Source organism: Typha latifolia, chromosome 11, assembly GCF_019914945.1.
Source record: "Typha latifolia isolate L0001 chromosome 11, TyphaL0001v2, whole genome shotgun sequence".
Taxonomy (NCBI): domain Eukaryota; kingdom Viridiplantae; phylum Streptophyta; class Magnoliopsida; order Poales; family Typhaceae; genus Typha; species Typha latifolia.
In genome coordinates, this window is record NC_133096.1 from 6,261,104 (window position 1) to 6,509,151 (window position 248,048).

The following is a 248,048-nucleotide window of genomic DNA, read 5'->3' on the forward strand; positions in this document are numbered from 1 at the left end:
CCAACTCTAAATAATTATTATGGAAAGAACTGTTTAGTGGTTGATGGCTCGATAATGAGATTGGCTTAGAGGAGTAGCTCGGCTGTGTGATGGTTTGGAACAATATTTCAGCGATGTTTAGTTTGTAGTAATAGTTCAGTGATGCACCCGGCTTAAAGTCTAAACTAGGCGGCTTAGTATATTGGCAAAAACTTGATGGGGCTTTAGTGCCTTTGTATTCAAGAAATATTGGCTCTTTGTATGGCCCATATTTATCTTGCCTGTGGACTTTTAATGATAAAAAAAAGGATTTAATACATTTTAAATCCTTGTACTTATACCAAAAATCACTTTACCCTTTTGTATTTCAGAAAGTCTCAAATCAGTCCCTATACTTATAACTAAAATGAAACCGCTAGTTTTTTCTGTTAAACTTAAATAAATGACGTCAAAATAACTAAAATATCCCTATTGTGCTTGTTAAAGAAGACATACATATTTTAATATAAAATTATCAGAATAGCCATAGTACTCGGTTAAATTTAATAAAAAAATTAATTATCTCACTTTAGTCATAAATACACAAAGTCTAGTTGAATACTATTTTTTTTTGTATAGGGATAAAATAATTTTAGGCATAAGTGCGTGCAGAAGTAGAATGTATTAAACTAAATAAATGAAGTTTGGAATTCTCTTTTCTTTTCTCTTAATTAAGTTTTCCGGTTACATCTCATACATGCCTTCATGAGAAGATAATCGGCTGTAGATTCGTAGGCTTTTAAATACCATCTCGATCACCAAAGTTTTCTTTCCGTAAGCCGAGAGGAAGCACCGAGATCCATGGAAACACGGCAAGAGAAGGTTTCTTTCATCTCGCCTTCCAAAACACTTCGATCTGTATAAAGTTGCTATTTTTTTTGTTGTTGTTGTTGTTCTCTGCTCGTGTTGTTTTCCGCTGTTTCAATAAGATTGTTATCTATCGTCTGTGGCAATCATCTTGGTTTTGTGAATTCTGATGAAGTTTTGGAGGACCTTTCTTTTGGGGAGGGAGTGCAGAGTTGATGCTTTAAGGTCTCTGAAACAATCCGTGTTTGCGTCGATGAAGGGTTTAGTTATTTGGGCAATAAAGAAGAGTTGTTTCATTTGGGGTTTTGAAAATGTTTTGGTCTTTGGGTGGTTTAGATCTCTTATAGATATTCCTGGCTGGAGAATTTAGATGCTATTGCTTTGGAGCCAGAACCTACACCACTGACAACTTGATTCATATTTCTTGTGGAAATTTTGGGTTTTGGATGAAAGAAATTCTGCACACTAAGTTGGGATCTTGTTTCCCGACTGTCAAATCTGCTATTATCTTCAAATAAATTTTACTGCCAGATATATGGTGGACAGTGAGTTGATACCTCCTACGACATCTTGAGAGAACAGTTTGACCTTATTCCATGAGTCATATGAAGGACAAGATGATGTTAACTATCAGAAGAGTTGTTGCAATTAGTAGCATAGTAGTTGTAAGGATATGTTACTTTCTGGAGCTTTTTGGTCAAGCCATTCAGCTAAGACTCTTAGGACTGATTTGGAAGATAAACAATATGGGTGGTTTGGAAGAAAGAATTGAAAAGCTAATGTATGAAGAAAACTTAACATGGGCAAGTATTCATTACTTTTTACATATTGGTTGGCTTTTATCGAACTGAGCTGCCTAAAGATTTCTGCACTTCTGTCTACTTCTGAACCTATCTAGTAATTAGTTAACATTCATGTCTTTCAGAGTTGAAATATATATGTACTTGTAGGGTTCTGCAGAATATAGAATGGGATTGATATCTTATTGTCTATGTAAACATTCATGGCTTTCTGGTTTATTTTATATCTAATAACTCCAGCATATTTTTCCGAGAAACTTCCAGGACAAGCTTTCAGCTATAGCAGAAGAACTTGGTCATGAAATATGTGTATTTACAAACTCAGCAAACTCTCCAGCACCCAACGAAATGCCTGTTCCTGCTGAAGGTATATATCCCTTACTAGTTTTTTCTGAATACCTGATCTATGTGAGGTCTTTGCATCATATATCAGATAAGCCAAATTGGCTTTAGAAATGATTATGTGACTATTTGACATTGTTTATTTAGATCTTGGTGAATAATACTCTTTTGGTTGAACATGCAGAAGAATCAGATGATTTCTATGAGTTTACTCCTGAAGATTATTATCGGATAATTTCTGACAAAATTGGAGGTAATTACCTTAATTTCAGCAATGAAAAGTTCTTTTGACTTGTTTGATTAAAAAATAGATTGTTCTTTAACTGTTTACTTATTCTCAGGATTTTAGTATGTTGGATTTCCTCTATTGGCATGCAAAACTTATCTTCTTATTATGTGGGTTCAAAGTGTGATCCTAGAAATGTTTGAGAAAATTTTGTTCTGCCTACAGACCTCTTCATTTTCAAAATTAATTATACGATTTCAATTCTTTGATTACTTTTGCTATCTGACTGATACAATGAAATTATACACAGCAAAAGCCCAAATTCTGAAGACTCATAAAATGAGGGAAGCAGAAGCTGCTGCTCGCAGAGCAAGAATAACCAAGGTACAAGTGCAGTCTTACAGGATTCCTACTCTTGTTCTTATATTGCTGAATTAAACCCTTAATCTTGAAATTAGAGATACTAGTTTGATTTCATAGGTTCCTGCTGAAATTGATGGTGAAAGTATAACTTGCTTTCCTTTTAACTAATGTGGTAACTGGTAATCAGGTTGTGATGAACTTTGTTATTGCGTGGACAAACATTTGCCTCCGGTTTTGATATATAAATTTCTTACTTAAAGCTTATTCGACATGATATACTTTAGTTTTCTCTTTTGGGATGACAAGATAGGCAGTGGTTTACTTAATGAAGCATGGTTTTCTTGCTGCGATGTACTTGATGAAACATGATTTTCTACTCACAAGTTACCAGCTTAATTAAGTTGATTTAGAAAATTATAATGGCTATTCTTTTGTGTCAGTTTCATTTGCTTGTCTGGTGGGTTCTAGATTTTTTTATTTGTAACATGTGTCTTTATGCTTTGTGTTTTTGTTTGTGCAGGCTGTGATAAGGGTACTTTTCCCTGATAACTACATCCTTGAGGCTAACTTTAAGCCATCAGATTACATTCAAAGTTTGGTGGATCTTCTAATGAAAGTAACTGCTCGACCAGACCTACCATTCTATTTATGTAAGTAAGAGTGTGATGCATTGTTATTAACTAGACCAAGTTTTGCATTCTAGTAATGATTATTTTCTCTTTGTGTCTTTTATCTCGGATGTCGTCACCAAATCCTTTTTTTTTTTTCTGAAAATCTTATGGGTGATTAAGGTTTGAATATCTCTTGAACTTTACCACTATTACGATCTATGGGTATGTAATTTTTCTTTCATTAGTAAGAAGTGGGATATCTAATAAATCAATAAAAAAACCTTTCCTGCATAAGTCAAATTCTCAAAACATAGATAAGCATCTTATACTGTCTTTTTCAAGAAACTAATGTGCAGTTCCTATTGTTACACAGAAGTTCTTCATTGTCAATTTATTGGTTATTACATCTGAATATTGAATGATGCCTTATTTTTTTTATTGTTATAATCTACAACGAACATGACCACAATAACTATATTATGTGGTCATGGCCTTTCAATGCTTGTAAGCTGATAATCATTTCTATTCTTTTCCAAGCTTCTAGTGACATTTATGTTTTTCTTTACCATCTTGTTTGCTTTGGCCCTTTGTATGGTCCAGGACATCAAAATGTACGATATTTGGTTTTCCATATTGCTATGATAGAATAATTGCTCCTGAGGATTTATGACATAGGTGTCTTAACTTACTAACGAGAAGCACCTTTTCAGCCTTAGCCTTAGCCTTGTAGCTCTTGTTCCATTAGCTGCTACTCAACTTATCTCTTAGTTCTTTTTTGAAAGCCAAAACTAACATGGGAGGAAGTAGTAGGAAATGATATGATAGCACTATATTTGATGCTTATCTACAACTATATATTCCCATCCTTGTCAACTTTTATTCTCCCAGCACTTCTTACTGTAGTTTATTGGGAAGTTAAATGCAACAAACTACTATAAGTAAGGTAGTACAATGTTTTTGGAAAAGCAAATTGGTCCTATGAAGAAAGAAAATGTTCAGAAGTGGCTACTCTACAAATTACAATTCAATTGTATAATAGTGGTACCCTTTGGAGTGTAATTCCATCTTTTTTAATGAGATTACACAACAATTTTTTTTAATATGATAGTTTGTGCTTTGTACTCATAAAACACCAAAACCTCCAAATATACGTGTAAACCGTGTGGGTAAATTCCCCCCACGCGGTGCATCACATAATCTGTCAGTATAAAAATTTCACAAGGCACACAACAGCACAAATTCACCATAAATAAACTCAACCATAAGAGTCCAGATACAAGTTCCACAGGTCACAACAAGGTGCATTAGTGGGTATTAGTGGGTTGGGGGTCCAACCACAGCCCACCAAGGTGCATTAGTGGGTTGCAGTCTGTAGTCCACCAAGGTGCATTAGTGGGTTGCAGTCTGCAGCCCACCCAACATTTGGGTTAGTGGGCTGCGGCCTGCAGCCCACCCGAGCCTAAGTTGGTGGGCTGTGGCCTGCAGCCCACCAACACCCATCCCCCCCCCCATCTCCTTCGAAGGAGGGAGACAGAGGGGACGAGACGCGGAGGCTCGGTGTTGCCGGCAGCCCGCCCTCAGGTCGGCGGCTCGCGACCTACGCCGGGGAGGGAAGGGAAGGAAAGCAAAGGGAAGGAAAAGAGGAGGGCGCGGCTTGGCTCGACGGCGTAACCCACGCCGCGGAGGAGCCACCGCCCGCCCTCCCCGCCTACGGGGGAGTGGGAGAAGCTCGCCCCGCGGCTGGGGGGTGTCCGACGGGGCAGCGAGGCGAGCTCCATGGCCGGCGGCCATGGAGGTCCCTCCTCCTAACCTAGTGGCCCGAAGCCCATCCAGAGAGTTCCTTCCTCGGAGCTCTCGGACCGACGGCCGGACGTGGGGTCGTCGGCCGCCGAGGATGATGGTGAGATGGAGGGAAATTAACTACTGAATTTTTAACGGGGTTGAGGCTTACCGCGCGTTCGGCTTCGTCGGCTCCGGTGTCGGCAACCCACGAGAGAGGGAGAGAGGTAATGAAGTGGAGAAGAAATTGGGGGGGGAGAGGGGATTGGGATGGGCTGCGGTGAGGGGAAGAAGGAGATAAGGGAGGTCGGGAGGGTGGCGTGCACGGCAAGGGAAGGGGAAGAAGGAGAAGAGAGGACCGGGGGGGTGGCAGGCACCTGCGTTAGGGGAAATTTTTTTTAAAATTTTTTTTAAAATTTTAAATTGGGGTGTTACAACTCAACCCACAAATTTCATGGTGAATCTGTTGATTTCAGTTCATATAATTAGCTCATGTCAGATCTGACATAAATTTTTTACCCTACATATTTCACTCGATGTTTTCAAAAACTATGAATATTCTAATATCCATTAATGGATAATAATTGTTCCATTATTCAAGCTAACTTTGCAAATTGCGTCTTACTGACTACTCATGATGATGAATGGGTCACAATCATACATATGTAAATAATAAAATGAAGTGTGATAATCTTGCAAGTGCAAGCATGATGTAGTATTATTGATAATCTTTTGCATCATGTACTTGTACATATCATAACGTGAATGAGTGGATATTAATGCCTGAGTTTGTCTGATCAGTAATTTTACTCTAAATTTTAGCAAGCTATTGATTGTTAACATTCCAATACCCTACTGAAAGGAGTTTTGCGGAAATATTATATGAGTTATCTACTTAAGTCATACTTTGTAAGTCAAATAAGCATCTGTTCCTATCTTTGCATGCAAAGGAAATTTCTAATACCATTTGATTGTGATCCAGATACCACTCCTCCAAAGGTTCTTATAAAGGATACGACACAAGATTTCTATTCAGCTGGCTTTGCTCCTGGAGCTATTGTGTATTTCTCTTATGATCTGCCAAAAGGTACACAATTTTATTGAATGACATATTAAAAGAGCAGCATATAGTAATTTTCTACTTTCGTCCTAATTTTGTAGGACTTCAGAATTATTGTCTCATGTAAATATTCTGGCAATAGACATGCACAGAACTTAAAGATAAACTCTGATAAATGTTTTATAACCTGTATAAAATAAGGAAAATTAAGGATTAATTACAATATAAATAAATATTTTCTTGTTTGTGTATGAAAGAAACTAAGAAATTGTTACTGCATAGTATATCATATAATATCCTTTCCATGATCTTTGTGGCTATGTAAAGCTGTCCTGATGGTTAGATGGTTGTCTTTTACTCCAACCTTTCACTCTTGATTGGTACTTTGGGGTCAATCTTCAGTGTGCTGTTAACATTATTCACATTTTCTTGTAGTCTGAAACTTCCTTGATTTTCCTTTGAGATGAACCAACTTAGTGACTAGCATTGGTAATCAAGTGACAATTAAGTTCCGTTTTTTAAAAAGTAAATTACCATATGCAACACCTCTCTGTTAACTGATAAGTACTGGTTCACTTAAAAACCACGTAACATAAAATAATAAAACCATCAATAAGTAAAACAACTAAAGTATCTTTGGTATTATATTTAACTCTTGTTAAATACTCGATCTCAGGAGCCGTATCACTTTCTTGTCTGTCATTGAGTAGTTTATGGAATTTCAATGCTAAAACCATGTCTTGATAATGAGGTCAAATTTTAGTGAAAATTTTTTTCAACTCAAAGTCTCTCTCTCTCTCTCTCTCTCTCTCTCTCTCTCTCTCTCTCTCACACACACACACACACACACACACACACAGGATACCCCAATATGGATTGGGAAGCAGAAAGGATGGGATGTCGATAAATGGAAGGATGCTAGAAAGAAAAAGATGCAAATGAATGAATGGGTGATAGAAAGAATAAACATGTTAATGATGTAGAATACCAATATGCACGACAATGAAAGCAAAGGAGGTGAGAGTGTAGGAGAAGAGGACAGAAAGGAATGGACAGGACAGTAAACAGAAAGAAGAGAGGAACCTGCACTAAAATCTGGCATTTGCTGTTGCCTCCGTCTGCTGCAACCACTGCTCAAAAGCTAGGATTTTGGGAAGAAGGGCCAGGGAAAAGACGAGCCTTTCATATTTTATGCTTAGAAGATCGATCCAATATACATCAGATTGTTGAAGATGATCTGATTTTAAAGTTCATGGATCGTTTAATCTTTAAGACGTTAACACAATCATTTCCATTTGTCATAAATCAAAATCCTACTGATGGTGACAACCCCTTCATCTGTCTTTTCCATCATCTTCAACTAGGATCTTTTCTCTCTCTTCTTCACTACTCATGCTACCATTAGCTCTCCTGCCTTTATCCAATATAAATGGCATTTTGTTTGTCCTCTGACATTATGTAAGCATACTGCATCATCATAACTAATATCCACAACGAGAAATTTAATGTTACCTGCCTAGGTTAACCTTCTTTATAGCTGATTTTGTGTAATTGCATTTCTTAATATCACTCCGAATTAGATACATATATCAGAATTCCTCTCAATGTAGTTAATCAAATTATTCATCATTTTTTCTCTGATGCAGATTCTGAGTTAAACAACGAAGTTGCAAAAACAGGGCCTTATCTTCGTGCAGATATCCAATCTTTGAATGGACTGAGGCCTACTTCCAAAACGTTGGGTCCTGTTAATTTTGAGCCAGAAACTACTGTAGTAGAGACAACTGTTGTTCCAGATCCTAAGCCTGCAGTGAAGAAGCCAACTAAGCCAAAGTGGCTGAAATTGTGAACATATTAGAGGTAAGCTGTTGCTTTAGCAGTTTAGCCTCTTAGTTCTCTTTTATGGTTGCATAGGTAAAAAGCTTATGTGCCCAATTTATTTGGAAGTTGATCAGTTAAGGACATTAAGGAATTTCTTCTTAGCTTGCAAGGCTGGTATAGAGATATTCCTTTCTCAATCATCAAGCAGCTAGACAGCTTGTTGATTTTGAGCCTTTCTCTTGTTTGGCTTTAGTATATGATTTACAACTCTATCAATTTGGTGGCAGGGCCATCTTTTACGTCGTGTAATTAGGTTTCTCTGGTACATCAATCAAATCCTAAGATGGCCATTTATAGGAAAGTTAAAAATACATTTTACTCTCCTGTGGATAGTTATTTCCAAATGTATATAATGGTTTTTGGTATCTTCTGCTCTGATGCATTTGTGTGTGGAAAGATAATGTGGTTTTCTTTGCCTTTTCTTCTATGCAGCTGATAAAGGATTCAACCAACACAGGACCCAAGCTTCTAGGAATGAATAATATCAAGTGCTCTCCACTCTCATCATGATAGATGTCGCAAGATTGTAAACAGGACGAAAACAAGCTTTTTCAGATTTTGTGTTTCACAATAATGTTCATCGACGTAGTTCCGTATGCAGTACAGAGTTATAGAATATGTAATTTGATCATGTATCTTTTACTGACTTGGAAAAAGGACACGGTGGATATTCTGCTCTTGGTATTCTTGGTGTTTCACCGTGATATGCACTGATAACTGCAACCAGAGCTGAAGCATCATGGAATCTTGATCCTGTAAAGCTTTAGAACAAATTGTGCTCTTTTTGCTCTGTGTATTGTTCCACCATGTTTGACTGCCTGACTTTGTGGTTAATCTCTGACTTAACCTAAAGCTATTTGTTGCTAACGGTAGTGATAGAGAATAGTTTTCATATCATGTTGTTAAACTTTTGAGGTCTAAACAATGATGTAGGATTAGAGTTATTGTGACTGAAAAATTGTGCTTGATAGAGAGGTATTCTTTTATTTACTAAATACGTCATTATGAATATAACTAACCATTATGAAATATAACAATCTGTAAAACCATTGAGGAAATTTGGATCAAGAATTTAGTACCCTATTAGGACAAAGAAATACAAGTGTCAATTAACAGAAAAATTATAAACAAACATTAGAAAATTGAGACACCAAGTAACAGTAATAACGTTCAAGCAACTAATTAGTTGTTTGAATTCAGGTGTAATGAGATGACTTAGTTTGATGGTCAACAGGAGAATGCAACTAAAGACACACACTTGAGTCCTCTTGCATACAATAACTTGCTTAGTTGCATTGACTAAGTATGATTATTAAATGAGAAAAATACAAGCTATTCCTAAAGTGCCTCTAACTAATAAGTATGAGAACAACTAAAATGCTCTTGGTAGTAATATACACTAATTAGATAAGAGAAATAGCATAACAAATATTCAATAATTTTATGAATCGAACCATTGGCCAATTTTTTTATTTTATTTTGGAGACCATTCTGATGGATCTTGGCTTTGAAGTCTTTTTTCTTTGTCCTTTGAGTTTGGTAGTGTGGATGGGCCACCAAAGGAGAGTGATATGATTATTAATTTTTGGAGGATTACACCCAGAAGCAATCACTTGACAAGATGCCATACTTATATTATTGTCTACTAATATTCCTGGAGTAATTTGCCAATATTTTAGAAATTTGAATCTGGGCCTCCTGAAAGTTGACTGCTGAGAAGATCAGATTATAAAAAAAAAATGATGAATATATACTATAGATGAGGTTAAAGAATATGGATTTTTTTCTTACATAATTAACATTCAAAATATTTCAAATATTATAATTGTTGTTGCATTCCTCAAAATACCATAATTGCGGCCGAAATCATTAAGCTCTTTTAAACAATATCAGTTTTCCAGTTAAATATAAATAATCACCATTAAAATAAAATTTGATATTAAGAAAAAACTTACTTTTACCCTTTATATGGTTTAAGAAAAATAAAACTTTTTTACAAATAATTTACAGTCTAAACTCTAAGAAAGAAGGATATGTTAGTTATCCACAAATATTTATTAATTTTAATAAACATTTGTTAAGAATATTCTATAAACATTCTATCGAAAACGCATTATAATAACAATTTTAATAGTTTATAATATTATAAAGAATGTCGCGGCAATTATAATCTTTTAATTATTTTCATGGCAATTATGTCACACAAAAAAAAAACCCCATAAAGAATAATATATTAGTTCAAGTTAGGCTTGACTATGAATATTTAGCACAAAAAAGTATAAACACTTGATTTAGATATAACTTTAATTATAGGTGCAGATCCACTACTTATTTCTTAAATACAACTCTGAAAGGAATATAATTACATCTAACATACAATATAAAGAATGAAAACAAGAAATTGAATGAATAAAAACTATTGAAATATATAATAAAAAACTATGGAGATATTTATGTGAGAAAACTACCAGAGGAAATTGATGGTCAGACATTACAAAATTATTTTCTTGTTCTTTTTGCAGTCTCTGACCTCTCTCTCTCTCTCTCTCTTTGTTCTTCAATAGATATTATTAGCAGTCACCCTTGACGAAGTGCTTTCATTATTTAAATACTATTAGACTAGATAATAAAATATATTTTTTTATGAAAAAAATTATATTTTACCGCGTGTAGTTAGGCATAAATTTACTTCATCCCTTTATAGTTATATCTAAATTAAAAATATTACTTTTTTAATTACATTTAACTAAATTACAAGTTGAAATTGAAGATTCTAGCTAAAGTTGCAGAGAATTAAATACATTTTTTAATATATTTAAAATAATATCGATTGAATTTTAAATAAAAAGTATGATAAATATATTGGACACATGTAAATTTTTGTCTTATTTTGTCAGCTAAAATTATATTAATATTATTTTAAATGTGTTCAAAAATTTATTTAATCCTCTACAATTTTATCTCTAATATAATAAAAAAATAATTATAATTTGGATATAATAACAGAAGGGTAAGGACTAAAGTGAATTCAAGTCTAACCCCTTATATTTATTAACTAGACCATAAAATATGTCTCTAATAAACTCAAAGATATTTTTGAGACATTAACAATAAAATACACATAGTCAAATAATAAATATCCATATGATATAGGGAAAGGGATACTTTTAATAAATTTCCCCTAAAAAGCTGAAATGAACCTTAATTTATCAAATTCACATCATCAAATCTTTTTTTTTGTTTTGTTTTGTTTCAAGAATAATTGGTGAAAGAGATGAATGGCTGCATTTTAATATTCCGTTCAAGGGTCAAATCTGAATGGAATTTGCAACGTAAGTGATGATGACTCAAATTATGTGAATTATATCAAAACATTACACGTTGATTACCACCTTCACTTTTATTTATTTGTTTTCTATTCCATTCCTCCTCAAATTTATATTCTATTTAAATTATAGAAATGATGCTATTCTGCTTCACGCAATTGTGATGTGCCTTCCATGACCTTGCATGAAAGCAAGAATGGTCAGAGTTGTTTGAATTTGTTGCAGTTTATATAGTGTTTTAATTGTCTATATATACTTTTGAATCACATTTTATATTTTGCGAACTTATCAAAAGCTTAAGCTGAGAGAGAACGAGAAAGATGATTTTATTTTATCTATTTCTTGATGGAGGTTTTTATGGTTTGAAAAGCTAATAAGCTTGATAAAATTCTGAGTCTAAGGCATCTAACGAGTGCGATTTTGATGTGGGCCGATCCATATGGGTTAGTTTGACCGTGTTGTAGATATGTGCCGTCATATGGGGTCATGCATATTTGACTGTTCTAATTGTGTCTGAAAAAAAATATAGAGAGTCGTGCGACTTGAGCGAGCATTATTAAAGCCGTCAAATATATGCAATCGATGTATTAGCTTAGATACACAAGCAAACCGACCAACACTAAATCTTATCGACTACTCTAAAAAGTTTAATAGTATATTTAAAAACCTCTCATGTAGTCACGTATTAACTCAATATGAGAGATGTTAAGATTGGTTATTGACATGCATTCATGAGAAAATAAGAAAATCCAAGTATATATGAACTTTAATCTTGCAATAAAGGTAGGAAAATTGAGCTTTTTCTTGTGCTCATTTCCTATATTATTATTATTTTTTCTTCGGTGGGGTCGGAAGGATTAATGGTCTAATAATTTTAATCTTTTTTTTATGAGAAATAAGAATTTAATGATATTCCACTAAATAATTAGATAAACAAGTTAGAGACTAATAAATTTTTTGGATAATCTTTTTATTTTAGTTCAGATGTACTTGGGTCAAAAGCTCTTCAAACTTGAATACATATAGTGATAAAATTATTCAAGTTTTGATGTATTCAATTGCTATAATATGTCAAATTTAAACAACATATCAACTCTCTACTCTAATTCTCTCTCCCTCTCTCTCTCTCTCTATATATTTTGCCTGGTAAAAAATCTATTATTTTGCTCTATTCTACAACCATATTTTTATCTTTTGTTTTTTTAATATCTACTATGTGACCATATCTTGAGTATTTGACCAAATTGAGCCTCATGACATACTTATTTATCCAAATGGGTGTATTTTATGAATGGCTACCTTGTAAACCCTAAACCCTTTGATTTATCTAATAAAAAAAGTGAGTGGAGGGTGGATAGCTAGAAATTCTAATGGTGATGTTTTTATTGTTTGCAGGTGGTGGTCCTTATAATACTGAAGATGCTATTACAGCTGAAGCCAAGGCCCTTAGCGAAGGGCTCATAAAAGCTAGAAAATAAAACATGGAGAAGGAGGTTATTGTGGAGGCAGATTCTCAAATTCTCTTAAGCAAATATTTGAAGATAGCTCCAACCATTGGAGCATAAGGAATATAATTGAAGACTATAGAGCTTTAATGAAAACCTATACTAGTATACAACTAAATGATACCTATAGGGAGACTAACTGAGCTGCTAACCGGCTGGCCAAAATTTTGTATTAGCAATAGATCCTTCTTTCTATGGGATGGCTTAGGATATCCTTACTTCAATCCATTTTGTTGAAGAGCTGTCTTAGAATTTCCTATTTTCAAGACATTAGATCGTAAGTAGGATGATTATGACAGAGAACTCATCGAAGCTTATCTTGGAGAGACAGAAAATGAGAGCTTTCGAAGCTTTCAAATTTTCGAGAGGGAGATTCTCAGGCTAGAAGCTGCCAGGACTTCCTCTTAAAGACTCTGCTTTGCTAAAAGGATCAATGGTTCATTTTAAACTAACCCTCTAAATAGATTGTCGTCTTATATCAAGACATAATACTTTTACTACTACTACTACTACTACGATAAAAATATAAGAATTTTCACATTAGCGTAGATTCAACGCTAATATTACCAGCGTGTTTATATGCTAAGTAAAAGCCACCTAGTTTAGCATTTTCCGCCTTACTCAAGAGATGGTAGTTAAAATTTTTCAAAAATAGGTATTAAATTTGGGGGCAATTTGCAACCAAAAGTCCTTCCGTTTCCGTTTTTTAATTGGCAGAAATAGGCCCCCTATTATTGAATTGCAAAATTCAAATATTTTTTTTAATGATTTAGATTAATTTATCTATTTTCTAACTCAATCCAACTGTTTAATCTTAATATACATTGTTAAAAATTAGAACGTACATTTTGCATAAGCGATGCATATAAATTACATAGTTGATGTGCGACTATATCTTTTAAGACACGACAGCATTTTTTTAATTTGTTAGGATTAAATTAATAAAAAATTCCAAAATTATAATTTTATAATAGAGGAGCCTATTTCTACTAATTAGAAAATTAAAAAATATCTTTTTCTGCAAATGCAAATAGCTATAACTTTGGGGAAAAACTACTTTGGTAAATAAGTTTGAGTTCTCGCTAATTTGGTCAAAAACTCAATCTACAACCATATCTTACCCTAAGATTTTAGGCACTAAACCAATCATTGTCAAAAAAAAATAAAAAAAGTCCTCCTTGGGTCCTACCCAGCACTCCCATTTCACATGCTGTTTTGTTTTTTAAATACCACCCACGTACGCGCGGCAGGGTAAATTTATTAATAAACTTGGACCGTTAGATGCCTCTTTAAGTAGGTGGGAGTGCAAATAATAGAATTTTGAAGGGGGGTGAATATCAAATCCCGTTCTTATTCCATCTCCCCTTCTCTCTTTCCTATTAAAGCGTCGTACTCCAGCGGTTGGTATATTGAGAGGTAGGTGGAAGGTTGGGCCGAGAAGGAAAACCTTGGCGAGCATAAAATCCAAGCGGATCCCAATTCGCCCTTTTCGTGGGTTTCCAACGATCTCAGGAATTTGGGAGGTATTGCTTCTTCTTCTTCTCTGTGCCCTTTTCGTTGATTCTTAAGAGAAAAAGAAAAACATCATCTTTGAAGTGATTTAGGTTGATGTGGATTTTTTTTTTTCCTTTTTGATCTGTGGTGGAATTGTTGAAGCTTGAGTAAGATCGGAAATTTTGGTCTTTAGTGGCTTGAGGAATCTTGAATTTTTGAATTTAGATTCAGATATGAGATCTGCATAGTTCAAAATCTATTATTTCGTTGCTCTATAATTGGATTAAACTAAGGTGAATTGGAATTTTAGCTGAAGCAGTGTGAGAAAGCTAATTTGGTAAGCATGAGATTTTATCCTTGAGAAGGCAAGTGGTGTTATTCTATTTCTTTGTCATTATCATCCTAAGAAAGTCAAGATCTTGCTATCATGGGCATTGGAATTTGCTCAGAAATGGTAGTGGTATGCTGTCTCTCCCTCCTGTAGTTTCAGTGGATTTGCAGATCTGATTGACAACTATATGCTGCAATAAAATATTGGGTTTTAGTAATAAAGTGCTGATTACCGCACATCTTTCTGAGCCACTTCTTGATGTGTATACCTTTTGGGCTAACATGGTAGCCGAGCTACTGTGTAACAGATCTTGCGTAGCCACTACTGTAGGTCTTTCTTCAGATCTCCTAATCTCGTTCTTGCTACTTGACTTTATTCTGATTCGTCTAGTGAGTATCCATTTTCGGCATTTTGCATGTAAAAGTGGCTTTAAACCATATTCCTGCATTGTCTCGAACAATTTAATCTTACAGATTTAAGACCACTGAATGGCAGATCACTATTATATTAATATTCAAAACAAAAAAAAAAGATCAATATTATATTATGTATTTTGCAAAATTCTTTATGCAAATAGCTCCATAATTTCGAGTTATTCAATCATCAAAAGAGATGATGCTGTACAAGGATTAAAATCTTTTGATGGAAGCACAATTTGACATGTCTTGGATGTTATTTCCATATCTAAAAATGTAACATGCTTCATAATTGTTGCATAATGTTTGAGAAAGTTATACTTTGGTCCAGATCCCTAAGATTATGGTGATACAGGGAGTTGCCTTACAATAATATATGAAAACAAAATTTTATTGCTTTAATATTTATTCTACTACAGGGAAAAAAACCATCAAATTTTGTTTGTCTTTTTGTGAAATATGTTGAAGTACTTACTTTTGGAAATATGTTTTTCATTTTCTAGGTTAATAAATCTTCAGAATCACTCTTCCTTCCCAACCTGTGCAGATTACAACTATAAAATTAGAACAGGCCTGTGCTATCGACCATGTCAGGAGAGTCAGTTGACTCATCTCCATCATCTAGAAGGAACAGTTTTAGGAGCGAATCTTTTTCAGAGAAAGACCTAGAACTTGCACCAGAGTGTGGGTGCCTCTCCATTATTGTCCTGGGTGCTTCAGGAGACCTAGCCAAGAAGAAGACATTTCCAGCACTCTTCAACCTTTTCCGGCAGGTAGGTTTACATTGTACAATTGTCTGTTGATATGTTTTCCATAATATCTGAAGTACCGCTTGTTGAATTTTTGAGTTGCTTGCTAAACCACATAACTGACATTTCTTAGGGTTAAGCACTTGCATCAGTTTCACATTTTGAGTTGATTTTGTCTGAGAAGATGACCTGTTGAAAACTCAAAATTTGTTTGATCTTTTGCTATTTCAATCACTTGGTATCATCATCACTAGACCATTTTAAAGCATGCTTATGAGATCTAAGCAAGCGGAACATTGCAATAATTTACTACACTCAAGGATATTCAGCTATTACATAAGAAGAATCTTTCTTTTGCATTATAAGAATATTTGATCATCCGTTACCAAGACGGAAGTATATGGAATTAGTATGTGCAAAAGGAGAAAGTGAAAATATGCAAAATATATGTGTTATCATAAAATTGTAAATCCTTAAGGAGCTGTTTATCTCTATTGTACTTGAAACAAAGTATGCTTTTGAGAATGAGATACAATAAATCGATCTGCGTGCATCTGAAAAAAGTATAAGATGTAAAATATATTTTTAAAGATGAACAGGAACATGTGAATAAGTGAATTCCCAGATAACTTGTGGGATTGACATAAATGTAATGCTCGACAAAGTTGATCGAAGGCGCATAAGTAATTAAAGCATCTCAGATACTTCAACTTGTTCAAAGTAAGTTGATTTTATAATGAAAAACACTTTTTGAAATGATCCAGAACTAACAAACTGATTAAAGCTAAAGCATAAGACATCAAAGAGGCCCATTTTCAAGCATTATATGCAAGTAGTAATGTGAGAGAAAGTGCATTTTCTCTTGGACCGTTTATTGGCTACTTATTTTTTCGTCACGGCATATGAAAATTGATTGTGATATTGACAGGGATTTCTGCAATCCAATGAAGTTCACATATTTGGATATGCCAGGACAAAGCTTTCAGATGATGGACTAAGAGAACGCATCCGTGGGTAAGATTTCATCTCAATTGTTCATTATAGGACTGAACATGAGTCAGCATTTCTCAACCTACCAACATATTAAATTGTTTACTACTGTTTCGTCTATTATTTATGTTTTTCTTTTGCATTATGGAGTTTTTATCTGTCTCAGTATTTCATCTCTAACTTTCTTATATTAGTCCTAGTTTCATTATTCTTTAAGTGCATGTAGAATTTAGGAAAAAGGATGAAGCATGCTTGTAAAGAATCAGAGTTCAAGACTCTAAATTTTCTACTTTATGTAAACTAATATAACAGGATTGTTAAATTTCTATTTTGTGTAAACAATAAGTGTATAAACTTAGTTAATAAAGCTCAAAAATACTGTTCCTATTAACATAGAACAAATTGGAGGGAATGCAACTTTTCGTGGGAAAAGTACAAAAGATAAATAGATAATTTGGACAAGACTGTTGAAGTTGAAAGAACTCAGATTACCGAAGAGAAGCATTGGCTATAATGCTTCCTTTAGTTTAGTATTATTATATTGCTGAATGAAAAGTTAGTATGGTATAATGGAATTTGCTTCCTAATCATAGACTAGAATCTGGGAGAACCAACAAAATAGTATCTTTACTGAAGAAACAAACGAGATCTACAAGGGTCAGAAAGGGTATATGGAAGCATGTCAACCCATTTATAAATTTTATATGATGTATGAAGGACGCTTTCCTTTTTTAATTTGATTTATAAGTTTGTTTTAGTCAATTTACATTTCATCTGGGTTGACCTAAGGTGTTGGGGTTATCAAGAGTTGTGACTAGATTGAGTTGTTGGATACCTTATCAAAAGACTATAAAATTGGGTTAAATTTGATCTTCAATATTCAGACACCTAGAAGCCTTATAAACACTAGGCAATAAATTCTTAGTTCAATTGGGAGTCGAGACTCGATCAGAACCATCATACAACTCTAAGCCTCTAACTGAACTAGAAATGGTCTATTGAAGACTTTCTACTTCCGAAATTAGGCAGAAAACCAGATTGGAAATGCCCAAAATGATGAAATCTAAAATCCTATCCTATGTCTAAATAAAATTGATCTGCAGATATAAATATAAGGAAGCCCCAAGAAAGAAATGATTGTGATCTGTTTCTCGTGCAGAAATAAGAGTGTATCATGGAACTTCTCTCCACTCTTCTTTATCTTTATCTTAGGGGCTTGTTTCTTCGTTTTTTCCTTTACTTTTAGTCTTTTCTTCACTAGTACTACTTGGTAAGTTTGCCATCTTTCTCTGCCTTCAAGTCTAAGTGATGTGGTCTTCCTTTTCCTATGTTTTTCCGGATTGCCTACTTATCAACCCATTTATAAAAACAGTAACTACTGTCCTGCTTCAATTTTTTGAGGTTTATTGTGCTACACTAGAGCCATTAAAATCCTGAAACTCAAGTCAATCCCACCCTACGATGTTCTCTTTATTTATTTTGAACCTTTTCTCTGATCTAAAAGACTTATCTAGGTGTTTATTTCAAATTAAATTTGTCTCCAGATTATTTTTGGATTTGTATAGTTCAGGAATATCCATAAGGAGATTCATATGCCTCCTTTTCATTTCCTCTTGTGCTTCAATATTATTTTGGCAACCGAACCTTTTACAATGAACTAACCTAAATATGCCAGAGATAGTATTCCATTTTCAGAGAAAAATGTGCTCTGCTAACTAGGAAACTGTGTAGCATTATCATGGAAGGAGTTGACTGTCACATAGGCCAACTAGGAAACAATGTATCTTTCTGGTGCTGTTTGAGTTTTATGTATTAACAAAGCTTGTAGATACCATTTTTTATTGTTATTGACTTATTTTTTGATGTTGTTTTCTGAAAATTGGCGCAGATACCTCGTTCAAGCTAAAGGAGCTTCAGCTGATCATTTGGAGGATCTATCAAAGTTCTTACAACTCGTAAGCCATTAAATCTCCTTCAGCCTCTGCATATTTGTGATTCAACTTAATCATGTGGAATGCTGTTTTACAGATAAAATATGTTAGTGGTTCTTATGACAGTGGGGATGGATTTCTTTTGCTGAATAAAGAGATCTCAGAGCATGAATCATCAAAAAATAGTGAACCAGGAAGTTCTCGCAGATTGTTTTATCTGGCACTGCCTCCATCAGTTTACCCTTCTGTTTGCAAAATGATAAGAACATACTGTATGAATCAGTGTAAGATTCTATTTATTTTCAGCTGTGTATACTGGTATAGAACTTTGGATGATAACTACTACTACAACAATTACTTTAAACATGAGCAACATTACTAGGATAGTATTTTCATACTAACTTATAATTCGATGCATTTATCTAAACTTGATATGAGTTTAACCTAGAGAATTTAATTCTTATATGTGGATTTCTAATATAAAATACACAGGATTTGATAATCATGTTGGGCAACAATTGCTTTTCATATTTCCCTCTTGATTATAATTCTCTTAGCGCTCTTCCCTCTTCTCCTTAGATCTCAATGCTAATATATATACTCCTGCAGTTATTCATGTTCTATATCTTGCCATTTATCTGTTCATAATCTTACTAATCTTTTGAAAATACAATCAGGAACGAAAAATCAAGCTACCTATACTGCCTTAACTTGCATTTTTTTGTCATTAGCATAGAACAATAGGACAGTTTAAAGATGCATATGTGAATTTTTTGGACTTTGTTCCTATTTCTAGACCTAGACAAACTATGGGTGTAAACCTTTTCTTATGTCCATTTTGTATTAGATTCTTCCATTGTTTTATGATGATCCCAATGGTCTTTCCTACTTACCGACTACAAAGTCCAAAAAATTACTTCTATTGACACGAGCGCCATCCAACCCTTATGTAATTTTCGAAATGTTGTCTCTTTGCATAAAGTCTTAACCAATGATGGCCATGTCGATGGTGGCATGATACTTGGTACAGGGTGTGCCAGTGGTACACCCTTGTGCCAAGCCATGCCTATTTATGCGTACTGGCATGGGTGACTGTCGACCCATGTAAGTTTGGCACTAGTCACATGAGGTTCGAAACCGGTTTTATTGATCTAAAACAGATCCATTAGAGTAGTGAATCTAAAATATTTTATTCAGCATTTTTTTATCATGTGACAAACATGATATATCATGTGGAGCATATTTTTTTTACTTTTGCCTATTTCAAATGGAGTATTCAATCATATCATGTGTTGAATAATATTTCTATTTGATTATATTATATCTTTAATAAAATATGTTATTTACAAAAATAATCTAAAGATAAAAGACTATAATATTTTTAAATTAAAAATAAAAAATTAACGTGCTAAAGACTCAAAGATAATCTAAAGGCATGCACGGGCCTGCCAAACGGCACAACCTTCATTGGTCTTAATGCTTAAATAAAATGTCCTATAGATATTCTCAAGTTATTTTGATAGTCTTACCTTATATTAGTTTTTTTTTAGTAATACATGAAAGTGTTGATCTTATGTTCGGTTAAAAAAAAGATAATCTCATTCTAGAAAAGTTTGTGTGTATGAAGATCTCTCTTGTTTGTTAAGTATTCTCATGATCTTCTCTTACAGGAATACATGCTTATGATAGTTTAACTAAGTTCATATAAATTTTTTTCTATTTTCTTTGCTTCAAACATTGCATTTCACTTATTTCCTTTTTTTCTTTTTCCTTTTACAACTGTACTATCTCAGCTGCACATGATAAGAACTGGATACTTCTTTTCTAAGAATTTGTAAAATTTAGAATCTGTTGAAGCGTCCTGCAAAAAGAAGCCCCCGTGCATTCTTCTGAAATGACTAATCAGTTAGTAGCCTGGTTAGCCTTCAATGTGCTTAACCAATTTACTTTCAAAACTTTTTAGCATGTAAATAGAACTTGCTATATTCCAGGGGTTTTACTTCTTAGATTTCAATAGATGCACCAATAGTTTCAAATTGGTCTCCACGAGAATTCTTGGTATGTCCAAAAGCTTTTCCTTCCTAAAGCCATCCACTACAGCACAACATCCTCTAGTATAATACCTAAAAAGGAAGCCTATACCTTCCCTACTCCCTCCTTTGTCCTAGTGCCATAGGAACCTCTTGTATTTAGTTTGCACCACCCAAGTATCCTTTATCCAGACCTCCTTAGTCAGATTTTGTTCTCTGCAATAATATTGTCCTTTGAAGTGCTGAACTGGTTGTTAATATCAAATTATCAATATTGTCCTTTCAGCTGATCTTACTGGATGGACTAGGGTTGTTGTTGAGAAGCCTTTCGGGAAAGACTTGAACTCTGCAGAGGAACTGAGTGCCCATCTTGGAGAGCTTTTTAGTGAACCACAACTTTACCGTATTGACCACTACTTGGGAAAGGAATTGGTCCAGAACTTGGTAATAAATGTAAATTAAGAATTAAGATATTGTTCTGTCTTTTGCGCTGTATTCGTCATTTCATCCAGATTTAATTGGATTGGCAGCTGGTGCTTCGTTTTGCCAACCGGTTCTTCTTGCCTCTATGGAATCGGGATAACATTGATAACATACAGGTAAAGGCCTTCCATAGTTGCTAAAAAATGGGAACTTGTTCAAGGTCATAAAATTGTAATTAAATGTTCATAATGGCAAAGGCAAAAACATTTCATGTTCTCTTGGAATTTCAATAATGAACACATGAAATTTATGTTTTATGGCAAAGCCATCTGGCACGCTTATCTTATTTTACTTTTTGAGATATTTCTAAATTAGTTAAGCTTTTCATTAGGAGCTTATGATTATTTTTTAATTGGTTGGAAAACATATTTGTGCTGAAAAATTGCATGCACCTTTCTTTGAATGATGCACTGAAATTTAAGGCTTAATTTATATGTAGAATATCATAGTATAAATGTAAGTACAGATTTGCATAACAAGTAAAGGTTTGATCATTTGAGTATGTGGCATCTTCATTGAATGCTTCTTGTTCAATCTTTTTTCTTCTTCCACATGCATATAGTAATTATTTTTCTTTGTCAAAATATAGGAAACTAGTATCTAAAACATGCCACCTGATCATCTATTTTCTGTACTTCTATGGAATTTCTCTTGAAGCCTTTAGGCTGTGTTTAGTTTGAGGCTAAGCCTCGAACTTGTTTAGCTATCCCATTTCTTACTTGATTTAGGTACATCGAATTAGACTAAAAAAATATGTTGTTTGCTTGTGAACTAAAGTGTAATTATTACTTTCGATGTGATATGAAAAAATAAAAAAAAACAGTTTTGGAGATAAATAAATGATATATACAATTAATGGACCAAAATACCCTTTGACTTTGATAATTTTGAATTATTTATGTGCTTATAAGTGGGCTTACAAACATTTGTGTAAGCCTGCAAATGGGCTTAGCATACATATAAGCTCGCAAACGAGCCAAGTATGCATGTAAGCCCGCAAATAGGCTTACAAACATGTTTATACCTAAACATATTACTTTTTGTTAATTTTTAATAATTTATAAAAAAATGTAAGGTTAACATTTTTTTTTACTAATAATAAAGTGTTGTTTTTTATTATTTTTCTTTTGTTTTTGGTTATAAGCTCATGTAACTATATTATTTTTTTTCAATGTTACTGTTTTTAATCCGACCCGTTTTCACCCCTAATCACATCTCTATTTCAAATTTTCTAACATCTATCTCTAATTTCCCTCTAAAATAAATATATTTTTTCTCTGAAAAAATTTAAAACTTACTAAGTTTACAGCAAATTATAGAGTGGTTTCCGGCTAGTGAGCTTTTAAACCCATGATAACTCACTTTATTTCTTTTAATAAAGTTTACAATGTGAGGACCTTCATAAAAAATTATTTTAAAATTTAAAGAATTCCTACTTGATTCAGATATGGATAGAATTTTTGAAATAACACCCAAATACGGATACGGATATTAGTAGGATATAATTTTCAGATTCGGATACGGATATTGAATATCCATTTACTTACATATTTTTTGAATGATTTATAGTTTTTAATTTGCTTATTTAAATAGTGAATATTGATATTGTTATTGATGATACGTTATATATTATTTGTAGAGATTAATTTTTCTAATTTTATATGTATTTGACATACAAAAAATTTACTTTTTTTTTAAACTTTAAATATTTTTGTGTTAATTATCTCTAAATAAAAGATCATAATTCGTTTAAACATCAACTGCTATGATTGTTATTTGTTTCCAACAATAAAAGGCTATCCTTATTCTGCAGATTGTCTTTAGAGAGGATTTTGGAACTGAAGGACGTGGAGGATATTTTGACGAATATGGGTATGTTCAATGAATGTATTTTTCTGTCGTAATCCTCATTCAAGCTAGTCTAAGGTAAACCTTAAAACTTTTCAGTAATTGATGGCTGGTATAACAACAGAGATTTTGGAAGCCATGGTTCAGAATATATTTTTATTAGTTTAATTTACGATCTGAAATGACACTATTTTCACAATATGATTCTCTAAATTGCAGTTATGAATTTTATATCAGGAAAAGATGTTATCATGTTAGTCAAAAAAAATTTTAATTTTTGAAAGTCCTTCCTGCACATAACTCTATTCCATTGTGCGTATTGAATATCTTTGTAGTAGTAAGTAGGAACTACTGTTTGTTACTTGATGAAAGTTATCTAATATAGGAGGTTAGGAAGTCTCTTGTTTCCTTTTAGATATTCATGTACTAAAAGTTTGACTTATAACTGCAATTTTGTTTTCACAGAATCATTCGTGATATTATTCAGAATCACTTGCTGCAGGTAAAGCTACTAACTTCATAGTTTTTACCTTTTTGTTTTGCTAGAATCTAATTTGTCTAGAACTTAATATTTTTTGTTGTTTTCAGTAATACCTGCAAATTAAACACTTTTATTGTTCATTCCTTTTGTTGTTGATACCTGCAGGTTCTTTGTTTGGTTGCAATGGAAAAGCCTGTCTCCCTTAAGCCTGAGCACATCCGAGATGAGAAAGTCAAGGTGCTGAAAATTATATGCCATTATACTCGACATATTGAACTATGTCCTTTATCCTAGCATCTGATGGTTCTCTTCTTATAACTGATCCTATGTATCATGAAGTTTCTTGTCCTTGCTTTAGCTTATGGTGGACTTGTGATTACCATATTGACTTTTCATGTCAAATATTAGGTTCTTCAATCAGTGCTACCCATTAAGCATGAAGAAGTAGTCCTTGGACAATATGAGGGCTACAAGGATGATCCAACAGTATCTGATAGCTCCAACACCCCAACTTTTGCAACCGTTGTTCTACGTATACACAATGAAAGATGGGAAGGTAAACATATTCAATTTGACTTGTCCAGCCAGTTGTCCTTAAGATCTGCATAGTATTTCTAAGTTATAAATAACTATAAATGGATAACTACATAAAAAACATAAAGCACCTGAAGTTTGACGCGCTTTCATTTTTCGTTATGTTTCCCTCCTTTTGAGGCTTGGACTAGACAAACTGCTTTGATTCCTTGATATTACATTTTTTATCGTCTTCATAAACTGAACAAATGATGCATGTTACAGGTGTTCCTTTTATACTCAAAGCTGGAAAAGCTCTGAATTCCAGGAAAGCAGAAATTCGTGTGCAATTCAAGGATGTCCCTGGTGATATTTTTAAATGTACGTATGCTTACCACATCCAACAATAAAAATGACGTCGGATTATCTTGGTAGGAGTTTCTGTTGATGTTTTCAGTTCCAAGAGTAAATATAAATGATAAACATGCTGAGAAATTTGTGGTGAAATAACACAACCTTTTACTATTACTAAAAAGAGTAAAAGTAGAATCCAACTCCAAGTGTATCTGGTAGTGCAGAAGGTACTATCCAACATACTGGAAACGCCCATCTCTGGAATTCCAACTCCAACTGTATCGGGTAGTGCTTGTTCTGTAGCTTTAGTGCACAAATTTAATAGTCAGTTATATTCTTCAATACACTGCTAATTCTGACTCCGATTACTTGGATATCATTCTGCATGCTTTGCTGTCTAATTGAGATTGCTTCTGATTTCTGATGCACATTGGTGAAGTCATTAGACATATAGATCTTCATGTTTTATATTCTTTTCATCATTCCGAGTGTATTAGTGATTCATTAGTGTAATGAGCTAATAGACACTATTTTAGAAAGCATGGGGCAGCATCTTTCCACAAACTTGGTGATCTTTGATATTGTAGTTGTTAACTGTATTTTTTTGTCTAATTAGATATCATAATTGATAATTCTAACTAGATTGGTTTTTATTCCAACCATGGAAATTTTAAGGTTGTCAATCTTTAAGGTAAATAAGACGAATTTATAAAATTCATATGTTGTTACATGCCTGTTCTTTGACTTTTTAATTTTCAGTCATTTATTAATCATTTGCTAATATGTCTGTATATGTTAGCTCAAATCTGATAATCTGACTGTTATCATTTTCCTTTTTCTTGACAAAGGTAAGAAGCAAGGGAGGAATGAATTTGTGATACGGTTACAACCATCAGAAGCCATGTATATGAAGTTAACAGTAAGTGCTAAACTACTTTAAGGGCTGATTTCTTTCTCCAAGGTCTCTTCTCCTTTTCATATTCAATCATGCTAATAAGAGCAAGACAACTGGAAACGTGAAAAGGGGTTGGGGGATGCCAAGATGAATAGAGTTTAACAAATTTAAAACTTAAATTAACATTATTACTCTTAATTTTCATGCACATTATGCACCACCATTAAACCAATTTCTAACTACCGTTAGCCAGAATATTACAGGTAGAATATGATACTTGAATCTGTAAGTGTTCTGCATTTAGTATCAGTATCAACTATATCCAACTAACAATCAGGTCTTGCAATTGATGGTTTCTTGACTTTAGTCCCACTTAGTTGTAGCCAACTATCTTAATGAAAAGAGTAGTTCCACAGATCCTTTGTAATTTCTTTTTAAATGAAATTGATGAGAAGGATATTCTATGTGGCAGGGTAACATGGTACATGGGAATATGGTGGGTATTAGTAGTGATAAAAAAATATAATACATATGGACTTGGATCTAGGTCATGCCCGAATCGTTAAAGTATAAAGGCGCCTGTTTCAGGCGAAACGGGTCCAAAACCTGTCCATTTTGCTCCGTTTTGGCTGATCTGGACGCAAAAACTTCAATCCATGATATGAACTGGTGAGACTAGGTTTTTTCTCTCCCCATGTAATATTGAAGAAAAGTGTTAAATCATTTTTCTTCTGGAATGATTTCATTGCAGATGGCACAAATCTATACATCTACAACTAGTTCTTATATTGGCAAAATGTCTTGAAGGTTTGAGCTAAAATTTTGGCTAAAAGAAGAGAAAACCAGATTTTTTTTTCCTATTTATTTACCCAGAAAATTGAAGTCTGAAGAAGGCATAACAAAGAAGACTATTGAATATTTAGCTTACGTAAGGATGCCCTACACATGCAATATGATATTTGAAAGTTATGAAGAGCTAATCATCCTATCATGCCCAAATATTTTTATTTCTTTAACTGTTTCAATGTCTTATGCAGGTCAAGAAACCTGGACTGGATATGTCAACCATACAGAGTGAACTAGATTTATCATATGGGCTACGGTATCAAGATGTAACAATTCCAGAGGCATATGAACGGTTGATTTTAGACACGTATGTGTTTACCTCTCTCTCTCTCCTCTCGCTCTCTCTCCTCGTGCTTGTGTCACCTGATTCTCTTATTCTCATTTAGTTTAACGCATGCCATGTTATAAATTTGTAAAGCTTCTAATTTTGTCACTTAACTCATACAATCTGCCGTAAAGTTGAAAGTTCGGAGACAGCCTATCTACCTATTCTGAACTAAGCAATATGATATACAAACCATATCAAGATGGATCAGTGATTATACTCCTAGATAAGAGATTGATTGCCTTGCCACGCTGCTATGTTGTTAATCTAGTGTGACGGTATCACAATTGTAATATGTTTTTCTCATGCAATGGTAAAATATGTCTCAGTTATTCTTGATCAAGAGTCTTTTAAACTACATACTTTTAAGCTTCCTTTTTCTTACTTGTTCCTATAGTTTGATAGCTGTTCTATTTACATTCTATATAGTTTAAAATCCCTGTATCACCTCAATATCTCCAGCTGAATAGTAGTATAGATCTGTAAGACAAAGCATTTGATTTTGTTTAAGTTGAAGAGTATGTATCAGAATGGTTCACCTTTTCTGGGATTCAGCTTGCAACTACTAATTAATTTGTCTGCTTATCCTTTAGGAATTTTCCTTTCTTAGCAACTAATTGTCTGTACCTGTTTCCATAGGATTCGAGGAGACCAACAGCATTTTGTTCGCCGAGATGAACTGAAGGTTAGTGCTGTTCAAATCTGGAATTTATTTTTCTTCTCATATGGCATTGTTTTAACTTAGTATTGCCATTCTGGTTTTCAGGCAGCTTGGGAGATCTTCACTCCTCTACTACATGATATTGACGATGGCAAGGTGAAGTCACTTCCTTATAAACCAGGCAGCCGAGGTCCAGCAGAGGGAGATGAACTGCTTGCTAGAGCAGGCTACGTCCAGACACATGGCTACATTTGGATACCACCTACTCTATAAAAGCATAAGGTTTTTACTACTCATGTAAGTAGCTAGATGAGAGTTCTTTGTGATATATTCTCGAGTTTTCGGATAACTAGTGGGTGAAAGTCGAATCAGTATTTCTGCGAATTAACTCAAGCCTCGGGACATGAATAAGTGCCTTTAGTTGTATGACATCTACTATTTTTGCATGATGAATAAGATCCCTCTTCAAAGAGTGTGGTGCTCTGTATGTTTATGGGATGGATGTCATGGTATTCATTTATTCATCAAACAAAATTCACATTGATCATCATCAAAATCCACAAAGTTCCTAAACAAAGACAAAGCCCAGATCCATTGGACAAGGATAAATTAGCTTAAGGTCAAGATTGAGCAGATTTGATTTGATCATATGAAGCTCCATGATGTGATTTATTAGTATTAATTGTAGTCAGCAGTTAACTTTCATTTCCTGTCAAGACTATCAGGGTTTTTACATTTTGTTCCTTTACCACATCTCTTTCTGAGATGTTTGCAATATCTAAAATTTTGAAATCAGTGGGATATGGGGCAAAAGTTGTCAGCTCATACATTTTCATTTCAAAAATACATATATTCAACTGATTATCATAAACTACAAAGAGCATATTTGGTCTTTTTATATTTAAACTAATTATTGTTGGGCAATTACAAGTAGGTCAGAACTATGGTTCAAGGAGATGCTTTTAATTTTAGCTCAACCATACTGAGATCAAATGTATATTTTGCATTTTAGGTATATTAGGGCTGGAAAAATCAGGATCTCCACAGTACATCAATAATGTAGGGTGCAAATTTCCCTTCAGAGAGATGCACAGAACTTTGCTGCTTTGCTGTCTCACTGCTAACAAAATCATAGTTCTGAAAGCTGAAAGTACAAATATGTTAAATATGATCATATAACAAACTCATCTTCACTTAAGATGGTATAAAATAGATGATACACTATGAGTAGCAGATATACCTGGCAATACAGTAACAAAATTAGCAAGTATTTGAGTGACGGCGCCGCTGCTGTTTGGCATAATGAAGCAGAATATTATACCTTGAGAAGAAAACAAGAATAGTATTACCTGGTGATCAAATGTGTGTTCTGGCATTAGTTTCTCAATAATTGACATGCATTGATGTAGGAATTATGGAGCACTATGAATGACAAAGGACAGCCAAGAGGCTTATCAGGAAGAATGTTGGTGGTTTTAGAATCTCTGAAGGTTTGTTCTTCTCAATCACATGGTCTGTTCATTCTGTAGCACTGCTGAAAGCTCAAAAAGAACTGTGCAGAGAGACCTATACAGGATTAGAATGTGAGGAAAATTTTGACTCTGAAACCTCGCATTATTGATTATTGCTGTTCGAACCCATCTAAATATGCTGAAAAGAAAATTTATGGTTGAAATTTCTATCCAAGAACTTCTAATAAGAAAAAGAATCTAGGAGATAGGATAGGTTTGGTTATCGTTTAATCTAAATCAGATCTATATGAAGTAGGTTCTGACCAAGATTTTTATTTTATTTTATATTTTTAAATTAATATACATTCAATTATTAAAAAAATCAAGTGGGCGAAGTGATTTTTCTGTTTAAACTGATGACAATTTTTAAGATAAAAAGGGGCAAGGATGCCATTAACTTTGAATGAAAAATCTAATCGTTGTAACTTAGTCAAAAATTTACTGAGGCAAGATCAAGACCGGCATAAGGCAAGACTACAAACAAATTCAGATGATCTCTCATTTCTTTTGCTCTGTTTAGATAATTAGATCTCGTGGCAGTACATTTTGCAATCTAACAGATGTAATGTAGTAAAAAATTTCATATATAAGCAGGAACTTGGTCAAGACTCTTTCAGAGTTTTCCCTTCACCCCCACCATTGTGGCTTTGTTCACTGAATGCCCAACATCCCATTTCCCATGATGTTAGAAGACTTACATATATTCACATCAGTCCACAGTTCTTCATGTTTCCATCAATTGCTACAGAAGAGCATTTGACCCAGGACTATGGGTGCATTGAAAATGGAAAATAATTTGATGTTGCTCACCAGATGAGGAATTTGATCCTAAAAGAAAGCCCTCCCCTTATTTCTTGATCATGTGCCATATTGATAGCGTCACTTGGTGTGACGGTAAGTCTTGTTCCTCGTAATCATAGATTCAAGTCTTATAATCAGTCTCCTCAAAAATGCGAATAAGGCTGCATATATTTCCCTTCCTATACTCGGTAGGCGGGGGAGCCTTTTCCGGCTTGATGCCCTATTACCCATATGGTACACCAACTATATATTGACTAAGGAAGAGAACAAAGTAGATGAAGAATCTATCTAGACCAGTATTATTGTCCAACAATAACTAACTAATGCCTTAATGCACTTGGTGAAGTAAGAATAGTATATTTCATTGGGTCTCATATAGTGGAAGAAATGAATTCAGGCCCACAAGAACACATGCTCACATGGCAAAGAACATGAAGGTGGTCCTTCTTGATGTCAAGAGGTTGCACTTGCTCCCAAAGCACCCTGATAATGGAAACAATAGTACCCAGAATAAATTACTCAGGACAGCATGATCAACATAGAAATGTTGAGGATTAGGACAAGTCAATATGTCAACAGAGCATTAGTAGATCTTGCTTAACTTGCTCTTCTGCAAATTAACAAGAACCATAAAAAAAAAAAGAATAATGATCAACAAAATCACATTTCACCCTTAACTCAAGATCTTCCCTAAAGCCTAAGTTAATAAAGATTGGTGGATTTATCTCTTAGATCTTAATAAACTGAGATATATTTCATTTTTAGTTTAGCATTCAGATTTTTAACCACCATAACAGGAGGTAAGCTAAGCTGCATCATCATGATCCATGTAAAAGAGGTTTATAATGAAGTGAAAAATTTAAAGGCATCTTGTTACTTGCTCACTTATAAATAGGACAGAGCACTTGTTCTTTCCTACCCAAAACTAGCTAGTGCTTGTGAAGTATCCTTCTGAAGACTTGTAATCTAAGAACAAGATGGTTTACAAGGCAGAGGAATCCAGATTTAGAAGACAGGAGGATTCCATGAAGAAGGGAAAGGACCCAAAGCATGAGTTGGTGATGCTGCAGTGCAACAAAGGGAAGGCCTCCAAGTTCAAGAGGAGCTGCTATGGTGAAGAGGAAGATGGTGCTTCCTCTGCAATGCTTCTCATAGCCTGTATTGTTTTAGCTCCCCCTTCATCCATTTAGGGGTCAAAGCTCCTTCTCTTGCTCATTGTAACTATCAGTTCTGTTCTCAATCTTGTATATCTATCTCTTCTCCCTTTACTTGAATGGAAGGTTTTTTTAAATTGATAATAAAAACAGAGCATTTTAGATACTCTAAATGTAGCTCTTCCTACTGCTAAGGGGGTGAAGATTAAGAACTCGTCAGATTAACTCCGACTCGACTTGCTATGTCTAAATCATATTGAATACGGGTGCAAATGTGTTACCCCTTTCGGATTCGGATCCGAATATAAGTTTATGCCTAGTTTAGTTTGTGTATAAAGTTTTGTAAAAATAACTTTAGGCATATTTTCTAAATAAAAATTATGTACATCTATAATTTTTCTTACATTTTATCCTCTCATTGTAAAACATAATAATTATCTCGAATAAATCTACATAAAAACTTATATTTAATTACTAACTATAAATAAATATATTAATTATATTAAAAAATCTTGCTTAGAAAATGTATATAACTTTATTGCATCATCTACGTTTAATAAGGTTTTACGTATAACTTATCCCTACCTTATATAATATGTATAAGTGAGTCTTAATTAATAATTAAATATCTCTAAAACCAAACTTCACCTTAAATAAAAAAAAATTAAAAAAAAAAAACCTGATTCGGATTCAGATAAGGTTTTATATAAGTCAGTCGGAGCACCTCCGACCTTCCTGCCTCTTCTCCTTCACCTTCCGTCCTTCCCCAACCCACTCCCACTCCCACTCCCACTCCCACTACCCACTACCCACTACCCACTATTCACTGCCCTATCTTCACCTCAAGCCCTCAATCGTTACTTACTCATAATCGAAACCGAAAGCCCTATCTACTTATCAAGCCGCCTTTGAAATCCCAAAATCTCCACCCTACCTTTGCCATCTTCAACTCCTCCTCTGCAGCCATCACCTCTCCGCCGTCATTGCCTCTCCGCCGCGTCACCAAGCTCCGCCTCCTCCCTCCTCGAGCTCGCCGTCACTGAGCTTCTTCGCCATCACCAACCTTGTAAGTAGATATTTCTATCAATACATAAAATTAATTATTCAGTTTGTCTACAATTAATATGTAATAGATGACATATCAGTTAAGGCTCTTCTTCTTGTCGGCGATTAGAGAACTCGTTAGTTTCTATCTTGCTTTTTTAAGGTTCAGTTTGTGTAGAGATTCAGATGCTAATTTTAGGGCATGGCTGTCTTCTCTCTGTTTTTAAGGAAACATCCTCGTTCCAAGATTATAGATATTGCTTAATATGCATTCTTTCTGGATAGTTGGGTGTTTTTATTCCTCTGTAAAATTGGGATATTGATTTTTTTTTTTCTTTGAACTTGTGTTAATTTAATTTGTTGAAGTTAATGTGAACTTGTGTCTAGACTTTGTATTTGGACTTGTGTTAGTTTAATTTAATTCTGCGGGCTTCTTGACGCCTCAGTATAGGTCACCTCTCCATAGTCCATCCCATCGAGCAGAGATGAGATGTGCGCAGCGGTAGTCTCACCTTCTCTCTACTGCTATCTTCGACACTCTCAATTCAACGCTGACCACCTGTTTGACTATATTCCCCTTCGAAAAAGGCCTCCTTTTGCCTCCAGTAAAAGAATGCACGGCTCAAGCAGCGCCTCATGGCCTCGTTCAGGTACTAAAAGTCATGGCTTTTCTCTTATTTCTGATATGGATTTGCTTTATTTCCTTCCAAATTGTAGACTTTCAGCTTTTCTTGAGCTGTTTTTGGTGCACGAATGAGTTTAAAATGTCTTCCTTTTCTTTTACCTCATAGTGGCTCTCATTTATGTTCCATTTTGATCGCAATTTATCTCATTATCTAGGATTCAACCCAATGCATCTGCTGTGATTGGTCAGTTATATCTAGGAAATTCCTTCCAGGAATACTGCAAATTGTAACACAACATCCTCCTTTTTCTTTTTGTCATTTCTGCTTACTGAGCATCGTCATCCAAGTATTGGAGGTTACTTTTGAGGTTTAGATTTTGGTCTTGTGAACTATGATATTCGTCCTTGAAATTCAAACTCAGTGTGAACTTTCTAGTTCACAACTTGTTGTATTATAACTGTGACCTTGGATAAGTTTTGAAAGAGTATTGTTGTCAGTCATCTGCAAGATATCTAGATAGCTTCAGACAGAAAATGTAAAAGTTTAATTTACATTAGATTTGATCTTGCATATATAAATCTACCACAAGTTTTAGCAAATTGTTTTGTACAAGGGAATAAAGGCATGGACCCTGACAATTCCTGTAATTCTTAATTAAAAAGAATATGATAAACAAGACTGACATGGTTGATGATGTCTATAGAAGAAGACAACCTTCTATTGTTATTTATCCAGACACTGAATTTGTCACAACTTTCCTAGCATTTTAGTGCATAATAAGAGAAGGAAGATGGAGAGCTCTCTGTCTTCTCTTAATATAAGGTGAATACTTGTGTTGTATAACATATATACTCATCGAATAGCTGAAGACCCTGACAAATTTGCAGCTGGATCAGACAAAGTTTCAAGGAAAAAAAAAAGAATCTAAAATGCTTTTAGGTTCCACAAATTATTGAAGCATTATAGCAAGGCCCAAAATGCACTCTCTGCATCTAGGAATGTAAAGCCAGCAAACCGACATTCGATTAGACCTGATTTTTGAGATTTACCTGACCAAGTTATTGTGAGCTACTATAAACAATGGACAACATAACTTACCTTCATCTTACACATCACACCCCATACTTTTTCCATTGACTTCCTAATGCGGATTTAGTTGTTGAAGCTTTGGGATGTATGATTTGGTTTAAAGTGAAACTTAAGTGGCAATATATAACTTTATATAGTTGGTTGGATTATGTAGCCAGGGCTTCTAGCCCCCAATGATAATCAAGACTGATGAGGGAAAGTTTGATCTCCTTTAACTGTATTTGCAATGCGGTTCAAAAATGAAGACAAGACAATAAGAACAAGACATCTGGCAACCAGAAGGAAAGAGTTGAATAAAGGAACTCCTAGGTATTTGTTGATCTCAGATATAAAAGTTACATTCCCTATCTTGCTAGAAAATAGATCCTTTTTCCAATCAAACATTACCATACCAAATCCTCTTTCAATATGTTCATACAAAAATCTGATTCACACTTCTTTCTCATCAACTTCTTTGCCATAATGCCATTTGATCCAATAGTGAGGAACTAATATGATAAAGCAGTGAAAAGCTATACAAGCTTATATTGATTATTGAGAAAATTGATTTTCTCCTTACTAGTTGCGTAGATAGAGTTGAATAGTGAACACTATGGGTAATGCAGGGACTATGATTGAATCAATAAATTTAGTGTTTCATAAACATTGTTAAGAAGGAAAATAATACATTAATTTGGAATAACAGACTTCCTCAAGCCAACGAATGGAAGGATAAAGTAATTACTGCTTGCGCGTTGTGAATTACTGAAAGTGATCAAACTTAAGCTCCATTTTGGAGACTAAGCTCCATTTTGGAGACAAACTAAACAACTGGAACTTGAAAAGAAAAGAAGAATGTGGTGTAGTATTAAGAAGGATTTTGTATTTGGCACAATTTTTGGTTATATCATGAAGTCGTGGAACTTAAATGTGGAGAATAATTCTATGTGATCTCTGGGTATGCCAGGAATTCCTTTTAGCTGCTATATCATGAAGTTATGGAACTTACATGTGGAAAAATAATTATAGATGGTCTCATGGTATGCTATTTTCTTTTAAAAAAAACACAACGTGAGTACCTTATATTTGAAAGACTGGTAATATACTGCAGCATCTTACCTTGATCTCTAGTTTTATACTGTAAAGAATAGAAAATGAGGATTTGAGGAAATTCTTTTAGCTGAAATTAGGGAAGATTGGAATGATTTACAATTTCCTATCTATAGTTCTACTTTTTAGAGGTTGTTGTCTAAGCCAATGGATTTTCAAGAACTAGTTGATGTTCTAGCTACTAGGTAGCATGGATACTCCAAAAACAATTGTATCAAATACGGATATGGGTCAGATAAACTCCAAATACATATCTGATACTTTTTTGGAGTATTCGGATTAAAAATAATTTATTTTAAATATTAGATAAATGTAGGATTTGGCTGGATATGCTTAAGATATGGCAGGATACATTTCGAATACCTTTTTAAGTTTATTGGTTACATCGAGTCGATACTGGGTTAGTTAAATGGTTAAACCTATTAAGCTATTAGTAGTGAGTGAGGGAAGAAAGAATTGGGCACGACCATTCTAATTTCCAAACTTATCGTGCTCCCTCCTCTTGATGATGCCTACTTCCTCCCTCGATGCTAGTCTTCCTCTCTCATTGATGCCTGCTTCTTTCCTCGATGACGCCTACTTCCTCCCTCGATGTTGACAGGCTTCTCAATCCCTCCACTTCTCCTTCCTCCTCCTCTCCTCCCACTTAGAAGGCATCCTTTATCTATATCCATGCTTCATTGTTTGCCTATTATTTTTTCACAATCAACAAGTTCTCTATCAATTGAGTATTACTGGGAAAATTTTCCAGCAAAAGTATGATCCTAATCAAATAAGGAACTCGAATTTTCAATTTTTATAAATATGTGAGTTCATTTGTAATAGTTTTGTATGTATGTATTTGAAACACGAAGAGTTGTAACGTATCAATAAAGAAATGGAAAAATACCAAGGCCTTATTTACTTTAGGAATAACTGAATAAGAGCAATACTAGGATTGGTATTCTTATTTGTTATTCTCAAAATAAGGCATTTATTTTAGGAATAACTTTTTTTTATGCTCACTTGTATTATGTATTAAGGGTATGATAATTATATTTGATGTGATATAAAGTGAAGGAAAAGATGAGAAAAACGATATTTGTCTTTTATGAAATTACAATAAATACCGTTTGATTTGATATAAAGTAAATTGATGAGATAGATATCAACGTAAATTGATAATTGGGTTAGTGTGGGATATAAAATATAATTTTGACTAATAGTGTTTATATTTTAGAATAAGGCTATTATGATATTTAGCTGTTATTTTAAAATAAGAGATTGTATTCTAAAATTTAAAAAAAAATAGTTATTCCTGAAATGAATGAGGGTAAAGGAATGAGAAATTTCTTTTATTTAGGACTAATCTATCTGGTCCCTTTTGATTATTGAAATACAAAGTTTAAAGTTTTAAACTAAAAGACTTCTTTGTATAACAAGCTAGTGATGTTTCATTGGTAATTTCACATAGTTTGCTTCTTCCTAGATATCACAGATGTCTGGAAGTTTGGGTTCTAATGCTTTTCGTTAGCTGTACTCTTTATCCAAGATGTTACTTGCAAAAGGCAAATACCTTTTTTGTCTGGCAACAAATAAAAGAGTCCACTATTGTTTCTTCTCACATCTTCTTTCTGTATTTCGTTTGGTACAGGAAAGAAAGCTAAGCAACTATTTTTAGTGTTTATTCTTATTTGGAAGGTTGAAGGAAGGCGAATGATTATTGTTCTGAAATGCTTTTCTTTGCACTTTTAAGATGCTTTTCCCAACTCTAATTGATGAACTTCTTTGCAAATAACTTTCAAGCTTGTTATAACTTATTACTGTTTTGTCCAGCCTTCTTTTTATACTGCATACAAACCCATTTTATCTTGTCTCTTGTATCTGATCATTGAATCAGTCCATAATTTGGTTAGGACCCTCCAACCAAATCAGAAAGCCTGTGGCAACAGATCAACCTTCTTCGCAATGACTCGTGCATGTTTCAACCATTCTAGACTTTTGTCAGCAAGACAAAAGTTTGAAGGCTACATCCCTCGAAGCTGCACTACATCGTCATCACAGGTGTCATCCCGTTCATCACCATTGGTTCTAAGTACATCAGCTCTAGTTGTGTCAGCCCACCTCACCTCGTCTGATGTGCCCCAAAGATCCGAGGAATGGTTTGCTCTCCGGAAGGACAAGCTGACAACAAGCACGTTCAGCACTGCATTGGGCTTCTGGAGGGGCAATCGAAGGTCTGAGCTGTGGCATCAGAAAGTATTTGCATCAGAGGTTATCACATTTGAGGCAGCTGCCAAGGCTGCCATGGATTGGGGTGTCCTTCATGAATCTGCAGCCATAGATCAGTACAAGAGCATCACAGGCCGCGAGGTAAGCTTCTTAGGCTTTGCGATTCACACAGAGGCCAGCTTTGGGTGGCTTGGAGCATCACCTGATGGAGTTCTAGGATGCTATCCTGATGGTGGGATTCTAGAGGTTAAGTGTCCCTATAACAAGGGAAAGCCTGAGCTCGCACTGCCATGGCAAGCCATGCCATATTATTACATGCCACAATTGCAGGGTCAGATGGAGATCATGAACCGTGACTGGGTTGATCTCTACTGCTGGACTCCAAATGGAAGCAGTCTTTTTCGGGTGCATCGAGACCGAGCTTATTGGGAACTCATCCATGGAATCCTTCATGATTTTTGGTGGGGAAATGTGGTACCAGCTAGGGAGGCATTCATGTCAGAGAAAGAAGTTGATGCTAGAGCCTACGAACCGAAGCCGAAGCACCGACTTACTGATTTAGTGGTTTTTAGAAGCAGGAAGTTGGCTACTGAAGCTAAGCTATTGTGCAAGGACATCGGGGGGCATGTGGAGTTCTTCAAATGAGGTATTTGTCATATGAAGGACAAGTGCTCTACATGGATCTGAAAGCAAACACTATCGAAAATTCAGAAAGATCTGGTTTATGCATCTGTATGGCCTCCCAATTCAATTACTGCTGCATGATTGATAGCATTTCGGCAGGAGAAGCCTTCAATGATCTCATTGATAAGCTTGCTACCCATTTATTTGTTGTTTAACTATGAAGCCAATGTCCTCCAGTTTGCCCAAAACATGAGGGCAAAGCCTCAAATGTGTATGTGAATGATCAAAATATAAGTAGATGATTAACAGTTTATTCTGATATTTAAATGTAGAAACACAAAAACATTCAAAATATGATATTCTTTTTTAAAGTTTCTGGTATTCTATTCAGAGTTGTTGGCCATTGGAGGTATGCTTACTAAATACTGTAACAAAATAGATGAGTTTCAAAACCTTTATACCTGAACAGGTGACATCTATACCATTTTAATGCCATGTAGGATGCTATGGAATGCATCACTCTTTTAGATAAATTAAATTGCTCCTCAATCCGAATAAGCCTGGTGTCTTCCATGTGGACTTAATGTCACCCCATTTATGGTATATAGTTTTGAAACTCATCTATTATTTTACATGTTCCAGGGAGCACGCCTGAACTGGTCGAAAATTTGGATATTTCTGATATACTTTTCCAATCAGAAGCCTGATTTCTTGGGACAAAAGAGTTCCTATTAAGTCAAAATCTTGACTTTGTCATATATATATAGAAGAGTACTCTTAATCCGAAGTAGTTGCTTGGTTATACAAATTAGAATTCAGCATATTGACCAGAGTTGCATATACTCCTGATTTATATTTTCTTTTTGCCTAGTGCCATATTTCCTAGAGCTTACTTGCCTCCCGGGAGAGCTCTTGCCCCCTCGACAAGCAAGCTCAGAATATAGTCCATGATCAATCTCATCCAAAGGGTTAGAAGTAAAACAATTTAAGAAGATTGATCAGTAAATATAGATAGATGATGTGTTGCTAAGTTCATATATGATACCTCTAAATATGGGCGGCAATGGGGACGAGTGGGGTTCGTGTTAGCTCGGGTTCGTTGTGTCGGTTCATTTATCTATTAAATGAGATAAATATATTAGATTTAAAAGGGTTAAATAGGTTACTTGAGTTTATATAGATTATAAATAAATTATTCAAGTGATAAACAAAATATTCAAATGTAGTTCGTAATCAGTCATATACTAATTGAATTTAAATTGGTCAAATAGACGAAGGTATTAAATATGAAACACAGCAGATTTTATAATCAAGTTAAATGGGTCAACTTATTTATAACCCTGAACTCAAAAAAACTTATTTATAACCTGAACCTAATTATACTAAAGCCCAAACCGTTCCATGATTCAGTAACAAGGTCAAAACCGCACTGTTTCCTCCATACCCATGAGTCATGACAAGGACTAAGAAGTAATCTAGTAAGTGTTCAAGAGCCTTCCTTCTTTTTCAATGTAGAATCCCATAGGCAAAATAAACTTGCTTGGTAAGGCAATGCAACACAAAATTGGATGCCTTTCCGAGTGCATAAAATTAATATCGACGCAACTCTGCGAGATTTGAAGAGGAAGAAATCAACACGTTTTTCTCTTTCAAAAAGAAGAGGCGCACGAAAGTGTCAAGCTTTGTCGTCACGCAATGTAATCTATTAGTCGGATGACAAGAACTTCAAGTAATCAAGATGTCATTTATTCCCACGCTTTACAAGTCAGAGTATATATCAAAGAGTTATATGCTCAATAAATGCATATCTTAAATAGTACAATTTTCTTCTAAGAGATCCAATTTGAGCCGGCATAAGAAGTAATAACAAAAAAAGAACAATAAGATTGAGATAAGCTGCTATTTATTTACTATGCTAGTATAAAAAGATTTACACTGAAATAAGCTTATGCTCAGTATCCACTTTCTCAAACCAACAAAAAAAAAAAATATTAAACAAAGCCTACATCAGAGCATTGAACTGAGAGAAACAAAAAAGTGAAAATTGTTTTCCAACTCCATAATGTTAAAAGATAATATCAAAAGGCTGTTTCATACAACATCCATGTTTTACAAACCTTCACAAAGAGGGTGTGGAATACTACTGAGTCTACTAAAATAAATTTTGAACATACATAATATTCCCTATTTCTCCAATACGTGTTACAGGAAACCCATTGCAATATAGCTCCTCGGTACCAACTTCTGAGGCAGAATCACAATTCTTAGAAGAGCATATTTGCATCAAACTACAATCTGGAACTGAGTATATATCCTTTTTCCCATGTCACCCAGAGGGCAAAGCATGGAAACACAGAACGCCATGCCAATGTAGAGCATGAGAAATAACGAGTATCACTAACAAGTCTCTAAATTCTACAAACCAAAGCATCTCCATCACATTAATGGAACATCTTAATAGTAGGAGGCACCTTCCTAACTGTAGGAGGAAAAAGAGATGGTACAGGGGATTATTCTCCAATAAGATCCAAAAGTGATGAGTGCACACAATTAGTACTAACCTCAATTGCTTCAGAGAGAAGAAACTGAAGCAAAGCCGCCATTCAAATTCCAGCCTCACACACATATTGTCAGATCAAATCAAATCTAGCTCAAAGCTAATTGCATGTGGCAATAATAAAAAGTCCTACATCTGACCAACTCTTTAGTAGTCTTTTTCATCATCCTTTTAATCTTCTCCGGAACACTCTTTGGCGTACAACGTGCTCACCTCCAAACTTCCATTAGGGCGAGTTCGTGCACTGCGAAGTCAAGTGCTTGGTCATTCTTGAACCACACTGCATCAATATTACTGTCTGATCATCTTTTTCTTTTTCTTTTTCTTTTTCTTCTTTTTATCTTTATCCAGAGTCTGACAAGGCAAAAATTAAGGATCATATTTGCCTAGCAGTGTCCAGGAGACACCACAAAGTCTTGCATTCAAGTAGCCAACTCTGAAAGCATAGCAACACCAAGAGAAGTGACAACAGATTTCCCTACAGAGTATTAAGCAGACATGTAATCGACATAACTTCTGCAGTCAAATAAAAGATAACAGAACTGCTGAAAAGAGAAAGCCGATTTATTTCTTTTTAGAACTTTCTTGACTAATTGGTGGCTGGTTCCAACAGTCAGAACAAAGGAATTCAAAAAAGAATGTCTCGACATACTCAGAGTCTTTGATGCACTTCCCACATTGTATACACCTTGCAATGCAAACATCACAAGCCATACACACTTCTGGACCTTTTGCTCTGCAGCTTTCCAAAGGGCAGTCGTACACAAGCTTATATTTATTGCATAAAGGGCACATCTCAATGTCAAGGGCACAATCATCATCACAATCTGAAGAAGACTGACCAACATGATAGAACCGCTGTTTCCGAGCGCTTGACTTCTGAAATTGGTCTATGCCCAACAATGACTTAAGCTCTTCAAATTGTTCCTCTGATACTCTGAAAAGCCTACCGATTCTGAGATGCTTTATACCAGCCGTACCTGGAGATTTAAAAGCCTTCATATTGTTTATAAGTCCCACTAGACTTAACCTCACACATCCCAGAACATTCAACTGCATTACAAAAAGGTTATAATTTATTAGCACACTATAAGTGACTAAAGGAAAAAAATATTAGAAATATGAAAAAAAAAATTGATGGTTAGCAGGTGAAACAGGCATAATATCTTCTTATAGAACCACAGTAACACATGTTCAGAATAGGCACATATTAGATAGAAGGTACTTAGGAAGGACTACTTAAAGAATCTTGCTTTCTTTTAAACTCACTAGCATTCACTAGTAAACTTCGACATCGATATGATTGATTCTTTACAACAGCATATTAAATTTCCAAATGGTACATATCAATGACCTTAATTCAAGGAGAATGGAGAGTTGACACTACTTAAAGGGATAGAGTATGACAAGCATCCAGCCATCCACTAAAAGAAGTATGTTCAAGTGAAGAAAAATCCTATCCATCAGCTCCAAATGATCAATAGGTTTATGCCGGATGTTAAAGGTAAAGCTTCAAAAAATATGATCTTCTAATTGGCTCTTTAGATTTCCATTAAGCCAAAGTTAAAATGCATATAGTTGAGGACTGATTATTCAACAAAACACTATAAAATGCAGGTAACTATAATTTGATACACTCCATAAATGAGAGATACCGAAATCTAAATAAGATTTCAGCAGCCTGAGTGACTACCTGCCACCAGAAAAAAAACATTGTAATATGCAGAAATACAGCATTACAAAAAGCAAGTACGAAGGACAAGATTTAATGAGATCTTAATTTTTGAAATCAAGAGGCTGAAAGATAGCATGATGTTTTCTGGCATCTACAAACTAACTTAGATATCACTGAAACAACAAAGAGGAACTCTTTCGTAATGAAAGGGTGGATTTTAAACACCTAATAGAGCATTTGTGACATAAATATTGAAGTTCTAGAAATTGCCAGACATTCGCTCAAACACCTAGTGGAAGTTATTACTATGTAAACAGTTATATTGATACACCCTAAGACACCCTACGCTAACACATTTAGGCAATATATAATAGTATTCTATATTAATCACAAACAAACAACAGTAGACAGAGTGACAAGAGCAATTGGTGCACCCAGTGCCTGACTGAACATGATTCAATTAACATATCTGCACTGGCATTTTTTTCTAAACAAACTGTGCTACAAAAAAAAAAAAAAGAAATCATCCAATCAACTTTCCGAGTTCATTAGAATGCACCAACAAGAATTCTCCATAAATCTAGTTCTCATATCTGTAGAACAGAACCTATAGACAGGTAGCCACAGATGGAAGTAAAAATTTCCTTAATAGTTGAGCCCTGACCAACATGATTCAATATCTAGTTTACTACTAAAGGTAACTTCTAATGACAGCTAGCCACTTCTCAAAGCACCTGGTTACCAAGTCAAGAATCAGTAACATTAAACAAAGAGAGGAGCTTTCGCAAAAAGATGCTCTTTTTTCCTAAAAGCAGCAATTCAGTAGAATGTAAAGGTAGTAAATGCATTGAATTCTGAATATTTAAAGAGTATTCTATGCTTACAAACATTTTATAAACATCCTACAAATAAGATGATGTGGCATCATCTTGTCCACCGATAGTTTTTATCCATCCCCATAGTCATTACTATCAATGGATAAGATGATGCCACATCAAAAGTGTTTGTAGAGTGTTTATAGGCATAGCATTATTCATATTTAAATAAATAGATTTACATGGTATTGAAGGAGGAATCCATACTATTTTATGATCTCTACAAATGAACCAAGAGAAATCATTAAATGAGATATCTCAAGTTAGGACACAAAATGCATAACAGGTTTCTTCCAGATGGATACTAAGTGATTATATGTTTATATGTCTATTATCAATAGAAAGTAATTTTAAAACCTAAAAAAATTAAATACAAATTACCTGGCACTTAACAGAACCTACACAGTTTTTTGACAACATTTACAACAAGGTGTTGAAAAAGCAAGTTCATCCAAAAAGAGTCTCAAGTATTAATTGAAAATGCAATTATTCACATGTAATTTGATTCTTTGACCACCCAAAGTAGGCCTAAGTACTACCAGTAGCATATAGAACATATACAAGTAGCATCAAGAGGGATAGAATATATGAAAGAGGCCTCAAGTGTACAAATCACTCCCATCATTGAGTCTCATCCGAAAAAAGAGGGATAAGATATCATGTCGTCATTTGTAGTTAACTAAACCGTTAGACTGCATATAGTTGATTTTAGATGTTAAACAGTTACTATTTATGCTGTCGGTCTAATTTTATGTATTTCACTTCAAATTACGTGAGTATATTAATGATATTGTCAAGATTGTCCTGATAATACCGTTCCTTTCAGTCAGCATGCTATACTACCTTATTAATAATTTTAGGCTTAGACTTTCCTAAAAATGAAACATGAAGCATGAAGAATGTTTCACCTCCTTTTAGTTAGACTAATGGAGTGTACTTGATAAATGTTGAAGATACAATCACTACAACTTCTAGGTTTCTCATCTTTGTACAAAATTATGGAACTTGGAGCAAGGAGGTAGGTTGTTACACCTCCATTTTTATTTTTCTTCCTTAAACAACTGACACCTTCATTCTAAACTTCTCAGAATTTACAATGCTGAGAACTTTGTCTCTAATTATTTTCAAAATGATTACATTTGAGCTTGCCAAACTCATTTCATTTTCTTCCAATCCTCATTCCATTCATTTCCTTCCATCGTCACTCCTCATGAAGCATCTCATTAACATACTTGCTTCTATTTTTCTTGATTTAGCAGAATGGAAGTGGCGTCCAAAGTCGAGCATTTGACAGAAGAAAAATGTATTATATCAAATAAATCACTATTTTCCATAAACTTTTCATTAATATTTCTTCTTTTTTTCAGTTATTGTCTTACTTTAGCTTTGTATATCTAGTTATGTAATTTTCATCACATAAGCATATCAGAATTTCCATATCACTGCAACCAGGGTAAAAAAAATGTGCATAAGCAGATTCAGTCCCTTGACTCCCAACAATCTAACATAGAACACTCCTGCATATGCCCTAACAGCAGTTGGGTTGCATAACAACTATACGAGAAAGCCACCTTTTGTCATGCATTAGTACATCTAAGTGAGTTAAGCATTGGAATGCGTATGACTAAACAGTTACATATTTAAACATCAAACTCTACATCTTCATAATTTTTATCTTGATTGTTTTAACTTCACAGTTAGTTCTTTTTCCATTTTCTTCTTTCCTACCCAAGTCTACTTGGTAGTTCAACATGTGTTCTTTACTATGTTATCATGTCCAACAAACTTAATTTGGTTTTCAGATATTCTTGTTTTCCTCTTCTTTTTATACTCTTATCTCTATTTTTTATATTCAATACTTTTTCAAATTTACAAAATTTTGACTACATCTAATACCGAATGCATCTGTGCCTGTATGTACTCACTTATGGCATAGAAGGCACCTTCGCTGCCTATATATCCAGGCACCATTTAGCACATTGTTTACCACCACATGTACTTTATGATGTCTTCCCTACTGTTTCTTAGATCCTAGTCATCAACACTTAACAAGAATTGAGCCCAAAGAGAGATAAAAATGCATACTACTTTTTAATTAGAAGCATGCAAGGTGAGTTATTTGCACATTGCTATTATCCATGTATTTATGAATACTGTCTCAAATGATGGGATAAAAGAAAAGATTTTGTTTTAACTGCGACACCAGGGATTACCACCTAAGCACTTAAGAAAGTTTTGATCTGGCTTTCCTTACCTTGGAATCATCAATCCGCAATTTAGTCTTCACTACTGCATATAGCAGTAAAAAATTAATGAATAAACAGAAAAATGTCAGCCAATTTAGCTGAAAAAAAAGTTTGGCATATGATGCAAATTAAGGTACTCTGAAGGAGACTACAATGGTTGTTAAGGAACTTCACATCTTTGCAGGAAGACACAAAGTGTGACGCGGTGGTAGTTCTAGCTGCTAGGACTACATCAGCTGGTCTATTCAGCAGTGTAGATGGACAGTCACATATTAGTAGCTTATACAGAAAATTGTTAAAGGGACATATGAAAAGCACCATAATAGACATTCCATTTTATCCATCCACAGCCAATTGAATCCATCAACTACAGAAACCATAAAGGGGAAAGAAGTACCCCTCCAAAGTTAATCATGAGGGACACACATATACGAAATTCTTGGTCGAAAAAGCAAATATAACATATGGCTAACAATATCAATGATCAAGATAAAGGGAGCATTTATACAAATCTATAAAATTCACAAGAGCAGAGATGCAAAATAACAGAGATAAGAGCCAAAATACTATGCATATGAACCTTGCAATCAGGTATTCAATCCTTGAACAAACAGAAATAGTAATAGTCGTAAAAAGATACCGATACTAACCTTGCTTAGCCTTGGGTTGTGCTCAAGCACAACCCTCAGACCGTCATCTGTGATATTCGAACAACCAACCAGGCTCAAGCACTGCAAGCTACCTTGCGCTTTCTGTGTTAGCCGAAAAAGAGCATCATCTGTTATTTTCTCACTTAATTGAGGCTCTATATGGATGCACCTCCACAGGAGGGGATCATTTTGAACAGCTGCGCACAAATATTTGCAGACCCTTTCAACAGAAAGGAGATCCTGAACACCTAAAGAGCCAAGCGCGAAGAGCAGACCCTCATGAGGAATACCCTCATCTTGAGAAGAGTTAGCTGATTCAGCACCACTGGAGCTGGGAAGCTCCTTAACATCAGCAATAGATTGAAAAATCTCATCTTGGACTTCAAAATCAGATAATCCTGAGGAAGATTCCTCTTCCTGACCACCAACAGGACCTCCATAATTACCGCGGGCTTCTGAGGAGACCATCAAAGCCCTATTCCAGTAATAACTCAACTCTGCTAAGAGGTTATTACCACCCACTTCATAATTGCCAGATACAGCTCCCAAATCCCCAATCCAACTGGCAATAGCTGCTGTGAAAGTGGTTTCCAGGTTCATCCCAAAGGGATCAGATGGCAGCAGATCAACCATATCATGGTGGGAAGCTCTGAGGTCTCCCATCCAACTGGCGATCGCCGCCGTGAAAGTGGTCTCCAAATTCATCCCAAATGGATCAGAAGGCAAAAGATCGACCGGATCACGGTAATCATCTGCCTCTCTCCACCCTCTGTTCCCTCTACAGGCAAAAGGATTCTCAGAAGAGTAGGAACCACCTAGACCTTCCCTCCTACTGCGGGAGGAGCAATCATCGTCCATACCGATCGAAGAAGGAAAGACCGAACAGGATGAGAAATTCAGGGCCATCTTCCAAAAAATTTCAAAATAGAACCTAATGTTTGGATTTCCTTTTTTGATTTTTTTTTTTGATTTTTTTTTTCTCTTTTACAAGTCTTCCGAGATCAAAAACAAAAGAAATCTAACAAGAAATAAACCGTCCTCCAAAAAAACAAAGAACTTTAATCCTTCAATCAATCTTCCTTCTCTTTTTCCCAAGATCGAAACCCTAGATCTCCCCAAGAAAACCCTCAATTTTCGATAGCAAACAAAAACCTAGCACCAAAAATCTCACGGAGCCTCTTGTTCACGGATTCCCCTGAATCCGAAGAGATTTAATAATACAACAACAAATCAACCAACCGACAAAAGAAAGAGATACTACAAACCCAACAATCCAAGCAAACTCCTCCTCAATCTTCCTCCAGAAACAAATCACCGCATCAATCCGATCAATACCCACCTCCCAAATCCACCTACGCCACCAGAAAGACCACAAATTTCAGCAGGAAAACCTGCCGATCGACGTATTCCAGCACCCGAACCGACCCGATACAGCCTCCAGGGATTAGGAATCGGAGAAGAAAGCAGACCGAGGACGAAACCCTAATCGCGCAAGTGAGAAGAGAAAGGCGAAGCCCGCAAAGATCTCCCCTTTTTTTTCCCTCTTCTTCCGGGAGAGGAGAGGAGAGGGGGCCAAAGAGAGCACGAGAGGAGGAGGAGGAGGGGCAAGGGTTGGATTTTACTAAAATTAGGGGGTGGAATTCTGAGGGGTTCCGACCGGGAGAAGCGGTTCGCAACGTACACGTGGCGGTCCGTCGCCACGCGCTGCTCGACTCGCGCGACGCGGATGGATTCCAGTGGGCCCCGCCGTATCGGATCGCTGGAGGCGTCGTGATGCAATCCCCACCGTCGGATCGTTATCTTGACGTGATTAGCTTCTCGTCTGGATTATTCGTTACCTAATCTTATCTGATTCGCTTTGGCCTTGCCACATACACATAAAGAAATTATTTCACTTATGCTATTTTTTTTCTCTTCTTTTTCTTTCTTTAATTTTTTTTTATTTTTAATGTACACCTAATAAACTTATAATTTGCCCTCCTTTATTTTTTACTTATATAATTTTAGTTAATTATAATCATTAATTACTTGTTAACTGAGACGTAAAAAGAAATATAATCTAATTTGAAATTGGTAAAAGTAAATTCATCATTTTAAGTGGAAATATCGTTTAGATGCATCCTTTTTAAATAAATAAATATATATATATATATGATTAAAATATCCTATTATTTATTCAGAGGGATATACAAGTAAATAAATGATTTTAGAGGGGTAAAAATGTAAAAATGAAGTTTGGATGACAGCCATAAATGAATGTCAAATCCATAGATTAGCAAGTTACCAAATCCAACAACTACTAAATACATGGACTTTTTGACCCAAAAAAAAACTATGTAAAGGGAGAATTTTACATCAATGTGGTTGGCAATTAATATAAATTTCTTATTTCATGCATTAATATGGTGTAACTTTGATAAACGGCAGGGTTGTGATTTTTGGTTGTAGATTTAAATAATAAATAAAAGAGAAATTTATATATAGCATATTGATTTATAACGTAATTGTGATTTAAATCTTATATTTTTATTATTTATAAATCGAGCCATATGATTTAACGAATATGTACAGAAAATATACTGATTTAGATTTAAACTAATGCCATGAGAATATTCTATTAAGTAGAGATACATTATTTCTAAAATAACTCAAAAGCCCTTATTTTTAAAATAATTAAAATATCCTTAGTATGTCTTAATTGAGGGTATTTTTATAATTTTCTTAGTATACTTAACTTAACTCAGAGATTTGGATAAGTTTAACTAACTGATCTAACAATATGGTGTTTCTTATATATATTCCTTAAATCATATATCTTGATGTGTAAATAATAAAAATATGGAGTGTAAATTATAATTTTATTAAAAGATAGGGTGTTATATGTAAATCTCCTAAATAAAAATTAGGTGGCGGGGAGAGTGAAGAAGTTCGGGTAAGGTTAGAGAGAGAGAGAGAGGAATAAAGAGGAAGAAGCTTGGAATGGAATGGAAAAGATATAAGAAAGATAGTACTAGAGAATGGAAGAAGATGGAAGACAATAGCATGGATTCTTTACTTGGTCATGCTAATTTGGTGAAGGGTGAAGGATTAGCACTAGTTCTTCTTTAGTGAGGCAAGGAATATAGAAGCTACATAGGAGAATAGGAAAAGGATAAGAGAGAGAGAGAGAGAGAGAGAGGAGTGGTCAATGGGGAAAGGAAGATGTCCTCGTTGGATGCTCTAAGCTTTTGAAGGTATTAGAAGATGTCATTAAAATTAGAAAGAGTTTAAGATAGGCGGCTATCTTCAATTAGATTTCGTACATGAGATTTATTTGCCTGATCAATGTATACATTATAAATTATTGGATCTTTAGTGATTCTCAGCTATTGGTTATAGCGATAAATGGGCAGAATCAAGTAGCTCCAATTTGGACCATTGATTATGTTATCCTAAGTAGATTAGGATAGGCTTATTCCTTATAATCCAATTTGAAGGGTCATCTCTTAATCATGACTTTTTATTCTATCAAGACCTTATAATCCAATTTGAAGGGACATATCTTAATCATGAGTTTCTATTCTATCAGGACAAGAATTTAATGCCTACCTAATATAACTCTAATATATATATATATATATGAAGGGGTTGGATGTAGAAATATATTAGATAAATAGATATTTCTCTCTCCTAATTTTGGAGATGGCTATTGAGATAATTAGTATGGCCGATGAGAAATGTGGGAGTTATATCCTATTTAATTATGATTTGTTAAAAGTAATTCATATTTTAAGCATGATTACCTAACTTACTTTGCTATATTAAATTTTTGGGTCACTTGAATATCATAGTTGGAAGAGTTATATTATTATTTTACATGTAATCGATAAGTTCACAAAACATATTTATATATCTTCCTCTGATATTGGTTATGTATTAATAGTGAATACAAAATATTGAACAACTGTGATTGCACCGTAAATTGAGAGATGTGGTATAAACAAAGTGATTATTATAAATGCATATTAGGATCATGTCATTATCTTCTGTAAATATGCATTTTGCATGGTATATAAGTTATCCTAAAGTTTTATAAGACATGATGGCTTTAACCACAGTGGTGTTGTCTATGAGGGATTTAAGTATATTGTGTTTTCACCAGAGCTATGACATATGCTTTTACAAAACTTGGAGCAAGGATGTTAAATGATATGTTGAGCATTTGTGTTTTGAAGAATTAAATAATATTGTATACTAAGCATTTTGTGCTAAAAGATGTATCAGAACATATCAAATGTCGGCTAACTTAGTATGTGTATCACATGACATAATGTTTTCTGTATTTGAGAGAGAGTGAGCATGATGTGGTGCCCCTTTGTATATTTATAATGCTCATAGTAGGAGAAGATAATAGAAATCGTTGGTTATATAGTTTTATTCTTTCCACATGAGACTTTTTCTGTTTAGTAGTATATATCAATGTCTATTACTTTTTAAAATAATATACACATACTGTGATATATTTTTGGCATATTTTTAAAGGCGTCGATTGCTATCTACAACAGCATAATCTCTTAGAGGCATTGTAATATGATATGATTAATCTCATAGGTAATCTTCATACATTGTTGACTCATTATTATGTTATGGGCTAAGACTTCCTATACTCATAATACATTATGTCGTCAAATAAGCGTATTTTGAAAAACAGCTAATTTGAAGCTTTGACATAAGTTGGATAAGGATTATCCATTGAATATACTTTAAGTGTGTGCACACTTGTCGTCGTTTGTTTCTCAAAATTCTATCAATATCAACTTTATTAAGTCCATTTTGCAAATCAATTCAATTTTCAAAAGTATTATAAATACATAATATTATTTTATAAAAAAAAATATTTATATATTAGTTTTCTATGGTGAGTTATTCTTAGTGTGCGTGCATACACTAGATCTTACAAATATTAGGGTTGAATGTAATACCAGCATCAAGCTTGGTTGTTTGAGTATATTTTAATGGTTATGAGATAAGTCGTGTAAAATAAGATGTATCATGATTGGTCGAATAGTGATTTGGCATGCTTATTTAGTGGGATGTATATCTAAAGGTCCACTCTATTATAGACTATTGACTTTGTTTTAAGAGACTGATACATTTTAAAAGGCAAGTAAGAGATGCTGTTCTAAGTAAATAAGTATAGATCTAGTTCGTAACTAATTAAGACACCCATAAATGGTTATCACTTATAAATTCTTATTCTATTATGAGATATATATACTAGATCTTTTCTCTTTTAATTCTTTCTCTCTTCCCAAAGTCATGTTTAGCAGTTTATGCCATCATTTAAGTTTACAGTTTGAATACTGAATCAGTATGTCAATCTCACCCAATATGTTAGTTCAACATTGACCTCATTGTCAATCCTATACACATCTAATTGATTTTTATCTCGTGATTAAGTCTTCCAAAGATCTTACTTCCACTACACAGACATTATCGAGATCTTCCAACATATCTAATAGTCCATGACAATCTATGGTAGACATCTAAATTCTCTTCCATAAGATTTACTTCACAAGTTGATGTAATAACTTCATAGTATGCAATCTAGCAAATTTTGATCTTCAAAAATAGATTTGTAAGTATTAGACAGATCTAACCATAAAACTCTCTTGTAACCAAAATTTTAATTGTTAATACAATGGCTACAAACTTGAAAAAAAATATAAAAGATAAAAAAGAACTTGACCTATCATGTCCTTTTCTTTTCTTTTAAAAAAAAATTAACCATAGGCAAGTTTATAAAAATAATCAACCTACTGGCACTAATTAAATAAGGCATGAGTTGAGTTAATAAGGCTTGATTTATATTTATTATTATCTATATAATGCTCGATTCTTTGTATATCTATATATGTATTTTTTTTTAATTTTACAAAATGTAGACCACTCAATATTCAATTTAAGCTTGATTCAAGGTGGATTCACACTTAATTAAAATATAGTTGATTTTAGTTATCAATTAGCTTGAACTATGCTTGACTTAGGCTCGAGCTCAAAATAAAGTCAAATTAAAAATAAAAAGTCAAATTAAAAATACTCAATCTAACTTTAAAGGTTTGGTAGCTCAAAATTAATATTAAAATAAAATTTAATGGTAGTTGATGTTTTAAGAAAACATAGTGGACTAAGTTGCTAACCATAATACATTTTTTTTTCCAATTTACAATGTACTAAATGTTACATAGAATTTATAGGCAGTGTGGAAAACAATTGTATTTGAACAAGTGGCATTTCTAGCTACTTATTTGAAAAAAGTTTTCTTATATTTCATACAAAAAAAATGAAAATTCTAGGGCATGGAAAGCCGGATAGGAGTTAGCTATATGTTGTCACAAGAGGATAAGAATAACTTATTCATATTAGGAACAGAGATAAAGTAGGAATAGCAAATCAGATAGAATAGAAATAGCAAATTGGAATTGTTATTACCAAAATGAGAGATTTATTTTAAGAATAATTATTTATATTATGTAATGGATGTGTGATAATTAAGTTTGATGCGATAAAAAGTGAATGTAAAGAAGAAGAAAATTACTAAAATATCCTTTAATTTGATGTAATTTTGATAAATAATGTTTATCATTTTGGGTATTGTTGTAATTTTAACATGCCTTTATGTCTGTGATCTTGTCATCATAGTAATTACAAATAAATATAAATGCAATATTAACCTAAGTATTGTTCTTGCGTCAATGTCAAATATTTTATAAAAATTAAAAAGATTTTAATTAATGGTGGCCTCATTCTTAAGGGTCTAGATGATAATAATTTGAGATGCACTTAAAAGTGATCATCAGGCTTGACTCGTCTAAGCTCGGCCTAAACTTGTCTGATTTCAATTGGGCTAAGCCCGGCCCGACCTAAGCCCGAGATGTCAATAGGCGGTATGAGCTAAGTCTTTGTCTGCTCAGCCCAACCCAAAAGCCCAACCCGCTACACTCACTTGCTTGCTAATTTATATTTTTGCATGAGTTAGGACTTTGACTAAATAAGCTTTTCAATACATATAAAATAATATCAATTGGAGTTCATGGGAAAAAAAGATGAGCAAATTAGTGAACACAAGTTAATTATATTATTTAGTAACGAATTACATAAGTAATTTACGACTTACTTTATTTCAAAATGTATTATATTATTGTTTTAAGTTGTCATATTCTAATAAATTTTATGACTATGAAATAGTTGAATTTGAATATATTTATAAAATATGAAGTTGTATATAGACTAAATAATCTTTTAAATACATATAAAATAATAACGATCAGAGTTTAAATGAAAAATTACAAGTAAAACAGTCAACATAAGTTAACTATATTATTTAATAATAGATTACTTTGACTTTAAAATAAAAGGCTGGTTAGTAGGCTTATGAGCTAATATATATTTTGTAAGATAATAATGACAAAATTATTTAAATAAAATGCTAGTAATTGAAAGAAAAATAAGAATATAGGAGTATGTCACTGAGAAGAAGTACATTTTTCTTTTACATTTAGACCTTCATTCTTCTATTTTTTTTTCTTCTCCTATTCTATATAATCTTTATAGAGAATATCTTATAAATTAGTTGTCATAATTTAAAAAAAAATAAGACAAAAATAAATCGATCAGAAAATAATGAAATATATATATATTTTACAATATGAAATCTATCTTAAATTTATTGGAAAAAAAAAACTCTAGCATTTAAAATAAGAGAAGACAAAAGAGGCATTTATTGTTGCAGGTAATGGTGACACGATCCATTTAAATAATTATAAGGATATAGAAATGGATAGAATTATAATTGATAAGAAAAAGATAAATCCAAAATTATTATTATTATTATTATTATTATTATTATTATTATTTTCACTTTATATCATTCACCATGAAAATATCCGTAGAAAAACTCCAGAGTAGTAATGAAAGCAGCGAGTAACGCAGCACAGTAAGCGTTTTGAGGGGGTTTCCTCTTCTCTTCTTCCCTTCCTCCCTCCCTCCCTCCTCTGCCTCTCGCCAGCGTAAAATATTGATAAGACCAACCCTAGAACACTTCAAAATCACTCTCTTTGTCCATCGACGAACTCGAGTTTTGCAATTAACACCTTGGCCGTCCCTCCCCACCTCTTCCTCTCGTCGTTCGTTTCCCTTCCTCTTCTTCTGCTACTTGGCCCTTGCTTTCCTACTCGATCCTGAATTCCGAGGCATGGGTTTTTGTTCCTCTTGTCTTCTTTGCGACACCCGCTTCTTCTTCTAGCATCGAATACCCTGTAAGGGTTCCCTTTCGTCTTCGTAGAGCAATTCGAGACATGGGTTTTGCTCCCCTCGGTCTCCCCTCCAATACCCATCAATCTTTTCTTCTAAGATGTCGCTTCTCACTCTAGACCAGTTCTTGTCCCAGTCCCTCCTCCCCTGCTTCCGACGGAGAGAGGACGACGGCGACGAAGAAGACGAGGTGGCCGCGAAGAAGACCATGTACTTGTCCGAGAAGCCCCGCTCTGTGGATTTTTACAAAGAAGAAGGTAGAGATATGATGATTCAGGTGGTCGGGAATGGCGGCTTGCCGCCCCAACAGCAGCCGCAGCCGCCGCAGATGATTTTGGCGGAGAGCAGCGGCGGTGAGGATCTTGAAATCAAGGCCCCGAAGAAGAGGGCGGAGACGTGGGTGCAGGACGAGACGATGAGCTTGATCGGGTTTAGGAGGGAGATGGATGCGTTATTTAACACTTCGAAGTCGAATAAGCACTTGTGGGAGCAGATCTCTGCAAAGATGCGGGAGAAGGGGTTCGATCGGTCGCCGACCATGTGCACGGATAAGTGGCGGAATTTGTTGAAGGAGTTTAAGAAGGCGAAGCACCAGTCGAAGGGGAGTGGGTCAGCGAAAATGTCATACTATAAAGAGCTGGATGAGCTGCTGAAGAAGAGGAGCAAAAGTGCTCCTCATAAGAGCCCCTCTGGTTCCAAGGTTGACTCCTATCTGCAGTTTTCTGATAAAGGTAGTATCCCTTCATTCTTTTTGTGGAATTCTGTTAGATTTATGATTTGATTTCTGATGTAAATGATGCATTTGTAGCATGATCTAGATTTTACTACCCAGATAATAAAGGTTAGAGAAACAATGGGCCTAATTGCTCTCCGGTAGACAGATACTTTAACATGATTTGTGTGAAGAGTGAACACAACAGATTGGATGAAACACTATCAACCCAAATCAGTAAATCCATCTTGTGAACTCTCGATCATATGACAATCAATATATTTGTGATTAAGTTTTCGATATTATAGGTATGCTGATACCAACTAGTATTATATGTAACCATCAGTCAGCTGTAAGCCCCTAACAACATGACAAATATGTTGTTCTTTGATGTTTGGTAGATTTCATTAATTTATTTCAATAGATATCAACGCTTTCGACACCCATGCTCTCACTAGGCATTCTCTTAATCTGCCTCACCTTGGTACGTCCAGATGCTTCCCTAGTGTTTTGCATTGTGTGAGAGCCTATACGAGTGCTTGAAGTGCGTTTGGCAGCTTAACCTCTATTGCCTATTAAGCCCTGGATAGAAACAAGAATGGACAGCCATACTTGATTCTTGAATTGATTTTTTCTGCTCTTAACTTTGATCATGGCTTGTATGCTTACTATAGAGAGGTTGCATATATTTCTGGGATGTTAACATGCATGATTAATTTGCTGTTTTGGACTCCCTAAAGCTCTTCTATAACTTTATAATATTCATGCATAATAGACAATGTCCATTGATGCTTTCCTTTCTCCCATTTCATATTTCTTTATTTGAATGGATATTATAGAGAGGAAAAGTTGACTGCTTTATGAAAACTTGAGCAGAAATGACCTCATGGAAAGATAGATAAGGAAAGTTTTGATAACCGAGATATATCACTATTCAAATTCTTATACATTATCCAATGTGCGAGGATTGTACTACAACTTAAGTAACATATGATTTTAAAAAATTGCTCTTAAAAGCCCGTAATTTATTGTAATAATAGTAGTCCCTTGATTCATTGAATTAGAATTGAATCATTTTACAAGCTTATTGTATAAGTTCCTTCCATTATTAATTGTTATTAAAATAGTAAGGTCTGGATAGAATTACTAATTTGGTTAAGTGATTACCTAACCTTTGTATACTTTTTGGGTACTTGTTGGAACTTTAAATATTAACTTGGTTTAGTTCATATATCGTAATCCCCAAACATTCTAAAAATAAATTTTCAATGTGTATTATCAGCTCCATGTACAAATTTACAGCACCTCTCAATGATTGGAAATCATAAACACATTCACTGATGTCTTAAATGATGGCAAATAGATTTGTAGTATTTAGGTCCTAAGTAAATTCTATAATGCTTTCAAATTTTAAAGTCATTAGAATATGAGGAGCTGTTTTTATGAACTTTTTAGGTGGCACTTCACATAACTGTTTGTACCATTTCAACTTTTCTTTTTACAGAAGTCATGTGGGTTAAAGTCAAATAAAACCATATTTAGTATGCAAGTCCAAAAGTTGTGTGATGTACATATTTATCTGATTATAATATAAGCATTATTCATTCAGTTGGTTATCTTCCCTTGTTTTCTCTCCTTTTATCTTCTCTTTCTTTTACATATTTGCTTTGAGGTTTGCTTCTGAAATAAGTCAGCAGTTATTCTTCCTTTTCTTCATCATGTTTGATCCATCTTATTGTTATGATCTCTCTCTCCTTTGCTGGAATTTCATGTCTACATAAGTTCATAAGCTTCCTGGTGAATAAAGTTTAGGTATCACTTCTCTTCTATTAAGAAAGACATAAGTATTGAATATGTCCTGTACAGCAAGCTATGCAACTCTTGTCACGAGTTTTTGCATTCCCTACTTGCTTTAAGCTTCTGATCTTCTTTTACTTACAAATTTTATTGCTTTTGAATTATCTGTTGCAAATAAACTCTGGTATTCATATTACTGTCTATATTGTTCTTCTTCCTGATGTTGGAAGATCAGCTACAGGTGATTTATTTTATTGATTGGACTTAATTTTGATTGAAACTATGAGTGCATCTATTAGTTCTAGAATTTATCTTGGTAATATTCTATTGATTTTTCTTTTTCTTTGTGGTCTAGGTTTTGAAGATGCTAATATTCCATTTGGATCTGTTGAAGGTATTGGACTGTTATCCTATGTTTATCACTGTTGATTTTTCTTTTCATCATTTTTTACAGTATATTACTTATTTTTGTTTTATATGGTTCTTATAAACTTCACATGGTTTAGTATTCACTGTCACGACCCAAAATATGAATCACGACCGGCCATGCATCTCAATATGCTTGAGATGCACGAAGCCTTATTAATACTCTCTACGTGTACGATGGCAAAATAAATAAATAAATAAGAATGTGCTATATTAAATTTTATAACTAATTGTAATAAAAATATAAAACAATGTTAATATTTTTGAGTCTCTAAACTAAATAAATAAAAATGTCTAATCTAAAGCATAAAATCAAAAGAGCGGAAAGGTAAATAGGTGAATCCTAAGTGGAGGTGGAGTCCGGGTACATCTCGCTCAGTCGCCCCGCTGACTATTATCTGAAATAAATAAACAAATACAAAAAAAACAAAAGAACCCGTGAGCCAACAACTATAGCTCAGTGAGTGGAATCCACTCACTAAACTAATAAATTTTAATTCATATTAATGCTGAATAAATTAAACTAAAAGCAACAATATCCATCACAATATGCAATAGGCATGCTCTTTAAATAATAACCATGATAACAATAGAGAGAGATGTTACTACTTGTAACCTTGCACGTTTTCAACATATTAACATCTTTTAATATTTATACTGTCATATGTCTCAATGGGTCTAAACCCTGTGGATCCACATCAACTAGAAGTCACCTCGAGATGACACTCGGGATTTTTCTTCATAGCTGATCCGGTTAGGGTCATCAGAGGGTATCACCCTGTGATCAACACACTCTGTCTTTTCCTCTAACCGTTGAGAGAAGTTAGAGTCACCTAGGAAATTTTCTCATTTTTTTCTAGGACTGTACCCTAACCCCGCCAGAGTCACCTAAGAAAGTTACCGTAGTGATCTAATTTAGGACTTTCCCATGGACTTCCAGATAGACTTGAGTCACCACGGAAAATCGCAAATGATTTATACCGGGACTGTTCTCTAAGTCATATCAATACTAGTCTCATTTTTCTTTTCACAAATTTCAATATTAGCACGAAGTATGGTGATGCATTGAATATAATAATTAAATGCACACAGAAAATAAACAATTAAATTTTCGCACGTACGGATGAAATAAATAGACTTGCACACAGAAATTGCAACAATTTAATTTTTACACATGAGGGTGAAATAAATAATTTGCACACAGAAAATTTACATGGTCTGACAAAAATACGAAATATAATAAAATAAACACGTGAGTGAACCCACTCACCTGAGTCTAGGCAAGACAACCGAAACCTCAAATCTCTAGCTCACGTACTAGAATTCACCACCTTAAATAATAAATAATATTCAAATTTTTAATTTGAATAATAACAATATTTTTAAAATTTAAAAACCAAAAAATAACTAAAATAGGTTTAAAATTACCCATTGGATTGGGCTGGGCTGCTGGCCCGGCCCAATCCAAAAGAAATCAACTAAATCGGATTGGGCCGAGGCCCGGCCGGGGTGGTGGTGGGCTCGGGCAACCCGCAGCCCACCAACTTAAGTGGTTCAGTTCGGGTTTGTGGATTCGAAATCCAAACCCGAACCGAACCCGACTTAAAAAAAGGAAAAGGTGGTTGGCTCGGGTTTTACCTGAGCCCAGCCAACCCTTTTCTTCCCCCCTCGCGACCGACGCGAGAAGATGACTGAGGGAGAGGGTGACCGCCGACGACCTCTCGCCGGCGACCCCTTCACGACCACCTTCAACCTCTCCTCTCCCTCTCACCCTTCCTCTGTTGTCCTCACGAGGTGGAGGAGGACTCATCATCGACGGCCGACGCGGAATCCAACGCCGATCAGAGCCACAAGGGCCCTGTAGAAGACATCTCCGACACCAAGCTCGGAGCACGAAGCCTCCGGTGATGATGCGGTTGCGACTCGAAGCCGTCGGCCGGCCAGATTTGCCGACGAGGCCGAATTCCGCAAATTAGGTATTTCAGATTTACCTATTTAATTTTAAATTAAACTAGAGGGATGAGAGAGGGCTCACCGGGGAGGTAGTGTGGTGGTTCCAATTTCCTCCGGCGACGCTCCGGCTGGCCGATTCCACGGCGACGACTCCGACGGTGAGGAAGAAGCGAAAAAAGGGAGGAAGGAGAGAGAGAAGAGGGCTGGGGGTTGAAGAGAGAGAGGATTAGGGCTAATTTATAGATTAGAAGAGGATTAAATTTAATCCGATTCGGATTAGATGAAAACCCCCTTATCAGCCTCGACGCGTGCTGGAGAGGGAGAGGGGAGGGGCTGCACATGCAGAGCACGTGCACCCTCCTCTCTCAACCCCTAATTTTTTTTTATTTATATATTCTGGTTTTGACATTCACAGTTTGTATCTGCATGTTATCTTGATATTATGTGGTCAGCTTGATTACAGCTTTCCAATAGACATGTTTTTGGGGATTTTCTTTCTTGTTTATCACCTTTGCAATTCCTCAATTTTTTTTTTCTTTTATATGTTGCCAAAAGATTGAATCTGGCAAACCCTACATAGTGCTACAATATTTTATTTTCTGAAGATTTTAAAGGTATAGGAGATGAACAACACAAATTTGAGGAGAGGCTTTGTATAAGTAAAGGAAAAAAAAAAACATGAAGTATTGGAAAATGGGAAAACCATTAGGTAATGGATCTTTCATATTGCTGAAAGCATGGAAACTCATTCTAGCCATGTCAAAGTAGAATAACTAAATGAGTGATAAAATTAAATCGACGTTTCAACTTTCTAGAGCTTTCATTTCAGAGGATTGATCCTGTTGTTAATCGGGTTTTGTTCTTTGAAGGCAGGATAAATTAATCTATATTATAACTGGATAAATTAACCTGTTTTCTAAAAACAATTGAGAATTTGCATTGACTCTCATTAAGCAGGTAAAGTCATGTGACATGTTCAATATTCTTACAGTTAGCGGGTAAGCTAGAGTCAGGTGGAGGAAGAAAACATGAAGAAAATAGCACTATTATGTGGAGAAATAAAGAGGTTTTGATGGGTCCTCGGGGAAAGAAGGTAAAGTCATGTGACATGTTGAATATTATTACAGTTATTGGGTATGCACAGAGGTCAGTTGGAGGAAGAAAATATGAAGAAGGCAGTAGTGTAATTTAGAGAACTAAAGAGATTGACAGGTTCTTGGGGAAAGAGGGAGAAAAGAGAGTGAGGGAAAGTAGCCAAGGACTTGGATCCTTACTAGACACTTCCTAATGATAAAAATATAGAGACATCATATGAAGATTCCAATGAGATGATCTGACTTCTAAGCATCTAATTAGTCTAAGATTTTGTGAATCTTATTCTAAGGAGAAAAGTATGCTTTGAGTGTTTGATTCCTTATTAGTTGTCACTGGTAATTGTAATGCTTGTTTGATGAATCATTAGTGTGCTTTCATTCTCTTTTACATCAAGAAGATTTTGGCACTTAACAATGATATGTTTCTCTTTGCTAACCATTCTTAACATGAGCCATATGACTTTCTAGTTTCTACTGCTATCACAACATGTCTAGACTTTGAATCATTTCAGAAAAGTCCTATCTGGTTTTGGTCAAGTAACTTTGATTTCATTATAAGTGCTGTGTCTTAATATTTAGCAAAGGAAGCATTTGCTGTTGCATACTTTTCTTAAGCTCAGTCAAAACAAATCAGTTTCCGCCGAGAATGGTCCAAACCCAAGGCCGAGACTCTGGTTCAGCCTTGAACAGTTTTAGCATTGTTTGGGCGGCCCAAAACAATGCATATCTGTTTTGACCGAAAGTTGTAACCGATTAAAAACGTCGCTTCAGAGCAGAGAAAGTTTTGGTGTGATGATATTGGTTGAGTTATGTGTTAGGTATATTATGTACATTTACAGTAGAAATTAGTTATTACTCTTCGGATTATATTTCTTTTTGGAGGAAGCATGGAGATTCAGAATTGGTCGAATTTGTTATGAAGGACAATTAAATGGCTATCAGGAGTAGCAAAAAATTGCCATGTTGGTGATTTTGATAGTTTCACAATCTTTAGACATATTAATAATTTAATATATTGTATTCCTAAGGAAAATAATAAATTCTACATGTGGAAATTACAGAACCGAGTTAAGTCAAGTAGAAGCAAATATATATGGTCAAGATGAAAATGGCATAAAATAAGCTACTGGGTCCAATAAGAAGTTAAATTTGTGTAAAATGATAAAATAGTTCAGTAGATGTATGTAGGATCACTTTAAGCTTACTAGAAGGGGATATAAGTGGGCAAGCTGAAAAGTATCCTTAGCAAAGATAAAAGAGGAATAAAGAATAGCCAATAAATTAAACTGTTAAAGTAGTATATAGACTATTCATCTGTGAATGAGAATGGAAGCACCTGCAGTGCAAGTCAATAACTATTAAAGACAATTATTTTGTACTTTAAACATTTAAAGTTTAAAAGGTTGGGTTGTTAAATTTGGGTTGTTAAACAATACCTCATCTATGAGAAGCATGAGCAGATCCAATGCACATAAGACATCAGTTAATTGTGGCCTAAGTAATATTTGGTAAACATTCTCTGTCTCACTTCATAAAGATTCTAGTATCTCAACTTGTTGGAGATAACCAAAGTTTGAAAAATTGTGATCGGAATCGGCCTTCCGAAAAAACGATACGTATCGGTTGGATTGGCTATGTCGGTCGCTTGGATCGAATCAAATTATTTTAATATGACAAAAAATAAGGAAATAATAATTATTCACATATGAGCCTTAAAAATTAAACAAAAATACTAACTTACTCAAAAGTCAAAATTCGATGAATACCGAGTTGACTCTTATAAATCCCTGTGATCATCATCATAATCATTATAAGTTTGAAAATAATGATGTTTAGAGTCTAATGCTCCAAAGATTGATTGTATCATATCATCCATATCAAATGAATCTTGTTGAATCTGAGGAGGATAATAATTAATATGTGGATCTTGTGTCTGAGAATACTGATGAGGATATTGAGGAGGATAATAATAAGCATATGGATCATATGATTGTTTTAAACAATGAATACTTGATAGACCATAGTTTGTTGAAGTTCGCTGGAGTTAGATTTGCATCGCCGGAGCTCGTTGGAGCTAGATCTCTCGGTTAGAAAGTGAGAGTAAGTATAAAAGGAGAAATGAGTAAAAGAAAGAGAGTGAGAAAAAAGAGTAATAAGAGAATGGTAAGGAGCTTGGGGACATCAATAATTAATGTCTCAGGGTTGGATCCGGGTCAGATCCACAATGGATATGGCCCAATTTGATCAAAACTGGTCGATCCTGGCCGATTTTAGTCATTTGACTGGGATCGGCCATCGATCGGGATCGGGTTCGGCCGATCCGACAAACCTTGTAGATAACACAAAGTATAAGGAATTTTTATTCATTGGATGTTCAAAGATATTATTTAGGTTATTGATTATCTTGATGACTTCCGCAGGATTTTTCAAATATTTATTGTGATCAATCTCATTGGGCATGTCTTTCTTAATTTCTAAGGAAGTATATTGTTCATCATATATTTGGCATGTTTGGTTGCAAAAAGGGCAAGTAAAGAAAGAAGTGGGAGTTATTAAAGAAATCACTTTATAAGAAATAGCTATTACTGAGAATGTATGGTGACCTGAGTACTTATGGAATGTGACCAACAAGTGGAGTTGGGAAGTATCACTTTTTTTAGGAGAGAAAATGGAATGAACCAAAATTAGGGCAGTGGGTAAACTTGCATCCTAATTTTTTCACTTTCCAAAACCAAAATATAGGAACCGGGGAAGTTTTGGAAGATAGCCACTTCCCCTACTTCCCATCAACCAAACACGCCCATCATGCTGTGGGAAATCACCATTTCTTTTCTTCCCAGGAAGTCAGCTCCTCTGATCTGGATAGACCATATTAGTTTTGATTGGGTGTAATCTGCTGGCAATGACAACTGGGTGTTGACAGCTGGCACTGAGCAACAAGGTATGATACTCAATAAAGTGGCATGGTTCTTGTAAAGGTCACTCTAAAGTCTATTTGCATGTGAAGATTTCATGTCAGAAATCTCGGCATATGATAGGGACCCAAAATCAGCATATGGAGGCACAGGTTGATACTGTTGATTCAAGGAACCGTCAATATATTCATTGCATCTGTGCCAATATATAGCGGTAGCTAAGAATGCCAGCATTAACACGATTGTCCTTGCTATAATCTAAACTTAGCCAGCTATATTATTCTTTAGACATGCTCACTCTCTGTCTCAATTTCTTCTATAGCTTCCTACATTTTATATGTCTGAGGTGCCTGATATTGTACTCTGCCCAAATGGACATTGAAATGTTTGATGGAAGGTAACTATGTACACATTTTTGAAGTTTGCAAACTTACTAATTTTGTGATTCTTCAGCAAGTGGCAGATCGACGCTCAGTGTGGAAAGGCATTTAGAGCATGAAAGGCATCCTCTTGCCATCACAGCGGCTGATGCAGTGGCAACTAATGGTGTTAACCCGTGGAATTGGAGAGATACGTCCACAAATGGTAGTGTATTGTCCTCTTGCACACTAAAGCTGAGAAATAATATCAGTTTCCCTATTATATTATCCTGTAAGCAATAAGGATATTCGATAGTGTTGCATGGGAAGGGCTACTGGAAGCGAATATCTGTTTTTGCTAGCTGCTAAATGTCAGCTGACATTTAACTCTTTTCGAAAGAAATCTATTGAAATCAAGAATATTAAAATTTGACTTGTAATATTTAACCTTAAGTAGGTTTCTTTTTTGTGACTAAAAATGTTTCAAATTTAGATATACTGCATTCCATGCAAAAGCATTATATTCCACTTCTTGGTTTTGATGAATTATTTTACCCTTATTGATAGGTGGGGAAAATCAGGGCTCCTATGGTGGAAGGGTTATATTAGTCAAGTGGAGAGAATACACTAAAAAGATAGGTATAGATGGCAGCGCAGACGCAATTAAAGAGGCAATCAAATCAGCATTTGGATTAAGAACAAGAAGGGCATTTTGGCTAGAAGATGAAGATGAAGTCGTTCGCAGCTTCGACAGGGACATGCCTCTGGGAACATATACTCTTCATCTTGATGAGGGTAATTGCAAAATGCTTAAACCCTTGCGGCATAAGTAGGCTATATTTCGAATTGTATTTGGATTCTCCTTATTGGCAATGTTGATAGAAGTCAGTTTTTGAAGTTTGAGTCATACTATCCATTAGGAATGTTTCTTTTTCAGTTTTTCTAGCATGTTTGTCAACAAAATGTTTGTTTGAAAGTGCATGCCTATATATGGCAAGTATCTGCTTCTTGTTGTACTCTAATTTTGTCTATAATCATGTGCATGATGCATGCTGAGGTGGTTAAGAGAGCTTCATGCCACAAGACAAGTCATGTAGTGTGAACCATGATTAAATATATGTTTATAGATGATCTCAACAGGAGTTGATGATTTAATATGAAGATAATTTATATTTTATAGCGAGCCCCTCCAGAATAGCACAACCATGAACAACATATCTAACTGTTACGGGAGGGTGAGAGTTTGTGCATTCATGAAAAGTGTGAGTGACTGGAACAATGTTTTAACTTCATAACTTTGTTTCCATTTCTATTTGTCTGTTGTGATAGTTTATATTCTAAACTCTGCATTTACATATTGAGCATCTTCATGCATTATTGTTTAGCATGCCATATTAGACCTTAAGATCTCTCTTGTCGAGGAAATAAGTTCAAACTTATTGACTTCTTTCACCAAAAGGACACATAATTCCTAGATTAGAGGAGTTGAATGGCTCTAATCCATCTCTGGCAGACTCTGGTTGAAGTAATTGGTGATGCTTATTAAAATGGTAATATTTACAATTGTAGGTCAACTTTCTCCATAACTGGTTTACGAAGAGAAAAGGAGGAGCTGCCTCCGCAAGGGAATAGAGCCACAATAAGCCAATTGTCCAATACAAGAATGCTGAATGTTTGCTCGAAGTATCCAAACTAACCTGCATAGTCTAATTAAGCTGTCTTATTCACCATTTGAACTAGCTAAATGAACTTTCATTGTGGAAATTATTTTTTTTGTAATTATTATTACTATTTATTATATATATATATATATATATATATTTGTTGCTTTTCTTCAATTTTCAGAGAAGTTTAGGAGTGGTTTCAAAAGATAGCTAGAGTTGGTTTTTTTAGTAGTTGTAAAACATGTCAAACAGGAGAGAGCATCGTTTGGCTTCCTTGATGGTTGTAGTGCAAAATAGGAAAAGGAGTTAGGCAATGATTGTGCGAAAATTTGAGAATTTTAAGTCTTGGAATATGTACTGAATCTTTCAATAATCAGTGACATTATTACATAAAAAGGAAAGAAAGGAAAACTTCTTAGAAAAAGAAGCTATCAATGTTTTCCGAGGAAGCACGGATACTTCAAATAGCATACCTTGTTCGACACGTTTCAGACACCAGCACTCATCTGACACTTGTTGGACATTGTTGGAGACTTCAATGAAGTGTCCTAGTTTTCAAAAATATTGGCCATGAGATTTAGCTTATGCTGCAGAAATTTATAGTGGAAATCATCCTTTGCAGGATTTTCCTACATGCCACAGAAATGTAATGCCAAAATAATAATTTACTGATTTATTACATTGGAGAGGAATTTATTAGTGTAGATTAGTCCAAAAGATGACAGATTTGTCTATTCCATCCACTGTAGCAGTAATTTGCAGTTGTACAACCTGTAATTTAATATGCAAAGAGAAAGATGATAATTGTTATTTATTCTTATAATATTGATTTCTATTGTTGTGTATTAGCATTATCATTTGTGACTTATTATGTTACTTTTGTGGTTTGTGCACATTTTGGTCATCTCTCATGAATAGAATACACGTACTTGTGCATTTACATAGACATATCAATAATACATACATACATATATATATATATTATAATTTTCTTTATCTATTTTTCTGTGCCCTAAACATGTTGTGTCGTAAACATGTTTTGTCCTATTCTTTTTATGATTTGATATATTGGTGTGTCGTATCAGTGTCTCATTTGTATTCGTGCTTCTGAGATGTTCTTTTATAGGCAAATATATTTTGAAGAAAGAAGCCATCCCTGGTTGTTGCACTTATCACAAACATTGATACTTGTCAAACAAGTACAATAAAGAATGATGCTTTTATAGATGCATGCTATTCTTTTTATGGTTAAGGCTAAATTAGTCATTTTTATGGTATATGTAGTTATAGTTGGGATTATAAGCTACAAGGTTCCTCTTCCTGCTATAAACTCCCAAATTACCCTGCATCTGTGTCCAAGCCTAAAAGCATAAGAACCATCCCTCCTTGCGCTCTATCATATAGCTCTTTAGATCTCTGTTATATTTCCTAGTAGTACATTGAAATCTATTTACACTTGCTAGACCTGACCTTTGCATTGATATGATGTGTTAATTCTTTTCGGTCTTTTGGGGCAGGGAATTACAAATAAAATTTTGATCATGTTGTGGACATTGATGAACAGCATAATGGAAAGCTATGGAGTGGCTGCATCTTTTTCTTTCTTTTTCTCTGTCAAGGGGGATATTAGAAACTAAGCGTTCTGATGATATTAAGTATCATGAAGAACGAGAATGCATCTTGGGTAGAAGTCAGGAGATTGTTGTGTAAGGGGATGCAGTACAGAGAATATAGGTGACAGAAGAGAGACAAGCATATGCTTACATAAACTACTTCAGAGCTTAGCAGACTGAATTTATTTCTTATTTTGGCAAAGGCACATCATGAACAATTGAAATTTATGATTTTTTATTGAAAGAAATTCTTAAAAACCATACTTCTTGCAACCACTGGTTCAAATTTAAAATGCATGCAGGCAACCTTTTTGCATAATGTGCTGAAAGGAATTATGACCTAGGTTGAAGATTTCATGGTGGTATACAATTTAAGAATTTATCTCATATAGGATTCTAGATATCTTAAATTCACCATTGACTTTAGCATCTTTAGATTCTCAAACTAAAAATAAGGTAAGTTTAAGTCAAATTTCCGTATTTCCTTTTGAAGTATTTGATAGTTTGACTTCTTAGCTGATACTCTATCATAGCCCAATATTCTATGCATGTAAAGGACCTGAATCAGAAGCTGTAATATTTATACCTTGTCTAGAGTATTGACAAGTGTAGAGGGCTGAGTTTTATTTGCATGAGCCTAGTCTGCAGCCCTTCCAAGAAATAGATGGCTTTACCTACAACTGGCCTATAGCTTTTGCTCAATCCTCCTTGTTTCATTTTGCTATTGCCAGGTTTTGTCACTTGTCTCACAGTAAGGCTTACCTCTATGCACCTTGGTGTCATTACTTATTAATATTTGTTAAGGAAATTTCCTTTCTATTCAATAGGGATGGAATTGTGTAAATCTGATCCTCCCTGGAACCTGCATTGGCAGCAAATTGTAAGGGGTGCATCGTTATCTTTACTGTTCTTTTCAGGTTGACAATGGGATATAAAATCTGCATAATCTCTCTGGGGGCCTGCAGTATGGTAGAGTGCTATGGCGTGCTAAATCATTGCCAGTTCCTATGACTGGAATCATACCTTTTTGGGGGAATGCACAGTTTATATTGCCTATGATCACATACATGTTATGGCCAGACTTGTCAGTGAGTAAAACCACCTAAAATAGTATTGCCATATATTACAACATGTGCATGTACCTTCTGAGTACTCTCAACTCTCATGTTCAATTTGATCTGATGAATTGCCTGTAATTATGAGTACAGATAAAGTATTAAATTTTTTTAGTTATGTTGCTCTTTGCTTGTTTCCTGCCTAATTATATTTATCATAACAACATGCAGCTAACACGGTACGTGGAAATTTTTGGCTCATTTATTTTTTACACATTTTTGGCTCATTTAGTTTTTACATGTAAAGAACTTTGATTGATTAAATCATTGAATATAAGCATAGTTTCTACCCCTAGATGAAATGCTTGCAGCTGGTTCTTGCAGTGCTTTTTCGTCAAGAAAGTGGATGTGGTCTCCTCCTGACTCATTAATATTTTTCCTAAACTTTTCTCATCCCAATATCCTGTTTTGCCGTTAAATTTAATCTTTTATATGATGACTCTTGTGGATTTGTAAGTGGACTAATATAGGTATAAACATCTTTTAAAATTTTCAGGTTTAACAATTAAAGTCTGCATATATGATGACACAGACCACATACCAGTTCGTACTGAAGAGAAGACACTCTACACTGAAGATGATTTTCATGATTTCCTCTCTCACCGTGGTTGGAGTGGCCTGAGAGAACTTAGTGGCTTCAGAAGTGTTGATACCTTGGATGAACTTCGCCCTGGTGGCATGTATCAGGGCATACGATTACTGGGTGATTAAGTCATCTTAAAACATATAGCTGATTGAAATGTCTATCCTAATATCCTCGGAAAGAAATATGTATGCTTGCTGTTTTAAACACTACCACATTGCAGTTTCCGGCTAAGAGTTGCTGAGACTACATATGCAAGTTTCGATCCCAGTGAAGTGATTCCATTAACCTAATCTTGTGTAGTACACCTGGAACAAGTTAAACTCCTGTTGTAGCTATGTTGTTAAATTAAGCTGTTGTCACCCCCAGATGTGGTGGCATAGGGCTCTCAAACGTGTAGATAGCCGATATGGAAGTTGTATCACGATACCTTCGAAAACATATATTATGTCTGGGACTTTCTGATGGTCTAATATGATATACATCAGTTACTTATCAGAAAATAAGTACGTTTCCTTTCTGAATGGTTCTCGATCCCCAGATATGTATTGCGACATAGTGGAGTTTTGATATTTTTCTACAGCACCTCTGATGCATCTGTAGTTATGTTTGCACTTATTTGCTATCTGGAAATGTTGGACTGGATCTTCATTAATTACTCCATCTGGGGGACTTCCAACATTTCCTCTCGAAGAGTCATTGACATCAGATGCTTGTTGAAATGCTAATTGATCATATTCAACTTCCATTCTGGCACGGGATAGAGGGAGAAACGTGAGAAAGAGAAGAAATAATGAAGGTACTTTCGGTTAAAAAAGACTGACATTGGAGTCTTTTTGGGGATTAAAGTCAAAATGTACCGTGTTTTGATCAATTTTACACCTACAATTAACTGTATATATCGGTACTTTCGGTTAAAGAAAACTGATATTGGGATGTTTTTGAGGATTAAAGCTAAAATGTAAGGGGCTGAATGATAAACATTCATAAGTTAGGATGTCAAGCAATAATTTTTAAAAAAAAATAAAAATAAAGCAAACTGTAAAGTGTTTTGATCAATTTCCCTATAATTTGAAGTAATTTCTTCGCTTAGAAATTTAGGTTGTCAGAACATGGAGGTTCTCTCAACCTTGTTTGTTATAAGAAACACCTTTCAAATTTAAAAATCTTCAAAGAACATAAAGTTTTGGTCTAGCAAACAAATCGTTCTCACATTTTATGCACTAAATGCAATTCAGAAGTGGACACTTAAATGCCTAAATGTGAATGAACGATTCACAGAAGAGCGCCATCATCTTCCCCCTCCAAGAACATAATCTACTAAAATCACGACGTCATAGAAGAATCACTACTGCTCATCCCATTCATCATTCTTGTATGAAACCAGTGTATCCACTTTATGTATCTGCATCAACCAATGTAGAGAAAAAGAAAAATTAGCAAGGAATTCATGGGACTAAATATGATAGATAAGTGAGATGCTTGAAGTTACCTTGGTGTCAAAAGAGTGAAGCTTGACCATTTGGGGATTCTTAATCAGTTTAGCATCGCTCTCAATCCAAGTAAATGGAACAGCAACATCTTTATCAGTGTAGGCTAACACATCAAACACACCTAAAATGGAAGAAGTGCATACAATTTATAGAATTCCTCCTCTAAATTAATGCGTCAAGTGCATATAAGATAGAAAAAATAATTACATGGCTCATCAAGGCAAGGCAGGTAGGTGATGCAAGAAGCAATCTGACGCATGATTGCTTGAATCTCCCTCATGATTTCTTTGTCACTCTTCTCCCTTATGACCCTGAAATAGATAGAATGGTGCACGTAAGATCAAATGGTTTACCTGCATTTATTAGTGAGTCCTTTTCTTGCATAAGGAGGAGATAACTTACCCCTTCTCAACAACTTCAGATTCGGTTTCTATGTTAAAATTCCATCTCTCCAAAACCTCTGAGGTAGCCTTGCTCATTATCACAAGAACAACCCTTTGCAACTTCCCAGATTCCAACCATTCTTTTTTCAAAAAACAAACACACATCAACATCACCAGATACTAAAACTTAGATTGGAAACAGGAAAGAGGAGAACATAACAAAACTCTACCTGATAACTGGGAAGTGAGGCTAGAAATGAATGATTTGACGCCCTCATCCTGGGTCAGCAGCATCGTGAGCCCGTACTTCTTCACCTTGGCAAAGCTTTCTTCTGGATAAACTCCGCGATTGTAGAGAACACTGCAATTCCCAGAATAAACAATCTAGAAAACAAAAAAAAAACCCAGGAATCCAAATGTACAAAAGGGGGGAAAATCCCGAAAATTTTCCATTAGGGAACCTAATCGGCTTACCTATTGGCTGCGTAACCTGCAACAGAGACATTTCAACAAACATGAGTCGGGCTAGATGCAAAGAAGTGAGAAATGGAGAGGAAATGGGAAGAAGGATGTACCAAAGAACTCGCTGACGATGGCGGCGGAGCCCTTAAGAGTGATGATGTCCTTCGAGATGGTTCTTGAAGCCATCGAAATCCTTCTTCTTTTTCCTGTTCTGGAGATGGAAGACGGCTACGGAATAGGGGAGAGAGGGTGGAATTAAGAAGGAAGAGAGAGAGAGAGAGAGAGAGAGAGAGAGAGAGAGAGAGAGAGAGAGTGAGAGAGTTAACGGCTAGTTTTTTCTTTCCCTGCCGGTGATGTTCTTGAGAGTTTTGATTTGAGGCCACTACAACGGTCACTATTACCCTTCTTTTAAATTAGGCCTCATCCAACGGTCGAGAGAGTGGTGGGACCCACCTTATGTTTGGTACTCCTCGTGAGCTGCGCCGTTGGATGGAAGTGGAACATCTCATAGTGGATGATAAAAAGATTGGTACCAGGGATATTATTTATTTTGTTTTCCATTTTATATTGTTATGATTTGGTTTCCGGACAAAATTTTTGTTGAAATTTCAAACTAAAAAAATAAAAATAAAAAATAAATCAAATTTTAGTCCCAGGATGAAAAAAAAACCAACAGAGATCTTTCATCTTAGAATTAAGAAAATTTATTAAAAAAATCACCCAACTTTTTGTCCTTTATTATTATTACCTCACATTTTTTGTCCATTATATCATATAGATATCCATTATTTGGTCTTTATATTTTATATTTAATATTTAATATCTTAATTTTTTTTTTATATTTCTTAGTGGATAGATATTAATATAGATGAGTATAGATACATAATGATCTTAATACCATTAAATACATTTTTAAGAAATAAAATAAGAGCAATAGAGAACTAGATTTTTGTAAGTCAAATGGGAGGTATTTTAGTTTTCCATTTTGAATGAAGGCCTAACCTATTATGCTAAATATGCCACTGGCTAACGAGCAATAATGAACTAAAATATTTCAATGCGGTCCAAACCTGGTCTGGTCTATCTTGACTAACTCATGGGTAGGCCGGCGAATATATGTCTAACCAAATCCCAAACTAGCTCGCTTAGTCCAAACTAGCTAATTAGATAACTTTATCTTCTGACCTAGTAAAACGTCGAATTCGAATAAAACTAGTTGGTTATCCAAGCCTATACCATTCCCTCAACAAAACCCTACTAAGTTCAATATACCTCTTTAGGTAACTCTCTCATATATGAGATTTTTGCATAAGTTAGGATTTAGTTTTGTTCCTGTGGCCTATATTTGCTTTATCTCTTCTATTTAAATTAGATTATGAGAAAGAAAAAGATAATGAGCCTTTTCTTTATCCATTCCTTCAATTTTGCATAATTGATCCTACTCATTCTTTGATTTGTTGTTGTACACTCAAATTGTTTCTGTTTTCGATAAGCTTCTCAATTTAGGAATTAAATTCACTAACAAAAGAGTTGTACTAGGATCTATGAATTGATTCATATGATCCATTGATAATTTGTATCTATACTTATCGGTCTCCTTCTTTTACTAAAAAGCCAGTGATCTAGTTTTTGATGAAACTTACCAAAATACTCCACCCTAAGATTAAAAATAATAGCAGAATGCTACAAACAAGTTCAACACCAAAATAGAGAGTAGTAAACTTCCAGCTTAAACCAAGCACACCTCAACAATTCCAATCTAGACAACTAAAATACTCCCTATCATTTGCATTTATGTGAAGATATGTTGTATTCAAGTCTCATTCTTTCGGCCATCACCTTTGTCCACTTGCTCCAAAAAAAATATCTTTGTTATTTGTAAATATTATTCAGGGTCATCTCCTCTTCCAGCTTAATAAGTTTCCAGCAATTATCTTCTTCTTGCCTCTTTGTCTTCTTATTATTTCTATTCTAGCCTCTCAATTTTTGTCTCAACCTCCTAATTTCACTATCTTAGCAAATTGTCTCAAGAGTAACGGAGCCTTCATGATGCATATCATGTATCAAATCCGACATCCTATCCATTTGTTTCATCTTCTACATTTTTCACTAGCTTAATTATTGTGGAGAAAATTGTTTAGTGATTGATGATGGCTTAGCTCAATGGCTTGGCTTAGTTGATAGCTTGGCGGTACAGTTAGCTGAGAGGAGTAGCTCGGCAGCGCGATAGCTTGGAGCAATGTCTCTTAGCGGCGTTTAGTTTGGAGCAATAGTTCGGTGACACATATAGCTTGAAATCTAAACTAAGCAGCTTATTATATTAGTTAAAGCTTAATTGAGTCTTAATGTCTTTGTATTTAGGGAGAAAGAGTTTCCACTAACTTCTTCTGGGCCTCTCGCCGCCTCAGATCCGCATTCTGCCCTTCCAATCGCTACCCAGACTCCCAAGGAGGCCCATCTCTCGGGCCCATCAGGCTCTCTTGAACCCTAGCTTTCTTCCTTCTACTTGGGATTAATAATACAAAATGGCATATGTTCTCGATCTCCCTTTTGGTGTCTAGCATCTCTCGCGGCCTCGGTGAGGAAGATATCTTGGCTGAGGAATTAGCAGCTAATTTTGTGGATGACTTGCAATTTTCGTGTGTTTGGCATTGTAATCAACCGTAGTGTTTCTTGTTTTATTTCGCTTCCCTTTCTTACATGGAGATTTAGGCCTGATTGTGTCGTGATCTCACCTTGTTTTCATTCCCTGGAGGGAGTACAAAGCCGAGCCAATTCAACATCCTCCTATCATCAGCAGAAGCAAAAATACCAAGTAACTGATTTTTCTCTTAAGCCGGAAGAGGAAGTATATGCACGAGAAATCAGGAGAGTAATTCTGAAAGGTCCTAATGGGACAGTTGAGGATGTGATTCAGTCTCTTAAATCCGACCAATTCTGTCCGAGAATCCAAATTACACCCCAACTTGTTGATAGTTTACTTCAGAAATTTGGAGATGATTGGAAATCTGCTTCGGGTTTCTTTGAGTGGGTCCGTTTGCAATTTGATTACAAGCACACTCCATATGCATGTAATAAGTTGGTGGATTTACTTGGGAAGATGAAACAAATGGATAGGATGTGGGATTTGGTACATGATATGCATCATGAAGGCTCTGTTACTCTTGAGACAATTGCCAAGATCATGAGAAGACTTGCAGGGGCAAGGAGATGGAAAGATGCCATAGCATTATTTGATAAGTTAGAATCTATGGGCTTTGAAAGAGACACAGAAAGTATGAATCTTTTGCTTGATACTCTGTGCAAAGAGAAGAAAGTTGAGGTTGCTCATGAAGCATATCAAGTGATCAAGGATCACATTCCCCCCGATGCTTACACTTTCAACATTTTTGTACATGGCTGGTGCAGTGCTCGCAGGATTGACGAAGCCATGTGGACAATCCAGGAGATGAGAGGCAGGGGATTTAAACCTTCAGTAATAACATATTCTACTGTTCTCCAAGCTTACTGTAACCAAGGCAATTTCCGGAAGGTTTATGAGCTTCTTGATTTAATGGCTTCTGAAGGTTGTCCTCCAAATGTTGTCACATACACCACAATTATGAACTCTCTTGCTAAGTCAGGAAAACTTGATGAAGCGTTGGGTATAACTCAGAGAATGAAGTCATCTGGTTGTAATTTAGATACGCTCTTCTACAATTCTTTGATCAACATTCTAGGGAGAGCAGGTCAACTACATGAGGCTTCTCAGATCTTTGAGGTAGAGATGCAGATGAATGGGGTAGCTCGTAATATTTCTACTTTCAATACAATGATATCCATTTTTAGCTACCACGGTCAAGAACAAAGTGCTCTTGATGTCCTGAAGGAAATGGAAAGATCTTCTTGTAAGCCTGACCTTCAGACATATCGGCCACTCCTCAGGTTATTTTTCAGTAAGAGAGAGCTAGACGATCATCTTCACAGTTTGTTGAATGATATTATCTATAAACATAATCTAAGTTTAGATCTTGACACATATACGCTTCTGATTCATGGGCTTTGCAAAGTAGGTGAGGTTGACTGGGCATGTGCCCTCTTTGATGAGATGATAGGTCGAGAAATATTTCCTAGGCCACAAACATGTGAACTCCTTATGGATGAAGCTGAAAGGAAAAATATGGAGGCTACTGTAGAAAGGATCCAAACTACAATGAATCGAGTTCATAATTTCCATTGACATATATGAGGAGATTCAGTGTTCATGTGGTACATATATGTCCTATTCCTTTTCGGAGTTTTCCTGTTTCTGTGTATTAGTAATTATATTTCTGCATTTTTTTTTGTAAATTGGATCCAGCTCAATTATTCATTTACAGAGCCACTAACATTTATAAAGAGAATGATTAAATTTGTTGAGAAAAGATGCAGGCACCTGCAGACTTTTGTTTTGTTCTTAGTAATGTGGGGCCAGTAGGGTGGTTGTGTATCTAGGTGATCTAATTCTAGTGCACTTCGAAACCCAAATGCTCTCAGAAGTATCCAATAGGAGGCTATCTTATGTTAGCATGGCTTGATGTTTCCTGGTTCCCATTGTATACATATCTACTATCTTCCTCTTCTTTTAGCATTATACTTTTTGACTATCAGTCAGATAAAGATTGAACATTTGCACTCTGTCAACATATTTAAATGGATAAATTCTTAATATTATGTTTCCTTTTCTCCTTTTTAAACCTTATACTGATGAAGGAAAAATCATAGACGTGCTCATAGTTCTGATGCTTGAATTGGACAGTACTGATTGAGAACACAATTATTAAATTGTATCCTAACTTTTGCATATTTTCCATTGGCTATTGCCTTTTGGAATACAAACTTGAGACTTAGTTCTTTCTACAGTCTTGTAATTTACATATTTGTCCTCATATATATTCTAATTTCAAGTTTTTTAAAAACTAATTATCACTATGTGATTATCCCTTAACAGTAATATTTGATTATATCTTACTTAGGCTACAGTGAAATGAACGTGCTCAGATTCTATACATTTTCTTTGTTTCTTTTCTGTCTTCTTCTTCTTTCGCCTAACTATGATCAAGCTCAAAGTTCTTTGTTATCGGGATATTGAACTCTGATCAGAGCTGAAGATGGCAGCATCTCCTTTCCTCCTCCTGTATTCCTTCTTCCCCTTTCTTCTGTTGTAGCAATCCTAAGCTCACTTTTAAGCTACAGTTATGTAGCGCTCAGTTTGTTCAAGCGTTTGAGATCAAAAAGTGAAGTGGGCTGGCATTATATTAAGTCAATGAACCAAGACTTAGATTGTTGGCTTGGCCCGATTGGTTACTAGATGCGACTGCCGCCAGATGAATCCACTATGAAAGTTGCCATGGACACTATTTAAAACATTGTTCCCATATGGTTGAATGATGGATTTATTGAGTTCTGATGATTGAAGTGTCAATATAACTAGGAGGATGGCTCTCTTATCAAAATAGAATCAATGTCCCTAACAATTCTTTCTTCATCTTTTATGTCAAACATGATTTAAACAGCCAATTATTATGATGGAATCTTGCTTTAATGGATATTTTTGGATGAATTTGTAGCTTCTGTTTTATCCTAACTAATATATACAAATGTACATATTAGTATTATATCATTTGTTGCAGACTCTATATGCATTGCATCTGATACAAAAGGGAGAAAATATTGGCAATGAGTTGCACAGGACTGTTGAGACGAGCCATTATTTCCAAGGGGGCAGTTCTGTTGGTGGGAAGCAGAGTTTTTGCAGTAGCTGGTGGTAAGGCAAAAAAGAGTTCTAAAGGTGTTTCAGGTGGTGATGGTCCTAGAGCTTCAGTGCTCAGTAAAGAACTGCAGAGCACCATGGTCTTTGGGGCAAAATTCTCAAGGATGGTACAGATCCGATATTGCAGGATTCTGAGTATCTTGACTCGCTGTGGTATTTGCTGAACAAGTGGTTCCCGTTGGAGTAGAAAGGATTCAGAAGCTCTTTCTTCTGAAGATCTTAAACATTTTGTTAAGCTGGACAACCTGACGCAGTATAAAAGAAAATAATGCTATCAGGGCCAAAAACTGATTTCAGAGTTGCAAGAGACTATATTTCTACCTTCTTTCCCCTCTCAAGCCATGCTCTTATCTCAAGTCTCTGCTGCCAATGTGATTTGCTCTACGTTCATGTCCTGAAAGAGTTGTGTTACTGAAGTTTTGCAAACTTATGTAGTTATAACATGCCATATCTATCTTATTGTTACTTATCATGGAAGATGCTACCTCAACAATGGAAGAATACTATTAATTTTTCGGATCTAATTGTTGTAAATTTATCCTCTTCTGGCTTCCAGAAAATTTATAGGTGGTCACCACTATTTGGTGCTGGTATTGCTCATAGCAAATGTATAGCCATAATATCAATGAGACTTTTGTTCTTCAAGAGTTAAACCTTATATTGTTGACTCAGATTTCTTCTCTGAAAATATTCAAGTGTTTCTATTGTACTCAAGACATTTTGTCCCCTCGATTCTTATGGCATTTTTCCGTATTCTAATATCAGTACATCTCAGTATAGGATTTGGGAATCAAAAACAGGTAGAAATTTTGCGACATTTCCCATTGCTAGTTTCGCAAGATCAGTTTTCATTTTTGTTTCAATCTTTTTTTTTTTTTTTCCTTCATCACTTGTTTCAGTGTATTCTGAGAAAATTCTGATCATCTATTCACCTTGTATGACATTTTAACTTTCTACTTGCTGAAACTTTAGCAAGCAGACACTTTTTAGGATGATTCTTTATACTCAATCTGTTCTTATAACCTCAATAAGATATATGACGGTATCATAAAAGTGACTCTATAATTAAATTTAGGGAAATTTGTATATAGCATATTGTCTTGTAATAAAATTACAGTTTATATTTTATATTTTTACTATTTATAAATTGAGCTTGATGATTTAGTGAATATTTACAGAAAATATTCCGAGTTAGATTTAAACTAACACTATGAGAATATTCCATTAAGTAAAGATATTTTATTTAAAACTACTGCCTCCTCCTTGTATATAATCCACAAATATTTTTTATTTGAAACTCCATTATTGCTCTCCTGGTTTGGGACTAAATCATCTCTTGATAAATTTATATTTGTTCTCTCTTTGTCTAAAATTACTTTGATTTATAATTCTCCAATCGTATCCTAATCCCTATGGAATATTTAGCTCGGTAAAGTCAAAGTTTACTACTCATCTCATTATCATTGTCTAAATATAATCCTATATTTATTTATTTTTTTTTTGAAAGAAAGTACGTAGACTAATTTTTCATTTATCTTGCAAATTGTTACAACTTATACAAAGATACAAAAAAAAGGGAAATAGAATATCAATCATTTAATAAGCCCTACACATGGCTAATAAACTGACTAAGCAAACAAGTAAGCATGTTATCAATTGAACATAACCCAAGCAATCAAGGAGCATCAAGAAGCTTAAAAGAATGCACAAGAATAAGTGATTCAGCATTCTATGGCGAAATGAGTACCACAATAGAACTAAAAGAGCAACCTGCAGAATAAAGTAAAGTCCTAAAAATAAATAAAAAAAGAGCTCGATTGCATAGCAGAACCAGCTTCTCACAAGCACAGAAAACCCACAACAAGCATGGCTAAAATAGAAATATGTAGAAAATGTAAAATGAGACAAATATAGCATAGCTTACAAAAAAGAAAGAAAACCAAGACGGCACCAACGATAGCTGCCATTATTGGCACCCTCAATGGTGGGCCTAGTAGCTGTTGAAGTGGCTGGGTGCGGCACAGAGTGGATTCGGAGGTGGGGCAATGAACAGCGACGCCATCCTGTATTGACCCACAACAAGCATGGCGAAAACAAAATTATATAGAAAATGTAAAAGGAGACAAATAGAGCATAGCTTGACAAAAGAGAGAGAAAACTAAGACGGCATCGACGATAGCTGCCGTTATTGACATCCTCAATGGTGGGCCTAGCAACGGTCGAAGTGGAGGTAGTCGAGTGTGTGGTGTAGGGGCCAAGGGTAGGGTGCGACAGGGAGTGGATCCAAAGTAGGGCCAAAGGAGGGGAAGGAGGGAAATGAATGGTGGCGCCAAGGGAGAGTGGAGGCCGAGGTAAGGAGCGACGACGACGGTGGTCAGAGGGATGACGCCAAGGGGTGAGGGTGCAACCGCGGTTGCGCCAGCCGGTATTGAGGGCGGCTTCGTTGAGGGAGTATACTAGCTTGGCCGTGGCTAAGAGCAGTTCGAGGGAGTGGAGAGGCAAAGATGTGGTTGACGCACGATGGCAACGAGGGGGAGAAGAGAGATGGCTGGGGAGCAGCAATAAAGCTACAAAAACAACAAATTTTAGGGGAGAGGAAGGGAAAGAGAGAGAAGGAAAAGGAAAAGGAAATTGAGATTTGCTCTTAGAGGGAGGGGAAAAAGAGGATAAGAACTAGCTAGTGGTGCGAAGAAGAAGATCCCTCTTAGAGGGAGGGGAAAAGCCCCTGTGCCAAACCCTACCGAGCTAGGGTTGACGCAAGGCACAGTAATCTTTGAAAGAGTACAAAAGTTAAAATCCTATATTTGTTGTTTTGCTATTTATATATTAGTTAGCAGTAGTCCACCCAACCTTATTGATGTTAAGTTTGACTTTTTATTCTTGCATTTGACTTTGTCTTACTCTTCAAATAAAGAAACTCCCTCCCAAATATTGATTTCCTTCCACGGTGGTCTCCAACTCCTCAGCAATCAATCATCAAAGTTTTCTAAATCACATTGATTGATTCCTAAATCGTTGTCTTCGATCCTCTTCGTCACTTTCCTTTCTAGAAATTTAAACACCCTTCTTTCTCTATATATATTGCACGAATGAATGAGCCAACTCTTGTAGAAGGTGGTGATGGCTGGGGGTGCGGAGAGGAAGAAGAATAAGCCAAACATGGGTCGGCAAAATATCAAGATCAAGATCAAGCGCATCGCGAGCGAGGAAGCCCGCCAGGTCTGCTTCTCCAAGCGTCGTGCCAGGCTCTTCAAGAAGATGAATAAGCTCTCCATCCTCTATGGCGCCGAGATCGACATTGTCATGTCCCCCCCGTCCTTTCGGGAAGCCCTTCTCCTTCGGCCATCCCACCCTCTTCTCGACCGCTTTCTCACTGGCGGCCGCCACGCGCATGCGTTAAACTACGCATCCAGCGACAATCTGACAACTCCCACGCTGTTGTCGTCTACAAGTTGAATTGGCAGCAGGCCGAGTTGGCGGCAATGCTGGGTGTGGGGAAGAAGGGGAAAGAGGTGCTCGAGGAGGCGGTGAGGGCGAGGAGGGTAGGGTTCGTGTGCATGTGGGAGGCCAACGTGGAGGAGATGGGGCTACCAGAGCTGGAGAGTTTCAAGGTGGCGCTCGAGAGGATGAAGGGTGAGGTGGCGATGAGGGCTGATATGTTGCTCATCAAGGCGGCGATGGCGCAGGCGCAAGCCGATCACGAGTTTAATGCGTCTGTGAGATTTGATAGTGGAGTTGTGGAGAGGAAGCTGTTGATGCTTCTTTTTCCTCCTCCTAATGCTGCTGGATTTGATTATACCCATGCTCATGGATTCTTTTGATTATTAGGCTTACATGAAGGAAATAACTCTGTTTGAATATCTTGTTCCGTGTTAAAGAGGCGTGAGGCTTAAAAGGGAAAATGGCTTGTGCATTATTCAATGATCTACACATTGTCTTATTTCTCGATTGTTTTGATTGTTATATAATCACTACCGATGATTTGATCTTTGATTTAGATGTTGCACCACTGATGCCCAGTTACACAATTGCTGCTTCAATTCTCCAAACAAAATTATAATTTTGGATGATGTCATATTTCTCACTTAATCGTTTCAACTTAACCTGAAGGCATGAAACGACATTAATTTCTTTGCAGTTAAGATTCCAGCGGATGCCTGTATGACGAACTTCGTTTTCTCTAAGAGTGAAGATAATGGAGTTTACGACCACATAAATGGGATGGACTACCATATTTCTATTTCTGGAGGAATTCTGAAGGAACCCCAATGCACATTGCTCACATTATTATTGAAATGGCACAAATTGCAAAGGTAATTATTATAAATATGTCTCTTTATACATCCTCATTTGCTAGCTAGAGTGCTTTATACTTTCCGTAGGCAAGCAATTTTGAACAATGTATTATTGGCATATATCAATCAAATGAGAATTATTTAGTGAGAAACATCTTCCAATATATGAAGGTAGATTATCTCTTATAATATGTAAAGAAGGAAGATTCAATAGCAGGCTCTTGCTTTCACTTTTGGTTTTGGCAATTTCAGTTAATTACTGTATTTCCTAAATTTATAAAAAAAGTTCATTAAAAATTTGAAATGATATAAATCCAAAAACCTAGAAACTATAGGAAGAATAAGAAAAACTATGAATATCTTAAGGATAAGGAAGGTGGTGACAACATCTTCCATAATCCTCACCTTGAGTAGCAATTATAGACTTAGAGTAGCAGCTACTAAAACTGTTGTTAGTAACAGCTGACAGAGCAATTACTGGGTGTAGCAAAGGTGGCAGAGCCACTTGTGGTGCCACATTGAAATTTTAATCGAAATCAAAATGCCATGGCAGTTCAAGGGCATCAGCAATGCAGTAGCAAAGCCTAACTTGAAGAACATTATAGTATTTTGGCCAGACTCAATCATATCCACTACTGGATAGGCTTCAAGCTTATCCACTACTAGATCGATAAGGGTAAAATACAACACCGTTTTGATCTTATCCATTCCTTTCTAAATATCTACAAAAGATATTTGTTAGGATAACTTAGTAGCTAAGTTTTTTTTCCTATATAAAGAGATTGAACTCACTATTTGTATTTTATCTAAAATTTAAATAAATAAAAAATAAATGAGACTTTATCAAGATAGCTCTTCTCTAAGTGGTAGTAAAGACTTTCTCTCTTTTTCACTTTTATACTAACTTTAGTTTGAGACTTATTTTATCTTGCGAAGAAGTTGGATCACAGTGCGGACTTGCTAAAATACTCACAAATGTTAAATCTATGACAAGTAGTATTAGAGTTGTCGACAAAGTGCTGTCGCAACCGATCAAGCGCTATTGCAATCGACAAAGTGCTGCTGCAATGTCGTCTTCCGAAGCAGCCATCATTATTGTCATGCCCAAGGAGAAGCACCAAAAGTGTGACAAAAGTAAGAAGCCTCTAAGGGAGTTTGTGCCTGTAGAGGATCGTATGGTCGCACTTGAGAGCTGCTTTGAGCACGTTGATGATCGACTAGAAATGTTGGAGAATCTCAACATTAGCTTTGAAGACAACCTACGCGCGGTGGAAGAAAGCGCCCAAGCTACAATGGATTCTTTCAAGTCTCAATTTTGTGAGTTCAAGACGGAGCTTGATCGGCAAAATATTAAGAGAGTTGCTCGGGCAACTACTTATGAGGATCTTTGGTCCAAAGTTGACGAGGTTGATAGTCTCAAGTTGAAGGTAAGTCTTTATGAAAGGGCTATTGCAAAAGGAGGTGATGTTGTGAAGAGCACACCTACGTTGCGCATCTTAGAGCCGCAAGAGTTCATTGGATGCGCAATGTAAAGGAGTTGAGAACTTCTTTTGGGGGCATGGAGCAGCACCTTAAAGCATTACGACTAGAGGACGAGCCATGTATTTCACAGACGATGCCATGCTGTGGTGGTGTAGATGATCGATGGAAACCGAGAAGGGTCTTTGCCAAATCGACTCTTGGGTAGACTTGAAGCGCGAGCTAAAAGCACAGTTCTACCCTGAAAATGTTGAGTTCTTGGCTCGAAAGAACTTGTAAAGGCTGAAGCATAGCTGGACTCTTGCTGACTACATCAAAGTGTTCACCCATTTGATGTTGTCCAAATTAAATATGTTAGAAGAAGATTGCGTAATTTTCTTCCTTGACGGATTGCAGCCATGGGCATACAAAGAGTTAGTGGCCAGAGGAGTTAATGACCTCAATACCGCTATCTCTATTGCAAAAAAACTTTCCTAGTATGAGCGGAGAAGTGATCATGTTGCCAAGCCAAAATCGCTGGCATTTGGTGATGGTAATGGCAATGGCCACGACAATGGCAGCCAAAAAGTCTGCAAGGTAAACGATGAAGCACTCGAGCGATGATCGACACCGACATAACCCACAACTTCATGCCACTCGTAGAGGCCAAATGGCTCAGCCTCAAGCTAGAGAAGGAAAATAGTAAGTAAACGCTATAAACTCCAAGTCTTGCTCAGTTTTAGGCATGGCCAAAGATGTCAAAATCCAGCTTGGCTCATGAAGAGGGCAGACTGACATAACGGTGACAAACCTCGATGACTTCTAACTCATCGTCGATTTGGAACTTCTTATTGCCACCAAAGTCGTGCCAATGCCACATCTTGGACAAAGTTATGCCGTGTGTTGAGCGAAACAACGAATGTCAAGATGCGCAAGACATCAATGGCAAGAAGTAATGAGGGTGCAGTTGAAGAACTGCCACTACGCGACTTGGAGCAGCAACATCCACACAAGAGATAGTGGAGTTTCTAGAAGAGCAGCAAAGTTGGATAGTCTTTTGGACCATTTTCTAGGACTGAGAGTGGACAAGTTACAAGAAAATTCAATTTAGGAACGGCTCAAGGTATAGACGTTTTCATTTGTCCAACATAGGATGGAATAGAGTACCTTAGAGTTGCTACAATTGTTGGAGGACCCGCCACATGGGGAGAGATAATAGAGCACCCCATGGAGGATGGCATCCAGTTTCTCATAACGACAACACTAGTCATCCTAGTTTGAAGCAATTAGAAACAGATCATGGAGAGAATAAATTATTGCCATCGGTTACCTCGGGCAACCCTCCTCCACCCACTGAGGCCACAAGATTGTTGTGGTTGCCAAATATCATTGGATTGGCCCATCGGCGGCAATTTCGCCAGCGACCACCCCTTTTGCTTCTTCCACTCTTCTCCTTCCTCTTCATAGAGAGAGAAGACTTGGTTGAGATCAAAAGATCTTGAACCGTAATTGGGTTGGCCTGACCCAAATTTTGATTCAGGGCCAGATTCGGGTTAGTTGGATCTGAAAAGACCCAACCTAAAAGAACTAATCTGGAATTGGCTGCAGTTAGGCCCCAACCTAAAAGAATTAATTCTCACACAACAAAGCCCAACAGGCCAATGGGGCTTCTCTACTGCCAAAGTTATAAAATCGAATTTAGGGAGAATTCAACGGTTACAAGCGTTTCTGCTGCCAATATGTAAGCATGGAATTTGACTTTAATAGCAACAACCAGATCGATCTTATTGTCACCCCAAGATCATAACTATGTCTGACCCACTTGCTCTCCCCTGGGTGCCAATAGTAGAAGTGGCGTCAGGATCTATGATGAGATGTTTGCTTCAGTGGAAATGTTTCGATGAATTTGTAACATCCACTATATGTTAAGTAACATATACAAACGTATGTATTGGTATTAAATCATTTGTGTTCTTCTTTATAGACTATATGCAGTGCATCTGATACAAAAGAGAGTTTAGGAATGGGTTGCACAAGACTGTTGAGATAAGCCTCGGTGCTCTAAAGAACTGAAAAGCACCACTTTTTAGGGTGAATATTCTTGAGGATGGCACAGATTTATTTCTGTTGAAGACCTTAAAATGTTTTGTTAAGCTGGGCAACTCGCCGCAGGTTAAAGAAAATAATGCTGTCAGGGCGAAAAACTAATTTCTACCTTTCTTTCTCCTCTCAAGCTATGTTATGATTTAATGTCTGCCAATGTGATTGCCTACTTTCATGTCTTGAAAGAATTGTACTATGGAAGCTTTGCTAACTTATGAAGTAACACATAAGTTCATTAAGTTTTTCTTTTTCCATCTAGCTGTTGTAACTGTACTTTCCATTTGACTTCTTATTCATTTGCTGAGTCACTATATATATATATATATATATAACACCACAAATTCTTTCAGATTATTATCAATAAGTTCTACAATTACAGTAGCAAGTCCACAACTTGTCATGTGATAATTCTTAAGTTATACCAGATAATATTTGTACATTGCAGCTCAGAGGACTAATTGGGCTATGCTTTCATGTCAATGGCTATTAAATTTCATTTCCCCCTACACAAATGCTTGTGGTCACAGTAGCAACAATGATGACGAGTTGCTGCATATTACTGCAAAATTTCAATACTTGAATGTACACCCACATTTTCATTTTTTATAATCTATAATTTGAGTCCATATTGCTCATATTGTTTTTCTTTCATGATATTTTTGGTGTAAGGTCATCTTGATGTTGTTCTCTTAATTATTCTAGTTTAGCATTTTTAGGCATCAGAGATGGCTCAAGCAAACCTATTACATGTAAAGTTCTTTGACTTTCTATAGTGAGCTATTATGGCTTGATGACTGAGCCTTCCTGTATTTACTAATAGCACATTGTCTATTTGGTGCTTTTATTACTGCATCTAGTCTTCTTGTTGCACCTGAAACATACTACTGTTGTCATACTTGTCATTGAAAAATTTCTGAGTATCATTCCCTTGTTGAACAATACTTCTCCATCTATCCCTACATCATTTTTCTTTGGAATATATGACTGCAAAACAATTAAATATGCATCTGACCCAGTTTTGCAGGATCATTTTTCAATTTTGTTTTGGAATTTTCGATGTATTTTTCCCTCGCCACATCTAGCTTTCAGTGTAATCTGAGCATATTCTGATCATTTTGTATGGCAAGTTTTCTTTCTACTTGCTGAAACTCTAGTAAGTATATAAACTCATCAGTGCTTATAACCTAAACTATAAATTAGTCTTTGGAATACAAAGTTGATTCTATAAGAACCACCTTTTCTCTTGTATTTCTCTTTAGAGAACTGCTCCACAATTTAAACTGCACATCAACATCTTAGTACTGGAAGGTTGATTCCTAATAAATTCTTGAGAGGAAGAGAAAATTATTAAAAGGATTGTGGGGTTAGTTATTGCATGTAGGGTTGGTAGAATTCTCTATCCATGAAGTGCCTCTTGCAGAGCCTGACTTCAAAAAGTTTGCTCCTTTTTTCCTTTGACAAATCTTGAAAAGTTAGCTTGAGATAAAGATAACAAGAAAAAGAGAAAAGATGGGAGAGTGAGGTTTGGACAGAGAGAGAGAGAGAGAGAGAGAGAGAGAGAGAGAGAGAGAGAGAAATAGACAACTCAATCTATTGTGGCAGACCATTGCAAGCTACAATCCATGTGTTCATAAAGTTTTGAAGTGTGAGAAATTTTGAGGCATTTCCACCCACTTTATTTGGCTCCAAACTATGCACATACAATAAATTTTTTATTAAATATCAACCTTAATATTTATATTTTAAGAGAAAATTGAATTCATAACCTCGAGGTTTCTCGCCTCTACGACAAGCCTTTTATTCCTTTATTATCCTGTGATTCTTTTCCTTATGAGCTATCTCTTATTAAGAAACTGAGTATGATTGAAACAGATGGACTATGCTTTTCTATGACTAGAACATTATATGTTAATCATCAAAAGGTTTACACTGTTATGTTTTCTTTGAGTTTTCTTTTGCATATCACCACATCTTATTCATTCATAAGGAATATTCTCAGTATATTTATGATTGGTTAAAATGCCCTTCATATGGTTCACTTGCAAAAGTAGGGAGAAGACATAGGAAGAAGGATATTTTTCAATTCTTATCACCTAACTGGGAGGCCTTTTGTCAAATATAACCAATAACTAAATTGTAGGTTTGTGATATAGACAATAGTGTGAAAGAAGAAAAAGAAAATAACTTTGTCCATTGATTGTGATATTATTTTTTCCCCATCTTCTTTAAACATAACATGTTTCTTTCAACCAAAAAATTATATAAAAAAAATTAAGCATAGCATGTGCTAACTTTAGAAGCATTTATTCTTCTCCTTTGCTAACATTTTCATATCCTATTCTTCAACTGATGATGTATGTACTTCATTATTTGTTTATTCTTCCTTCTGTACATTCTTGCCTTAATATAATATTCTTTTTCCCTAATGTCTGGAATAGCTGCATTTTTCCCCCCTTTTATTACACCAATCCTTTTTCATTCTCCTGAAATGATATAATTGAGAATTCCTTCTCATTCCCCTTTTACTCTGCTTGTTTTTATCCTCTTTATCACCTTTCTATGTACATAAGAAAGTTGGAATATAAACTATGGCCCAACTTAGGTTATTTTTCATATCAAAAAGGTTGGTTTAATCTATTCAAAAAGTCAGTACAAGAAGCACAAGTTGGTCAGGATGGTTTCTTAGATATGATTACTTATTTTAAAAAAAAGTTTCTCATCAAGTTATCTTTAAAAGGACTTAGGAGTATAATTTACTATCAAAGAAGGACAATGTACCAAACAAGAGGGAAGACAAAAAAAGTGTCACTCACCTGTGTGATCACAGGACATGAGCTGAAGTTAATTAGAGTGGTGTCCTATTAAAAGGTGATTATATTAGAGCTTTTAACAAACTAGCAATTTCCAAACTTAATTTCTTTTATCAAAGTAAATTACCCTCCAAACTTAATACAGAAGATGACGCGCTAACAAGTTCAGTGTTTTCTTCTTACATATAAAATGTTGATTTGATTAGCATTTAATCTGTGGCAACAAAAAGAATAATTAAGATAGACTTGTATATATTAGTGTTTCATCTAAAAAGTTTTAAATAAATTACTGACAAATTAAGTGGCTTACATATATAAACCGTCGATAAGATTAGTATTTTATTTTATTAATTTACAGATACACACGATTGAATTTGTTGACATTTCTATCTAAAAATAAAATGTTAATCTTATCGGCATTTTACTAATTTTTATATTAAGTTTGAGAGGTGATCCATTTTGGTATAAATAAATAAAGTTTGAGACAGAGTTAGTTTAGACAAAAACTCATTATAATATATATATACCAATAGGATCAATCACAGCATGTGCAATGGATAGGAATAAATTGAAGGCCCACAAAGATATAGGACTAGTAATGGCTATATTGAAGGACCATTGGAGTCCTTTCTCCTTTCCTCTCCACTTCTAGGGGTTCACAATTAGAAAGGAGAGGCAGGTTTCAAAAGGTGAGTTTGATAGGAGAGGGGATTAGTACTAGTATTTTATGGAAGCCTCATTAGATTTTTAAAGGTGAATCTAATGATTCACCAAGAACAAAGGAAGAAACAGAGATATTTTGAACTTTTAAGTGCATCTCCAAAAAAAATAGGGATAAGGAAACCAGATCTAATGACTATTCAAGCTAATATCCCTAAGGGGTAGCAATTGAGCTAAATTGGTTCAGATCGAGTTCAAACCATCACAAATATGATTACCGGGTTATAATATATAGCATTATCGAGCCATAAATAAGTTTATTTGAGTTGAACCGAAAATAACAAATGTAGACACAATAGTTTAATAATCGAATTTGGAAGGTCAATTCTTTTATGAGCTAATCTGACTATATTAAATCCAAACCTATTTAAATTTGTTAGGTTTATATCGAACTATTATGTTAGAGTTACAAATTGCCACCCTTAGACATTCATCCTTGCGAACCTAGCCTTTGAGGATAATATCTAGCTCGACTAACAACTTGCTATTTTCAGAATTTCATTTTTGTGAAGTTTTTGACAGATCTATTATTTTCGATAAAATTTATTATAGTCCTACTGTAGTTAAAAACTAATTATTAAATTACTGTAGCTTTTACAATGTAAGCATACATTGCTCTCACATAAAGTGGTTATAAAATTACTCTAGGGCAACTTCTTCTTTAGGACAATATTCTCTTCAAATATATATTACATAAATCACTATCTTAGAAAGCAATTTTAAATCACTTTTCAAAATAGCATTTACCTCATTGGCACTGTGCTTATATACATAGTGTGGCGCTTTTTAAAATAAGACCGATCCCGAATTTATCATGCTTAATTTGTAACAATTATACTAATTTAGAACATTTCGAAAACTATAGTAAAATTAAAATAATTATCATAATAATAATAACAATAATAATCGAGAATAGTAGATTAGTTAAAACTCAAAATCTCCACCTTTGTAACTCAAAGTTAGATAGATAGACTGATAGTCAGTTAGATAGTCGATTTACAAGGGTTTTTGTGATTCCCTCTAATATCACCACCACCACCACCACCGTTACCACCACCTAGGGTTTCACTTGGGAGGACAAGTCGAAGGTCACAAGACGAAGAAAAGTAGCTTGTCTTTTGTCTCCCAAACCACCTGCACCAAAATCTTGTGCTAAATTATTTATAACGTTATGTGCATGCATGTATAGTTCTCTTTGATTTCAGTTACACCAAACACAAAAATAGTACTATGTGACCTTGGATAACGTAACACATATCTAATGCTTATATATCTCATATCTCATAGATGATCATATATAGACATATAGAAATTAGTGAAAGAATATTTTTTTAACAAAGGAATCTAATGGATAACTAGTGAAAGAATATTTTGGAGGTTTTCTAACATTAAGAAGGTCAATATGTTACGAAAAAAAATGAGAGAATTAATACAGAAAAATAAGCAATAATTTGGGTGTAATTATCTTTTAAAAAATAAGGATAGTCTACAAAAAGAAGCATATATGGAGGTTGGGAAAGAGTGGTATTAACTCCCTCCTCCAATCCATTGGCCTATCACTAATAAAAAATATTAGAAAATATATACATATATCGATAACCATTAAACAATTGAAATCATAATAAATATAGAATTAGAACCTAGTAATAATATCTCCGCCCATGGAGAATGCTACAAACCCATTTAAGCAATTAATAAAAGAACAAATAGTAGTGGATCGATATTAATTCCAAGATCATACGTGCTTGCTTTGAAGACATCTATATATATATATATATATGCAACAAATGTAGTGCTTTCAAAATAAATAAATAAATAAAAATACTTCTAAATCTTTATTTATTATTTTGTGAGTGCCATAAAATCTCATCATCTGTACTAATTTATATTCCTCTCTCGTTGGATTTCTTCTTCGCAACCATCTTTTAACAATACCATCTCTTTATTTCAATATTTGTCTCCTAATAAAATTCTGTGGATCAAATATATATTTCAGATACGCACGTAGAAACAAGACTGATCTTAAAGTTTAACTATGTTGACGTATATTTATTTATATAGATATATAAAAGATCATACCGAATAGTCTCATATTCTTTGTTGAGAGACGTTAAAAAGATTTATTACCCTGTTGACATTTGGTTGGAAAATAAAAAAAATGATAATTTGATTATGATTATCTTGGCTAAAAATAAAATTATTAAGAAGAAAAGTTACTTTGAAACAGTCCTCTTCTCTCTCTTAATTTCTTCCTCTCTATAGTACAGGCTAATTACCATAGAGTACTCTCTCTCTCTCTCTCTCTCTCTATATATATATATATTCTAATTCAATTAAAGAATCTCTTTCTGTCTCCTGCTTCATATGAGAGAAAAGTTTTAATGAACTAATCATGAACGCCAGTTTAGTTAGGACTCCTCGTGAGGAGCTGGTCCTACCTCTGAGATAGATCTAGGGAGAGTATAAGATGTTGGGTTGTTATTAATCATTAAGAAATTTCTCATTCAATAATGAAGTACTATCATTGAACTGGAGTCCTTTTTTTTTTTTCTTCAATGTGTCTAATTTACTTTCAAATTTAAATACGAGATTAAGTAATATTAGATGATAAACTTTTAAATGTAAATCGCTTTTTAGGTCAACGGCTTGTATAAAAAATTAAAATTGCTAAGTGAACTACTAAGTTTTAGGAGAAAAAAAGTTTAATATAAGTTAGTAAATCTTGCTTAGATGTTATTGTTAGATGACCAAAAGCTTAAAACTATTAGGTAAGGAGGTAGTAATATGTGTTGTACTACTAACATGCTCTCTCACATTTGCAATAAGTGGACAAGTGATAGATATAAAGATATCATCCAATAATAGAGAATAGACAATATAAATTATCACAAATATGATAGATATAGTAGATGTTTGAACTCATAAATTAACTTTAGAAATTTGATTTTGATATTACTTTAGACAATCAATTAACTAAACAGAACCAACAATGCAACAACTATTAATTATACCCAGCACTTGTCCATGTCAAGAGTTATATAGATCCTTGCAATTTTACAAATAATACTACAATGCTAGAAAGTAAGAAACAAAAGCAGGCTAATAAGGCTTTAGTTTTGAACTCATAATCTTTATGTTAGATAAGAAGTTAGTTCAAAATCTTAAACTTTTAAGTACCTAACTAATATAATATACATCATGCTTTTTTATCATATATGACTACAAGACAGAGAAAATATTTGTAGAGTTCTGACCAAACTAACATCTTCCATGTTTTTTCTTTTTTACCAAATCCCTCAAACTTAATATCAATATCAAAATCAGTATATTTCACTGTAGCAGATAGTAAAACCTAAATTTATCAGCATCTTATTTAGTTCAGTGTTTTCTTTTTTATATATAAATCACTTATCATATTAGTACTAAACTAAGTTGAATCTATCAGCATTTTATCTAAACAATTTTAAATAAATTATCGATAAGTCTAGCATTTTATTTTGTTAATTTGTAGATACCAAAAAAAAATCCTTTTAATATTTAAATTTGAAGAGTGATTTATTTCTGTAAAAATAATTTAAGGGAAAGCTAGTTTGAAAAAAAAAACTCATATTTATAAGCACAGCTTTACAATTGCATAATATATTCCCTCACAACCAGCTCATCTCAGCAAAAGCAAACTGTACTGCAATCTTTCACAAGCTGACCAACTCCAACCTTTCCAGAGTCCAATACAATACAACCACCATTAAATGTAGAAAAGTGGTTTTGCACAGTTTTGATGAAAAAGAAACCCACAGACATGTCTTTATCCTCATCACCCAGGACACCTCTACTTTCTGGATCTCTTCTTCCTCTTTCCCTTAACCTTTCTATCCTTCCATTTGCCTTCTTCACTGCACCCCCTTCTTATCTCCACTATATCCATCCCTTCCCCACTGATTTAGTTAGATAGAGGACCACTCTCACCACCTAGCCAGCCTTCTTCCTCTCACCCACCTCCCTGCTACCTTTCAGCTTTAAGGAGTCATTGAAACATTCCTCAGAGAACACTGCTTCCTCTCTTCTCATGTCAAGTATGCTTAATCTCAGTTATCTCATTTAATATGTTGAGCTGTCATGGGCTTTGCTGGATGTTCTCCTTCCAGGTTTGCCTTCTACCTGTAACCTTTAAAGTTCCTTCCTTTTTCCAAAGTCTATCTGTTTAGATATTGTTCCTCTTATGGTGAATCTTCCTCATTGTTGAGCTTTTTGTGGCTTGAATCCATTTGGGTCATTCCTTATTTTTACTTTACTCTGCACTTATCTCTCTGCAATTTGGTGGTGTTAGCTCAAATGGGTAGTTCACAGCTTCCGCCCTAGTGCAATAATTTGCATTCTTATATGTTCTTCTGTATCTCTTGCAGTCTTGCTTGATACCTCAACTGTTGCCTCAAATGGTGTTATCTCATTTGTGCTCCTAAATTTGTATTCCTGCTCTACCTTCCACTTTGATTCTTGTTTACTTCTGTTTGTTTTTGTAAACTCCCCAATGTCGCAATCTTACTTCCCTCTCCGGTGGGAGAGTATTGGGGATCAATGGTGGTATGCCTCTCCCATAGACTGGGCTGCGGCCAACGGCCACTATGACCTTGTTAGAGAGCTACTCCATCTTGACACTAATCTCCTTATTAAGCTGACTTCCCTTCGCCGGATTCGTCGACTCGAAACCGTCTGGGATGACGATGCGCGCTTTGTAGATGCTGCTAAGTGCCGAGCATTTGTTGCCCGAAAGCTCCTCCATGAATGTGAGGTCAAAAACCGGAAGAATACGCTGATCCGAGCAGGCTATGGTGGATGGCTAATGTACACAGCAGCCTCAGCAGGAGATATGAGCTTTGTACAAGAACTGCTTGAGAAAGATCCACTGTTAGTTTTTGGAGAAGGGGAGTATGGGGTCACTGATATACTTTATGCTGCAGCAAGGAGCAAGAACACGGAGCTTTTTAGGCTTCTGCTCGATTATGCTGTGTCGCCACGGTGTTCGATCGGTGGCAGAGGAGAGATGGCAAATGGATCTGATGGTAGTGTTTCAGTTTTTAGGTGGGAGATGATGAATAGGGCTCTGCATTCTGCTGCTAGAGGAGGGGATTTAGAGATCTTGAGGGAGCTTCTTGAGAACTGCTCTGATGTCTTGGAATACAGGGATGTTCAGGGATCCACCATCTTGCATGCTGCCTCTGGCAGAGGGCAGGTTGAGGTGAGACAGTCTCTACTTTTCCATATTCTCATTATGTTGAATGAATTTTTCCTCCAGTCTGTCAAAATGTTTGTTCTATCTACTTATTATCATGTGAGAAAATTTTCATTCGAGAAAAACTTCTCTCTTTTAATTATTCCAAGCAAAGGTATATTACTTGTAATTTCTTTCTGTAAAAAGAAATGTTACCTGGCAGCATGAAACTTATTTCTGTTGATATTCATACTATTGAACCACCATCTCATTTTACATCTGATCATCTAAAATCTGTATTTATTTTTACTTTGCGCTCTTTGTCTGTCTTTTATGTGTGGAAATTTCTACGGAAGTTTATCTAGTTTTTTCTGTTATACTATGGGCTATTTGAGTATAATTGTATAGAAAGAAATATAACTCTCAATATCATATCCTGGTTGATTCTTTTTCTAATATACCTATCTTAACACAAATTCTACCGATCTGCTCGAAATTTTGTTGTCTCAAGTCAATGCCAGTCTAGGCAATCTACAGCTGCCAGTCAAGCAATATTTTGATGGGGTTTAATGAAGAACTTGATATCTTGATCCACCTTATATGTATTTGTTTTAGAATTATACATGTATATAACTGATTTTACAACAAATTGAGTACTATGTATTGTTCTATTATGTAGTAAGTCCCATCCATGTATTTCTCACCAATATCTAGAAAACATATATATTTGTTATAATTTTAATTTTTTTGGTAAAAATTAATTCTGATAGTATCAGCATATTGATATTTTTACAGCTATAGAAGTGTCAGCTCAACTCATGACAGATGAGGGAGCTTGCATTTTTCTAGAAAAATCATGATTCATATATATTCAAAACATTTTTTTTTCTTCGACGCAATAGATTCCATTAAGATCTTGAAAATTTTCTGTTGAAACTCATCTTCCTGTTTGACTGAATTCTGTATGGACAGCAATTAACTGAAACAAAACCTGTGATCTGATGAAGCAATATAATTAATTATTTCTTAAGATAAGGAGATGCATGAGCTTCATGCTAGTAATATAGTCCATTTTACGAGCTAATTGGCCCAAAAGGGATGAGATCATGAACTCATTACTAGTCTATTTTCATGTCAGCTTGGAAGAAAAAAAAATTGCGAAGTTTGTTGTTGTAGTTCTTCAAAAATGATTGTTTTGGCGTTAATGACATGTATCAATGAATAGGCTTACTTTCATCTCCTACTATTTATTGTTTCTCAACTGGGGAGGGGATGTTCTCTAGCGGCCAAGTAAGGTTCTAGGGTAATACTTGGATGCTTGCAGTACGGTAGATTAGTGGAGGTACCAAGAGATTCTGTTCATTACTGTCCAAGGACGGATTCTGCATTTTGCTAATATCTTGTAGCATTTGTCGTGGAACTTTATATCAAATATTTCGTTTTCTTTCTCCTTAATCTTTTGAATAGTCCCCTCATTTTGATTATCATAGGAAGCAAGTTGTACACCTCACTCTTTATCTAGAAGCAGCACAAAATGTTTCACATAAACAAGTCAAAAATGCATGATTTGCTGACTCTAATTATCCGTTTAAATTAATTGTGCAGGTTGTTAAGGATCTAGTGGCTTCTTTCGACTTAATCTGTTCTAGAGATCATCACGGCAACACGGCATTACATATAGCTGCCTTTCGAGGACATTTGCCAGTTATAAAAGTCTTAGCGACGGTATCTACATCATCCTTCGCATTGATGAATAGTGCTGGAGATACTTTCCTTCACATGGCAGTTGCAGGCTTCAGAACTCCTGGTTTCCGAAGGCTTGACCGTCAAATGGAACTTATGAGACAACTAATATCTGGGACCATTGTAGATATTCGAAGCATCATCAATGTGAGAAACAACGAGGGAAGAACCGTCCTTCACATGGCGGTGATTGGTAATGTGCATTCTAGCCTAGTTGAGCTCTTAATGACGATGCAGTCAATCAACCTCAATGTTCAAGATGCTCATGGCATGACCCCATTGGATCTACTACGACAGCATCCACGATCAGCATCATCGGAAATACTAATTAAACAGTTAATTGCCGCCGGAGGGATCTCAAATGCAAAGGACCGCAAAGCAAGGTCAGCCTTAGTTTCTCAACTAAGGATGCAAAGTATCGGAAACAGTCCAGGTACTTGTTTTAAAATTTCAGATGCAGAAGTATTTTTGCACACGGGTTTTGAAATATCTGAAGCCAGTGGAAGACCTAGCTCATGCTCGAGTGTGAGCAAGAGCGAACTCGCGCACCTAAATACAAGTAGTGAAAACCATGAGAATTCGGACAAAAGACAGAGCTCTGTCAGTAGAGCGGCAAAGCGTATCAGGATCCTCCTCAGGTGGCCTCGTCAGAAGGATAAGAAATTTGAAACACCAAAGAAGTTAAGAGATGACGACTCACTGGAGTCATTTAAGAGATGGAGTCGGAGAATGGAAACTCCAACTCCTCTCAGACAACGTTTCTCAAAAACATCGCTTCTTAACAACAAACGAACTCTTTCTGTAAATAGAAATTCCTCACCTAGTCCAGCCACAAAAAAGAAGTTCACTGCTGGACTAATGCAAGGTGTCATTCAAGCCATGCCGCATCTGGCTCACTCTTGCCGGTCACCGTTGAGTTCTTCCTCAAAGCCATTGACATCGCCACCACTATCCGCTAAGCAGAAAGGGATTTGCTTAGATAACGAGATCACCGGCCTGGCCTCTTGTTCGAATTCTTCAACCAATCTAAGTGGCATGATGGAGAATGCACCCCAAAAATCAGGTTTTGTAAACAGTAGACTCATGAATCAGTACTTTTGCTTCGGTGCGCAAGGCCTAGCAGTGGAGGACTCCGTTACTGGGCGGCGATCAAGTCGAATGTTCAAAAGATCTCTTCTATCAGTGGCATGATACACCAGTTGGAAGAGATCTACCTTGAGTTATTATCTCCTTAAGTTGAATGGCTTATTTCAATATCAAGCAGGTTTGTTTAATACCTAGCGTGTATTATATGTTTAGATAATGCTGCTGTGTTATGTACTCTCTGACCAGTTTATGGAAATAACTGCCCGAGTGTTTTGTTAGCTTTGCCAGCTAAATATATTTCTTAAATCGTTCTCCCTCTTGGGTTGGTACTGTTTAGATACACTAATATATGCTACTTCCATTAGTATGCAAATGAACAAAATTGGCATTACTTTTGCTAGGCTTGCTAGCTGAATAGACTTAAATTATTTCTCACCTCGCACTTGGTGTTGTTTAGAGATATTAATATATGCTACTTGAGCATTGTGAAAGAATACTCTGAGGTTAGTAGTAGCACAACCATAATAGGTGACTTAATTACAAGTTCCTCTAGCAGCCAAAACATGCTATTAGATAATTAGCTACCTAAAAACTTAAGCTGATAATTAACAAACTAATAAATATATATGCTTCTCAGAAAATAAATAAATAACAAACTAACATTGTATATCATTGTTTTAACACACTCACATGTGTAACTCTTATTACTGTGCATGAATAAATAATAGTTAATAAGACTAATTCTGACATTGTGTTAAATAACTATAATGGAACGAATAAAGTACATCATACTTTTAACACATACATAAAAGGGCAGGTTAAGAAGATAATAAGCATTTTTTATTCTCATTTCTAATGAGGTTATTTCTAAACTTAAACCTTACAGCAGCAGACTACGCTTTCCTAGAAACTTTATTCTAAAGAGGGTTTTTTTCTGGATTTGAACTTTACAGCACATATATTATTTTGTAAACATTTTAGTTGCACGAAACAGGGAATGTTCTATTAGAACTATTAGTGTACAAATTTGTGGCCTACTATGGCCACTACACAACTGCGCGTTTCCAGGGCCTAATGATATCACTATACAGATATACTACACAAATTTGTGCAAATTTCTTAAACCCCACTTTTATCCAAAACTCTCGACTTTACAGTAGGCAGTGTTTGGCTACAAACCTTGGATAAGGGATACCTAAATCTGTCCTCACTTGCTTTCAGTAAAATCTGCATCAATTACATCGCCATTAGATCTCTTACCAGCAGAACCAGCAGTCCCAGAATCAGCCACACCAGGCTGGTTGTATAGTGATTGCCCAAGCTGCATCACTTCCTGGTTCAATGCAGCCATGGAGTCCTTCATTCTTTGTGTTAATCCATCAGCAATGGCATCCTTCAGCTCCCTGAGCTTTGCCTCTACCTTCTCCTTGACGGCTGCTGGGACTTTTTCTCCGAGCTCCTTCAATTGCTTCTCAGTCTGGTAGACCATGGATTCAGACTGATTCTTAGTGTCAATGGCCTCTCTCTTCTCCTTATCCTCCTTGGCGAACTTCTCTGCGTCCTTCACCATTCTCTCCACCTGTGGATATTCTTTGATTAGTTCTTAGCAACTAATTTCTGTAAATAGTCTCATGGAGATATGAGACAGAGCTGTGCAATGACCAATATCATTCTCAGGAAAAAAATGAATTGCTAAGATTTTTAAAAGATAGCAAATAATTGTGCAAGCCATCAGGAGCAAAGAAAAGATAACTGCACAGATCATCTCAAAACCTGACCATCTGATTAATGATCAATAACTTCACCCAAGTTTAATTGGTGGTTTTGTGCTTACAAATCATACGATCATAGAGAATCTACTAGTGGCAGAAGAAACTATCAAAAGAGGTGGGTATCAAGAAATGCTCAAAAAACATACCTCATCACTTGGCAAGGTGCTAGCCCCAGTAATGGTTATGTCTTGCTTCCTTCCAGTTCCCTTGTCCATAGCTGTAACAGAAAGAATACCATTTGCATCAATGTCAAACTTAACTTCAATCTGTGGGACACCTCTGGGAGCAGGAGGAATTCCATCAAGTCTGAAACTTCCAAGTGATTTATTATCCCTGACTAGTTCTCTTTCACCCTGAAGAACATTGATCTCAACACTTGACTGCCCATCTCCAGCAGTCGAGAAAACCTCTGATTTTGAAGTGGGCAGTGTTGTGTTTCTGGGGATGATCTTTGTCATCACTCCACCCAATGTCTCCAGACCAAGGGAAAGTGGAGTGACATCCAGAAGAACAATGTCTCTCACATCTCCAGCTAAAACTCCTGCCTAGAGGTACCAAATTTACAGAATAAAAATCCAAGAGAAGGTCAATTATAACAAGAAGAATCTGCACACAACAAGCTATAGTGATCTCATGGATATGGCGCTTACACTACCTAAATTCCAGCTCACTCAAAATCCTGAAGCAGTAGAATTCAATTATACTTAGGAGGCCAAGTAGAGTATTTGACATGTCGACTGCCACTTTATGAACCTGATAGAAAAACTCTAAACTGTTTAGCATTTTACCTAGTTCAGAGAACAGCAAATTTTGATATATTTACTATTGCAGTAACATAAAAATCTTATATGCCGACAAGATTAGTGTTTTATATGCGCGTAGAATTTATCAGCACTTCAGTTGTGTAAAATTCTAAGCATTTTTCTGACCCATGACGTATCAGCTGATGTGTCCAAAACAAATAGATCACTTTAGGTAGTAAGTTTGGAGAGTGGATCATTTGAGTAATTAAGTTTTTAGGAAGGCCTAGTTTGGTCAAAAACTCTATCAACTGTCAAGAACTATGGAGGACAGACACCTATGACCTAATTATTACAATTCTAGTAACTGATAAAAGAGCTACTTGGTAGATTTCAAATCATATAGACTAGATATACCTTACAGTAACCACTAACAGCATATGCTAAGTGTATCATTTATACATCCTGGTTACTCTTTTGAGAACTTTTCCGAGTTCTTATCATGTGCTATGAATATTATAACAAGGTACATCTCAGTGTATAGCCAGCACTCTTTCAGCAAGGACAGAATGCAAAAGATAAGTCATGATCATATCCATAAATTCTTGTGTTGTGGATGAAAATTAAAATCTTACAGACATTCTTACATTCATTTTAAGAGAGAGAGTTTCCCCTTCACTGTTATTACTGAAGTCAAGGGAGAGCTGCTACTATGGAATAATTAAACACATGTCAGAATCTGTCATAAAAGCTGTACAATCCGAAGTCTCTCAGTGCCCTTGTTTTTTCCAATCTTATAACCATTACTGCTTTCAAACAGCAATTTAGAGCTTGCAGTAACTAACTTGAATAACATTCTAAAAGTTTTAGTTTTTTCATCATGCCATTTCACACATGAAATATGACCACAAAGCTTCCTTAACTTACCTGAACTGCAGCACCAAGAGCAACAACCTCATCAGGGTTGACAGTAACATTAGGCTCTTTTCCTGTCAGCTTCCTCACAAGTACCTGTACTGCTGGAATTCGGGTAGCTCCACCCACAAGAATTACTTCATCTATGTCCTTGAATGACAGTTTTGCATCTTTCAGGGCATTATCAACAGGATGTTTAAGTCTGATTGAAATCAACAACAGATGTAAGCAACACAAACATCTGAATAAGAGGAGTGCATGGAATTATGGAACAAGGGAAATTTGATTTAATAATAGAAGCCAATGATAAATGGAGTAATAAATGAGAATTGACTATATGATCAATAGTCATAAGAAAGAAGTCTATTCAGTTACATCCTAAAACTGAACTATGAGCTATTATGATGCATAAGTAGTTTCCTCTTCCATGATGAATGAAGAATTTCCTTCATTTGCATAACATAAGAACCAAAATTATACCTGTCAAGAAGGTCTGAGCACAATTCCTCAAATTTAGCCCTTGTGAGGGTTGCATCAATATGTTTGGGACCATCAGCTCCTGCTGTAATGAATGGTAAGCTGCAAAAGAGCATATAGAATGGATCAGAGATTCAAAGTGTAGAGGAACAAAGCAAAAAGAATGTGTTAACAGAAGTCAGAAAAATGAAGATCGAAAATCAAACCTAATGTTTGTCTGAGTCAAGGATGACAATTCCATTTTAGCCTTCTCCGCTGTCTCAGTAAGTCTCTGGAGTGCTTGCTTATCATTTAAAAGATCAATGCCTTCATCTCTCTTAAAGTTGGAAGCAATCCAGTCTACAATTTTCTGATCATTATGAGATCAGCTAGATAAGATTACTGTGTGTTCAGATTATGTGGCACAGCCGCACAGCACTGGAATCAAGTTTCTATTGTAAAATATGAGTTTAATCCTCTCTTCCCGTGGAAAACTTACAAACTTACTGCTACCTCAATAGGACACCAATACAAGGAGACAATAAAATTTGCACGTGTGTATGTTAGATCAAAAAGTTGAAGATTGTATCCAACAGATACTAGAGCCATTAGGATAAGTCAGGCAACAGAACGAATTTTGCATGACAGAAGTAATACTAAAAGGTTCAGAATCAATCTTTTTGGCAATAAACAGAGTGACAATTATCAAAATATTGCGAAGGAATGTATGGATGCAAAAATTAAAGATGAGGACGACCTAAGGCAAAGCTTTCTAAATGACAACATCAAGCTTTTAGTCCCAACTATTTGATCCAGTTAGCCTGTTGTCAAGCATTTAATCCCACAATTTGGTCCAGTTAGCCTGACAATTTTTTAATAGAAAAATCTTGAAGTGCCTCATTTAAAAAAATTCCTGATATCTTCCAATGATAGCACTTCCAAATAATGGATCACAAGAAAAATGAAAAGTCTGGCATTCTTTGCCTATATTTTTTAACTACTCTTGTTTCTGAGAATGGCAGCATCTGCGGGAGTTCATTCTATCTCCATCATGTAAATTCTCTCTACAAATGCATTAATACAGAAACTCTATCTCAGTGCATAATATAGACTTAGCTAGTTGACTGATGGGTTCTGAGTTGAGACACCAAAACTGCAATAAGCTCAATCTGAGTTGGGACACAAAAAACTGCAATAAGCTCAATCAGACCAAGCATATCAACTGCTCAATCACTTGTAATACATGAAAAAAACTTCTAGCTTGCAGCGGCAAGCAAGGTTAGGGGTTTATATGCTTCCATGTTACACAAGATGGTCATCCAGAAGCATGAGTATATTACTACTTCAGAGGCCATTTGCATCATTGACATGCGCAAGAAGAGAAGAAAAATGACCTTGTCAAAGTCATCACCACCAAGGTGAGTGTCTCCAGATGTAGAGAGAACCTCAAACACACCATCTCCAACCTCCAGAACTGAAACATACAACGTAAGATTCACAGAATTCACAGGAAATCAACGTATCAACATCAGAAACAAGGAAGTTTTATACTACTAAGGCAAGTATTTGTTTACTTTTAAGGAACTTTGGCCATGTCAATTTAGATTCTCTATATTATGATACTGAAAAGCTTGTAGATACTGCCCTAACATGCAGTTTACTCACACATAAGCAAGATCAAATGCAATTATGGAATATTGAATCTTCCTTAAATGATCTTTGGTTTGCAGGTATCATCTTGATATAGTCATTTTTAGATTTCAAGAATGCACATAATAATTACCCTGCATAATTAATGACATATCTATCCAGAGCCCATTGTATCTGTTCATATTTTGTACTAGTCATCTTTTCCCCAAATGATTGGTTAAGGAGTCATGCAGAAGGAAGACCAAACAATAAACAAACAGAGGGGTTCTAAAAGATGCTAGATGAGGGCTAAAAAGGAAATCAAATATAAAATTATTGATAAAACAGAAATATAGACTTTCATAGTCTTGTGTACCTGAAACATCAAATGTACCACCTCCCAAGTCAAACACTAGAATTGTTTCATTTTTCTTCTTTTCAAATCCATAAGCCAATGATGCAGCAGTTGGTTCATTGATGATTCGAAGGACTTCCAACCCAGCAATCCGACCAGCATCTTTTGTTGCTGTCCTTTGGGAATCATTAAAATACGCAGGAACTGTGACCACTGCTTTAGTGACCTTGTCGCTTAAAAATTTAGACGCATCATCCACTAGCTTTCTTAACACCTGAGAAGATAGACATCTGCATCACTCAGAGTCGACATGAAAAAGTTTGGATATATCATATATCTACAAACATCTATACATGTAGAATCTACAGACAATCATCCACATTACACAAGTTAAGATTTCAGACTAGTAGTCAAGATAGACATTCAAACATGTAAGGTGAGGAGCAATAGAAAAAGTTATGCTTCATTGTTTTGTAGTTGATCAGATCATTAGATGTACAAATGTACACTCCAGTACAATATCAAGCTCAAAAGTTGTAATAGGGTGACCAAGATGCAAGTTCTCATAGGGAAAAGTAGAACATCATGCAAAGTTACTGTTTACTTGAAAATTAAAAGGTAAGTCAAATATTTCAAATCAACAACATGGGCGACATCTGAACTTCGCAGAATTTTCTTGTTTTTCTTATTCTGGCGATAAACTAACTACAAATCCGATGACCTTCTACCTCTACCAAAATTTTAAGGAATTACAGAGGACAAAAGCAATTCCCTGTCTTAAGATTGTTCTAATAATTCTGTGGAAATTGAGCTCAGATGAAATTATACAAAATTTCATTGAGAGGCTTGAATACTCTCCAAGTATAATGTAACTTAAATTACTGTTCTGGGTCAGAACAGAAAAGCCAAAAACAGATTGTACTATCAAATTATTTAATTAGTTATATAAAGAAATAAAGAAGATTATATTTGCAACGCATGGTTCGCAGCTATTATGTTTTAAACCTATTTTAACCCAAGCCTCCTTTGAGTGATTTAACTTTTTATTATTCACCAACAACACACCTTGGTTAAACGCAAACTAATAATAAATAACATTAGTGAAATAAAAGAGTGGCGAGGAAAAATCCCTAAAAATCCATGATGTAATAAATTAAGGAAATTAAACTAATTACTTTTTTAAGTATCTGTGTGATTAGGTACCCTAATACGGGTGTATTTTAGCGAATAAACTGAAAAAAAGGGAAAAGGGTACGATTTGGATAGACTTAAAAAAGCAAGATTCGATGGAAATCTACAAAAGCAAACAGAAGAAAATGAAAGGCTAAAGAAAAAAAAATTCTTATAAACTAATGAACTTTAAAAAAAATTTGCCCAATAAGATCGAGTTCTACAGAGACGTCTATTTAACTTCTCCAAATGGATTTTAAACGTCTCGAATTATAATCATATGAAATCCAAAAACAAGCAGGATGCAGAAAAGAAGGGGGAAAAGACCTGAGCTGAGATCTCTTCTGGGGCGAACAACTTCCCGATCGCAGGGCACTCGATCTTGACATTCCCGTTCTCATCACTGACCAGCTTGTAGGATACCTGCTTCGCCTCCTCGCCGACCTCCGCCATCTTCCTACCGATGAGCCGCTTCACGGAGGAGAAGGTGTTCTCGGGATTCACCACTGCCTGCCGCTTCGCGATCTGCCCGACCAGCCTGTCGCCGTTCCTGGTGTACGCCACCACCGACGGCGTTGTCCGCTGGGCCTCGGCGTTGGTCGCGATGGTCGGCCGCCCGCCCTCCATCGCGGCTACGGCGGAGTTGGTGGTGCCGAGGTCGATGCCGACCACCTTCTCAGAGACGATCCGGAGGGGACGGAAGGAGAAGTGGTTTCGATTGGGAGGACTGCAGATAGAAGAGCGGTGGTTGCGGATGCGGATGATGAAGTGGGTCGAAGAGAGGAAGTGGAACGAGGAGGATGCCATCGAAGAGTGGGGAAGAATGTGGAAGCAGAAGTTGAATCAAACGAACTCGGCGGTTAAGTAAGTACTCGCGCCTTCTGGAACGACTTCTGAATGGAATCAATCCAATATTTTAATTTTATTATCTTTTATTAACACGCTAATATTTATTATTAAGACAGAAGTTGAATCAAAAAATACATAAAATATAAAATATGATTTATAAATTTTCTAATTTTTCTATTATCTAAGCTAAATAAATTAATATCTATCTGCTTTACAAATCTAGCATATTTTTTTACAAATTAATTATAACTAAAGTTTAAATTAAACTCAAAATCAATCTTGAATTGAATTTTGAATAGTCTATAAATTTTTATTTTTTATTTTTTATTTTTTAGTATTTCTTGTCAGTTTAGAATATTTATGTGTTTTCATATTTATGTGTTTTCATATTTTAAATTATTAGGCCCAGTAAACATTAACTTAAAAGAGTTTTCAAACAAAATCTATAGATTTTAAAAGATATACTGAATATATTTTAATTTCAAAATGGTTTATAGAAAAATAGATAACTAATATTCAAGTTTTCATCAAGTTAATTAAAATCTTAAAAAAATTAATCTTTATTATAATTCTTGTCATTAATATGTTTTTTAAATTATTTAAAATTTGCCGTAATTTTAAACAGTGTAACTTTGAAACTTAACTTTCTATTATTCACCAACAACGCACGTTAACATTTGAGTTACTAACAAATTAAAAATAAATAAAATTTATTAATTGAAAAATTAAAATCCCAAACATTAACAAAATAAAAAAATTAAAATAAATAAGATTAAGTTTCTGTGTGATTAGCACTAATAAAGAGGGAGGGTGTATGTATTTTAGTAAATAAACTCAAATAAAAACACCAATTTGGTTAGACTCAAAAAAGAAATATTCGAACCAAAAGAAACGGCTAAAGTATTAGGGTGGCAAATCTTGACCAGACCCGATAACCCGACACGATAACCCGACTTTTAATCGGGTTTGAGTTTAGTATAATCGGCTGTCATATTGCTTTAACATGTATTTACGATTTGTTCATTGTTATTACTTTGCTATTGTATTACGCTATGCAGCTTATACAATAACATATAGTTCTAACATTTTTATGCTTTCTAAATCTCATCATTTTATTTTTGGCTATTTCCTGTAAAATAGCTAAACATGTTGGAGTTACCAAGCAGAAACTTTGCATTTAGATACAATAGAAAGAATTGTCGGAACATACATCGAAATCCATATTACCAAAGCCTATTGCAGCTTTAATTACTGAAGAAATTGTTATTGTGGACGAAACAAGGAAATGATTGTTGAACATGGATTGCTTTAATTAAGTTAATTAAGTTAATTTGTTTGTTTAACACATTATTTATATAGAATAAATTAATAAATTTTAAATTTTATATGGGGTAATCGGGTTAGGCAGGTCGTGTACGTGTTACCGTGTCGTGTTAACACGACCCGTTTATTAAACGGGTTAGACGGGTCGTCTCGTGTTACCTATTTAATAATCGGGTCGTGTTCGTGTCTAATAAATGCAACCCGTTTATTAATCGGGTCATGTTCGTGTTAGGGTAAAGTTGACCCGACCCGAATCTGACCCAACCCGAACTCGCTTAACCCGACCCCGATTGCAACCCTACTAACTAAAGTAAAAGATTTCTCTATAAACTAATAAAATAGTTTTATTTAGCAAACGTGGAAAGTTTTATTTATTATTTATTTTGAAAACAAGTAGGAGATAGAGAACGAGGAATAAGCCACGTAGAAAGTTTTATTTATTATTTATTTTTTTGTTTTTTTTATAATTAGAATTGTGTGATAAGGAATTGAATGGGTTATAAACTAAGTTTTATTTATTATTTATTTTGAAAACAAGTAGGAGATAGAAAACGAGGAATAAGCCACGTAGAAAGTTTTATTTATTATTTATTTTTCTGTTTTTTTTTATAATTAGAATTGTGTGATAAGGAATTGAATGGGTTATAAACTACTTCCGCATGCGACGTTTTCTCTAACTAAACATACCGCGTCGTAAGATGCTAAGATTTTGAATCTATAAAGATTCTGAATCTATAAAGATTCTGAATCTAGGAGATAAGCAGCTCTATCTTATATTCTGCTCTATCTTATATTCTATTCTATCTCATATATAACCTATTTATAAATTTGTAATTTTTCTATATATATCTAACTTAGATTTTTTATTCTATTGTTTCGACTTCTTTCTTTTGATCCAAATAGTTTTTGACAAGATCCAAATAGTTTTTTGAGAAGATGAATACAGTTGAGAAGATGAGTACAGAAGAGCAGCATGATATACAAACTGTGAATGTGAAAGAGAAGGAGATTGACGATTGGCTTCCCATAACATCGTCAAGAAATGCAAAATGGTGGTATTCGGCGTTCCACAACGTGACGGCGATGGTTGGAGCCGGCGTCCTTAGCTTACCCTATGCTATGGCGGAGCTCGGATGGTATTGTGTTGTTTATTATGTTTTGCGAATTTAGATCTAAAGGATAGATTTTTTTTTTTTTTTTCGAGCAGGTAGTTTTTTTTCTTTTTTTATACAAACAAGAGAAATTGTAATCCTATCACGTCCGCCGCCGCCGCGTGACTGGACCTCGTGATGCTCTTCCCGTTCATCCCCTCGATCGCATTCCTCATCACGAACATGAACCTCCTCGTCCTCCCGGTCTCCCGATCGTTGATGATCTCCGAGACCACGACCTCGCCGGTTTGTCGTCGATGGCCCGAGCAAGGCCGCTGACGAACCAGCGGTACTCGAAGTCGGTGGCAGCCATCGTATGTGAGATGGAGGAGAAATCCTAGATCGAAAGAGAGGGAGGAGAGAACCAACCCACCTTAGCGTTTTTGCTTTTGTTGTTGTAAACTTTGATCACTAAATTGTTTTCCGATATCATGTCCTTTTGATTTAAGTTTACTACCTTTTAGATTGATTAATCTCAACATTTTTTTAATAATATTTAGACAAAGATATGTTGCATAACTCTCTATTCTTTTCTTCAGGGGCCCTGGCATTGCTGTGCTTATTATATCCTGGGTCATCACCTTATATACCCTGTGGCAAATGGTGGAGATGCATGAGATGGTCCCTGGGAAGCGGTTTGATCGCTACCACGAGCTCGGTCAGCACGCATTCGGCGATAAGCTCGGTCTCTGGATTGTCGTACCGCAGCAGCTTATCGTCGAGGTCGGCGTCAACATTGTCTACATGGTTACAGGAGGGAGGTCTCTCAAGAAGTTCCATGATGTTGTCTGCCCTGATTGCAAATCTATTAAGCTAAGCTATTTCATCATGATCTTTGCTTCTGTGCACTTTGTTCTCTCTCAGCTTCCGAATTTGAACTCCATCTCAGGGGTCTCCTTAGCTGCTGCTGTCATGTCTCTCAGGTACTTAGATCTCAACTCACAGTTTGATATGTCCTTCATTACTTCAATTGAAAGTTTGAGGGCATTATAATTATCCCTAAAATTCTTGAATGAATATAAAATGTCTGTTGTGGTTGTACTTGGAAGGAGTTTTCTTTGTGATGTTACCGGGGCTTTCAGTTAATTAATCTAATAACCTTTTTCTCTTTCTTTTTCTTTAGAAAAAAGAATCTACATTTACTCCTGTTTTTAAAAGTATCACTTATATACAGATCTAATAGTTAATCTTAAATTGTGACATCTTTAATCGTAAGATTTTAAGTTTTAGTGTCTCAAATTTAATCCGCAAAAGATTTATGTTTCTTGGTAGTTATATGACTTGCCATTTTTATGGATTAGATATTTATGAATTAGATATTTTGTATTTTTTCAGTGCCTTCAAAATAGATGCTACCTTGTACTAATGAGATTATGTTTGTCCTTAACCAGTTACTCTACTATAGCATGGGGTGCTTCAGTTCACAAAGGGAGACAACCAGATGTTGTCTATGATTACAAAGCTTCAACAAGAACAGGAGCTATCTTCAATTTTCTCAGTGCATTAGGGGATGTTGCGTTTGCCTATGCAGGACATAATGTGGTATTGGAGATTCAAGCAACTATCCCTTCTACCCCTGAGAAGCCCTCAAAGAAACCTATGTGGAAGGGTGTCATTGTGGCCTACATTGTCGTCGCAATATGCTACTTTCCCGTTGCGCTGATCGGATACTGGACATTTGGCAATAGAGTCGACGATAACATCCTCATCACATTGGAGAAGCCAAGGTGGTTGATCGCAGCCGCAAACCTTTTTGTCGTCATCCATGTCATTGGAAGTTATCAGGTTCTGTTTCTAACATAACAAGAGATCTTTTCTATTTTTTTTATTTTTTTTTATTTTGACTCTATTTTTTTAATTTTATCATTTTAAGAGTAAAGGATTGATTATTTTGCTATTTAGATGCTTGAGTTCTTTTTTTCTTATATTCATGCTAGACAAAGTCCCTAAAAATGAGCTAGTTTTCTATATGTGGAATAAAGGATTTAATATTATAACCATCATACTTTTTTATCATCTACTACAATATATATGAATCAATATTTCAGATCAAGGTATTTAATTATCTGAACCAGAATCATCTCATCGTTTATGCAGATCTATGCAATGCCGGTCTTCGACATGATGGAAACAGTTCTTGTGAAGAAACTACATTTTCCACCGGGTCTTACGCTTCGCTTGATTGCACGCAGTCTTTATGTTGGTAATGCATTGTTTTCCTCTCTTCAAAATTAAACATGCGATGAATCCTTCTAATATATTTTCCGGTGCTTTTATGTGCAGCATTAACAATGATTATTGGCATGGCTATTCCTTTCTTTGGTGGTTTACTTGGATTTTTCGGAGGATTTGCATTTGCCCCGACAACCTACTTTGTAAGTCCTCATCTCATAATTCACCAACAAAGTTTATTAGAAGTTTTTACACTCCTAAAATCTTTTAAAATCTTTTTGACAGCTTCCTTGCATCATGTGGTTGTCCGTCTACAAACCTAAGAAGTACAGCTTATCTTGGTGCACAAACTGGGTAAGTTAGCATTTTGCAAATCACTTCCTATTGTTATTCCTAAAAATCTAAAAATCTAGAGCTAATTTTATTTTTCTTAGATCTGCATAATACTTGGCATTCTGCTCATGGTTTTATCACCTATCGGAGCACTAAGATCGATCATCCTCAGCGCAAAGAGCTACAAATTCTTTTCATGAGCTCGTCGGTCGACGGCAACAAGTGAATTATGTAAATATTCTAGTGATCAGCACCGTTAGAGGAACTGCTAGTTTGTTTCGTTTTCTATCTATTGCTCTTGTTTAGTACATTTAGTGCAAATTCTTATGGTAGTTGTCTTTATCAATAAAATGGTTGTTTTGAGTTTCTAGTTAACATTTTTTTTCTTGTTTCCCTGATTTACTCTTGTGAAGGCTGTGTCAAGGAGATTTCATCCCTAAGTCCTGGATTTTTCTTTATTCATTTATTAAGGGTTTGGATGGAAACTTAAACAAATACTAACAACAAGAGTCCTGGATAAAGCTAACGTCCAAGTAACATACAAAAAACGAGATTTGCTTGAAAAAATTAAGCAAGATAATTGACAGTGAGAGTAGTCACAAACCTTGTGAAGAGGAGTACTGCCATCCATAATCTTCTGTGAGTTCTTGAGGATTAAAAACTTTTTGTCTCAAGAAAGGCGATATCCAACCACTACTTTGACTAGTTCTACAGGTGATTAATGAATTGTAAGGTAATCAGGTAGGAAGGCTTACAAGAAACTAAGATGTTAATGTCTAACCAAATGCTTGACAGAAGCTGGACAACATGGTCTGATTGGATTAAATATGATGAATTTATCATCAAAGCTATTGATTAGGTGAATTACTTTTGAAGCTCAAAATAAGGTAACTAAATAGTAATATTTCCTTCATCTAACCTTCCAACTTCAGAGATTTTCTGTTTTAAAGTAAAACTTCGAAAGAAAGGAAAACTTAACCCAACAAAAAGAACAACAGATTAATAGCCTAATGCATTACATGAAACAAGTTTGTACAAGTGAATTCCAACAGAAATATTGAAGTACAAAATAAAAATTGTTAAGCCATGCAATTGGTTTATTCACTGAATTTTACATGAGAAATGCGGTTAGAATAGTTCTCACATATTCTGGTTATCTTCAAACAAGGCAAAATGAGCCAAACATGTGAAATATACAGGTAGTCTCCCAGTTTGCAGCTAGAAGTTCATAATACTGAAAAGAATAGGAAGTCAATAGGTGGTTATCTGAAAGGCTACGATTATCAATTGCTTACTACTCTTAATTGTCCATAGTGCTTTCAGTGGGTGGCTTACCCAAATGAAAGGTAAGATCTAGTAGCACATACTAAAAGCAAACATTTTTCTTTTAATCTGAAATACAAAGTTTTCCTTAGCAGACAGACATGTTCATCATCATTCAGTACCTAAACTATGCTGCTTGGTATAAATCTCTTCATTTTTCACAATACAAGGAACCGTGACCCTCTCACAACCTTTCCTGATAAGATTTATCTTTCAGCTACAATATCATTACTATGATAAAATTAGGAGAATGCATCTGCCCTATAACTCCAAAAGGATAATGAGATTTCATCCTTGTGAAACATCCTAAAAGAATAGGTTTGTATCTGATACAAATGACTAACAAAAGGATGAAGCCAGAAACAAAAGAACTCATAGCATCGATTAAGAGAGTGAAACTGGGAAGCAAATTAATTGAACTCATTAAAACATGAATTGGCTGAACCAATTTCTGCAATGCCATTACTGAGATAATGAAAATGAATCTTTCTCAAACATCTCAAAAGGACAATTTCAACATATCTTTCACAGAGGAGAAAAGGTAAAAGAAAACATTACCAAAGAATCTTATATCATTAGAATAGTTTAACAGGTAACTTGTAATTAGAAATTACATCGCTATATCTCCTGCTTTCAAATTCCTAAGTTCTAACTAAATACCTCCAGAACCACAAGCTTTGCAGGTCCAGAAATAATACTATAAATTTTCCTTTTTGTTTCGGAAACTGGAACTAATCGCCCACCATGTCACATTGCCACAAGTTTTTTTCAGTGCTCTGGCACTCCTGGGCAATCTTCAGTCCTTATGATGCACTGCTAGAGCTACCTTTCTTTCTTCCCTTCAATCTGAGATCTTTCATTGAACAGCACTACCCAAAGGTTTGAAATCCACAGAATGCTGACCAAGATCGCCGTACCAACCACAACAATCCACGAAACAGAAACCCACCAAGGGATCACATCACGGGCTTTCCCGCTTAAGTAAAAAGAACTCATCTTGTAGAAGAACAGTGGCCCTGCAACTCCCCTCATGACTGTATACAGAACATAGAAAGGAGGCGATAAGATCTCATATACTCTTGCAGCCAGGGGCAGTTCTGCTCTCCGGAGTCCTGCCAGAGTCCATATGTTCTGGCAAGCACTGGTAACCTCCGCAAACACCAGAAGTACGAGGAGCGCAAATGCGCCATGAAGAGTGAGGTACCGGCAAGTGATGAACACAAAGAGCGTCGCTAAGTGGTGTGCAACGAAGAGATATTCTCCAGGAATAAGGATCAAGTAATGCAGCAGATCAACCGTGAAGTAGGCAATGCTGAAGTCAAGAACAAGGTTCTGGAAATTGGAATTGGGCAAAGCAAATCCCCAATTCTTCTGCGTTAGAATCGCCAAGAGCGCCAGGATGGCGGCCGGAGTTCCATGGAACAAAGAGATGAAGCAACTCGACGCATCAGGGCGATGCTTCGGATTCCAATTGCGGAAAATCACGAAGTATCCAAGAACATATATGATGGAAAACATCGCAAAGAAGGTCGGGAACATTGAATAATTAGAAATCAAACCATCCATGACAAAAGGTAACCTAAAACCTGACAATACCCAGACGTCAAAACCTCGAATGTTAGACGCAGAACCGCTCAAAAGTGCTTCAAGTTAAGATTTTGCCGACAACCAACAAAACCTATTGGTAGAAAAAAAAAAAAAAAAAGCCCCTTTAACCCCTCCGCCTCTCAGAGAAAAAGCAAACCTAGGGTTTCTCTAGGACAAACGAGGTGTTATAAAGGTGATAGCTTTCCAAGCCGAAACAATCCAGAACACCGATTTCCAACAGGAATCCTATCCTCCAAAACACCAGATTCGCGTTTGAACACCGAATCCCAAAGGAGCAACGAATCCAAAACCACTACCGCTACTTTTATTCTCCAATCTGAGGGAGTAAAGGAGAATACCTCACCGCAAACCCAAGATGGATCGGATTAGGATTTCCGAGAGCAATGAGGTTATAGCGAGAGCGCCTCTCCTCTTTCCTTGAGAAGGGTTGGGCAACACCGAGAAAGATGCGTGCGAACTAACGAGAGCGTAAAGAGAAAAAGGTAGAGTAATCAGTCAGCCAGTCACAAGAAGAGGAGGGAGAGAGAGAGAGAAGTGGGAGGATTTAAAGGAGCAACTTGGGAACCACATGGGTATGTTTTGGGATATTCTTCGGCTATATTCTTGGAGTTTCTTCTGCAATATTACTTTTATTCTGTGTCGCTTAATAAATGTTGGAGTCTTAATTAAAGATAATTTTAAGACTAGATTAAGTAATCCCCCATAAACTATCTCTCGCTCTATTAAATGGATTGAGGAGGGATAAGTTTGAATAATGCATCCTTTTATATATATATATATATATATATATATATATATAGTGGCTCCGTAGAAAAGAAGTCAAATTTTTTTTTAAAAAAGTAAAATTAATTTTGATAGATAAAAATATAATAATTTATTTTGTATAATTAAATATCGAAAAGTATAAAAAAATTTAAAAGTGACTAATTTTTCAAATTCGATACTAACTAATTAGTTAATAATTTTCATCTATTGATAAATTAAAAGTTATATAAGATATTTTATACATGTGACTAGAATTTAAGTACTATTATACCTGTTTTCTTAATAATAGGAGTGCCGACTTCTACTAATTTTATCATTATTTTTATTTTTTATAAAAAAAATGAATAGCTAAGATAGAGATATTAAATATGACTAATTTATCCGTATAATTTAGAAAAGTGACCGATTTTTCAGATTAATTTTATTTAATATTATTTAATTTTAATTTTTAATTAATAGTTTTTATTGAATCAATATGAGGGTATATGATAATCACATTTTTTTTTAAATTATAATTTAAGTGTTTCATTCACGCACGGGACGTTAATTGGATATTCTTAGGCTATGTTCTCTTAATTTGAAGTGTTTCACTCAAAAGATTGAAGTGGTTTCACAAACGTAACGTATATCAATACAAGACTTAGAATACTATTGGGATTCGGATAAGAAAGAATAAAGGATAAGATGCCATCTCTGCATCATCTTTGTGAATAAAGTATGCATCATCTTTGTGAATAAATTATTCCATCAAGATCAATAAAGGATAAAATGTTTTAATTAGGAAAATAGTGTTACAAAAGAATTATATCTACAATCTATTCGAATGAGAATAAATTTGTTTAAATTGAGAGCAAATTTTATCTAATATTCAAAATATATTGGAATGAATTTTGTAAAAATAGTTCTTTATTAAAATGTTTTTATTTATAAAATATATCATTTGGAATGAGGTGCATTTTATTGCGAAAAGATAACAATTATATTTTCTGATCTCTTTTTCTTATTTTTTTTTCTTGATCTTTAGATTAGTGATTGTCTCAAAGTCTCTTCGAAGTACAATCCTTAAAAATTTGACGGTGAATACATTATATCATGAAGTTAGAATTTTTCAAGACTTTATTTATAGCTATAAAAAATTACTATTTTAAAAGAAGCTACATATATATATATATATTTGTTATCATTGATATAAGTACACCATTTCTTTTACTTAGTATGCTTCATCCTTCATATAAGATCATAAAATATGTGGAGGTATAAACAATAAAAAGTGGGGTAAAATTATAAACAATTCAAGTTTATAGGTGAGTTCACTCAAAATCTGACCGAGTCGCCTCAACTCGGCGGAGTCTTTCACTTGACTCATTACAGAGAACGTTAGCAAGGACTTCAAAGAGTGATTTATTTCTTCTCTACTATATAAATATTTACAAAGGTGCATCTCTTAAACAGAAATCTAAATGGAAGTATCATAAAAAAACAAATTTCTTATGAAGAAGAATGTTTTGCAGAATAATTAGAACTGATTTCTTGTGGAAATTTATTAAAAATACTCAATTTATCATTAGTACAATATCATATAAATATTTATTACATAAGAAAAATATTTGTTATGTCCCGAATTAAGGTGGAATTAAGGTGGACTAAGTTTGTGGATGGATGGTAGTGATGAAGTTCGTCGTGAGTAGGGGGGTCTCTCTAGACCGCAAAGCCGAGAAGTAGACACCGGTCTATCAAGATAGAAATTAGAGAAAGGGGCCAAATGAGGAAGAAGAATAATTCTTAACTAATTCCAAAGTACCTATCTTTTACATATTTAGATGCTAACTAGAAATTCAAAACTATACAAACTAATTCCAACACAAAATTATTTTGATGTTACATTGTCGAAACTTTAAATTTGCACTCTCGTATTTAGGCGTTCAAATGTCATTATACAACATTTGAGCTTCATTGGATAAAGGGTGCTATCGGATACAGCATTCGAACGTCGGTAGATAGATATTCGAACACTTTGGATTATAACATTTGAATGATCATTTTTTTAAGAATGTGATTTTAATTTTATATTAGTTAAACCAGTCTAATTAGGATTCAAACTTAAGAATACTCATATTATATGAGCTTTTTTAAGTAAATTTATAAGTTATCCCTTGTAGTAATTCCTTGATAATTCACGAAATATAATAAAGGTGTGTTTCTTTAGGATAAAAACGTATTATTACTATATTGCTTTTTGCATAAGAATGTAATAAAAAGGTATTAAGAAGATATTATTACTATATTTCTTTTTTATAAGAAACGATAAATCTAGATATTCTGATGAATAAATAACAATATTAATTACTTGTTTTATTTTTACTTTTTTGAACTTTTTAGATATTATATTAATATTTTATATTTTGCGTTTATTTAAAATATTGCTATATTAAAAGTTTTAAAATTTTCTCTTTCTTATTTTTTATTATTATGCATTTTTATATTAACTTTATAATTATTTCTATTGTTTTTTGATAATTATGAATATTTTGAATTGCACATGATTAAGTTTGATAATAAATATTCGTTAAAAATAATTTATTTTAATGATGTAATTTAAACTCGAGATAATCACTCTCAAAATTAATTTCTCTTTCTATTTAAATTACTCAGAATGATCCTTTAAAAATATCAAAATTGATTTCTCTTTCTATTTAAATTACTATAAAATATATTTTCTCTTTTTTTAAACTTCTCTTGCTGTAACACCCATGACCGCAGCGCAAGCGCTTGGTGTGTGCGCTAACTTCTTCTTCCTTCCCCCACCTCTCGCAGTTGGTTGCGAGAAGTAGGAGAGAAGTGCGCCGGAGTAGAGATAACTCCACTCCGCTTCCCTCTCCTCCTCACCCCTATTTAAACCCCTTTCCCCTCGAGCTTTTTCACTTTTCGCAACATCTCTCTCGCTCTTCCACCCCCTTTCTCTCTTCTCCTCCGAGCCGCCGATGACTTCGTTGCTGGCAGCGAGTCACCGGAGCGCCGGCAGCTAACTAAAACCCCCTCATCTCAATCTTTGGACCCATTATTATGCGGAAAGGATCTCGAAATTCAGGAGGAGCCAACTGATTAGGAGAGTAAGACAAAATCCAGAGATATCTTAGGCAAGTAGAATCCTATAATAGTTTACGAAAAATGCATACTTATGTCATTTCTTATCTACATTAATTAAATGTCATTTCTTACTTGTAGTAATTACATGTTATTTCATACTTGCATTAATTATATGTCAATTCTTAGTTACATTATTTATCACTTATTGCACATGTATGATAGACTATATGTATTGTTTATAATACATGTTATTTTAATGATTATGTTATAATAAATAATATAGGTCATGGTACCACGTGCACGTATCATTGTTAGTCAAGTCCCAATTAGGCAGTGCCCTCTCACCCACTCAACCCGGGGTTAAGGGTAAAATGTATTATATAGTATTATATTAGCGATCTACACTTGAGATCGTTAGCTGGTGGAGCATTTAGATGATTACATTGCCCTAGTTGGAGACTAGCCATATCCCAGGACGCAGGATCAGGGCGTCTATCGAGCTGTGTGCTCTTACTCATCGTATGTGATGATTCTGCTCTGTGCGATGATTTACTAGAGTGGTGTTGATGAGCTTACGACTGGGGTCCTTAGTCTGGTGGTCACAGACAACCGGTCATATGCAGCATCGCTAGGATTGTATGGGTGATAATACCGCTAGATAACTAGTCTCCCTCGATTTTATAATACTTTGTGAGACATGTCATTGTGACTCAGTTTTTGTGTGGATTTTTATGTAAATCGAGCTATAATGATGAAAGTTATTAAAAGTTGTAATGTACACATTTCTTGACATATTTATGGGTTTGCATTTCTATTTATCATGCAATACATTATTTATAGATTACTATTGAATTTTACTTGCTGGGCCCCGTGCTCACCAACATTTTGGTGGAAATATTTCAGAGCTAATTATGAAGGACAATGATATCGAGGAATAGTAGATTCATTTCCCTATTTAGTACTGTTTATTCTGTTACATCTAGTTGGACTTAGCCTCTGCGAGGGTATTTATGTTTAAAATTTGTGTTTAGACTTGTATTCCTAGAAGCTTGTTGAGGCTTGTGATAATTGTAACTTGAATTATTTGTTGGATTATTATGGTATTTCTAGACTTATCCTATGATTATTTTACTGTCAGGTCACGTGAAAATTATGTAGAACTCTCCACGTGAGTAACACGTGAATTTTGAAAGTGAGTTGTTTCACTTACATAATATTATAAGTTTCAAATCTTAATTATCATCTCTCTATCATTCAAAAATTACAGAATAAAATATCACAATCACCTTTACAAATTATTAAAAAATTTATAATTGCTCAAATAATGAGATAATTAATATTACAAAGGTATTAGGATAATTTGATGGGCAATTTAGTTTTTCATATTAGTTTATATCACAATGGGATAAAATGATACAAATAAATATTTAGGCATAACCATAGATAATAACACCCTTGAGAAAGTTTTTAAATATCATGATTAAAATAAAAGGGAACTAAATTTTAATATAAAATGAGATATAATTTATTATTTTAAGTTTTAATGCAATGATTTTTTTTTAATTTCCTCAGTCGTTGTTTAGGTAAATTTAACTCAGTGTTATCGAGACATTAAAAGCAAAATTTAACTCAGTGATATAGGGGTTTCTTGTCAAACCTAATGCTACGGCCATTTGGTTCATTTGATAAGGGATATATTTTTTTTTTCTTTCAAGAATTAAACATCTTCTATTTAGTGAATAGCAATTAAAAGGTCATGATATTATCTAATATATCACCAAAAGATCCCATAAAAGGGAAACAAATAATACTTTCCGTTTATCAGATCAAAAGTGTGCAATAAGAGATTTGAGTACCAAAGAAAACCTCAACCAAGATGATCATTTTTCTATCTGCACAAAAATAAGACTTCACCTTATTCACTTACATTATTTTGCTTATCCACCAATCAATAGGCCTTAACATCTAGAAAAGATAAATTTTCTCCAAAAAAAAATATTGGCCAAGAATTACACAACATAATTTATATCTCTGCATCAATATTGGTTTGCTTATGGTTTTGACCGGTTAATATTTGAGCATCTTTGACATCAGAATGCAATCATTCCTTCCCTGATTTACGTCCTCACTCATAAGCATTCAATATCTTCCGAAGAATTTAATAGACTATTGATTCTGACATCATTATTCATAGGGAAATTGTTTACGTATACAAGAAACAAGAAGAAAAAGAAGAAGAACCTATTAACCATCAGCAAAAAAAATAAGATTTCACCTCGTTAATATGTAGAAAGCTCCACTAGTGTATTAACCGGATCAGTTCCCATGCATGCCGTCCTCCTGCATCAGAGCGACATTCTTGAATTAATCAACAGGTATCTGAAAGCTGCAACGTTTGTAGCCATGATTCACAAAGTAATGGAGTAGGTCCTGTGATGCTACCAAGAAAAATGCTTGAAGTTTTGTACCATTTTTGGCATTACAAGTAGCTGGAGTTCCTCTATCATTATCATCCGTTGTCATTCAAGTAGCTTCCAGATAGTTGGTGATGAACCGGCGGCTGGCCAAGGAGGTGCTCGTTGAGAAAAGACCGATGATGGCAGATCAACACACCATCAGGCTTGCATTTACCTCAGTTGTCTAAGAAATTGAATTTTTTATTAATAAAAAAGAGCATTGACGAACGTCAAAAAGAAAAACTCAGTCAATCTCTCCTTCCTCTGCATCATTTACAGGAGAAGTGATTTGGCTCACCTTCTTCTTCTTCTTCTTCATTATCTTTTTTCAGGAAGAGTCCAAGTTGCTCCAAAGGTTTATCTCCGTCAATCTTAAAACTCGCTGTGTGATCCTCAACACAGCTCGTTCTAAGAAATTCTAGATAGTCAATAAGAGAATCATTGAACTCCACAGTTTTCTCTATCTGCATTGGCGGCCAATTATCGAACATCAAAATGAGAAATATCTAGACATCCCTAACAAGGAAAATAATGTCTTCTACTTGCCCTCTCTAAGGCCTCACGCGCTGCCTTCCTCTGGAGTTGTAGCTGCCGTTTAGCTTCAGCTTCCTCAGCAGCCTTAGCTTCAGCTATTAGCCGTGCTTTCTCTGTTTCTTTTTTACATGTAAACAGAGACAGTCTTAATAACACCACGAAATAACATTAACATGGGTAGGCATTGTGTCCTAACCTTCCTTCTGCTGCCTTTCAAATTCTTCCCGCTCATATTGCAGCTTTTCAGGGTCCCCTCTTGCACACTGTAATCAACAATGACTGCGACAGTCAGATTAACCAGCACAATAAACTGAAGAATGGAGAGAGACTGCTCGAAAGGTTTAAACTGGAAATATATATATATATATATATATATATATATATATATATATATATGACCAACCATAGTAATGGTCTTTTCATGAGCTTTAAGAATTGTATCGGCATAACGTCTCTTCAGTAATGCTGCTCGGAAGAGCTGCTCTTGGGAGACCTGCCTCTCAGAATTAGCATTCTCCCCTAAAATGTTCATATGGAAATGATGAGATGGCCCATGCAAATTAGAAGTTCCAAGATCTTGACGTCTCAAAGAATTCTTTTCAGACATTCAAGCTTACCCTCTGCATGCACATTAGTCCCAACAGGTGCAGGTTTAGAATGGGTATCCTGTTCTGGAGAATCCAACTTGCTAAGAGGTACTGCATATCCAGAAAGCAAGTTACAGCCAAAGGAAATGCAAACAGATATCTAGACATCTATGAAAACATCCTTATAATAACAGGTAAGATAACAAAATACTGATAGCAAGTACTTAAAATGACTTCTAACTCACTATTCGCAGCTACTGTAATAACATCCCTCTTCTCCTGGTTCAAAGCTAGCTCAGTTATTATGTTTTCCTGAAAAGAGGAACCGTCAAATATTTGTAACCAAGAATTCAAAGAAATATTGGGAAGTAGATTTACACAAAATTATAGATGAACGAGCAATAGACCAACATAGAGAAGATGTTCCATTAACTGAATAAAATAAAGAGGAAAACTAGAAGACAAAAGAGAGAATCTGGTGTCTATATAATTTCCAACTCATAAATAAACGAAAATCTTACAAAGGGTGGTTACACTACATACCTTTGAAGTTTTCATAGGGTGGCTAGCAACTCTCTCATGTGATTCACTTCCGGAAGAACTTCCAGAGTCTGAATCTGAATGAGTATTAACATTCAAAACTCATCGTCTACCAAATAACAAAATTTACAATAAAACACTCATCCTTGAGAAAAAAAAGCAGTACTCTAGTTAACTGAGACAGAATATCAGGTGGGTAAGATGAGAAAGGTAATGTCCTAATAAGGTAGTAGTGTGCAAATATTGCAGTATTTTAAAAATGCATCAAGGAGTATTTTGTTGGATTCCAATAGTGACTCCAGCAGCAGTACATATACTGCTTCATACTAAAGGACGCGAGGGCAAACAATCAATAATTGGATAAAGAGAAAACAGGGAGAAGAGACCAAAGCAAGAAGAATTACAAAGTTACAACATAAAGCCACACATAACAATGGTCCGTGCAAATTAAAAGTTCCATGACCTTGACGTCTCAAAGAATTCTTTTCAGAAATTCAAGCTCACCCGCCGCATGCACATTAGTCCCAACAGGTGCAGGTTTAGAATGGGTATCCTGTTCTGGAGAATCCAACTTGCCAAGAGGTACTGCATATCCAGAAAGCAAGTTACAGCCAAAGGAAATGCAAACAGATATCTAGACATCTATGAAAACATCCTTATAGTAACAGGTAAGATAACAAAATACTGATAGCAAGTACTTAAAATGACTTCTAACTCACTATTCACAGCTACTGTAATAACATCCCTCTTCTCCTGGTTCAAAGCTAGCTCAGTTATTATGTTTTCCTGAAAAGAGGAACCATCAAATATTTGTAACCAAGAATTCAAAGAAATATTGGGAAGTAGATTTACACAAAGTTATAGATGAACGAGCAATAGACCAACATAGCGAAGATGTTCCATTAACTGAATAAAATAAAGAGGAAAACTAGAAGACAAAAGAGAGAATCTGGTGTCTATATAATTTCCAACTCATAAATAAACGAAAATCTTATAAAGGGTGGTTACACTACATACCTTTGAAGTTTTCATAGGGCTAGCAACTCTCTCATGTGATTCGCTTCCGGAAGAACTTCCAGAGTCTGAATCTGAATGAGTATTAACATTCAAAACTCATCGTCTACCAAATAACAAAATTTACAATAAAACACTCATCCTTGAGAAAAAAAAGCAGTACTCTAGTTAACTGAGACAGAATATCAGGTGGGTAAGATGAGAAAGGTAATGTCCTAATAAGGTAGTAGTGTGCAAATATTGCAGTATTTTAAAAATGCATCAAGGAGTATTTTGTTGGATTCCAATAGTGACTCCAGCAGCAGTACATATACTGCTTCATACTAAAGGACGCGAGGGCAAACAATCAATAATTGGATAAAGAGAAAACAGGGAGAAGAGACCAAAGCAAGAAGAATTACAAAGTTACAACATAAAGCCACACATAACAATGGTCCGTGCAAATTAAAAGTTCCATGACCTTGACGTCTCAAAGAATTCTTTTCAGAAATTCAAGCTCACCCGCTGCATGCACATTAGTCCCAACAGGTGCAGGTTTAGAATGGGTATCCTGTTCTGGAGAATCCAACTTGCCAAGAGGTGCAGGTTTAGAATGGGTATCCTGTTCTGGAGAGTCCAATTTGTGAAGAGGTACTGCATAATCCAAAAGCAAGTTAAGCCCCAAAGGAAATACAAATAGATATCTAGACGTCTAGAAACATCCTTATAATAACAAGATAACAAAATTTGATACCAAGTACTTAAAATGGCTTCTAACTCACTATTCGGAGCTACTGTAATAACGTCACTCTTCTCCTGGTTCAAAGCTAGCTGAGTTACTATGTTTTCCTGAAAAGAGGAACCATCAAATATTTGTAACCAAGAATTCAAAGAAATATTTGGAAGTAGATTTACAAAGTTATAGATGAACGAGAAATAGACCAACATAGAGAAGGTGTTCCATTAACCGAATAAAATAAACAGGAAAATTAGAAGGCAAAGAAAGAATCTGGTGTCTATATAATTTCAAACTCGTAAATAAACAATACATACCTTTGAAGTTTTCACAGGGTCAGCGACACTCTCATGTGATTCGCTTCCGGAAGAACTTCCAGAGTCTGAATCTACATGAATATTAACATTCAAAACTCATCATCTTCCAAGTAACAAAATTTACAATAAAGCCATCATCCTTGAGAAAAAAAACCAGTACTCTTGGTAAACTGAGACAGAATATCAGGTGGGTAATATCAGAAATGTTATGTCCTAATAAGGTAGGAGTGTGCAAATATTGCAGTTTTTTAAAATGCATCGAGGAGTATTTTGTTGGATTCCAATTGTGACTCCAGGCAGCAGTAGATATACTTCTTCATACTAAAAGAAGCGAGGGCAAACAATCAAAATTTGGATAAAGAGAAAACAGGGAGAAGAGACCAAAGCAAGCAAAGTTACAACATAAAGCCACACATAACGATAAAAAAAATAATAAGCATTCACTTGCACACATGCAAATGGATCATGCTAGTCCTGTTTCAGATAAATTATGTAATAAGATCAATAGCAAGATGAAGTTTCAGATGAAGATCAGACATGAAATAAACAACAAACGGATCATGCTAGACCTGTATAAGACAACAAATTATGTAATAAGAAGAAAAATGAAGGAGATCAGAAAGATAAGATGGTGCAAACCACGAGAAGAAGAGTCCGAATCACTACTGGAATAGCTTGAGCTGCTATTGTTGCCATTTCCGTGTTTTGCAGCTTTTTCTATGAAAACAGGAGAGTTTGGCATGAGAGGACTGTTGCCACAAATATCGACATTCTCCTCAGAAGGTTCATTGCCTGTATACGGATCTGTTGGAATGAGAGGACTGTTGCCACAAATATCGACATTCTCCTCAGATGGTTCATTGCCTGTATATGGATCAGTTGAAAACAAGATATAAACTTTCCCATTTTAATATGTCCAAATCTATCATTAAGACAAACATATGAACTTCGCAGACTTCTGGAGGGATAGGTTGATGGATTTCTAAGGCCAGATACATTCATGACCTGCAGAAAGAAGAAAATCAGAGAAGCACCAGGAAGTGCAGATATCAGATTCCTAAACTCAAGAGAAATAGGCATGCTCCAATTTCAAATTATTCAGCCTTGACCTGTTGAATCTTCTGCTTTTCTAACAAGTTCTTGTCCAAAAGTTTCTGTAACTCAAATAAGGTATCATCTCTGAGACGGAAAATGTCAATCTCTTTTTCTTGATCTTCCCGATTCTCAATTTCACTGCGCTGCCAGAGTAAATTAACAACATCACGAGGTAAATCCCCTGACAAGGACATCAAACGGCTGTCCAAATTTTGTTTCTCCTCATTTGTCATCTTTTGGTTCACCTTCTCTGTCACAACAATGTTATGGTCCACAGGAGATTCAGCAGCCTCGGTTTCTCTTTTAAAATTTGGAACAGCTGCACATAGCTTCTTTTGAATGGGCTTCCATCTGGTTTCAAAGAGCTTTCTCATGGTATCTGCCATACCATGAACATTATTATGAGGTGGGTTGTATCTCATGGCATTGGCAAAAGTAAGCCTGACATCCGCAGCAAAGTCCCAAGGATTCTTATAAGCCCCAGAATCAATATTACTCTTGATTGTTCCAAGATCCATGGGATGCTTAATGACATCATAGTAATCTGGAATTTTGAACTTCACCGCATCAACAGGTTCACTAAATATCCAAGCATGCTTGTGTGACATCAAACGCTCAAGTAATGTCTCACATTGCTTCATCCACAGTGCTTCTGGGTTACTGGCAGGAACGGGAGGTGCCTTGTAAGACTCAAACCTGATCGTATGTCCACCCTTTACCCGGGAACCACTTGGCCCTGGAGCACCCTGTTTCTTCGGGGAGGCACTGGACGGCGACGATGAAGAAGCATGACTGGCAGTATTTGGATGCCTTAATTGGATTATATTCAGAACCGACCGAGTCCGTACAAGATCTGACCTCAGCCTCATTGCCAATGTTTTCCTATCTAAAGAAGACATCTTGGATATATCAATAACTTTCTTAGGGATATTGAAATGGGAGTCGACACTCCCCGACCTATCAATCCTGTCCCTCCCACCCGTTGTCTCCATCTCGTGATGTCCTCCGAACTTCTCTTTCAGCTGCTTTCTTTGGTCTACTCTGAAGGAACTGCGCTCATCAACCAAGCCAACATACACTCCAATCACAATATAATCGCAGAACGAGCTTGCCTTTTAAGTTCTCAAAACTCAAATTTCCATAAGGATCTCCTCTAAAGGTCCCTTTTTTATTATATATCCTCTGTTTAAATTTCACAATTCTAAGTTAATGTGCTAAGACGCTGTTCTGCCTAGGCATTTTCGCGCAATGGTTCAATAAAATCGAAGACAATATTTACAAAATTTGCGGAAATTGTGACGTTTAATCCATGCGGAAAGAAAGAAAGAAAGAAAGATAGATAGATAGAAAGAAAGATAGAAAGATAGAAAGATGAGTTCCAAGCCTCCAAATTTTTCGCAAGACTCCCCTGACCCTTCCTCCCATCAAAGAACCAAAATCTCCAAACGTAATCATCCCCCCCCAACCCGATCAAATCCCAAATTCACAATCTAAACTCAAACACCCTAAAATATGTAAGTAGAAAGAAACGAATTCTATCTGCAGATCGTAAAGAACTCTTCGAGGCATCAAAAGAAACACACAGTTCCACAAGATTAGCCCAAGAAAGTTCAAAAACAAGAAACAAGAGAATCCCATCGAGACCTTATCTAGGACCGGAGAAGATCCGCCTCCAAACTGAAGATCAAATTAAAATCAAAATGATTCGCTTCTCCTTATCTTCGCGCCATTCGAATCACGAGCACGAGACCTCTGAGGAGCCAAAAAGAGAAAAGCCAGTAGTCGCCACTCAGCTATTTATAGACCGCGACGATCTGCTTTAGTTAAGTGATAGGTCGATCGTGGGCGTTCGTTTTATTGGATCGGACGGATGATCCGATACCGATTTGGATCTCTTTCCGATTGATGTCATAGTAGAATCGGACGGCTGGGGTTTGTTTAGCATCCGATGACGTGTGCGATATAATTTGGCTCGTGGAGAGTTACATTTGAGTAATAATTGAGGTGTAATCGATTTATCAGAAAACTGAGGAAAATTGTCAATAATCACAGAGAAACCGATCCATGATCCAAGTTGCTCTTCAGATGCTGCTTTGGATATCGGAAGACAGAGTTCTACAAGCAAATCAGCACTGCAAATTTACTAGGATGTTTAAAGATAATGCAATAAATAAATTCCAAAAGCTGTTTTCAAACTGATCATTTTAAGCAATGCATGGCACGGCAAGTGCCGTAAGAAAGGAGAGAAAAAGATAATGGATACTTACCATTGCAGTCGTCGCTTGCCATCGCTCATCGTCGCTATCACTTTGTCGATTTGGATTCGCAATTTAAGTTTTTAAAACCCTTCCCCCTTCCCTCTTTCTCTTCCGACGAAGTGACAATGACGACGAGCATCGGCGACGAGTAGCTCGACGACAAAGTCGATAGTGAGCCGGCACCCCTTCTAATAGCTTCCAAAGTTACTAATAGCTTCTATGAGAAATACTCCATGGTTAGCACCAAAAGGTTAACATTTATGAGAAAATTTCAAAAAAGGTAAAACACAAATTCTGGAACAAAAATTTAAAGCCTAGGAATTTAGTTTGTGGGTGATACGATGATTGAAACATATCAAATGATAAACAATGTTCAAATTGACTATAGACATAATATGCATATTCCATTTAAGAGTGGAAGATGAGAAAAGCAGCAGTTCATATAGAGACAAATGTCTAAGATGTCGCTTTCCCAGTGAGATCATTCAGATTTTTTCCTTCAGTGTTCCCATGTCAGCTTCCCCAGAGAGATTAAGAGATCAGTGTTTGAACATCTCATGCAGAAACAAATTAGAATGAAGAAATAATGCTCCTCAAAGAGAAATATATTCTAAATGCACTCTGGGATATAGAAATTTGACGGAACCAGCAAAATATATTAGCATAAGATTTATTGTCCATTACATTTTGATCTAATGGTGATTTTATCATTATTTTGCTCCATGCAGATAATATGCTTCTAATTGGCAAGGATGTAGAGAAGATCAAAAAATTAAAGAAAGATTTGAGTAAATCCTTTGATATGAAGGATTTGGGACCGACAAAAAAAAATTTGGGCATGAAAATTAAACGTGATAGAAAATCAAAGAGGTTGTGGCTATCACAAAATAAATATATTGAGAAAATTCTAGAGATATTCAATATGAATAATGCCAAGCCGGTTAGAACACCATTTGTGAGTCATTTTAAATTGAGCTCAAGGCAATGTCCTTCAAATAAGAAGGAGAAAAATGAAATGAAGAGTTTTCCCTACTCCTCCGCCGTAAGGAGTTTGATGTATGTAATGGTTTGCACAAGGCCGGATATAGCATATGTGGTTGGTATGGTTAATAGATTTCTCTCCAACCCGAGAAAAGAGTATTGGATAGCCGTGAAATGGATGATGAAATATTTAAGAGACACTTCTAATTTATGTCTATAATTTGGAGGTGGCCGGTGATGTCGACACTAGATGGTCTACTTCGGGATATATATTCACTTTTGAAGGGGGAAGCCGTACCATGGCAATCAAGGTTTTAAAAATGTGTTGCTCTTTCTAGCACCGAAACAGAATATATAGCTAGTACCGAAGCTTGCAAAAAAAATGTTGTGGTTGAAGAACTTTTTGCAAGAATTGAGTTTGGAGCAAGATGGATATGTCATCCATTGTGATAGTCAAAGTGCCATTGATCTTAGCAAGAATGCAACTTACCATGCTAGAACCAAACACATTGATGTTCGCTACCATTGGATACAGGATGTTTTGGAGAAGCAATGGTTGAGGCTTGTGAAGATATCCATGGACTATAATCTATCGGATATAATGACCAAGGCTCTTACAAAGGTGAAGCAAGAACTTTGTAGAGACTTGGTGTATATTGATGTTTGGTGAGTATTGGCATTTGGGCATAAAATTCACTAAGAAAATAAAGACTCCCCTCATGGGTCTAGAGGGGGAGATTGTTGGGTTTTACTTAACTAAGTTGGTTTGGGCTAGCCCCATGAGGTGATTTACTTGGCTAATAAGTAGTTGAGTTAGACTTTTGTTAAGGAATACTTTTGCTCATGCCACTTAGTGAAAAAGAAGACAAGAAAAAAGAAGGTTTTTTCTCTATATACAACAAGGGTTTGCAACTATAAGATTTATTGATTTGGATCAAAGCACAAAGATTTTCTTCTTCACATCTACAAGGGTGTTCTTGCTTCAAGAAGGTTTGTGTTTCTCTATTGGATGTGTTATCTAAACTTGTTAAGTTGAAGCTAGGATTATTGATTTTTTTGTGGATGGCATTCTTGTGACCTTGAGAGACTTGTTGTGGTGATCTTCTTTGTACCAATTCTCTTGATAGTGGATTCAATTTCATGCTCCGTGAAGTTTCCCTTTAAGAAAGATTTTTCACACACAAATTCAGTGTTCTAGCTTTCTTTGGTGCTTGGTGTTGTTAATTGTATATCTTTCTTAATTGGCATCAATTTTAGCTTTCATTGTCATAGATCTCTTGGGTAGAAAAAAGAGCTCATTTCCAACATGATCATCCTTTAGACCCCGAAATTTAATCCTACTGTATCTTAAATTCATTCAGTTTGGAGTTGTACAGGGAAATACGGAGGCCCGTGGTGGAATTATTAATAACTAAGAGAGCAATCATTGATTACTAGGAGATGTAGTAACAGACAGTTATATAAGGGAATGAATTTTGTGGAGAAGGATGAGAAATACAGTTGAAAGATGAAGATACACAATTTACATACATTTTTCTTGAGTTGATTTAACGCTTTATCTTAATCAAAACTTGTGTGTGGCAAACATCTCTTTATGTCTATTTCTCTTGTAAACATTGAACAAAATCTGACATTCTTGTGATACTGCTAAAACAGAAAGTCTCACAGGCATCTAAAAGTGTTTTCGCCCTTCTCACATGTGATGACTATCTAAGGTACTGGATCTCTCCTATGCAAAAGATCATTAGAACCTAATCGATGTCCCAAGATACTAATAATAAAAAATAATTGCAGAAAATCCAAAATCCCATTATCAGGTGGTAATTCTCTGCTTAGTCACTATCTTGGAAACAACCTCATCAGAAATATTTAAGGCTACATAAATCTCCCTTTCCCAGACCCTGTGTAGCCATTGCCTTCTGCACTAGGGCATGCAATTTTTAGTAACAGTTCAAAGGAATCAAGTTCCATTGCGGATTATCATAAAGAGGGCATATTCTCATGCCTTCCCGGAGAAATGAGGGAAAAAACAACATACACCAATAAACAATTCTATCTACTTTGAAGGGGCTGTAGCTATGAAGCACAGATACTTCATTTAGGCCTCCGTACTAGTATCAGATACGTATTTGATATCGATACGGCCTCGATATGTATCTGATACGACTAAAGAAGTATCCAATTTAAAATAACTAATTTTAATTATCCGATATAGCGGGGATACGGTGGGATATGTTTTTGAATTATTTAAATTAAACATGTCGAATTTGCAAATAAAACTCATTTAGAACACGTTAATAATCGACCCGTTAATTTTAACTAACACGATATCGCTCAAGCACTCATCTCTCTCGTTCCTCTCTCTCGTGGCCTAGTCGACAAAAACCCTTATTTCTCTCATGCATCGGCGGTGACGAAAACTTCCTACCCTCACATGTCTACGACGAAGGCCTCCCTCCCTCCTCCCTCACGCACCGACGACGAAGGCTTCCTCCCCTCCCCTCCCCCGCGTGGCTACTCCTTCGATAGTGACTCCTTCTCGCGACGACAACTCCCGCAGCAGTGACTCCCCCTCACAATGACAACTCCCTCTAATGACTAAGGTACCCTACTTCATCTCCCTCCCTCACGCATCTTCCTCCCTCCCTCCTTCTCTGTTTGTGATATTAGAATTTAGGGTTTTAATTATGTCTTTAAGGGTTTTGATCATAGTGAGGCAATGAGCTGATTGATGTTATTAGAGTAATTTAGGATGCTAAATGATCATAGTGAGCTGATTGATTTGTGCTCACTCCCTCACTACCATATTTTTGAAATTAATTACTGTCTCATTGCCATGTTTTAGAAATAGGTACTGCCTTACTACTATGTTTTAGAAACTAATTAATGTTTTCTCGATAATAATCATTGTAGTCTTGTGATACTGTGATCTTTGTTTTATTTTATTGTTGTATTGTAGTATTGTATTAAAAATATTTTCACCTCAATTATCACAGAAAATAGCTTGTTCTAGTGCTTCTTCTTCTGTTGAAAGTATGAGTTATACCAACAAAGTTGTAGATGATAATTGTCCTCTTTGAAAGTATGTGACCAAGTTAGAGAAGATGGAAGAAAAAAGAGGGAATACTAAATTTCAATGTAACTAGTGTGCGCAAATGTACAATGGTTCTTATTTCACGGTGAAGACACATTTGTTGAGAACACTAGAGTTTAGAATTAAATCTTACCCTAAGGTTAATAGTCAGCATCTTAATGAGATGAAACTAGTTGTGAAAAAGTCCAAGTTAAGAATCAAAAATTCTATGGCTAGACCTGTACCTTTACCATTATCAATTCAACCACACTCATCCTCTTTGGGAGAGATTTTTAAACTTAGAAAGAGGATGGCTACTAGATTCACATATTTGGAGAAGTCTTTCAACTTACCTATTTGTAGTTAATTAAATTAAAAAAGTTGCTAGAATGCTTTATTCAGATGAATTACCTTTTTATCTTGCTAGAAATTCATATTACATAAGATCATTTCAGTTTGCAGTTAATAATCATATATCTGATTTTTCGCCTCCTAGATATAATTCATTGAGAACCACATTACTCTTACAAGAGAGGACAAATATTGAAAGATTGTTAGACCCTATCAAAAGCACTCGGATGGAAAAATGTGTTACCATTGTGTATGATGGTTAGACAGATACACAGATGAAGCCTCTTATTAATTTTTTGGCCGTCATTCAAAGTGGTCATATGTTTTTGAGAGTTGTTAACTATGAAGGAGAAATTAAAACTTCTACGAGCTTCTCAGTAGCCCTCTTCCCAATGGAATTGTATTCTTTTTCGATTGCATTTATTTCCAAAATGATGGATTCCACCTGCTCAAGCCACCTTCTTACTTGATGCCTTGGTGTTAAGCACTCTCTCTGAGCAATCTCTATTTGCATATTGACATCCTTCATTCTCTCCTTCAAAGCTCTGGTGGCATCTTCGAGGGCTTTCTTTATATCTAAATTGATCTTCAATGTAATTGAAACAGCTATGCCGCAACATGTTAGTCAAGTAATTACTAATAATGCCCATGTTTATATAAATCTGCAAGGATTATTGCTGAGGGTAAATACAGTCATATTTTTTAGATGTCATGTGTTGTGCATACTCTCAATCTTGTTCTAAAAAATATATGTGCAGCAAAAAACTCTAATGCAAATGAGATGGTATTTGATGAGTGCAGTTGAATATCTATTGTGGCAGGAGATGCTATGTACATAAAGACATTCATCATGTAATACTCCACGTGGCTTGCTATTTTTAATAAATTTGTGAATTTGAACATGCTTGCAATTGTAGAAATACGATTTGCCTTAGTCAGTGTGATGCTTAGAAGATTGAAATCCATCAAACGGGGACTTCAATCCATAACTATTAGTGACAAGTGGAATTTCTATAAGGAATATGACATAGGAAAAGCACAAATTGTAAAGGAGATGTGGCATACAATGATATAAAAATTTAAGGCAAATATATATAGACATAAAGGCAAAAGGGAAAATGTAACGTCCCCGCCCGGCACGAGCACGTGCACACCCACGCGCCCACACGGCACGCGCGGCACACGCGACAAGTCGGGCGAGGCTCGTCACACACAGATACTCTCATGTGCACATATAATTATGACATCATTAAATAAAACATACTAACCTATTCATGATCGTATAATTCATCACCAAATGCATCATACTATCAACCAAATAAACCTGTTAACATATGAATATCCAAGTCCATAATAATATATACTAGACCACTACATAATCTGGCAGGACTCACATAGGCCATAATAAATCATCAAGATACAATTAAAATAACTAATACAAAAGTACGCTATGATTCGACATGTATTATACAAATCATCGTCTAATACAAAAGAGTACAAATATTAAATACTAGTACAACTCAACTCATCAATCTAAAATATCTTCTCGAGATCTCTCAAGTCGCTATCACGTACCATATATCTGAGAGGGTTAGAAAAGAAATAAAGAGTCATGAGCAAAAGGCTCAGCGAATAAACCTTACTCCGAATCAGTGATGTCAAACAAAGAGTAAATCATGTATTAGATAATATGAATCAGAAAGAGCATCATGTCATGAATGAGTATATGAATACATCCTCAATAATATATAAATGAGAAATAGATAGCATGTCATAATTAATAAAAGTATATATAATTCTCGATAATGAGTAAACAAATCTCTATGTCATACTATTATCAGAACTCTCTTTCAAATATGACACATGATGCATGCCGACCATGACCATGCTATGATATCAAATGCAACCATATATGATATATATTGACTACTCGATAATCGGGTATGTCAGATAATAATTAAATTATATGCATTTCTTAACATCACAATCATCATCGACATCTCGGTATAATATCATCATACTAGACCACTGTGCACAGTCAACACCCGCTACCCGATCTCAACATCTTGCTCGTAGGCTCAAAGCATACCTTGTCATACGCTAAGGGTATCTCAGTCATAATCATATCCTGTCATACGCTAATGGTATATCAAAATCCATCCAGACCGCGGCACCCTCCTAACTAATAAAAACCTCGTAAGGATAACTCGCCACATATGCCCTAGCGAACGGCATGTGTCTGATTGTCTGTGCGCACAGACTCAACTGAGCTCGGATATGGACAACGAGATATCGCATATCAGCGACTATAATTATCACTCCACGCACCCCCTAACCCTGACGCCTACTCGAGTATCCTCACGCTTTTTATCAACTATTCTATCAATCATATTTTATGCTTTCTTTCTAAATGACAGATCATATGCATATATCTAGTACGATAACAAGTCAATGCATAACAGAAATTTAGGTGGAACAGGAATCAAGAGAAAAATAATGCAATATAGTCTCCGATTATGTAGTCAACACATATATTCTCATGCTAATCTATTACATGCATACTCATGCTACAAATCAACTGGACATAACATTATAACAGTATAATCATCTCTCATCATCTTTATATATCACCAATGCGCTCATATCCCAGATCAACATAATTAGATGCATGATAAAATATGCTCGATTGTAATTATCTCTAGATAAAGTCATATAATCATACTGGAGGCCAAAACATACATATACATAATATATAATATAACCTAATTTGAGAAAGACATTTAGGGGATAAGACTACTCATCTTTGAAAACCACGTATCCCTCACATCTGCAAATCAACCGAGTGACACTCATCGCTAGCAAGATTCACGAGGTTTCAAATAAAGGGTTCGGGATCTACAAATATTTAAGTAGTATGATGTTAGTCGTTTATCTAATTGGAATTAATTTAATTAAAATATAAAGGTTTATTAGGTTTAGAATTACTTCTTTTTATTTTTGATTACATAACTAGATCTATATTATAGATACGATTCAAATATTATAATTATACTATTATCATAAAATGCTAATTATAGTATAAGGAGAAGAGGTTTATTTTTTTTGTATAAAAATATTTCTAAATATATAATTATAAAATAAAATAAATAAAATAAAATAAAAGGCTAAATAACTATAAGTATATTGTTGGTCTAATTATAATTAATTTTATAATTCATACTCTATCTTGATTAATTTTATAATTTTATAATTCAGTCTTTACTCGAAAAAAATAATAAATAAATAACTAAATAAGCCTAGTATTTTATTTGTTGTAGAATAATAATATATAATAAATTAATAGAATTACTTAAAATATATATCATAAGAATATTAGAATATAAATCTAATAATTATAATTTACAAATCTATCTATTAAACTACTAGACATATAAATAAATAAATAAATAAATAATGGTATTACCAATATTTATACGTAATAGTTTATAACCTAATTAATCATTAATTAATTATAATCAACAATAATCATATTGATGAATATATATTATTATCCAATAATTAATATCTAAATGTATTTGTATTAATTAAGAAAGAAATATCTAAATAAATAAATAATAAAAATAAGGATTATTACACTAGTGTTTGGGCTTGGTCAAGCACTGGCCTACTACAGTGTTGGGCCGAGCTTAGCACTGTTGCAAAAAACAAAGAAGAGAAGAAGCATCTGAGGAAGAAGAAGAAGAAAGGAAGAAGAAAGAAGAAAGAAGAAGAAGAAGAAGAGAGAAGAGAAGAAGAGAAGAAAGAGAGGAGGGGAGGGAAGTGCGGACTCGGGCCGGCGGGGAGGGCACCGGCCGCTGTTGGCCAGCCGGCGGCTTGGCTCCTACGAGCCCGAGCTCGGGTGAGAGAGAGAGAAAGAGAGAGAGAGAGAGAGGGAAAGGGGCTCACCGTCCCTCGCGGAGGTGGTTTCCAAGGATGGCGACAGCGGCGATAACGGTGGGAGAGAGAAAGAGAAAGAGAGTTTGAGAGAGAGAGAGAGGACTATAAAGGGGAAGAGAGAGGCGGTGGGGACGTCGGCGCTGCGGCTGCGGCGCTGATGGGCCCACCGGAGCTAGCTGGCCCAGCCTGGTTGGTCGAGCCAACGGCTGGGAGTGCGTGGCACCCCCAACCCACGCCAGCACCCATGGCACGAGGGCGGCCACATTGTGGTCAGCCATGTCGTGCCATGCATTTTTTTTTTTTGGGGATTGGGTTGTTACAGAAAATGAGGAATCAATATTCTATTTCATTGTGCACAAAATTTTAGTTGATAGATGGGACAAAAGTAATATACTTTTTCATTGTTTAGCACACTCTTTGAATTCGAGGTAAATTCAATAACGTCAAATAATTTCCATATTTTCTTTTAGTTCTTTTACTTATTTGGGTGTTTGTCTTATCAAATACTATAGCCGACTTAGAGATTTCTCGTATAAGAAATAAATGTTTAAAAAGATTTTTTTTTCAAATTCAAATGAGAAAAGAACTATGAATTAATTGCATGCAAATTTCTCAGCCTGCCTTGAGGTAGGTATTTGACACTCATGACTCTATTCAACATAGAGGAACTCTTGAAGCAAAAAAATGGTGGATTATCCATATTGCTTGTGTACCAAGTATTCAATTTTTGGCATTCAAATTACTTGGACAACTGTGTTCATCTTCATGTTTTGAGAGAAATTGGAGCACCTATTCATTTATTCACTCAATGAAGAGAAACAAAATTATCTCATAGCAGGCGAAAGATTTAGTGTATGTACATATCAATCTTTGCCTTCTTTCTAGGAAATAAAAAAAATACAAAGAAGGAGCGACGAAGATGTGGAATGTTGGGGGAGATGCATTTGATTTATTTAGCGGAGTGATGCGTTAGAAATTGCGGAGTTTTTACTTGATGAACCAGATTTAGAGTCTATATTATTCGTCGATGATTGTACTAAGGAGTTGGATAAGCAAGTTAGAGAAACAAATGAATGGCCGTTGATTAATGTTGAAGCTTGTTTATTTTGTAATGACTTTGATATGAGATGTTTCTTTCATTCTATGTATCATTGTATTTTTTTTTTTTTTGGATGATTCATCTATATCACTACTAAATTGCTAATTCTATATCATTGGAATTGACTTTTGATCTGCACAAATATCATAATTCATAATTTAAGTAGTCATTCTGTATGTAGTGAAATTATTATATTGGCTCAATCTATTATTACATTGCACAAATTATAAATATCTATTGTTAAATGTGTGACAAACTTTATGGGGCTCTTCTTTTGCTCAAAAGTTCATAAGTTTACCACTTTTCAACCCTTGTTATAAAGGTACCTACAAAACATTGACAAGATAAGTAAGAATGATATGCATTAAACCATATTTATATTAGTTTGCAATATATTAAAATTATATTTTTATTAATTTTTTATTGCCATATTCTTATCTAAGTTTTTAAAATTTATCATATCCCCGTATCCCGTATCAATATCCATACTTGACAGGACTATAGGAAAGAAAAAAGAAGAAAGACTAATATAACATGAGTAGGATTAAAGTGGCATAGCAAAGAGGAGCTATGCCATTCAAATTAGCAGCGCCTTTGGACTTCTGAAAATGTTGATACATACTTCAGTGTGTAATGAGATCAAATATCCCCCCATTTCCTCCTACGAGGGCAAGGAGGGTGACTATAGAAGAATTTAAGCCATGCCTTAACCTTTCCCTTGGAAGCAATGCAAGCTTAAATCTAAAATTCAAAATAATAATTCTCCCTTAACAGATCTTGGCCTGACAAATGGGTGGCTTTGTTAGGCAAAGGTGAGAGGAGGGCAGGTCTAGCCCTTTCCCCCGCGCACGTCACCGTCGGCGTTTATTTTGCCACTCCTAATTATGATTATGATATTTTCAGCACATATTTACTAAATCATATGATTCGATTTGTAAATAGTAAAAATATAAGGGATAAACAACAATTTTATTAAAATATAGGGTGTTATATATAAATTTATCTATATATTAATATAATTTGTTAAAAATAATACATATATATATATATGTAATATTAATAAATATTATATTTGAGTTGAGCCTAAGTGAGCCGATTTTGCCCAAGCTCCAGCTTGAAATTCAAATCGATCCTCAAAACGAGCTCCAACTCGACTTAGCCTGAATCGAGCTAATCTGGACCTAATATTTTATTTTGCCACCCCTAGCTGTGATCATGATATTTAAACTTTTTCAGTGGCAATCATGTAAAAATTCCAAATAGAAAACAGCGCGAATTAAAAAAGTCATCTTCCAATAACATTCAGCTCCAATGGCGGGAAAATATACAGCTACTTAGAAACTGCTATTAAAACTCTCTAACCCTCCCCAATTTTACGTTCCCCCTCTCCAATGGATTCCGATTCAGACTCCGACGCCTCCCACATCTCTTCCACTCCTCCGCGACACCCCAACCCCCCTCCTCCTACTCCACCACCACGACCACCGCCACCTCCTCCTCCTCCTCCTCCTCCTTTCAAATCTAGGGTTAGGGTTTCCTCCCTTCCCAAACCCAAACCCAAACCCAAACCCAAACTCAAACTCAATCCCAAATCAAGTCCTAACCTTTCCTCCCTCGATCCATCGTCCTTACCCTCTTCCTCTCTGCCTAATCCCCACGCCTTCTCCATCAAAATCTCCCGCCTCTCCGATCCCAACGGCACCTCCACGTCCACGTCTACCTCTACCTCCTCTTTCTCCCGCCTCGTCAAATCTCGGAGGCCCTCCTTTGATCCTTCAGAGTTCGAGAATTGCAAGGATGCAGGACCCTGCAAAGATAATTATGTGGAAGGAGGAGTTATTCCAACAGATACTACGGATAAGGTGGGTGAGGCCGTCGGAGTTCATGCCAAGCTCAAAAAGATACACCCTAATTCCGTCGGTTTAGACGTGCCCGAATTGAAGCAAATTAAGCGGGCAAAGTGCCGCAACGAGGGTAATTTTGTTCGGTTAAATATTAATGGGTATGGGCGGAGATATGGCTATAAGAATGGGAAGAGGAAGAGTTCCATGTCTTCGCGAGCTTGGAGGCGGAGATCGGGGGCACAGAGGTCTAGAGCAGAGACAGGGACTTGCGGTAATGAGGAAGATGATTTGATTTTGGAGGCACAGTGGGAGCAGAACAAGAAGGTGAATTGCAGCAGTAAGTTGGTGGACGAGGCTGTTGTGGCATCTCAGAAGGACCCATCAGAGCAGAATCTGACGAATCTGCTGAAGCTGACTCATGGGTATGATTCGTTTCGTGAGGGACAGATGGATGCAATTAAGAGAGTGATTGGTGGGGAGTCGATGATGCTGGTGCTACCCACTGGTGCTGGAAAGTCGTTGTGCTATCAGGTAGTTTTAACTTGATTTAGTCCTTGATGGGGGTACCGTTTAAATCTGTTAGTTATATATTTGGCATATTGTCGTTTAAATCTGTTAGTTATATATTTGGCATATTGTTGACATCGAGCTTAACTGAATGCATGACATTGTCTATGGTCTCTGCTGCGGTGTGTGACTATGGATAGGTGCTGCTAAAATAACTAATGGAGCATAAAAATCTGATAGGAGAATAGATTTCTTTCTTTTGAGAAGTTTAGTTTATGACTGTTGAGGTTTCATCAGCTGCCTGCTCTGATCCTACCTGGGGTGACATTGGTTGTGAGTCCTTTATTGGCCTTGATGGTCGATCAACTAAAGAAACTGCCTCCAATTATACCAGGTGGTCTTCTTTCTAGCAATCAGGTAACTAATTAAGTCCACTTCCTCTCTCATGAGAATTCAAAAGCTTGATAGCAATTGTGATGTTACACCTTTTTAATCTCATGTTCTTATTTCAGACAAGTGAAGAGTCCCGCGAAACCTTGCATAGGCTTCATGCAGGAGAAATCAAGGTGCGATTGTCTTCATATTCCTCTGTTTGGGGTTATATAAAGTGGTACTATGTAAGGAAAATATCTAGGAGAATTAGTTGACAGAAAATTTGTTATGTTCTTAAAGCACCTAGTGATTCACTTTTTTAAGTTATAACCAAACCACAAGTTCTTGAGAGAAGATTTATCTTCTCTGTGAGTAATGGAGAATACAACCAATTTACAGAAATATAATAACATTACCTTTCGGAATCATATGCTAATTGTTGCTGTGATGCCGAACAAGCAGTTGTACCTGTAGTTGGTTATTTTTTGGACAGATATTCTGATTTGACTCCTAGCATCTTGTGAAAGATGGTCTAGTTTAAATTATACTTGCTGTCCTGTACTGCTGCTTATGAAACCCAAACTCATTGTTCTTGCTTAGCTATTATGACCACAGAAGATTCAGTTAGAGTTTATCTCTCTGCTCTTTGTTTAGTTTTGTTTATTGCAACCTTTCCTATCCTAATTCTGAATTCAGCATAGATCAATATGTTCACAGCATTCTCATAGGTAAGTTTCAAGGGCACTGGCGGATGCTCATTACTTGGTGACACTTCAGACAAATTTTACCTTCTGTAAATAAGAGAGAACATATAGCAAAAAGCAACAACAGAGCCGTATGCCCCAATTTTCTGGATTAGTTAACATGTGGTGCTTTTTGTTATAATCACCCAGAATTGTATGGATTATGGAAATATACTGTCTTAACTCGTATGTTTATCTATCACCATAAGCCAGCTGGCTTGATAAATGCACTTATAATACATTGATACATATATGTTCTTCAATCTTTGTTCATGTTCTGGCCTGCATGTCAGGCCAGTGAAGTTGATGGATAGCTAGCCCTGAAGCATTTAATGACTTACCTCTTATGGATTAGGTGCTTTTTGTTTCCCCAGAGAGATTTCTAAATGCAGATTTTCTATCAGTATTTGATGATGCCCTGTCTATTTCACTTGTGGTGATTGATGAAGCTCATTGCATTTCTGAATGGTGAGTGACTAGCACGCATTCCTGGACTTAATCATCACAAGGCCCATTTATTTTGCTTCTTAGTTTACATAACATTCTTTGCTATGCTCATATTGTTAGTTGCATGTTCCTTGTTTTTATTTGAATTCAGTTTGTATTGAATAAGCTAGTGCATAATTTGAACTCATTCATAGGTCACATAACTTCAGACCTTCATATTTGAGGCTGAGAGCATCATTACTTCGAAGAAGGTTGAATATTCAATGTGTCCTTGCAATGACTGCAACTGCAACAGCTCAAACACTGCAAGACATCATGAATGCTTTAGAAATACCACCAACTAATCTTATCCGGACATGCCAAATAAGGGAAAACCTACAACTCTCTATAAGCTTGAGCGATAATAGGCAAGTAATTTACTGCTGTTAGTTTTGTGACTTTGTCACAAAACAGAACTCAATCCCAACCTAGCTTTGCCCACTAACTGGCGTAGTGCCTGTCTTTGGGTCACGTTTCATGACAGCTTACCTGAACATTGCAGATTGAAGGATTTATTGTTGCTGTTGAAGTCTTCTCCTTTTGTTAGTATGCGAAGCATTATTGTTTATTGTAAGTTTCAGGTTAGTCTTCTTTAATTTTGTTTGAAGATAATTGCATTAATGTGGGTATCTAATGACTGAGCTTTTGTTTGAAAGACTTTGATGCTTCTATTGGAATTAATGCTGAAAAGGTGGTTAATACTTAGTACATAGTGTAGTGACTAAGTGACTGCATCGCAGGATGAACTTGTGATCCCACTCTTATTTCTAGTTGCTTGACTTCCCTCTAAATGTCTAATTGTTTGTGACCATATTCATACATAATTGGTGAAATAGATAAATGAATTTTGTAAAATGATCTATCATCTAGAATTTAAGTTATGACAGAATTCTACATTGCTTAAAATGTTTTGATTAGTTATCGAATGTGGAAGTATGTTTCATTCAGTATTTTCACTCTAGTGTCGAGACCAGACCTACACTTTGATGCAGTTATCCAAATATGTGATATCTAAAGCAGTAATTTATATTACTGTCTTCAGTAGCAAAATGATGTACTTAATAAAGGAAAAAGGTAAAACCAGACACTAGAAAATGTCATGGGGTTAGTAAACTGCTTTGACATGTAGTGACCGATATGTGTTCATGACAAGGTATACTCAATATGAATAGATCTTGTGAACTCACCAATTATTCTAAAAGCTTAAACTGTTAGAGAACAATAATTTTTTTTAAAATCTTTTTACATTCTATCGCTCTTGGGCTTGAGACATATTTGATAAGTTTAAGAAGTTAAATTGACTTAGATGGGTAAAGGTTTTTTATTTAATTGACAAGGTAGGCCTAGTGTGGGAGTTTTGAACTCAGTACCTCCTGCTTCGATATCATGATAACTCACCAATTACTCTAAACAAGAACAATAGATTTTATATTTTACATTTTAACAAATCTTATAAAATTTCCTGTTTGTGATTGTTGTATATTCTGTATTCATGTATCACTAGTGATTCATGCTCAGTGCTGACCTTTTCAGGAAGGCATAAGTTTGTATCTTTTTTCTTGGCAGGCTGAAACTGATATGGTCAGCAAATATCTATGTGATAATAATATTCCTGCCAAGGTCAGAACTGCTTTTCCACTTGATAGAATATAAAAGTATTTGATTTACTTGCTTTCAAAATTTCTCAGTTGCTTATTGCTCTTCAGGGTTACCATAGTGGCATTCCTGCAAAAAGTAGGAGTGCTATACAGGAGCTTTTCTGCTCGAACAAAATAAGAGTGGTAATAAATGCTTATTTTGAATGTTATAAACTTATAATGCCTTTGAATTAGTTATTATGTTATCCTGGTTTGCTGAAACACTTGTAGCCATTCATGAGCGAAAATTTGTGAATTAACTTACTGTCGTGATGGCAGGTTGTAGCGACTGTGGCATTTGGCATGGGTCTTGATAAGGGTGATGTTGAAGGGGTAAGATAACTCCATATTATAGTATTTTCAGACTTGAAACCTGTTTCTCTTTCTAACAAGAAGAATTATTCAAGGTGCTCTATGTTTTCTGTAATTTATAGTAGATATTCAAGAGCCCAGCACAGAATGATGTGATATTATATTATTATTTTCTTGCTACTGACATATGACCTTTAACTTCTAAAGGTAATTCATTATAGCTTGCCGGAAAGCTTGGAAGAGTATGTTCAGGTGGCAATTAGAGTTTTACAGATCTGATAAGACTTGCAAGACTCCAATTTTTTTTTTGTTCCTTTCTCAAATATCTAAGTTTCTCAAGCATATAAGCAATGGACCTTCTAGGAAACTGGACGTGCTGGAAGGGATGGTAGGATATCTTATTGCCACCTCCTCCTCGATACAAAAACTTATTACAAGATTCGCAGCCTCTTATACAGGTAATTACTTTGCTATTTCACATATTTCTTTTATGTTAAAACTTATAAGTTATAAGATCTATAATTTATTGGAGTAATAATTTTTCAGTGATGGTGTTGATGAACATGTCATAAGCAAATTTCTTTGCCAAGTTTTCTCCAATGATGTCCATTTAACTGGGGAAGTTTGCTCCTTGGTTAAAGAATCTGCAGCTCGGAAGTTTGATTTAAAAGAAGAGGTTTTTTTTTTGGCTTTATATGTTCTTCATGTTATTTTTGTTATTCCCCTTTTTTTCTTCTTTAATTTCTTTGCTCTTTTGTTTCATTTTCTTTTACTTTATTATGTGAATCTTGTACATTTGAACTATGAAGGCTCTTAGAAAGCATTTCAAGCTTCGTATACTAAAATAAGGTTATTTTTAGTCACAGACATTAGATACATCTTTCTTTTTTGTTTCTATAAGCATATAGCTGCAAACTTGCAATGATATTTGATACATGTACTTTAATCATTTGGATAAGGGTTGATCCATTTAGGTTCATAATTGGATGCTTTGAGTCAAATCTTGTGAGTCCCGGTCCCCAATGTTGGATGACTGTGTTCATCTGTTTTAGAACAATTTTGTGAGTCCTCAATTGTATATTTTGGAGCAGACTGGAACAGAGAACTGTGCCAGCCAGAAGGGAAAGGGTCTTAGGGGCTGCAACCTGGGATTAGAAGGGCCAGCTCAGCTATGATTAAACCAGACCTGTTTGGTAGGATTTAGATGTGGGAGTAAATTATCGGTTCGACAAATTTGATGATACCAGGAGGTAGGGATGACTGGGTACTGGTTAGAATGATACAAGTATACAACTTTTCCAGGAGGCCATAAGTTCTAGTCATAGAAACTCCCTTCTCAGATTGTCTGTAGGCAGGATTCAGGAGCATCATGGAGCTGGACGCCCTTCTATTAGGGCTCCTGAACAGAGTAAATTATTTATTTCTGTCCAATGTGCACACGCCCAGCTATCAAGCTGTCAGTTGTCGCCATCTGATAGATTGGACTCTGTGTTTGAGAATTGCTATCGATGAGCCTTCAAACGTACTCGAATTTATTCTTCTTTGTTTTCTCTCTTGTTGTCCTTTCACGTTTGTCTTTGACTTGTTGAGAAGAGAGGTTCCAGGGAAGAAAGCAATGGTTGAGGGAAACTCCACCAGGCATGTAAAAGTTAATGTTACAAAGCAGAATCCACTAATTATTTGGGTTGGCTATATGAATCCTTTCCTTCCACTCAGCTCTTATCTACAAATGAGAGTCCAGTAAAAGAAACTTTTTTCAAGCAACAATTGAGAAGAAGGTTGGCAATGGAAAATGGCAGGGAAATCTGGAAAAGCGAGCAGAATGGGGATGATTAGCTTTTTCCCTTCCATTGAGAATATCAGGTGCTTCAGACTAAGCTGCTAATTGAGTGAATATTTGAATAAGAAAGAAAGCTAGTCCTTTCTATAACATGACTTTCTAATTTCTACAAAGATTGATAAGTATGTGCATCTATGATAAATCATAAATCGTACCTTTCATTCCTTTGAATTTGAAAATTTCCACACATGTTTCCAATAATATTTGCTATTTTCCTCCTCAATCTAAATTATTGAGAATTTCTATATCTGATGGGTGGTTTTTTTACGAGTTTTTTTTCTCTCCTTCCTGCTAAGATGGAGAGTTGGAGACACTTGATTATTTAGAAGCAATAATTAGTTCTCAGAAAATGAACCACATGCCTATGCAAATGCGAAGTGTTCATTAGAAGAAACAGAAACCTAAATATTCATCTATGTATCTAGCATATCATAACCTCATTTTTAAAGATATTCCATATTTGCTTTATCCATTTATGTTGTAGTCTATGCTTTATATGCTTTAGGACGCCGTTGCCCTTTGATGTCACACTAAGTTCTATGCCACTGTTGCGGCAGTAATATTAGTGTTGTAAACTTCAGGAGGTTAAAACTCAGCTGTACTGCAGACTGGTTTTAGAAAAACTCAGCTGAACGCGCATGATATTTGGCAACCATAATTTGACTAAAGTTTTTTACTCATAGATGAACATTGAATTAAGAAATTCATCTTGTTTTTCATATTCCTTCTAATTGAGTCCATCTCTTTAGCCTGTTCATTTCCTGTTCACTTCCTTCTAGTCAAACTTCCTACCTTTGTTAACTATATTGTAATTTCATTACTTCTTAATTTTACCATGTTTACTGACATAAATTGCATGTAATCTGAATGAAATCAAGTCTAATATTTCTTTCCTATTATTCATGGAGTTTGTTCTCTTTGTACTTATGAGAATATTGTTTTGCCATATTTGGGCCTTTTTGTTCTAGTGTTCTTGAAGTTTTAAACGTGAGTTTCTATTCTTATGATGATTTGACAGTTCGAGGATGTTCTTAATTCTTTGTTTCTTCTTAGAGGCACCAGATTTAATTTCTTCTTTTAATCTTATGAAGATTCTTTGCTGATTGAAGGTACTCTTAACAGTCCTGACACTGCTGGAAATAGGTGATCAGCAATATCTCCGCCTACTTCCGCAGCTCAGTGTCACATGTACATTATATTTTCACAAGGTTCTCAGAAAACTTGTGGATTTGCCTCTTTATTTAAACACTGGTGCTTTATTTGATAGATGCAATCTACATATTATGCATGAAATATGAATATCATTTCTTTTAGTCCTTCACTGTTACTGGCTATTGTGGTAATTTCACCAAGGTGGTTACACTTGAATTTGAATGTCTCGTCTTGTTAGAAATTGTTGGAAGCAACTTGCTTCACGTCTTTACTCTATGTTTATCTTAGACCATATGCACCATATTTCGGAACTTTGCAGGAGTGTTGTGATCATCACCAGATTTATTAACAAAATGGCACCAATCTTTCAGCAAGAGATAACTCCGGAGAAATAACAAAATTACCTACGTCTCTCTGTGCCTCCTGAGAATTATCTTGCATAGCCTTCTGCTGACATGATAGGAACCCTCGCCGTCATGATGCTGATTTTGCAGCATATATGAGAGAGCAATAGGTTTGGTTGCCATGATAACTAACCTAGATGAAGCTAAGGGCTTGCTTTGCCTAAGCTTTCAATATTCTGCAGCATATTACGTTCTGTAAACCAATAACCTTAGAGATAGATGGACTTAAGTTGTTAGTTTTGGGTTTGGTCCAGGCTAGACTCTACTGCAACTCAATAGTCAATAACTTAAACATGTATAAAATTCAAATCAACAGGCACACATGGCCTCAGTGAAGAATGACTAACAGAGGGAGTACCATAGCACCATTTTCCTTTGTGTCCAGGGAACCTCTGGCACTAAATATCCTGCACAAGATGTGTAGTGCCACCAACACCTGAACTTTGGTTAGCCATTCACTTCCTAGCATCTCCTTTTGGCCAAAGATCTCAATAGTCTGCTATATTAGTGCTGGCTACCCACAGTTTTCACATCATGTCTCTGACAAAATTGTTTTGCTTTGCTGTTTGCTTTCCTGTCATGCAATCTGTCAGTTGTGAGGCCATAATTTTCATGGATAGATGTCATGAAAGAAACCCAAATAGACATGCAGATCAGGAACAAAATAATTTAGGGGTTTTCAGTTGAGTATGCATAACTGGAATGCTTTCACTTGATACCATAATCATGTTTTCATTTGAATATCAAGACAGCTTAAGAATTTGTCAGAACTGCACAAGACTTAACATTGTGCATAATATTATGGTATGAGGGTCAATAAATTGTTTCTAGATTTTGTGCTCTTCTAGAGACGTCAGTAGCATATGAATTTAGACTCCTAGATGCAACAGAGACATAAGAGAATTGGATTATAGGCTAGTTAGGCTCACTTGGCAGTTGGCACATTCTGTATCTTTCTTGTATCGTACTAAGAACATTGAAAACATGAAGACTATGAACTCCAATGATAAGTATGCTCTTCCCTGTTGACATTAGTCAAAAGTTACAGGAAAACATATTTACTTTTTCTCCTTGGAGCACTGGTAACTTGCTCCATATAACAGTGCTGTACAATGCCAGATGGTCAGAATCATTTTCATTTTGATTATGCTGCTTAATGTTATTTCTTTGTATATAATTCGTCACAAATTCAGATTTTTCTGCCCGTTCTCAACGTTGGCCGCACGCTTTTTGCACATGATACATGCGGTCCTTATTTTTCATATCTCGCCTTTAGGTTTGTTCTTGTGCACTTTTTTCTTCTTCCAGTTAGAAATTTCGTTTTTTATATTTATTCAACCTTAAGTGCACCTCAGAAACAGGGATATAGTGTGTTTATCTTGCTACATGACTCTCTTATAGTATATGGCATATTGATTTTGCTGAACTTATTCTGTATGCAGTTTCCAGCCCCATAATTTCCATCATGCCTGACTGAAGTCTCGTTAAATTCAAAGTGAACATTACTTTTGTGAACTACGAATATGACCTGCTGTTGGCCATTTATGAAGATGCCTACTTCAGTGAAATTATTTAGATTCTAATTCATTTGGCTGTTACTAATTTATTCTATTTGATCATTCTACATGGAGTATTAGGATTGATTAAGTCCATGGAGATAATCATTACAAGAAGCTAACCTCCTTTTGTTACAGATTAAATAACTATGACATTATTTATACGAACTGTTTTTCTTGTTGTTGATTTCATTGAATCCACTGTTTGCAGACCACGCCTGCATTGCTTTCTGAGAAGGATATATTAGTTGCTGTGATTCTGAAGAAGTATGTCTTATATCTATCCTACCTTCTAGGTGGCACTTTTCTGTATAAGGTGTACTGCATTTTTGTGAATTTCTAATTTCTGTGATGCTGTACGGCAGTTGCAGGCCGGACACAAAGGAAGGGCATTACGTGTTTGATATACCAACAATTGCAAATCACCTGAGAATAACAACTATTGAAGTGTTAAATCAGCTGTACAACCTAAAGGTTTGCCCAGATATTAACTAATTAAATAAGTTTGGTATATTTCTGAAGATCTGTTTGGTTGCTCTTGGACTTTTTAAGCATATCCGGAAATTATCTTGAATCATTCATCTAGAGACTCTAAAACGAGTCTTCAGTTAATCTTTTCAATTGATGATATACACATTCATGGACAGAATGGTTGTCCAAAATGTTGATCTTCTAATATTTTTTTTAGTTAAAGCATTTACATTGGTGCTGCAAGCAGGTACATGTCTAGTTTGAGTTAGAGAAAAATATAGCTTTTTTGCATAGTTCGTTCTCTCTGAATAAGATAAGAATTTTAAAGAATTCAAAGGCCCACTGGACTCAAATGGTTGTCTAGAAGTTTCTTGTCGAATTCAGAAAAAAAAAATTGGGGGGTTGAGAGAGGAGGGTGCACGTGCAGCCCCTCCCCTCTCCCTCTCCGGCACGCGACGAGGCGCAAAAAAGATTTTATCTAATCCGAATCGGATTAGATTTGATCATCTTAATCTATAAATTAAATCCTAAATTTTTTCTCTCCCTTCAATCCCCTCAGCCCTCTCTCCCTCCTCTCTTCTTCCCCTCCTTCGTTTTCTTTTTTTTTTCTCACCGTCGGTGTCGTCGCTGTGGAATTAGATCGTCGGAGCACTGCCAAAGCAATCAAAGACCACCATACTACTCGTTGGTAAGCTCTCTCCCATCCATAAATTTTAATTAAAATTTAATAGAGTAAATTAGAAATACCTAAATTGGGAATTTTGTCTTCGTCGGCAACTCTCGCCGGCCGGCGGCTTCGGGCTGCTACTACTGTTGCTCATGCTCGAGAGCTCTAAGCCGTTGGTCTTGCGCCATGGTTGCCTTCTGGAAGAGCCCTCGTGGCTTTAGTCGTCGTCGGCGTCGATCGTCGGTAACGGGTTCTCCTCCACCTCATGAGGATGACGAAGAGAGAGAGAGAGAGAGAGAGAGAGAGAGAGAGAGAGAGAGAGAGAGAGAGAGAGAGAGAGAGAGGGTGAGAGCATAGTAGAGAGAGTAGGTCGTGAACCACCGCCGGCAACTCGATCCTTCTCTTCCTCGCGTTGGTCGCGGAAGAGAAAGGCTGTGGGTGGGGCTCGGGTTTAACTCAAGCCAAAACCGAACCATTTAAGTGGGTGGGCTACGGGTTAGCAGTAGCCCAGCCCAATCCAATGGGTAAATTAAACCCATTTTAGTTCTTTTTAGTTTTAAAATTTTAAAAATATTGATATTATTCAAATTAAAAAATTTATTATTATTTATTATTTAAGGTGGTGATTTTTAGTACGTGAGCTAGAGATTTGAGATTTTGGTTGCCTTGCCTAGACTCAGGTGAGTGGGTTTATTCACATATTTATTTTATTATATTTTGTACCTTTGTCAGACCATGTAAATTTTCTATGTGCAAAATTATTATTTTTATCCATACGTGCAAAAACTAATTGTTATATTTTATATTTGCATTTAATCATTATACTCAGTGCATCACCATACTTTGTGCAAATATCAAAATTTGTGAAAAGAAAAACGAGACTAGTATTGGTATGACTTAGAGAACAGTTTTGGTATAAATCACTTGCGATTTTTCCGTGGTGACTCAAGTCTATCTGGAAGTCAAGGGGAAAGTCCTAAATTAGATCACTGCGGTGATTTTTTTAAGTGACTCTGGCGGGGTTAGGGAACAGTCCTAGGATGAATGATAAATTCCTAGGTGATTCTAATTTCTCTCAACGGTTAGTGGAAAAGACAAAATGTGTTGATCACATAGTGATACCATATGATGATCCTAATCGAATCAACTATGAAGAAAAGTCTCGAGCGTCATCTCGAGGTGACTTCTAGTTGATATGGATTCACAGGGTTTATATCCATTGAGACATATGACAGTATAAATATTGAAAAGATGTTAATACGTTGAAATCGTGCAAGGTTACAAGTTGTAACTCTCTCTATTATTATCATTATTATTATTTAAAGGGCATGCCTATTGCATATTGTTATGGATATTGTTGCTTTTAGTTTAATTTTATTCAACATTAATATGGTTTAAAATTTATTTGGTTTTCAAGTGGATTTCACTCACTGAACTATAGTTGTTGGCTCATGGATTCTTTTTTTTTGCATTTATTTATCTATCTCAGGTAATAGTCAGCAGGGCGACTAAGCGAGATGTACTCGGACTCTACCTCCACTTAGGATTCACCTATTTACTTTTCTGCTCTTTTAGATTTTATGCTTTAGATTAGAAGTTTTCTTTATTTAGTTTAGAGACTCAAAAATATTGACATTGTTTTATATTTATTGCAATTAATTTTAAATTTAATAAAGCAATTTTTATTTTATTTATTTATTTGCCATCGTACTCATAGAAAGTATTATTAAGGTTTCGTGTATCTCAAACATATTGAAATGCATGGCCGGTCATGATTCATATTTTGGGTCGTGACATTTCTTATTAAGATGAATCTTCATGTTGTGTATTATGACAGTAGTGGTACTGTGATTTTCTTGTCAAAATGGGGAATTCCTTTAAATGGGAAACAATAACCTGGAAGCCAATTCTTCAGTTACTTTGATAGAGCTCTGTATGGTGAGATACTGAGATTTTTTACTTTATGTTGAAAATCTGATGGATCACTAGCTGTAGTACACAAGTATTGGATAAAGCGAATCCTACATGACAGATTGAAAAGCTAGCTGTTCTATATGATGGGGAAATTATTTTGCTGGAGTATATAATCAAGTAATTGGTCACATAACTCCTGTTAGTAAAAGTTTGCTTTCATGTTACCTGTTTTAGTCTTTTAGATTAGTTTCTTCTTAATGTTTAGGTTGGACTTCAGCTTGAGTCTTATGTCATGTGTTCTCAGTCCTTTCTTTCTGATCTAGGGTAATCCTCTCACTTCAGGACTGTTCTACTAAATTTGGATTTTGTTTTTGAGGAGTTAATCTTTTGGTTCTTGGGTTGGGAAATTTTACTTGATCTCCCCTTTGTCATCTTAAGTTGAGTACTACAATGTTAGAGGTCAAGCGCATCCAGTTTTTTTAGAGGGAGACGAGAGAAGGAAAAAAAGTGTCTAGCTATATGTTTTGGTGAGGAAATAATGGAAGAAAAATTTAGTCACAAGATTTTGTTATGAAGTTTATCAAACTATTCTATACATCTGTCATTAAATTTTTAATGGTTTGAAAAGAAAATTGATTTGAATGTGCTGATATCATGATATCTAATATTCATCTTGTCGGATCTCTAAATATTAATCATGTGTATTGGACTTGACCAGTCCCAAGCGATCATGTGTATTAGATTTTTTTTCTTGGTTGGATTTATTGATATCACTGAAAATACTTACTACTAATTTCTTATTAAAAATCTTTCTTTGCAAACTCAGTCTTTAGGAGAAATAACATATGAATTGAAAGATCCAGCCTACTGTTTCATGATTATGAAGAAGCCAGATGATTTTTGTGCTCTTTCGGTTCATCTCACAAAGTGGTTGTCTGGAGTTGAAACATCCAAGGTGATTCACAATTTCCTATATGTTCATCTTTGAATGCTCTAAATGAATCAGAGCCTGTTTGAAGATACTTTCTTTGCCTAATATCTTTTCTATTCAAATTTCATCTACAAGCTACTAACTAGTATTTTGTACCTAGAACCTCTAGAGAGGTTCAAAGAAGAGGTATTGATTGGCTTTCTTATTCGAAGGAGTACTTGAATTACAATCCAGTTTGTATACTCAAATATATGAGTTCTTAAATGAGTAGGTTCAAAAATTAGCTGCAATGTTCAATCTTGCAAGCTTTGCTGCGAAAGACTGCAAAAGAATTGGTGGGTGCTCTGGTTCATTGCACACACCCTGCATCCAGAGAAAGATTATGGACTACTTTTGCAAGAAGCATGAGAGCTTGGATGATGATTTCCCAACTAAAATTGAAAGAAGCAGGTTATAATTTCTGTTTAATGTGATGTCTCCTTAAGAATATCAGATGTGACTAGAATAATATTTCTGAGTTTCTGCATTATTAAGTTTATATGGATCACTTGACACTTACATCATTATCTTTCAAATTTTCAGCCCATTCTTGCATGCAGATATAAAGGTAAACTCATCATTACCTCTTGTATTGTTAAACTATACTTGATATATTTTAACTATAAGGAGCGCCTTTGTTTTTTTTTGCACTAGGTGTTTCTGCAGAGTAATTCATCTTTAAAGTTCACTCCAAGAGCTGTCGCACGGATTATGTATGGCATCTCTAGCCCAGCTTTTCCCTCTGCAACTTGGTGTAGAAGTCATTTCTGGTATGTTATACGTTATATTTCTGTCCTATTGCGACTATTGGCTACTACATTATAATTTTCACATTCATGTTAGCATCACAAAACATACCTTAAAAAATGTTATAGGGTTATTCAAGTTGAATGCATGGTTTGAAGATTCGGTTTTGGTTTCACCTCTGTTAAAAAATGAAATATTTCAGTCAGTTTCAGTTGGTCATGGTTCTAATTTGATTATATCGGTTTCAGAATTCTTTTGATAAATAATCTTCTTTATCTTATTTTTCAATGCATCACATAAGATCTAATAGCATTTAAGCAATGAAGTTGATATTCAGTTAGGTACAAATTGGATTTAAGTCAAATCCAGCTTTGAATCCAAAACATACCTTAAAGAAAATGTTATAGGGTTGTTTCAGTTGAATGTCAACTTCTGGGGTTTTGGATTGGATAGGACAGAAACGTGAAAAGTTTCGGCAAAATGTCTCAGTTTCAGATGGAATTTCAGATCATGGTTTATTCATTAGCTGAATCCATATGGTTGGCACTTGATAAAGTTTCATATTGCTTGAACTCTTGAAGCACTCTCTCTCTGTCTCTATATCTCCTCACCCCCACTTCTTTCGGGATCTCTTACAAGAAAATTCAGTAGTATACTGTTAAAAAAAATCTGGCTTTCCTTCCAGCCAAAGTAACTAAACTGCTTAAGACTGTTTGATAGGGGGCGTTATGTGGGGATTGATTTTTCTACTATCATGGAAGCTGCAAAAGTTGAGCTTATGAACTTCATTCAAAAGGGTGGAGAATGAGTGTAAGTACTCTTTTGCTAGCACAATCACAACTCGAACATTATCCAGCTTTCTGTTATAAATCTTGTACCTGCAATAATTGTCATTTTTGTCATAAGCTTATGTTTTTAAGAAAGAAAATTAAGTGTAGCATTCTTCTCATCTTAGTGATTCTTTGACACATTAACAAGCAATTGTCCTAGGTCTGGCAACTCAAGCTTATGCTGCATTGGACTATTCCATCTCAAATGGTGATATGTCACTCTATTGCTTTCTTTATCCTGGTGGAACATTAACTGATTCACAATATCCATACCAGCTCCTGCACGGCTACACCTTGCCAATCCCAATATTGTCTTCTAAGTTCCAGTGTTAGTTGATACTCTCCTGTTATAAAATTCCTTTGTAACTCTTCACTGAATACAACTGTTCAGGATCTATCATTGTGGGCCTTAGACCATTGTGCAATTTTTTCTCATAAGTTGCATATGGATCCCTTGCTTAGGCATCACCTCCACTTATCTTTTCAGCTCTAACAAAAACTAAACTAACTCTTCGCTGGCTGGTTATCTGTTATTTGTAAATGAATTTCAAGTAGCGAGATTATCAGTTCCTTGGAAGTCCCTAAGTCAGTGGTAATATAGTAAATAGCGCAAAAGTATGAATGGTATGAATAACAGTTAAGCTTGATGCTTACATCAGTTTCAGCAAAATGGAAAGATAATGAAGTTGAACAAGCATGAACCTAAGACTGTTATAGTTGATGTCAACTCCAGGTTCAGTAGAGTGGAGACATACACTGAAATTGGATGGAAGGATGAGGAACCATCCTGGTTGTTGACAAGTCTTACAAAATGAAGTAAATTTTGCAGAGGATGCTGCCACATGATGTTCTAAATTGAAAGTCAATCAGCTACGAGTTTGATGAAGTAGACCTGCATTGTCTAATTGATAGATGAATCTTACTACATTATTTTTTTCATCATCCTCCCAAGATAAATTTGTAATTTACATGGTTAAATTGCAGCATCATCTTTGAGGCAATGCAAGATCATGTCTGCCAGGCTACTAACCTCTTCGGCAAACATGTTCAACGTGGGAAAAACACAAATATCTGATGAGAAGAAGCATGTAGGTTATCGCATACAAAGTATGATGCTGTATAATTATTCGAGCATGGCGTTGGTCTTTATATTTTACCTCAAGCTGGTTCTTTGTCTGAATAAAAGTGAAATGAAGCAATAGTTGACATACAATTTTTGACTTCCGGGAGCACCAAGGCTGCATTTGGAATCTGATGCTTATTCCCATTCAGGGTACGTCCTGATCTCTACTGAGTTTAATTCTTCAAAAAAAAAATGTCTTGATATTTATATATATTTCTTAATCGAGTGCAAATCTATATTTGTTGAGTTGTATATTTTGTCTTGTAAATAATATATTTCCACGCTGTAGTGCTTTTAGTTGATCATTGTAAGTCTTAGTACTAAGTTTGGTTTCACGGCCTCTGCGTGATGCATACGATATTATTTGGTGAGACCTCTGTGATGCATCAAATTTTATTTGTAGTTCCTTGTTGAGTGACTTAAGTTACAGGCAGCTTAATTACGTCTCGAGCTATGTGAGTGTTTATAAAGGAATAAAACATTGTTTTCTATCAGCTTAAACTTATTAATAATTGGTGAGTTAGTATTAATATATGTTTGGTTAGAAAGTGGAGATCAACCCATGATTAAACTTGAGTGAATAGACTCTTTCTCCTCTTAAGAATAAAGTTAAAAAAAATGGAGCTATTTTTATTAGGTAAAGGAGTTATATTTTTTTATTTATTTTCTGTAATTAAATGTCACAAATAGATAAATTTGTAAAAGTGACTACTTTTCTTTCTCATATTCTAGCAGCTAAATAGCTTGAAATATTTTTTTTGCAGGTCTAATTTATTTTGCTAACCTAGTTAACAACTTATATAAAAATTTAAAATCTGTAAAAATTGTGAACTTTAAAATTAAAAACTAAAAGTTGCTTTTTAGTTTATGGACTTCTAAGTATAAGAAATTTCTCTCTTATATTTCTTAATCTTTTAGAGAATTTAAAATTTTTATATAAGTCATTCACTCAGCTACTAATATTTAAAAAGTTAGGTTTTCAATTATATCTAATCTCATATTTAAATATTTAAATATATTAGATATTTGAAATAAATATAGGTAAAAACTCCCTTGATATATAGGAAACCATCAACAAAATTTCTAGGTACACTCTGAGGTCAAGCAAGCATGATTCTTTTTCAGAAATAGTTCGCTGAGAATTAAGTTTGCCAAACGGCAAGTCAAATGAAAACCTAAAGAATTATTAACAAAACGTAGTTCTATGATTTGATTTAGTTAGAGAAGCTAAACAATGAATGGAAGCCCCAAAAAAAAAAAAAAAAACCTTATTCCTAGGATACGCTAAAATTACTCATTAGTAGTCTGGATCCTTCTTAAGGTCAACTTAGATGGCAACATTGAAGTTGCATGCCATAATAAAATGATTACATTTAATACTAATGGGATATTCCCCTTCCACCCTCAAGAAATAATAGTAACATAGCAACAAAGTGCAAGCCACAACTACGTATAAACTACGTTGCATTAAATGCAATTTTTTCTTTAATATAATAAATACAGTCTAATACAAAATGACAAGACTATACCTGTTAACCTATATTGGGGTGGGTGTATTAACTATGTTTTCCCTTCTCATTTTATGCTATTGATACTTGGATTAAAAAGATTGGAAAAAAATTTCAGAAGAGAAATATTTGATTCATAAGGAGTGATGCTCACTTAAAAGGAGTGATCCTCTCATCTCATCTCATCTCACTTGAGGAATAATTATTTAATAATAAAGATATTCTAAGATACCCCTTGGTATTTGAGAAAGTATCTTCTATTGGAGGGTATATTCGGGTATCTTATTAAAACATGCGTAGCATATTCAGCTTACGTCACTCTTAAAACTACCCAAACAAGTGACCAAAGAGCCAGACCGTTGGCCAACCTATAAACAATCAAGCAATTTATGACCAAAAACTTCCCCAAGCTGGCGCACAGACCACCTGGAGAGGAAGCACCGCCTCTCTCTCTCTCTCTCTCTCTCTCTCTCTCTCTCTCTCTCTCTCTCTCTCTCTCTCTCTCTCTCTCGCTCTCTCGTACGATCGAAAACCGGAATAAACGAGGAAGGTCGGAATAAGCGGAAGAAGAATAAAGAGAGAATAAGAATAGGAGGGATGGATGACGCGTGGAGTTATTCCTCTCTCTTCCGTAACTATCCGCTCATCTCAGCCGTCGTCGCCTTCGCGCTCGCCCAGTCGACCAAGTTCTTCACCACCTGGTATCTCCCTCTCGATCACTTTTCTCGATATCTTCCATTTTGAAGGAATTTTGATTCCTTCTTTGGTTTCCTTCTTCCTAGTTTTAGTGGATGAGATCTTTGTTCGGTTCGTTTAATTAATTTGGTTTAGGAAATTGGTATTTGGGTTATATTAGTTAGGTTTGAAAGTTAGGTGGTAAAGTGTTGGACTGTTTGGAAATTGTCCTGAAGTAGTTGATGGAGTGAAAGTTTTGCTTTTGGAATTCATTTTTGGTAGGCGACTATTTATATGGGTTTGATTCCTTGCGAGCATAAGGACTAAAGGGATGTTAGCATTTTTAGAAATGATTTAAATTTTTTTTTTCAATTACTGATCTATATTATGCTTCAAAGTAGTTATCACTGAGAATGTTAATGAGTTTTTTAGCTCAATTATGTTCAGAGTGTGTATACTAGGCTTTAGAGCCAGATAAAAGTTTCAACAACAACTTTAACAATGACAACAACTTGACAATATTTTCTAAGAAGGCAACCATTGAAGAACTTAGTGAGATATTGATTGGTTTTAATAGATTATAATAGAAAGGAGCAGGGGAAAAGAAGGGAAAATAGAGGAAGGGAAGACTGTGAGAAAGCCCATTGATTGTCTTTATTTTCTGTCCTATTGGTGGTTTTTTTTTGTGTCCCATAAAATCTTCTTTATTGTTTTTGCCATTTTATTTATTTTGTGTCTTACTGGTTGTTTAATACTCATTAAATGGCTTTTTTAAATTGTCTAATCTCAGCCATTATAAGTGATAGGAAGAGATTTCTTCACCCATTACTATAAGCTGTTCTACTTTCCTTTTCTTTCATTTGGTGTTTTTGAGTTATGTTTGGAATTCTGTTTGGTCTCATCAACTGTAGTACGTAGTTCAGTTGTTGTATGAATGAGGGACAGACGAAGCATAGGTTTTCCTTTTCTTGCATGTGTACCTCCGCTAAGTGTGAATCACCTTTTGGTTTGAAGAAACTCTAAATAATTATCTGTTCTTCCTATTCTTATCCTCTTCCTTTGCTCTCTCTGTTCTCCTTCTGCTGGTTTGCTATTTCTAAATACTCTCTTTGCAACCATATCTAGATAGAATTCAATTAATTTAAGATCATGAATATTTAGTTGAAAATTAGAAATGGATTTCAATGCTTTGGTTCAAAAACAATTGAAATGACTTCGATTCATTTGTCATTTGGAAAGAGATATGAATTTATTCCTGTGTTCTTTAATTTCCTAACTCAAACTTGGCATGTCTGTTGATGGGCTTGCCATCCTTCTCCATTGCTACTATGACCTCATCATGTGCACATCTGAGAGAGAATCAAGGAGGAGAAAGCCCTATCATCACCAAAAGGGAGGGAGGGAGAGAGGGAGAGAGGGAGAGAGGGAGAGAGAGGATGGGGCAGCAGAGGAGGTACATTAAAAAAGACAAGTGATTTCTCCTGAAATGTAAACCCAGACTGTCAAATTTGTCATGTGTATTAAGTCCTAAATCAATTAACAAATTGAAGTTTAGTATATGATTCCAAAGGACGGTTTTGATGAAATTAAGAGTGCAGTTTATCCAATTCTTCAAAAAGGCGGAATCAACAAAACTAGGAGGTCTATTTTATTTTCTAGGAATTGGAATTTACAAATTTGGTTTACAAATTTGATTCTCCATTTTCTTGGACATATTTATGCATTTACTACACTAGAAACATAACGAATGCTGCTTGGTCTGGATATTAACCTTGCTGTCTTCCACAAATGAACTTATTTCGAGTAGTATAGTTTGATGAAGTACCCTTGCTTGGATTTTCTCTAACTTTGCAATCAGCTTTTCACAGTTTTCCTTTCTCTTGGCTCATGAATAAAACTTTATCTAGCTTATGTATCCAGGTAGAATTTGAACATGCTAAATATTTTGTTTATTACAATTTCCTAATATTTGTTTCATAAACCTAGCGATCATTTCAATTTGCCTTACAAGGGAAATTTTTTGTTTATTACAATTTCTCCAAAGATCTTTATTTGCTTAAAATTGCAGGTACAAGGAGAAAAAATGGGATGCTAGGCAGTTTGTAGCTTCTGGTGGGATGCCATCCTCCCATTGTGCGACAGTTACAGCTCTTGCAGTAGCTACTGGATTACAAGATGGCTTTGGTGGCTCGACCTTTGCTACTTCAGTAATACTAGCAACTATTGTAAGCCATTCTCCTTTCTCTTAGATCTCATGGAAAGTTGGTTTTTGAACCCCCAATCTTATGAACTTCCTTCTTTTTAGTGAATTTGTCTATCAGTTTCTTTTAAATAGCTTTTCCTTCTGCATTATATTGCCAATTTCTGTATTCAGATGTATGTATACATGAAATTTCCTTACCTTTTGAGCACAATCTTTAGCCTGCCCTTCCTTGACTTTTGCTTTTGCTAGATTTCTTTACTTAATCTGCACCATAATGTAATAGTATATTAAAGAATATTCAATATTTTTATACTGTAGTAACACAGTAGAATATATCTAGATGGAATTTCCTTACCCATTGAGCATGGTCTTGATGCCACTCATTGTCTTTCCTGGTTACTAATTTGGAGAGACTATGAAGAGTCTTACTGCATCTCTTTGCAAGAATTTCGTTTAGGGAGATAGTAATCCTTAATTTCAAATGAAAGGCTCAAAAATTCAAGAGAGAAAAATCAACCAATATGGCTTTTCTACATGTTAAGGTATATAAAAACAGTTAAAATATCCAAATTTGAGAAGGTAAAGTAAGTTGCAGTGAATAGTTGAGTTTCCAGATAAGAAGTTTATAGACTGATATTTTCACGGCAAAGCTTGAAGACCTTCACAGAACCATGGACAGTGGGGCATCCAATAAAAACCATGCGGTATAGAAATAACACTTTCAATCTCCATTATTGGGTGAAGGCTACCATTTGAACCTTTCTTCTTTGATTAAAGATAAACGTAGAATTGGATGGATAATTTGTCAGCTAATAGAAACTGCTTAGGTAGTCCAAAAGATATAGCTGGGATGCAGTTGTTAGGAAGGGAAGAAAGGGGTTGGAAACTCCCTTCTTAATAGCATTCTATTAATCAAGGTAATATAATTTCAATCAGGATCAGTAGGGGATGGACGTTCTATTTACTAAGAGTTGACAACGGCCATTACTGGAAATTGAAGTAATTTCATTTATTAAATATAGGGCTCTTCTATTTGTTCATATGTTGGTTATTTAAAATCATGTATGTTATTATCCCAAGCTTGCGTTAGTAGTGAGGCAGCATGGTACCCCAAGGGCTATCACCAGTATATAGCGCTGAGTTGGCAATCTGTGAACCTAGGATGGCTTTCCATATCGTTAATGTAAATTTTCATTAATTTAAAATTTTTAATGTACTTATAGAAGTAAAAAAAATATTATAGGATTAGTTAATGTCTGGTAGGTTCATTTGATAAGAGAGATAATGATGTGGTGGTTTGTATGAGAAAAGTTAATTAAACTAATAGTGCTGACTTGTAAATTCTTCAAAGTTCATATCAATAGCTTCCATGAAGCTACAACCAGGAAGATGGATACCTGCCTACTGGTCTTGTTTAGTTCTTTAAGTAATTCACTATATATGTACTTGTCCTTTTGCTGGAAACTGACAACTATATTTGGAGGGTTGATGTTAAATTAACAGCATATTAAAAAATTGTCCATTCTCTGTGCTTGTGCTGCTGTGTGCAGTAGGACATGATTCAAGATAGCACTAGACCAATACTTTTCATGTCATAGGGTTTAGAAAGTAACTAAACCTTGATTTCTTGCATAAAACTGATCAGAAATCTTGCTCCTTTCTAATTGTTCTTCATATTAACATGGATTCTCTCAATCGCAAAAGGAACCAAACAAGCTTATGTTCCATAAATTTGGGATGATATGCTTGAATTGTTTTCTATTTGTCTGTGTCTACTTTCAATCTCCAGGTAATAAGTTTTTTCTTATGCAGATTTGTAGAAATTATATCTCTTGTCCATCCAAGATCTGTCCCCTTTGGCATGTTTATGTTGAATCAAGTCATCAATCAAATAATATATTTGATTAAGTGACATGATTGAACTTTTCTCGGACTGAATTGTTTATATTTTCAATCTTTCAGTTAAAATTTACCATGAAGAATCATCAGAAAAGAGTCCTTCAGTAGTGATGTAATAGTCCGATGTACTCGTTACTTAAAAACTTAAAAAGGAGCTATCATTATTTTGTTTATGATGAATTATGAATCCTTTAAAACTTTAGACTTACATAATATCCTTCTAAACCATATGGTTCTAGGGCGGAGAGCCATTTAAGAGTTGTAGTTTATGTATTTCCTGATCCTCGAGAATTTTAACCATGGCTATGTTAATTTTTTTGCAATATTGCTTGCATTGTATAAGATTAGTTATCAGTTATCACATATTTCTAGGATATTTCAGATCTCTTGCAAATCTGATAATATTTTAATGATGGTTTGTGAGCACTTCAACATTTCCATTTTTGACTTTAGAAAGAGTAAAAATGTGTTTGTACTTTGTATATTAATGCTAATATTGTGATGTCTTCAAATTTTTTGACTTGTCACATGAAACCTTTGTTGTAGGTAATGTATGATGCTTCTGGCATTCGGCTCCATGCTGGAAAGCAGGCAGAGGTATGTCATTACATCATCACCATCAAAAGTGCCCTATTGGACCATTGGTAATACTTTATGATATAATTTTCACATAGTATGTTATTCTTCTAACATAGTGCTTGAATTTGGTACTTGGATGCTGGAAATCCTTTGCTTTGACTTTTAGATAAGTGTACTGACAGTTCTGTAACAGATCAATCTTTAAGAGTTATTGATCTCTCTCTCCCTTTTCACCCTCTCAAAATATCATTCTTCATAGCAACGATGGTCGTGCCGTAAGAGGAGAGAAAAAAAAAGAGATACTCACCTTCGTCGTCGCCGCTCGCTGATCGCCGTCGCCACTTGCCGCTCTCTGATCGCCGTTGCCGCCATCGTCGAGTGCCCTAGCCCAAGGGAGAAGGAGAGACCGAGAGAGAGAGAGAGAGAGAGAGAGAGAGATCGGTTAAAACTTAAGTTGTAGATCCGCAATTTAAGTTTTAACTGATCTCTCTCTCTCTCTCAATTTCTCTCTCACTCTCTCTCGGTCTCTCCTCCCTCGGGCTAGGGCACCCGACTGCGACGGCAACGGCGATCGGCAATGGGTAGCTCGACAACGAAGTCGACGGCGAGCGGCAGAACTATTAGGAGGGGTGTCGTACGGCACCCCTCGTGCCATGTGCCGGTACGCCACCAGCACGGCAAGTGCCGACCGGCACGCCCCGTGTCGGTCGGCACGGCCATCCATGCTTCATAGTAGCTCATTCCCGACAGACATCAATAAGATGACTATATATTTTTCATCTTCTTGGTGTCTGGACAAATTTCAACTGGATTCACCTTAATTAGAGAACTCGTAAGGTTGGAGACAGTAGATAAGTATTTTATTGGGTTTGTAGTGCATGATAACCTGTCATTGTCATATTATCATCACCAATATTTAGCCATCCCGTGAGTGAGAAACTACGATGAATGGTTACTACTGGTAAAAGACATTCAAGAATGGGTCAAAAGTTCCTAGATAAGAATGGGTCTAAAATTTAGGGACATATAAATCAAGAACTGATGAACACACTCTAGATACTGTGAAAGGTCCGAAATTGACTCATTGATACTACAACTTGACAAAACACTTTCCCTGCTTTGTTGACTATTGAGTTTCCTGTGAACTACATGTTACATTTGGAAAGATCTATGAAATATCTTGAAATTTCTGGACTTCTGCTCCTGAAAAGGGACTTAACATAAGATTTACTTGGCAATATTACCTTGTTTAAGGCCTATTATCGAAGATGTAGGGTCATATCTCTTAAATTGGAAGGCTGAAGTCAATTTAACATGGTAGTTCCTCTTCCACTTTGAGAAAGAAGTAAAAGACCTTCATCTATGATATTTACATAGGTCAATTTGTATAAATCAAATGCTTGCTATTTTGTTCTTTTCAAAATGAATCAATATAAATTAACCAAATTGTGTTACCCATTTGGCAAGTAGACACTTCCCGTCTTTAGCTTTATTAGACAATGTCTTGCCTTTGGCCTAATAATGCTTGTTTTGTTAGTTTATACAGTATGTAAGAAACTTTTAAGACCAGTGTTTGTAATGCTCAATTGTTAACTTTCTCCTCTTTCTTTCTTCTCTTCCAGGTGTTGAATCAAATCGTATGTGAACTCCCAGAAGAGCATCCGCTATCTGACACAAGGCCATTGCGTGAGCTTCTTGGTCACACTCTTCTTCAGGTTCGATTGCATGCCTCAAAGTTGTGAATGAACTGATCTGCTGATGAAATCTGAATATTATAGGTTGATATATTTCATATGCATTTCATAAGAAATATAAGGTTGAAAATGAAGCAAAATGTTCACAACAGCTTGGACTCACCTGGCTGAAAGCTTAGTGCAAGATTGATTGGTTGCAAAACAAGCCAAGCTCAAGGCCTATACAGTGCTCACTCATAAGCAAACTGAAAATGAATTGTAGAAAACTTGGTAGGCTTAAACTCCTCTCAGAATCGTAATTCAAATTCTTTAATGAACCGAGGCAGCAAAATTTAAAGGTTGCGCTCAGGTGTTTCTCATTGCCCTAGCAGACCAATTCTGAACACTGTAGATAGTTCTCAGCTTGGATCTGCTCATCTGTAACCACTCTACCAATTTAACTCAAACTTCTAGAGAACTTCATGCAGAAATCATTAGCAAAGATACATGTTTATATATATTTCTGTGCTTTCTTTAACCCTATTATTGGCTAAAGCTGTTAGAAAGAATGCTAAAACTCCTCCCAAATTAGGTGGGGAACTATTCTTGTTTTTAACTTATGAGTTATGGCAGTCTTCTGAGACCTACATTACAACATTGAAATTGTTCCAATCATAGGCCATATCATTCTCATTCTTTGGATGATGTCCAATCTGTTCTTAAAATCCATAAGGGGGTAAAAATGACGCAGAAAAATTCTCCTAACCACCACCATATTCAACATCTGCAAAGTGTTTTGACATGTCTCAGGTTGTAGCTGGTGCCATCTTGGGGCTCATCACGGCTGCTACTGTTCACTTGATCTGCAGAATGATTTTTATGGCGGGAAGGGCAACACTTTGATGATCATCAACAGCTGCTTCTGTTCACTTTGTACATTAGAGAGATTACATAGTTAATGATTTATTCTCATGTACATATAAACTGTTCTTATGGTGTAAAAACATCAATTGAACATGTTTGATGTTATATATCGACTGTAAATTCATTTCGCTACCACATTTCTTGCCCGTCAAACTTTTTATCTTCTTATTTTTTTTTTCCAGTGATCGGTTATGGTTGATTATTTCAAATTATTTATCAACAGGATCCATATAGTTGGCCATTTCCATTCTCATCTTTTGTGAGGTCATAAGAGTTAAGGCAAAAGAGTACTCTTGTTATTATTGTGTACAACATTCATATGATGATGAAATATCCCTCCTGATACTATCAAAGTTTCCTCTCAACTCTCAGCTATGAATGACCGTGATCAGCATCAGGCCTGCAAAGGTAAGAACTCATTATTTTAACAGAGACATGCATGGATGCAGTAAACACCAACTACTATAAAATACTTGGAAGTCTTGTCTCTACTCAGAGCCTGGAAGATGCCTTTGGGTGGTGCACAACAATGTTGTTATAAGCATCCAGTGTCAGGAAATCATCCAGCTCAGGAGCCATGCATTGCCTGGCAAAGATCTTTCCGGCTGCCTTGTACATCCCTCGCCGGAACCTCTCCGGCCCGACCTCCTTTTCTATCCTCGCCATCTCCTCTTCCACCACCCTCGCGAATAATTCCGGCGTAACCGTAGCTTTCACGCCGTCGCCATCGAGTACCGCGCCGTACTTGAGCCACTGCCAGTTCTGCACCCTGCTGATCTCGGCGGTCGCCGCGTCCTCCATGAGATTGTAGAGCGGCACCGAGCCGGTGCCGGTGAGCCACGCGGCGAGGTACTGGATGCCGACGCGAGTGTTGAGCCGGAGTCCGTCCATCGTCCTCGACCCTCGCGGTCTCTGGAGGAGGTCGTCGGCGGTGATGGCGGCGGCGTCGTCACGCCTTGCGGTGTGGATCTGGTTGGGCCTGTCGCCCATGTGGGTCTTGAATACCTCCATGATGGCCGGGATGAGGCCCGGGTGCGCCGCCCAAGTGCCGTCGTGGCCGGCGAGGACCTCCCGGAGCTTGTCCTTGCGTACCAACTCCAACGCCGCTTCGTTGGCCGCCGGGTTGTCCCGGATCGGAATCTGAGCAGCCTGCCAAGCCAATGGAACGGTGCAATATTACCAAGCCCACAAGTTAATATTCTGATGGTTTCAACTCCAAATTATTTATCAGTAGGATTACTTCTTATGGTTTTGATTCTGAATGGTATCAGATTAGTCCTTACGGAAGGTAAATTGCAAATCATTAGCACAGGGAGTAATTCTAGTAATTAACTGTGTAATTGTCCCATTATATAATTATATTGGATTCTTACATAATTGCCACTGAAAACTTTTAAAATTATTGGGTTAACTTTAAAAGACCATTACGTTAGTTAAATCTAACTAATCATGATTAAGACACAATTTATGTTTGAAAAGACTATTTTGTCCTTGTATAAACTAATTAAATTGATTTAAAAACTATCAAATATTATGCCTAACATCATAGTACAACAAAAAAGATAAAAATTATTGAAAAATATTCTACATTCTAAACTAAGAAAAAGAAAACGGTATTTTTGTTACTTATATATGTTTACTAGCTTTAACTACAACGGTAATTTTGAAAGAAAGATTTTAGCGGCGATTTAATATATTATACTACAGACTGAGACACCCTTGTGGCTTGTGGCTTGTGCTTTGACTTTTAGCATATTATCCCCTGTGATAGAGCATTAATAATAATAATAATAATAATATAAAGGAACAAAATGTAGGGTGTAAATTGTAAAAATGGAACACATATATAAATACCATGCCGCCCATGGCGTGGACTCCGCGTCGGTGGCAGGTGCGGATGAGGAGGTCGGAGTAGCTGCGCATGAAGTGCTGCGCCATGCCGACCTCCACCCGGTCGGGGAGGAGGCGGTCGGCGTGGGCTTGGAAAGTCTTCACGTAGCTAAAGATGTAGTCCCACCGGCCGCAGTTGAGCCCCGCTGAGTGCTCCCTCAGCTCGTACAGGATCTCCTCCATCTCGAACGCCGCCGGCAATGTCTCGATCAACACCGTCGCTCGAATGCTTCCCCTCTCCACGCCCGCCATCTTCTCCGCCCTCTCGAACACGCAGTTCCATATCTTCGCCTCCCTGAAATTAGTCTCGGCATAGGGAAGTTTTCACTTTGAACCTTGTCTTATTAGTTTATTATTATATAAGATGAATAGTCATTCCATACTCAACTTCTCATTAATAGAAAAGGTCAAATAACTAAGGGCGTCTACGTAAATATTAAAAATATGTGGTGCAAAGTGATAATATATTTTTACCTTGAGTGCTCCATCTTTGGAAGGTAGAAGAAAGGTCCAAATCCACCACCTTGGGTGGACCTGAACTGGGCCTGGTTGTGGAAGAAGTAGAGCCCAAAATCCACGAGGCAGCCGGCCGCCGGCTCACCGTCGACGAGGATATGGGCCTCCGGCAAATGCCAGCCCCGGGGCCGGACAAAGAGCTTGGCAATCTTGTCATTGAGTTTGTACACCCTATTACGTGCCTGGTCGTGAAAACTTATTGTTCCATTAACCGCATCTCGGAGGTTGACTTGCCCTTTCATTAGATTCTCCCAACTCGGCGACAAAGCATCCTCAAAGTCAGCCTACAACCAAGAGGACCACAATTTTAGGACTTCAATGATCTAAGCTTGGGCTAGTAGTTGACTCTCTTGAATTTTCAACTGTTTAGAGTTAAATTTTATCAATATTGGTCGATTTATTAGGAATTATTATAGTTTTTACCTTTTATAAATTTTCTTTGATAGTTGACTTGTAAATATTTTGATCCTTGAGAAGCGCACAACTTGCAACTTACCATGAAGACTTTGGCCCCGGAGTTAAGAGCATTGATGACCATCTTCCGCTCCACGGGCCCGGTGATCTCCACGGTGCGGTCGGCGATCGCCGGCGGCAGCGGCGCGCACATCCAGTCCCCTTCCCGAACAAACCTCGTCGCCGGGTCAAACCCCGGCGACGCACCAGAATTGTACCTCCTCTTCGCCTCCCGGCGGCACTCCATCGCATACCGGATTTGCCCGCGGAACTCCCGCTGCAATCCGGCGACGAATAGAAGCGCCTCCCTGGTGAGGATCTTGGCGAACTCCACATCATATCTTCCCCTGATGTCCACTCCCTCAGGAACATCATAACAAGCCATCTCTCTTGTCTAGCTCTAGCTATCCAGTAGTAAGCAATTGGAGAAGCACTTAATTGTTACAAACTCTATAGCGTGCTAGTACTTACTATTGAGGTTTTTAAGAGTTGATCAGTTATATAGATAGAGAGATGGAGAGAGAATGAAGTGTGGATATGTATGAAAGAAGTCAAGTGATAGGATGATCTTTATTGATTTTGTGGAGTTTTGTGCGTCAGATGATAAGGGGATAAGGAAGAGCAATCTTTCTTTCTTTCTTTCTTTCTTGATATAATAGATGAGAAGGCAGTTGAATGCATTGAACTCCGTGCCACATTTAATTTTGGTTCTACTATTCTTTTTAATTATTTTTATTTATTTATTTTTGGTTCACCTGTTCAATAGTTTCACGAAGGTGAAATTTTTTTTTTTTTATCTTATAGTATAGGCTGAATAAAAAAAAGACCAACTCTCCCTAGATATAGAATCACTTATGTCTCACTGAATTTTTAGTTGCATAGTCTAGGCTTTAAGCTATATGCGTCGCCGAATAATTACTCTGAGCCAAACGCCGCTAAGACCTGCTTTAAGTCGTTGCGCTGCCGAGCTGTTCCTCTAAGCTAACCGCATTGCCAAGCTATCAACCGAATCAAGTCAAGCCACAAAACCACTAAATAATTTCTCTATAATATTATTTAGAGTTAGAGTCGAACGCATTACCTCCTTGGTCATAAGAAGGTAACTATTAACTATACTAGAGTTAGTTTGTCCTCCACCCCGAGGTGAAGTAATGAATATTATTATAAAGTAAAAGAGGATTCTCTGCATCTCCAAACGTAAGCAATTTGCTGCAGTCAACGATTTTGGTTGCCAAGTATACTAATGTAGCAACTTCATGCATCTAGTTCTGCAGACAGTCAGCTCCCCTTTCAAGATTATATTCACAAATGTGTGCGTGTTTTCCTTGTAGACGACAAAGCCACTTAACAACATGCAGCGAGTCCTTCTTACTTGCAAGGCTCGAATTGCTCATCCTCGTCGTCGTTTATATATATATATATATATATATATTTCTATAGTTATCTATGTAATATTATCTATCCAACACGCTTATTGTAACAAGATTTTTAGAGCAAGAGTTAATCAAAGCTTCTACTTAGGTAACTACTATGTAGCATTTAAAAATAGATAGTAAAAATAAAATCAACCATAACCATAGTCCAGTGGTTAAGTCTTACCAACCATAACCATAACCATACTATGTAGCATTTAAATGGGCTTGCCTGTTAAGCCCAAGCCCATCTGTTATGGGCAATGACAGTCTAATCCCAGTGTGGGCTATTTTAAGTGGGCCAAGGCCATATAGAGACCAAGTTAAGTCTTCTAATAATAGCTACAAAGGGTGTCTTGTTCCTAACTAGACCAAGTTTTATAATTTTGGTTACTAATAGCAAATTTTGCTAAGAGGTGAGCAGTTGTGTTATTGCCTCTGCTAGTGTAGCAAATATAGATATTAGGATTCGCCTTTAAGATAGTCTTTGCTTCAGAAGAAATAGGGTGGGTTAGCTAATTAGCCTTTTCCGCCAAACCATTCAGAGCTTTTACTGTAAGTTAAGCAATCACTGAAGATCTAGATAGAGTTTTTCTAATACAATTGTGCGGCTCGCTTGATGGCCGTAAGTAGAGCCATAGTTTCATCAACTAGGGCATTCGCGCAGTAGTTAAGAAAGGTGGAGATGCCCTTAATGTTTCTAGCATACTTTAAGTTGTGCTTTACTGATGAAAATTTAATATTAGTTTGTCACATGATATGATATGGGTATCATCCTTTACTACTTTTTTTTTGTTTAAATAAAAGAATCTTTTACTACTGAATTAGTGGTGATCTCAATCTTATTAAAATAGACTCATAAAATATAGTGTTAGCTATGTTATATGCTTTGGGTTTTGGACTAAAGGAAGCAACTCACATGCCAATTCCTCATGGGTAGGTTTACTTTGCACATGATGCCTAAACAAATCCCATTAGTATGTAATAATCTACTGTTAACACAGCATAGGAGTAAAAGATATGCTCATATGCATATGCATGCATCTTGATTCTTAATGGAAGTTTGTAAACAATGTGGCAAACTCCAAGCAAATCTTTTGTGTATCAAATACTTTATTAGTGTTCCAAATATTAATGAAATATCAAACTACAGACAGTTCTCTTTATTGCCAAAAATATGACCCAAATTTTAGAACATTCACATCTCTGTCCTTGTTACATTTTCTACTCCAAAATTTAGACAACAAAGATTAACTTGAGTTTTTTACTATTTTAAGGGTCACCTAATTTTTTTACATGTCTAATTTATTATAAATTTTAAATATGAGACTAGATGTATTCGAAAACTATCAACTCAATCAGCGACTTTCAAATATAACTCTCGAATTTTAGAAAAAAAAAAAAAATATATATATATATATATATATCATTTTTTAATTCATCGACTTTTAAATATAAGTTGCTAACTAATTCAACGACTTATAAAAAATTTAAAAAAATTTCTATCTCAGCAATTTTTTTTAAAGGATTTAAAATTTCTATATAAATTGTTGATTCAGTTAACGACTTATATTCAGACATCGCGGACTAAATCACCAGTTTTCAAACACACATAGCTTTATATTTAAATTTTGAAATATACTAGACATGTAAAATAAATATTTATGAAGATTAGTTTGGTCAAAAAATCAGACTAACTTTGGTATATATAAAAAAATTAATAATAGATAATTTGATATGGACTACTATAAAATAGGGGTTCTCTAATACCAAAAGGAAAAAAAAATAGTCAAAACCCCTAAATTTAGAGAAAATAGTAAGAAAAGTTGATGCAAAATACTCTTATACCATATCCATAATCAATAAAAAGTGGGCTAGTTGGTAAGGGTCACATGAATGGTCCCAAATGGTAATAATAGAAAGGTGATCACCAGGACAACCAAAGATTGAATAAAGAAAGCATATTGAAAGCTATCTTAGCTACATAATGGAAATACTAGCCAAAACTAAGGTCTTGCTCAATAAAGCCACAACAAACAGCCACCTTTTCTGGATGAATGGACTCTTAGGGAGCAAATAATAATGACTTTGTATGAAGGGAATGGCCATAATGTCATCTTTTGGGATGCAAATTAATTTTCTTGTACTTCTAGTGGTGGTGGGGGGGCAGCAATTAGATGATCAGGTACATCAAATTTAGAGGCACATTGATGATAAGGATAGTTTGCACAAAGGGATGGTTGTTGGCAATGTGGAAGATGGCAATTAATAGATAGTGATGTGGTTTTAATTTAGGTAGTTGTGATTTTCCTAAGCAATAATATTGTTACGTTGAACACCAATTACATTTAGCCCTCCTCCATTTCAAAGAATAACTATTTTTTTTATAATAGAATATAACTCTTTATTTTAACCTTATTATAGAATACAAATATTATTTATCAAAATTATATCTTATACCATAGATCAATGTAATTATTAATTTACTCTTGATATCTATCGTATCAATCTTCTTTATATCAAATTAAAAAATATTTATGATAATTTTATAAATAAAAAAACTTCAATCGGTATGCACAAGAAATAGGCCAATTTAGACGAGAGCTGGGTCTTTTTTACTTTTCAAAAACACCAATCAACAATTGATCGGGTATTGCTGGTTGGGCCAAAAACTTTTTTTTCTTCATCTTTTCTTTCACTTTATATTATATTAAAGATAATTATTACACTTTTATTCAAAGATACAAGTGAACATAAGAATATCTATTACTAAAATAAAAACCTAATGCCTCCTAAATGAGATTTGATTGCATGTGCTAAATGTGATTTAGTTTTTTTTTCTTTTTTAAAAAAGCTCATAGACTATGTCAATTTTAACATACAGAAGTTACAATAATGTATCCTAATATATAGAGGAACGGGAAAATCTATAGTAACATTTATATAACATGAAGTGGAGCAAATATATATATATATATACATTTTTTTTCTCAATATAAAGTTTAAAGATCTTCATTTCTATGTCATAGCCTAGCCCTAGCTACCTTCGACCTCACTCTCTCTTCCATACTCCCTCTAACTTCTGACCTCACTATCTCTCCCTCACTTCCTCTAATCTCTTCAATCTTTACCTACAGAATGCCAACTTTAATCTCTTATTTTTCACCCGCCGGTTGCCACATCTACTGACTCTCTCCCTCTTCACCCACCATTTGTTGCCTTCGCCGAACGCTGTCTCTAGCTTCATAAGCCTTTTTTGTTTTCTCTTCCTCTGTGTTTTACATCTAATTAAATCATATAATAAGTTTAACATGTTTTTGCAATGTTTGAAATTTCATATAAATTTGTGCATTGGCTTTACATGTAATTAGCCCTTTCCTATGTAAATTAATTTCTGCAGAAGTTTGAAATTCCATCAAGGTTTGTATGCCTAACATTTCAAACTAAGTCACATGGATGAGTCATTGAGTCATAAAAGTGGGTTCATAAAACATCCAGATTATGTAAGGTCCCAATTAGGTCTAGGTCTACCTGGAAGTACTTTATCTTTTGCAAATTAAGGATGAATGCTTAGCAATCAAGAGCCCATTTTTTGGACCTAACAGTCAAAGAGGAAGGGCATGCATGCATGTGCACTTGTGTTGAATTCCTAATAATTTGGCGCAAATTCCATAATCAGATTGCATGACAGGCCCACTCATGACAATGATCTTAATTACAACAATAAAACTCATGCCCTTTTTATGTCTAAAAGTGCTAAATAGACTATCCATTGAAATGACTTCCATTGGCACATGCAGGAGTCGTTCTCAACAGTGAATGTGCAAATTTATATTTCACACCCTACTTTTTTTTAATTTATGGTTAGCATTCAATTTTTTATTATATGTCTCTTAAAATAGAGAATATGTAAATTAGCTAAGATAAATAAAGCCAGATTCCTATTTGGATATCTCTTGTGGATCTAGTACGAGATCAAAATAATTGAGCCCCAGAAACTTTATTCTAAAAAAAAAATAGATTTAAATTATACGAGGACCATAGGATTTAATGCATGATAATGGTAGTTATGGTGGATATAATTATAAAACTATGGTCTATCGGTTGGTCACGCATGGATGCATGATCCATTTCGTTTTGGCACATGGTGCATGCATGTGCATCTCCCAACAGATCTTCCACGCATTTGGTTGTATATGTCACAATTCTGACACACATAACATGCTCATCTACTCACCCAATTTTGGGCGTTCCCCCTCCCTGCTTGGCATCTCCGTAGCTCCACCTCAACCTCATGCATGCATTCATGCCATTTTGATACATACATCATCATGGAGACTAACTCGGAGGCCGGAGTGTCATCGGTTCTTAAACTACCAACCAGTTCTAGTAGAACTAGTAGGTACCTTCTCCAAGACCAAGGAGGTCATGGGTTTGACTTAAACCTCAAATAATATTATAGAGAAATTATTTAGTGATTTGGTAACTTGGCTTGATTCGGTTAATAGTTTAACAGTACGGTTAGCTTGGAGAAATAGTTCGGCAGCGTAACGACTTAGAGCTGATCTCGGGTGCGTTTGGTTCGGAGCAATTGCTCAGTGACGCATATGGCTTGAAGCTTATATTAGGTAGCTAAAAGTTTAGTATGGCCTAAGTGTTTCTATATTTATGGAGGGTTGACCCTTTGTCCAGCCCATATATACCCTTCAGGCTTATTTAAAAAAAATAATCTCTTAAACTCAAATTAGAAGTGAAGTCTTATTTGTTATCAAAGATTAGCAATTAAAAGATAGTTACTTGCAAGGCAATAACAAGTTGATAAGTTAGTTTTCTCAGCTTGACCCAGTGAATTTATCATCCCAACTTTAAAAACAATTTAAAAAAAAACAGGAAATATAAGTTGATTGATTTTTTATTTATTTAAAGCTTTACTTTTTTCTTATTATTTTTTATGAGCTTGGAGTCTAGATATGAACTAGATAAAATGTCAACCGTCCCTAGATACAAATGCACTTATAATTATCTAGTCCAGACTTTAAGTCATGTGCGTCACCGAACAATTGTTTCGAACTACTAAGATCTGCTCCAAGCTTCAAGCCGTGGAGTTGTCGAGTTGCTCTTCTAAACCAACCACACTGTCAAACTATCAATGGAGTCGAACGGTTGAGTCAAACCACCAAACTATAAAACAATATTTCTCATAATATTATTCGACCCTACTATAATTTGGTCAGTAAATAGAGTGATTTTAGTCTTCTGGCTAATTGGGTCAGCATCACATCCAACAAATAAAATAAAGATGTAAAATTGGTGAGAGTTTGCAAAGTCCTGTTGGTGTGGTGTCTATTAACAGCTTTTAACGTTGGAGGGATGGTAGATTGGTACTCGTATAGTAAAAAAATGATGATATGGCATTGCCTCGGCGTAACACCCACGTGAACCCCTGAGGCTGCTGTCGTCGCTAGCTTCACGGGTCACGTGACCAAGACTTTAGTCTCCACTGCTGCTCGATTACTGGGAGCCACGTCACCCTCCCTCAACGGCTACTAGAAAGGCTTTATGCAAAATTTGCAGTAACCGTTACAACTCCAACCGTGTTATTATTATTTAGGACTTCTTCTTTTTTTCTAAAAAAAAAGTCCCTGTAGTATAGAATTTAATTTTAAATCCATATGTTTAGGCCTAAATTATTTATATTTAATCAAGTCATAAATCAAATTTGTACCTCTTTAAAGTAGTCGTCAATGATCTAATCGAGCAGTCCTTCTGCCTATTTTTTCTTATTTATGCTTCAAACCCTGCTCTCTTTTTTAATAACTATTATCTAAATCCCTCTCTTAGTTTTCTCTACAGAGACTACCCATAATATTGAGTTAAACAACTGTAATTACTACTTTAATTAGTTTGCAAATAAATTATTTTTTTATTATATATAAAAAAAACCAGTCTAAGAAGACAAAATCCTTTTCTTTGTTGACTGATTGCACGTTCATAACACAACATTAAAAGTTGTCTGTTTTTGAAGTCATATATCATAAAGCCTTTTAGATTCTTTTGCCTTTTGTCATAATGGTCATCTCCTCGCTCACCAGTTAAGACCTTGTCTTCTTCCAGACCTTGCCTTTCCACCAAAAGGCCTCCCCATAAAGATCACCTATGATAGAGACAGAGCCAGAGACAAAGAGAGCATCTTATTATACCTTTCACATCGCTACACTACATAGACAGCAGTCGAAAATTATGTTCCAAAACTTTTTTAGATTACAATGTCACTCTTAAACTTTGAGCAAAGTAAAACAACAGTGACGAAAAATATATAATGACCAACTATATTCCTAATGAGTTAACGACGTCTCCAATACATATTCCTAGAGAGAAAAATTATACTCAGGAGTGTTTATTTTTATTATTATTCACACTTATACAGTATGGATATTTATCATTTAAATTTCTATACTTTATTTTTGATACTCTAAAAGCATCTTAAATTTATTTTAACTCAACAAAATATAAAATATTTTGTTATTTTTTGAAAAATAAAACTAACGTACCTAAAATACTCATCATTTGACTCTTATAACTAGTTTCCTTTTCTACCTCTACCTTGTAACTTTATAAAACTGACTCAAAATAGTTATGAAAATGGATTGGATATTGAGAGGCTGTGGTTATTAATTCAACTGCTGGATCACCCAGTCGGACTGCTAATTTATTTAAGAATATTTTAAATATTTAAATAATATATTTTAGAAACTTACTTAAACTAAGATGTAGGTATTATTTAACTATTTTAACTAATATTTAGGTTTAAGTATATCAAATCATAACTTATACAAAATCATATCTTAGTTACACCTTTATATTTTAAAAAATATAATTACTCTAATTTTAGGACTAAGTTAATCAAAATCCATTTGTATTGCAGGTTCCTCAGTTGAGCCACTGAATCGGCGAATTTTTATTTGGTCAATTATTTTTTTGTTTTTATAACAAAATTGAATCGGTTTCATAGTAATTCACTAATTCGATCACCTGATCTTGTTTGGATAACTATACTTCAAAATATTAAGATTATTTTGCATATATGATTAATGAGGTGTTAAAAACAAAATAAATGGCAGAATGATAAATATCCATTTAGTAAGGTATGAAAAATAGTAAAAGTAAGGGTTGGGTGTTTGTAATAAATTTCTATATGAGTTAAAAATATTTTATCCCTTATATTTTGGAATAGAATTATTTTACCTCATAAACTTTGCAACTTTAATTAAATTATAACCGTTACATTTTCTGTTCAATGCTGACATGCATGTATCTTTTTCCAATGATAAATTTCTATGTAGTCTGAAAAAAAAAATATCTCTCCAAACTTTTATTTTGTAGAACTAAGTCGCTCTAAAATTTCTCTTCGAATATATATATTTATTTAACAATAATAAAATTATTTAATTATTTTTTAATAGTATTTACAGTTTAATCAAAATTATAAGGAACTAGAGAATTAATATATTAACCTAAATGGGTGAACAGTACAAAAGATAGCATAATTTTTAGGGAAATTGATAAAAAATATGCTACATTTTATTTCTATTATTATTTACAACTTATCGTATAGGTATTTATGATAGACACTTGCATTTTAAGTTCAATCCTCAAAAACATAACAAAGAGGAAGGAATGAGAAAGGAAAAAAGAGAAGAAAAAAAGAGAATAGGAGGAGAGGGGAAGAGAGAGGAGAACAAGGGAGGAGGGGATGGAGGAGAGGTTCCTAAGAGTTACTTATTATAATTTTAGATTAATAGGATACTCTTTATTCTGTCAATTGTTGTTCAATTAAATTTAACTTATAGTGTTTCTAAGAATTAAATTTAAAATATATTTTACCCATTATATTTATGTTAAAATTATTCTACTTTTATACTTTAAAAATTTTAAATTAATTACGACTAAAATAAAATTATTAGTTTTTCTATTAAAATTAATTGTGCTCATCGGAATGGCTAAAATATATTCTGTGTGTTTGTTAAGAAAATTAGGCGAAATTTTTAATATCTTTTTTTCTATCTGCGATCTAAGTATTAATAATATTTATTATTCGTGATCAATTTTCCTAATTTTTAATCCATAGTTTCGTTCACCCTCCCTCCCCCTGTGCTTCACCTCACCTTTGTTACTTCTTCGGGGAGAGGGAGAGAGGGAGAGAGTGAGAGAAAGGTTGTTACCATTTCCGAGGTGGGATTATTCCTCCTTTTTACTAAACCTTTGATGCCATCCCCCATTCCCCATCTCCCATCTCCTATCTCCTATCTCCCAACACTCTCACTGGTCCCCACCATTCACATTTCCCCTCTGCAACTCACTGTTCTTGCCAGCTCCACCAGATCTTGAAATAGTATCTCAATAGCCTCATAGCTTGGAAAGATTTCTTCTTCTTCTTCTTCTTCTCCTCCGTCTTTAGTTTCTTTGCTCTTTGGTGTTTCTTGTTTCAATGCTGGCTCTAAATTTCTTGCTGTGTTCATCACTCATTGGAATCTGTGATACAGTTGACTCGCAGCAAATAGAGGAGCCCTGGTTCTCTGTGTAGCCAATAAAGAGATTTTATCCTGCCTTGGTTTTGGTTTGGCTTAATGGCTGGGTCTCTTCCTCTGGAACTGAAATTTGTTGAGGGTAGTCAGATTTATGCTCTATTTTCCTACATCTTACTTGCTCTGCAATAGATTGGTTGTTTGTTTTGAGTGCTATTCTGATCAATAACGTTGTGAGATTACGATGAGGTCTGTGGACGAAAAGGGTTGCTATAACTCCAATGCCAACTCTTACAATTTCGAGTTCCAGAATGGGAACGCCGCAAACAAGGCGGCGGCGCGGCAGCATCAGAAGATGATCGGTTCGCGGACGAAGCCGATGCCTTCCAAGTGGGACGATGCACAGAAGTGGCTGGTCGGATTGTCCGGCGGTGGTCGAGATCACACTCACGCGAAGACCAAGCCGCGCAACTCCAATGCCGACGATAGGAGGCTACTGCATTCATTGTCTCAGAGGGGGAGAGATTCTTGCAGCAGCGCAGACGGTGCGTTGGAGTACGACTTAAGACTCTCGATTGTTAATCAAGACGAGGGGGAAACCAAGAAGATAGATTGCGATCAACCATATGGCAGGGGTAGCAATCCGGTTGAGGATGCGACATTGGCAGTTAGATCGGTCTGTTTGAGGGATATGGGCACAGAGATGACTCCGATAGCGAGCAAAGAGCCATCTAGGACTGGCACTCCTCTTAGAGCGTCGACTCCGGTGCTGCGGAGTCCGATCTCTTCGAGATCGTCCACGCCGGGAAGATGCCATCAGGGGGCTCAGCAACATGAGAGCTACCAAAATGGTACGAGGAATATGGAGAGGAACGGCGAGCCGCCGGTGGCGTTTGGAACGCCGAATCGAAACGGCTGGCCTAGTACTGGTAGATCAGAAGGTGAGATAAATGGTAGCAAGATTGCCGAATACATTGGCTCTGAACAAATTGGTGGAAAACCGACTTCTCTCGAGTCCCGCGCCATGGCGTGGGACGAGGCAGAGCGCGCAAAGTACACGGCAAGGTACTTCGCTAACGATTTGGTTAGTAGGTGATAGTATCTAAATATTCTTTTTTGGCTTATTGAAGTAGTTTCTTCATCACTTCATCTGCGTTCCTGAAAGATGTTTTCTTAATCCTTCATTGTTGAGACTTATCTCATTAAACTTAACTACAATGAGTTGTGTGTTTGTAATATCCTGTACATTGCAAAACATGGCTAATATCCTGCATGCAGATTTTTGTTTCGAAGACAATGGAACTCAACCAGAATTAGCCGATTCTCACATTGAGTTACCATTTCGATTTCATGTTATATGGATTATTTTTCTGCGAATTTCTGTCGGTAAATTTGTCAGATTAGGGTATACATATATTGTATATTTTCTTGCACTTTCAGTGAATAAATCTTCAAATAATATGAGAGCTAGCTCTAATTTATGTTGTGACATTCGAAAATAATCAATATTTTTAACACTCTAGCTATCTTGTTTCAGATACAAGCGTGAAGAGGTGAAGATACAAGCTTGGGAAAATCATGAGAAGAGGAAAGCTGAGATGGAAATGAGGAGGCTGGAGGTACTAACTTGTGTTGATCTTAACTACTACTTACTGGATTTTGCTACGACTAAGCAACTACCATGCTATGTTCTATCTTTTTAACTTCCAGTTAGCTAGCTTGCTTGTAATCTTTAACTGTTTAGTGAATACACATGGTGTCTATAAAGTGCAAACAAAAAAGAAATAGTATTAGAGATGGTTATGTTGAACGTTTTACAGAGAATATGCTGAACTAACTGTGCATTAAGGGGGTGTGGTTCCATTTTGTGCATCCTCCTCTGGATCAGCTCTTTATCGCTACATTTTAAATGGCCATCCTGTTTTCAAGTCAATATTATCATTGCTAGACATCTATAGCTTACTGTTTGCCTGTTAATTGTCAGAATTTTAGAGAAGATGCAACGAGCTGATCTCCAAAAACTGTGAAGATTCATATAAAGTTATATAGCCCCATAAAAATTTGAGAATTCCATATGAAATGTATGAGATATATAATCCAAGAAAAATACCCATCTTCATATTTCAGATCATGGAAATCATCAGGAACTTTCAAGCTTGATTTTTCAGTAATTAACATTACCAACACTGTTCTTGTTGTTATACATGCTTCCAGAAATGCTGGGCTTGAGCATGAAATAGGACAGAACTATCACAACCTGTGTCTTACTGTCTGTTGCTAAACAAGGCCCATCAATATTTCAGAACAGTCGTGCTCTCTGAAAAACATTAATATGCTATTAATCGTCCAGTATATACATTGCAAATCATATCTTCCAGTCATACATAAATCTTTGTATCTTAAAGATGCTTGTCCAAGCACAATATTCAGTTCTATCATCGTTCTTTGTAGTAAATTATCAACATCTTGCAAATGTTTTTTTTTCTTGAATATTACATATTTACACATGACCTTTTTTAATTAAGTATGAACTGATCTCAACCACTTTTGTTGTTGCTATTAGGTCAAGGCTGAGAGAATGAAGTCGCGAGCTCAAGAAAAGCTCACAAATAAGCTGGCCGCGACACGGAGGATAGCTGAGGAGAAGCGTGCTAATGCCGAAGCTAAGCTAAACGATAGCGCTGCAAGAACTTCGGAGAAAGCAGACTACATAAGAAGAACAGGGCACTTCCCCTCTTCCTTCTCCTTCAAGTTGCCTTCTCTTTGTGGTTAAGAAAATAAGAATCATCCATTACTGCACTTGTCAAATAATCTGGAGGGTGGTTTCTGTTTCAGCTCCATTGATACATCTTTTTTTTGTTTTTTAAAATTCAGTGCTGTCATGTTAATGTATTTCCTCAGAAATATTAATCATTTACCTTTTTCATTCTATCAGTTTTCATCTTTTATATATTTCAGCTCATCTCTTGAGTTCATAGTACTTTCTTTTAGCTGATTGCAGTGCACTACACTAGCACCACTGGCATTAAGTTACAGCTAATAAGATAACATGTATTACATTGTTGAAATTAATGAACTTGAATTATTATTTTTTCCAACCATATGCCTTTATTGGCATTTATAGCCCTACTTGCAAGTTATCTGGATCATATTTCGACAGTATTTATAATCTTTTAAACTCTGAGTACACAAGGAATTCTAGTCCTCAATGAAATTTCAAGCAAAGTTTGAGGATCCCTAGTAGGTATACTTAACAGGAATGGTTTTAGATATCTAAGAAAGACATTCTTAAAAAATGTACATACTTTGACATCTGATGCACAAAAAAAGAGTAAAATAGACCTCTTACTACAGCCTCTTTTTTTTTTTTTTTTTTGAGAAGATTACTACCACCACTTTTCACATGATGAATATTTTACATGCCAGCATATTCGCAGGTGTCGATAGGATATCAGAGTATCTGCAAAAGTATTAAGCATAAATCACACAAATACAAATAAAAATTGAGGTTATTTTTTACTTTTAAATTTTATCCTATCAAATGCCAAATGGGGGTTTTTGTAATTTAATTAGAATTTAGTTTTTAATTTAATATATAAAATTGAGTGTATATATTTTTTATAACCGATGTATATTTTATTATAATGAAATATATATAATTTATATATGCCATGAACACTATAATTTATTATTATAAATTAAAAAAAATTAACTATAATTAAATTAAAGCACCGGCGTCAGGAGCATGTATGTGCAAACGTTCAATGTGAAGTGTTTGGGATTGCTTAAAAATCCCCGAACTTTTGGAATGTTTTAAGATAATTGCCGCCGGATCATCCGGTAGTCACGACAACCAATGAGGGCCTGCCAAACATCCAGATGAATTAAATTCCAAAATCTAAGGCTGCAGACGATCTACTTTCTCTCCCATTTTGCCTTCCAACCATCTCTCAGACTCTCACACCGCCGCCACCGACGCGCAACCCTCCCCCGGTCTTTAATCACTCGGCATCAGCAAAGCTTATCACCAAATTTCCCACCAATGCCTAATAACGAACCATCTCCTCGCTCCTCTCCCTCGGTCTGCTTCGTCGTCTGAATCGGGATCGATGGCGAGATTGGGGTCGAAGCCCGCGGCGAGGAAGTACGTCGTCGTCCTCTCCGGCATCGCGCTCCTCGGCGTTGTCCTCATCGCCGATTTCCTCTGGGCTTCGTCCTCGTCATCATCCTCCTCCCTCTACTCCTCGCCGCTTTGGTCGACGACGTTGGATCTGTCTCTCCAAGAAACCCCTGCTCCCGGCTCTCCCGTGGCCAAGAAGGTGAGTCCGATCTGAGATTCATGTGAAATTAGGGTTTTGGTTTTGGTTATACGCGAGAAATCTGTGGTAATGCTGCATAATTCCTTCAAACTGTCGGTCTAGATTTACATGGATTTGTGCATCTGCTTATCTGATGCTTATGTAGGCCATATGGTAAGACCTGTTAGCTTGATGAGAATTGTTGAAGTTTCTATAATTTTCCTTTTAGTACGATATCCTTCCTAGCTCTTGCTTTGTAGTTGAAGCCTGAAGATTGTTTGAAGTTTGAACCATCTTCTTCGTACATATAACTTTGGCTTGTGTTGATTTTGTGATGGCTCCTATAGCATTTTATCTTTATTTGAGGATGTTCATTTGTATGCCGCCTCTGTAGAAGCAACCTATTCTTGGGTAGTTTATTTAAATTGGATCTTATCTTAGTTGTGTCCTGTAGGGCAATTTGTGAAAATACTATAGAATATTGCATTTAAGGTTGGTTTTAGAGTGATCATGGAAACAAAACCGATCTTTTTGGCTGTAACTGATTGGGTTTGGTCGAAGCATAAAACCATGGTACTTAAAAAGTCTTTGGTGAAAGTGCAGCTTTCATGTGGTCTGTTCTTTTCAATTAACCAGAGTTTTGTTGGTTTTTCAGATTAAGAAGGATGATAAAGCATTAAATTCAAAGGACATTAATGCTACTTTTGCTGATTTACCAGCACCAGAGTTAGAATGGCAGGAGATGGCAGTAGCTCCTGTGCCTCGGCTAGATGGGGCTGCTATTCAGATTAAGGATCTTTTATATGTTTTTGCTGGATATGGCACCATAGACCATGTGAGAAAATTTTAAACATAGCACATAGTACCTTTTATCTTGTTGCGTCATAGCTGTTTTCCCATTCAAATTGCTTTTCTGTCCTTCCTTTTCTAATTGTACATACATATTGTTTGTTTACTACAAGAAAATAGTATCTTCAGATTATATCTCAAAATGACCCGCTGATTTTCATCTTAGTGTGATTTTCACCTGTACATGTCTTGAGGTGTGATTTAGTCTATGTATGATAATGCAGTATCGCCGATGCCCTTTTGATTATTTTAAAAAGTACGACCAGGCAGAAATTTACATTTCAATTTGCATGATTGACCAATTTATTAATCAATTTTCTATCATTGATGGTTGGCATATTTACCTCATTGGGACCCTTTAAAACAGATAAACTATTGAACACCTTCATGCAATAGTATGACCTACAATTACCACCGTAATATCAAGCAGTTGAACTTTATTGAACTTCTATGTCTTGTAGCAATATTCCTTTTGCTTTCTGCATTACTGTGAATCAGGGTTGGAAGTAGTTGGGATGGTAGGCTTAGATTGATGATAGGATGAACCAGATGCTACCCATGCTTGAATCAGGTTGATTACAAGTCCATACACTCTAATTTGTGTCTGGTCTGGGTAACTTTGGTATCCTTAAGCTACCAGTTTTTGAGGTAATTTGAATAAAGGGCGTATAGTCTCTTAGATATAAACAATAGGCAAGTTATCAACTAATCGGTACACCTTATGGTGATATATTCTTATTTCATACTATTCCAGCACAAATTGGTCACCATTATTGACAACTGATTCTGCTATATATATAGATTTATGCTGACACTTGTCAATTCCCAGAATCTTCATATATTATGACACATTAGGGATTCAGATGTTTTAGAACTCTAATCTTCCCATATTGAATGTAGATTTTTTTTAATCATATGAAATTCTTATTTGAAATGGCGTGAGATCTCCTACAGTCCGGACTCCTGATCAAAACACTGATGTTAAATGTGTTGCATTTCTTTTGCCTTTGTCTTCATCCTCTGAGAAAGAAGTGGGATCTTTTTTTCGTCTACAAGGCCTTCCAGTCCTCATTCTTAAGCCTAGCAACAAAAGCTGGGTGCTACTAATAATATGGACATACAGATCCTTAATCCTCTATATATATCTATGCACATTAGCTTTTCTCTTGCCAAGTTGTGTACAGATATTTGCACATCCATCTTAACATTGTCATATCATATATTTAATCTTATTTTGTTAAACTGTTCTAATGCTTATATTTAAATCTTGGACTGCAATACATATCATGCTCAAATCAGCTACTGACTACTAGAAGTATTCATATGCTTTCTAAATTTCTTATTTGATTCGTAGAAGAAAGTGCAATTTGAGTATCCATTGTTCCACGCAGAGCTTGCTTGCTTACTATATATAAATTGTTTAGCATGGACTTTACAAGTATTTACATGTCACTCAATTGCTGACGATGGGTCAGCCCCTGCTAATATAGAACGATGAAAAGGATGTGCTGCATTAGAAGGCCAACTGTTTTGCTTATGATTTTAGCCTTTTAGGTTCTTGCAGATGTTCTATTATTTTCTTCTAAATATTATTTGTTTTGATTTTTATGATAAATGATCTTACAAGCTTTATCCAGTGTCTTTTCCTTCCAGGTGCATTCACATGTGGATATTTATAATTTCACGGATAATACGTGGGGAGGAAGATTTGATATGCCAAAAGAAATGGCACATTCACATTTAGGGATGGCAACAGATGGAAAATACATTTATATAGTAACTGGACAATATGGTCCCCAATGCAGAGGACCTACAGCCCGCAATTTTGTACTGGACGCAGAGAAGAAAGAGTGGCATGATTTGCCTCCATTGCCTGTGCCTAGGTAGATCCAGAATTGATCTGTCAACTTAATTTATGGCTATTTTCAGTTTGCCATACTATATTCCTTACTAATGAGTCCAAGCCTTGCCTTTTTTTGTTCAATAAGGAGTTATGATTCATGTGATTACTGGTCCTGAAAAGCCTCTCCAAGATCCTCTGGCAAACTTGTGTCATACTACTGTGATAGCTGACATGAATTGCTCCGCTTTGGTCAATTCTAGTTTTTCCTCTATTCTTAGGAAATTTTGTTATGTTATCATTTCCAATTTCAACAAGGTTACTTCAATTATTGTCTTATTGTATTCAGTCTACAGAATCTCATAATTTCGTTAATCATGCTACAGTTAGAAAACTTCTACTATTGGAAAATCTCAAATTTTAGTGCTAAAGTACTGTGATATTTTTCTAGGTATGCGCCAGCCACGCAACTTTGGAAAGGCAGGCTCCATGTAATGGGTGGTAGCAAGGAAGACCGCTATGGGCCTGCAGTAGATCATTGGAGTCTTGCTGTAAAAGATGGAAAAGCTTTGGAGAATGAATGGCGAAATGAGATACAAATACCACGTGGTGGCCCTCACAGGTCTGTGGGCAGTTTCCCTTCAGTTTTTGTTCATTTTCTATCTAAAAAGTGTCTTATCTCAATGCTGTGGTTTATTACTGTATAAAACATTGAACTGCCATGAACTGGCAATATGACTTCTTTTTTCATTTTTAAAAGGTAAAGTAGGAATCCGGTTGCCTTGGCTATGTATTCTAAAGTTATATGGTGACATGTGCGACTAGGGATTTCTAAATGCTCCCTTAGCTCTTGATGAGTCTGTTTCCCAGCACTTTACTTGTACCTGCATATGCTCATAATTTCATGTGGCTACCAAGGTTGTTGGAACATTGTATATTTATGGTTTAATCCTCTTTGTTTCAGTAGTTTATTTTTTCGCATTCAAGTCATAGGTCACGTTATCATGTTAGCCAAGATCACTTTTTGTGATCTACATATAAAAGTTTCTCAATACTACAAATGTTGCTCTAAAGATTGAGAATTAAGCAAATGCATATGTTCAGTATGTGTAGACATCTCATCAATTCTGAACTAGTGAGATTATTTACATTAGAAAGTAATCATATTAACACAAGTTGTTTAACTATTGGTAATCTAAGCCAACGATGGCCATACCAATGGCACGGCATGCCCCACTGTGCTAGTGGCATGCCCCCACGTGCCACTATCACGTATTTATAATATTTTTAATAAACTTTTTATGATATTTAAAAATATTTTTCGGTCTTCAACATATCAATCTTTAGTTTTTGGTTTAAATATATGTATTAAAAGTTTAAAACCTACATTATAATGTTTTATATTTAGATTGTTTTTGTAAATGATATATTTTATTAAAGATAAAGCAATAGTTAAATATAAATATTATTCAACACATACTATGATTAAAGACATTCATTAAAATTAATATTAATGATTGAATACTTCATAATATAATTGAACATATAATATTAATCGATAATAGTTTAATAATTAAAATCAATATCTAGTTGAATGTAAAATGACGAGGAGAATTAAATACTTTATTTATCGGCTTAAGAATAATACGAGGATGTTACATTAAATACTGTCGATATTCTTGAAAACTCATTCACTGATAGTATTGCTCATTGTAACGTCTCACGGCTTTATAACAGATGAAAATTTAATAATTCTCCTATGATATGATATGGATATTGAACATGCACAGAAATGAATGACATCGGCATAGGCACAGACACATTATAAGCATATACAGATTGTGGATATAGAGTATAATAATAGTGTTCTAACTCTGGTGGGTGTGATTGATATGATGATAATTATGATGAACTAATAGGGGTGAAAATGGATCGGATACGGATCTGATAGTGCTCAACCCATATCCGGATCTATATTTTTAGTCCAGATACGGATTTAGATACGGATATTAGACGGATAGCAAAATTTAAAACTATATCCTAACTAAACGGATACGGATAATTTTCGGATAGATGATCGGATCTTAAACGAATATTGATTTAATTTAAAATAATTATAATATTTTATTTAGATATAATTAACACAAAATTATTAAGAGTTTTACGACAAATAATTTTTTTGTATGTCAAATTTATAAAATTAGAGAAATTAATCTCTATAAATAATATATAACGTATTATTAGTAACGATATTAATATTTACTATTTAAATAAGCAAACTAAAAACTGTAAATCATTTAAAAAAATATGCGAGTAAACGGATATCTGATATCCGTATCCGAATTCGAAAAATATATCTGACCCGTATCCGAATCCGTATCCGAATTTTTTTTCAAAAATTCTATCCGTATCCGAATCGGATAGAAATTTTTTATCCGAATTTGATCCTTATTGGGTCGGATAGCAGGTCGAGTCGGAGTTAATCCAACTCGTTTTCACCCCTATGAACTAATATCATCCTGTGGGTGCACCTCTCCTAATATTCGGCTACTTATAAAAAGAATACCTCTCTAAGAAGGTTCTGTAATAAGGACGCATGTCTCATCTCTTATTATCATCGCCACCAGACTGAGTTTCGTTATTATCACCATCACCATCACCATCACCATTATTACCATCTTTAGTCTCATTATCATCAATTTTATCTAAGCCTTCTAAATGATCAATTGATTAGATGATTTGATAATGACTGATGAAAATAGAATTTAAAAAAAATAAATAGCTCCACATAGCAAAATGACCGGCACGGGGTTGTGGCAGATGATACACAGTCGTGCCAGTCCAGCACGGCACGCGTGCCGTGTAGCATGCACCCTTGCTGGTCAGCATGAGGGTGTGCCACTGGCACACCCCGTGCCAAGTGTCGTGCCGTGCTATTACTGACATGACCATCTATGGTCTGAGCCCAAATTGCAAAATCTTTTTATTATTTATTGACTGCTAAGAAAATCCCCTTTTGTTGGGCACACCATGCCTCTCAACCAGATTAAATGCCTAATTTAGAAAGACATGCCAATTTGCAGGTATCTGACAGAACTAAAGTAACAGAACTTTATTAATAGACATGTATGAAGGATCAATTGTTTCATTTGGTGACAGCTATCTCTTTGCTCCTAAAGTCTATATGATCCATACTTGTGGCCTGTGGTTCACATGTTGAATTTACCTGTACAATGTACTACAGGTGCCAAGTGTGCTCCCTTTTGTAGTTCCTGCATTGGTTGTCTCTTTAATTTAATATCAACATCCTTAAGGAATTAATCTCTATTTTATTGCACTTGTATGTTCATTCTTAGATTCTTCTAAAGTTCTATGTAGGACAATAACATCCGTACACATAGCTTGTATGATGTGTTTAAAACTTTAAATATCAAAGCTACTTCAGGAGGCATTATAATGTCCTTTATTGTGGGATTCCTGAATTTTCTTGTCTTGATTCTCTGAGCATCATTTTTAAGGAAAAAAACGTCTTCACCTTCTTGCACTAGTTATCTTGAGCTGTTGAGCAAGCATTAATTTGAAGTTTGAACTCAAAAGTTGTCTATATACTTGTAATATGATAGTTCATGATTTTGGTATATAGAAGGTAGTTTAGTTTGGTGTCCCGTGATCAGTCTCTGGAGAGATGTATATGCCATGCAAATATGAAGATAAATTGAGCAAAACAAAGGTAAAAGTAGAAAAAAAAAGCTATGAGATTTAGGTAGATCTCAACCCAGCTGCAATTCTAGATTGAACTTTCACCAATAAACACAAAATTTGTTTCCCCTAGAACTTCAACCCTAATTTCCAGAGTGTGAAAAGTAGAGTCCAATTGGCATAGAATCCAAGCTCATCTACTCCATAAGGGGTTTTTCCAGCTATAATTGTAATTTAGTGGTTGAAATTTCAGTTGAAAAATACAGAATGAGGGTTTTTCTCAAATTTTTTGTCCCAATCTAAAATAAATCTGATAAAGTAAATTAGAAAAAAAAATCATAAAATTGGACTCTAATTGTTACATGAATCAAGCAGATCTACATTCTACATATTGATCGACTTCAATTTTCAGTAGTTCTGTCTTTTCATTGGAATCAAACATGTGTGTAATTTCCATCATTTTCTCTTTGAATATTCCTATTTCTACACAACATTGAATGTGTTATACCAATCAAGGATTTCCTTGCCGTTGGTACGTGCCATGCTATTCGCTGATTGGCACAACACATGCCATGCTGGCACAAAACTTGTTGAAAAAAAGAGGGCAAGGAGAGAATTGGGAGAGAGGGAAAGAAGGAGAGAGAGAGGGCTTACCTCCGTCGAGAGCCCTTGCCTCTTTGAATGGAGAAGATGACAACTCCTCGGAGCATGCCCTAGGTAGGAGAAATGCCTCAATTAATCAGGGATGATGACTATGCAGAGCATCTTAATTGACGATCTGCAACTTATTAGAGGATCCTATTAAATGTTTAGAATGATCCGCTTGAAGCAGATCATGACTAAATCACGTTCCAATATGAATAGATTGTCTTCTCCATCGTATTCTCCAGCGATGGTTAGGGCAAATCAATGCCCTAACCCTTTCCGACCACTGCAGGAGAGTTCAAGGTGCCTCCCATAACGTAGAACACTGTTAGAAGGTGTTTCACAGCCTTTTACCTTGGTGGCTCCCCTTATGCCACGTGCCAACCGGCACCACTATCCTTGACATCAATACCTAGGGTTAAAAGATTTATTTAGCCACTAAAAGCTATTTTAAGCTCTGAAAAGGCCTAAAGATCTACTTTCATAGTCAGACCTATCTTTCTTTTTCTACTTGTCTGTCCATATTGTTACAACTTCTGTTGTTGTAAGAGTTCACATGTGGTTTTGCTTCTCTCTATGAAGAAATTTTAGACATTATAATATTTGATAATCATGTCTAGTTGTCAAATTACTCATGCTACTGTATTTCATCTGTCACCATCTGTCTTTTCTTTTTACACTTTCCATATCATACTACACTATTAAAAGAGCAATTGGTGTAAGAGTTTACGAGAGACGTCACTCATTGTATTCTTTGTGTTGCTGTCAGAGTAAATATTTAAAAGTGGTATGATACTTAGATTTTTGTTTATTTTTTTTTTTTTTTGGTTATCAGGGCTTGTGTTGTTGCTAATAATCAACTTCTCGTTATTGGTGGTCAAGAGGGGGATTTTATGGCGAAACCAGGATCACCAATTTTCAAGTGTGCTCGAAGAAATGAGGTATGCAGCTAAATTATTTCATAGGATGAGATTTTATCTTAAATTCAATTTTTCCAAATTGATTTTGCTATTGATTTTAGTTGGATGATGTCTCCGAACACTATTTTGCATCGTTTTTATATATTGAGCAACATTTCAACCTGTGTATTAATTGTGCTTATTTTCTTTTACAAGCCATCACCATCTGGTTGGATAGGTCAATGACTTACTAGAACAGAACAGAATGGAGAAAGCATGAAATCTGTCAAGCTACAAGCATTTTCTCTAAAAGTATATCTAAAACTTGTGGGAGAAGTGTTTGATTGACAGCTACAATGAGTGCTGGTAGCAATCTCGAATGTTACTTATAGTCTGTGCTGGGAGGGACTAGTCACTTAGTTTGGTTATTTAGGGGCCCTTGTGCATTTCGCTATAGGTACCACAAGATGTACCCAAGATTGTGCCCAGCTGTGTTGGGCTTGGGTTTGGACTCAGGCCTGATCACTCTCGGCCGGAAAGCTCAAGCCCTCAATTTCTAGATTGATGATTTTGAAATTATTTTTCACTTAAGCAACACTGCTTATAGAGGATGTCGCATTTAGCCCAAAGGAATAAACATCTGTAGTGGATGATATATTGTATTTTGTCAGTGGGAGCATCCACCTTAAGGCTATTAGTTAGGAATCATGTCCTTTAATTTTATAGATCATATTCACTGCATAGCAAGCTCTTTGACTAATTTTCTCTTTTCTCTGATATGTAGAGGCCTTGTTTTTGGCTTGCTCACTAGTCACTTCTTTGATCATATTGCCTGATAGTCTAGCATTATCAATCTACACAGAATAATATGATGCATACAAGTTATAATCTTCAACTAAGAACCATTTATATATTTCCACTTCTCATGGTTTAATTTTATATCATATTTTATAAATTATATTTATTTTTTATTTTTTATATATTAAAAATGCTAAACAGTCTTAGCGCTTGTATACTGTCTATGTGCTATGCAGTGGGATGACTGTTCACAAACCGCAGCCGTGTTTCGAAACATTGATATTGAATTCTATCCTCTTGGCTGATTCCTTGTCCTACACACCATACCTTTCTAGTGGCATTTATTACTTCTACTGTTTTTCCTAGAGACGACAACCTAGTGGGCTAGTATTAAGGATTCAAACAGAGGAATGTCAGGGATGCTGATCATCTGAAAATAATTTTGAGTTGGCCAATTTGGCCAACTTGAGGACATCTCTGATGAAACAGGCTTGAAACCAACCTAAAGTGAAATAAGGCCCTGGTCCAGTTTCGGACCTGGTTTTGAACCAATCTCCTCAGAACCAATCCATTTCTGCAAAAGCTGATTGGTTTCATCTTATAGTTCAACTTCAAACCACGACATAGTTAGGAAGTAAAATACCAATGGTGGTTATGTTATGTTGAGGTGACAATAACAAAATTGGAGGTAAGATCCCCAATGATGATTATGTTGAAGCGATGATAAACATAATTTCATCATGTAACTACAAAAATTGCTATATTAGCATTCAACATAGACTTATTCTGTGATTTGGAAAGGGAACATCAAGCTGAAAGTCTGCAGCTTTCTCATTCAGAACTTTGGTTCCTTGCATCACACAAATTTAGAAAGCTCCCCCACTGTGCAATGTTGTAGATAGGGATTCCCTCATTATCTTCTGAAAGATGTGCTTTTGTTAAAGTATACTATTTGATTTCTAACAACATGGCCTCCGTGAGATGGTGAAAAAGGGGAAGCAGAAACAGCATTATAAACAAGTTGTCATTGTCTCCTTTATTATACATCTAAACTTATGTTGATTTGTTTAACTTTTCTATTGGACATTCTTATTAGGTTAGATGTTGAGGTACTTTCTTCTCACTTTGTTATGTTATTGGAGGTGAGTGCTCATGTTCACAGAATTTGTTCTTATGCAGATTGTGTATAACAATGTTTATATGCTTGATGATGGGATGAAGTGGAAGGAACTGCCACCCATGCCAAAGCCAGATTCACATATAGAATTTGCTTGGGTTAATGTAAACAATTCCCTTTTTGTTGCTGGAGGCACCACAGAGAAACACCCTACGACCAAAAAGATGGTGTTAGTTGGTGAAATATTTCGGTTCAATTTGGATACACTGGTATGAAGCATTTTTTTACTTTATTTAATATAGTATAAGTAAAAACAGTTGAGATGAATATTTAAAAGCACTATATGTTCTAATAGTTTTGATGTTCAGATGTCTAAATCAATCAATGATACGGCTGTTCTATTTCTATTGAAAAGAATGCTTTAACCCAAAAATGCTGAAAAGTTGAGATGAATGTTTAGAAGTTATTTGATTGCATACTTAGCTTTGAGTATAATTAATCTTCATATTTAAGGGGATTGATTGTTAGGGATACTACTTACCAACATAAATGACAATTTGATCTATACGAATTATATTATATGTGTACAGACAATTATTAAGGAATAATCATTAACATTGACAAGAGTTGATACTTAGTATCCAAATGCTTATGGAAAACCATGTTAAACTTAAAAATATACGAACAAAATGAGGCATCACTGTAGTGCAACAACTTGTTCCATGCCAAAGAAAGCGAACAAACTTACAGTCAATAGTCTTTAATCCGAGGACCAATACCCTTATTGTTAATTCTGTCCAGCAATGAAAATTTTCTATTTAGGTGATAAGGCCTTTGTGGACTAAGGGCTGTTATTCTCAAAATGATGCTATACAAAAATGTATACAAAGCTTACTTTTCTTGACTCCTTGTTTACTTCCTTTTTATTGTATAGAGAGCTATATTACTATCCTTGGTTTCTTCAAAATTAGAAGTTAAAGAAGGTAGTCTTAACATCACTGAGATCTTGTTCTCAAGCATCCATTGCCTTGTTCATTGATAAATTCAGTGGCCAAGTTTTAGCAAATTATGATGACCTTGAAGATTGCATTTTAAATATTGATGTTCTTTCTTTTTCATATTCCATACATTTCAAAAGGAAAGTGCTAATCTCATTATTTTGGTGGTTGATTATTCTCTAAAATTGCAAAATAATGTGTCTATAAATTATTATCGTCACCCATCATCAATGTAGTTTTGATTTCAACATCGTATTAAAGACAAAGTGCCCAGGCTTACACTCGTGTTCGGTTTCACCAAGGTTTTCGATGCTTCTGACGTACATGTATCATTTTACATCTCTCACTTCACTTGTTGAGAACCATACTGTTGTCAGTAATATGGTTGAAAACCTGGAATAATTTAATCCTACAATGGTGACTATTTAAGATATCCCCTGGATTTATTGCCCAGGGGAACCTGCTTTACCAACTTCTTGACACTGACTTTGCTATTTTGTTGAATTTTTTTTATTAACACTAATAATTTAAGAACCCAAAGGTATTAAGAAACTATAGTGATACTGTCATTTATCATTTTTAAGCTGCATAAATACAGAAATCTAGTTTTCAGGTTTTAAGTCAGTTAAAAGCTTGATATACTTTGGATTGCATAAAATTTTTGTTTTTGGCACATCTAATTTCACATTGCTTGGAAGAAACCTATTTAAAGTTATGATGAAACTTCATTATTCTATTTAACTAGAATGCCATGCTTCTATAGACCTTTCTCGTCCTCTAGGACTAACTATTTCTCTAAGTTTATTGATTGTTCAATTATATCATCTATCCTCGAAGAGTGGCCACAGTAGATAGAACAAATAACACATTTCTACAAAATGGATCAGTCCCGTTATTATGATCTTCGTTCTGTAAGGATATTCATGTTTTGTAATATATGCAGGAATGGTCCGTTTACGGGCGGTTGCCTTTCCGCATAAAGACTACCTTGGTAGGGTTCTGGAATGGTTGGCTCTATTTCACATCTGGCCAGCGAGACAAAGGACCAAATGATCCATCTCCCAAAAAGGTTGTCGGATGCATGTGGAGAACTAAGTTGCACTTGTAACTTGTATGTTAATCTTAACAGGTTATATTCAGCAATTTTTTGTGTAAATGTTGTCGGATATTATTTGTTTTGCCCCATGGCTTGAGTTCTCTGTTTCAATGAACAACTTACTGATGAACAATTCTTTAAATAGTAACGTCATAGACTTTAGCAAAGTCTTACGGTTGTCATCTAGGAGCACCATTGGTTTCTGCTTTCCTGACGAACTCCTCCACTTTATGTTAGATTTGTTCTTTGGTTGGGTAGTGCATCACGAGCTCATGGAGCTTCTTTTAGGAGTAAAAGAAAATTCCATGAATTTTTATTCACTATAGATCCATTGCAAGTGAGATCTCTGCTCATTTATCTTCTTGCTAGATAGAGATCCTATGGACAAAAGCTAATTTGCTAGGATGGATCATATCATATGTTCATATTTCAAGTGCCTTCACTTTCTGTTTTATTTTTCTGGGCGGTAAGTCTTGTCTCTAGCATCAGAGTGGTAGAAGCACGACAATTATAAGGTAAGATTGCATGCATATTGCCCTTTAATGGGAACTAGGGCACTTTTATTTGTTCATAGCAATGAAATTTGCAATTATCCAGTAAAAGCTTAATCGAACAACCAGTTATTTTTTTTAATATTTAAGATCCGAAAGGTTAGATATGAACCAGACAAAAGATAATTCTAATAAGAGGTGAACCCAAAGGTTAGACATGAATTCCAAGTATAACCATAGATAGATAATATTATAGTTATAAGATAAAATTATAAATATCTATATATATATTATACCAATAAAAATTTAACCAAACACTAAAAATAATAGGATCGAATCCCTTAATAAATCTTTATTTATCTTTATTTTAACTTTTTTTCTCATATTCTGTAGCTAAATGAAGCTATTTGTAAAGAAGAAACTCTTTAGTTTTGAAAATACTAAAAATGATCAATTACACTATCACCCCCTAAAATATATTCGGTTTTTATGGAGACTCCTTAAACTTTTTTAGTTTACAATATTATCACTGAACTTTGGGGCAAAAGAAAATAGATAACGATGATGACGGAAAATGCGTAATGACTAACTACACTCCTAATAAATTAACAAGGTCATCAATTTAGCTAGTAAAAATAAAATAATTTATGAAGTTCCCTAAATGCCCTAAACTAACTTATATAAGTTTTTAAAATAAATTACCCACTTTCATTCATCATCTCAAACCTACTCCCATTACTCATCTCCCAACCTTCCCCTCCTTCCCTTGCCCACCGTCGACAACATGATGACGATCACGCCATTAGCGTCGTGCATTAGGATTACAACGACGGGAATGGAGTTGATGGCAACAATGACTCAAGTGGCAAGTTCGCCTTCGTGATCAAGGATAAGATCACTGCCAATGAGATTTTCTCCAATGGCCGATGTCGCTGTTGGAAGAGTTAAACTCATCGATCACCTCAACCTCGACCTTGTCGGATGTAGGGACGAGTTAGATGAAGTTTCATCGGAGTCATACTACGTGTGGACCTTGGGATCGATGTTGCCATCACCGGAGCAATGTCGGAAGAGTGGGTCGATGGGGTTGATAGTGACAGGTGAGAGTGAGTGCAGCCATGACCACAGCCGAGGAAGGCGAGGACCACAACCTCAACAGTGCCACCCTAAATCTGGTGCCCCAACGCCACTGCCTAATTTGCGAGCACATCTCGATTGAGCTGAGTGAATTCCCTTGATTGTCGCTAAGGTGTTCAAGCATCGAGAAGGCCAACGGTAAAGTCGAGCTGCGCGGAGAGAGTAGGGCAGGGGGGGGGAAGGAGGGAGAGAGGTATTCAATCCAGTATGAATTCACTCTCAAAATTTATGGTCTTCTTTTGATATAAATACACTTAGATTTTACTAAGCTTTTAGCTAACAATCACAGTCATCTAAATATAAGCTCTAAGTTATTGTGTTGCTGAACTATTACTCTTAATTATCATACCATCGAGCTACTCCTTCTAGCAATACACATCGTTGAGTTATTAAATTGAGCTAAATTGAGGCGTCCGACTAAGCCACCATCACCAAACAGATTGTCCATAACAAATTTGTTTTGAGGTGGACTTATAACTTATGACCTCCCCTCCCAACTTCCTAAATTAGACTTGAACAACTAGCTGTGACATGTACTTGAGATCTCCCAGAAAAATGTAAACTTGAGTGCATCAAGACAAAACGCTTCAATATATTGCAGGAATCATATTGGATTCCCTGTGTAGAAAAGCAGTTGCTTTATTTGGCTAATATTATATTTATTCCTTTTCCTTTTATTTTGGAGGAAAAAGTGGGAGCTGGGAGTCAATTAAACTTCACTGGTAATAGTCAAGGAAAACAAAAGTAAATTTTACAATTCCATGCCACAAAGATCAGATAAATTAAGAATAAGTCCATCCGATTCTTTTTGGGTTAGAATAAATTTTCATTTCCTCCAAAGGTATAATAAGCTTCCATTAGAAAAATCCTTGCAATCAAATTGTCATTGAACCAACTTCAGCAATTGTCACTTGTCACTTGTCAGTCCCCCCCCACCCCCTTTTGGCCAGAAGGCGTTGATGCTGCTTGTTCAATTGCTGCATTTAATCAAATGGATGTTGGATTGGTTCTATCCCCACACCACTCCAGATATCACCATTGATAGTTGAGGCTTTGAGGCAATTTACCTCTTTCTTATTACAATTAAAAAGTTTACAAGGAAACAAGGCCCTCAATTGTGGCGTCAAGCTAGGCTTTTGTATAGTAGTCTTGTAGATTAATAAGATACTATTTGAAGCAAGCAAGCCCTGCCTAATAACTATTTGAAATCCTCACCCTGCCTTATCTCCTCTTGGAGGCTGGATTTCAATTCGGGCCACCAACGGTTGGCATCTGACCAACTTTTTGAGCTTACGCTGGTGGCTTCTTTGAAAGGAACGAAATGGACGAATTTTTGTGAGGAAAGCTATAACCCACTACTTTGGCTCTATTCCTCGATTCCCTGTTTTTAATAACAACGTAACTGGATGGGTGCATAGCAACAGCGAATGCTACAAGCCAACGTTGGTGGTATTGGCTTTGCTATCCCAGTATGCCCTGCTGCTGCTGACGACCGCTTAGACAAAGCCATCTTCTTTTATTGCTGTAGCAGTGCCCTTCACCGGGAAGCATTAGCTTTGCTAGAGCTTCTAAACGCTGCTAAGCATCTCTCAACTGGCAAAATTGTATGGCTATTCTCGGACCGTCAAATATTAGTTCGCATGTTAGAAGACTTGACCTAACCTGAACCGGTGAATCGCTCCAGTAGTTAAGGAGTGCTTTTGTAATTTCTCGAAAACCCTTCGCTTAAAGTCTGCTACATTAGTATGTACAATAATGTGATTGCAAATAGTTTAGCATCCTTTGGATTTGTTAAGCGAGTTTGTAAGGAGTAGATAAATCCCATCCCAGATTTCCATTGTAATCTATTTTATGATGAATAAAAAGGTCAGTTGACCTTTTATCGAAAGAAAAAAATAAAACAATTCAATAATTCTCCAAAGGCATAATGCTTCAGTAAGGTTGCAGTAGAATAAATTCGTGCAGTAAGTAGGTGTTAGGATTATAAAATTTTCCACATAAACGATATCATGGTTGTAAAATGGTGTAATAAGTCACATAAAGAATAGCCAAAAGGCTTGGAGAAATATGAAACAACTTGTTGTTTGATTAAGGATAATTGTTCATTGCAAACAGTCAATCTGCAACAAAACCTTTGAAACTGTGTGTACTTTATTATACAAAAATAAAAATATGCATCTAATATAAAAAAAAATAGACTTAGTTTTTAATAGCTCAATCTTATCATTGTAAAAGAAAACTTACCATCTTTTAGTGCAAATGGTAACAAAATTTCTAAAGAAAAAAACCAATTAGACATGTGATCCATCTCGTCAAATGTACCATCTGGACGAAACTGCACTTAATCCAAAACTGATAAGAAACTAGAACTGAATGATTAAATAAAGTTCTAAGCTAATATTTTGACCGAATTCGAATAAGAAACACAATTTCATAAAGTAGAAAAAAAGTCTTCGCAAGCAGGCAGGAAACAAGCATATCCAGTTTAAGAAACCATGAATTGAAATATAAATAAAAGAAATTTTTTCGCATATACCCTTCAAAAATATCTTCATTACTTATATACCCCTGTAAAAATAACATTTACATATACACCCCTCAAAACACGCTGTGTTTTAAATGAATACATTTTTATAACGTTTTTTAAAAGAAATAAAAATATCCTTATTCTATTTTTTTATATATTTCTCTACTTATGGGTATTATTAAATTATTGAGACTAAACTTAAAGTGTAAGTGGGAGGATACTCGTTAGATTTTGTTTCCATGACACATTCATTAACTCTTTTAACTCTAAAAAACAATGTAATTATTTCTCTGAATAAGGTGATGAGGGTGATGCATGTGAAAATGAGGAATAGATCAGGAGGTCTTAAATTTTTAATGTGATTATTTCTCAGAATAATTAAGCTGATTTCGCCCAATAAAAACATTAAAGTAAAGTAAGCTACATAATAAGTATAATGTTCTACATGGAAGAGGCCAAAAATAAGTTGATCTTCTACTCATTCTACCACACAATTCAGTCACACTCACAGACCACAAGGGGCCAAAATGCTTATGGGTTTCAGCAAGGTAACAGTGAAGTGCCCACCACCTGTCAGCAAAATTTACAACTCTCACATCAAACTTGGCCCACCATCCAAGGGACCATTTGGATCCAGGATAAAAATTGGATGCTTTTCGAACTGCAGTTAACAGCCTAAACCAGCTTTGTGGACTTGTAGTAACACACTATCACTTCTCCAAACTTTACTCACTCAAAAGATCTATCTTTCAATATAAGTCAAGAATAGCCCACAATCTAACTCCTGCGTGAAAAGCACTTGAGTTTTACTTTTACCAACTTAGAAATCACTCACGACTACTCTGACTCAAGTTGAAGTTCAATGAGCTTTGAAGAATTTTTCTGCATCTTGTTTCATTGACGCTACCATTTGGTGTCCAAATAGCAGTTATACTCCCAAGGAGAGTTTAACCACACTATCAAATTCTAGATATATAGATAATGAAGTGCAAACAAGTTGAATTATGTAAGTTTGCCATAAAGAGATGGCCTCCTAAGTGTTATTTTCCCAATTAATATTTTAGTCATAATAAAAAATTAGATGAAAAAATTTATGGGATGTATGGACATAACAATCAAAGTTACAGTATTATATTCTACAGATAGAGTCAGATATGGCTAAAGAGTAAATTAAATTAAATTCATTCAGAGATATATGAGCAACATCAAGTATTGAAGTAGATAACATCCGAAACAGGCAAATCCAAACTGAAACTAGCTGTCAGTATCATGAATCTAAAAAAGGAGCTGATTACAATGATTGTGCTAATAGTTTTCGGTGGATGTCAACAATAACATATTATCACAGTAATATCCACGATCGAAAAGAATTCCTCATGGTGCTTAAATGCATAAATAGGAAAAATAAGTCTTGCAAGTTGTTTTAATAGAGCAATAGTTAGACAGTTAGTTACTCTAGACACCACAAAGAGGAAACAAGATGATGTTGCAATTTCAATCTAGAAAAGATTGATCTTCTCATGATAACATTTTAAGTTTACAGATCAGTTTTTCAAACTAACAAGTACGATAGTGTAATACAATAATTCAAGAAACAGGTCATAATTAAGGAAACTGGCACGATTAGGAATTGCAGTTCATGATTGAGAGAGAAATGAGGCACAATAACACTGATCATACAACACTACTACTAATACAGATGGATCAAAGTTACATGATTGCATAGAAAAGAGAAGTACCTACAATCTGCTTATGATCTTACCGTCATCTTACCAAACAAGCCGGTCGGTCGATCTTCGTATCCAAGGCTCACAGGTTGATGAACCTTTAAGGCTCAACAGCATCAGCAACTATAAATTATCTGCATCATCCTTCCCGTGGGCCAGCGGAAACTCATCAAACTGATCGGAAAATTCGTAGCCCTCGCTAATTTGCTTCAGAGATTGATACACCCGATACATTGAAAACCTCTCCTTCGGTCGAGCTATGACACACCCACAAGCAATCTTCAAGAAGTCTACAATCTTATTGTCATGGCCCTTCCCGCGTAGAGACTTATCAATGGCATCACTCATCCGGCACGCAGCTGCAAGCTGATAAACCCAATCTACCAAGCTGCCCTTGAAACCTTCCCCTGCTGCATCGGCGGTGACCTCAGTGGGCTTCTGCCCGGTCGCCAGCTCCAACATTACTACTCCAAATGCGTACACATCGCCCTTGGTGCTGGAGATCGGATTACTTGCGTACTCCGGCGCCACATACCCAAACTCCCCAAAGTCGCCATTCAAGAAAGGACTAGTGATAGCTCCGTCGCCCGGGGCCGGCGTCCCTCTAACGACCCTCGCGAGGCCGTAGTCGGTGATCCTGGCCTCAAAGTCTTCGTCTAAGAGGACGGCGTAAGAGCTCACATTCTGGTGAACAAAGGGAATCTGGAACCCGTGGTGGAGCCAGGCGAGCCCACGGGCGGCGCCGATACCGATCCTGAGCCTGGCCGGCCAGTCCAGCGGATCCGACGGTGAGCGGAGCAGCGCGGGCAGCGCGCCATTAGGCATGTGCTTGTAGACAAGGAAGCGCTCCTCCTCGACGACGCAGAACCCCAAGAGGGGCACGAGGTTGGGGTGGCGTAGCTGGCCAATGCGGCCCATCTCGGACCGGAAGGCCTTCTCCGAAAGCGGGCAAGAGTGGAGCCGCTTCACGGTGAGCGCCGAGCCGTCGCGGAGCACGGCCTTGTACGAAGTCCCCAACCGCGCGCTCCCCGCGACGACAATGTGGTCCGGGTGGAAATCGTGCGTGGCGGCCATCAGATCGGCGAGCTTCACTTTCACGATCGGCTTCTGGAACAGCGAGACCGGCACCAGCCGATAATGCGACGCCAGCAGCCGCTCCGCCCACCACCTCCCGTCCTCTCCTCCTCCGCCGCCGCCGCCCTTGCCCTTCTTGATCTTCGCGGGCGCGGCCAAGCACCAGCGCCAGGCGGAGTAGGCGAGGAGAAGCGACACGGCGGCGCCGAAGGCTCCGGCGGCGACGATTACGATCAAGCTGGTACGATTGAGCGACCTCCCGCCGCAACTTGAGGAGACGGGGCGGCCGCAGAGGGAGGGATTGCCGGCGAAGGAGTCCACCCCGAAGGTCTCGCCGAGCAGCGCGGGGACGGGGCCGGAGAGGGAGTTATCGGCGAGATCGAGAACCTTGAGGCGGTCTAGGCGGGCGAGGGAGGGGGGCACGGATCCGGAAAGGGAGTTGGATCCGAGGCGGAGGGTATTGAGGAAGCGGCAGTTTGCGAGCTCTTGCGGGATCGGGCCGGAGAGGGAGTTGGCGGAGAGGTCAAGGGTGACAAGGTACGGGAGCCAGTCGCAGAGGGAAGGAGGGATGGGTCCGGAGAGGGAGTTAGAGGCGAGGTCGAGAGTCGTGGCGGCGCGGCAGAACTGGAGGGAGGAGGGGATGGGGCCGGAGAGGGAGAGAGAAGGGAGGGAGAGGGAGATGACGCGGTTCTCCTGGGAGTTCCAGCAGGAGACGCCAATGAAGCTGCAGACAAAGCCGACAATGGAAGAGTTGGAGAAGCGCCAGGAGTCGAGGCGGTCGGAGGGGTCGACGAGGGTGGATTTGACGCCGCGGAGGCACAGCACGTCGTCCTCCTCCCCCGCAGAGATAGCGAGGAAGAGGGTGGCGGCGGTGGAGATGAGGCAGATGAGAAGATAGGATATTTGCATTTTTCTTTTCTTCTCCTTCTTTTTTTTTTTTAATGGAGATCGGATCAGAAGGGGAGAGGAGGAATGGAACAGCAAGAGGAGCTGGTGGTGTGGTGGTGTTTTGACTCCTAGGCCCAAGCGGTCAGGGGAAAGGGAAAAGTGCTTGGGGGGCAGTCGTATGAATTCACTCACTATATAATAAGCCTGTTTGGAAAATGGAACGGATAAACATCATTTTCTCACAAAATTGCAGCCATTTTGGTGGGATATTTGAACTGGATACGGTTATTTTTTATATTAAATAATTTTTTTATAAGAAATACCCACAAGAGTCCAATTTTTAGTAAGATTAATTACGCTGACACTCTAAAGTATATATGATTTTCACAGGGACCTCCTAAATTTTTTTAGGTTACAATGTCACCGTTATATTTTAGAAAAATTTTAATGTTATCCTTCTATTAGTATACCCTCAGATAAATTGAGGGAGTCGACTTATGTGGCAATCATTTCAGATGTAAAATAACCTAAATGCCCTTTGTTGGAGGGAAGATAATTTTATTTTGGTCCAACAATAATGACAAATATACTCTCATCTTCCCTCCGTGTTCCCTCCTTTCTTTTTTTCTCTCCCTTATTGGTGATGCTATCGCACATGGCTTGCCGACTGGCGAGGTACACGGTGAGGGTCTCCACTGCGACAAGATCTCCCTCTCTCCCTCCTTCCCCCTGCCCTACCCTCTCCGCACAGCTCGACTTTACCATTGGCCTTCTCGATGCTTAAACACTTTAGCGACAAATCAAGGGAATTCGCCTGGCTATGGGTCCCCCGTCTTCATTATGCGCTCCACCTCCTTAATCGAGATGCGCTTGCAAATTAGGCAGTGGCGTTGGGGCACGAGATCCAGGGCGGCACTGTTAAGGTTGTGACCCTCGCCCTCCTCGGTTGTGGTCATGGCTGCACTCACTCTCACCTGTCACTAGCAACCTCATCGACCCACTCTTCCGACATTGCTCCGATGACGGCAACACCGATCCCAAAGTCCACATGTAGTACGACTCTGATGAAACTTCGTCTAACTCGTCCCTACATCCGACAAGGTCAAGGTTGAGGTGATCGATGAGTTTAACTCTTCGACAGCGACATCGACCATTGGAGAAGATCTCATCGATAATGATCTTATCCTTGATCACGAAGGCGAACTTGCCACTTGAGTCATTATTGCCATCGACTCCATTCCTGTCGTTGTGATCCTAATGCACGACGCTAATGGCGTGATCGTCATCATGTTGTCGACGGTGAGCAAGGGAAGGTTGGGAGATGAGTAATGGGAGTGGGTTTGAGATGAGGAATGAAAGTGGGTAATTTATTTTAAAAACTTATATAAATTAGTTAAGGGCATTTAGGGAACTTTATAAATTATTTTATTTTTACTAGCTAAATTGATGACCTTGTTAATTTATTAGGAGTGTAGTTAGTCATTACGTGTTTTCCGTCATCGTCGTTATCTATTTTCTTTTGCCCCAAAGTTCAGGGATAATATTGTAACCTAAAAAAGTTTAAGTAGTCTCCATAAAAACCGAATATATTTTAGGGGGTGATAGCGTAATTGATCATTTTTAGTATTTTCAAAACTAAAGAGTTTCTTCTTTACAAATAGCTTCATTTAGCTACAGAATATGAGAAAAAAAGTTAAAATAAAGATAAATAAAGATTTATTAAGGGATTCGATCCTATTATTTTTAGTGTTTGGTTAAATTTTTATTGGTATAATATATATATAGATATTTATAATTTTATCTTATAACTATAATATTATCTATCTTTGGTTATACTTGGAATTCATGTCTAGAGGATAATAATTTAATTGAATTTAGTAAAATATTTTCACTACATATATTATAAAACATTGTCAAGTCATGTGCCAGTAAATTCAAACACAAGAGATCATTCGCATGGCACTATTTACCCATTTCGGTGCATCTTCTGGTTCAAAAGGTAGCGTTGTGTTGCAATATTCATTGTGCAATAGATCGTTTTTTTTAAGGAAAAGTTTACAGGCACAGTTCATCGATAAGCACGATTATACATAAGATCCATATCGGATCCAATCCAAAGCTTACAAGAGTGCTTCTTGAGAGCAAATTAGAGGGCCAACTCTTTTTAACTACAATGAAATTCACTATCAAAAGAGTCCCCTATTTATTATTGTGAGGTATGAGCTGTTCTTATGGAACCATATTATGGTGGAGATGGATGCTGAGGTTTTGATTGAGGTGTTCTAAGGTGAGAAATGCGCATGCGCCGAGCTCGTGCACGCGGTCATAGTTATTGGGGAGTGGATATTGGCGTGCATCTTGGGATCACCTCTTATTAGGATTATCTTTTTGTCTGATTCATATCTAATCTTTCAGATCTTAAATATTAAAAAAAATAACTGGTCGTTCGATTAAGCTTTTACTGGATAATTGCAAATTTCATTGCTATGATCGAGGTGTTCGAAGGTGAGAAATCTAAGTCGTGGAGAGTTAGGGGCTCCGGTGGACATGTGCCGGACTTTAATTTCTAGTTTTATTATAAATGTTAAAATTTTTTCATACCACCTATAGAAAGGGAAATAGAACGGCAGACTGAGTATGTTTGCTAGGGAGGGAATAACCTTGTCCCACTTTGACGCTTTAGAAATACCTAACAATACTCTGAGTTAAGTTTAATTGAACAAATAACCAATGGATGGAATGGAATATTAAAGAATAGTAATATTGGGTATGTTGATCATGTGGGATTTAAATTTACATGCAACTTTGATGCTTTAGAAGTTTATTTTGATCCTATTTGATTAGAAATCGATATTTTGGTTTAGGATTAAATTTAATTAAAATAATTGATGGTCAGATTAAATTATATCAATGAAATAATAGGGTGTGGTGTCGGATGCTAATGTAGAGGCGGATATCCAATTGGCACCCGGACCAAGTTGGACGGATCACGGATCTGCTCAGTGCTCACACCCTAACTGGATCGAACAAAAAATAGAATCACGGATCCGGACTCGACCCGATCCACGTAGAGCCCTCAGATTAAGGTTTTCATCTCCCTCTTCTTCGAGGTCTAGGGTTTCTTTACCAACCTTCATCTCTCTCCTTCTTCCCCCATTCAATCCCGATCTCTAGGTTTGCTTTCTTCGTCGATCCGCAGCCATGGCGCGAAACGAGGAGAAGGCCCAGTCCATGCTCAACCGCTTCATCACCATGAAGCAGGAGGAGAAGCGCAAGCCCAAGGAGCGCCGCCCCTACCTCGCCTCGGAGTGCCGCGACCTCGCCGAGGCCGACCGGTGGAGGTCGGAGATACTCCGGGAGATCGGCGTCAAGGTCGCGGAGATCCAGAACGAGGGGCTTGGGGAGCACCGCCTCCGCGACCTTAACGACGAGATCAACAAGCTCCTCCGCGAGCGCGTCCACTGGGAGCGCCGCATCGTCGAACTCGGCGGCGCCAACTACTCCCGGGGCGCGCCGAAGATGACCGACCTCGACGGCAACATCGTCGACGTCCCCAACCCCAGCGGCCGCGGCCCCGGATACCGCTACTTCGGCGCCGCCAAGAAGCTCCCCGGCGTCCGCGAGCTCTTCGAGAAGCCCCCCGAGCTCCGCAAGCGCCGCACTCGCTACGAGATCTACAAGCGCATCGACGCCGGGTACTACGGGTACCGTGACGACGAGGACGGTGTGCTGGAGAAGTTGGAGGGACCGGCCGAAGAGGAGATGAGGAAGCGGGCCGTCGCGGAATGGAATAGAGTCGAGAACGTGCGGAAGGAGGCAATGAAGAATGTGAAGAGTGGGGAGGTAGCGAGCGCAGGGGCAGCCACGGCTGAGGTGCTGTTTGAGGGAGTGGAGGATGTGGTGGAGGAGGAGAGGAAGTTGGAGAGGGAGAGGGAGGAGAGGGAGCAGAACAAGGAGAGGGAGTTTGTGGCGCACGTTCCGTTGCCGGACGAGAAGGAGATTGAGAGGATGGTGGTGGAGAAGAAGAAGATGGAGTTGCTGAGCAAGTATGCGAGTGATATGCTGCTGGAGGAACAGAGCGAGGCTAAAAGCATGCTCAATGTCCAGAGGTAGAGCTGCTGTGTATGGTTCCTATCCTGAGCTTTTGAACCATAATTTTAGGCTTTTGGCAAATTTGCTTTGTTATCTTTCGCTTTCCCTCTCTTTGGAACAAATATATGATATTATTTTAGATCGATGAACTATTTATAGACAACCGGAATCATGTGTACTTCTATACTCTGGCCGAATAATAGGTTTGCATCTCCCACGAAATTAAGAAATTCAATAGAAGACTAAAAATATAAGACCAGAATTCTAAGCTAATAGTGTGCCAATACAGATAAGATGGTTGAGAATTTTTCAGAGCAAATTTCATATTATACTGAATGGTTATAATTTCTAGATGGAATAAGCCACTGGGAATATTTTAGCCAATAGCCGGATACTCATTACATGTCAACACCTGCGATATTCTTGCCTTTCCAAGTTGCTGTCACTTCCTTGTTCATCCCTGTTTATTCCTGGATGCTCCAGCCAAGTGCCATTAAAACCTTCCCTTGGCTCTACGAAAGTCTTTTGAATACATGGAGAAAGAACTAAACTACATAATAGTTTATGGAATAACTGCATTGTAAGGAACATGGGGATGGCCTGTTATTCATTATTTTCTGAGAACTTATAATCAATATCTGAGAACACATAGCAAAGTTCTTAGACCTAGGTGGAATGTATGCTTCTTTCTTTCATAGTTCTCTTCTAATAAGATGAGGTCAATGAGCGACAGTATTACTTTTTGTCGAAGTTGCAGCCATGGTAGTCTTGACAATTCAGAGCTAGGGTGGTCCCTGTCCACATTCATTTTGCTACCTAAATGACAGACATGATGATAGAATGGGGTGCAAGTTACTTTTTCGTCCTCTTTGGCTTTAAGTAGTTATGTAGGAGGTAAAACGAACAACAAAGGCAGATGCTTCTTCATTTTTCTAACTTTTGGGAGGTTTTGAAGGTTATAATTTGAAATTTTCTGTCTGTACATTTGGTCTATTTGTGATTTTTTTTTATTTGCGATATTTAGGCAGATGCTTCTTGATTCTTCTAACTTTTTAAAGGTTCTGAAGGTTATAATTTGAAATTTTCTGTCTGTACAATTGGTCTATTTGTGAAAGTTTCTTTATTTGCGATGTTTTTTTCTGTTGCTACTCACTACTTATGCTCATGCTATTATTATATAATCTTTCTACAGGTGTGAAACTTTATTTCTTTGTTCAAATCTATCATTTCTTTTACAAAAGGTTGCAATTCTCCATTTATGGAACTTTACCTCTGAGAACATTTATCATTGATCCATACCTTTATGTTAAGCCGGTAATTTTTATAACCATGCCTTTAATTGCCAATGACATGGCAGGCTGTTTCAAGGTTTCCTTTTTTTTTATGATCTGTCAGTTGATACGTGGTTCTCACGGATTCTATCATTTGGATCTAGTGTACACCATGTCCATCCTTGAAATGAGCTTTTTTCTATTTAAATTTGCCACTATCTGAGTTTGTGTTTCTTCCCGACTTTCGTGAATTGATTGTCGGAACTTCAAAATATGTTCAACGTTTTAATTTGGAGTGGACTCTTAGGGAAATTGGCTGATTGTTTAAATGGGATGTCTAGAGATCGGCGGATTTCTCCTCTCCAATTGTATAATGCTGATTTCTTGGATGTCCTAATGTTTTGATGTTTTCCTGCAGAAACACAAATTCTGCTGCCTTAACTTTTATTTGCTTCCCGATGACTAATTGGTACAGAAGTTTCCTCTTCTGCCTATTTTAGCAACTGCACCATGGTATATAGTTCCTTCACTTCCTCCGGACTTCACTGGCATGTGATGTGCCTGGTGGTACTTGTGACTTTTTTTCTTTGTGCTGGCACTTTACTGGCATGGTATTTGCTGCACAACACCTTGCATTCTGGTGGCATTCTAGATCTTTGGTTGAAAGTAGTATGTCATCTTAATTGGCAGGAAATTATGCTCCGCAAAAATATCTTGCTTTTTTGAAGCATTCTCTGTTTGTCAATTTTGAGTAGTAACTGCTGCTGTAAATCTCTATTCAACTATGGATGCGCTGCCATATGTTATATATACTTGATGATGCTTTGATGATCTAACACAGCCCAAAAGGGAAAAAATTGTCATTTCCCCACCTTTTTTTTCATTCTTTTGTTGTAGATATATTCTTATCCCCCTTTTACTTTTCATTAGGTAATTTGAAAGCATCATCTGGCTTCTGTGCCTCAAAGCATTGCCTGTGGAATTTACAGAGAGCTGGTCTTGGCTTGGGCAAGTCAACCACACAAACCCTTGTTGGATAAATGAGAAAAAAGAGGAAGCAGTTATTTTCTCTTTATTCCTCTTTGTTTGCGGGCAAATCATTTTGCAGAATCTCAGCCCCAAACTGTCTAGTTTGTATCCAATGTATAACCTATGGAAAGATATCCTGAATTCTGTAATGATTATTATGTTTTAAAAAATGTCTATAATTTTGGACCAGGATATTCTCCATTGTTCATCTAAAGGTTGGCCAAATGATGCTGGGAAAGTGAAATGAGAGAATGGTTTTCTGCTAATTTGAGATAATTGTCGGAAAAACGTGCAGATATATTATAATTCACTAAGGGCATCTTTGATATTATTTTTGGCTTTTAACCATTGATATCAGAAGGTTAGATATTGGCAAATTCTTTGTTATTAGTTTCTGAGAAGCTACGCTCTGATTTAAATGGAATGGTGAAATTATTCTCCCTCTTTATATGTGGCTTTGACTCGCATAATTCTTGCAAATATTCTTTGGAGGAACAACAGCACAGTGTTTCTTTTCTATTTACTTAAATAATCCATCAGATTATTTACAGCCAAACAACCTGGGACTGGTTCTCTTGGCCATTGATGTTCATCATGTATTAAACATTGTAAGGAAAACGAGGGAACGAGGGTTATATCTCTATTTTAGCTGTCAGATATATATATATATAGCCAGGTTTTGCTTTACATGCAAGGCTTCAAAATTCATGCTGTGCATTTCATTTGGTGAAATTAGACGATCCACAAGATAAATGTTTGCAGATTACTAGCCTCATAATATCAGTAACAAGTTTCAGAAATTTCTGAAATGAGATTTGAACGCCAGAAATAGTTGAGCAGGATTCTAGCCTTTTTCATATTATTGCCACAAGAAATGAAACCCTTTCTCCGACCTCTCCTCCTTACAGCAAGAATTTAACATCAGCCTTTTGATAAAAGAAACTGTTAGTCTTCCAATCCATAAGACCTTTAAAACTACAAGGCAATACAGGACTCAGTAGCACAACTTCTGCCGAAGTAGCAAGGCTCGCAATAATGTGGTGTTTTACTAACATAATTGTTGTTTATTATGTAGAAGGAAAAAGATTATTTGGGGGTTAGATTCAATAAAAGCTCTTACGCTTCGCGAAGCCCAATCCAAAGAGTAGTGGGCAAGGGAGAAGCTACAAGCATTGAAGCCCGGCAAATAATTTAACAGATTACCTAGTAGTAAACTCTACTAGGTTTTCATTACAACTAATTTCAGTAAAAGTATTATAACTGATATCACTCACGAAAGAACCTTCTGAAGCTCAGCAGTAACTTCTTCTGGGCGTTTCTCAGCATGAAGTTGCACTACCAAGCTCTCCTTGGAGTAGTAATCAATGACCTGCAGTAGATGAAAAAAGTATCTTCCCATATTTTTGTTTTAAGTGAAAGCACAGAGAAAGGGAATTAGTAGCAGACAGGATATAATGATTCCTTTGAAGGATTTCATAAGACAAATTGTGTCATATAGGACTTTGGAAAATGCCGCAAAAAGGTGCTGTCAAATATATATGGTTGAATTGTTGACAGCACCTTCTTGCGACATATATATATATATATATGCCATAAGACATTGCTGTCAAATATATATGCCATAAGACATTGTGTCATATAGGTCTTTGGAAAATGTCGCAAAAAGGTGCTGTCAAATGAAGAGGGATGAACTCCTGTCTAGTCCATAGATAGCTTACGGTCTCACAAATTATCTAAAAAAGAAATCGTGGTTGGTCTTCTGTATTTAATGAATCTTAAAGAACTTTTGTGGAGAACAATATTAAAGCCCAATACCAAAAAGAAAAACGTTTAAACCACAGGAAATGCCAAAATCAAAGCTCCAAAACTTTCTCGTACAAAACCAACATGAATACGACAATTTCAAAAATGGAAGACCTTTGCAATTAATTATCACTAAACAGGGCACCATGAGGACTATATTACTGAAAACTTTATTATTGAGTTGCTAATATAGAAGAGAAAAGAAAAAAGATGTAGCTTACTGGTTCAGTTTGTATGTGAAAAGCTTCAAGCCTTGACTTAAGAACTTCCACTGTGTCATCTTTCCTTTGAACCAAGGGCTCTCCAGTGAGCTTCAACAAGAAGGAAAAGAAAAGGAAAAAGTAATATAAGCACATGAAGGAATATGGCTACACAAATGTACATCATAAGTAAGAAGAGTCGAAATCTACCCAAAAGGTTATCAATCAAGGATGCATATGAAATTTACTCCTTAAGAACACTGAAGATGTTTAGAAAAGGGGACAGGGTAAAGGGAAAAAATGACGGGCAATTCACAGAAGTTATCACAATCATCTAAAGACTGTCAAAGTCCTTGCATGGTATGCAAAATTTATCATGATATATAGAACCTACACATGCCATGGAAATAAGACTAATATGGTCCTTACATCAATGAGGGAAAATTTGGACACATAATAAGTCCACACGACAAAGAAATCACATCACCAATGTTAAGGGTGGAGTACTTAATATGTTAATTAATCAGAAGTGGAATGGACCTCTGGGATGTATAAATGAAGGCTTAATACAATTTGTCAATTGCCAAGCCCATATAAGCACAAAGTGCCAAAAAAATTTGACCCCAAAATAACCCAGAACATTCTTAATCATTTACATGCTCATAACTCGGAACATACTCAATTGAACTAGTAGAACATGTCCCGGACATCTCTGTTCAACTGAACAATAGTAAAACATAAGAAGTTAAAAATGAAAAAAAAAACTTCTTGCAAGAATGAAGGCAAACTAATGGAACATAGACAGACACCAGCTATATGGTAATTGAAGTACTCTGTGTAAAGCATCAAAGATATGAATAAATCGAAGGAATTAGGAGATCTTATTCTTACATCATCAATTCCTGGAACCTTTGGAGGTGCAAATTTTGAATGGTAAGACCTGCCACTGGAGGGATGAATCCAACGGCCAGTAATCCTCTCTTCCAGTATGGCATCATCAATGGCAAAGTTCAGCACCTTGTCAATCTTGGTGCCCTTGTTTGCCAACATCTCATCAAGCTGCATCCAAGAATTGAACACAAAGTCACATAAGCACACTAAGGATCATTAACCGAAAAGGAATTCAGCAAACAGTATCAGGTCAATTATACCGATTATAGAAAGAGTAAAATAATTGACCTTTTGTGCTTGCACAACTGTCCTAGGAAATCCATCAAGAATGAAACCCTTTTCGCAAGAAGGTTTCTTCATGGCTTCATCGATGATACCAACCACCAAATCATCAGAGACGAGTTCTCCCTATAAAAATCAAGAGATACAGAAAAAGGCGTAAAGACATAATCTTCTTATTCCCTCCCATTTCTTGTTCCATTTTTCCTTTTTTTCTTCTTCTGATAACCTCCTTAAAAGTACCTTATCCATAGCCTCTTTAGCCTTGATTCCCAAAGGAGTCTTAGCAGCAACTGCGGCTCGCAACATATCACCAGTGGCCAAATGACATAAACAATGCTCATCCTTAATAATAGGCGACTGAGTGCCCTTCCCAGATCCTGGTGGACCTGTAAAACAAAGTAATTCATGACAGTAATCAGACAATAATACTTAAGAATGATTGATATCGCCTTTGTGTTCCAATAATTCGATGTTTCCAGAAACTATCTATAGAAATCAACAAGTCGATCGATCTATTCTACTGCCTCTAATCTAATCCTGGGAACTAGTAACTCAACAACATAAAGTACAGACGCAGTACAAGAATACAATGGGATATTCTTGCTTTCTAATTTTAAAGATAAGAAGAACTCGACGAACTAATATCGAATCCCGAAGGCAAAACAAAAGGCGAAGAAACTGAAAATAAGGAGAGAAAACGAACCGATAAGGATGAGGCGCCTCTCGGGTTTCGGGGCGCATCTCATGCGGCGGAGCAACTCCGTCATCAGATCCACCGTTGTCTCGTCCTCCAAATCCATCATTCCTCCTCCTCCGCTCCCCATCTCTCTCTCTCTCTCTGTGAAAAGGAGACAGAAGTTGCGGCTGGCGCGAGGACGGGCCTTCCGATGCACCGTTAACCGTATGTCAGATTTGCGGTGTAATGTTCCGCCGGAACATAATAGTGTGAGACAGTATCATATCATCTGATCTGATACACATTGATACCCGTAGAGAGAGAGGAAGATATGTGGTTACGTTCTAAAATGTTCTTGGGGAATAACTTTATTTACATATAATGAATGCACTCTTCCCTCGAGTACGGGTAGAAGCTTCTCTCTCGTTTATCTTTTAAAAAGTTGGGCTTATGCAGTCGACTCGAGATGCTCCCGTTTCATTATACTTCTATTCTTATAATTAATTCCACAACATTAATTAGAATAACAAGGCAGCCAAGCCAACTTTTAGCTAACATCAAACTATACAGCATTCAAAATCCTCAAAAACAAACGAAAGCCCGACTTCGAGATAGAAGTGCATCTACACCTTACATCACCAGTCCTTCTCTACTCCCCCTCCCCCACTACCCTTTTTACAACACTCCACTCTACAAACAAGAACTCCCACTAACTAACTAACTAACTAACTAACTAACACTAACTAACCAACCATCACTCACCCTCTCCTACCAAATGCCGTCATCGTCACAAGCCTGATCCCCCTGACCCACAACTCGGCCGCCTCCTTCCCTCCGTCACAAACGAAATGGACCTCCCTCCCCTTCGGCGTCACCACCCGGAACATCCCCGGCTCGTAGGCGTCCCCCTTCGCCCTCCGGTTCCTCTGAAACGCCGAGCTCGCCCCGGCCTCCGCCTCCTTGCACACGATGTTCCTGCGGCTCGACTTACCCCACCGCAGCACCCCAGCCACAGGGATCATCCTCAGCGACTTCACGTGCGGCGATCCTTTGCCGCATCTTGTGTGCTTCATCACAAGCCCTCCTTTGAGGACCAAGATCCTTGCGAGCTCGTCCATGATCACTTCCTCGGCTTTGTTGCCGGACCCGGAGTTCGCCCTCGCGAGGGAGAGCGCGGTTTCGCCTCTCGGCGTCTTGGTATCGCATTTAGCGCCGTAGGAGATTAATAACTCGCACATTGGCCCATGGCCTTCTCTCGCGGCTAGCATCAATGGGGTGTATCCGTCTCCGTCGGGGACGTTCACGTCGCAGCCTTTGCTCGCCAAGAGGCGCACGGCGGCCTGGTCTCCACGTCGGGCGGCCCAATGCAGAGCGCAGAATCCTCCGGCGCCGCCCTTCTCGAGCGCGAACTCGAGCATCACCTGCTCGAAGAGATCCCTGTTCTTGTTCAGCTCCGAGAGTGTAACCGCCGTCTCCCCGCGTTTGTTCTTCAGTTTGACGTCAGCGCCGGCAAAAACGAGGTAGCGGAAGGCGTCAACGTGGCCCTCCTTGGCAGCGATCATTACCGGGGAGAACCCACTCTCGTCTTGCTCATTGATGTCAGCTTCCGGTTGCATTAGAATTACTTCCAAGGCTCCCACGTCGCCGCACCGGGAAGCGAACATCACTGGAGAGAAGACGGCCGGATCGCTCGATTTAGGGATTTTACCGGAACGAATTACGTCGATGATCGTACACTCGAAGGGGGTGCTCCACCGGTTCGAGGCGGCAACCAAGGCCGCGGAGGCACCGCAAGAGTTGACCAGTCCAAGATCGGCACCGGCAGATGCAAGAACTTTAAGGCAGTCCTCACGCTTGTAACGCGCACAGAGCATTGCACCAGTGTCGCTGGAATCAGTTCTCGAATCCAGATCGCAGCCTGCATCGATAAGCATTTGCAGAATTTCCGCCAGGCCGAGCCGTGCAGCCATGTGGATCGGCCGGAACTCGTTCTTCTTGCTGGTTTTAACAGGAAACTCGCAGTTAGCTCCGGAAGACAAGAGGGTTTGGACGGCGCCGGCATTGCTACAGAGGATTGCATGATGGAGGAGTGTCCTGCCGAGGTGGAGAGTGTTTAGAGAGTGGTGGTGGTGGTGGAGGAGCAGTCGGAGAATGGTGCCGGTGGACTCGAAGTATTCTACCGCGCACCACGCCATGTCATAGGGTTCCGCAAGGCCGGCACCGACACGGAACTCTTCACCGGTGGCCATGTCCCATGACCATGCACCTAATCTCACCTTAGTGTCGATTCTTACACCAGCCTGATTGAGATAGGATGAAGTTTTGGTATCAATAAGCAATAAGCCAGCACAAAGGGAAACATGGGAGTAGAATCGATCAAGCGTGATACCTGCAATAGCCTTCGGACGACGGCAACCTGGCGGCAAACGATGGCAACGACGAGAGCAGTACAATCCACATTCGTGTGGAGCGATGGTTTCAACGAGCGAAGCAGCATGCGGTCTGTGGCATTGGTATCAGCCCCGCACTGTATACAAAAATTATACGGATTCGAGAGTTAAAAAAACTAATTTTAACAGTTTGGTTAGCATTCAAAGATATTATCTGAATGCTCCTCCTTACAGTTAATATAAGTTGAAAAACATAAATAAATAAATAAAAAATTGGGTAAGATCCGCCGAAGCGGGTAGCCATAACCTTGTGTGATAACGGGAAAAGCCCGTAGGCTTGTTCCCGTCCCTGTCAGAACGGAAATCCCAAAAGAACCCCTAATATGATTACCGGAGGGTAAGTGAATTAATCAATTAACAACAAAGTACCTTGATGAGTGCATCGACGACGTCGACGAATCCACGCGCGGAGGCGGTGACGAGGGCGTGGACGGCGACGTGGGGCCTGACAAGATCGGAACCCATAAGGAGGTGGGCCAAACGTGCTCGGCCGTGGATCGCGGCCTCCACCACGGCTTCCTCGCACGCCGGCTGCGACGCCCCGGCCTTCACCAGCAGCTCCACCACCTCCGCCCTTCCCTCTCTCACCGCCGCCGTCGTCGCGTACCCGAAGAACACATTCTGGTTCACGTCCGCGCCTTTCGCCTGCATTTACAAAACCATCCGTTTAGTCGAATCATACAAATCACAGCCATCCGAATTATCCACTGGTCAATCAAATTATGCTTAACAGATTATGCTTAGGGGCTGAGATCCCGGTTGCACGAGTGTGACAAAATCGTATTTATATTAATTTTCTTAGTTATGTAGACACGGATGCCTCGGATACAAAATATAATATTGTACATAGATGTGAAATTACTAAAAATATTTACCATATATGTATGTATATATAAAGGAAAAGAGAAAAAGATTAAAAAGAAAAGCATATAAACAGTGTATGTGATATTATTATATCACTTTCAATATTTCAACTCATATTAACAAATGAGGATAAATGTCGACAAAAACTTATAACTCAATCCAAATGACTAATCAAATAAGGATTTGAATTCAAGGTTGACAACTAAATCCAAGTCAGCCAATAGATTTAACTCATGTTCCATGGTTAAAAAATAAATCTAAATTTCCCTATGAGCAAGGATAATACCATAAACATGCAGACGATAATAGATATTAATTTGGTTGCAGATTTACTGTATAAGGTACCCCATGTTGGAATTTTTCACCTCAAGCATTTTCACTGAAGCGATGATTCATTCTGTTTGTTAGTAGGAAACACTACCGTCCACTAGTTAGACGCGACTGACTACCAGAGCAAGAGCAAGGGGTCGGTGACGTGAAAAGAGACCATTCGGAGATCGAGCAACAAGGCATGTGCCGAAAGATACGAGCACAGCAAACAGAGATACGACGCATGCAGGTGAGATGAGGAAATGAATGCAACCCTAGTATAAGACACGACTGATTACATGGTCCCAGTATCATCCGTCGGATCGGAGATGGACGGCGTTCGATGAGGGCAAGTGCAGCCAAAAATCCAAGGGAGGCACCGACGCTTCCCCTGAAAGAGAAAAACATGCCCAGCCCACTGTAATGATTCCGCAGAGAAGGGAGTGGTGTGTGGCTCACGAGTGACAGGACGAAACAGCTGGCACCGCAGAGGAGAGATGAGGGAGCACAGCGAGCGAAGCAGGCGTACGACAAATCGTACGTACGGTCAGGATCGACACATCCGTTTCCTACCATTCTCAACGGTGCTCCCCGAAATGGGTCCCATACGCCAAATACAAAGGGAATCGTCGATGGACCGAAGAAATACAAAATCGTAGACAGCTGGCATAACATTATTTTAGACGAGAGAGTTTCTAAATTTTTCTATCAGTTTAATACTTCTACTGCGCACTTAGGCACTTAACTATTAATTCACCTATTAATGCCTAAACTTCTAAAAAAGTTTAAATAATATTTATTTTATATTGTATATAATAATATATAGTTTGTGTTTAATAAACTGGACTTAACTTAAATGAATCGAAATTTTACTTTTTAGATGTCAAATGAGCTTTATATTATATAGGATTAATTACGTTGACACCTCTAAACTATACCTTATTTTTACAAAGACCCTCTAAACTTTTTTAGGTTACAATGCCATCCCTAAACTTTGAGGCAAAGTAAAACGGGTAATTACAGTGACGAATGAGAGGGCGATGATAGCAGCAGCGTGTGAGCAAGAGGGTGACGGTAGCAAGCTCGTCACGGCCTCCCCTTTCCATGCGGAGTGGCAGCGAGATCACCACAGCCTCCTCGTCTCATGCGGCGCGGTAGCGAGCTTGTCGTGGCCTCCCTTTCTTAGGCGACGCGTCATCTTGGGGAAGGAGGGAGGGAGAGAATAGGGTGGTGATGGTGAAGAGCGAGGAAGACGATTGAATATACTAAGAAGGAAAATTAATTTTTTATTAAAATATTTTTTTATCATAATTTAATTAATGGGTTGTGTAAATATTACGAGGGTATTTAGGTTATTTAAAAGTAATTACGTCTGATATAACTGTCACATAATCAGAATTGCCTAATATTTCTAACGGTACATTAACGGAATGGTAACTTTGAAACTTTTAGAGAGTTTTATGGATGATATTGTAACCTAAAAGTTTAACTGGTCTCCGTAAAATCGGATATAGTTCAGGAACATAATTAACCCTATTATATATCTAACACTGATCACTTTGCAAATTGACTCCTTTTCCTATTAAATTTGCAGAAAAACACCTTCGCATATCGGTTAATATTTCTAATATGTTTTGACTTCCCCAAAGAGAAAGGGAAGCGACCTGAAGGGACAATTTAGTCAAAAGAATTGAAAACACTAGTAATAACCTCAGTGCTAGGGCTTAGGTGGCAATATGCTTAAAACCCTAAAATGTCTTTTTACCTTTTAACCGTGGGATGGGATGATTCTAGCAGCCAATGATGAAGTGCTACCAAGTACTCCACACTTAGGAAATCCCTGCACCCGTGGCTACAGACGATCTGCTCCCTAGTGAGCAAACCTGACACGAGACGTTCGCACGCCACCAACTACCCAAACAACCAGTGCTCCCTTTGGGAAGCTATCTGGTACTTCTTTGTAATCCCCAGCTTTATCCTACTTACCAATTCTATGCAATTTAGAGCCCGAAAAGATCCGTCCTACCCTGGAAGTACCAAGTGAAGGATACTTCATTACAACAACCCTCTGCGACTGCATTTAATGACGAAGAAGATATCGTGAGATCACTAGACCGGGATAAAATGGCGTGAATCGGTAACATCTCTATCACCGAGGGCCACGACTAATCCGAGTGTGGAGGCCCAGAAATCGTTCCTCCGGCCCACCAAATGGTATCCAATTCCCCGGATAAAGGCCACGATAATCTTAAATAAAGTTTTCCCAATATACATAATACAAGCCAATAATATCGCCAAGGTACCATGAGATCTATACGACACCATTTAATGTTAATGCCTCACCTGGGCGACTCACGTGATATTATATAATTTCCCGGGAGATACATCGATATTATATAGTTTCCACTGTCGTTCAAGTCCTCGGAAATCCTCTCAACTATAAATTCCAAGTCTGATTTGCATAAGATCTTAATAAGTCAACCCAAACCTCTGTCGTCCATTAATTTTTTTAGTTAATTAGTGAAGAATTAGGGCTAAACATGGAAGGGAAAGTGAGAAGGATTAGGAGTTCCATAAGGGGAAGAGAGATCCTAAGAGACGTATGGAAATTGGTCACGTTATCTAGGATTTATCCATTGTCTTAACCCCTAACTTAAAGGAACGAACAATGGGCCCAACTAGTTCGGAAAGAATAAGATAAAATGGGTAAACAAAACATGCACTGGATAATTTGAAGTTTGGAGGAGGGAGAATAGCATATGTTGAATTAGATTTATGGAAAAAGCTACTAAAATAGCAAGAAATCAAACAAAACAAAGAGGGAAAATAAATTGGCGCAAGAGAATTCGAAATCCTCAAAAATCTCGAAACCAGGATCGAAAAAGAAACCCGCCGTTTGGATCGGAAATGGAGACTTCTTGAACAAATCGCGAGGTAAACGAGGACTAGAAATTAAGCAGCACGGTCAAAATAAAGCTGCTAAATAGTAAGAAAAGTGAAGGAATAAAAGAGGTAAATCATATGATCATCCGGATAATGTAGCGAACGCAAAGTAAAAGTAGCAAAAAAAAAAGTTTGAAAACCTCCAAATCTCCGATCCGAAGCAAAAGAAGGCTGTCATTATTAGAACAGAAACAGAGATTTCTCGAACAAATCGCGAAGCAGGGGAGGATTCAAGAGTGAGAAGCCTACCAGGAGAGATCGGATGAGAGCGAGATCGCCGCCATGGGCGGCGAGGAAGAGAGGAGTGACGTCGGTACGGATCTCCTCGTACGCGACACGGACCTCGTCGCCGGCCTCCTCCCGGAGCCCCACGTCAGCTCGGCGCGCCTTGAGCCACACAGCCCCGGCGTAGTTGACGTCCACCGCGCGATCCCCAAGGCACTCATCCGCTGCCGCCCGATCGCCCCTGGCCGCCGCCTCCACCAGCCGCTGGGAGACCTGGTCGGCCTCGTCGTCCACCGGCCACACCTGCTGCTGCCTCACCGGCCTTATCCCGCCGCCGGTGACCGGAGCCGGTCGGAGCACCGCCATCGCCTCGCGAGAGATCTCCTTGGTTTGGTCGCTCCTGCGCTCTCGGGAAAGTTGAAAGGGGAGGGCGCCAGGAGGAGGGGGACAAGGAGGGGATTAATTTATAGTCGGGGTTTAAGGGTGGTTAAAAGTTACCGCGGGTGAACTTGGAAAAAACAATAAAGAAGGAGCACCCAAGGTGTGGGGCCCAGTTGCCACAACTAGATGAACATCACGCGGGACTGCTTGGGCTCGACTACTGTGTGCGTTGTAACGGCTCGGCTGGATTACCAAGTTTACTCAGTTATATTATATATATATATATATACAAAAACGGCATTTTATTACAAATGCCCTATATTTTGCTTTTATTATCTTAATTAAACAGTTGTTATATAGATGACCTGAGCTATATTATTTATAGATGTAAAATGATATTATCACTCTCTACTCTCTACTCCCTAGAGATGAATATTTCATAGATTAGTTTGATTACCAACTCAAGCGAATATTTTTTGTTTGTCCTGCAAAGTAGGACAAGCAATTCCATGGGTAGAGAAGCATAAGAGAGGAATATTAGTACCGTCAGGCCATCTAGCTACCAGTAACCAGTTGATCATATCTGTCTACAATTGAGCGGCTAGGATTTAAGGATGACTGATCAAACAGTGGTTTTCATGATCTCATGATCGTGCTCCACCAAACGCCAGTATTGACTATTGATGAGCTAGATGAGGGGAATGCGTCCCTAAATATATAAATGTATCTATCGGATGTATCCGATGATTTTGATCGTGCTTATCCAAAATTCTTCAGCTCTTGTGTATTACTTTTCACGTAAATTTGTCAGATATACACAGTCGATATGTTGATGTTTGTACTAATAGTACTTTTGAACCGATCGTGCGAATCTTATTGTAGGAAAACCATAATGTTAAAAGTCTTACGAACCAATCGTGTAAATCTTATTATAGTAAAACCACAATATCTCCATCGTATCTCACCAATTTTTTTTTTATCATTCATGAGCCTAAAGGTTAGATTTGGACTGGATAAATAACCAACCCTCCTTAGATACAGAGGCATTTCGGCCCCATCAAGCTTATAGCTATTTAGTTTAGACTTCAAGTCATATGCTTCGCAGAATAATTGTTCTAAATATACGCTGTCGAAACTTACTTCAAGCCGTTGCATTGTCAAGCTGTTCCTTCAAGCTAATCGTACTGTCGAGCCATCAAATAAATCAAGCCAAGCCACTGAACCACCGACCACCAAATAATTTCTTCACAATATTATTTGGAGTTGGAGTTAAACCCGTGATCTCTTTGGTTATGAGTAAAGTATCTACCAATTCTACTAGAGTTGGTTTATACCTCACAAGTATTCTCTTCCTCCTATTGTTTTAATCACACAAAGAAGGCAAACAAATATCCTGCGTCCCCATCTATAAGAAATTCCTTTAGATGGGCTACATCTATTGGTCAAAACATAAGATATTTAGATCTTTCCAATTTACTAGCTAATAAAAGGCTGTCAAATAAAGCAATTGCCACAATGGGAAAATGAGACTGTAGACCATTTGCTTCTTGAGAATTAATACGTAGGCAAGAAAACGATTATAGAAACTTTTGCCCTAGTCCTCCTTATAATAATAAAATTTAATTTAGGATTAATTTTTTTTATTAATAAAAATATAGGGTGTTATTTAAAAATTTCCCATTTAAACATCATTAATTCCTTCGTTTTATAAATGACTTGATAGAAGCAATGATTAAGAGCTACTGTACACGTCACATTAATGTCTCACTGTAGCAGCTGAAATGCCACCCAGGGTTCCAACCCCGCGCCACAACCTGGTGTCAGCCGAGCCGAGCCGAGCCGAGCCGAGAGAAGCGGAGCCCATGACGGGGGGGGCGTTCCACGTGATAGCCACGTGGCTGTCCAGTGGTGGAGAGGAAGTGGAAGTGGATATGGCCACGTGGATTTCGTTGCCCCCGATAAAGCCGCGGTTCCGGCTGCCGGCTCTGCCACAGAAGACCAGACCCGATTAAACTAATCGAAATGGGTCGATACCATAACAACACCAAAATAGGAAAAACACTGTAGCGAAGGTAACGCCGTTACGCCGTGTAACTGCGTAACAGTCTCGTAACAACTTTTCTTTTCTTTTTTAAAGAGAAATATGCATATTACACCTTGCTTTTTAACGAAATTCTACCGTTTAGATCCACATTAATCGTCGCATTATATATATATATATATATATATATATAATTCTCTATATATTTAAATACTTTGCTACTGTAGTACCAAAGTTGGTAATAAAGGGTATTACTTATATTTTTATTAGAGCAAAACTCCTTGTATTCAAGGTCATAAGATGCATAGAATATCTGTACTACACTCGTAAAATTGCCCCTTTCCTCTAGAAGTTTTTTTGGATTTAATTATATGCTTAATTCTGATAGCAAATAAAAATAGTAAATTATCCATCTAAAGGTTCTGTCCTTTAGATATTGATGTTTAGATCTTTCATCTCAATCACAAACGATTCAGGGTTATCATTTGGCCAAAGTTTCAGTTCAAGGTTAAAAGACCTCTTCTTGGGCTCGATTTCAAAATTTATAATTTAAACTTAAACATTTCACCTCTCAATACTAAATTATAACTCTTAAATCTCCCATTTAAACTAATGGTACAAATGACCAAACTAAATATTATTATTAGCAATACCCAAACTACCTCTACTATCATCAAATCAGACTATATATGAGGGTAATTAAATTTTTTAACATTTTTATTAACCGCTGTAATTTGATCTGCACCATAAAAAGGTCGAGAGATTAATTTTAAAGTATACGGAAGTAAGTTAAAATCAGACCAAATCACAAAGGGTAAACTTTAATTAATCATTTTTTCTTGCAAGTTTTATAATAATAAGAAGATATAATAGTACTTGACTCTCTTTTTTTTAATCAAGTTGACAAGGTAATTTAATTGTGCTTTTTATTCTCTTTTATTCTTAATTTAATGCTTTTTTATTTGCTATAGGGTGCAGGAAATATGCACATAGATACAAAAGAATTCAAGAAGATCCTGCCAATTTGCATAAATATATGCCATAACTACACAGGTAGGGTCCTGGAGATTCCATATATTCAATTATAACTACAGGAGTATGGTACTAAAAAGTTCCCTTCTTTAGATTACATCATCTATAGGAGTTTGGTACTAAAAGGCTCCCTTCTTTGGATCACATCATCTATAGGAGTTTGGTTTTGGCATTGAGTCTTAGTCTCTTAGATTAGATCACTCTCCAATGTTGTATTTATGATCATAAGATTTGTTCTTGCAACTAATATGTGGTGTATTAAATGGGAAGCTTTTACTACACACACCCTTACTCCATGTAATAAAAATATCGAATATTAAAGCATGAGACAAGCAATTCAAACAAATGGATATTTACATAGAAATGCTTTAAAATTCGGGTAAATATTATGGATCTAAATTAGGATCAAATCAATCACTAAATTAACTGTAGTAGTTTAGTTAGAGAAATGATTTATAAAACTACACGTATCTATATAACAGTTTTGCTCGCTCAAACTCGTGGTGTACTACTACCTTTTGTGAATACATATTAGTAATATATATATGATATTGTACTACTTATTTGCTCTATATAAGTGATACCACCCAAGTTTTATCAAACAAAAATAGAGGGAACTTTTAGTTTTTTTGCTTTTGTAAAATACTGAAAAATGGCTACCGCTGTTATGTCATGCAAAATATTAATGTTACTCTTCACTAATTAGAATTAGATCAGGCTAATTTTATGAGGGTCGATTTGAGCACACTACTAGATGTATACTAATATATCAATAACTACTTTTAAAGATTCTAATTATATATATATATACATAATTTTAACGACAATTAGATGCTCACAATCAATATGCTAACACACATCCAACGGTATGCCCGAACTAATCAAATCTTTACTACAGCCTTGTGATATACAATAAAACGTGCGACGACCTTTTTTACATTGCTAGATGCTGACAAAACTCATAGGAATTACAATGAGACATAAATTAAAAACTTTATGATTATGTACCCCCTCTATACAACAAGCATACCTAAAAGCTTAAACTTTTATTATACATTCACCAACATAGTGTACCATCCCTAGCTTAAAAGAATTTCCAAGTTTCTTCTACCTCAAGTTGAGGTGTACTTAACAATATTACAAAGCTTGTCTATAACTAAACCACTTGCAACTCATTGGCATCACTTTGCCCCTCTTCAACCTCTATCAAGTATCTCTCTCTCTCTCTCTTTCTTTTTTTTTGGAGTTTAGAGGGGATTTATATGACAAAAGTAATTAAAAGAAGAAGAAGAAGAAGAAGTTAAAGTAATATTCAAAGGGAATCGTATCAGACTTTGTAATCTGATTTAATTTTGTTCTCATCTCCTCTGTCATGTAATGCTTGTGGGTCTCCAGCATTGCACAGAAACAATCAAACGATGACCCACGAGCAATTTGGATGAGAGTTAGAAGAATCCTTCTCCTCCTAAATTATAATTATAATTATAATTATAATTATAATTATACTTTGTGTTAAATTCTTAGTAACATTATCATTTTCTCAGCTTTTCTTTTATCACTTAACTTTTTAATAATTTTAATTTTTCTTTTGTCAAAACTAATAAATAAAGGCAATTAATGATCTACTACTATTGTTTTTGATTTTGCCGAGTAAGCAATCAAATGACTTCTTGATAATAAAATGCTTAATTTCACTGACTCTCTTTTAAGTCGTAAATCACTATTTAATAAATAATTTAAAAACTATAATATTATAATAGTAATTTTTATTTAAAAAATAGCAAATTGGTAATATAAAAAAATTCCTAATGGGTTATCTTTAAATTTTTTGGAGCTCAATTGCTTCTTTTTGTCCATAATTTTTACATGATGCACTACTATTATTGTGATTAATTGTTCTAGATTATGATTTATTCAACTCTATATATAAAGTTATTAAAACACTTTTGAGACACATTTTTAACCCTAACATATTTTACAATAAATAAGGTTATTTTAAGCACTTAAAACTAAAGCTAATGTTAGTATCCCTGATGGAATATTCCTATTCTGATACTATTTTGTTAAGATTAGTTAGTTTAGGTGGTGTTCTTTTTCTCATTTTTGAAAGATAATGAGCTAATTATAAAATGTGGGGTCTCTTATTGAAAATTGTCCTAAAAAATTAGGACCCCTGAATAAGCCTGGCATGACCATAAACAAATATGTTAACACCACACCACTGATAGTAGTTAGGATAAATGCACTTATATTTAAAAAAGAGGCTAAATTTTTACAACTTAGGCTTGTGATAGGCATTTGACTATTTTAAATCTAATCCTAATTTTTTTACATATTTAATTTATTTTTAAAATTAAATACGAGATTATGTGTGTTTGGAAATCGCTGACCTGCAAAGTTCAAATCTTCTATTAAATTTGTTAAAGAGAAATTTTTATATAAATTGCTTTCTAGCCCAGCAACTTTTAAGTATAAATAAGTCGCCAGTTGGACATTAATTCTTTTAAAGAATTTAAAATTTTTCTATAAGTCGATGATTCAGTCGGTGATTAATTCTAAATATATCTAATCTCATATTTAAGTTTTAAAGTATACTGGATAAGTTTAAAAGAGCTAATTTGGTTTAAAAAATAAAAGAACTAGACTGCCATCTTCATAGTTTTTTTTGCTTTTGTTTGACATGCATCTCTTAGTTGGTTTCTTCTAGGGTTTATATTAGGTGGGGTTACTAGACTAAACCCCATGTCTGAAGCCATGCATGTGTCCACTTGCTTGGAGGACTGTGAAGCCATGTAATCCCTTATGCCAATCTTGGCTTTCTCATCAACCAAAACTATTATCATATATATTTGTCCTCCATCAGTTGTCATCATCTCAATCCATACCTAAGTCTCTCTGTAAACCCCCTTAACTAATCTCTAGCCTTTGTCTTAGCCAAGCTATATAGCATGGAACTGGCAATAGTTGTCAATAGCCAGTACTTGAAGAATCTAGAGATGAGTTTTAATGAGTTTTTGACCTAACTTAGTAGACCTGATTTAAGATTTATTTACTCAAACTGCTTGCGGCCCCCAACTTAATATTAAAAGGGTTTATTTTACTGTAATCCTAAATAAAATGTTAAATTGTTAAATATTTTATTCGACCAAAAGTAAAACGCCGATTATGATATGATATGATCAGTATTTTTATTAAAAAAATACTGAATAATTTAAAATAGTAAATTAGAAAGATATATGTAAAAATATAAGGAAAAATCTTGTAACGTCGTAATTTTATGCTCGGTTATCTATTTTAGTTATAAAAATATGTTGTTGTTAAAATGTGGAAGAGTTCTATGAATTAAAATTATGTCGTCATTCCTCAAAGCGAATTGCGCTCATAATCGCAACAAAAAAATTCTAGCTCTTCCAAAATTTATTTTTAATTCTTTCTGATAAACGTTCAAATTCTTCGGTATTTTTTAAACATAAAATGATAAATAACTACGCGTTTTATAAAATAAATTTTTTGACATTTCTATCTAAAAAGAAAATGCTGAACTTATCAACATTTTACCTATAGCTACAATGTCACATATTTATTTTAATATTAAGTTTAAGATAAAATCTAATTTAATAAATAAAATATAAAAGATGACTAGTTTGGTTACAAACTCGAGTTTTAATCCCTTCAAGAAGACTTTATTTATCCATATCCATATCCAATGGAAAGCTACCACTTATTTTGCACTCAATCAACAAAGCCAGGCTTGCAGTACTAACTACCAACCCCTTTGACCCAAAAGAAAGTTGCATGAGTAGCTATCATCAATAACTAGAATCAAGAGTAAATAAGTACACTTTAGGAGTGGACATTATTTGCCATCTTTGAAAAGGTCCCCTTAGGGCTATCTAATCTATCCATCCATCCATCCATCCATCCATCAAGTTGAGTCTTCTTTAGCATTCAGACAAGGTAATGACAAACTCTAGATTTCCCTTGTTAACACCTCTTTAATGAGTACTTTTTAAAACAAATCCATTTTAGATACATCAGCTGTCCACTTCATAGGTCTAGTAGAAAAAATGCCAAATTTTTTATCATCTTAAGTTGAAGCTAAAAGTGCTAATAAGATCAACAATTTTTTTTAAATTTTTTTTGACTAAACTGTTGAACAAATCATTATTTTATATCTAAATATTTGATGTTTTAACTACCTTAATAATATAAGGACTTTAATGAAGGTATTAGCACAGATTAAACACAGCGCTTTAGTTGTAATGTAAAACGCTAATAAGTGCAGTATTTTTTTTTTTTTTTTTTTTTTGCCGAAACCCAAAATAGAACTCTTTAGATATTAGGTTTAGGGGATTACCATTTAGTTAAGTAAATTTGTGAGAAGACTCTTGCTTCAATGCACAATGTTGGTTGTAGATCTAGGCTAGGAGATTCTTACAAGTGACATAGAGAACACAAAAGGTTTTAAGGCTTCCTACTCATGTTTACTTGTGCCCTAAAGCACCCAAGCTCAAGCAAACACTTCTCTGTCTCTAGGGTAGCATATCATTCCCTCTCTTCTTTCATTAATACTCCCCCCAATCTCTTTTGAGATGGTGGCCCCTCTCTTGTCTTACCCTTTCAATGTTGGGCATTATGCCCTAGTGTGAATGAATGAACTAGAGTGGGAAGCACTTAACCTAGGAGGAAAAAGGAGAGAGAGAGAGAGAGAGAGAGAGATGCCTACATTTGAAAAGATAAAAGAAGTGGACCTATATCATCTTGTTATGAATACCCATTGAAAATTAAGCATATAAACACACAAATAATAAATAAAAAAAGAAGAAGACAAGTCTAGACTTGAAGCATAACACTAGAATCATAGCATGTGGGCAAAAGTACTACTGAGTAGGGATTGCATGCAATAGTATTTATCTCCTCAGATCTTCAAAAGAATTATCTAGTGGAGGGTTGGGCCTCCCTAACTAACTCCTATCATTCTCACCTGTCACTATGAGTATTTAGTTGAGCTCTTTCCAATTGGGAATCTATCCTGTTTACAATATACAAAAATGATCCACTTGGGATTTTGTTTTTGTTAATTTCTTTCTTTTCTACAATATTCAACACTAGATAATTTTATATATCCTTCAAGAATGCAAACCTAGGTCAATAATAAAAAAATCTTAACAGATATCGTTACTTAAGATTCAATCACTAGCACAAGTGGTCGGCATTCCTTATGATGATACATTGCTTGAGTGCATTGTTATTGAAATTAGCCCACTTGTTCAGCCTAATTATTTAAGAGATTGTATGTAATAAGGAGAGCTAACCCCATTGTCTAGTCTATAATCTATGACATACGAGCTCTAGAATTATCGATTACAGAGCGGGCGTCTTCTTACCCAAGTTGTCATGAGTTCGAGCTATGAAAACAATCTCTGTGTTGGTAGGAGTAAAGCTAAGTATATTTCATCATTCCACCCACATATTAGTAAGAACTTTGTGCACTAGTGTCCTTTTAACCATACCCAAATGATTTTGTATTAACACTTTGAGCTTAATCCTCTGCCCAAAATTCTTCTGTAGAATGAGATGGTGGGAAGTACTTTAATTGTTGTGCAGCTGTAAGATTAGGTACCTTCATCATGTCCTTGGTTATATCTAGCTAATAGTGTTAATTAGCTTGACAACCTATGGACTTCAATAAGGGAAGATCTAATAGGGTTTATGTCCTGACCTATATATTATATAGGCTACATAAAAGTACTAACCTACTCTTTTTTTGTGCTAGTTTCCAATTTCAAAGACCCTCATGTAATAGAACAAACAACTTTTTATTTAAAATGCTTAACCTTTCACCATCAATAATTATGATAAAAATAATGTTAACATACATCAATACCAAATTAAAGCACATAAAAATAATGAAGTTAAATTAGTGCCTTGTGTTCAGAGAAAGAAGATGGTGTGGATCAAATTCTTCTTTTTTTTTTCTGGATGCATATATTTCAAGAATGTTATAGAAAATTCACAGATAAAATAAATATCCAAGATTGGCCTCTTATTGAAAAATACTTTCTGATTGACTGAAGACAATGAATAAATCAAGAGGCAACTTGGTGCTGAATTGGATATACTATTGGCGATGATATGGTGGAGAAAAGTTGGGAATGGGTACAGAGTGCAGACCCATCTGGTGATCTAGATTTGCTTGGTTTTCAACTGCATTTAGATCATCATATTTCTCTCAAAAGGAATTATTGTCGGAATATCAGAGATAAAAAATGACATTAGCTTTTAGATAATTGGTGAATTAACACGGTATCAGAGAGCCAGACTACCTTATCAATTGATTTTTAACCCAAAAAAAGAAGAAAAATATACTCATTTAAGTCAAATATACTTCCAGGGGTTATAAAAAAAAAAGTTCTATGCTAAAAAAAACGACAGGGCATTGGGTGAGTTAACATTTACACCACACTAGATGTACTCAGAAGTTCAAACAAGCTGAACCATGAAGTACTGCTAGAGTATTATAGGTAAGGCTGGCAACTGATTTATATATATATATATATATATCGTTGCCGACTTAAGCATATGTCCTCCTCGAAACATGCAGTATATTTACTCCCTATCAAAGAAGTCTTCATCTTCTTAATTGAAGCTACTGACACTTCGTAACTACAATAACAACTTTAGAATAAATAGTCGTACAAAACGTGGAATGCTCCCTTTATGTGAAGTCCTCCGAGGGAAGACTCCCTAATGATGCTCAGGCTGGATTACTTCAAAATCTCTGCCATTGTTGAGCAATGACTATATTTTATACTCTTTAGCGTTTATTGTCGTTAACACCTTGCGTTTTAGACATTTATTACTTACTCTGAGTATTATTTTAACTCAACCACTGACTTTTATTAAGTAACAAACTACCCATCTGTTATCTACGTTTAAGGGTTTATGGTAAGATATTTATGGGTTAAATTGTCCTCATGAAAGTATATTTGCAACTTCCCTAGATCCTGAAATTATCCCACTTGCAGCATCTGAAGACCAGCTATAAGACAAGGTTGATTTCACCTGGCATGAACACTAATTAAGATTACATCCTAATTATGCACATCTTAGCTTTAAACTGGGCTTTGCAGGAAATTATCCACCAGAAAGTTAGGAGCACATTACAGCTCCATGGTAAATTACTCTTGGTACTAGAAAAAAATGAAAAAGAAAACAGATTTCTTAAATAGAAGATAGCATTGCATTCAGGAAGAAGATGAATTAAAAGATGCTGAAGCCTGATCTTTAGATCGACAGTTTGCAATTCTAAGATACTAATCCCAAGAATTAGCGAGAGGTGCTGTATCATTTTATCTCTTGGTTAAAGGGACTTGTCGACTTAAGATGCAGAAATTGAAGGTGAAAGAGATTATAAAAAGCTGATACATTTGAACCAACAATAAATTGTGGTGTTACCAGTTCACCTACCAATAATTGGAGAACTATCACTTGCCTACCATGTAAAATCAAGCATCTTGTTCAATACAAGATCCAAGATACGAAATTACATCCTCTGCTGCTTTGCATCCTGAAGTGATCGACTTCCCAACCGACAGTCCATCCTTGTGATTACCTGTAAAATAACAAGCAACTACTGACACTGAACCATAATATTCAACAACTGTGAGAACAGGGGAAAAAGAAATATAGGAATTATCAGTATTTGTGGTACGAAAAGCGTTGTGTTAACATTGAATGCAGAGAATATTCAAAGCATTTCTTCACAATTGACATTGAAATTAGTTCTCTGCATTCAATATCTCCGTTAGAACTACATTTAGTAGAGTCTATTGATACTATACACATGCAGAGTCATGGTATGAATCTATATTCTTTAAGTCAATTGAAAAAAAAAAAAGATAACACAGAACATAAGGTATCACAGCATATTCAACATTCTTTTCACCAGGTAAAACAGAAAGGTTTATTTTATTGACTTGCCTGCATAGAAGAAACCTGGAAGATTTTTCTCCATCTTTTCTATAGCTTTCAAAACTAAATCATAGTCGTGACCGTACAAGGGAAAAGCATTTTTCCAGTAAACATGCCTGCATTTTATTGCAGTTAAATTTGCATGAGTAAGCAACAGTAAGAGAATAACATGACAAATTCTGAAAGAACAAAAGTGAAATGGTTAGATAAAAAAAATAAATACTTAAGGACAAAAGCATGAAATTCTATAATTCATTGTCCTATAATGGGAAGAAATGTTATGATGAATCCTTACTTCACAAAAGTTGGTTGTCCCTCTGCATCCAATAGCTTTTTAAGATCGGAGGTCACAATTTGTTTCAACATGTCTCTGAAAATGAGATGTTACTATCTATGAGAACTGGCCTGAACAAAATAACAAGCACAATGTACATATTTGAATAAATTTTCCATACAGCGAAGCTCCTGCTAGATCCCTATTTCGACTTCCTCCAATAAATGTTGTATATAGATACTGATCCTCGGGAGCTCGTTCAGGAAACATCATTGAAGAAAAGAGAGTGCCTACATGACAAACATAAATATGTATGACAAACAGATTGTAATATAGTACAAATGCTAAATGTAACATCCAAAATACAAGTAATTTTCTTTTTTATTAGTTGATTTTATGCCAATATCCAAGATGACTTACCAAGAGTTTTCAGACCATTTTCTTGCTCTTTAGAAGGCACTAGAACTCCAAATCCTTCCAGAGGTCTTCTGACATTTTCTTTCTTAAAGGAGGTGATAATGACAGATAAGGGCAGATAATTAACCTGCAGTGTTATTGGATATGGATCAGTGTACTTCCCCCATCCAGCATCTGTACTTAGCATGTAATTCTACTGAAAGTATTGCTTCTTTTTTGCAACAAAATTTAGAGGGTTGAGAAGCAATGGTAGAACTTTATCACCCAAACATTAATTGTTCTCAAACTATAACAGTAATTCAAGGACAAGGATTGGATGATGACGGTTATATAATGGTTTTCCTTTTAAGCTTTTAAATGTCTATATGTTTAAACAAACTTACATACTAATGCAGTTATAGTGCCTCAATGTGGTTCTTGATGAATGCATACTACATTGCAATCAAAGTGCAACACAACACTTGCTCCACCTATCTGTGGAACAAAGACCAACATATTCCAGATATTTGTGGAACAAAATCCAGTGAAAAAAGTTGGAACAGCACCATATTTGGCATCAGGTTTCTTTTCTTAGGTTCTGGCAGTAGATTGAATGTCCACAATATATTCAGAGTTCTTACATCCTTGAAGAATGTAAGCTGGAACCTAATGGAGAATGGAGGTCTTGTCCACGGTTGCAAGTCAAATGCATGATAGTTCTGGAGCATGAATGCCCAATATACCAGGGTTTGCAGGTAATATTACTAAAATTAATCGTCGTAGTTTGTTGATTCCTTGAATACACGTTTCGTGACTTAAAGCCAGAAAAATTGTCAGTTTAGAGTCTTTAGACTTTAGACAATGTATGCTAGTACCATCAATGCCCTTCACTTTTCACTGTTGATCTATTGCATTCCTACCAAAATAGGTGTTTAAATAAGCCTGAATTCAATAGGACTTGGGAGAATATAATAATCAAGGAACTTGCTTCTTACTTCTTATTCCTCTGAGGACAGTACATACACTTGCTTCAATATTTATAAAGAAAATAGCATTTATTCACATCAAAACCTAATAAATGATCAGGCACAATGACAAATGAAAAAAATAAAATAAAAGACCAGTTGAAATCTAAGAATTTCCAGTATATAACTCTTTTTTGCAACTAAAAGCATACCATGGCTTATTAAGTAGACTGTGCAGTTAAACAAACCATGTTAGCAGCATATGGCCAATTAAAGAGGATCATAATAGTTTCACATGATTGATTAATTGGGAGGAAATAGAGGGAATTGTCAAGAGAATTTAAAGAGAATGCAATGAATATGGTAGAGATACAGGAAGGAAAATGAAGAATTTGAGAGATGGAAAACCAATTAACCTGGAACCAAAAATTGAGGTGATGAGAAATCCATTAAATACCTAACAGCAAGAAGGAATGCTTAATAGTCAATATGATAGGTAGATCACTAGCTCCCCAATTCTAAAATAAAAATAGTGGAAATAATGAAAGGGTATCCCAAATAATTTAGGAGTGGATTAGGCAAATCAATTCCCAACTCCCATCAATAGTTGAAAGCCCTTGATCTAGACAAATTTGCGAGAACAGCTCTTATGCAACCTGAAAATCATGCTGTTGAGATGCAGTAGTAGTCTGGCAAATAATCAGCCAGAAGAATAACTGTATCATTGACCAGTTGCCATATATTTGTAGATAGCTGATGAATGGTATCATCTTTATAAAAGTAAGGGACTGTTTTAACCTCACAATCTTGAGGGTTAAGTGATTGGGCATTGCCAATATATGATAAATTAGTCCATGAATAGGGATAGGTTGTATATGTACAGTCTCTGATGCAAATGCATAGAACATACATATATGTCATTTAAATTCATATATCCAATATCATGTACATCTATCAGCAATAATAAATGCTAAATTATCTTATCAATTATTAAGAACTCAAAATACTGGCCTTAGGAAGAAAGTCTAGCACAAAAGGAGATCCGCTTTTCCTGAAATTCATCTCCTGAACATTGGAAAGTGGAGCCTGAAAAAAGACGAGACAGTACATGAAGTGATATTTTAGTAAGTTTGTTAAGAAGAAAGGCTTGCTATCTGTTCTTGTCGTAATAAGAAGAATGTCTAACATACACAACTCAAAAAGATAGGTACTTGATTACTTCTGGATCTAATGAGTTGAGAATGTCACCTTAGTAATAAGCTTTTCTTACCGTCATTATAACTGCATCAAATGATTGATTCTTTGCGACTTCCTTTTTTTTTCTATCTTTTGCAGAAAAAGAAATTGCCCAACTATTAAATGGAGATCCTCCATCATAGTTATATGATAACGATAGCACTTTCGAATTCAATTTCAAATTATCACTTCCAACCTCATTACACAGTGAGTCTGTCAGTGCCTGCAGAGCATGAGATAGTGCAGACATACATCGAGTTAGATACTACTAGGAGTATTAGGATGAGTCAACACCACCATAGGTCAAAGATAATAGCAACATGAAACTTCAAATGAAATGAGTTAATACTTAATATAGCATAGAAGATATTAAAAAGGACTTAAAATTGACCCTTCATTTGCCTTACAAGTGATTCTGAGCTGCAGAAATAAACGTGATAATTACTAAAATTTTGAACTTTGCATGATTTACTATCATAGTTTCATGACCCATTCTAAACTATCATTGTTGAAAATTTCACTTAATGGACTCCGTTAAGAAGAGCACCACAGATACCAATAGGATAGTGCTGAATTGGTTAAAAAGGCTCATATTACATGAGGGTTTTTAGGTTCAAATCCTACGCATTGGCATTTAGTGGGACACCATTAAGTTATTTATCACTTCTCTCAACCAAAAAGAAGAAGAAGAAAAGGTCTCTTCTTCTAACAATAGAACTATCCTGAGATCCTTCCCTTTGTAAGAAACAAAAGTCTCATTACTCCATAATCTGTTTACTGGAGTAACATTTTGATCACAGAAAGGTAAACATCAATTTGTTCAAGAATCTTCACAATTGCTTTACTATCATATAGGTTAAGTGGTTCACTTTTTATAAACTCACTTACACACAGACTGAGAACCTTTCCTTCAAAGATTCAATGTGCGAACAGATAAACTAAAAACCGACTTAAGTTCTCTAATGAAACCAGCTTCTTTTTGTTCCTAAACATTTCCAGGCTATTCCAAATGTTACATTCTTTATTATCTTTTCCCGTTCTCACAATACACACTAGAATGTTGAATTTACCTTTCATTCTGTTTTGCTTTAGTCAAGGATATATGTGCTGCCCGGCACTCATACTTGTGCCAGCAGCTTGCCAGCACAAAATTTCCTATCATGCAGCAAAACCACATAGAGAGAAAGGAGAAAGGAAGGAAGAGAGACTACAGGATATGCCTGCTGATTGCAGCCGCAAGTCACGACGAAAAAATAATGATCCACAAGCTACTGTAAAGCTGTTACGATTGCAAGATTCAAACATTACAATGACCATGAGTCCATGACAGATGTTGTGACCTGTGAGTAACTATACATTAGCAGGTTTTTAGTTCCTCCTGCATCACAAGGATGACAACAACATCAGATGGTGAAGGAAGTGGTGGCAGCTAGTAGATCGTATTCATTCGTAGTCTCTTTCCTTCTTCCCTCCCTACCTCTCCATCTCTCGGTCTATCCCTTCCTCGTCAATCATTGTCAACATGTCTGTGTTGAATGACAATGCACCACATGGCATGTTTTGTTCCAATAGGCCGCCAACACAACCTAGTGCCAATGAGACTTAGATTCTCTATAAAACCATCCTATAGGGTAACATTTTCTTCTCTTTAAGTTTGAAATGCATGGAGAGATATGAAGTATGTGTGCATCATCAACTGGAATAATCTGTTAACTAATGGTGCTGCCTAAAATGAGCTGGCTATAAATGATATGGAAAAAAGCCAAACTAGATAAATGAATTCAAGCATGAACTTCATAATGGTGTACCTGCATCCCACCATAAAATGAAAATGAAGCACGTTTATTTCTTTTCTTCACTGAAGAGTTGCCCACCCTGTTGTCCTTGCTTTTACTAGTAATTTTTGAACAGATGGCACCAATAAAGATGGAACCAAACCTGATAACATTGACAGAACATACTATACATTAGAATTGAGCACACAATAAAACAAAATAACATTTTGCCATTTAGTTTCCATAATACTATATCTTCACATCTACTGCTTGGAAAAGGTAATTACAGTAGTTACAATGGAACCGAGCCCCTCCAACCCACCAACTGATTCCAAATTGTCAGGTTTAGATCATAAGGATCACAACAATCACCTGTCAGGTGAATTCTGAATCTGGGTCTAGAACTCATGTAGTGTTGGTGTACATCCAAAAACAACTCAATATCTCCGGTGCAAAGAGAATGTGGTTTATTTAGTGCTGCATGAATCATCAGATCATATTTTTGACATTTCATAAATTTAGCCTAATCCACTCCCATTTCCAACCTTAAGTAAATAGTACCAAAAGAGAATGAAATTGGAAGGTTCAATGAAATGTAGACGACAAGGATGGACAAATCCCATCCAGAAACTTAAATTTAAATGCTCGATTGATCAGAAGAAAGCTTAGCTAGAATTGTAGAAAAATTAAAAAGGAAAGATCATCAGGAGGTGTTGAGCTCAAAGAAAGGAGGAAAGTAAGATGGCTAGGTATTCTATATAGTCAGACTGCTAAACTTTTAGACACCTATCAAACAAGGACATCCTGAAAATAAAGTCGTTAATAAGAAAAAATATACAGCAATTCTTCATTTCCTTGAGCATTTAGAGATAATTACTAAAGCTAGATACACCCCAATAAGTAGAATTAAATCAAGAAAATAACTATTCAATCTTTCAAGAATAACATGCCAAAACAGATACTAAGACTCTCAATGAAGCAAATCAGAAGTTTAACTGTCCTTTGATTCTTTCTGTTAAGTAAAAAACCAAAGTAGTGAATTTTAGTGCATGCAGTAATGAAATTAGAAGAAAATGTCTTCAACAGTTACATTTTCTAAGGAGATTTTGGAATAAATAAAATTAGTGTTCAGAAACTTACTTTCTTTCTAGATCCCATAACTCTGGAAATGCATGACGCATCTGTATGATTCAATAGATGAGTTACTATAAGAAGGTAATATAGAATTCTACAACAGGTCTAAGTCAGAAAAGGTTACACAAGAAACCAAATATTAACTAAACATTAGCATTAGCATAGTAAAGTTTGGATCAGGAAGAGTTTGCACTTTGCAGAGTCTAGAAATCCTAGAATGACTAAGTACTAACCCTGTTTACTTCATTAGATTATATTCATGCTAGAAATATAGAACTACTAAATTCAGATTAAGAGTTATAACTGTAACATAAGAAATAGCTCTTTCAGATAGAAAGGAGATAATACTCACAGATAGTGATTCTGGATCTCCACCACTGGTTCCAGCCACAAAAGGGTCAACAAGATAATCAACAACCTATAATTGATTCAAAAGCGGCTTCTGATTACAAGTGCAGGAAGTTTAATTTTCAAATTACGAACCATGCCATTAAATGATTTTTTTTAAAAGATAGCAAGGAAGATATTAGAAGAGTAAAGTATAATTAATTCAGCTCCGAGCAAAATATGGAAGAATTACAACACACCTCTTTTCCAAAGTGACGCTCAAAGAACTTCCCGACACTGCGAAAGATGAACAAATGCTTGAAAACAAACCAAATGTTTTGTAAGTTTTTAGTGTTCAAGAAAACTACGACTTTTGTTATGCATATGAATGCAAGTATATCCAAAACTGTGTCAATACAATGATTGCGAGGAGGAATAGTCATCTCTAATTACAGCTCAACATGTTTATGATTAAGAAAATGTATCCACTCTACCAGTTCATATTCTATGCTAAAGGTAAATAATTGCTAATCAAAAGTCAAAACAATACTGGTTGTCACAGAGAATATTTTAATATAATCTCCAATTTATTTTCAATAAGAATCATATTTGTTTTCTTGAACTATGTTATATTATTAGATTCTCAGGCTTTGACCTAAAATTAGTATCCAGAATTTCTGGTAGAACAATTTTAACAATCTTCCTTTGCAGGTATTCCATAAGCAGAGTATGTGCAAGGTATATGGATGCCAAGAGACATGCAACTTTACCAGCATAGAGGAAGCACATTGATTGCTTTTTGAAACAAAAGAGCCCATTTAGGGTAATCCAAGATTGGAAGGATATTCAGTTGCATGCCTACTATGTGTTTTATGATTTTATCTTGCAAGATTTTCTCAGAAAAGTTAGTTTACTTCTTCTTCTGATATTCTATCATTTCTATTCCTACGAGCTTGCATTTGAGCTTCTCTTGCTTTACCAGCTAGTCTCCTACTCTATTTGATCTTCCTATTCATGCTTCTACTAGTCCACTCCTTATAATGTTATCAAAACTGGAGGCACCTGTATTGAATGATTTTTGGTAACCTATTTCCATCAATTTGGACTCTAAAACTCAATTAGACTAAATTATACTACTAGATGATGATATCATGGTTGTGAACCTTAGGCTAACATATAAGAGCAATGCCAACATCTGTAACTATTGAAGCAAAACACGACCATAATAACCTACATGAGTTAGTTAATTTGACGTTGAAGTATAGTGATTAAAGGGGAAAAGGAGTAAATATAAACATGAGTACCTCTCATACAAAAATTCATCAGACACTTGTGTGGAGCTCTTCGTGCCAGAGTGCTTCACTAGAAGTGGTTCCATAAATAATTTTAACTGCGAGTATGACATGAACTTTTACTGACCGGAAGATGCACAATATTCTAAAACTCTATAGTAGTTGAACAATTTAAATGAGAAGGTATTTCTAAGATATCTGCAATGTTTCATCATTGGCAGATAACTGATGCACCATAATGTGCCTCAAAGGCTAGGCTCCATGCACATGAGGAAAAAATTAAGCATATATGATTATCTTTCAGTATAAAGGTTAAAAGTGTGTGACCCACATGATATCTGGGCATCCTAAGTTTTAGATAACAATGACAATTGGCAGCAACAAGGAGATTAGCTTCGCAGTGCAGTTATAGAACTATTTGACAAGCCTGGTGTTTGACAGAGTACTGATTTGTTGTGAAAAACTTTTTGCTTAATCTCCAAATAGTTAGCACGCCATTTCACAAGCTCATATAATGCATCAAACAGGCAAGTTACCTGAAAAGCATACAACAAGAAAGGCAGAACAGACCTTCGATTGTGCAGAAAGGATATTACTCTTAATCAACGCAATGGGATTTGATGGAATCTGATGTGCCAAGACAGCAGGATGTCAAAAGTGAATACAATAGCATGCAGTACAAACAGCAAATCCACATTGTCTATAAGAAATTTGATTACCAAAACTGGCTTTCCGTTTCTCACTATGTAACGCTTGTCTTGAGATATAGGCTGTCACAAATTACATGTAGGCCAGTCAGTCACATTATGTAATCAACTTAAAATTTTTGATACATAAAGCTACTATGTTTAGAAAATAAGAAGCAATAGAGATCTTGTTTACGAATCCAAAATCATCTAAAAAACCACTTCCATAAACTAAAAGATAGAAAATTTTGAGTGATAGCTGGTTAAAAACTGTTCTAGCATGTAGTAGTTTATATTAGCACAACTCACAATATATCCATCAAAATAAGTAAGCATTCATTACCAATGGTCCAATATATTCCATGTTATATCCGTATACCAAGACATAGGACAAATAAGAGAATTCGATCTACAAATCATTAGAAATTTAGAAGACAGCCGTTGTTGCATAAAACCTAATCTCGACCTCCAACAAATCCATTAACCGTACCTCCTAAAATAACAACAGAGGTTAAGATTTTTCTGACAAAGGTAGCCCTCTTTTTCCATGGAGAAATGTGGCCTGCTTCACTAGAGTAACCCAAGCAGGAAAAAGCAGCTGAGTCTCTTACAAGAACAAAATCCGGAATCACTCTGTGGAGCATGGTTGGCAATTCTGCCAACTATAAACTCAAAGCACCTTGTTAATACTATTGAAATTTCCTAAATTCTATGTCTGATAAAAGAATCTATTGTCATGTATATCAATGTCAGAATATTAAAGGTACTTATAAGCCAGTATTAATCATGATTCCTATTCTTCTTCTCCTTTCAAGATTATGGAATTATTTTCTTAAGTGTAAATGTCATTCAAGAAGCTCTATTACAAGTCACAATTCTATTTGCAAACTAAGAAGCAATGCAGGAATGATCGGGAAGTTAGTTGATCTTATAATAGATTAAATCATGAAAGAGGATGAGTGGCATTGAATAAGAGCAAGAAAAATAGCATGCATAGTATGAAAGGAAATCAGAAAGCCAGTTCTCCGCATACAGACAAAATTAGCACATACAAACTGTTGTTTGTCTCGAAGTCCAAGGTCATCCAGCAATTTCCCGACATCACTTTCACTTTCTGTCTGCACATAATTAGATGCATTTAGGCAAGAAGTGTTGTGTAATAAGCTTCATCCAGTATATGGCATTCTAAATATGTCGACACCCTTTAGTTTTAGCAAATAAAATCCTAATCCAGCATGGTGTCAGCAACTAAGGCAATAAATTGGAAAAAAAAACCCATGACAATGATATGCACTAATGTGCGCACCATTGTGTTTGCCCCTTCATCCCATATAAGACCACTCTCACAATTGCTCCTTATTTTCCCTCCAGCTCTTTCATTGGCCTCAAAGACTGTGACCTTCACACCATTTGACTTTAGCTTATAAGCGGCAGCAAGCCCACTGCAAGATGAAACAAGCACCATCAAGAGTATGACAAGGTTTTAACCCCCTATACTATTTGTTGAAAATTTGTTCGAATCAAGAAAACCGTTCGAACGAGTTAACGGGTGTTTGGAGAATGGCATAAGCAAAGACTTTTCACATCAAATGGAGATTGAAATCACTATGGCTCCACTAAAGTTAAACAAGGCAAGTAATTTGGATATAGAAGACTCAAGTTTGCATAAGGAGACCACAACTCAGAAAATTTTGCAGAAAAGAAAATCAATTGTAGTTAGTAGATCAAGAAGGAAGACTCAAAAATTTGCACGGTATACTGATATGGCATATGCACTTTTGGTCATTCATGACGACAAAACAATTGTAACTGGGGTCAAGGTCCAACATTGCTTGGACTTGATCAATTATTTACATATTTGATTATTTAAAATTGGCGTGGTGCACTCACTCACTCTGCATTAATGAAGACAACTTGTTTGGCCTATTTGCAATCTTACCATAGTTGATTGTTTTCAGATTTGAGGTGGTACATACAAACTTTGCAATGGTGGAGACCATTAGAAGCTCTTTAAAATTCTTGCAATATTTAAATTTGGCGTCTTTAGACTCAAATTTGCAGCAGTGTTTTAAAATTTGCAGTTACTTTACAATGGTGGAGAAAGTTTGTTTGACATTTTCAAAGTTTCACCATAGTTGATTGCATTCGAGTTTTTGAGTAGTGCATGCACTTTGCAATGATGAAGACCATTTGAAATTTATTTGAAAGTTTTGCAATACTTGAATGTTTGAATTTGGCATCTTTCGAAGCAAATTTGCAGGTGGTGCATTTTAGAATTTGCAGTCACTTTGCAGTAGTGGAAAGAATTTTGTTTGAAGTCTTTAAGTTCTCGCCAAGGTGAAGAATTGTTGAAAATTGGCTCGAATAATAAAAACCGTTTGAACGAGTTAACGACGTTCGAACAGGTTTGCTGTAGATTGTTGTTATTCTAGTTTTATGTGTCAACGTTTGAATGACGTTTACCTCCGTTTGAACAAGATGGAGACGTTCAAAATGACATTCAGACGTTCGATAACCCGAGAGTTTAAAAGAGGCCAGTGTTCGAAAGGCATTCGAATGAGTTTTCAATGGTGCACGGAACATCCACCCGTTCGAACATTTCTACGAAATGGGTTAGCAGCTGTGCACAGGCATTCAAACATCATTAACCCGTTCGAACGACCCACGCTTCTCCTCCAAGTCATCCCTATAAATATCTAATTGGGGTTTTAAGGTTTGGGCATGTGGGCATTTTGCAAGAGAGAAAATTAAGAGGAGCCACCATTGGATTGAGTGAGATTAGAATTGAGAAAACTCTTTGTACTAGGCACATTGTCGAACCACATAAATCTTATCTCTCTCTCTCTTTATTGTGGTTTGCATGTTTTGGAGTTCTTATTAGTAATTAGCTTGGGTATTAGAAGATCTCTATATTTAGCATCTTGATAGAGGATCTCCCATTTGGTATTAACATTAGCTTTGCTAATATTTGGTTTACCCTAATCTTTTGCTATTCTATTTGGATTGGTTTGTGGGTGTTTGAAATCACTTATGCTATATTCCACTCATTTAGCATTTAGCACAACAAATTAGTATCAGAGCACAACACTATTGAATTATGCTCAACTAAAAAATTGCATAAAATTCTAGGAAATAAAAGAAATATCTGAAAAGATAACCTTTCGTCAAACTTAAGAACTTACTGTAATGTGCCTGAAATAACAAAAGGAACCCTCAACAAAGTATAAGTAATAGGTCATAGCAATTTAAACAAGATAAGAAGCACCCAAGATCCTTAGAAACCACATTGGTCAAAATTATGGTGCATGATCATACACTAGAGTTTCAAGAACTAAGTTTACCCTGATTTGAGTATCACTCCACAGAAGTATGTCAGGAATCGTAGATTATAGCCACGAATAACTGAATATTCACTTAAGAACATGAATTCCGAAAAAACTCCTTCATTACCTTTCTACGTATACAAACCCATAGATATACCAAACTGAAAACCCTGAGATGCACCAAGAATGAACAAAGACACCGAAATCAGGATAGGTTACCTAACTCCACCACCAACAACTGCCACCGACCTGATCGGACCTAAGAAACCAAAAGAACTCCAAGATTAGTTCACGATGTGAGCGAGAGAAGACCGGGATTGAGGGGTCTACGAATGGGGGCGGACTCACCACGGGGTACGTTATCGGAGGAGGACATGGCGGGCCGGATAAGAGCCCGGACTATCCGAAGACGATGATTAGGTGCGCAGGGATAAGAAGCCGTCCGCGAATTAGTATTCGACGGCGCGGTACATGGGAGGAGGATGTGCGAGGACATGGGCCACGGTTGCGAGCATTACCGCCGGTTGTTTTGGGCAGCAGTTCAAGAGCGATACAGGTGGCGGGTCAAAATAAAGAGTTAATTTTTCTTTTAGAAAATTTGCATATAACACCCTGTATTTTAATAAAATTGTGATTCACACCCTATATTTTTACTATGTATAAATTGAGTTTAATGAATATGTGCATAATACACCATGTTGCTAGATCCGTTAGATAAACTTAACCAAACATCTGGGTTAAGTTAATTATACTAAAAAAGTTATGAAAATACTCTCAATCAAGCCATACTAAGAGCATTTTAATTAGTTTAGAAATAAGAATATTTTAGTTATTTTAAAAATAAAATATTACTACTTAACAGTATATTCTTACGGTGTTAGTTCAAATCTAACCTAGAATATTTTTTCTACATATTTACTAAATTATAGGACTCAACTTGTAAATAATAAAAATATAAGGTGTAATCTATAAATTTGTTATATGTAAATTTCTCTTTTATATTAACCAAACTAACCCTCTCAAATATTTATTTAATTGTATCTAAGTACAATTTATTAAAAAGAGACTAAATATATTTAAATACGATTTTTGAATATAAGTTGCTGACCCAATTAACAAGTTACAGTTCTGTCCCAAAGAAAATGTTCTTAAACTTAATATAAATAACTAATTCAGTCAGACTAGTTAGTGATTTATATTTGAAAGTTGTTGAATTAAAAAATGACTTAAATAAAAATTTCTTTCTAAAACTTGGTAAATGTTTTAGAGGATTTGAAAATTTTATATAAGTTATTTTCTGGTCATTTTCTGGTTCAGTCATTTTCAAACACACATTGACTCGTATTTAATTTTCAAAATGAATTATGCATATATAAATAGTTAGGGCCAACTTAAAACAGTCAAAAACTCCAAAATAGGGCTAAAGAAGAATTTTCCTTTTCTGCTAAATAGGTTTGTTTTCCAAACTTATTAGACAAATAGGTGAGTTTCTATAATTTCCTCCTTTTTTTGATAGATCATGATCCATATCCTATAGGCTAATTGTAAGTCATACAAAAGATGTTGGCAGTGTAAAATTTATCAAATATCAGTCCCAAAATTTAATTTACGGAGGAATCGAACTATAATTTTTATGAGTTAATAAGCACCCGACCCAATAGGTTATAATGGTTACCTATTTTTCTAACTTCTAAAAAAAAGATAAAATTAATATCAATAAAGCAATTTACTATTAAAATAAGCAATTTAGTTAGATATTCTTTTGATGATGTTTTTTTGCTATACGAGTACAAAACAGCCGACTTAAAATGCAAATCACTCTCACAAAAAATAGTTTAATCAATTACTCTAAAATATTTGGAAACTCATCTAAGTTTTTTAATACGGGGTCCCAATTAGCTTGTATATATAGCTTGAGCTCAAATGCTACTGGTAGGTACTGCACTACTACTTGCCAATTATTGCTATGATTCTTTTTGAACTATAGTTGAGCTCGAAACTGAGTCAAACTCAAGCCGGCTCATTAACATGTTGACTTAATATTTAAACCATTCATCAACCAACTAGACTCAACCTCGAGCTCGAGCTAAACCTAACTCGCTTGCATTCGCCTAGTTTATATTTGTATATATATATTTCTTTCTTTATTCTAGACTGCCATAATCTTTTATCTTATATATATATATATAGAGAGAGAGAGAGAGAGAGAGAGAGAGAGAGAGAGAGAGAGAGAGAGAGAGAGAGAGAGAGAGAGAGAGAGAGAGAGAGAGAGAGAGAGAGAGAGAGAGAGAGAGAGAGAGAGAGAGAGAGAGAGAGAAGAGAGAGAGAGAGAAGAGAGAGAGAGAGAGAGAGAGAGAGAGGGAGAGAGAGAGGGAGAGAGAGGGAGAGAGAGAGAGAGAGAGAGAAGTAGTTGTTTGCAATAAATATATTTCTTCATTGTTATGTATATCTTAATCTTAGTAGGAGAATTGGGCCTGAACAAGTTCAATAACAGGAGCCCATGTTAGTCAAAGTCTTTCATCAGTGGTTACTATATATATATAACTCTCTTAATTGACTTTTTAGCTTTTAGAAGTCCTAAATTTGAATCCTATTATGTTCATATGTTACTAAAATATTAAAAAAAATATATTTTTTAAGCCTGTCAAAATATTTTAAGTCCAAAACTAAGAGACTATTTTTTTCCTCTGAGTAGGAATGACATCATGAAGTTAGGAGTATCTCACTATTTTAAGTCTATCAAAACATTTGCTTAGTGTTTAATTCACTTAAAAATTTAATTACTAGACTATGTAAGTTTTACTACGTCAGTATAAACTTTTGGATTCAGTGACTTATATAAAAAATTGAATGTCCCTATATAAACTGTTAAGTGTTAGAAAAAAATTTATTACATAAGTAGTTGAATGGGAAAGCACTTATATTTAAAAATTCGTTGTCGTTCGATTTAGACAATTCTACGAAAATTGCTCCATCTAACGTTTAGAGTTTACTCAGCAATTTTAACTTTTTAAGTCGCAGAACCGGATAGCACCTATTCTTAAAAATCTCTTTCCCATTTGAAACTCATCTAATTTTGTATTTAATTTTTAAGAAAATTTGTATATAACACCCTACCTTTTAATGAAATTATAATTTACACCCTACATTTTTACTGTTTATAAAACGAGTTATATGATTTAGTGAATATGTGCAAAAATATATACTGGTTAGATTTAAACTAACACTATTAAAATATTTCGTTAGTTGGAGATGTTTTAGTTCTAAATGACTAAAATATCGTTAGTGTAGGTTAATATACGGTGCAGACCATAATTTCATGATCTAAAAGACAATGGGTTATGTGCAAATTTTTCTAAATTTTAAAATATACTATACTCAGATGTATAAAAAAGCAAGTTTGGGAGGGTTCGGGTTAAAACTCTAATTTTATTAAAAGACCGGGTGTCATATGCAAACATTTCTAAATTTTTATAATCTAGTCCTATCCCAATGTCACCACCTCCCGACTACTTTAATCACTGCCCATAGGATTCCAATTAATAAGCTATCCATTATCGTAGGTCAATGTGTTTTAAATAATGAAGGAGAAGAATAATGAGACACCATCGTGGTGTACATCATGAGATGTTTAATATTCCACTCCTCTTACCAAGAACCCAAATATATTGCTCAATATAAATAAAGAAGGAAACAAGAAGAAGAAGAAGAAGAAGAAATTTTGAATTCCGTCTATAATCTATTTCAAATTAATATCATTTGAATTGAAGAAAATTTTAAAATTGGTAGATTAGATGATAGTATGGAGGATAAAGTGTCACAAGATGATAAACTCCAAGTATCGGATTGATGTATGCCTAACCTTTGATATTAAAGAATATTTTGTAGTTAGTAAAGAAATATATTTGAATAATCTCCAATTATATTCGAGAGAGCTTCTGTGCACGTCTTTGGCGTCCAATAGAACAGCCACTCCTAAATTCGAAGCTATCAATGATAGAGAATATTATAAATAACCCACTATATTTTAGCTATAATAATAATATTATTATTTCTCCTATATTTTTATTATTTATAATTCAAACCCTATATTTAATAAATATGTGCAGAAAACATTCTATTGTTAAATCTATTAATTAAACTTGATCAAACTCCTAAGTTATACTTACCCAATTCATACTAAATGTATTTTAGTCATTAAATTTTTTTTAATAGAATCTAACCCAAAGTATATTAAATTACATAACTCGATTTATAAATATAGAGTGCGAATTATGATTTCATTAAAATGTCGGGTATTATATAAAAAATTTATTTAATAATTATTATTTTTTATTATTATTATTTATAAATAGAATATTTATTCCATAAAATATATTAAGCCACATTCTACGGTTTAAAACATAGATATAAATTAACTAGACCATCAGGTTAAAGCTAAATTAAAGACAAACGGAAATAGTAATTTCTAACAAAATAGCATCAAATTAAATATTTAAAATTACAAATTTGCGTCAAATTACTGAACCTTACAAGGCCAACGAACAAAAAATACTGTTATTTAGTCTCAAATGTCATATTAAAAGAGTGAGATAAGAGTAACTTAGGACATAAAAATATTATTTTATATAGATAAAATATTCCACTTTTTATTTCATTATGCTATGTGCTTGTTAAATTAAATCTGTCTTAGAGTGTTAGTGGTTGCTGGATGTTTTTTAAAAATAAGAGGCTTTATTTATTAAGTAATGAAAAAAATTATATTTATAATATAGTCAAAATACTGGGTGTTAGTTATAATTTTCTCTTAATAATTTGAAAAAATGCTTTAAAATAGATATAATTGCCTTCATAAGTGGAGCATTTCAGACTAGAAACACTTGGAAGAGAGGGCCGATTAAAAATTATATGAATAATATACTCTAATTTTTATAAAGAAATTAAGGCTTGATTACAATTGCCAATGAGATAGAATCAGGATTTTCAGAGATACAATCAGGATTACAATTGCCAAGGATTTCTCTTCAAATAATAAGAAGGGGTTAAAATAAATTTGGTATTATCCCATGACATGAGATTAGGGGGGTGTAAATGAGCCGAGCCTGAGTCAGACCAGACCGAGCTCGAGCCTGAAATGAGCTTATCATCAAGCCGAGTCGAACCAAGCTAGATCGAGCCCAAACCGAAACAAAGAAGGAGGAGGAGGAGTAGGAGGCGGGGCACCGCAGCTACTTGCCGCTACTGAAGGAGGAGGTGGCATCGCTGCTGTAGAAGAAGAAGAAGAAGAAGAAGAACAAAAAGGAGGAGGAGGAGGAGGCGCACCGCGGCGGAAGACGAGGTGGCACTTTTTTATATCGGGTCGAGCCTGAGCGAGTTAGCTCCAGCTTAGGCTTAGCTCTATATTAATTTTGAGCCAGTTTTAGCAACTCGGTCTCGACTCAGCTTTGACCGAGTCAAGCCGGACTCAAGTTTTAGCCAAGCCGAGCCTGAGCCAAGCCCGAGCCGCTCGTCGAGCTTGACGCCCTACACGAGATCATGAGGTTGAGCCCTAGTTAGCCGGTGGAGAAAAAAATTTGCCCCACAAAAGAATCTGTTCCTCTCTTTTACTCAAGGCAATAATATATTCTTACTAGTGAAACTTTTACATCTAAGGTGTTTGTCATATCATATCCAACTTGGAAATGAGGAATTACACAATCAATTTAGAGCGTTTATGTAATAACCCAAGTAGGGTAGGAAAAAAAAAACTAAAGCTTGCCGGAAGAGCCGTTGTCGGCCCTTCTATCCACCGGTGAGTCTCTCTCCCTCCCCTCCCCTCTCTCTCTCTCTCTCTCTCTCTCTCTCTCTCTCTCTCTCTCTCTCTCTCTCTCTCTCTTTCTCTCTCTCTCTCTGTTTTCTCTCGGGACCGCCGAAGGTGTGAGCCGCCAGCTAGAGGTCGGTCGCTGAGTGGCCACCAGCGACCGGACCCTTCCCCTGCGGCCCAACCCCCTTCCCATTTCCTCCTCCTCCTCCTCCTCCTCCTTCTTCTTCTTCTTCTTCTTCTTCTTCTTCTTCTTCTTCTTCTTCCCCTCCTCCTCCTTCCCTTCTTTCCTCCTCTCGGATTGCACCCTGTAAGAGGTGCTGGGCTCGACCCAGCACCTGCTATGTTAAGGTGTTGGGCTGAGCCCAGCACTGTGTATAGTTTTTATATATATATTTATATATATATATGCATATTATTGATTACTAATTATATTTGATTATGTTATTAATTATTTAATTAGTTTAGTTAATTTAATGTATTTAATTTATATGAATTAAATATAATTATATCATAGTTAGTAAATAAATCTAATTATATTATGTTTTAGCAAAATACATGCAACATAAATTACTATTCTAATCCTAGGTAGGTAATAGTAATTATTAGGGTTACGTACGTATATTTTTGTGTAATTATTTGCAGTAACTTAATTCTTATTTTCTTAATTATTAAATAGAATAATAGACAGATAATTATATTTTAAATACACTATTAAATAATATAATTATGGTTAATAAATAACAAAACAAATATAGAAATGAAGAGTACATGATTACAACAGGAAATTATCTTCTAGCTGGGTTAATTTTAATTAATAGAAAAATTGACATTATTTGTTATAAATAATTTCAGATCCCGACCTCCCTATTCAAGATCCCGTGGATTTAGCTATTAAGGCTTGATCATTGTCGTAGCAGCGTGAATGAGTGGTTGTTGGTAATTACTATGGTGGTGAGTAGTCTTATCCCCTAGACGCTTTTATCAAATTATGTTATATTATATATTATGTACATGCATGTTTTGGCCTCTAGCATAATTATATGACTTTATCTAGAGATGATTACAGTCAAGCATATTTTTATCGTGCATATAGTTAACTGATATTGGATATGAGTATGATGATGATAAATAGAGATGATGAGAGATGATTATACTATTATAATTTTATGTCCAATTGATCTGTAGCATGAGTATGCAGGTAATAGATTAGCACGATTATGATGTGTTGGCTATATGGTTAGAGACTACATTGTATTATTTTTCTCTTGATTTCTATTCCACCTAAATTCCTGTTATGCATTGACTTGTTATTGTACTGGATATATGCATATGATTTATTATTTAGAAGGAAAACATAAAATGTGATTGATATGATAGTTGATAGAAAGCGTGAGGATACCCGAATGGGCGCGAGGGTTAGGGCGTGCTTGGAGATGATTGATCGCTCGACATAGTCGCAATCCTGTTGGCCTTAAGTCTGAGGTCGTTAGTTTGTGTGCGTAACAGACATTCAGACACATGCCGTTCGCCAGGGCATATGTGGCAAGTTATCCTCACGAGGTTTCTATCAACTATGTGGGTGCCCAGTCTGAATGGATGTTGATACCCTAGCGGGTGGTAGAGTATGGTTATATTTAAGATACTTTTGCGGGTGACGGAGTATGCTCTGAGCCTTCGGACATGATGTTGAGACTGGATACCGGATATTGACTGTGCACAGTAGTCTAGTATGATAATGACATATAGAGTTGACATTGATGACTAAGATGTTGAGAAATACATATGATTTCATTATCATTTGATTACCTGATTATCGAGTGATCAATATACATCATATATGGTTGTATTTGATATCATAACATGATCATGGTCGGCATGCATCATGTGTCATATTGGAGAGAGAGTTATGATGATAGTATGACATGAAGATTTCTTTATTCATTGTCGTGGATTATATACTTTTATCAGTTATGACATGCTATCTATATTTTATTTATATATTATTGAGGACACATTCATTTACTCATTCATGACATGTTACTTTTTCTGATCCATATTATTTAGTACTTGATTTATTTTCTGTTTGGCTTCACTAATTCGGGGTAAAGTCTATTCACCGAGCCTTTAGCTCATGACTCTCTTTGCTTTCTCCTTTCCAAAAACTCAAGTGTACGAGTGGAGCAGGATACTCCCTTGGAGGTCTTGATAGTGGGTGAAGAGTATAACGTAGTTAGTGTTATATGCTAGATGAGTTATCTTATTTAATGTATGAGTGGACATCCCCCAAAGTGCGTCTTTATACTTATTTTATATGCCAGCAGGTGACTTTGTACTTGAATAATTATGTATATACCACTGTTGTGTATATGTAGTTGTAAAAAACTTTTGATGATGTAGCGTGGCCTGTGTGGGGGCCAAAGTAGAGTTATTTGTATGCTGTTGATAGTTAGACTTGAGTTATTCTTAGTTTAAATATTATGGATAAAATTATGATGTTGATACATATTTATTTGATTGTTAGTGACTAACCAAATGGTCAAGTACCACGCACGTGCCATATGGGCTCGTGCCATGCACGTGTTTAAGGTTTGTGAGTGTTACAATTTAAAGGAGTGGACTAGTTCTTGAGTAAGTATGGTGTTGTCAATGATCGACCTTCCAAGCATAAAATCTAATTGCTCAGACGAGAGAGGCCCAAAAACATGTTTCAATCTGTTAGTCAGAAGCTAGACAAGAAGATGATAAGAGACATTATATATAGAAATGAGGCGGAAGTCTGAGACTCTAGAATGCGTAGGCATCTTAGGAATAAGCACAAAGTGGGTGCGATCCCAAGAAGGAGGCGAAGTGCAAGAGGTTTGAAATTGGAAGAGAGAAATACAAAAGGAAGGGCTATGATCTTGCCAATAGCTCTTGAAAAGTACCCATTAGGTCATGAAAAGGCATCTTTTTTCAAGTGTGAAAATCTTTGTTCTTTTTTTACTTTATAATAATCTACTATGTCAAACTAGTCTTATCGTCAACTAGGCAACTAAAGAGAAGGAAGACATGGCATTTTTAGAGGTTCAGAAGGAAAGATATTTCTCCCCATCGCCTCTAGACCTATTAGAGTGCATATATATACATATATTGTTAGGATGCAATGTAATAACTTAAGTTTTTGAGTTAATTTTAATATGACCTCAAATTTTAATTGTATAGACGTTTGAACTCCAAAACTTTTTTGGCCCTGTTTAATATATATATATATAAAAGGTTGGACTTATAAGGGAGCATGTTAAAAATACAAAAGATATTAGTAATTAATTATTTAATAGCTTAAGTTTTTAGGTTAATTGGTTATCTAACATAACCTCAATTTATTTATTTGTTTCGGCACATCAGTTATTATTATCTCATAAGTGTAATTAAATACGGTCTCCAAACTTCTTTTTAATTAAAAAAAAGGAAGGGGAGAAATAGGTGAGTTTTTAAACTTTACGAAGTAAAAGATTAAATCGCTTTACAAACTAACGATTCCTTGCTCATATTTGAAACTATCCTGAGTGAAAAATTACCGAGTTTGATGACGTATTACTCTCATGGTCTCCTTCTCTACAAAGTTCTAGAAACCTATTTCTCTAATAAATTTAAAAAACAGACCTAATACCCAAAAAGATGTCTAAAAAATTGAGAATTATATTTTGCTCTCCTAAACTATAACCAAATTTAGGTATCAACCCAAACCTTTTTATAGTAAAAAAATTTATAAATTTTATACTATATTTTACATATTTTATGATTCACATCCAGTATTTGAATATTTTGTAACCTGAACCTCTTTTTTTATATAATTTTATTAACACTCTAATATTATTTTAACTAACTGACGTTGACTAAATTGCTATAATACCCGCATCCCCTCCTCTGTATCACTCCACCATTGTTTTTCATCTTTCCCCAACTACCTTCTCACGTTTTGTTGCTGCCGTCACCACTTTTCCTCATCTTCTCCTCCTCTTTGTCGTGGTCTTCATTATTAACATTATCATCATCTTCCTTTTCTTGGACCCCCTCTTTCTATTTATCATTGCCATAAATAGGGGTTTGCCGAAGAAGATGGAGCAAGCCGAGCATTTCCATCGACTATGATTTAGATATCAAAACTTTTAGCTTAGGCATGATGAGTCCATGAGGATGATATAAATATGAGAGAGAATAAGAGGATAAAGAAGACAATAATATTTTAGGTACTTAAAAAAAGTTTCAATATAATATAATAAAATATTTATTTATTTGTACCCTTTAAAATTAATTTAGAGTGTTAAATAAAAATTATAGATAAAAAGGAAGGCTCGGAATGTAAAATTTTCGAGGAGTGAATTATAAAATATGTAAAATGTTGCGTCTGATTTATATAAAATTCCCTAAAAAATTCAGCAGCAGGGGGGTATATGAAAAAAAACAATAGTAGTTCGGGAGACGGGATGTAAATGTAATAAAAAAGAAGTCCAACTTTCCCCTGGGCCCCACGTGGACGGTTGATACATACCTAAACGACTAGTGCTATTCACGTGCCAAAA

General features: G+C 35.9%; 22 protein-coding genes, 1 long non-coding RNA gene and 1 pseudogene across 40 annotated transcripts; 12 read left to right on the forward strand and 12 right to left on the reverse strand.

The window, feature by feature from the left end:
- Positions 1 to 591: 591 nt before the first annotated feature.
- Positions 592 to 8,694, forward strand: LOC140798092 (plant UBX domain-containing protein 1). The gene is made up of 8 exons (XM_073151824.1): positions 592 to 840; positions 1,890 to 1,992; positions 2,152 to 2,220; positions 2,504 to 2,577; positions 3,077 to 3,206; positions 5,929 to 6,033; positions 7,653 to 7,866; positions 8,320 to 8,694. The coding sequence occupies exons 1-7, from the start codon at positions 820 to 822 to the stop codon at positions 7,853 to 7,855; spliced, it is 705 nt and encodes a 234-aa protein (XP_073007925.1). The 5' UTR covers positions 592 to 819; the 3' UTR covers positions 7,856 to 7,866; positions 8,320 to 8,694.
- A 5,315-nt stretch (positions 8,695 to 14,009) lies between these two features.
- LOC140797377 (glucose-6-phosphate 1-dehydrogenase, cytoplasmic isoform-like) lies at positions 14,010 to 27,558 on the forward strand. 4 transcript variants are annotated; one of them, XM_073150758.1, is made up of 16 exons: positions 14,010 to 14,241; positions 15,507 to 15,732; positions 16,637 to 16,722; positions 18,587 to 18,653; positions 18,727 to 18,913; positions 20,946 to 21,103; positions 21,190 to 21,258; positions 22,956 to 23,014; positions 23,456 to 23,492; positions 23,637 to 23,708; positions 23,880 to 24,027; positions 24,270 to 24,365; positions 25,187 to 25,257; positions 26,271 to 26,386; positions 27,044 to 27,089; positions 27,171 to 27,558. In XM_073150758.1, the coding sequence occupies exons 2-16, from the start codon at positions 15,547 to 15,549 to the stop codon at positions 27,336 to 27,338; spliced, it is 1,566 nt and encodes a 521-aa protein (XP_073006859.1). In that variant the 5' UTR covers positions 14,010 to 14,241; positions 15,507 to 15,546; the 3' UTR covers positions 27,339 to 27,558. The 4 variants fall into 4 exon arrangements, with proteins under 4 accessions (XP_073006859.1, XP_073006860.1, XP_073006862.1 ...); XM_073150759.1 differs by having other exon boundaries at positions 14,041 to 14,241; positions 23,456 to 23,486; positions 23,631 to 23,708; XM_073150761.1 differs by having other exon boundaries at positions 14,100 to 14,241; positions 15,463 to 15,732.
- Positions 27,559 to 31,257: 3,699 nt separating this feature from the next.
- LOC140797378 (uncharacterized) lies at positions 31,258 to 37,585 on the forward strand. 4 transcript variants are annotated; one of them, XM_073150764.1, is made up of 3 exons: positions 31,258 to 31,597; positions 32,022 to 32,225; positions 36,275 to 37,585. In XM_073150764.1, exons 2-3 carry the CDS (start codon positions 32,212 to 32,214, stop codon positions 37,233 to 37,235), a joined length of 975 nt encoding a protein of 324 aa, XP_073006865.1. In that variant the 5' UTR covers positions 31,258 to 31,597; positions 32,022 to 32,211; the 3' UTR covers positions 37,236 to 37,585. The 4 variants fall into 4 exon arrangements, with proteins under 4 accessions (XP_073006865.1, XP_073006863.1, XP_073006864.1 ...); XM_073150762.1 differs by having other exon boundaries at positions 31,269 to 31,597; positions 36,259 to 37,585; XM_073150763.1 differs by having other exon boundaries at positions 31,269 to 31,597; positions 32,027 to 32,225; positions 36,259 to 37,585.
- A 1,673-nt stretch (positions 37,586 to 39,258) lies between these two features.
- On the reverse strand, positions 39,259 to 46,357 carry LOC140797666 (F-box protein SKIP14-like). 2 transcript variants are annotated; one of them, XR_012110703.1, is made up of 4 exons: positions 45,218 to 46,357; positions 40,424 to 40,824; positions 39,776 to 40,249; positions 39,259 to 39,693 (listed from the first exon to the last, which is right to left on the reverse strand). XR_012110703.1 is itself a non-coding variant. In XM_073151296.1 (3 exons), the coding sequence occupies exons 1-3, from the start codon at positions 46,121 to 46,123 to the stop codon at positions 40,141 to 40,143; spliced, it is 1,416 nt and encodes a 471-aa protein (XP_073007397.1). In that variant the 5' UTR covers positions 46,124 to 46,323; the 3' UTR covers positions 39,259 to 40,140. The 2 variants fall into 2 exon arrangements, 1 of the variants encoding a protein (XP_073007397.1); XM_073151296.1 differs by having other exon boundaries at positions 39,259 to 40,249; positions 45,218 to 46,323.
- Positions 46,358 to 53,120: 6,763 nt separating this feature from the next.
- LOC140797509 (trihelix transcription factor GT-4-like) lies at positions 53,121 to 68,243 on the forward strand. 3 transcript variants are annotated; one of them, XM_073150988.1, is made up of 5 exons: positions 53,121 to 54,240; positions 56,374 to 56,412; positions 62,860 to 62,991; positions 63,333 to 63,560; positions 67,654 to 68,243. In XM_073150988.1, the coding sequence occupies exons 1-5, from the start codon at positions 53,610 to 53,612 to the stop codon at positions 67,866 to 67,868; spliced, it is 1,245 nt and encodes a 414-aa protein (XP_073007089.1). In that variant the 5' UTR covers positions 53,121 to 53,609; the 3' UTR covers positions 67,869 to 68,243. The 3 variants fall into 3 exon arrangements, with proteins under 3 accessions (XP_073007089.1, XP_073007091.1, XP_073007090.1); XM_073150990.1 differs by lacking the exon at positions 67,654 to 68,243 and adding an exon at positions 65,947 to 66,315 and having other exon boundaries at positions 53,152 to 54,240; XM_073150989.1 differs by lacking the exon at positions 67,654 to 68,243 and adding an exon at positions 64,335 to 65,940 and having other exon boundaries at positions 53,152 to 54,240.
- A 655-nt stretch (positions 68,244 to 68,898) lies between these two features.
- Positions 68,899 to 70,435, reverse strand: LOC140797938 (mitotic spindle checkpoint protein MAD2). Its single transcript, XM_073151646.1, has 7 exons — positions 70,192 to 70,435; positions 70,091 to 70,106; positions 69,847 to 69,977; positions 69,636 to 69,756; positions 69,441 to 69,544; positions 69,233 to 69,354; positions 68,899 to 69,145 (listed from the first exon to the last, which is right to left on the reverse strand). Exons 1-7 carry the CDS (start codon positions 70,262 to 70,264, stop codon positions 69,089 to 69,091), a joined length of 624 nt encoding a protein of 207 aa, XP_073007747.1. The 5' UTR covers positions 70,265 to 70,435; the 3' UTR covers positions 68,899 to 69,088.
- A 2,145-nt stretch (positions 70,436 to 72,580) lies between these two features.
- Positions 72,581 to 76,583, forward strand: LOC140798266 (pentatricopeptide repeat-containing protein At3g04130, mitochondrial-like). The gene is made up of 2 exons (XM_073152071.1): positions 72,581 to 74,326; positions 75,730 to 76,583. Exon 1 carries the CDS (start codon positions 72,702 to 72,704, stop codon positions 74,295 to 74,297), a length of 1,596 nt encoding a protein of 531 aa, XP_073008172.1. The 5' UTR covers positions 72,581 to 72,701; the 3' UTR covers positions 74,298 to 74,326; positions 75,730 to 76,583.
- LOC140798267 (uncharacterized) lies at positions 75,974 to 83,078 on the reverse strand. The gene is made up of 4 exons (XR_012110808.1): positions 82,953 to 83,078; positions 77,794 to 77,932; positions 76,191 to 76,263; positions 75,974 to 76,114 (listed from the first exon to the last, which is right to left on the reverse strand). It is a non-coding gene; the product is annotated as an uncharacterized lncRNA (long non-coding RNA).
- A 7,958-nt stretch (positions 83,079 to 91,036) lies between these two features.
- LOC140798054 (uncharacterized) lies at positions 91,037 to 95,571 on the forward strand. 2 transcript variants are annotated; one of them, XM_073151780.1, is made up of 3 exons: positions 91,037 to 91,400; positions 91,659 to 92,491; positions 94,070 to 95,571. In XM_073151780.1, the coding sequence occupies exons 2-3, from the start codon at positions 91,784 to 91,786 to the stop codon at positions 95,396 to 95,398; spliced, it is 2,037 nt and encodes a 678-aa protein (XP_073007881.1). In that variant the 5' UTR covers positions 91,037 to 91,400; positions 91,659 to 91,783; the 3' UTR covers positions 95,399 to 95,571. The 2 variants fall into 2 exon arrangements, with proteins under 2 accessions (XP_073007881.1, XP_073007882.1); XM_073151781.1 differs by lacking the exon at positions 91,037 to 91,400 and having other exon boundaries at positions 91,588 to 92,491.
- Positions 95,572 to 96,274: 703 nt separating this feature from the next.
- On the reverse strand, positions 96,275 to 103,212 carry LOC140798160 (stromal 70 kDa heat shock-related protein, chloroplastic-like). Its single transcript, XM_073151924.1, has 8 exons — positions 102,658 to 103,212; positions 101,182 to 101,434; positions 100,571 to 100,650; positions 99,404 to 99,546; positions 99,201 to 99,299; positions 98,733 to 98,922; positions 97,212 to 97,610; positions 96,275 to 96,872 (listed from the first exon to the last, which is right to left on the reverse strand). Exons 1-8 carry the CDS (start codon positions 103,135 to 103,137, stop codon positions 96,501 to 96,503), a joined length of 2,016 nt encoding a protein of 671 aa, XP_073008025.1. The 5' UTR covers positions 103,138 to 103,212; the 3' UTR covers positions 96,275 to 96,500.
- Positions 103,213 to 106,253: 3,041 nt separating this feature from the next.
- On the forward strand, positions 106,254 to 108,598 carry LOC140797752 (lysine histidine transporter 1-like). The gene is made up of 6 exons (XM_073151398.1): positions 106,254 to 106,576; positions 107,045 to 107,438; positions 107,751 to 107,856; positions 107,937 to 108,028; positions 108,111 to 108,179; positions 108,572 to 108,598. The coding sequence occupies exons 1-6, from the start codon at positions 106,254 to 106,256 to the stop codon at positions 108,596 to 108,598; spliced, it is 1,011 nt and encodes a 336-aa protein (XP_073007499.1).
- A 1,425-nt stretch (positions 108,599 to 110,023) lies between these two features.
- On the reverse strand, positions 110,024 to 111,632 carry LOC140797300 (TLC domain-containing protein At5g14285-like). Its single transcript, XM_073150638.1, has one exon. The coding sequence runs from the start codon at positions 111,045 to 111,047 to the stop codon at positions 110,304 to 110,306; it is 744 nt and encodes a 247-aa protein (XP_073006739.1). The 5' UTR covers positions 111,048 to 111,632; the 3' UTR covers positions 110,024 to 110,303.
- Positions 111,633 to 117,641: 6,009 nt separating this feature from the next.
- LOC140797753 (uncharacterized) lies at positions 117,642 to 122,184 on the reverse strand (annotated as a pseudogene).
- A 14-nt stretch (positions 122,185 to 122,198) lies between these two features.
- On the reverse strand, positions 122,199 to 123,191 carry LOC140797754 (transcription factor GTE11-like). Its single transcript, XM_073151399.1, has one exon. It carries the CDS (start codon positions 123,189 to 123,191, stop codon positions 122,199 to 122,201), a length of 993 nt encoding a protein of 330 aa, XP_073007500.1.
- Positions 123,192 to 135,252: 12,061 nt separating this feature from the next.
- On the forward strand, positions 135,253 to 151,665 carry LOC140798187 (ATP-dependent DNA helicase Q-like 5). Of its 3 annotated transcripts, XR_012110800.1 has the most exons (22): positions 135,253 to 136,272; positions 136,546 to 136,665; positions 136,761 to 136,814; positions 137,719 to 137,831; positions 138,005 to 138,217; positions 138,352 to 138,430; positions 139,416 to 139,469; positions 139,556 to 139,630; positions 139,766 to 139,819; positions 140,006 to 140,050; positions 140,162 to 140,256; positions 140,345 to 140,474; positions 142,748 to 142,846; positions 144,962 to 145,017; positions 145,116 to 145,224; positions 148,629 to 148,757; positions 149,005 to 149,183; positions 149,316 to 149,340; positions 149,427 to 149,542; positions 150,240 to 150,329; positions 151,083 to 151,235; positions 151,334 to 151,665. XR_012110800.1 is itself a non-coding variant. In XM_073151949.1 (21 exons), exons 1-20 carry the CDS (start codon positions 135,289 to 135,291, stop codon positions 150,325 to 150,327), a joined length of 2,817 nt encoding a protein of 938 aa, XP_073008050.1. In that variant the 5' UTR covers positions 135,253 to 135,288; the 3' UTR covers positions 150,328 to 150,329; positions 151,334 to 151,476. The 3 variants fall into 3 exon arrangements, 2 of the variants coding, with proteins under 2 accessions (XP_073008050.1, XP_073008051.1); XM_073151949.1 differs by lacking the exon at positions 151,083 to 151,235 and having other exon boundaries at positions 151,334 to 151,476; XM_073151950.1 differs by lacking the exons at positions 148,629 to 148,757; positions 149,005 to 149,183; positions 149,316 to 149,340; ... (2 more) ...; positions 151,083 to 151,235; positions 151,334 to 151,665 and adding an exon at positions 147,378 to 147,586.
- A 1,678-nt stretch (positions 151,666 to 153,343) lies between these two features.
- LOC140798297 (uncharacterized) lies at positions 153,344 to 161,068 on the forward strand. Its single transcript, XM_073152107.1, has 5 exons — positions 153,344 to 153,681; positions 155,724 to 155,880; positions 158,304 to 158,354; positions 159,959 to 160,051; positions 160,820 to 161,068. The coding sequence occupies exons 1-5, from the start codon at positions 153,578 to 153,580 to the stop codon at positions 160,910 to 160,912; spliced, it is 498 nt and encodes a 165-aa protein (XP_073008208.1). The 5' UTR covers positions 153,344 to 153,577; the 3' UTR covers positions 160,913 to 161,068.
- A 96-nt stretch (positions 161,069 to 161,164) lies between these two features.
- On the reverse strand, positions 161,165 to 164,177 carry LOC140798296 (malate synthase, glyoxysomal). Its single transcript, XM_073152106.1, has 4 exons — positions 163,836 to 164,177; positions 163,298 to 163,623; positions 162,788 to 163,118; positions 161,165 to 162,082 (listed from the first exon to the last, which is right to left on the reverse strand). Exons 1-4 carry the CDS (start codon positions 164,175 to 164,177, stop codon positions 161,426 to 161,428), a joined length of 1,656 nt encoding a protein of 551 aa, XP_073008207.1. The 3' UTR covers positions 161,165 to 161,425.
- A 9,178-nt stretch (positions 164,178 to 173,355) lies between these two features.
- Positions 173,356 to 176,663, forward strand: LOC140797228 (uncharacterized). The gene is made up of 3 exons (XM_073150512.1): positions 173,356 to 174,794; positions 175,267 to 175,348; positions 176,293 to 176,663. Exons 1-3 carry the CDS (start codon positions 173,974 to 173,976, stop codon positions 176,500 to 176,502), a joined length of 1,113 nt encoding a protein of 370 aa, XP_073006613.1. The 5' UTR covers positions 173,356 to 173,973; the 3' UTR covers positions 176,503 to 176,663.
- An 821-nt stretch (positions 176,664 to 177,484) lies between these two features.
- LOC140798310 (kelch repeat-containing protein At3g27220-like) lies at positions 177,485 to 190,135 on the forward strand. Of its 2 annotated transcripts, XM_073152125.1 has the most exons (7): positions 177,485 to 178,048; positions 178,683 to 178,862; positions 180,530 to 180,759; positions 181,168 to 181,338; positions 185,896 to 186,001; positions 187,937 to 188,143; positions 189,816 to 190,135. In XM_073152125.1, exons 1-7 carry the CDS (start codon positions 177,839 to 177,841, stop codon positions 189,978 to 189,980), a joined length of 1,269 nt encoding a protein of 422 aa, XP_073008226.1. In that variant the 5' UTR covers positions 177,485 to 177,838; the 3' UTR covers positions 189,981 to 190,135. The 2 variants fall into 2 exon arrangements, with proteins under 2 accessions (XP_073008226.1, XP_073008227.1); XM_073152126.1 differs by lacking the exon at positions 178,683 to 178,862 and having other exon boundaries at positions 177,708 to 178,048.
- A 5,469-nt stretch (positions 190,136 to 195,604) lies between these two features.
- Positions 195,605 to 197,971, reverse strand: LOC140798229 (probable inactive receptor kinase At1g27190). The gene has a single exon (XM_073152004.1). It carries the CDS (start codon positions 197,831 to 197,833, stop codon positions 195,974 to 195,976), a length of 1,860 nt encoding a protein of 619 aa, XP_073008105.1. The 5' UTR covers positions 197,834 to 197,971; the 3' UTR covers positions 195,605 to 195,973.
- A 2,941-nt stretch (positions 197,972 to 200,912) lies between these two features.
- Positions 200,913 to 204,393, forward strand: LOC140797483 (uncharacterized). Of its 2 annotated transcripts, none has more exons than XM_073150941.1 (2): positions 200,913 to 201,934; positions 204,106 to 204,393. In XM_073150941.1, the coding sequence occupies exon 1, from the start codon at positions 201,014 to 201,016 to the stop codon at positions 201,923 to 201,925; it is 912 nt and encodes a 303-aa protein (XP_073007042.1). In that variant the 5' UTR covers positions 200,913 to 201,013; the 3' UTR covers positions 201,926 to 201,934; positions 204,106 to 204,393. The 2 variants fall into 2 exon arrangements, with proteins under 2 accessions (XP_073007042.1, XP_073007041.1); XM_073150940.1 differs by having other exon boundaries at positions 200,913 to 201,921.
- Positions 204,394 to 205,231: 838 nt separating this feature from the next.
- Positions 205,232 to 208,420, reverse strand: LOC140797485 (adenylate kinase 4-like). Its single transcript, XM_073150943.1, has 6 exons — positions 208,084 to 208,420; positions 207,621 to 207,766; positions 207,387 to 207,506; positions 207,099 to 207,266; positions 206,229 to 206,318; positions 205,232 to 205,573 (listed from the first exon to the last, which is right to left on the reverse strand). The coding sequence occupies exons 1-6, from the start codon at positions 208,202 to 208,204 to the stop codon at positions 205,475 to 205,477; spliced, it is 744 nt and encodes a 247-aa protein (XP_073007044.1). The 5' UTR covers positions 208,205 to 208,420; the 3' UTR covers positions 205,232 to 205,474.
- A 154-nt stretch (positions 208,421 to 208,574) lies between these two features.
- Positions 208,575 to 215,282, reverse strand: LOC140797484 (uncharacterized). The gene is made up of 4 exons (XM_073150942.1): positions 214,872 to 215,282; positions 210,876 to 211,151; positions 210,446 to 210,583; positions 208,575 to 210,356 (listed from the first exon to the last, which is right to left on the reverse strand). Exons 1-4 carry the CDS (start codon positions 215,211 to 215,213, stop codon positions 208,815 to 208,817), a joined length of 2,298 nt encoding a protein of 765 aa, XP_073007043.1. The 5' UTR covers positions 215,214 to 215,282; the 3' UTR covers positions 208,575 to 208,814.
- Positions 215,283 to 225,521: 10,239 nt separating this feature from the next.
- LOC140798059 (protoporphyrinogen oxidase 2) lies at positions 225,522 to 238,237 on the reverse strand. 4 transcript variants are annotated; one of them, XM_073151788.1, is made up of 18 exons: positions 238,032 to 238,237; positions 237,903 to 237,942; positions 235,667 to 235,802; positions 235,413 to 235,478; positions 234,394 to 234,444; positions 234,245 to 234,301; positions 233,687 to 233,772; positions 232,643 to 232,679; positions 232,408 to 232,473; positions 232,062 to 232,102; positions 230,955 to 231,084; positions 229,181 to 229,369; positions 228,922 to 228,996; positions 226,970 to 227,093; positions 226,731 to 226,839; positions 226,571 to 226,645; positions 226,285 to 226,391; positions 225,522 to 225,916 (listed from the first exon to the last, which is right to left on the reverse strand). In XM_073151788.1, exons 1-18 carry the CDS (start codon positions 238,177 to 238,179, stop codon positions 225,810 to 225,812), a joined length of 1,644 nt encoding a protein of 547 aa, XP_073007889.1. In that variant the 5' UTR covers positions 238,180 to 238,237; the 3' UTR covers positions 225,522 to 225,809. The 4 variants fall into 4 exon arrangements, with proteins under 4 accessions (XP_073007889.1, XP_073007887.1, XP_073007891.1 ...); XM_073151786.1 differs by having other exon boundaries at positions 226,970 to 227,098; positions 228,927 to 228,996; positions 238,032 to 238,235; XM_073151790.1 differs by having other exon boundaries at positions 237,811 to 237,942; positions 238,032 to 238,226.
- Positions 238,238 to 248,048: the final 9,811 nt, after the last annotated feature.

Excerpts from the sequence above, each read along its gene's own strand:
- LOC140797938 (XM_073151646.1), bottom strand. The coding sequence starts at position 70,264 with ATGGCTTCAAGAACCATCTCGAAGGACATCATCACTCTTAAGGGCTCC. Across the intron at positions 69,757-69,846 it reads CCTCACTTCCCAGTTATCAG|AATGGTTGGAATCTGGGAAG; the intron begins GTAGAGTTTTGT and ends TTTTGAAAAAAG. Across the intron at positions 69,545-69,635 it reads TCTGAAGTTGTTGAGAAGGG|GGTCATAAGGGAGAAGAGTG; the intron begins GTAAGTTATCTC and ends TATCTATTTCAG.
- LOC140797666 (XM_073151296.1), bottom strand. The coding sequence starts at position 46,123 with ATGGCCCTGAATTTCTCATCCTGTTCGGTCTTTCCTTCTTCGATCGGT. Across the intron at positions 40,825-45,217 it reads ACAACCCAAGGCTAAGCAAG|TTGAATGTTCTGGGATGTGT; the intron begins GTTAGTATCGGT and ends TTTGTAATGCAG. Across the intron at positions 40,250-40,423 it reads AAGTGCATCAAAGACTCTGA|GGAAATCTGTTGTCACTTCT; the intron begins GTATGTCGAGAC and ends AATACTCTGTAG.
- LOC140798310 (XM_073152125.1), top strand. The coding sequence starts at position 177,839 with ATGGCGAGATTGGGGTCGAAGCCCGCGGCGAGGAAGTACGTCGTCGTC. Across the intron at positions 178,049-178,682 it reads GCTCTCCCGTGGCCAAGAAG|ATTAAGAAGGATGATAAAGC; the intron begins GTGAGTCCGATC and ends TTGGTTTTTCAG. Across the intron at positions 188,144-189,815 it reads GGTTCAATTTGGATACACTG|GAATGGTCCGTTTACGGGCG; the intron begins GTATGAAGCATT and ends TAATATATGCAG.
- LOC140797300 (XM_073150638.1), bottom strand. The coding sequence starts at position 111,047 with ATGGATGGTTTGATTTCTAATTATTCAATGTTCCCGACCTTCTTTGCG.
- LOC140797509 (XM_073150988.1), top strand. The coding sequence starts at position 53,610 with ATGTCGCTTCTCACTCTAGACCAGTTCTTGTCCCAGTCCCTCCTCCCC. Across the intron at positions 54,241-56,373 it reads TCTGCAGTTTTCTGATAAAG|GTTTTGAAGATGCTAATATT; the intron begins GTAGTATCCCTT and ends TTTGTGGTCTAG. Across the intron at positions 63,561-67,653 it reads TACTCTTCATCTTGATGAGG|GTTTAACAATTAAAGTCTGC; the intron begins GTAATTGCAAAA and ends TAAAATTTTCAG.
- LOC140797378 (XM_073150762.1), top strand. The coding sequence starts at position 32,066 with ATGTGCGCAGCGGTAGTCTCACCTTCTCTCTACTGCTATCTTCGACAC. Across the intron at positions 32,226-36,258 it reads CGCCTCATGGCCTCGTTCAG|TCCATAATTTGGTTAGGACC; the intron begins GTACTAAAAGTC and ends TCATTGAATCAG.
- LOC140797754 (XM_073151399.1), bottom strand. The coding sequence starts at position 123,191 with ATGGAGACAACGGGTGGGAGGGACAGGATTGATAGGTCGGGGAGTGTC.
- LOC140798160 (XM_073151924.1), bottom strand. The coding sequence starts at position 103,137 with ATGGCATCCTCCTCGTTCCACTTCCTCTCTTCGACCCACTTCATCATC. Across the intron at positions 97,611-98,732 it reads CTCTTGGTGCTGCAGTTCAG|GCAGGAGTTTTAGCTGGAGA; the intron begins GTAAGTTAAGGA and ends TGGTACCTCTAG. Across the intron at positions 96,873-97,211 it reads GCACCTTGCCAAGTGATGAG|GTGGAGAGAATGGTGAAGGA; the intron begins GTATGTTTTTTG and ends GAATATCCACAG.
- LOC140797484 (XM_073150942.1), bottom strand. The coding sequence starts at position 215,213 with ATGGCGGTGCTCCGACCGGCTCCGGTCACCGGCGGCGGGATAAGGCCG. Across the intron at positions 211,152-214,871 it reads CTCTCATCCGATCTCTCCTG|GCGAAAGGCGCGGACGTGAA; the intron begins GTAGGCTTCTCA and ends TTGTAAATGCAG. Across the intron at positions 210,357-210,445 it reads TCGTCCGAAGGCTATTGCAG|GCTGGTGTAAGAATCGACAC; the intron begins GTATCACGCTTG and ends TATCTCAATCAG.
- LOC140797377 (XM_073150758.1), top strand. The coding sequence starts at position 15,547 with ATGTCAGGAGAGTCAGTTGACTCATCTCCATCATCTAGAAGGAACAGT. Across the intron at positions 16,723-18,586 it reads CTAAGAGAACGCATCCGTGG|ATACCTCGTTCAAGCTAAAG; the intron begins GTAAGATTTCAT and ends AAATTGGCGCAG. Across the intron at positions 23,493-23,636 it reads TTCAGAATCACTTGCTGCAG|GTTCTTTGTTTGGTTGCAAT; the intron begins GTAAAGCTACTA and ends TGATACCTGCAG.
- LOC140797485 (XM_073150943.1), bottom strand. The coding sequence starts at position 208,204 with ATGGGGAGCGGAGGAGGAGGAATGATGGATTTGGAGGACGAGACAACG. Across the intron at positions 207,767-208,083 it reads GAGGCGCCTCATCCTTATCG|GTCCACCAGGATCTGGGAAG; the intron begins GTTCGTTTTCTC and ends TTTGTTTTACAG. Across the intron at positions 207,507-207,620 it reads CTAAAGAGGCTATGGATAAG|GGAGAACTCGTCTCTGATGA; the intron begins GTACTTTTAAGG and ends TGATTTTTATAG.
- LOC140798054 (XM_073151780.1), top strand. The coding sequence starts at position 91,784 with ATGTCGCAATCTTACTTCCCTCTCCGGTGGGAGAGTATTGGGGATCAA. Across the intron at positions 92,492-94,069 it reads CTGGCAGAGGGCAGGTTGAG|GTTGTTAAGGATCTAGTGGC; the intron begins GTGAGACAGTCT and ends TTAATTGTGCAG.
- LOC140798266 (XM_073152071.1), top strand. The coding sequence starts at position 72,702 with ATGACTTGCAATTTTCGTGTGTTTGGCATTGTAATCAACCGTAGTGTT.
- LOC140798092 (XM_073151824.1), top strand. The coding sequence starts at position 820 with ATGGAAACACGGCAAGAGAAG. Across the intron at positions 2,578-3,076 it reads GCAGAGCAAGAATAACCAAG|GCTGTGATAAGGGTACTTTT; the intron begins GTACAAGTGCAG and ends TTGTTTGTGCAG. Across the intron at positions 6,034-7,652 it reads CTCTTATGATCTGCCAAAAG|ATTCTGAGTTAAACAACGAA; the intron begins GTACACAATTTT and ends TCTCTGATGCAG.
- LOC140798296 (XM_073152106.1), bottom strand. The coding sequence starts at position 164,177 with ATGGCTTGTTATGATGTTCCTGAGGGAGTGGACATCAGGGGAAGATAT. Across the intron at positions 163,624-163,835 it reads CCGGGGCCAAAGTCTTCATG|GCTGACTTTGAGGATGCTTT; the intron begins GTAAGTTGCAAG and ends TCTTGGTTGTAG. Across the intron at positions 162,083-162,787 it reads TCCACGCCATGGGCGGCATG|GCTGCTCAGATTCCGATCCG; the intron begins GTATTTATATAT and ends TTGGCTTGGCAG.
- LOC140798229 (XM_073152004.1), bottom strand. The coding sequence starts at position 197,833 with ATGCAAATATCCTATCTTCTCATCTGCCTCATCTCCACCGCCGCCACC.
- LOC140797228 (XM_073150512.1), top strand. The coding sequence starts at position 173,974 with ATGAGGTCTGTGGACGAAAAGGGTTGCTATAACTCCAATGCCAACTCT. Across the intron at positions 174,795-175,266 it reads CGCGCAAAGTACACGGCAAG|ATACAAGCGTGAAGAGGTGA; the intron begins GTACTTCGCTAA and ends ATCTTGTTTCAG. Across the intron at positions 175,349-176,292 it reads TGGAAATGAGGAGGCTGGAG|GTCAAGGCTGAGAGAATGAA; the intron begins GTACTAACTTGT and ends TGTTGCTATTAG.
- LOC140798297 (XM_073152107.1), top strand. The coding sequence starts at position 153,578 with ATGGATGACGCGTGGAGTTATTCCTCTCTCTTCCGTAACTATCCGCTC. Across the intron at positions 155,881-158,303 it reads CAGTAATACTAGCAACTATT|GTAATGTATGATGCTTCTGG; the intron begins GTAAGCCATTCT and ends CCTTTGTTGTAG. Across the intron at positions 160,052-160,819 it reads TTGGTCACACTCTTCTTCAG|GTTGTAGCTGGTGCCATCTT; the intron begins GTTCGATTGCAT and ends GACATGTCTCAG.
- LOC140798059 (XM_073151788.1), bottom strand. The coding sequence starts at position 238,179 with ATGTCCTCGCACATCCTCCTCCCATGTACCGCGCCGTCGAATACTAAT. Across the intron at positions 228,997-229,180 it reads TTGATGCAGTTATAATGACG|GCTCCACTTTCCAATGTTCA; the intron begins GTAAGAAAAGCT and ends GTCTTTTTTCAG. Across the intron at positions 227,094-228,921 it reads TGCTAGACTTTCTTCCTAAG|GTTAATTATCTGCCCTTATC; the intron begins GCCAGTATTTTG and ends ATAACACTGCAG.
- LOC140797752 (XM_073151398.1), top strand. The coding sequence starts at position 106,254 with ATGGTGGAGATGCATGAGATGGTCCCTGGGAAGCGGTTTGATCGCTAC. Across the intron at positions 107,439-107,750 it reads ATGTCATTGGAAGTTATCAG|ATCTATGCAATGCCGGTCTT; the intron begins GTTCTGTTTCTA and ends TCGTTTATGCAG. Across the intron at positions 108,029-108,110 it reads TTGCCCCGACAACCTACTTT|CTTCCTTGCATCATGTGGTT; the intron begins GTAAGTCCTCAT and ends TCTTTTTGACAG.
- LOC140797483 (XM_073150941.1), top strand. The coding sequence starts at position 201,014 with ATGGCGCGAAACGAGGAGAAGGCCCAGTCCATGCTCAACCGCTTCATC.
- LOC140798187 (XM_073151949.1), top strand. The coding sequence starts at position 135,289 with ATGGATTCCGATTCAGACTCCGACGCCTCCCACATCTCTTCCACTCCT. Across the intron at positions 136,666-136,760 it reads GTCTTCTTTCTAGCAATCAG|ACAAGTGAAGAGTCCCGCGA; the intron begins GTAACTAATTAA and ends TTCTTATTTCAG. Across the intron at positions 140,051-140,161 it reads GCTTGGAAGAGTATGTTCAG|GAAACTGGACGTGCTGGAAG; the intron begins GTGGCAATTAGA and ends TGGACCTTCTAG.